This window comes from Rhamphochromis longiceps, linkage group LG7, assembly GCF_057381845.1.
Source record: "Rhamphochromis longiceps isolate RC_006_pf linkage group LG7, R_longiceps_female_GT1.1, whole genome shotgun sequence".
NCBI classification, from domain to species: Eukaryota; Metazoa; Chordata; class Actinopteri; order Cichliformes; family Cichlidae; genus Rhamphochromis; species Rhamphochromis longiceps.
This window is the reverse complement of record NC_140563.1, coordinates 11,116,492-11,404,849: the sequence shown is the minus strand read 5'-3', so window position 1 is coordinate 11,404,849 and position 288,358 is coordinate 11,116,492. Positions and strand designations below refer to the sequence as shown.

Genomic DNA, 288,358 nt, shown 5'->3' with positions numbered 1-288,358 from the left:
TTAGTGTTTGCTCTCCCTGGGGCAACAAAGTCATCCAAGTGAGTTTCAGCCCTGCTTGGCTACATATGCTATGTTTTACATCTACTCTCTTTTTAAGCTTATTTTTTATTAATTTCGCCCCGTTATGCACTTTGACTCTGTGAGTGTGACTTAGAATGAACTGTGGATTTTGCAGAAAATAATAATTGTGTTGGACATACTTGCATCATCCATTAATTAATGAGACCTGACTTACAGTAGAAAAAAAAATCCTTAAATGATCTTTAAACCCCAACACCAAAGAAAGAAAACCTTCACTGTACAGTATAGCTCCGTGCTCACAGACATTATGTAATGGATGAGTGTGTTGCAGTGCTCCAAAATAACATCAACCAGCATCCATTGATCCATTATTAACTATAGTTTTATGATTATTGGCTGAAACCGCTAATTGGCTGAAACCACTAATGGGGCTCTACAGACTTACTCCTCTTTGCATCACACCATATTAAAATTGTCAGGCTCTCACTGTCAGATGAACCTTTTCAACCCTGTTCGACTTTTTATCCACTATGTATTCAGCAATGGGTGGAGTGGTGGCTCATTAGAGGGCTGTGATTGCTGAGTTAGAAAGTTACAAAGGTTACTCTCCGCAAAACGCCTGACTGAGGGCTGGCTCATTTAAAACAGTAACAAATAGTGTTTTGGACGCCAAAGCCCCATCACACCCCGTCCTTGCTGCTAATATCTCATGCAAAGCATCCAAATTAAATGACGAAATACACAGAAATTGCCCTCCTGGACACCACACAGGAAGTATTTTCACAGACTTGTTGGCAGGACACATGATCTGTCTGAGCTTTTCAAAGTAGTCACAAATAGCAAGAAGGTCCTGAGTTCAATTCCATCACCAGTATTTCTGTGTGGAGTTTGCATGTTCTCCCTGTGCTTGCATGGGTTCTCTCCAGGTACTCTGGCTTCCTCCTATAGTCCAAAGACATACAGTTAGTGGGGTGAGGTTAATTGATGATGCCCATAGGTGTGAATGTGAGTGCAAATGGTTGTCTGTCTCAGTGTGTTAGCCCTGCAACAGACTAGCGACCTGTCCTGGGTGTACCCCACCTAGGACAGCTCCCTGCAACCCTGAATTGGATAAGGAGAGGGGAATAGATGGATGGACAAAATCCAGGTTGTAATTTGGGTTTAATTTGTTAAAGTTAGAGGGACTTCATTATCATGGTTTGAATAACAACTAAATGTTTACAATTGTGGTCACGCTTTAAAATTTGCCAACTATTAGTTAGAAACAAAAGTCTTTATAATGCAGATTTTGTCTATTTTGACACCTGACTAGTGCCTTTTTGTCTATTCATAATTCCTATAAACCAGGCATGCAATTCCCTTTATGTAACTGTCCCCCAGTGCAGCTAAGTTGGTTACAGGGCTCTTTAGACCTCAGTAATTCAGCCAAAGATTTCCCACATGTAGAGCATTTTAAAACATCTAGGGATGAAAAAGAGCACCGGGGGAAGGCATGTCTCAGTTGACCTCATTCTTTACGGAGACAGTGGAGGACTCAGGAGATCTTTATTCCCATGGGCATTTGTCCAAATAACAGAAATTGGTTAGAGAGACAAATATCTTTGACTTCCACCATAGCTAAACCACAGAATGCATACAGAAGATACCTTGGAAAATTACCCTACTCTTATTGAAGTTGTGTCCTGGCAATTTTTAGCCTTATTCAATAATTTTGTAAGTTAACCTGGACTGCTAGCTCAGGTAGCTGTAGCTCAGGCAGTAGAGCAGGTCCCCTACTAATCGGAAGACTGGTAGTAAACTGTAGTTCAATTCCTAGCTGATTAAATCTGCATGACAAATATCCTTGGGCGAGACACTAACCCCACATTGTTCTCTGATGTTGTATAAAGAGGTGCTCAGACAGAATACAAAAGCTCTGTCCATTTACATCCTGTAAAACAGGCAATAAAGAAGGGACTTAGTCAATACTCTATGGGTGTACATTGTTAATTGATTGAGTTGAGTGTTGCAAAAATATTTAAGGTTGGTTTGTTCCGTAAACTGATGGGTGATGTCGTTGAGGCTACATCCATATTTCATGGCATTTACAGCATAAAGTTAAAGCAATTAACAATGAGATGATCTTAGATGATCTGTTAATCTAGTTTGGATACAGCTTGGAGAGTCATGTGATAATCCATATAGGCCCCTCCCCCTAAATGTAGCCCTGTAGAAACAGAGTACCATATTTTATGTGTTTTGTTTTCATTAATGTGTGTATTACACATTTGGATATAAATTATAAGTTATTTGGTAAATTTATTTATTCTTTAAGTTCAATTTTAAAAGTTTTCAATTTCTTGGTTTACACGGCCTACCGGGGTCTGATTGGAGGGAAGGAAACTTGACCCGCCCTCTCCTAGCATGAGGACACACGGCATGGAACACCAGAGAACTAAGAAGCAAGTTCACAAAGTGAAAACAAAGCTGTTGTATCTCTGAAAGTGTTTAAAAATAAAAGCAGAAGTGGCCGAGGCGACAGCCAACACGCTTGATAAAGTTGAACTTTTTGGTAAGTGATTATCGAGTTAGAGTTTAGCTAAGCTAATGTAGCTAACTATAGTGTTGGCATGACAGCCGATGTTACAGTTAAATACATTTTTTTTCCGGTGTGTATGACAAGTTATGTGTACTTACAGCCATATAAGAAATTTGTGAAGGAAATTTAGAGGCAAACAAAAATGTGGCTCTCATTGAAATATGGTCACAGATTGTAATGCCATGACTGTATACAATAAGGGTGTTATTGTTATGCAGGCTGGATTTTTGTCTTTGGATACCTTTTGAATCTCCCTGGAGTTGGGCCCCGGATTTCCTCCTTTGCCTAGGAGGTGGTGAACCCGACCTTCCATCTACCTGAGAAGGAATCCACCTATTCCTTCTGTTCTGTTGGAGAAGTTATCCGTTGTGGTAGGACTAACATAGATCACAAACTGTTGTTGACTAATACCATTGGGTGCAGCCACAAAGAAACAACTGCTCTAAGGTTTGACTAAATACTTTACGCTATCACATTATTATTTTTTGCATAAATCCTACTGATACCCACTTTGTAGTAGCAGTTTTTGTTTTTATTTGTTGTTTGGAATCACCATTCATTTCTACTGCGGTTTAAGGTTTACACCATATGCCACTGATGGCAATGTTTTATTTCAGCATGCAGTTAATGCCATGTTTTAAGTTATTTATTGTGCTCCGGTATTGCAAAATATAGTGAGTGTTACAATCACTGTCAAAGCCTCCAGCTATTTCCTGGTAATCACACACATTTTGGCACCTACCTCTCAAATCTAAATACTGGTCCACTATTTTGTAGCTTATCTAGACCAACTAGTGGGTCTGATTATGTTACATAAACATAAATCAAATCAAGCTGGCCATTACAGTCCGTGACAGTACAACTCATCCAACTTGCTGAATAGATCTATCCCAACTGGTGGTGGGACTATTTAAAGATATGTACTGAATGGAAATAATGAGTACAAATGCAATTAACATTCGTTCAGTAACAATACTCACCACATTCTACTGTATGTTGCGGTTATGATGAACTATATTGTAAAAGTTTTGTATAGTAAGTTATAATTTACATCCCTGGGAGTCAGAATTGTTGTGCTCTGGATAAACTTGTGTTTGCTTATTTTTAAGGCAGCAATTTATTAATACAAAATAGACCTACAAATATCTTTCTAATGAAAGCTCTCAGTGTATGTTAACTCTACCTTGACAGAACATGACTCCAAATGTTACATTTTAATCTGCTTGAGTGGAGACTCAAACATCTGTATTTCATCAGAAAAGAAGTAATCAAAGTTGACATCAAGCTGGTCCTTAAAGTTTGTTTGCAAGTGCCAGCAATCTGGCTCAACATTGGTATGAGAGTAATGAAACATTTTTATTAAGAAATTATGATATGTAGTTATCTAGAGCAGTGGAACATAGTATGCAGCTGTTGCTGGCAGACCCCACTTAAAAGTGTTATGCACGGACTATTGCTACCATCTGGCTATTACCCGTGAATATGAGGTTATATAAAATGCAAACATTAAGGTTCAGTCATACCTCAGCAAACTACAAAACCATATTTGACACATTAAAGGCATATTCTGATTTTTGGGACACACATTGGTAGAATGGGGTCAACAAGTTTTCCAGATAATCACAGAGATAAAGCGTATGTGCAGATAAAGTCTTCTTTGCCTCGTGCTTCAAGAGAAACTTGCTGATTGACATTGGCAAAAGACAACAACAGCACCGGGCAATGCGGATGAAAGCGAGAGACACCACCTACTGTCATGTCGTACAGCAGCTCAATAGTCCACCGAGCACTGACAGTCACCACAGCTGTACATTTTACGCTACCTGAAGCCCAATAATTAGCATTGCTTTTTGAGGAAAAAAAAGCCCAAAACAAACAGAACATACACTCCAAGATTTATATAAACAACTATGCACGCACACACACACATTCAACCGCATGTGCACGTCAGGTACGCACGCTCAACACATTCAGTGGAACTCCTGCTTAACTTAATTGTTATTTTCTGTAAATTGGAGCTATTTGTGTAGTTCGTTTTTGTATTAATTTGTGTCAGTGTTACACTTGTCAGCTTGAAGTTGACAAGAGAGCCATATTCTTGTTGTACAGTAGGAATCCAAACATGCTGGTTCTGCCTCATGCTGCTGGTGGATGACACTCAGGGAGAGATCATCTTGCTCAGTAGGCAGTTTCCTCTCAGTTGAACTAGACAGCTGTTTGTTTCTCAAAACTTGGCTATTTGACATATGTTGTATCCATGTTGTCAAAAATCACTCCACACACAAATTAGTTCCCCCAAATTGCATCTACTCTTGTAATAAGCTGTTTTTTTGGACTTTAATGACTATTTTTAACCACTAAAAGGGTATTTCTATTACTTAGATGTGTTTTATTTCAGTTAGAATTCCTTTGTACATTAAATATATTATAATATTTTAAGCTTTTAACCGGTTTAGAGTATTATATGATCTAGGGGTATTGCTGGAGGAAAAGGTTTTGTGGATTTTGTCCTAGAGGCAGACATAGCAGGACAAATCAGCAGGTCTCAGGACAAACCATCCTGTCACAAGAGATGGAGAGCCTGGCCAACTGTGTTGACTGATTGTTAGCATTAGTGGCTTTGAGTGTGATTAATATGCCTTCCTCTCACATAGCACTCTGGAAAAAGAGAGGTGTAGCTTAAAACTAAAAGTGGAGGCCACATTGCACATTTTTAAAGAAGATAATGCATAACCTGAGTGTGGCCAGCTGTATGTAGCTGGATGGATGGCTCTCAGAGTCCAGGTGCTCTTGCATTAATTCCTCCACCTTGAATCAGAGGGAGGATGTGCTGGCCTAATGAGCTTGTTGTGTGGGATGCTGTGCGTGCTGCTGAGATGCTGTTAGAACACACTGTGCTCCAGCTTAGTGAATTTGAGGCGAGCGTAATTGCTGTGTTGTGAAGGGGATCTTCTTCTTCTGCATCTGAAGCAGCCCCTTAGCACCTGCCTGTTTGCCTGGGCCTCCTGTCTGCCGCGGTCATGGCACTCCCTTCGCTTCCGCACACTGGGACTTTGGCACTCACCAGTCAATTTGGCTGTAATTTGAGAAGATTAGGTCCCCGTACAGTTAAGTCAAACATTGCATCACTGCCTCTCTGTTGTGGAGCACAAAAGTTCTTGCTGTGCTCTGCCACTGTTGACAAAAGTACGCGAACACCTGGGCATGTGCACATACAGTTTCCTCAGTGGAAAGGTATGTACTATATAAGCTGGTGTACCACTTGGCTTACGTTGCATATAGATTAATATTTTTTATTTTATTGAAAAGTAGTTTATACAGTACTGATAAAAATTATTATTACAATATAAAAAATTAAACTTCAAACTTTCACAACCACAGGCTCTGACAGAGGAGCTGTAAATTAACCTGAATGGCTCTTACAAAGCCGATTCTTCTACTCGTAGTTTCCATTACCAATAAGGGTATCTAGGGGGAAGTAAAGACATGTTCTGAAAGAGAAGAAAACTTTTACATAAAACTGCAAATCCACATAACAGACAGAAAAAAACAATCTCCTCAATTACACTGTAGCACTGTGTAGCAATGGTGCACAAATAGGGTTTGCCTTAAAGAGTTATTAGAAGAAAAAATTACCTTCAACCTCATTTTCAGCCAGACTCAAGTCAGCAATATTTGGAAAAATGTGGTTTTGGAAACATGGGCTGTGGACAGATTGAACATTTCAATTGAACCCTTGGGCTAGACTCACAAAGTATTCAAAGTATTCAGTTGCTCAGTAAAAAGTAAGGAAATATCAAATCACAATAAAACTTAAGTTGATGTTGATAAAATATAGAATAAAACCAATTTATACGTGTATATGAAGAATAACTTATTGTTTATGCATTTTTGCAGATTTTTCCCACGAATAACTAAACCTTTGAATACTGAGGCTAAAATTGCCAGTGAAGCCATGTTTACAACAAGCTTTATCAGATGCCCACATTCATGTCTGCCTGTTTCTAAGTTGTTGTTTTTTCTTTTGCAGTAAGTATGACACTGCTTAGAATACTAAAGCAAAAATATACGTCAAGTCCAGTCAGTCGCTCATTGAGTTGTAGACATGACATGATAAAATGCCACCTTCAGTTTTCCATTTTTGTACATGTGTGAAGGCCATAAGAAGGCTAAGCTATTAACCACGCTGCTGATTCAACATCTGCACGAGGTTCATCTGTGCAGCAGAGAGCCGTGGCTCAGGCACTCCCTCTGTGCCCCTATGGAAAAAGAGGCCTGCCAGAATGAGGAATGATGGCTAAGGCCCTGATTATTAGGATTAATTGTCTCTTAGTCATGCAGTGGAGCAGGAATGCCAGGGTAAAAGCAAGGTGGAAATAAAGAGGGCCAGCCAGCAGTCGTCATGTTTTCTTTACAAGCACCTTTCACATAACAGTTCCTCTCAGGTACTTCACTCTATCAACACCATTTAGACTGGTGATAAGCATGAAGTCATAATAAAATACGAAATGCTTTTGAATGGAAGTTATTCTACTTATCCTCTGTGCTGAAAAACTTGTTTTAAATAAAGCATTGCCCTGGTAATAATACTGGTGCTGTGTAGCCTATGAAAACACACCTGCCAGGTTAAAGGTTTCTTACACAATCTGCTTCGTATTCATTTTGGCCCTAGAAATCTCAAGTATTGATCTTTGACATACTCACTCTCTGTTAGCTTGTTTATAGATTTTACCAGGAAAAAAAAATAAACACATTTCATTATTTTTTTATTTTCATTTTTTGCCAAAAAAAAGTTACACAGACAGTCTGTGCCAAGCTCAAACTTCTTTCAGCATTTAAATAGTGTAGATAAAGATATTTTTAAGAAAGACTTTGGTAAAACTTTTGCGAGAACGGTCACATTATTTTCACAATACCAGACCTGACAGAGTCATAAAAGACGGATCCCTTTGTTTAGCATTCTTTTCATATTTGGCTCTTTAGCCTTACATTAAACGCCCAAATTTTTACCTGTTTTCATTTAAAACAGACAGAGCTCTGAAGTTGCTTCTCGTCCTCAAAGTGAACCAGAAAAGATTTTCGGGAAAGTTACAAATAGATGCCTTTCCACCAACAAAACATCCAAACAGCTGTCACTTCCCGGCGTATTCATTCATCATTATTAGATAATAAGTGGGGAATAGCCCCTGAAAACCCCTATTACCTTTATGTACTCTACAGAAGTGTGCCACAGATAACAGATGAGGCTGGACTTGATGTAAAATTAAATTACTTGTTTCATATTGGGTGCAATTAATGGGCTTTAGACGCAGCGAGGCTCAGTGCGTTTAGAGATGTGTCCTATCAACTCGTCCTGGGGATTAACCTATCTACTTTGCATTGGCCCCTGACTGCATGCAAGCAATGCTAATCTGTGCACAGCTCCCTTCAATAACTTTCAAAAACTTCTGCATTAATGATGGAATATCTGTCAGCTGGATGTCATTAATTTTGTACATGATTAAGCGTGTATTTAGGACACTTGTCAAGCGGTTGTTTTGAGCTGTGGCAGGTTTGAGCGCACATATTTTTTTTCCTACAGTCTCTTAGAGCCAGAGCTCTGTTTTCATCATTTCAGATAGCAAAACAGAGACTGGTTAGTGTAATTATGAAGTCAAAAATATTAAAATATCTCTGAGTGAATCTGCATTAAATTTTCAGTGGCAATTCTCTTATTCCTTAAGATTTGCTATAATTAAGTATCACAGTTTTAACTATTACCCACTCTCTTCACAGTTTATGTTTCACCTCACAGAAATACGTCGGCTCTGCATTTTCCCACTAAGTCTGTAATTTTTTACATTTTCTTTCTTTCTTTTTTTTGCTTTTGTATAACTACATTTGTTCTGTATGTCTTATAAAGCATTGCAGGGTGACCACTTGCTCTCCTGTGGCCTTGACTGTGGCAGCACAGCACCTGAATAAAAACCATCAGAGAAATGCCTTTGATTGTAGAATACCCTTCCAAATTTTGTATAGCCTTCGGTAAAAACACGGAACAACAATTCAGATGTACAGTACAGCACAATGGAGGCACTCAACATGAACTAATCAGTGTTTAGGGAATATATAAGTCTCTTTGACTTTCATGCAGTTGAGGGAAGAAAAAAAAAGAGTTTCCAAGTTGTTTGTCATCTAAATAAATCTTCCCTGCAGCATTTCTTCAGACTTCCAATAATAGTGACTAGTTCAAATGCCAAATTATGCTTTGCTCTGACATATTGCCCACACCATGTGGTATATGTGATTGTGTATATGTTTCTGTGTGTATGTGTGTCACACGGATTGTGTCTGTAAGAGTCTGTGTGTATGTGTGCCCGCTGTTTGTATGCATTACTGTATGTGTTAGTGGAGGTGGCTGGTGGCGGTGTACCAACTAGTCACGGACCTGGAGGATTAGATTTACCATTTCAAAGATGCCTGTGTTTCTAAAGTTTACACACATACATGTACACACACACACACACACACACTCATACAATCACCCACCCACACACTGCTTCCCCAGCTTGTCAACGTGCAACGTGGGCTGTGGAGGCTTGTGCGAACAGATGGGAGGAACCAGCATAAAATAAAGTTAAACTAGAACAGAATGACTATGCAAGTGGCGTGGCCGCCCTTTGTTTGCTAGGAAGGTGATCCTCAGCAGCTGGGGATGATGGAACGCATGATTAAAATTACCAGAGGGAATGATTAATATCTCCTTAAAGCACACACTTCCAGCATATCAATCATCTCATTACACTGGAAATGTTAATTGTGTGAGGGGAGGGTTGGGGCCCCTGAACCATGAAAAAGTAGCCCACCCCTCGACATGTTTACTTACACAACAGAACGGACCTAACAACTCCATGCGTTCTGTACCGTGTTTTGAGAGTTTCCACTGTTACCACTAAAGCAGGTCCCACTCAGCAGGGGACACTGTACTCAACAGTAACTGGACTCTTCACTTCCTGACAAAAAACTTTGTTTAGGAGCAATCAGGAGGTGTATGCTGGCACAGGAGTTGTTTTAGAACTCATGTGTGATGCTAAACAATACTAAATGTGCTTTTTTCCCCCTTTTTTTAGGGGAGGGAGGTTGAAATTTGCATTAAAGTTGTACACCCCTGCGCACACTCCTAATAACATTCATGGAAATAGTTGAGTGTCATGTGTTAGTGGGATACTTTGTTATATATGTCATGAAGTGTTGGGCTTTTTAACTGAACTGAGATTAATTTCCTAATATCCCAGATTTCCTGTAAGATTTTTATATTTAAACGACACAGGCTTCAGTTTTTGGGGGGCAACATGGAAACGATGAACGAGCAAGAACAGAAAGTTTTTTGTTTTGCTTTATGTTAAGCGATAAAACATCGTGAAAAAAGAAGACTAAAGCCGTGTACATTTTGAAATAAGGAGAGGAAGAGGTCCCAGTGCCTATGGTGGCCTAGATTGCCCTTGCCTTGCCTTCCTTTCCCCTGGTTGCCAGTGTGTCCTACTCTTTGCCCTCTCTGCTCCGCTGCGTTCGCTCCCGTCCCCCCTCCCACCTTTCCCTGCGTGCCTACGCTGCCTGAGCCAGCTGCTCCCACTTCATCTTCAGCAGCGTCACCAGGCGGGGTATTAATCATGTTTTTCGAGGGGGACACTCTGCTATTTATCTCTCTGACACTTCCAGCATTCAGAGGCCCATTGCTGGGCACAGCCCATTGAGTAGTAAGATTACACATTACATCGCTCCATTGCTTCTCCCTGCCCTCTCCATTGACTAGCTGTTCAACGGTGGCATCAAGCTTGCACGATCGGACATAATTTATGCCCTACATGTATAAAAACACTATCCTGTGTCTACATTTTTACCTTCTACACTTCACTTTTACATGTACATGTGGAATGGCAATCTTCCATTGATTTCCACATATAGGAAATACAGGAGTAATATTGTAAAGGAGAGCAGTACAGTAAACTAAAATTAATGTGAAACTTATTCACAGTGAGGTTACAAATCGGAGTAAATGATTGTGATTAAGCCTGTTTTCTGTCAATTGTGCAGCATTTTACTAATATTCAAATAAGAATTCTGTGTAGGATACAACAGGGTACTTACTTTCAGTCACTGATCTGGTTTTCAAAGAGAGAGCCAGAGGAATAGTTTTATCTGTGAAATGCAATTACAAATCCTGACCCTTGGCTTTTTCACTTACACTGCGTATTGAGGCACTTCGGCAAGAACTCCAGTGTAGTTCGTGCCATAGATTCAAATCGCAATCCAATCTCCGTGCTTTTGAGTAGGCAATGAGATGCGGGAATGAATGCACCACTCTTCTGGTATTTTGTTCAGTTTCAGTTTGTTAAATGTACGAATCCTCGGGCTAAAGTAATCTATTACGTCTTCCTGTTGGAACTTTCAAAAACAACTGAATTAAAGTAGGGATGAAAAAAGGTGTCTTAGAGAAACAGGAAGCAGTTATGTTGGCTGATGGCCAGTCTAATGGGCTGATGGGAATGCTGAATGAATGAGTGATTCTCCAGGGATCCCCTCGGCTTTTGGTGGAGTTCTGAATTGAGAGTGTCAGCTAACTCCTCCTCTGTTGAAAATGGAGGGTAAAAGTGCATTGAAATCATGCCAAATAGTAAATCAAATATGTGTTCAAAAAGGAAGTGAACATTTTTAGAACAGTAGAGTTAAGTACACCCTCAACCCCCACTTCTGTCCTCCCTCTCTTCCTCTTTATCTCTCTGTCTTTCACTCACCATTTTCATGCACATATTGAAAGAATTTGTGTTGAAGTCTAGATAATAATAATAACTGTTGTTGCCGAGCGCAGCCCAATGCAAAGAGGAGGCAAAAGAGCTGAGGTTTGTGCTACTACAGCCTTTGATTTATGCATTCCTACACATAAGTTCAGAGGTCAGGCACAAGGTTTGAAATGGCTTGTTTGCCATTTCTTTAACCTGACTCAAATTCTTCCTTGTTTGGGGGGGGGGGGGGGGGGGGGGGGGTAAAATATGATCCTAATCCTTCTGTCAGCTGAATGATATAAACTTAATTATTTCAGAGGCAGTAGAGATGTGGCCCACATTTCATAACACTAATATACTTTTAATTTAGTACATCTGACTCAAAGGCCCCGGCGTCTTCACGATCCAAAAAACTGTCAGACGATATCTATAAGCTGAAGTTATGATAACTTAGAGATAGTGGTGTGAATTTAAGGCTGCAGTCTGGTCACAACACTTTATGAAAGCTATTAATGAGATGGAAATACACTTTATGCAAAACTGAAGTGAAATCAAGTTCAGTTTTGACTTCTGCATGACTGAATAGTTTCACAGTTTTCTGACATGAAACTATTGCATTAAATATTCAATCCTATTTGAGCCTCTGTCTAGGAATCTCCATCATAAAAGAAATGTTGTGTGGTTTTGAGTTGCTGATGCAGAATACCTCTTTTGACTTAACTCATCTGGATTTAAGGTTAGCAACAAATTACCAACCACTGAGTTTAACTGAACAGATTATTGTTCTACATACATACAGATTATTTTTCTTTCACATTCTCTATAAAATCACAAAGATTTAATTTACTGGAATTTACTTGAATCCAGTATATTTGGCATATTTAAATGTAATGAAGGATAAATTGCTTTTTAATTAAAAAAAGAATTATGTTGTTCTACGTGTCCTATAAATTCAGAAGTAATCACAGGAAAATATGTTGGATAATTTAATATATGTTATGCAGTTGGATATACACTCATTGACTACTTTATTATGTACACCTTGCTAGTACCTGGTTGGATCCACTTTTTACCTTGAGAATTGCAATACTGACAGGACAGCATTGACACATTGCTGTTGTGCTAAAATATTCCACTAACAACAATCAAGACCCATCAGCTCAGGCAATGTCCAATTTTATTACCAGTGTGAACTGCGGCCTCAGTTTTGTGTTCTTCTTCAGCTGTACCCGATCTGCTTCAAGGTTTGGCATGTGTACTAAAAGATGCACTTCTGTATAACTTTAAAAATAAATTTTAATGAGTGGTTATTTGGATTACTGTTGCCTCCTATTGGCTTCTGATGTCAATATGACATTTTTAAACAGAGAATTACAGCTGACTGTAACCCCCGGAGACACTTATGTAGGAAAATCCCAGTAGGGCAGCAAAAAAACTGAAAACTGTTTACATGAATGCACTGAGTTGCTTCAATGCGAAAGTGATGAAGTGGCTGGTGAGTTTATATAAAAATATTTTATTACTTCAGTTATTTAAGAGATATTTGGAGTATTTGTTATTTCTTAATTGTCTTTTTATTAAAAAACAAAAACTATGTAGCGCGTAATGTTGGCCAGTATGTTAGTCCTTCTATACTTTATATAAATGAAGGAAACTGAAAAGTCATCCTAACTACAAGAAAAATCATACTCGCTTCCACACCCCAGATGTTTTATCACCAAGTCTTTTGGTGCTCAAAGTCCAAGCTTCTGCTGATAGGAGACAGGAAATGGCAGCAACCAAGCTTAATGGCTAATGTCTACCTACTCTGTCTGTAAGTGGTTCTCCACACAGCTACAAGGAGTGGGTGTTAACGTAGGGAAAAGAGGGGTGCTATTAGTTGAGGTGCGCTGTAGGGGGCAGAAACACTTAATAAAGCGTTGATAAATGACATCTAAAAGCTAAATATATCTAAAGATCAAGGGCAGGGGGAGTCCGATTTGCATTAGTCTTCTTGTTTCTGTGAGAGTGAGCATGTACATTCTCATGTCTTTGTCTGCTTCCGAGTGCCTGTGTGTGGTAAAGGCTCACCTGGTATTTCAGTTGTATCTGTCATGTATTAATATAAGGCGAGGGTTTTGAAATGTTAACCATCAGTCAGTGTGTCACTGGTTCTAAGACTGTTGGCTTCTGTATAGAGGATGACTCTCAGATGAAAGCCCTGGACTCTCCTCAGAAACCTTGGAAATGGAGCACAGTATATAGCTAGCACTGATAACAAGAATTTGGCTTCAAACAGAGGGAACATCAAATAACTCTGTATGTGTGTGTGTACGTGTGTGTGTGTGTGTGTGTGCGTGCGTGTGTTTGTGTGGCGTCTGCCAGACATGTGTTCTTGTCCGTGCAGGTGTGTGAGAAGGCTTGTAACTCTATATGTGCTGTACATTTCTGTGTTTTTATCCACAATTATGGTACACTTGAGTCTGTGTGTACACGTGTGTGCACATGTGAGTATCTGTGTGTGTGTGTGAGTGAGTGTGTGTGTCTGGTAGCAAAACCCTCCCATTTTAGCTCTAATGACACAGTATGTTGTGGCTAAGGCCACAAGATTTGGACATATGTTCACCTTTCTTTTGATGAACAGAAATTGAGACTAGAAGAAAGGGGACAACATTTGGACCAGAGATCCACCAAAGGGAGTAAGATGAAAAGGGAAAGACTAGATGGCTAGTGAAACCCTGTCAAGACCAGCAGAGTGGCCCATTCATCTGCTCTAATTCAGGGCATTAGTGCCTCACAGGATCAACATTGTCAAAGCTACAAACAAGAATTGTTACAGACTTCACTGCTGTAGTTTCTTTTATGTGTCTCACAGCATTCTTTTATGCAGCAAATTTCATAACAGTGTGTGATAGTAGGGTCATTGTGGTGGCATCAAAGCAAAGAACAACACAGGAAAAAAGGATCCAGCAATAGTTTAGTACACACACTTTACACTGATATTCTAATATGTGTTTTGCGACATGCTGAGAAATTGTCATGCGCACATGCTGCGGCCTTAAGAGGAACATGAGTAATAATAAAGGGTTAGCATGATTTATGACCCTATCTGCCACTGATTCCTGGAGGATTGCTGATATTCTATCTCCAAATTTTGTATTGATTCTGATCGGACTGTGTAAAGTTGTGGCATGACCTTTCTTTACAATTCCCTTGCTTGGGTCTCTCTCAGCATCTGTGTCTCCCAGCACTAAAAAGGCTCATTAAGGGTTTCGCAGGTGCCTTTATTGCTATGTCCCATCTTTGGACCTATGATTGATTGTTGGTATACAGTGAAATTGGAAATGTTCTGTGCTGTGATTGTTTTGTTAAACACCCGCACAGCACTTATTATAAAGGTCACATCAACTTGGTTTCCTCATCCAAGAATATATGAGACCAATCTACCACAGAAACAGTTTTATTTAGACATACAGGCAAGCAACAAATTAAAGGAAAACATGAGCCTTTGACCCCCTACAGGGGGGATCTGGTAGCTCTGTTATTTTATGGGGGCATTTTGCTGCCATGGTTTGGATGCACTTTTCCCCTTAAATGTAAGGATCACTGCCAAATAAATAAAACAAAAAAAGATCATATGAAATAAAATGAAAAACATGAAAGTATATAAAAGTAAAATACATAGTTGTTCCAAGAGATCTATGTTAATTTGTCACCACCTACTATCATATGTTTTATTGACTATGTCAAAAATTTCAGCACTCAGCTTTAAAAATGTATCTTTTTGTTTCAGTGAAGGCTGGTATTCAGATGTCTGTCTCTATCATAGCTTAATGTCACATCACTTTGTAATTCAGTACACTAATTCTAATTAATCTAATCTAATCTAATTAATCTGTCATATTTTGTATTTTGCATATCCTTTTCAACAATGCCATTATCTGATTATTTGTCTTTTATAGTCAAATTTGTATCGCTGTGGTTAGACTCAGCAGCAGATCATCAGCAATATAAAATGTGTGTCAAAGCTTATAAGCATTAAGCCGGACTTCAAAACACATGAAGCTCTGTGAGCAATTTATGTTCTCTTTTCTACGGTCAGACTTTCAGACTGTTGTTTTTGATCAGATATCTATCTAAATCACAGCATTTGTTTGGCAGTAGTTAACAAGAACAAGATTTAAAAATGTAAAAATGAAACAGTCGTGTTCAAATGCAGGAAAAAAAGGTAAGCCAGTGGCTTTGGGTTTGAGCACAATGATGGAATATAAGTCTAAACCACTCCTTTACAGGATTTTGAAGTTTATAATTAATGAAATTATTAAAAATAAGTACATCTGCTGTAGTAATCAGCGTAATTGAATTGTTGTATGCTTAATGAGTTGCTTATTAGAGTTTGTGAAATAAAGTCTTTAGAATTTTGTATTTTCATATTTAGTTAGCTTACATTTACCTTAATAACACCGAAATGAGATTTAAAATATGCATTGTTATCTACTGATAGGTCCAAACTATTCCCTCTCATAAAAATGTATTGACCAAATTAAAGTGTGATGCCCCACTTGTCTCTCATTTCCTAGCAGCAAACAATTTAGTTTTATGTCACACATATTTTCAGCCTCTGCTTAACTAACATCGGCTCCTTTTTTTTTTCCTTTTGAAATTTGTTGAAGAAGCATTCATTGTACGTTGCGCAGGCTGTTCATTTGAACTTCACAGTTGAAACAGAACGTATGCAAAAAGAGGAAAATCATCGATCCTTTAATGCCATCCCAAAGGGTCCACTGGGTGGGGCAAAATAAAGAAGCCCTTAAACTCTGCAATTGCCAATAATGAGCTATCATTACTCAAATTACAGCAAGCACTGATTGGATTTAAAGTAATGAAGAAAACAACACGATCAATCATCATCAAGGCCCAGTGTCGTCATGTCAGAGCTTGGGCCTTGCCGCGGTGCAGCGTACTCTACAGAGGCCAGGACGGGGCCATGTCCTTGGGGCAACCATTCATCCTCCAACATCAACATCTCAGAAGCAGCAGCACCAGAAGTATTAACTTTGATTTTCAAATACTGCCGTGACCATCGCTGAATAATAAAATCAGAGCTACATCAACCAGATGATAAGACAGATGTTTTTATCAGGAGTTAATTGCTGGTACAGTATACGATTATATTGGTGTACGCTCGTTATCCATGGAGACTGCTGGCCAGATGCTGACTTTTGTCTGTCTTTTGGCGGTCATTTCCACCAGATATGAAATTTGTGGAGAACTGAATATAATAGTTACTTTTCATAATCGCTCTGATAGCTGGCTTGTCAAGCACCCACACGCTCCATTATCATTTTAATACCCTGCATGGACTTATTCTGCCAAGGTGCTGACAGAATGGTTTCTGAGAGTAAGTCATCTTATGGAAAGGAAAATAGTTTTCCCCTGGTTCACCACAGATAGCTCAATTAAGATAAGAAGGAACAAATCTAAGTCGGAGGAATATGTAAATGGTGAAGAAAAACTGCAGGCAGCACAGGCATTATTTGTCTAATAACCATATTGCTATTATTGTTTGCAACAGTGCGAATAGTCAGCCCATTCAATACATCAAAGCACTGTAGTAAGCCTTCAGTACTGTATGCAGTTTATTGTCATTCTCTGTGTGCACTCTGTCAACTCATCTTCTCCCACTTATTTGCCATTCAACAGTTCAACCAGCCCGCCTGCCCTCAATCTCAAGCAGGAGATGCAGAAGGCACAGAGCAAAGTTTTATTGCTGATCCAATCCCTGTTTAGATTCAGCGTGCATGAAAGCTCCTAAAGTTGCCTACCATCAATAATGAGGTCTCATTTACACAAATTACTCTGAACGCTGATTAGGTATTATCTAACAGCAAGGGCCACCTCGATCAATCATCATCAGCCTGTGTAGCGTCAATGGACATCGAAAGGTTAACCCAGATCTTGGAGGCCCTGCCAGTGTCAGCAGAATCAGAGTGGGAGGCCTCTATGCTGTCGATAGAGCAGCCAGACAATTAGGTAATGATTAAAATAACGGCACCTGGGACTCAATAAGAAAATGAGCCATCCCGGCATAATTTGAGAATGATTTGTTTACCAATCCATATAGCTGTAGAAGAAAGTCACTGAAGTGCAGTGTGTTAGATGTACTAAGTTCTTTCTCTGCCACTACAAACTTTCTTAAGCAGTGGATGGACTGTTGTGACACTGTTAATAAAGGTAAAATCAGCTAAAAAAAAAAAGATGCCCGAATATTGTCTTACATGTATATGCATGTATATGCAGTTATTTGTTGCATTCCACTTTCAGAGCCTATTAGTAAAAGCCTATGGGAGACAATCATAGCCTCAGACTTGCTGGTGCTACTCTTCATCCTGACTAAGCTACCCTGAAAATGCAATGTTTTTGCAAAAAAAAGTTCTATGATGTCAAAAGGGAAAGAATGCTGCATAAGAGGAAGTGCAGAACTTTTTTGCAGAAGACATTTGAGCACATTACAATAGGACGAAGAGCCCAGGTGTCCATGATAATTAGGCTATATGGTGACCTAATTTCATCTAACTGCTTCAGTTTCAGGGTCCTGGTTATGTGCACAATAGTTCACTATCACATACCCCTGTGATGCAAGCCTATAAATGTGTTCACATTCATCCTTTTTAGTGTCACTATTAGTTAAGATGACAAATGAAATACACTAAAGCCTGAGGCAACAAATGTTTTCTATGGATGTACAGTGCATTTATGTATTATTAGAGCTTCAGTGAAAACCGTTAAAACCATTAATACTAGATGTAGCATGCTGTAGCGCATTAGATGGACAGGATTGCCTCATTTACTCTTCAATTCTTTACTCTTCAGTGCAGATGTCAGACAAGAATCCCAAAAGTTTAAATAAAGTTTGATGGGATTTAAAGGGCCCACTCACTGCTGTGAGGCTTACTCTCAAACGATCCATGAAGTGAGTATGTTAGTTGACAGTGACTCTTTTAAAGTTGTGGCTTTCAGAGAAAAATAGCGTATGTTATGATTATGATAATTACAAATTCCGCCTTGACAGAATGCATTTGTGAGATGGTAGTTAACAGTTTTAAGAAAAGCTCTCTTCCTCTCGGGCTGTGAATGCTGGAACAGAAAAATTTAAAACAGTAGTGTCACGATGAATATGCGGTTGACAGTAAGGATGGATCAACTGCTTGTGATCTAGGAATACGCATTAAAAATGTCAGTTAGACTTTCAACACTGCGAAATTTGCATTCCAAGCACCCGAGATTATTCACGCACAAAATGGCCCATATACAGACCACAGGCATAATTTCTGCTCATACGTGGGCTTCAAAGCATTACCGTATACTCACAGGCTGTGTAGACCTCGCCCGTGCACTCCTGCTGAGTAGGAAATGCAGCTACATTCAAAACTTTTGTGGCATTCTTTATCAGCTCTGTGTTGATAGCTGGTGCTCCCCTTAAGACACAAGTGAAAACAGAGTACTGTAGATACTGTAGATGCACCTGAGGGCTAATTGACTTCCGTGGCACTGGCGTTACATCTGTGGCTGATGCTTTTGATTATTGAATAGTGCACTCCTGCCATTTGCTCAAGAAACTCCGTCTTCTCACTACAAATAGAGCTGGGCAACACACGATGGACTGTCTGAATGAGCATTCACTTTTAAAGAGCGACGGCTGTGTATTTATACTACACATGCATGTGTCCCTGGTATTCTTAATAGTGATCACTCCTTGTGACACAAGATGGGAAAGAACAGCTTTGTCAACTGTACCGCAGCTTTCTGATTTGAATAATGAAATTAAATCTCACATCTCTGCCTTTGTTCCATATTATTTGAATAGAATTAGTATAGGACAGAAAGCAGTGGTAATAATTTGAATGATTTAACCTCTAATTTTAGGAGTATTTGTACTGCATTTCAAAGGAACAGATGGCAAATGAGAGTAAATTTTACAGGGAGTTGTACCTTGAATGACAAAATATTATATGGCATAGTTTGTATAGTATAGTATAGTAATATTTCCCAGACATTTTGAAATGGTTTATAAATGTCTGGAAATGAAATGTTGTGGGCATTGCTAGAAATATTGCTGTGTTTAACATTATCTGCACAAGTACTGTAGGATCTGTGATGACACAAAGCCAAAATCTAATACCGGATAACTCATCACATACTTCTTATTCAGCATCACTTGGAAGCTACCTCAAGCCAAATATTTGCTCTTTGAAAAACCTTGTTACCCAAATCAGCTGGTGGCCCTCAGTATACATCCATCCCATAAGGAGTGAGTGCCAGAGCATGCTGTGTGCATCCACTAATACAAATGAACTTTCTCAGATAGGTCCAACACTTACGGCAGTGAACAAACACTGCAGCCTCTTTATGTAATGGGTAGCAGTGGGGCACAGCAAAGAAATGATGAGACATGAAGGGCCATTGCCTCTGAATAGAGGTGAGTGCTGTCGGGCTGTTCGGATTAACACATGTCCCCCACAGCCAAGTCACATGCATTCGCTGCTCTCCACCAAACAAGCAGGGTTACAAGTGTTATTACTCTCACCTTTCAGAGGGGGTTTTGGATAGAGAGATCATTAAATTAACCGCAGGGCACTGCATTTGTGACCAGAAGTACATAAGCCACTCAAGGGTGGTGGCCTACACTCTGTGCTTTTTGAGATGCATGTATAGCTGTCCTCAGAGAGCAGGTATGACACTGAGGTGAGTGTGGGTCGGTAATGTGTTAGCCTTTTGATCATTATGGGCTTAACACAGTAGATCTTCATTATTGAGCCTATTTTTCGCTGAATTCACTTAGCTGAACATTATTTTTCCGTGACCCAGTTCAATATCTGCTGCTTCACACTGACTTGACTGGGGAGCTCTTTCCTCTTAGAGGATGGTGAAAGGTAATGAACGAGTGCCTCAAAGAATTTTTCAGCCATCAGTCTATAGCCTTTCAAAGCGGAGGTGATTGACAACATCCTATCAGTGTAAGTGTGTGGTGTATTATCATAGTTGTCCATCCTGTCTAACAGGAGAGGATGTCCCTGTCTTCAGACGATGCTTTTTATGAAGTGGTTCTGCCCGATCATTGTCAATAAATAAATCTGATAATTGTCAGTGCAGACAGCTGTTTGTGACAGCTTTGTTGTCTTGACTCACTGCATCCTGTCATTCTCACAGAGAGAAAAGTGAGTTTTATATACTCTGACTGCCATCGGGGGAGCAGAGACATTTGCACATGAATCAATTGTCAGCATCACTGTACGCTGACAACTCGGTGACAGCTCAAATATACTGAATGTTGTTGTGCACATTTTTCTAGGTGGCATCCAAAGTTTGTGCAGATATTTTTCTCAGTCATGTGATTCAAGGAATCTGGAATATCAAGGTTATATCTATCATTATGAAAACAGAAGTGCAGAAATCTTCAGAATTATGGACTCGAGCAGAACAGGAAAGTAGATGAAACATCTTCTCTTTTTTTTTCTTTTTTTTTTTAAAATATCTTCTCTTTCAACAGCTACTTGAAAGTGAGCCTCTCCGATTATGATTGTGGCTCTTGTTGCTCAAGATAACTGCTTGACATTTGCTAAATCAGTCAGTGTCAGTCTTGCATACTCAATTTCCCTCCACTTGAAAGCTCTCTCCAACTTTGGCATTTTGCAATGCACTGTCACTCAAACAGAATTTGCTATGTGTATTGATAAACAAAAAGTCTGACAGCACAGCAAACAAAAACCGGCTTTTTTATTACAGAAATAACTCACAGTGGCTTCCATTAGACCTATAAACTGATAAGTGTGGTAAAGTGTAGTAAAAGTAACACTCTATATGCTTTAACATATAGCATTTTAGATCCATCTTGCAATATTGTGCCTCTGGCTGGGGTGAAATAGGCTTTAAAAGGGATCTTACTGTGAGGATGACAGTTGTGGAAATCCTTCCTGATTCAATATTTTTATCTCCTGCCTCGCAATAAGTTAGGCGATAGGAGTTCAACATCTTAGCAACACCACACAGGAAGGTGGTGGGGAATTGTACATTTTATGTGCTGTAGGGACTGAACTACTATAGTCTCTGCAAAAGGACTGATTACTTTAAAATTTAGAGCTCAGCCCATAGTAGGCATCACAACTCATGGGTTAATATGTTTAGGAAAATGAGGATGACCTCATGTCAACAGCAAGGCACTTACCCTAGTAGACCATGGCACATTGATCCAAGCTGGTGAGAGGAACACTCTCCAGCTGCACTTCATCCTGAACATTTCTTAAATGTTTTGCCAGTGTCAGTGCACTCTGAGTGCTCCCAGTGAAAAGATAATCACCGCGATCAGTGTTTTTTAAGGCTTGACCAGCCACAATAATCAGTTCACATCAACGATTGTGCACTCACTTGTGCCTAATGGCTCTTAAGTTCCCCTGCCCTGCAGCTCTTCTGCACCCTCTGAGTCACAGCTCGCAAGCTACAGGGCTGATCAATTGAAACAACTTGAACATTTAAAGGCCCGTCAATAAACAGTCCCATGTGACACAACACTACCTGTGGAAGATGTGGATTTGGCTCATGTGCCATAAACAGAACTAATTATTAGGTGCCATAGCAACCACTTTGTAATCCCATTTTGCAGTGTTTATGATGTAAAAACATCATGTTATTATAGTTTGTAGAGTTGTGAAAGAATTATAAATGAGTGATTAAATCATGTCATCTTTGCAGAAATTATGTAAGTGTTTTTTTTTTAAGCTTTTTTTGTTGTTGTTGTTGTTGTTTTTTTGGTAGAATGTGTAGTTTTACCAGTGATAAATACAATAAATAAAGTAAAAAGTGAAAATGTTTTTTTTTTAATTAACCTCAGGACCCAAGACTTCCCAGCAGAGCACTGTAATGTATCTAATTGATCTGTAGCCACCTATATTATTCACCTTACCTGTCTTCTTTGTACATTCACTGTAAAGCTTCAACCATGTCCAACCATGTAAAAGTTACACATCACACGAACACTTTCCAAAAAGTAATATCATGCTATTTTTCTATACTGATGTAACCTCTTTTATAAAGGACAAAGAATCGAATGTATATGTATTATTATAATGATACCATGGTGATTTAGAGCATATTTCCATGTATATATTCTATGGTTAGAAACCCAAGAAAACAAACACTAAACAAATAGCTGAAAATCTGAAAAGTCTATAAATAACACTGCATTAGAGTTGAGGGGGAAAAAAGAAATGTTGTATTTGCATGAGGCGCGCAAGCTGTAGTCACCTCTCTGTTGTTGCAGATGAGATTGAAGTTGATGCTATAAATGGGCCGGGTAACTCCCTTAAGGGAGCCTCGGTTGACATGTGTTACTAAATCTTATGCAGTTGCCATCTGCTGCTGTGTTAACTGTTGGGAATGTTGACCTCCGCAGACACTGAAGTCATCCAAAACTCATCACATCTGGAAAAGCGGCCAGACCTTAAACTTAAAAATAAGAAATCTTGTTTTTCTTGTCTGTTAATATAAAAAAAGCCAGAAAAACACGCACACACACAGCACCGCTCATTTGAATATTTGTAATGAAAAGCCAAAGTTATTTGGAAGAAATATTTGAAGAACTGTTGACTTAGTTCCTCAGATTGCGTAGCTAGCTATGTTTACTTTGCTGAGTGGCCCAAAGTAGAAGTGTTGGAGTGAACAAGTCCAGACAGTATAACAGACACTATGGAGTTGGATGTGGGTGGATACACTTGCCTGGAGCATAGGGTCATGACATAAACGTACCAGGCTCCCTCTCTTAAGCAGTGAGTGACAGGAAGAGGCAGCGTGTTGTTGCCTTTCACGTGGGAATCACAGCTTGCAGCAATATTGAAACAAAAAACGTCTGCAAGACTTTGTGGGAAAATTCAATTGTGAGTTTTTTGGTCCCTTAATGTTTCTCTTAAAGTAAACTGCTGCCCAAAGTTTATTAGTTCAGATAACATTTTTGTCCAAAGAAAGGAGCAGCTGTGTTTTCAGTCCTGCCCACAAGGTCACTCAATAGACATGGACTAAAAATAATTCCTTCTAAAATTTCTTGATGCAGTAATTGTTGTAGTTTCAAATGCCTCGAATGTTCTCATTCCATATGTACTTATTTATTATCAATAATACCAGTCTTTGTTTTCACCAAGATGAATGTTTAACTGCTGAAGCTGGTTTGCGGAGTTCTGAGTGCTGAGTTCTTGATTTATTCTGACTAGTGGATAGGACAGAAACGGCATTTTAGTAGTGGCATTTGCCCAAAAGGAATGCTTCAAAGTACACTCTTCTTTGCAATGTCTGACAGTGAAGGCATCAGTAGTGTCAGAGTATCTGCTTTGCTGTCTTGAACCGATGTGCAGCGCTAATCAGTTTGTGAGCATTTGGAACTTCTCCTGACTACTGAGCCATACAATCTGCACACCTCAAAGACACCTTTCCTATGGAACAGCAGGGGGCTGCTCGCTTTACAGTTTGTAAGTTCTTCACTGAGTCTTGTGTAGAAGTTTGCAGGCTTATTACTCAAGGGGGGGTCTTCACTGTTTTCCTTGCATGTCCCATGGGTGTCTTTTTCAGCTGTAATGAGGCCTCCTGGACCAGAAAGCTCTCTTTAAAACAGGGAGTAATGAGTCCTTGTTGGCAGAGAGAATGGGGATTTGCTCTACTCGGTGGAAAGGGAAGGTCACTGAGAGGAGTTTTATTTTGGGAAACTGTCTTGTTTCTGAACCAAACAAAGCTTAAAGGGAAACACTACAAAGTCTTAGTCCAGAAATTGACTATCGTGGTCTAAAAGCAATTCAACACCTGCAAAGTTCTAAGGTAGAACTGACAGCTTATGTCCCATATCCTTGCCCCCAATGGCAAGTATTATTATAGCTGGCAATATCATTTAGATATACCATTTTCATACAAAGCGTTGCATATACATACATTATAATGGATGCATTTTTACTGGCTATATTCTTAACGGAATGACTAATTAGGGAAAAATGTTGCATATTGTTAGCACTCCCATCAAACATGACATTAAAAGAAAACAAAAAACTAAGTCACGCCATATACATATCACTATTTAGTGTTATGTGTACTCGTCCATAAGGAATGTTTCTATGCTGGTGTCTCTCCAATCACTAAAAAAATCATTCACTTATTTCATAATTTTATTCTAAAGGGTAAGCCTTTAGGCTCGTACCTCCTAAAAATCAGAAAATCTGGATCTATCTATTAGACTCATTTAATGTTTGGGTAAATTACTATTAAAACATTATAAATACTCCTTGTCTCTCTGTTTAGCTCAGTATACACAAACACAATCACAGTGAAGGCTGCTGCCATGACAGTTGTCCACATGACTTTCATTGACACCTCCACAACGAGGGTGAGCCTCAGAACATCAGTGCTAAAAAGGCTGGTTTGTTGCAAAGTGCTCTGTTGAAACATATGAAGTATGGTAGGAAGAGGTGGGCAAGATACAGGGAAGACTGAAGTTTTGAGACACTTGCCAAGGAAAGTCAATTCAAGAACTTGAGAGAATTTCACAATCAGTGGACTGATGCCGGTGTCAGGGCAGTAGAAGCCACCACACATTGACATCTTCAGGAAATGGGCTACAACTGGCACATTCCTAATGCCAAGTCCCTCCTGAATCTGAGATAAAGTCAGGAGTCTCTTACCTGGGCAAATGAGGAAAGGAACTGGACTGTTGCTCAGTGGTCCAAAGTCCAAGGTGTTTGAAGTCCAGTGTGAAGTTTCTTGAGTCTGTGAAGCCTGTCAGACTGTCATCTGTTGGCATTCATGGTGGTTAGCCTACTAAGTCCAGAGTCAACACAGCTGTCTACCACTAGATTTTAGAATTCACCTACCAGCGGTGCAAGAACTACTACCAAATGATTTACTGACAACATTACTGTGGTTCACTGGCTGGCTAACTCACCTGGCCTGAGGGATATTGTGGAGAGGCAGATGAGAGTTTCCTGACTTCCTGACACCTAACCCAAAAATACAGATGAGCCGAAGGAAACAGTCAAAGCTACATTCTACATAATAACACCTCAGCAGTGCCACAATCCTACCACTTTTCAGATTTTGAACATTTCAGTGTTATAAAGACTTTTTGTGATTAATCCTAGAAAATATTATAATATTCTGAGATACCTCATTTCTGTTTTTCTTGAGCTGTAAGCCATATGCATAAAAATTAAAACAAGAAATATTTGAAACTTACATATGAATTTATTATGAAAATAATTTTTTGGGTTGCACTCAACTGGAATATGGACATTGTTATTAAATAGTTCAAATAAATAAATATTCAGATTTTTCTATCGTTTTGCAGTCTTTCATTGATTTTACAGGCATGACCATGAACAGCAAATAGATCAAATATCAATTATTATATTTCTCAATAATTCACTACCGTTGCAAGAACATCCCATGTTAACGTTAACCTGAAAATGGGTTCTCGGCCTACACCGACCTACGGTAGGGAAAATTGAATGCAGCACCTGCAGACCTGGGGTGGGGTAGAGAGGCCAGCCAGCTTGCAACTGCCTCACGTCATCCTTCTGCACCAGTAATAGCAGTGGAACAGCCTGCCACCATGACACATTCACGCATAATTGGCCCTGACAAGAGGGCAAATCATCAACACAGACCTGATAAGCATTACAGCCAGATGACAGCGTACAGAAGTGTATTAGCAACAGTGTGACATATCATATTACCACCATGAATACAATAAAGGAGATACTAAAGACTATGGCAGCTTCAGTGACCATCTCTTTCTTAATTTTTCTGCTCCGCCAATATGCCTTATTTTGTGTTTCTACATTTTTTGCAGACTGCACACTGGTAGATGTGCACTTTAAACCATTTGTATTGTCACAGCAACCTTGATGTCTTAGTCTAGGACAGATTTAATAAGTAATTAAATATGAAGCTTTTCACAACTTATTATAGATGTGAGTTTGTACCGTTAAGTGTTGAGGGACACAAACAGATGGCGCATGTGGCAAATCTATATGAAAACACGAGTTCTTCGCTACCATCGCCAAGGTACAGCAAGAAAGGCTTGTGCTCAAAAAGAAATAAGTTTTTATGAGTTGTTGTGTCACTCACTCTAAATGTACTTACTTTGATTGGAGCTTTTATGACAGACTTGGGAGGCTGATTTCTGACATGCAGACAGTGGAAAATCCATTTCCCTTAATTGTTTTACCACTCGTATAAAAGGCAGTGCCATGTGTAACAGGAGCCTTCAGATACTGGGACAGGTCTTGAACCTGATAACTTGTACATGTTTTATAGCTGTTACATTATAAATTATTTCCACAGACCTGGGCCTTGAGGGATCATATTCTCTCAGCTTCAGTTACTGGTAACATCTTTTAATGATATTAACAAATTTGCAGCTCTAGTGTTTCAGTTTTATCTAGGAAATCTTAAACGGCTCCATGGTAAATACTTGGTTATGATATTATCAGGCACAGCCCATTGTGTGCTGGGTGGATCATATGGCTATTAAAAGTGGGCCAGCAGTGGTAATAACGAAGCTCATAAAGGCCTGCGTTGCTGCCTAACGGCGTGTCTGCATTTCCTGTTACAACAGTGAGATATTGGCTGGAAAAGTAGAAAAAGCGCATTCATTTTAGTGGTCACCAAAGCAGCTGCACTTAATTTTCCATGGGTTCTCATGAACCTTGTTTTTAAACTTTTATTCCATATTTGATAAAGGAATGCATTTCTGCTCAGCCACCACAGTGCCATAATTGGAGGAAATAAATGTCCACATACAATTTTACGAAATCCCTTTAGCAAATTGAATCTAGTTGCTGCTGGTTTTGTATTTTTTTTGTATATCTTTGTAGAACAATTGCTAATAAATGGTGGTGTTATAAGTTATTTAAGTCACTAGTTTGTCTATATCAAAAAAATACCTTGCATGCCCAAAAAATGTTGACGTGATTGGACAATGGGAAATGAAAGATTGTTTTAGTCACAGAAACTATATTTAAATTTATTTGACATTACAATGTGGAAAAAAATACAAATTTAGATCATTCTTATCTGTTTTACATCTGATATAGAAGAGAATGTGCATGAAATAATAACCTGCCAGATATCATCCTAAGCCATGAAGCCTTACTCTACCTCTGTGGCCACACAAGACATGACAACTTTTAATCTCAGCATGGAACTATGCCAAAGCCCATTTTATCCCTAAGACAGGGAGAGGGATTTGCTTCCACTAATGGAGTTCAAAGATTGCAGCATGTCAGATAAGGAGTCATGGGAAGTGAGTGACAGCCCTGGATATGAAGTGAGGAAAGGTTTGAGCATAGCTATGCGAGTACCAGTGTGTTGTTTAAAAGGGTTTTTGCTCCATCACTCGTCAGCCACTGTCACTCTGCCTTTTTTTTTTCTTCTTTAGCAACAATTCTGACTTCTAACTGACAAACTGAGGAGAATGAGGAAATGTTACACCAAAGCAGCTCTGAATCAGAGTTAGAGGGGCACAGGCAGCATCAGACCAGACAGCTATTTATAGGAGATGACAGTTTGCAAATATCTCAATCTGGGGAAAGGCACTCGGGGTGACAATGAGGAGTGCCATGAAATTGGAGGAGTCAGCAGCCAGCATTTATTTCATCAGGCTTTTTCCAATGAGGTGCAATTGCCTGACAGCATGAGGTTACTGGTGGGTGTGTCATAAGGCCCTGCAAACCCATTCTGTATAGATATGTTTTTATAAGAAACATATAATCCAAAAATACAACAACAAAAAAAAGCATAAAAGCGACAGGAGCGCTAATAGGAAACTTTCACTTCAGGTTAAAATAAGTTGTTGTGGTGATGCTTTGCAGTAATGCTACTGTAAGGAGTTGCAACCAAAAAGTTGTCAATTATAATAATGCTGTACTATTTTTTTTTTTTAAACAGTTCTAGGATAACTTGTGCTTGATTGCTCTTTTAGATGCAGTTTGATGAGGGTTCATATTAATTTGGTCTTGTTATGCCCCAGTATATGCTACATGTTAACTTGGTTCAGGGACAGGAGGTTGTTGGCTTTGTGCTAAATGAATATTGTGCTCACAGTTATATTTGACATATCTGACATGGATGTTTAAGCTAGAGCAGCGGTCCCCAACCCCCGGGCCTCGGACCGGTACCGGTCCGTGAGTCGTTTGGTACCAGGCCATGAGAGTTGAGGCTCAGGTGTGAAATGTATAGTTTTCAGGGTTTTTAACAGTTTTCAGCGTTATTTTTGTTATCGTTTTTATCGTTTACCCGGTTTTCCTTGGTCTTTTCAGGTGTGTTATGAATAAATCTTCTTTTTTTCGGTACCGGTACTAGTTTTATTTTGTTGTATTTATCCGCGACACCTTAAAGGCCAGTCCATGAAAATATTGTCGGGCATAAACCGGTCCGTGGCGCAAAAAAGGTTGGGGACCACTGAGCTAGAGTCTGGCTACATGTTAAATCATATAAATATTGAGGATGATAAGTTTTGCATCTTCTGTGACTCAACAAATGTAAAGTACCTACTGTACATAATATATAAGTAATATGATAACTTTTTCAGTTTAATAGGCATTTACCTGTTGAGCAACTGACCACATTTCTGTTGAATTTGGCTATGAAGCTGCATTATGCTAATCATAAAACATCGCCTTATATGACTGCTTAGCTTCACTCACATGCAAACCTTTGAATTGCACTAATTGCACTTTACTTGGCTACTGTATACTCGACACACAACCGCCCTCAAATCCCTCTCAGCCCCCTCTGAGTGATGCAGGAATTAGTCTAGTTTTTGGATCAAAGTTGTGTCACAGCCAGTGACTTCCATGAGGCACTGGATTAGAGGAGATGCTAAACCAGTTTGCCATCAGATATGTGCAGCTGAGTATTACAGCTGTACAAACAATATTAAACAAACAGGGAAAGTATTTTCTAAAGGAAGCCAGTAATTCACCCAAAAATCAAGGGTAAGGTGGGGATGAAGCCACAAAGACTAAACTGCTTGCAACTAAAGCCCCATCCTGTGACCCAAATGATTTCCAGCATGCTTTTGTAATTTTAAACACAGCCATTTGGTGCTTTGGACTGTACTCGAGTGACTCTCCCAAAAGTAAATATGAACTAAAAGCCACGTTCGAAATGCAATCATGTTAAGTGCAGGCATATGTTGAATCGCCAGCCTATGCTATGTAAATTGTCATTTCAGTCAACTCTGACCTTTAAATGAGGCCTGGAACCAACTGATTTCATCAGCAACAGCTGCATTTTCTTCATGACTTCTAAAACGTTTGCATTCCTGGGAAGCTCAAATTTCTGTCCCCTTGCACAAACCGATGCCTTTCTTTCTACTTTTAGTCTCAACCAGTGTTATGTTAACCTGGATTTTATTGAGCATGGCAGTGTGACGCGATGCACACGCACGTTAAGACATCAGATGTCATGGTGCTGTGCGGCATTTGGGTTTCAGCTGTGATTACAAAAACTATGGGTAACCCCACAAAAGACAACTTGAGGATCTGAATGTAAGCAATAAATATGACCCATCTGCATTTATAGACTTTATTCTCTCAGGTCCGTATTCCCCAGTCCTCTTTTTTAACCCACTTATTTAAATTGGAAACAAAAAGCAAATATAATTACAGTGTAATTAGGTGCATACCATAACAACTTACCTCTACATTTGAGCAAAAAACGGAATAATTAAAAAAGAAAAATACAGGTGTCTAAGTTGGAACAATTGTATCTCCCTTTAATAATTCTGGCCTTAAGTTCTAAAATATGCTTCATTCTATAACAGAAAAGCACAATGACATCATGACAGCTGAAAATGATGAGAGAAGGCATAAATAATGGATGCGTACTAATCAAAACATGGCTTCAAGCTTTATGTGTTTTCTTTCCTGAAATCAAAAGTAAGCGTTTTAATCTATTCGTGCCAGAGATGCGGTTTAAAGCAAGGTCAAACATGTAGTCCTGTACATGTTTTCCAGACAGTGAGAGAAAAGCTAATGTAAAACATACCATTAAGGAGGGGCTGTTTGTGAGGTGATACTTTTTAATTGCTTCAGACAAATTTGTTTTGAGCCAAGCGTCAAATTCAGAACATTAAAGCAGATTTCAGCGAATGAGCACGTAAAAGGCGTGTCCTTGGGGAGCACTGCGATGTACTGGTAATGAGTGGAGGTAATGAAAGACTTCACATAGACAGATGTATCCATTTAAAATAGTAATAACTACAGTTAAGATGGCAAAGTGCAAATTGCACATAACTTTCACTAAAGCACATGTTTATTCAGACTCTGCGGGGACCTGCCATTTTTACTGTGTCCCTGGGAAGGTAAGGGAGCTCCTGATGACGCTCATTGCCCCTCAAACAAGGTCAAAACTGTGATAGAGCCAGTATGACTGAAGTGCTACTGGGTACTGTACCTCTGAGATCAGAAGAGGCTCACGGCACCACGTACAAGAAATCAACTGTTGTATAGCAAATGCTTTACTTGGTGATGAAATGCTTTTATGCATAGTAATTTAATAAAACTTCATTAATTTCCTCCGAAAAAGGATGTACGTTTCAGGTCTTATACTGATAACTTAAATGCTTCATATATTTAATTGCAGTAAAACATCATTTCTATGCAAAAAAGATTTCCATCTTGAAAAGTAAACTCTTGTCCCAAACCATAGATGGAGCATGTGTGACCTAGAAAAGATGTTTACCCATCCATATGGATGGTGTATCTTTTGAGTGACATGGCAAATGACACTTTATAGAGCGATGTCACTCATCAGGCTGCATGTACATGCTGGTTTGGAGGTTATGCTTAAACCCCTCACCTCTAGTCTGTTGTTTCAGGTACAGCCTGTTAGAGGTCAATAGACTGAAATGACAGAGCTGAACACTTATTCTTTCTGCACTGATGGAGAGCAAAGAGCAAGTTAAAGACAATACTGTTGTTCGACAGCAACCCGGTCCTTACCCGAGTAATCATTTGTGCCATTTAATTCCCCTGGCACTGTGTCACAGAGGTGCTTCCATGACAGCTATGTGGTTTTTAAGCCTTTGTTGTGGAGTCACGTGAAGTGATGGATGGTGCACTATTGAGTGAAGATCAACCTCTTCCCGTGCAGGGGAAGGTGTCTGCACTATGTGTGTTTGTGCACTCAGCAGTGCCGCCCCTGCCTTGTCTTCTCCTTGGAGGACCCGGCCATTTATCCTGATTTAGTCTGGAGTGGTAACATCAGTACTTCCCCTTTGTGTTGGACAGAGACTGATACTCAGCCTCCTAAAGCTTTAGCTTCTGCTCCAAATCTGTGGTGCAAAACTCTGAAGAATGGTGTTTGTTTAAAACTCTAAAGAGTGGAGTGGCATGTGTGTGTGTGGTGGGGGTGTGTGCACATGAGCGTCTTTGTGAAAACTGTTCACAGTCAGTATGCACAGAGCTCGCCTGTGCCAAAGCAGTGCTTCCCACGCAGCTAATGGCGGGGATGTGGAAATGACTGGCTGGCCATGGCGGTGGAGGCTGGGGATGTGTTAATTGAAAGTTAGGATCACTTTGTGGCCATTACAAGGAAACCTGAGACATGTTAACTCAACGGAGTTAGGCAGCACCTGCTGTCGCTAGCTAATTGTGTTGGGTTTGGTCATGTCTGTCAAGAGCGGGTTCTCATCACATTCTGCTTCCAGTTACAGCTGTATTACTGCCAGAGTTGACATTACGGAAGCAACCACAAGGGAGATGAAGCCAACCTGCAACCTCACTGCAATGGCTCGGGCTGACGGATCCTCAAAAGCCAATATAATCTCAGCCATGTTATTCTTTGTCATTTGCCAATTAATTGCTTTTTGTTCATGTTTTTTTTTCTGTAGTGTTCATTCAGCCTAAGGTATGTGCATAGTATTGCATTTTTATGAGTCATTTTCTTCTCTAATTCCTTTTGTTAATTGACTGAGAGGGTGTCTGTTAGGATAAGAAAACAAAAATGAGCTGTGTCTTTCCAATTCATCCTCACTTACATATGCATCAGTCACAAACCAGGGTGCTGTGCAGATGACTCGCTGAGGAGGCATACTGTGCTTTTGAGGACCTGCTAGGGGCAGCAATGTATAATCTGATTTAGACTAGAGCAACCTCCTATTTATTTTTAATTGTCCCACTTTAGCATTTAAGAGCTATTGATCCCCGGAAAAGCATTAAGTGACAGAATCACTATTACTGTTAGTGCTCCCTGCTTGGGGAAGGCACATCAAAGGACATTTTAATGTCACTGACTTTCTGAGGGAATTTGAAGCCTGGTTTTGAACAGGCCAGCCTATGAACGGAAAGGACACACAATAGACAAACGCAGAAACAAATGTGAGGGCAATTTGCAGCTAATCAAAGAGTAGCCGGGAATTGATTTCTCTAGGTGAATGTTTGTAGAGCAAGGATTTTATAAAACAACAGGCTTTCGTAGATAGATGGATGGATAGTCTCTTGTTACAATGACTCCACACACAAAAATATACCCCTTTCAAGTGAAGCCTCCCCCCCTTCTTCTGCCACCATCCCCAGATGTTTTGATTAGCAGCAACTCGTATGCTGGTCAGATCTCGGGATTAATGATGGATAATTTGCCTAAGGTTGGCATAGCACACCGCCACGCTGCCAGCCTTTGGATGCCATATGGGCAGAAGCAGCTGTTTTCATTACTCTCCCTTGCCCAGATGTGTCAAACAGGATGCCGACTTCAATCCGCAGTCTTGCTGGCACTTGGTGGGGGGTGCTTTCTACTAGCTTGGCAGCTAATTACTTTAATGTAGCCGAGTACGGAGTCCCTGCATGTTTTTTAAAGGCCTTTTATAAACAGCTGAATGCCAGCTGTCACCTCTGTGCACAATGAGGGAAGATGGATAGGTAGAAGCTGAGTGTATGATGAGGTTGGCTGCGGGCACAGACCCAACCCGGACCAGGGGCAGGGCAGTCCCGCTCATGAACAATGGGAAGGTCATCCCAAATACATGCCGGTGAGCCATGTGGCCACCGCACCACAGTGATACCTCTCACTTTACTAAACTGCATTTTCAGATCTGACCTTGCCTGTGTGTCCGTGGCTCTGCATTTGCCCTCTCTCCACACACACATACACACACACACATACACACACAAAAAAGCTACAGCGTTGAATGAAATGAATGTGAATGTGGTAATCTGAGCCACGACGGTACAGTGCCAAGTCACAGCAAAGACCACACACAGGATAAGCTGGCACAGGAGCAGAGAACGGCAAGTGAAAACAGAAAGGAGGATGCTGCCAGAATGTCAGCTGGGTCTTTACATGAGATTGCACACACCATGGAACATGTGTTCAATGTGTCCCATTTCCTGCTGAGCAGCTCTGTTTTATTGTTCAGTGATAAATCCTGAGATTTGTCACAACTGCCACATTTTTCATTGTTCGGGCTTCGGCACCACTGCTGTCTTCAAACTGTGTGCAGTGTGCTTTAAAGTGATTGACACCAGTCAGATAAAACCTTCTTTTCATTCTGATGCATTGACACATGTCAAACGACCTGAATAGTACAAATAATAGCTCTGTGCAGTCAGTCAGTTACATCGCTGCAGCAGCACAGGGCATCAATAAGTTTTCATTATGTTGAGATGCATGTCTATATTATGACTTAAACAGTGCCCAGCAGCAAGAGCTGAGTGTTGACATCATGAAAGGGTCAACGACGCCTGTCTATGGCTTTGATATTTCCATCAATAAGACTTCATGTTTCCACACCTGTATGTCCTCTCTTCTGTAATGATCAACAAGGGGTTGCCATCAGTCAATAGAGCATTATAGTTTCTTCCCAGGGCAAGAGATGATGAAAGCACTGTCTTCATCCAGCGCCTCCAGTCATCAAGGTGCTGTAACACATCCAATGACCTAATGTTTTAAATGTGTAGGGGTTTTTTTGTTTGGGTTTTTTTCCCCCTGAGAAAGGTTGAATTCAAACATTTGGAATTTGAGGCATCGCTCGTCTTATTGACAGGCCTAAGAACGTGAGTGATGTGGGGATGGTAACAGCAGCCGTGCTTCCTTGCAGCTTGATCCAACAAAGTCACAAGGGTGTTGTTTTGTTGTTGTTGTTTTTGTTAAGTATTGATCTTAATGTTGTGCTTCATGTTCGGCTTCCATTGGGGAAAAGATGAGTAAAGAGTGCATTTAGTAAATCAAAAGATCTCCTTTTGAGCAAGGGTATCAGAATCCTTTTTTCTCGTTTTCCCTTTCTTTGTATTTTGAGTGTCATTTTGTTCAAATTATTGACACCGCCTTAGGGAAGGTAACGCCGAACCTTTAAACTGTTATTATCGTGTATACAAGAGCCGCTTTAAATCCTGAGTGTAGTTCATAATTCAAAGTGGTGTTTGTTCATCGTGGCTCCTTCTACACTTTACCATGTAGTGTGCATCCCCTTCACAGCACTTTTATAGTCATACTCACTTTTGGGCCTCAGCCTCTTCTCCCATAGGAGCCTATTATCCTTCTTAACATATGCAAAAGCTTGCTGGATTGTGCATCATACTCACTTGGGGACTTGACACACTCGTATTATGAGGCTCATAGTTTGTGCGGGCTGCTCAGCATTATTGTAGGGGGTGCTTCTCATTTAGAAAGCTCTCCTCTTTCTGAGGGCTTTCACAAAGAAAGTCATTATAAGTTTTGAGCGAACATGAAGGGTCATACATCAGAGAGAGGACATTATTATATCTTGGTATGAGTTTGAGCATCCTATAAAATTCACAGTTTAATGACAAGATCGGAGACTGGATATATCTATTAATTTTTATTCATAGCTGCTGTTTATCCATTTTATCCAAGGGATGACCTTGCATTCTTTCTTTCTAGGGCTGAAAATTCTTTTTTGGGTATTTTATTCACCTACAGACCATTGCATTCTATTTCGGAGAAGCAAAATGTTGTAAATATTTTTTTTTTAATTAGATTTGAGGACACAGAAAAACTAGCAGTTTTTCTCATCATCACATCTGTTCTAAAAACATACACTCAATAGAGATGGGGGGCACCTCAGCAACGCTTTGATTTCAGCTATGAAATTTTAATTTGAAAAAAGAAAGGAGGGAACATATTGCTTTCATTCAAATCTAACTTTGTTCCCTCAAACTGGAAGATTGGATTTTCTTAATTAAATTATCCCCCTTGTTCACATACTCAAGGGGGCCATTGGCTCAAGGCAGTGAGAAAAATGTGTCTGGGTTTTTGGATGCATGGCTGGCATAATGCTGGTTTGTGAAGAGAATGAAATGTTTTGTTCTGGTTGGACTCCTTTTTTCCATTCCATTTGGACTCCTTTTTTCTAACTGGCCGTCCCTGCTTTCTTCTGTGCTCCTCTGTGTTGTGCCAGCATCAGCCCTGAGCCTCTCACCGAGAGAACGCTTTGATGTGTCCCCACTGTGCCGCCGCCCCCCTGTGCCCTGATTGGTGGATAGCAGGCGGGGCTGGCGGGGCAATGTGGGAGTGGATGGGGGATGAAAGCGAACGGGGCAGCGAGGGGGCACCTGCACACAGAGCCTTGCCTGTGTGTCTGCTACATCTTCAACTGCTTCCCTTGACCGCAGTCTGAACTCCCGTGTCAGCGACCATCACACGGTCACTATGACCTCCCTTTCTCTCCCTCTCTCCGTCGCTCTCTCAATTTATTTCCCCTCTCTCTCGCTCCATATCCTCCTCTTTTCTTTTCCTCCCTTTTGTCCGTCTCTATATAAATGTGTTATGAGCAGAGTAGCAGATGACAGGTGAATCTTTCTGGGTGTGAAGTATTAAGCAGAATGTGAATCAAATGAAATTCCTTCTCTATTCAGACATTTATTTTACCAAAGCAGAAATAAAATCTTACTTAAGAAACCACGAGGTGTGGCTTTAATACTTCAGACTAGTCTTAATAAATGCCAGCTGGAGATTTTAATAAATGTGACAAAAATACATTTAAAAAAAAAGCTTCACTGCTAATCACTCAGTGTTAGGTGAATGAACAATGTCCAGTTACATCTGTCAACTCTAAAGCTGCTCCCTGATTCTCTGTTCTTTTGGAATTTGATTAACCATAAAACGGTGCATTATGACATTTCTATTTATGCCTATTAGAGCTGCCAGAAGGTCAAAGCAAAAGGACCCCCCCCCCTCCCCTTTTTTTTTTTTCTTTTTTCTTTTTACTTTTGTTGAGATGTCTCAGCAATAAGGGTACTGTTTCACCACAGCTGTATGCCAAGGCTGGTCAGTGAGAAACAATGAGCGTCTCTGTGCCATCACATTTCAGGCATTGCTGTATGTAAAAGAAAGGAGGTTATGGTTCATGGCTGAAACATGGTTAACGCTTATTAACGACAAAGCATGTTTACATATTGTTTTGCACGTACAGCATTATTAAAATACGATTTCATCACACAGCATGCGGGTGCTTTTATCAAGGTTGAATCTGCATTGAGAAACCGTGTTAGGTGATATAAAACTGCGCTGGTGTGTGGTTGGTTCCCCTTCAGTTCGTTCGTCTAAATGCTGCTGACATTACAACAATTAGTGCTTAGCTTTTATTAACTGTGGCGTTTTATAACCCAAGCTTTAAACTATACTCTCTTCATAACTGACTTCAGGTATGTGTCCACATGCATGGTGTAAAATGTTTTGTGTCCTGTCTTAAGGATGTAGCTGTTGATTCCTCTTCACTTGCAGGCCCAGTTGTGACCCTCTTCTCTTATGCCGCAGATGTATAGCCACGTCTGCGCTCTCAGGAAACACTATACGATTAAGATCTGTCCTCTTTTTAGAGCTGTTTGCTGTACATGGATCTTAGCTGACCCCGTGTAAATGTAGTTGTTGCAGAGGCCACCTGCTTATAAATGAGGGTCATGGTTCAGGTGCTAGAGGTCATATGAGTTGGCCCTCTCTGTGCATAAGGGCACCTTAGTGGCTGCCATCGCTTCGACCCCCAAATGCTGAACGTGCATTTGATTGTGTTAGGACCAATAACGTATGGAGCTCCAAGGGAACAGAGAGGTCACCTCTGGGCCCATTGAGATGTGAAAGGTGACAGGCACCAGGATCTAAGCCAATAGAACTCAAAGAGCATCTGTCAGATGTCCTGGACAGAAGTGTTTGCTCAGCAGATATACAGCTTTCTTTTAAAGAGACACTCTGTGGATGGAATATACTCTTTAATGCTACATAATACGTTGGAGTGTCTAAAAAAAATTATTTTCCTTTTTGTAAGGCTATTTTTTTTTTTAAATAATAAAACTGAATCTTCTAATCAATCTCATATCGATTTTTAGCTCCTTTTTCACTCACCTAGAAGACTGAGAGAAATTCCATGGGATTGTTAAAGAAGTGTAAAATACTTTCAAGGCTGCCTATGCTTAAGAATTTCAGAGCAAAGCATCACAACGTACAGCACTTAGGCCAAATCCCAAAGGCCGTGACTGGCGCAGCATGTCCCACATTAGCTCAACCACAGCTCGCTGAAATGGACTCGCCTGAGTGGAATGAAACCCTTAAGGCACCATGCACACCACGCCAGCGGCTTTATCAGACAAAGATCAATGGACAGCAGCATTCACTCTGAGCACCCAAGCTGCAAGGACAAATACAGTAACTTGGGGGGCTGTGAGAGTCATTGATAGGCTTAGGCTGTGTGTGTGTATGTCTCACCCCCCTTTAATCAGGTTTCCCAACAGCAAACACTGGGCGTCAAGTGATGCGTTTCAGGCAGTGAGGCCTTTCAGGCAGGACAAAAGGTGGAAGAAGCTGTGGGACTCAGGGCCCAGCCCTCTCATTCGGTGAATGTCTCTCAGTTTTCCAGTGGCGCTCAAAAGGCCTTTGCCCTTCCAGCTGTAAAATTGGCAGACAGGGAGCCTCTAAAATCACCTACTACTGTGAGTTCACACAAAACTACAGCATTTACTTGGAAGGAGCTAACCAGGCTGCAGCACAGGCCAAATCAGACACTGGGGAGAGACTAAAAACAACACATTTTTGCACATTTTATGTAGAGCAGTGGTAAAAGAAAAGCGTACACATTAAGGTATGGGTTATCAGTTGTGCAACAAAATAAATGTTTTCGATTAAATATAACATATTACACCAACATTGTTAGATTACTGAAAGAGTTCTTAGTTTACATCAATCTTATGACCATGTGGGAGAAAACAACTCAATATTTTATATATAAATATCTACATATCAAGCACTATCGACTGTTAATCTAAAAGAAATAGTAGTACATGCTTCTAAATGGCACTGAAAATCACACTTTTTTTTATTTTTAAGCAATTGTGTTTATGCTCTCTTTAATGGCTTATGCTCACTTTAATGCTCAAACATTGATTCTGCATGCTGATCCTCATGTTTGTCCCCCTATAAATTAGAGCGCTAAGTGAAAGAGCTGGAGGTCTGTGTTCATCATTATTGCATCACAAGCCGGTGAACTGAACAAGACGGGAGCCACAAGCCCCTCAGTAGAGAATATCATTTATTTATGAAGTGGCCCGTGACTTAAGAGGCTTGTGGATCTTATGAGGGATTTATAGTGCATAGCATCAAATGTTGATGTGCATTTAAACAAAGTAGCAGAGGTCACCATTACAGAGCTGGTTATAGTGGCTTCAGAAATCCTTCTAGGCTCTGTCTACTAGTAAGTAACACTAACTTTAAGCATAAAATCCAAACTTGAAGATGATTTTAAACTGATTGTTAAGAAGAAATTCCTTTCGATGTGCTAATGCTGAGATATTGTTCATTACCAGTTCTGATGCAAGTACAGTAATTACAGGGTCCAGATAACAACTATTTTCTGTACATAAACTAGAAATTGCCTCAAATATTATTTGGCAGTTTAACCGCTGTTAATGTCGAGTGACTTTTTTTAGCCTGTGTTGGCGACTGTGCTTCTGTCTACAGGAAACACATCACGTATGACTATGCAGACCTATTTCTTTCACATTTCAAAGAATCGTATTAGCTGAGCAACAACACTGCAAATGTTTGTTCACCTTTTTGCCATTTTTTTATAAAATATTAAACACAAACATACCGAAGTAGCTTTTGAACCTGATAAGATGAAGAGAAATAACAGAAGGTGTATGCTAATTATAATCATAGGTAGTCTTTGCCAACCTTTGCAAATTTCTGCAATTGGCTAACGACGAGGTTACGACATGGGCACCAGGACACTTTGAAGGGAGGCAGTAAAGGATATGTGCAGTTGACATAGCTCCCGTCAGTCGCTGTCTGGCCATGTTGTTTACATGATTCATAGGACTTGCTGCTCATCACGTCCTGTGGCACTCTGTCAGGAAAAGAGAGAAAGGATTGTAACTTTGGCCCTATTGTTTAACAACTCACAAAGATGGAGGACACAGAAATTATTCTGAAGAGCAGGAGGCACACGGTGGAAAATGACCTTTAACTGCACTTCCTTAGCTGAATCTCATCCAATTAGAGCACTGTATATTTTCCCTAATAGCAGCTGATGAGGCAGGGCGTATGAGTGAGCACGCCCGACCGGCGTTGCTATGCAGCGAGATGGCTGCTTAGCACCAGAGGAGCGCTAGGGAATAAGTGAGCAGAGAGCTTTAATTTGATAGGGTTAGAATCCTGCAGGCTCCAGGGTCGTGGGTCACCAGGAGCTCGTCTCACACTGAATATGAAGAAATCAGAAGTAAATTGCTTACATCTGCTGCCAGTGGCTGTGAAGGCTGTGATTGGCTCCCAGAGGTGTGCACTATCTAACACAAGCAGTGGATGGGGGCCTTGGCGCAAAGAAGGCTTGTAATTGGAGTAATTCTGCATTAATAGATGTTAAAAATCCTCCAAGCAGCTGGTTTGAAAAGCAATGCCTTCATGAAATGCTGCAGGATCAGGAGAAGCATTTCTTCTTCTTCTGTTCTTTTTTTTTTTAATTTTTTTTTATTTAAATCTTCTTTTTTAAATGTCTGCACTACAGTGCAAACCCCACAGCCATCTATAAGTGCTCTGGTTCCCCAATGAAGGCTGTGGCTGACAGGGGAGCAGATAAATAAGGTAAACAAAAGTGCCATGTGAAAATTACTATCCATCAACATTGTCCACAGACTGGAATGAAAGGAAATAGCATGTAATATTACTGTCAGTGAATAATACCATATCAGGTCAAAGCTTCAAAATGCCATATTGTGTTTTCCACTTTCCATCTATGGATTCTATACCAGCAAGCGGGTTGTTTGTCTTAAGTCTGTCATGTTTGCTGCTCAGATATTTCTCATCTATTTCCATGCTTCAGATATTTTATTATAATTTTCTCTTGTCAGTGTGACACTGTCTAGTTGTTCATGTTACTCATCACAGTCCCTACTTTGGGACTGTGTCCAACAGAAAATGGGACAGGCTGTGAATTATCACAAATGCTCTGGCAAATGACACTTCATTGGAAGGTCTTTGTCACCAATTATGTGTCTATTAAGAAACAGTCAATCAGTCAATGTGCAAATAGCTAACCCTCCAAGGGCTCAGCTATTGACAGGATGCTGTCAATAGTCCATCTGATATGATTTAGCTGTGGAAGAACTGTGTGCTCACCATAGACGCTTGACAATCCTGCTGTATGTTTGGAGGCTAACATCTACTCTTGCTCGTTTATTGACCAACAATTATTTTAATGAGCCTTTTTAATGGAAATGTATTTATTCACAGAAAGGAAGCTGAGCCGCTTGCTGTGTGCGTTTGAACCTTTTGATTACAAGGTCTTTGGTACATCAAGCATAGGTCATTTCTTTTCTTAGCAAAATAAAAGTTTCCATTTCACAGCAAGAGCTACACATTTTTGAGTTGCGTAACGCAAATGAGCCACTCTTCTCTTGTCTTGTGGCCTCCAGCATATTAAGCAGCGGCTACATCTGACTTAACCAAAACGCAAATTGGATGTCTGGCAGACTAATTTGATTTCCCAAAAACCCTGAAACTGAAACCCTGTTAGTTACCTCAAATGATGGACACTAATATTGTGTTTTCAGCATGTAACTGCAGCTCGGCATGGTGTCCCATCCCAATCAAAACAGTTGCTTCCCAAATGTTATTACATTATGTTGCCATTTTCAGATAAATGACTGTAAAACGGCTCTGCATCACCATTGATGTCCGTGCACAAACACATTAGATTTACTGGCTTACTCTGGTTTCATAGAGTCTCACTGTCTCATTTTAGTAACTTATATACTTGAGATAATGTGCTACGAAACCATTACCACGAGTGAAAAAAACCCATCTCTTAACTACATACAGTACTAGCATGGAGGTAAACATTTTTTGATCATCTAAAGCTTGAATGCAAAATCCCAGAATCCCCCTTCCCCACAACAGTCAAGCTAAGTTAATTTTCAGTGTTTCAGTGGCATCATGCTGCTCTGAAAGCTGTCGCCCGACATGCAGAAATAAGAAGAAAACAGGCATTGCTGTTTCATATGGGTGCTGCGAGATGTTGACTGCTGCTTCCAGACTCTCTTCCTGTCAAACACTGCCTGGATTGTCAGTTAGAAAATTATAAAATGAATGACAATTCTGTGGCAATACCCAGTCAGCTGGTTGCAATAGTATTCACATTTAGACACAGCCTGATGGATAATCAAACATGAAGCGAAACACGGCCGCAGAGCACACGCTAATACACTCATGCCTCGCATAGTTATTCCTTGCCATACAATGCATTTGATTTGCCTCAGCTATTGCCATTAGGTAGATAAGTGCATCTTTTCAATTTCCCCCCAGGCACACTGGAGACTCTTTATGTTCAGGATAGATCAGACTGGCAGTGAGAGAGCTAAGGACCTGATAGTCCTCAACTATCCACCATAATTACCATGACAGACTCACTTAAGCATCTCCTCCATCTAGCACTGTTACCGGCACAGATCTCAGAATTCTTGTTGTGCATAATGGTCATAAACCTCCAGGAAAAAAAAGCGAGAGGTTATTGAATCTACAGCTTGGAGCTAATAAGAAAAAGTATCACAGGAACAGGTGGACTGCATATATTCCATCGGGGTGTTGTTTAAAGACTGACAGGGATCAGATTAATTAGTTACAGATTGTATAAGGAGTCAAGCATGTTGTCTTTTTTTTTCACTTGCTGCTAGCACATAAGCAGATTTTAGAAATGTCACCAGCTGAGAAACTAACTTGAAAATAAACCCATTAGCAAAATCACCATTCTTAGGAGAATTTCAAAAAAGTATCTTTGCTCATCTTTATTTTTAAATCCAATTTTCCTCATCAAGAAGAAGATTCAAATGGTGTGATTGCTTTGATTTCCCCCTCTCTCTCTCCCATGCTCCTTTTTTAGGCACATTTGAATAATAATTCCTTGTTTCTGATTCTGATTTGTGAGGAGGGCAGAATAAACAGATAATCATTAAAAGCAGAGTAGTCTTCTGCTCATAAATCAGTTGTGGGTATTCCAGCTGAGGTAGCTCAATAAGATTCCCTTAAACATTGGCCCATGGTAATGGGAATATCTGAGGGTCAATCGGGGTTAGGCAGTCTTCCTCAACAGGAAATGAGCTTTTGGTGGGCTGTGTTCCCAAGGTAATGAGCAATGTGTATGTGTTTAATCTTAGCTAATATTGTTATAATAACTGGATAAATTATTAAAAACAATCAAATGGTAACATTCTAAAGACCACCAGTAGAATTTGATTTTGTTGGGTTAATATACTGCTTTTAACGGTGCGGTGGAGCTTGGTTTTAAGGCATTTTAACTGTCTAAGTTCCTTTTTTAAGTGTGAATTTGATAAACCTTGGACTTGTTGGGATAGACGATGACACTAGCTGTAAACTACATTTTATGTGGTCAAACTGCCCCTAGCAGAAGTCCTCTTTATCTTCATGTATGCATCCTCTTTAACTCTTTGCACATAGTGCAATCATTTCGCTCCCACCAGTGAGCCAACGAATTTTGGTTCCTTTCATCTCCTGTAAAGTCATTATTGCCTCGAATCTGCAGTAGTGATGGGTGCATGAAATTCATCTCCTGATATGCAAATGGATTCATGAATGCTCCATATTGTATAACCACATGCATCTGGCATGATTGGGCAATGTGGGACAAATAGCCCTTAGCCAAGGCATTTTCCTACTCAGCAAAAGCTAATGTTAAGGTTGGACTCATGTTCACAATTACCATGATAAAGGTGAGCAGGCAGGGGAAGAATAAATTGTGGAAAGAGAAACTCCTGTGCCCTATACGAACACAATACATACTTAGTCCTGAAATCACAGAACAAATGCATCAAATAAATACTTTATTCATGTGGAGCTAATTTCACCCCTCCATTTTGATCACGTCATTCCCCCTGGAAAATTGCAATTAAGTTTGGAGAGATAAAACATGCCAACTACTCTGCATTTCAAGGCTTGATTGGCCTATCAGCTAGTCAGTATGCTGCCATGGTTTTCATCACTGTTAATTGATCCTTTCTTTAATTAATCTGGAAAGGAAAGCCCATATCTCTATCCTGTCTGATCGTCCCCTCTGTCTGTCATAACACAATAAAGGCCCTATCCTACTGCTAGTAACTCTGCCTTAGCTTCTCCCTCTGGCTCTCGGCCAAATGGACTATTTATGGTGCACCTATCTAACGACAAGCCTGCTGTATGGAGTTCAATGGCTGGGTTCATTAACAGTGCTTTACCCGGCTACGTCTAATTTGCATGCAGTGACACCTTGCTTTTAATATAGATGTGAAGGTTAGTGGTAGGCCACGCCACTTTCTCAACTACCAATAGCCTAAATGTTGTTCTTCCATCTCCTCGTACCCCCACTGTGGCTAACACAGCCACATTTTCCTTCTCATTCAATTATACTCTAATCTTTTCTTGGCATGCTTTGTTCCTTTGCTTGCGTTTGTCACATATGTTACCATGCATTATGTTAGCATAGCCAACTGTCAGATCAAATTAAAATGTAGACATTGGTTTTTTTGTTGTTGTTTTTTATTTCAGCAAAGTGTTTAATAATCACAACATTATCCTATAATTTGAAATAATACAGGTAAGATCAAATATTACTTAATTTTTTTAAATCTGTGTTTTAAAGTCATGCTACAAACTTGCCTAAGAGGTCTTTGTTTGGGGTGCATGGGTGTGATCTTCATTCAGGAGGATACCTCAAGACTTTTTGGAAAAAATGTACTTTCTTTGTCCAAAGTCTTTGCCCTCTCTTTTGTGTATTTTAACAGTTGGCCTGTGATTCTGACAGCTCTACCTGCTGTAATGGGTGCCTCTAGGAAGTGTGAAACAAGGTCTTAACACTTGGCTTTTCACTATGAATGTGTGGTTCTTTCTGTGCTCACAGTTAAAGTTACAATTGGACCATAAAGCGTTTTTCCCCAACAGACTGTAAAGAAATGGATGGGAGGCAGCTGAGAAATGAACATGTGAGTATCTGTTTCTGTCTAATTAAATCCACAGAACAGCCTCAAGCCTTCCTCTGCCAAGACTGGATTCAAACAACTTGAGGATACTGTAGCTGCCTTCTGTGGTAGCACACTGCCACCTATTGTTCGAGGGACTCCTCTCTGCCTCTGAAACCTTTGTCTGGCTCCTCTCTTGATTGCTGAAAAGACAAGTTAGGTGGTAACAGATAACTGATGATAGTGACATCAGTCATCTGCCAGCATAAAACACTCTTTTAAGATCACATATCTCTTTTGAAGGCTTCTTTATTACTATTTGTACAACACATAGACTACCTCTAATGGCACAAATCATCAGAGCAGGAGAGTAATGCAACCCCAGCTCTTATGTGTTATCATTGTGAAATGTGTTTTCTTAGTGTGGGATTCTGCAGAGGCCCATTTGTTGTTGTTGCTCTCGAGAACAAAGCAAAAGAAGAAGTGGCAGCTGGAGGAGCAATTTTTGTCCATCAAGGGCTATTGAGAGTTCAATTATTTATCTTGTGAAGTGTTCCAAGGATGTGGTCAGCTCATCAGGGTTATAATGCACGGAGTGAGAGGACATGTGCATGGAGCATAGGGAGAAGGATGTTGTTGTAGTCTGAAAAAAGTCAGCTAAAGCTTGTTTCCAGATACCAGCACTCCCACGCTCTCCGCAGCTAATGAGGAAGTCTTTAGAAATGGACATTGTTCGTATCTCCTCTGGTGAGGAGGACAAAACACTTCATGTCAAACACCTGACAAACTTAACCTGACAATAACCAGCGGGGACTGCAAAGAATTAATTCATTTGTTGTTTAATAATATTTCTTTACTGAAGTGCACAAAGTAAAACGCCATGTCAAACTATCTGGTTGCACACTGTTGAGACTCTGGAGGTCCCAGTGACATTCAAAATGAAAGAGAAATATGTTGCCCAAACAGGATTATGAGATCAAAGAGGGACTATGTTTGCGAGTTCTCCTTGCGAAAAGTAGAAGAAGATTTTAGTATTAAAAATAGAAACTATTTATATTTAAAATATCTTTATTAAGTATCACTCAGCTGCCAGTGATGGGAAGTCTTTTAATTTCTAAACTGGATCTATAGAGAGACCTCTATTTTCTTTACAGTTCCCACCAGTGTACCAAGTGTGTTATTCAAATATAAACAGTGGATATGAAATGTATATGACAATTAAACCACATGTAACATTTTTCTAGTCTTATCAACCACTATATGTCATGTTTACCCGCACATTCCTGGAGGAATTTCACTATCAAAGACACACCAGTGACATACATGAGGACAGTTTTAGGGGTTTGGTATGTTCCCCGAGGATACATATGGACTGGAAGAGCTCAAGATCCAATCAGAATCTTCTGGTTAGTGGAAGACCAGCTCTAATTCTTGAACCATATTGTATGCATTACTATACAACAGGAAAATAAGCATATTTCATTGAACTGTCTTGCATAATTTTCTAGTTTTGACAAAACTTTGGCTGGACAATGAAGATAGAGCACAGCAGGAAAAAAATCCTGCTAGCAGCCCCTTACGGGCCATCTGCCTGACGCATTACTATAGGAGACAATAGTGTTTTAAAACCAGCCAACAAATATTTCCATTCACTGGAAAGCAGGGCTTTGGTCCTGCTTAACCCAAGGTAAGCAGAGTGGCAGGGGAAGTGCTGTACTGATTAGAGGAAAATTTATCATCTGCATTTTAAGCCAAGAAGCCTTGGGCCATAATTTTTCTAGCAAGGATACATAACAACTGTTAATGCAGAGCATGGCAGCAGAAAATGCATTACATACATAAACAACATGAAAGTCCCAGATGACATCATGGATTGTTTTTGGGTCCATATTCCTGCATAGCAGGTAGAAAATATGTAGTATGCACTATAGAAATATCTACAATATTTAAATACAGAACACAGCAGATCTTCAGAATATTGGGATCTTTTTTGACCATTTTTGTGAAATATCAGATTAAGTGGTAACTTAAAAAAAATCTGAATGTAACTTGAATACATTTGAATGAAGACAACGCAGAAGTGTGATCCAGTCAATCTCAAGCAGCTGTTAAAACTGTGCCTGAAGAGAGATCCATCACCAGTTTATTCAAAAAAATGAGCCGCTTTCAGAATTCCTGCTAATGTCCATCCATTTCTCCTAGTCAAATGGACTCTGGAGAAGTGACTGATTTTACACCGAACTCAATAATCCACAGCCTGTGCAGTGCAAGCAGTGGAGTTCCACTGTGCGCATGTTAACACCATTAAATCACCTCAAATGTCTGCATGATTCAATTTTTTTCACAGTGTCCGACAACCGAATTGAATTTCTCCAAAGTGGCTGTCCATTTCCTGTCTGTGTGACGAGTGGCTATCGTTGCCAGGGATTTCAGAACCATTCTCCCATTTGCTTAACTTCCAGATCACATTTTGAGCAAAGTGCGCAGCTACCCATTTTCCAAAAATAAAAATGAACTGGAAAAAAAAAAAGTTAAATGAGAATGAGACAAACATACAGTTTATAGAAAGTGATTTTAAATTCGGTGAGGTTTTGTTTCTTTTATTTCTAATCAACTGCATGTGGTTATGTGACAGAGATAGGGTTCTTTCTTTGTTTTTGTGCGTGTGTGTGTGTGTGTGTAAAGCTGTATCCACAAAAAAACCATATTCACTGTCTAAATTTTGGAATTGCAGCCAGATGAGGCCCTGGCCTTGTACAAGCCTGTCACTGGCACTCTATAGCACAGCGGCTCTTAGTGGCCGTGACTCCATGACCTGCTTTCCCGTTCATCATGAATAGCTGCTGGCACCTCTCTCCAGCCTGTCTACTAGATGAGGAGCAAGTTTAAAGAGATACACCATTTTTTCAGTACCATTACATTTTTGCCTTGATTATGTTATTATACTATATGCTGTGTCCACACGGTTCTGCACAGTTTGACAATGCCCTCCGGGTCAGGTATAAGAATAACAAAAAGTAGTCTCCTTCTGTGTTCCTCAAGACTGTTTGTACTACTCTCCATGCAAATGCTCAGCTGCAAGAAGCGCAGAGAAAGTTCAGAAGCATCGTTGAGCATTTACGAAGAACTGACTCAGTTTGGCGTTCTCTGTTAATGGATAAAACCTCTGAAAACAAAAGACATCGTTTATTTCCAATTGGGTTTATGAAGGCTCAAAACTTTCTCGCCAAAGATTTGAATTCTGCTATAACAGTTTTCCCTTAAAAATATGAGACGTCTAATCAACTCTAAGACAAAAAACCATTTCTTTGTGAGTGCAGCTGTAGATGGGCTGAGGAAGACAATGTTCACGTGGGCTGGGGAACACTGATTCCCTCTGACAGACTGGGCCTGTTTGCTACCTGCTTAATCCCCAGCATTTTAAAACGGTGTTTGGAATAAACGGACTAAAGGGAATAGAGTACCTAAGAGCTCAAGAAATTGAGAGCTCCACAGGCTTGATTGGCAGGTCTTGTCAGCGAGTCTCTTCCAGTAAGAGGCACCTGTCTCTGCTCTAGTGGGATCCCTGCCTCCAAAGTGAAGCGCAAAGGCATTGTCTTAATTATTCCCCAACCCCACGCCCCCACACCAGCGCATCTCAACAAGAAGGAGGGAAAAAAACACAATTAACGGTAAGCATTTAGGGGAGAGAGATTATTTACTGGGGCCCATCCAGTGGAGGCAGACGCTCAGTGGTCCTGAGAGACAAACATGTCCATCAGCCTGGGGAAGCCTTGCAATCCAATTAAAGTAGAAGTCTTTCAGGCGGTCAGTGCTAGCTGATGGTGTTCATCATCCACCGGTGACATTGCTTGAATAATTTCTCATTTTAGTCCCTTACTAGCAAAACATTTCTTTTTTGGAATAATAACTGCAAAATATTCAACAACATGAGATGTTTGTATGAAGAACAGAAGACCAACCCGCAGCAGAGAAACACAGAAATCACGCTTGCTTATTCATAAAGTGTTGTTCAAGTAGTGATCTTTGGAGCCCAACACAATGGAGTCAATAGGAAGATCATTAGCCATCTATATGGAAAAATTTATAAGTGTTAGTGGATTGAACAAGGGAATTCTTATGGAGACAACAATAGGAATGCAAGCATGTGACGGCAGGAAGATTCCTGTGTGCACTATGTGGACTTTACTACAGTCGCCCAGGCTGAGGAAAAAAAGGAAAGGAGGAAAAAAAGATTGCTGCAATTCAAAGAGCATGACTTTACTTGGAGAGGCAAACCAAATGAGAGTCTGGGCCTTGGGTCCGTGGGTCAGCTAGCAGGTGGGAATGAGGTGAACCAGAGCGGGGGGAAAAACAGGATGGCAGAGTGGGGACGTCACATCTGGGCTGAATTAGGAAAGTAATACGGCGGGCCCAGGAAAGTGTTTGAGGATCTGGCAGATCTCCTTTCCCTAAGAACAGCAGGTTAGTATGTCAGCAGGGAGTCCAGATGAGAACGATTAGAGGTGGCCTTTGAGGAGCAGGTGCCTCTTCTACCTCTGCTGCTTAGCACTGAATGCACGGTCATTAATCTTACATTGTCATAAGGCATTTAAGCAGATGATACTTTATGAGCTTGTCAAATTCCGCCTTGTATGTGGTTTGTTTTAAATGCATAATTTCTTATGCATGGACCATTATGGAGCAGCACTCGGTTACATTCAACAAGCACTGGAATTAAAGCTAGAATCTTCTGCTGCAGTGTAATGGAAGAAAGAAGAAAACAGGGCATCTTAATCATTGTAAGTGGATTACCTCACCTAACATTACATCATAGCTGATTTGGTGAACAAATTATTTGACAATATCGCAATTTAAAATCAAGTGGCTTGCAGCTTCACTACTGCATGACCAGTTGCCAACTGCTGTATTAAAATGGAGATACAGCCACTGGCAAAATCCTGTAAGAAGCCAAGAGTAACAACAGTGTCTCCTTAATAGTCTCATAATTTCCCCTATGGCTCTATCATGCTCACTGTCTCACTCTGCTCCGCCACCCCGCCTTGCTTTGTATACCAGGGACAGACACATTTGAGAATTGATTCAGCGCTACATTAAGTAATCTAGTAATCATTTACAGCAATAGTTTTGGGGTTTTCTTTGAGAAACAGAAGCATATTAAACAGGCATTGGTGTCACTACGAGGAGAATGGAGCGGTTTCCGTGCAATGTGAGTGCTATCTGACTCGGACGGCCCGCGTTGGGGTTTTTGCTCTCCTTTACGACCTCAAGCTGTACAGTGAAGTGGAAGAGCGTCTTTTTCATGGTACAATTTCCACCCCATTTCTTTGCATTTCATTGTTATCCCTATCTCCAAAACAATTCAGTCATGCGGCTCTATGCAAAAGAGCAAAGCATGCATCTGCTCACAGAACAAGTGGAAAGAGAGTAGCTGTGGACACAGACCGCAGCATGAGAACTACAGTGTAGCTGTGTTTGTCAACATGAAAGGCTCGAGACCAAAAAAAAACCCCAACCTGTTTTACAGTTTTACATCAGCAGAGAAACATTTTGTTATTCGTTTTATGATTGTGGGCATTTTTGGTACATTCAGGCTCGCTTGAGCATTGAGATGGTGATGTAAGTAGTGATGCTGGGGAGCCGGATTAGCAGGTTGTCATACTTTGCCGTTTTTGTTAGTTTTTGTTTAAAAGGGATTTCAAAACGCGGCTTTCTGTAGTGCTCATGAAACCTGAAGTGCTTTAATAGGAGTTCTGTGGTCTGTAGCTGTGAGCGATCTGAAACATGGACAAAGACGGGGAGATGGAAGAGAAATCTAAGCCAGAGGCAGTCTAGTTTGAACAGCTATACAGACTCGCCTCAAGTGCACCGGGCAGATTTTGGGGTGTAAAAGAATGAAAGCGGTAATTCTCACCTGGCGCTGGTTTTTGTTATAGAAACAAAAAGGTTGCTTTTTTTTTCTTTGCAGAAAATTTAAGAAAGTTTTTGTTATTCTACTGGAAGCACTTGTTAGCAAAATCGAACAATAACAATGAACAATTATGAATGAACAGTACTTTCAACTGTAATTGAAATTGTGTAATGCCCTTCAAAATGACAATTCCAGTTGTTGTTGTTCAGGACATTTTTAAAGGAAGAAAAACAAATTTTTGAAAACCACTTTTTCATCCGCTTCAACTAGTGCCTGAGTGAAGTGCTGTCTTCTCCCCTCGCATAGGTTTCAGATGGAGGTGTGGGTGGTTGCAGATCAGTAATGATTTACAAATAATAAGTGGTGGAATGAACAAATCAATAAATCAGTAGATCTCTGGATATTTGTGAGGCAACCTTATTTTTTATATTTATCTGGGTCTTTTATTTGTTTTCAGCTCTCCAAGGCAGGAGCAGGAATCCCAAATTATCCAGGGGGTTAGGGGGCGCAGTGCCCCTGAGCCCCGAGCCCCATAGCAGAGGTAACGTATTCAATGGCCTGGGGCGAGTGGAGGAGAGGAGCGGCCCTGCTGCATACTGATGGCAGGGAGAGAAGCCAGTAATTGGAGCTGCAGAGGAGAGGGGAGAGGGGGGCAAGCACTGGGAGATGATGGCTTTGTTTTCTCTCTTCCTGTCTGTGCTGCTCAAACTCCTCCTCCCAGGCCTCGCTCTCCCTCACACTCACTAAGTAGAGATATGGAGAAATTGAATAGAGATACTTGCTAATTGGTCTCTTGCTGCTTGCTTAAAGGACCATAGACATTCTTTTTCATTTGCCTATTGAAACTAATAAACTACATCTGTCCGTGTGTGTCTCTGTGTGTGCGCCTGCGTATGTGCGTGCGTGTGTGCAGTTATTCAAGGATTACATGAAGCGCTGTGTTGTTCTAACAGGGAGGAAAAGAGGAAAATGTGAGGCATTGCTAATACAGTAGATTTAAAAATGGTTGTTATTGTTATTAAGACTGAAAGGAGAAGCCGTGCTCACCAAAATGAAAAAGAAATCTCAGACTAACCTATTTGTAATACCCTATCAAAGCTTGACGAGTTCATTTACTGCTTTATTTCACTCCACTGCCGTAGAACATATGCACTGCGTTCATGAAAGCCAATTTAAACCCTGTGCTGCCTGATATGATGTAAATTGGTAAATACTATCCTAATCAGAGCACATCACAGTTAATTAAGAAAATTACTTTGACAAACGGTTTGAGACTGGTGTAGGAGCTCAAGCCAATCAGGCTCATTCCTTATGGTGGTGCTCCCTCATGTGGGTAGGGAACGGTGAGAGTGCTGTTACATACATTGTCGAACATCGCTATCAAATCGGCCAGGAGAGAAGCGGATGCTTTTGGCGAAGTAAGTCCCACAGCACCGTCTGTTGACATTGTGAAGTGGTATGATATATGCAGGCAAATTAACTAAAAAAGAAATAATAATTTTTAAAAAATGGAGAAGAAGTTTGTTGTGGCGACATGTCCGAGTCAGCCCTGCTGGCCAGGTGGCCCTTAAACAGGTTGAAGTCCACAGGTCACAAGAAGGACACAAGCAAAGTGAAGCTCTCATTTCCTGTCAAAAGCAGCGCAGACAGATTCTTTCCAAGGCATCAGTCGCAGGCTAATTGGGCCCCGGTGGGTGACACTGCAGCATCATAAATAAAACAAACACAGTTGTGGTGTTTCTGCCACTGGACTCTTTAAACCTTCATCACAGAATAAGCGGTTCTGATGAAACACCCAGCCTAATTACTCTGGTACAGAGCTGTTATCTTTTCTGCCTCGTGTAATTGATCCTCTTTTTTTTTTTTTTTTTTTTTTCCTGAATGCATTTATGTTTTTAATCAGAAATGAGAGCATGCATTGCCTGAGAACTTGAAGACCTTGTAGGAGCCGATAATTAGCTGCTGTGGTTAATGGGCCTAACTGCTTGTGTGCTACATGACTCTATGTGGCAGAGCTCAGAGGAGACAGTGCTCAGGGGTGATGCACGTGTGATTAGTCTCCTCACTTCACCAAAGCCCTTTTCACACCTTCACTTTGCAGTCAGAACCACGAACCTCTGGTGTAGAAAATTACATATCTTTAACTGCACTCACTAATCAAATGTGCTCTCTGTGAACCTCTGACTGATCCATGACCAGTGTTGGGTTTTAATAGTTTTTTTTTTGTTCTCTGAAAAAAGGACTAAAATACTGAAACACACAAGTCTTGTACTTTCAAAGTGTTACGACTCAGCACGGCAGAATGTAATGTGCTCCCTTTAATATGTGTGTTGCGTTCATGTGTTTGTATAGCAGCATGTGTGCTAATTTAGATAAATATACAGCTTGCCCTGGGCCATGAATTAGAAAGCAGGCTAATATTGATATACTTTGAATCTCTTGCTTCTTTTAAATTCACAATGAATCAAAATACATCAGCTGCCCACCTGGCATATTGTGTGTTCTTCATTCTGCTCGGTGTCCTGATGATTTCACTTTGTTATTCAGCCAGTGGCTCCTTCCTTGGGACCATATATTCATATTCATTCTGAACCTATAGAATGTGTCAAATAGAGGTGTCCTAATTGTGTCCTTGATGAAAGGCTATTAATATTGAACATTTTCACATTCACCCGTGTGCCAGTGCTGAGGAAATGTGTTTTTCCCCCTGTTTTTTTTTCTTTCTCCAAGACAAAAAAGCAGATCTGTTCATATCTCTAATGATACCTGATTCCCCAGGGGTTAGCGGCGAGACTAGCGGTGGCTTGAGCAGATTCATCAAACAAAATATGGTGCTCTTTCCTCAGGAGGCTGAGAGTCACATTGCGTTATATCACTGTTAATTAGAATGAAATATGCAGTTCAATTATTCTTTGTATTGTTTCCTGACGCGCGGGCTTGTGCTAACTATAGAGCACTGATGTAACACCAAATGTTAGAAAGCTTAACACTTATTTCCGCTCATTTTTTTTCTTTTAACAAAACTGCAGTGCTGCTTCTTTTTTTTTCTCACACACACACTTCCATTCCATTTTTCAGCATAACAAAGTGACCCCATAACTATTCCAAACAGTGACTGTAAAACCAAAGCGTTTATTGTGTGAAAATTCTTGTAGCTCTTCTAAGCAGTGCTGTCATGATACTGGCAGCAACTGGCCTGATCGGCTGGGTAGCCGGGTGGCTCACTTGACATTGTTTTTTGAAGCAGGCACTGGCTGTCCTGTGACCAGTGTCAGTATAGCACAACCTCTGATCCAGGAACAGCAACTGTCAGGCCCGCACCTGTACGGCACTGAGACCTTGTGTCCCCCTCCACGTCCACAACGCAAGGTTGTGCTTAGACATGCTTTGCATCTCATCGGCACTCATTGGCCCAAGCAATGCTCTCGAGACTGCCCATGATCCCAGCTGTTGTCTTCATTTTAATGCACTCTGAATAATATTAAAGCAGAATCAGTTGAATTTATTAATGCCGCTCGCCCCTTGGAGAGATGCTTTTAAAGGCCAATGATTTAATTTCAGCTCTTAAAGGCCATCTTCAGTTCTTGATGCTATAAAGAATTATGGCTTTTGCCATCTCTTAACACCAGCGTGTACTGTGGGCCACAAAATGAATTATTAGTAAACTGGAGCTAGTGCAAACAGCTGCTATTAGCGACCATTTTTCTCTCTGTTGTTATCTCACTTACATTGCCGCCCGTATTCCCAGAGACGACATCAGTCCTGGTTACTATAATTTATGTCTTTCATCAGGAGAGACTAAAGAAATGTGCCAGCTAGTTAAGGCGCAATCTGGAGGAAAACAGCTCAAGGTGGCTACAGCATCATTTTAAAAACTCCCAATGCAGTCTCATGTAGACGTGTTAATATACACTGGGCTAAACAGTCGCTAACTGTATTAACATCAGTATGTTCTGCGTTGTGTTTGACAACTGAGCTGATGCACAACAGGTCATGTTTCATTTGGTGCATTGGTGTGTTCTGTTTAGAGGCAAATCGTAACCTCTGCCGTAATAATTTAGGCCATTTGGGAATTGCAGAGCAGCCAGTGATCTCCAGTGATGACCTGCTTCTCCGGTGGTACAAAGAGACCAAATAACACATACACAAGCGCCTTAACACATGTAAGTCAACGGATAGCGGTGCTTTTGTTGGTTTTTCCTCCCGTGCGCATTATGTCTGTCAGAGGGGAGGTCAGAGAACCTTAACAGCATTGTAACAGTAACAATTACTAAGGATTTGTTGAGAACACTGGCTTATTTAAATGAGTTTTGTGTTCTGTTTTGTTTTTTTCCTCTATGCATCTCCTTGTAAAGCAACACAGAACTGCGACAAAGGGTGCAGTGTTCGCTCTCCCTCTCTGCACTTGGTAGTTTGACGCCCGCTCCAGGGCTGAACATCAGAAGAGCGGCTGCTGAAAAAACAGGTTGTATGGGTCCTTGCACACAGCCTGCCTGTGGTGCTGCCTGAAGGACTGCCATGGAAACAAGGAGTGTGACAGGCTCTGGGGGGATCCGCCACAGCTGCAGGCACTTCCTTTTTGACAGCCTGATGAAGACATCACTGCCACACCATGCACAACAACAACTACTACTGGAGAAAGAATATGATCAGACAATGTTAACTGCTGTGTGGCTGAAATGTTCATTAGCAGGCTTGTAAAACATCCAGGGATTTTCCCCACCGCATTCAGGGACCATATTGCACAGTGACTTCCTCTGCAAATATCTGCAACTGTCCCAGGAGAAAATATACTGATAAATAATTCCTTAAATATGATTACAACACTTTGAAGAGGGGCTTAGGTGTGTTTGTGTGTGCGTGCCATATGTGCATATAAGTAGAGAGCATGAGTGCGCACCGGTGCATGCAAAGTAGAATCAACAATTGTTGAATCCCTGTCAGACTGTTCGGTATGATCCACTGAATATGAATGATACGGGGTACATCCAAGTCCACAACCTCAGTGCCACAGATTCAAAGATTTGACAGCTTGGAGGCAGGCAACCATAGTCCCTTAGGACCTCTCGTAACTGGAAGAATTTATCTTTATAATAATATATATGTCAAATGACACATCATTTCAACTAAGTGCTATTAACCAAAGCGATGACTTTAGATAAACTGTGTTGTTTTTGGCCCCGTATATGTCACATTCTTATTTTCACTTGTTCTGTCAGATATTTAGATGAAATCCGGTTGTTTGCTGTAATGTCTCTTAAAAGTACCCTGGGAGTGTCGCTTAATTGGTTTCACCTCTTGGGGACGTTTCATCGGGTTTTGCATTGGATCTGCTTGTAACCCCCCCTTACACACCTCCCCGCGATGCCCTCCTCTCAGCCAAAACCAGCTCCCCCCCCCCCCCCCCCCCCCCCCAGCCCCAGTGGAGCCAAGAATGTAGGAGGGTTTCAGCCAGTGTGTGGGATTTAGCTCGTCAGAAGCTCAGGGTCACCTCCACACCCTCTCACTTTGAAATGGACCCCTGGTGGCAGCTCCTGGGAGAGCCCAGTGATGTCTCTATCAGCCTGTCAAAAGAGATAGCCCGGGGCTCCACCAGGTCCCCCTGAGCCAATCAAACTCTTCACAAAGCACAGATGGATGCTCTTTCACCAGCGTGCTACTCCTGAGGAGGAGGAGGGGTGGGTGGGAGGGAGGGAGGGGACCCGGCCGTGATGCTCAGTCCCCCAATTGGTTGGAACAAACTTCCATTGCTGGAGTCCACTCCTCAGTTCAGCTCAACTTCAATTATAACTATATATTGTATTGTATATTGTGAAAGAGAGTATCTGCCATTTATCTAGTGGGCAAAGAAGGAAATACTACTATTTCTAGTTTTAATTTCCTCTTATGTACTCTCATATATTCTACAGGATGCAATTATTTTGAAGAACAGTTCTTTAGTCACTTTGTGAAACATTTATGTGAGCAACATAAATAAGAAGAAATACTGTTTTGCACAATCAAAAATGATCAAAGATGCCAATCGATCATTTTGCGTATTTAAAATTAATATGCGCGGGAACACTGAGAGATGATACGCTATATCCCTTGACTTTGAAAAACTGTTGCGGGAATACAGATGGAAAAACAGAGTACGTGTGTGTGTGTGTATATGTGTGTGTACGTGTGCAACCATTAGATAGGCCAGGTGATTTTAGTGGAAATATAAAGCACTAAGTGCCGGGGATGGAGAGAGTACTCTCTGTGAGATGAGCTCTTTCTCTCTCATCTGGACCCTGTTATTGTGAGAAGGCAACAAAGCAATACATTAGGAAGCACACTGGAGCCACACAGCTTTGATGTGAGCTTGGTAACCAAGGCGCAGCAGTGGCCGGTGTGTGAGCGCCGTTTCAATGGCTGTGTTGTGTAATCAGATGTGTTTACTGTGTATTCAAGTAAAGAAGTGGTGTAATCCATGCTCACAAGAGTGCAGTTATTGAAAAAAAAACAAGAACTCAAACTGATCAAGATTCTTTATTCAGGATTCTTGCAGATTCTCCATTTGATGATGCAGACACGATGCTAGGAGGTAAAACTTGCACGTGAATTTAACAGGAAACACAAAAACTTTACTTAAGCCAAGCAAGTTGGAAATAATACATTTCATGACTATATTTGTTTCTGAGATAAAATTAGGAGTGCTTGTAGGATTACGTTAAATAAAGCAAATCTATACCACAAAAAAGATAAATTCAGTACTCTGTCCTTAATATTTTAAATATAAACAAAAAATATTTCACCACAGTTATTTAAAATATATGTGACCTTTAGTTAAATGAACATATAAAGAAAAAAAGAACATTGCAGTGGTTTGTTAAGTTTTCTATTTTCTTTTCTTTAAGGCAAATTTCTCAGTTTTACCAAAGTCGAAAAAAAGCCCCAGATGCTTTTCATTCCTTTCTAAATTATATCCAAAGATGAAGGCTGAGCCTCGCAATGCTCTTTTTTCTTTACCTCCAAGCTTGTGATTGACAGCGCCATGTGCTGCCCTCCTAGCGGCTGCAGTTCACAGCCCCTGTCAGGGGGGTGGCAAACACACAAGCCAGAGAGCGGCTAGCTGCCCCTCAGCAGCAGGGAGCAGAGTTAGGGTGGTATGATGGGGTGCACGGGGTCAGGGGCTCTGCTGGCACTGGAGCATTGTTGTCAGGTGGATTGCATCATGCCACATTTAGAAAGAGACCAGCCTTTCATCCAGCGTGTCCGCGGAGCTTACTTTTTCTTCCGCGCCTGGTTCTGGCTGGTGGGCGCTCTCAGCACACTGTACTGCACCTGTAAAAACAAACAGGAGTTTGGTCAGAGGCAGGTAATCCGAGCTCAGTGGAGCGCACGGTAATGGCTCCCCTGAGGAGAGCTGGTGCAGGGGAAAGCGAGGCAGGCTCGCCTGTAATGAATCATTTTTTAAACACAGGAGCAGAGGGGATTAATCACAGGGAGGAAGGATTTGAAGAGTCAAGGGTTCTGTACCAGTGAACGCCCCCCTCATTCTGCACCACAATCACAATATTAGAAACAGACATCAACTGCTGAGATGACCTGCCAGCCAGGCCAGTGAGGGAGTTGCGAGCTGCATAATCACTCAGTGTAAGTTATGTCCCCTAAAGAAAACTTTGTAAGTGTTTAGTGTTGTTTAAGCTGAGCGCTACCAACACAAGTTGATGTATAAGTTTCTTTATGACTTTGCAAACCTCTGAGTGACTTTAATTTCTCCGGGCTAAAACTGGACCTAAAATGTGATATTTGAACTTAAGACCTTGTTCTTTCTCCTGGCTACATATGTAGTGTTAAACTCAAGGAACTCAACTCATGTTACACACTTTCTCATCCATAAATTCCCGCATGTGCTTGCGAAATATGAATCGGGTTTATTCGGACGCTAATTTTTGTCTTTTTTAAAATTACCACCAAAATTCCCATCATATGCCAAAGAGGGCCGATCATAGGGTAAGCTGAAAAGACAAGTTGGAATTTGAAAACTTGCTTTGAAGCTTGCTCGCTGAGCTCAAACAATACGGTGAATCTGTTGAATAAAGGTAAGAACTCTATGCTAATTAGCTGCTCTCCATTATTAGAATGGGAGATGGAATGTGGGAACAAAGTGACTGCCTCCTGCATCAGAACATGAAACTGTCCTCAGAACTGACAGATGCTTCTTATTTCAAGACAGACACTGTGTTGTCAGAAGTCCCCGTTTGAGGCGGACTTTGTAGATGTGCACAAGCACTAATTGCCAAGTCACATTTGCAAGAAAGACAGGAGTCAATTTTCCTCCTTTGTGGTCTTCTGTGTCCACACCTATCTGAGGATTGAAGTTCTAAGTCAACAAAAAAAACAATATGTGGTTTATTGTTTTTGGGTCTCCTGTGTATATGATGTTAAGGTTATTTTTCACAGCGCATAATGGAACGTACTTATGATTAATCTTAAGAGTGTTTTGTTTCCTTTTTTTATGACTGAGGCTATTTTCAAGATGTAGTTCCTCTTTTAATCCAGGCTAAAAAAAAAAAAAACAGGGGAAAAAAAAGTATTGTTTCTATGGGATTTGAAAATGAGTCAATTTCAAAGCTCAAATAGTGTATCCCAATGGGGGAAAAAGACATACAAAGGATTCTGAATCAAAATGTATTCACCACCTTGTTTTGCCAACTCAGTCAGCCAAATCTCAAACAACACAGGCTCCCTCCAACATCACAGAGAAGTCAGCAATGGCTTGCTGCAGAAGCACATCAAGGGTGCAGCTGAGAAACAGACTAGGGTGAGAGTGCCTTGCCAGATCCAGACTGTCAGGATTTCTCGCTCTATTCTGTCTGGTGAGTTACCTGCGAGATAAAGGCATTGTGTGGCACTTCATTTCCTGGCTAAGCAAAATCCTCAGTCAGAGAGCGCCGAGCACCCAGCGCCACTTATAACACCCTGACAGCTCCTCTCAGCTCTGTGATGTAAATGCAAATGACATATCAGCCATGGCTAATATGTAATCACATATGGCACCCAGCAAGTCGACTGGGGCTCGCAACTACATTAATTGACTCTACCACCCTGAAGTGACTGGGGCCACATCAGAGTTTCTCTGCTGACACAACAGCCAGACACGTCAGGAGCCCTCTCTGTCGGCATGCAGCCAATCACTGGCTTTTATGTCACAGCGCTTCAATCAGCCGTGCAAAATTGCTAATAACGGACAAGGCCTCTGCAATATGGCTGAGGAGAGATCTGAGCATCTCCTTATTCGGGCAATGCAGCAGCTACACGGAGTTGCACTGTGGAATAATTGGGGCAGGCCCGCTTTAAAGGCGAGTGTCCATTAATAATCAAACAAAGCCAGAGGATATATCTCTGCAACACTTGGGAATTCTGGTACAGCAAATAATGCGGACATCTTCAGGGAATTCTCTCCATATCTGTATGTAAAATTGGACCTTACCTTTTGAACATCTGAAGGCACCCTCTTGAGGAAATCCAGTATTTCATTACTGTCAATACTATATGGGTTGCGCAGCTTCTTGGTAAATTTGTTAATGCCTGTGAAAACAGGAATGCATTATTAAATAAAGCCGTCGTACAGGACACAAGTTTCTATAGTTTTATATAGTTTTGTACTGTAAATAACACCTATAATAAAAAAACAGTTGTGCAACTCTATCAGTGCAGAATTTCCCCACCTTGTTTAAGTAATAGCTGAAAAAGAACATGTGCAAGAAGGGTGTCGCTGTTGCAGTAAACAGTGTGTTAAGTGGATGAGTTGTACATAAGGAACATTATTCAAATATGATCTTACCCTTTATTAACAAAGTTTATTTGTAATTATTAGAAGGACTCCTGACCACATTCGCAGTGTGTGCTGCATCCAGTTTATCAAATCACCAGTAGAGCAGGTGGTGTACAACGATTTTGAATCAGCAGTAGACGCAAATCACTTTTCAGAACCTCAGTGCCAAATGGTCTCCCCTTTGACATCCTAGGATGTTATAGTAGAACTCTCAAAAACAAATGCTAAACATCTTCCCGACTGAACCCTGTAGATTCTTCCACAAAGGGTAATAATGGTCTCTGGATTATACCAGGAGACGCAACTTCCAAACAGCAGTATTACCCTTCGACATATAAATTACTATTTACTATTTGCTCAGTGTGCAAGTTTGAAGAATGTAATGGTGTCACATACGCACACATCAGAACAGGATATCCAGGAAGTAAAGTTTAAAAAAAGCAGGAAGTTTAAAGGAGATAGCGTCAAAATTTTATGGGAAGAAAAGTTTTTTCACAGATCTAGGCACGTCTGACATTTAATGGGTGTAAAATTGTGCATTAACTAATCAATGACAAGTGTTTATCAGTCACTCAAACAGTATTTATTAACCATTCATTAATCGGTTATAACGTTTTTGAACATGCATGCATCAGGTTGTTGTAAAATCACAATAAAGATGATTCAAAGATCAGTTATTAACCCATTGGCATTAGTAATTTTATAAACAAGTGAAAGATTATGTAACAACTTTAGCTTTAGCTTACTAAAGCATCTGAATCTCATTTAAGAATAAAATATTTAATTACTCACAAATGTACTATTCATTAATAGTAGTTACAAAGTGTTAGCAGTTACTTTAATTTGAACTATAGGTACTCGGTTATAACAACTTTTTTCCACTTTTGTTTGCTTCAATATGATCTTTTTGTGCACATCTATATTTACTTTACAAATAGTTCCATACCACAGAGGGAAAAAAAATCTCTTGGGTCTTGTAATGGGACCATTATATTCACAGCTCAGTACTGCTTGTACCTCAGCATGCAGACAAAGAACCTAAGGACTTAAATATGTGCAAGAAACTTGAAAGGCTTGCCTTGCAACCACAGAGATGGGGGTTAACTGGGAAGGCAGAGGAGTGTCTCAGACTGTGTGTTTTTTGTTTGATATGGTGGTTTTTTGGTATTGATTGTGTTGAAGGCAGTGTGGAAGTACAGTGGTTGTGGGCTTACAGCTGGAGGAGGAGAGCCTGTTAAGGGCAGCATATCTCCCTGACCACTGAGATGACGGTCTATTCTCTATGACTACAGCAGATAATGAGAGGCTAGACCAGGAGCCTACAGACTGCCCAAGGACATCATGTATTATATACAGCTTGCTACTCTACCTCTGCTTTGTTTTCACACAAACCCTCGGTCATACCTCTGCTGGGCTCTGCTACATCAGCCCACACTGGGCAGAGCAAACCTCTGCAGCTGTCTGATCTCTGTGCATTTGCAGAGGTGTTGAGATGGCATAGTTCTTAAATTAGTGTACTTCATTAAATCATGGATTAACAGTTAGGAAGACTAAAAGAAGTTGTGTTTTGCAAAGATGATATAGGTATATATTTCTTTCTATAATATTTGTAGAGATATTTTTGGTTTTATATATATGTATAAGTGGATCAAATAACAAAAGGTATTAAGTATCTTTTGTGAATTAAACATGCTTGCGATTTTTCTCCACATGTGGTACTTACCCCATATCAGTACAATGTATCGCAGTGGGATCAAATACAATAGCGCTGCTGCCACAAACAGCACCAAGCAGGCCAAGCACGACAAGAATGGGACAGACCAGTTGAATATGCTGTAAAAAGAATAACATGTCCAGTTAAGTTTTATATATACACTACAACAATAAAATGTTAGTAATTTAAATGTATTATGTATAATAAAATCCAGATATTTGGCAGGTAATTATGAAATAGTCATATTACTTCTTAACTCGCTCCCCGATGTTTGCAATCTCCTCCAAAACGTTCTGGACAGCCAGCACTACTTCCTGCACCATATATATCTTATCAATCAAACCCTTTTTTCCGGGTTCCTAAAGTGAAACAAAAAAAATGCACAGACACTGATGAGGTACACTGTATGTCAATTGTTGGGCAGAGTAGACAAAGACCAGTTTATCTCTGCTGTGCTATTATGTGTGATTTATCTATTGAATGGCCCGTAATGAGCAAACACTGTACATCTTCAGACTATGCTTTTGAAGATGAGACAGACTCGGCCATCCACATAACAGCTTCAGAGCACTGAGAGATTTCAGCTTTTGTCCGTCACACACAATGGAGCTGTTGCACAAGTGCAGCACAATCAAGACTCTCCGGTAGATGAAAAGTACAGAAAATGGCCATCTGCAATCAGACAGACTAGACGACCTAGACAAGAAGTGCAGGGGCCTCACAACTTAGGAGCGATTTTATTCCAGGAACCTGCACAGGACGAGTCTGAACACGTTTTGCTTCCTAGCCTATCCTAACATTCTCAAAAAAACAACAAAAAACACACACACACACTTCAACCTGCTTAGAACACCACGCACGAATATTATCACAACCATCACGACGCAAAGCGCGCTATTTGCTTTTATGCATTGAGATAATAAACAAGGTGGAAAAGCAATAAGTCAGAACGAGAGCGGATTGGGCTGTTTGTCTTGAAATGAAGCAAACGTGATTGCATCAAACTTGGAAATAATGGCAACTGTGAAGCCTTCCAGGGCAGAGAAGTAGACTAGAGATAACACGAGTAACACAAGCTAAAGAGGGCTGAGGAGCCTCACATCAAAAGGAGGAAATAATGACAGGAATGATGACAGAGAGAAGTGTGGGAGAGGGAGAGTGAGAAGGGGGATGAGAGTGTTGGGGGTGGGGGTGGTTGGCTTGCTCTAATGGACCCTAACAGGAGGCTTGAGGATGTCTATATGTTTGTGTTACAAGTCAGCTGAAGCAACAGCCAGTGTCCATTGACAGGGCGCAGACAGAGTGCCTTTATCAGAGCTTCATGAGGCAGCCCCTGGGAACACGCTGTCTGCCAGCACAGAGAGACTCCCCACTGCTGGGCCCACTCTCCTCCACGAAAGGCGCAGGAAGAGAGCAATTCCCACACTAGCGGAGCCTCCCCCACTGGGCTCCGATCTGGACAGACACTGAAGGCCTAGCACTGTCCAAAAAAGGAAAAACTATCACAAATATGCTTTCTGTGAGATTAACATCTCACGGTCTCATTATGAGGAAAGACGACTATCTGTGTGCACGCTTCGTTTTTGCTCTCCCCCCTCACTGCACCGGGAAACAGAGGAAACCATCCTGAGTGTCTTTTACTCCACATCAGGTGTTAGTTGAGCTGACTGGGGACGCTTTCAAGTTTATTTTGAAGGCGCGGAACATCTTCAGAGTTTGCTAAAAGCCATTACGAACCATGTTGGTAAGCTCCTGCAGGACTTAGACAGCCACACATCAAATGATAGCTCATTTGCTATGGAGCCTCGTCAGTTAGGCATTCCTTTCCTTATTTCCATTTAAACTTGTTTAAGCAGCCCAATTACATGACTTGGAATTCAAATATATTACAGTATGAGATACGAAGCATTATTTATCTACAACGGATACGCACGCAAGGTAAATCTAGGCCCCAAAAGAAAAAAGAAAAAGAGAGAAAACCATATTGGCTTTCATTTCTAAAAGAAAAAGCAGACAAATAGATGTGCTCTGAAGTATGCATCAAGAGGCAGAGCTCTCGTGATTATCATTATTCATCTGCTTTAAGATTCCTGAAATCCTCCATCTCCTTAGCGACCAAAACTGAAGTCCTTCCTACATTAATCATGTGATGATATTCTTTGTTCATTTCTCTTTTAAGCATGTACTTGAGCGCGAAGAAAACAAATAAATAAAAGATCTCCCTCTTAAATGGGAAAGGATGGCTGAACTGGGAATGGACTAAACGAGGCCTAAATGTCTACTGATTAGAAAACCTGTGTGAAATCATAGTCTCATTTCAGATAAAATTGTAAAAGCTTCCTTTTAAGGTGCCGTAATGGAGAACCAATTTGATCTCCCACACAAAGGTAAACATGCTCTCACAGACATGTGGAGCTATCAAAAGCTGGGGGGGGGAGAAGCTCATTTAGCATCATTTTAATTAGAATAAACGGTGCCAAATTTGAATTCTCAGACTGAATCTTTTTTTTTTCTTTTTTTTTTCCTGACATGGATACAAAATCTCTCTAAACAAAAAACACCTGCGTTCCTGAAACAAGCTAACAAACAATTTGCTGAGATAGGGCTTTAATGTAATGTTGGGTCCACATGCAGCACGACGTGCACATCACAGATCACGACATGGGCAGTCTGTCTGGCTGGCGTGCTCAAGGAGACCCAGCGGTGAATGTGGACTATCGGGTGAGTGATGGAGTAACCCCGCAGCCCAGTCTAGCACCCCCACAACCACCTCCTCACCCCCCCACCAACTCCCCTGGGCTGGGTTCTGCGAGCAAGTCAACCTCAGACTTGGACGCGGGGGTGTACAGGCTGTTTCCTCTTCCCTGTTCGTTTCTGTTGGAGATCTATGGACTTGTTTTGCCTCTCTGTTTCTTTATGTTATGATTAAATATTGTCTATGTGCTCCATTGATACCTAAGGCCAAAGGGAAGTCACTTTGGCCACACATAATTTGTAAGCCCTCTCCTTCCCTGAGGACAGATTTGTTCACAGGCAGGGAATCTGTTCTGTATTATCCTGCTGCCTTGCCTTTCGTCTCTCTTTAACGTCATGCCTTCACATTCTTGCCGCTCTGACTGAGGTTTACATATTTCCTTCCTCAAGGGGGAAAAAAGAGGGGGAGATAAAAACATATTTGAGTGGTAATCATAACCTTCTCAGAGGGAAAAGAGACTGTGGGGAAAAAGTGAGGCTTTGAAGTCATCAAATTTAACACTGATCACTCTTTAACCCCAAATATTTTTAAAGAAGACTTTGATAGGGTGTGTAAAGCTACACTGCTTGATCTAACTGCATGATATCGCATTCAAGTGACAGCAAGACCATAACAAGACTTTCAAATAAGCCACTTTAAATTAAAGCTGACAGCTTAAAACAAACATGGGTGACTGCTTAATTAGTAAATGAAAGGAGATATTTCATTTCCTCTGAGTGTGAAAGGGTTTAGAAGGCTCATGGAAAAACCTTTCAAAAAGCTTTAAGAGGTGAAGGCTGAGTTTGCAAACACATGGTGTATATATAGAGAATCATAAACCAAAGCAGTTTGTGGGAGGAAAAAAAGAGACATTTCTCGCTTATGTGTTGATAATGATTTTTCTGACCTCGTAATGTAATGATGATTTGGTCAATTCAGTTCCCAGTTCAATGTGGATAAAATGCCGGATTCTCTCAGCGTTGCCGCTGTTTGTTTAAGCCTCGGTTTGCCTGTTAGTAGCTGTGATAGGAAGTGTGGGTTTTCCACTTTGTATGTGCAGACATATCACACGAGTTTCATCTGTGAATTAGCCCGTCCTTTCAGACAGGATTTGCAGGATGTGCCTGTGTTTTTAAACAAAGCTGGCTTTTTTTTTTGTAGCCCCTGGTTATCACAGCAGAATATATTGAGCACATTATGGATATGAATCCTGGGCCTAGACACGCAGCACAGGGGTCATTGCTTGGAGGCTTTGCGTTAGTTCCACACTTCATTGCCATAAAGCAATAATACACATCCCTGTTAACTTTTTTCCCTTCTGTACTAAAAAAACAGCGGGTTGAGTATAATTGAATATTATCTGCTGTGGGAAGTATAATTTTCAGGCTACTTAAAGATTTCCTGTTGTTCTGTTTTTCAAGCGATGTCATTATTATTTATGATTTCTCACAAAGGAAAAGTGAAGATAAGTGATAACCTTTTGGGGTGTGGTATGTGTTTGTTACTGTATCCCGTTCTAAAAGATCATACTCAGTGTAACTTCTCCCTTTAGAAAAGGATGACATAAGAAAATCTACTTATTTTGTCCCCAAAAGCAGACTCGAAATCTACCTAATGATGCGGTTTGGATTTGTAGAGTGCTGCAGAAACTCTGTGCAATGCATTCAGGATTGATACTGAGTGCCCAGAGGAAGAGAACAAAGAGCTTTGTGCTACAACTGTTTCACAGACTTTGAATGCATGAAAATATGGAAAAGAGCTTCAGAGAGCTGTCATTGTGACTATGCTAAAATACTGACTGGGACCCGTGTGGCTTTTTTATTTTGTCTGAATATTTCCAGAGAAGAAATTTGCAAAAGAATCACAGCTATTTGGTTGAATCGGGTTTGTCTCTGCCACAAGCATGCACGCATCGCCATGTTTGATTTAACCTTAGTTATTCAGAAAAAAATATTTAAAGGATTTTTGCTCAAGCCGTTGTGTAAAATCACAGTGAAATGTTAAAACAGCATGCGCTAAAATATGTATTTACATTCATAGTGAAACTGAGAGGAAATAGCATTCTAGCAGAACAAGTTATCCCTTAAAATGCAAGAAGGAGACAACATAAAATACCTTCTCGTCTTCCTCCTCGTCGTCACCTATGGTCATGTTCACCTAAGAGAAAATAAATGGTAGAGGGTGAGTTCCAACGAATGGGACATGTGGGCACTGGAGCATTTTTAACAAACACCTAGTAATGAAATTTTCTTTGAGTACATTCACCCCTATTGGGAGAGGCTTGTTTCCATAGAGACTGCATCACAGGGGTGACCTCACACAAAAGCAGAGGTGAAAAAGGGCCTTCCTCACAAGAGCACTGTCACACCAAAGCAATCTCTTTTCTTCACAACATAAGCACACAGAAAAACAGAAAAGGAAAGAAAAAACACATTTAATTTGGATGTTGTTGCCTAGATCACTTTATATCAAGTCATCCCTGACCCCTCTGTGGTGCGCGCTGTGGCATTGCCTGGGCACAGAGTTGTGTCATTGCCGGCCAGAGGGTCACATGGGGGTGACAGAGGCTCCACACTGGATATGAGGTTGATCCTGGGCTTTAACATTGTCCAGGGATGGCATCTTGAGCCAGCAGCCATAAACACAATGACTGGGACAGAGATTTCGCTTTGGGGAGGGTGCGTGAGGAGGCCAGGCCCCTGGCTGGCCAGTGAGAAGGCTTACAACACAGTGAAATTGGGGGGCAGTCAGAAGTGTGAACAGCATTAACCTTCACAAGCATGTGTAGGGCGAGAATAATTTCCATAAGACTAGATAGAGAAAAGATAACACTGTTGAAAGACCTACAGTCTTCCACCTACAGATGTGGACAAACAATATCAGCAGTCTGTAAGCTGCATCGCATATTCATAGTCACTTCATTTGAGTGGCTTTTTGCTGCTTGAGGTTTTGTATTTGGAGACAACATAGAAACTAATGTTACTAGCTATGAGCTGCATACAGTGGAAAGCTGCCACAACTGACTGTAGTGTTGGGGAAGATATTTTTTGGGGAGTGGCTCAAAAAGTAATGATTTATGTTGCTGTATTTATGCCCCATGTGCACCAAAGGAAATTAATTCCTTCCACCGCTGGGTTAAAGGGACAAATCCCCCCTAAAAAAATTTACATATACACAAATGTACACATTTATCTCAGCTGTAGTCCTCCTTTATTCACAAATATTATTTCAGTGATAGTCTGCCTTCTTCTGAGTAGAATGAAACCAGATGGCACTTATCTCGAGTCTCTCAAAGCACCAAAAAATAAAATAAAGAACTATGCAGCAATGTCTCTTTCCGCACACCAGGACCTGGTCATTCAAAAAATCCAAAAACATTGTTCTTAGCTTAATGTGGAAACTGTTTTCGCTCTTACCAAACTATACAAACCAACCGTATCACTCACATGAGAAAGTCCGTCTACCCCTGGCGAGTTGCTTGTGCTGGTGACAGCACAGCAGGATGTAAACACAGTGTCCCCTCCCATTCCGATGTAATTTTAGCTGCTTGACTCTTTTGGTTGGCAGATGTAGATCGTAGAAAGAAAATAGCTACTGTTTTAAAATCTGCTCACAACAAGGTTTGTGAATCTTCACTCAAAAAAAAAAAGCTGATTTAATTCAATGTAAATTTTGAAATGTAATTTTGCCACATAAGCACAAAGAATCATTTTTGGAATGTTTTTGAGTAACCAGGTCACATTTTGTTCTTCTGCTTTGAGGATCTTGTGCCAAAAAGAAGGCAGCTTACAGGAGATAGCTCCAAAACAGGGCAATTCACACCAAAACAATCTACATGGATGAAGCACAGTGGAGGGCAGAGAGAAAAAATGTGATTGACTTTGAGATGAACTATCAATTTAACTTGTTACAAACTGTTGCACTGTAAAACCATGCATTTGAAGAAAATACTGAAGTTACGAGTCCTCATCGCTTACCAGGTCTTGGTTGTAGCTGGCCCTTCCTGTTGAGAGCTGGAAGTAGTTCCAGCCTATGAGGAGAAGCAGGAAGAGGGGAAGCATGAAGAGTTCCCAGTGCCACACTGTCAAGAGGAAGATCTGAGGAGAGAGAACATGACAGTATAAAGCAAAGCACACAGCACACACCACTGTACCCTCACCCAGCTTTCAAATCTCAGCAAACCTTTTCACAGAACAAAATATATAATGGTTTTAATCACGTCCTAAATTTCTTGATGACAGCTACAGTACTAAGCTCGTAAGATTTACAGCCAGTGGCAACAGATTTTACCCCTGGCAGTTTGAAAGTAAAAGACATTCAACTTTTAATATCATGAAATCCTATTTGCAGTATACACACAAATAGCACTGTGCTGGCAGAGTGCCTTACTGCTGAACAGAAAGTCTGACATGGATAGGCATGATATGCTGCCTTTTAACATCCACATCAAATCCTCTTAGATTCAGAGACAGGAACGCTTTCTGACGAAGCACATATGGCAACTAGAAAAGCATTTGCAACATTTACCCCCTCCGTGGCAATGATACTGAGAAAAGCCAAGACCCCTGGTAGAAATAAGATGGATCACACTGAATGAGTAATCCCTCATAATTCTGTAAAGGAGTGGTGCTAAGCACGTTGCACAACACCCACTGCATTTCACAGCAGAGCACTAATTGGACGGCTGTATTTAAACCCATTTAGTGACAGCCTAATGAGTCTGCCTCCAACTGAAATGATCGGGAATGTTTGAGGAGGATCACACCAGCAGGTTGACATGGATGAAATCAAAAAAACTTTTAAATGTCCCCCACACGCTATATTAGATGTCCTAAAATGTAATAAAATGCGAATACGTGCCAGTGCACCCAACATGGCCCACTTTTATTTACCACAATTCATCTTGCGTGCTGAAATTTTGCGTATACCTTTTCTGTAATTAATGCTTCCTTTGCAAAAGTTACATTAGCTTTCACGTCCATTTCAAACGTAGTGTAACTACTATGTTGAACCCACACGACGGTCACAGTGTGCAGTCTAGGCTCAAAGAGCTGGAGGCTGCTTAGAGTATGAACAATATGTTCGAGTTAAGCTCGAGACAGGATGTGAAGCACTGAGGCCTTCAGGCCCCAATAGCAGTAGCAGGCCTGTAAACAGCAGACTGCTCCTGTCACAGCAACCATGCGGAGTCTGTGCATGTTGCTCTGGGGGGCAGTCTACCTATTGCCACACCAGGCCTAGGTTCAAACAGCCACCAGGGAAACGTGTACCGTGACTAATGCCGACAACACTGTGGCCCAAGAGCCCTGGGCTTCGCTACTGTACTGCTTATTATCCCCTCTATGCAACCTGGGTGGGAGGGGTGAGTGGGCCAAAGTGCCGTGCAGAAAGCAGTAAGATCACCAAGATGCAAAAAATGAACAATATAAGCAATGTGTTATTGTTACAGCTCATTTGAATTACGTACACAAAAACAAACTAGAGCTGGTAAATGATTTTAAAAAAAGGTAAACAATGAATATGCATGATGTGCAGATATAGCTGCGCTACATCTCCTCTCGGTTATGAATAACTTACGTCATGTGTTGTCACCTGAGTTCCCATGAGGCAATCTAAAGAAATGCTCCCCTCACCCCAGAGGAATTCTGCTGGCTGGTGGACAGGTAGCTTGTCATATTCCCAGTATTTTCATTAAAAAAAAAAAGAAAAGAGAAAAAAGGGGGGAAGGGAGGGTGTGCCTGGAAACTGACACAAGCCCAGCAGGAATGTTGAACCTCCTTGCCCTCCCTGCAAAAGCTTCTACATTAACCACTAAAGTCTAATTGCTTGGTCTCTGTCTTCCTGTGCAAGTCAACAGAGGGAGCCAATTCATTTCCGCCCAGGGAGCCAGCAGAGAGAATCTGTCACAGGTATTCATAATCGCCCACTAATGCAAATTTCTTCTCACAGCGTTCTGGCTCAGTGGACAAGATAAAAGCCTACAGAAATACAATGCCTTGTGTCTAAACTGAGTGCTTAAATGAGGGTATAAACCAAAACTGTCAGAAATATCTTCTCAATTCCTCCCTCATGGTATGTCAACCCATGTGTTCAGGATTTACATGCTTTTTTAACACTAATAAAAACGACGGAGAGAAACATCTGGGAGAGGCGCTCAGATTCCTTCACTCAGGTGCGCACACTGAGACTTGGCCGTCAGATATTCCGCAGTAATGAGAGGAGGCAGGGCTATTCCTTCCCCCTGTCTCCGCACATTCTACAGAGTTTCTGTGAAATGGAGACGGAGCTAATTCCCCACTTAAGTGGTTTATGTTTTATTAGCAAGCAGCTGAGTGATTAAAGGACATATTGGACAAAGTGCAGCCTTTCAAAAGTAAGTGTAAATTTGTAGGAAAATAATCTCGTTTTTAATTGCGTTCAGCTCCATTTCCGAGCCCAGCCGCATATTTTAATCGTCTTTTTGTCAGCATGACATTGCTAATATGTTGCACAAATACTTAAACGGTGATTTATTTCACCAAAAAGGACACAAAGCAGCAAATGAAAGCCAGAGTAGTAATAATTAATGATATACCTGGGCATTGCGGTTTACCCACAGCAAAATTGGATAACAAGCGACTTGTAATTGAACAAGTGTTGGTATGTATGTCTGGAAGGAGTGTCTCTAATGCAGGAAACCTCCCTTGACAAACACCATTTAGCTGAAAAATGTCTGTATGATTATGCACATGGTGCCTAGGGAGAAAAAAAAGAATGAATTAATAAAACTATTAGCACACGGTGGAGTAGATGATGGAGATGCACTCTCCTTAGCCACCTGTAAGCGCTTGGAGAAGGGGGCAACCCTGGGCAGAGCAATTCTGCCAGGAGGGTTAAGAACAGCCTGACAGATTTGTTTTATAGTGCCATTAATATGATTCCACTAAATGCATTCTGCGCCTTCTCATGCAGATCCCCTGGCCAGCAGAATCCAGCACCTAATAATAAAGCACTCAGCGATTAAAAGTGTGAATAAAATAACTTAAAGCTGAGTAAGCACGGGTAGCTTCCACCACCCACACTCTCCCTGGAGAGGGAGAAGGGACTGTAGCAAGAACAAAGGGACAAAGACACCTTCTATATAAGTTTCTATCACTGTAAATTGATTAACAGGGGGTGGCCCGATCTACCAACCTAAACCACTGACTGGCAGACACACCGCCAGACTACCAGGCTGCCAAATGCTCTGTTCATGCAGACAGACTATAAATATAGGCCTGATATCAGTATAAGATAAATAAAACTGTTGATAATCCAAATAAGTGTAATGTCACAGCACCAGGGCCTTCACAAAATCCTTATTGTTTCTGTTTAAAAAAATAAAAAATAAATAAAAGCTGCTTTTCCCCCCTCCCCTCAGTGTGGTACATTTCAAAAATACCCTTATTTTTAAACTATGCACCAAGCAAAAACACAAAAGATTTAATCTTGGCTCTATCTTCACTATTTCTCTTCAGTTGCACTCCACTTGGAAAGCTAAACAAAGCGAGAAGAGCGCCAGCCAGCATTATGAGGGTCAGTCATGGGGGCTGTGGACGGATGCCAGATTACGTGAACATACAGTGAAAGAGTTTAAGACGGACTATAGGCTGCAGGGTTTGTGTCTGAATGTGTGTGTGTGTGTGTGTGTGTGTGTGTGTGTGTGTGTGTGTGTGTGTGTGTGTGTGTGTGTGTGTGTGTGTGTGTGTGTGTGTGTGGCAGAGAGACACCAAAAAGGACATAATTGATATATGTGATTAATGGCAAAATATGAACGCTACAAATAGTAAAATCATAAAATTAAGTCATGAAAAAAAATCTTAGGAACTTTTACAAAACCTTGAATAATTTTTATTGTGACTAAAATTTTCCTCTTATGGGTGAAATCAAGGGCAGTAAAATGAATCTGAAAGACCTCAATTACAATACAAAAAACCCCAAACAAACAAAAATAAAAATAATGAATCAAAGGCATAAGTAGCAACTCGGCTCATGCGAGTCCTGTTTTTTTGTTTTCAGCTGAGCTGAAACAGAGTCTGGATGAGAGGGCTTATGTGGGGGACAGGCGCGGCAGGCTTTAAAGTAGCTGTAAATGCAGAGCAATGAGACATGTAATTTGTGTTGAGCTCGGGCCACTGTGGGGACAGGCTTTCAGGGGGTGTCGGAGGCAGAGGAAGCACAGATAAGATTTCTCTTCAGGGCAGGTAGAGTGTGTGGGCAGCCATAGTGCTCTGAGCTAACGCTGAATAAATATTTCACATACCCTCAGCTCAAGTCTTATCGACTGAGGGGAGGGAAAGAGAGAGACAGTGAGCGTAAAAGGGGCTACCTTTGAAACAGGGAGCGATACGGTGGGGAAAAAAATCATGTTCCTCTTAAGCAGAGTGAAATCATTTGTGGGAGTTGCAAAGTGTGACACAATTAGGAACAAAATTTTTAAATAAGTATATACTAACATTATTTTACATACCTAAAGAAACAAAACTGACTGTTTTTTTTTTTATATTATTTAAAATTAATATTCATTTTTCTTCAGGATAGGGTATAAATAGTACAAAGGTACCAATTTTAATTATAAATGTCCAAGTAAATAAAAACAATTACATTTCTTAGGAAAGCTCAAAACCTAAATATAGTGTTATACAGCGCAACTGACATCAAATCTGTGTGCAGTACTTTTTCAAAGTCAGACCCAAATGATTAGCATTGAATGATAAGCCTGTAAGTCTGCCTGCGCGGTACAATGCAATAGTGATAGCTCTTCATCAAAGCACTTATGAAGAGCAGCTGTGCAATGCGAGGCATTAGCATTTGCACACGGGGACATTTCTGGCCGTTGTCTCCCTGCCTGTCTGACACATGCCAGGGCCAGAGTAGCGCCAGTACAGGCTGGAGCGGGGCAGTCAGCGGGGGCCCCGTGGTGCCTGTCAGTAGTGGCTACGCTGACCCCGCACTCCGGCACTGGCCACTAGTGTTTAATCCGTGTCGGGAGCGTTAACACTGAGCGACCTCCCGGGTGACAGATCTGCCATGCAACCCTTCTCCCCTGAGGAGGTGTGTGTGTGTGTGTGTGTGTGTGTGTGTGTGTGTGTGGTGGGGGGGGGGTTGGGTGGCAGTGGCACCGACTCTTTCTCCCTGTCAGCTCAGCTCACGTCGGGGCCAAGACCAGCCCCGAAACAGCCACACACAGGGGTGGACAGGTCGCTACCTCAGCTGCACAGGGAGAGGTGTCCTCTGTGAGTGGGAAGGTGGTGATGATACGGCGCAGACAATGGGGTCAAATGCAGAGCATACTTCAACTAGGCTGAAAACATGCATAATATAAAACAACAAAGCGCAACAGATGCACTGACAAAATCTTGCCTTCTCATAATACCGTAACTACTTAGTAAAACTTTCAAGTGAATTCATGCTGTTTTCTAACTGTAATGATCGGCAGTGGTTTCAGTTAATTCACGAGCGCCGGCAACTTTGAATGTCCTAAAACATAAAACATTCGCAGCCCTAATGACGTGAACGTTAGCACAGAAAGCTTATTAATCCCACTAATAACGTGACATGTTCCAAGGTTACACACTGAATTCAGCCGGCCTCAAGAGCTGTTAGCAGAAAACTGCTATTTGAGGGCAGATAAATAATAATAGCGTGTTAAATCAGGAGGCACTGCTGAGCAGTTTGCAAGTAGTCACAGACTATCATTTAATAATTAATAGATCTCGGGCTAAAACACCATGAACACACACCGCCATCGCTACCATCATTTTTTTTCTCCCTTCTAGACACATTCCCACTGCACAGCCTGTGAGAACTCCCACAGCCACAGAGATGGAGAGTGTAACCCTCATGAGACTGAAAAAAACCACTCCTTTAAGGCCTCCAACTTTTTCAAACAGAGAGAAAACAGATGTAAAGCAGAAACAAGGAGACGATTCACAGGCGCACACGGACCTCTTGCTTTTCTCGCAAAAAGCCCAGGCACGCCGCAATGCAGTAAACCACAAAAGAGCACATCCAAGACTCACAGAGCATCTCATATTCAGGGACGGTGTTAACAAGAACAATTATGACAACTCTGATTGTGGCCTTCATCTTGGCCAGGATGGTGTTCTGGTTAATGGCTCTGACTGCTGTTGCTCTACACAGGTGGTCTCCTGAGACCTCTGGAGCCAGATCTGACCCCGTCCTGCCCTCATCTGGGACGACGATGATTCTATCAGCCCACAAAAAAAAAAAAAAAAAAAAAAAAAAAAAAGAGCGCCCGCTGCAGCTGCCAAGTGTGTTTACAGCTGCACCGCATCAAACATTCATCAAATGCCATCTTTACAGTGTGTGATGTGAGGCAATCAGCATTTCACAGGCCGTCAAATGATGTCTAAAGCAGTTGTTACCTGGCAATGTCGAAAAGAAAATGGTTCAAATACTCACGAAAGGTTTACAGGTTTCTTTCTAGTTAGTCCTGACAGATGAGGTACCTCATATGTTAAAATATTAATTCTACTTAAATACTTAAAACGGTCTAATGACAGCAAAGCTCAAAATAAGCTTTCAAGTGTAAATGATCCCCCTCCTTTTTTTACCTTTCAACCATTTCATCTAAATCAAAATTGTTCTCAACTTTAAACTCCAGATTAATTTGGCTTGTTAATACGCGCTCATTTCTTTCTTTCTTTTTCATCTTTTTCTTCTTCTTTTTTTCCTGGAAGAAACTTGTGTCTTTTGGTTTAATGCACAGAATGGAAGATTTCACTCCAAGTTGTTCCCACGAATGGCTCCTGTTGGGAAAAAGTTAGTGATCTGATCTCTCCAGCGCCTCCGCTGATGTTTCTAGCAGTGCTGTAGCTCCATCTACAGGTGGTATCCTTGCGTGCAGCAAAGAACTCTGGGTGACCCCTCTGCAGTCGCTGCTGATGTATAGCACATTCATCTCGCTCAGTCTTAGTGAAAAGCACATCTAAAGGCAGTTATTTTATGAAGATTTTAGCTGTCAAATTTCCCTCTCTCTCAGAGAAAGGAACATGCTGTTGTCAAACTCTTTAAAAGCCCAGATCCTCAGCTCATTACTGTAGCATAAACAAGAAGAAGGGAGGAAAAAAAATCCAAATTTCATGTTTGTATTTCCACTTACTGATGAAAATGTTTATGAGGATTTGCCAAAACTTTGTTTAAATGCACGACAAAGATTTTTCTCCCCTTTTTCTTGTTTTTCTTTTTCCTTTCTTAAATTGCATTACCTAATTAGAGAGACTATTTTAAAACTGCAACCCACTGGTGGAAAACTGAAGGTAACTTCAAAAAGTATGGACTCTGCTGATGAGTTTGCACAGTCAAAACAAGCGACCGCCCCGCGTTCACAAACTGTAACAACACTGCAAGTCTTTCCATTCCTTACGGAGTCTCCTCTCCCACAAAAACACTCGTTAGTCGCCCAGCCAAATAAGTCAATGTGCAGCTTTCTGATTGCTACCCACGGGGGAAATCAAATTGAGATATATATATATATATATATATATATATATATATATATATATATACACACAACTTGCTTATTCAGTCTTTGGAACCAGTTCACTGATCTCTGCAAAATTTGAGTACCTTGCACACCCTAAACCAACAAACTCTTCATAATCCAGTTATAAAATCTACATAAACAGGGTAGCAGCGTAGACTACGTGCTGTGTAGAGGTCAGAAAATTGGCCTGTGGGACTGAGTGATATAATAGCTAAGTATTCCTGGTAAAGCACTACGTGAGCATCCCGCAGTCCCAGTAAAAACCACAGCTGTGGTAATGCATTACAGGATGTATATAGTGTAAAAGGGTAGGACTGGTCTGCCTGCATGATAAATAATGTATTGTAATGTATATTATAGCTAGACCCACCGCTGCAGTGTTTCCAACTGCTATACCCTGAGAAGCCCTGCGCTGCCTGCCACTGTGGAAAAGAGCAGACACTAGTGGTATAATTATGCACATCTGAGAGGCAAGCAGAGGCCATCTGTCAATGTCTGAATCAGTTACCTTATTACCACTGCCTAAAGATATAAAGATAGGAGTGGGAGCTGCTTTCATTAAAGCACATGGTGGCATGCTGCTTTAGACAGCTCCAAACAGTAACTTAATTGGAAACGATGACTTGGAGGAGGAGAAGTGACTGTACGGTGAGCGCCCTTGGAGTGGGCAGGGGCACGAGACGAGGATGGTGGCATGGCACCAGGCTTGTAATGACAGTCAGTCAGGACCTTGCGGTTGGCCTCGTTGACAGTGAGGCGGTAGCAGAAGGAGTTTTTTTTCCTGTTGCAGTATTTACAGTATTGTGATTTGCATGTTTCATTGTGCCTGTTGAAACTATAATAAATCACTGAAAAGGGGGGGAAAAAAAGAGCTTTTCACTCGCTGTACTCTCAGTCTGCTGATTAGTGGGTGATGAATAACAATGGCAGTTTCGCTCTCTTTGGGCAACTCTCGCCGTCGACCTTCGACACTTAGACTATTTGAAGCGCACCTCTTCACGGGCACAGGCGTACTCTGACTGGTGTGTTACTGTCTGCTTTTTGCACGCTGGTATCAGTGTCTGAAAACGTGCCAGTTGTTTCAAATAAAAGGATAAGAATTGCAAGAATTATCATTTTCACCGACAGCGAACAGATTATACACAGCTGACGACGGGGTGGGGGGGCTACACTGCCGTAACAATGACAGTCACCATGAGAAAAGTGAGCGCGAGCCTCTTTCCTCAATTTTAAAATCTGCTGAACTCTTAAACAGCAGGTGGAGTAGAAGTGGAAATGAAAGATTAGAGTGTACCACCTCGCACTCCCATTGCCTGCGGAGGATCTAATTATAGGTGGAAGAAGATGGCCCCATCCCGCTGACCTGTCACCTGTCAGCCTGCCTATCCTCCTGCTCTCCTGCCCGTATCCATGCCTGCCCGTCTGCCTCCAAGTCTCTCGCTATCTCGCCCGCACTCTCGCTGAACTGTCTTCCTCTTTCTGTGCTCCAACTTTCTTTCCCAGATAGTAGCCTGCCTCCCACTCTCCTTATACAATTGGCTGCATTGTTCTCTGCCTTCCTGTCTGTGTGTCCGCTGTCTGCCTGTCTATGTGCCCTGCTGTTCTAAAGGCTGTGATACACTGAGCCTGGCCATTGCCTGCGGGGATTTGCACCTCAGGATCAGTGAGAAGGGCTTATAGAATACACCAGGTATGAATTGCATGTCATCCTGAGACAGAGCAGACAGAAGAAAGGCGGTGAAAGGAGAGTTCTTCACACACCCTGTCTGTGACCGCTTCCTCACCCTGACACAGCGCTGGCAGGGCTTTCATGGTAAGTGTGCACTCTTAATCATGACATTACATGTGCTGTACTGCAGGGGATTCACTGGGTGCTTTAAGATTATTTAAGCTTAGGACCTAAGATCACATACCCTCATTAAAAACAGCTAAACAGAGACATTTAAACAAGGTTCAAATCTCAGAGGCAGACTGTCACTACTCTACCCAAGGAAGCTGAGACTGTGATCCTCCTTACACCATCCCCTGGGTTAGGAGGCTTTGCTAAGAAGTCAGATGTACAAACGCCCAAACCCCACACCTTCAAATACACTCTAATGTCATCAGAAGTGAAGGAAAGCCAAGTGGGGTTTGATTTAAAGGATAAATCACATCCATCACATTGCACATGGGATAAAAACAGAAGGCAGCCATTGTTTTTCATGGGAAAAAGTCCAGCAGGGAGAGAAAATGGCTAAACCAAAGAATCTCTTCAACATCTAATTCACATAAAATGAAAGAGTTAAAACTGGGCTGCAGTGAAATGGGACAAAACTTGTTCGCCCCTAGGCTTAAAGAGAGTTCATTAACATGAGGCAATGACTTACCAGAAAGGCTATTAGACTCCGTTGCGTGCTCTCCCACTGAAAACAGCTTTTAATGTACTGTAACGTGGACAGAACTGCTGTGCTGATTTTGCGGACCCGATATATACTCTGGGCAAGAACCTAATGGGAAATAATTGGAAGAAAACACCAGTTAGTATCATTTTGATACTGGACAAAATGTTTATGACTTTGCAATGAGCTTGGATCGGCTTTACAATCCCTTATTTGCCACGTTGAAGCCAAACCCAATAAAACTAATTAGGTTGAGTAGAACAATCTGAACTACGACCTATGTGTAGATTTTTAGTGGCCACTTTTTTAGGACATTGTGAGGGGGAGACTTTATTGTAAGCTTTTAGTTTCTTTTGCAAAATCTTGCAAAAACCAATCGAAATCACCTTTTTGTTGAACTTGATGGTTTCCTCTGTTAATTTTGCCTCCTTGGGCTGGAAGGATTTGACACTAGCTCCCACCTGAGGCAAACAAAGAAAACAAACGAATGCTTCCGTTCGTTAAGACTTTTCACAACATATAATACAGGCTATTATCAACATTAACAATTTTTGACCAAGTTGATTTGATCTTTACTTTGTTGTAGATAACCTCCAGCACCAGAGTGATGCTTCCTTTAGACGCACTTCCCAGTTTTTCTTTCTTCAGTAACAGAGTTATCTCCTGGCCATTCTTAACCTTTGGGAAATTCAAAATACATACGTACATATAAAAGTGATTTGCTACTTTTTTTAAACAGATATTTATAAACTCAGCAGACTTACAGTAAGTAAAGGAATGGCCACCGTCCCCAAAAAGTTTGGGGCTTTGTCTCCATTTTCATCAAAGACTGTCAACTCGACCACATCGGTGATGTCCTTAATCGGGCTGCGAATGAGTAATTCAAATGTGATCAATATTAAATTATATATCCCAAAAATTTGCTACAGATTTGCTTTTTCCCTACTTGTATTACTTACAATGTAAAGGATTTTTTCCACTCTGGATTTACATTCTTATAGACTGTGTGAGTTTGAAGTTTAGAGTTCCCCAGCTCTATAACGCACAGGGCGTTACTTTTTCCTGCAAAACAGCAACAATGTGATGTATCCACAATTTCATTGCACATGTTCAATCGCAATAAAGGGCTATTCTATTCTTATCTAAGAAATGAATCTGAAAATTAAAAAAAGATGATCTGGAGTAGCTGAATACCATTAATGTCTGTAGCAGGGAGATCATTTGCCCTGATTACGCCAACCTGAAGGATGCCAATATCTCTCATGCAGTTGTGCGAGTTTTTTAAGCTCTGGAAAGATGAAATTGAAAAATGTTAAACAAAGAAGGCATAATTATTCAGTGTGATACTGCTATACATATATTACATCATATATTCATCTTAAGCAATCCCATCTACATCCCAAACTTGAACTCATTACTGAACCGGTTGGTGTTATGTGCATGACTACTATTGTCCTGTTTTTCTTTTTAAAATTATACAGGTACAAAAGGAAAAACGTACAAATTTCTCCACCACTTCGTCTTTCTCATCAGGTTTTGACAAGGTAGCATTTTCGATGTCAGAGATGGAGACCCCCCAGACGGATCTCAGGGTGATCAGAAACACCACTCTGCCTTTTCCTGGGTTCAGCATATAGGAGTAGAGTTGCTTCTCATTAACCGTAAGTGTCGACACGTCAACCTCAAGCCTGGCGCACAAAAAAGGAGATTCGCTCAATTGAAACAATTTGTAAGGAGTGTGAGTTCCTCGGGTGAGCGAGTGTGTGGGCAAATGTAACTTTACGAACCAGGGAATACTCACATCCCCCATGATTCTTCACTCTTCCTCCCTCTCTTTGAGCACATCTCCACCTGTAGAGGTTCCTGGTTATCTTCAAACTGATTGAAGTCAAACTGCTCTCTCCACTGGGGATTTGGCTGAATGCAAAGGTTCTAAGGGCAGAAAAGATGCGGCTTCAGCACATACAGTAACACAGAAACACACACACATACACGAGCGCGCACAAACACTTTGACGCAATGTCAGGTTTAATGCATTATCAGACTGAGCAGCTCCTGCATGACGGCTGGATTAAGTCTTCACTCAGTCCTACCAGAAAGAGGCAGGAGAGGAGAAAGAGAGGTATGTTGCGCGTATGTGTATCTATTTGTGTGTGCTTGTATGTGTACACCTCAGTAGCCACTGTGGGATTGTAAACACTGACAGCTTCCAATTAGAATCAGCTTTGTTCAACAAACAAACAAGCAGAGAGGAAAGCAGAGAGGTTTACAAAGAAATGACACGACAACATGAGACAAGTGCACCATGGAATCATCAGGGGGGAGGCCAACAAGTACAGGTAGATGAACAGGGCATGCTGGGTATGCAAATGAAGGCAATGAAGCCCGGCACTCGAAGCACAGTTAGAAGTGAGTGGCAGCCTTGCCCAGTCTAATGAGCTGCCTCTGCCATGGCCCAGTGAGCCAAGGTGGAGGTGAGTCAGTGGCAGGCGCCTGCTGGGAGAGAAAAGCGGGGAAGTAAGAGAGTGGGCCTAGGAAGAAAGTTAAAGTCTAAAGAGCAGACATTAAAAAGACAGAGGAGCACGAGTAAAGGGAGTGTAGGAGAATTGCAAAAAGAGAGCGACTTTTAATGAGACCAGTCCAACCTTGCTCTTGTACTTCTGATCACCGAGGCGAAAGCGGACGTAAATGTCACCCTGGCCACACTGCGGCATGTCCTGTCCCTCCACCAAGGTGATACAGAGCACCCCGGTCCACATCTGGTTCCTCAGCTGATTCTTCTGTGTTTCAGCCGAGCGCTGAGCCGGCGTGGCCTGGTTCTGCTGCGGGGCAAAGATGCACACAGATAGTTAGATCTTTTTCTCTTTTCTTTTTTTTTCCTCAACGCAACATGCGCGCAAGCTTTGTGAGATCGCTTCCCTTTTACCTGCTCCCGCTTCAGCCTGGCATCTCATCATGTTCACAGAGTGCACAAAAGTAGGACAAAGGTTTACATTATACAGTGCATCTCTGTTGGTGCACATTAGCACATCTCTACTGACAGGCGAGCCACACCATGGCGGCTCCTGGAACGAGAGGAAGAGAGGGACGTCAGCGAGCAGCCAGATGTCCCTGGCTGTGACAGTCCCACTCATCACTGGCTCCCAGACTGAGTGTGGGGAGGCAGGACACTTGGCATACTGCACCAGAGACAGCAGGCAGCAGTGAGTAATGATGCAAACCACACAGCTCTCTCTCTCTCTCATCAGCAAATTATGCATACATGCAGCATGTATAGCCAGCATCAGAGTTTTACTGCATGTTAGCAAATGTATCCACTTTGAATTCAGCCAGCAAAGTAACGAGTGTTTTTCTGCTCAGGTGAAGATATCAAACTGACCAGGGTACTGTGCTTTCAATAAGCCTTCAAGAGCAGCAAATAATCCACTTCTCCCGCCGTGTGTCACAGAGCAAGTGTGAGAGAGAACAAGAGACCTTGATACGTTTCCATGTTAGAGTTCCCGTGAGGCTGTGCGGTGATAGGCCAGGGCTGTAAAAACAAACAGCACAGAGGTTGTGTAGGGCTGACTGTAATTAAAGCGAAGGAGCGTAATCTGCTCTCGCTTCTTTGATTGCCCGGCTCCTTCGGCTGCCCCGGCGACGGCGCTTCAAACAGCCCCACTGCAACTCCCCTGCCACTCCGGCCCCTCCTCAATAGCTACGGGGTCGCAACCCACATTGCCACCCAATCCGGAGGGGATCAAAGCACATCTCGGGGACCTGAATTAACATGGAATACCACAGGCACAGCCCTATAAATATCAGGCCCTTCAAAAGAAGAGGAACAGAGGGAGTGGAGGAGCGATATAAAACAGGCCTCAGCCAAGTCATCCCAAGTGTTTATCTTGGACACATTTCTATCTCAGCGGCCAATAAAACAATTCCACTTAACTGTAAGTGGCCCCTAAAGAGAATCTATTCCTGGTCTTAAAAGGGCTGTGCGATTGCTTCCATATGGTGGGACAGCATGGGGACAAGCATGATGAGCTCAGACCCAGGTCCATTTGGCTGGTGTCTCAGCACTGTCCATCCACAGCTGTGATATTACATCCTAACATCTGGGTTATTGCCCGCTATGCCTGGGAATTATCAGCCTTGCCGATCTTAGTCATCCCACACTGGCAACATGCCTCCAACAGCCAAGCCCCCCCCGCTCCCCTTCCCTTCCGCTTCTCCCATACGCCCCCTCCTGTTTGAAACACTGTCACACAGCAGACTTTTACTCAGGCACTTGCAATTCCCTGTCTCTGTCGTGGTAACACAGAGGGAGAAAACGATGTTCTGACGGAGGGGGAGTAGAGCTGCAAGAGCCGGGTATTCAGCACTTCCAGGATAGGTGTTAAACGCAATAAGATATTGTACGTTTGTCAAAAAAAAAACCATGAAATGGCGGGGGGGGGGGGTAAAAATGGCATTGTTACATTGTTAAATTAGCACCGTGATTTAGGCAGGAGAACAGCGCGCAGAGTCCCGCCACACATTTCTGTCTCCCTTTGAGTATATTTAACCATCTGTAGTGGATAACCTACAATGTGTATGAAAATGGCATTCATTCCTTTGTCATCTAATTTCAAATTGAGACTGCCTACTGGACCATCAAGAGACTGAACAGTGGCAGATGTAGTGACAGCATAGGTGTGAAAATAAACCCAATCGCTGCAGTGTGAGTCCCAAACAGCAACCCTCCTATTTCACTCTGAATCTAATTACTGCTTCAATATATTGAAAACCACTTGAGAAGAGACGGAACTTTGTTTACCACAAAACCAAATACTGCTCTATAATGCTCATCAAAAGGCTCTTTCATGACAGCATATTCAGCGAATACTATTACTTTGATTTTGATCAGAATGTAATATTGTACCATACTTTCTTTACACAAAATGATTCCACTGACTGAATATAGTATGCATTGCTAAAAAGGTTAACTATAAAGCAGAAAGGAAATAGGCTGTGCTGATAACAAGGTTACACACAAAAGCCTGAGTCCTGAACATATGCCTCGTTCTTTGTTGCACCATTGTGTAGTGAGCTACTGCCCCCTAGTGAGTTAGATTAGCCTAACCATAAGCGCTAATGAGGAAATTAAAAAAATATCATGGCATTAAAAGCAAATGTGAAGATTTAAAAAACCCATACCTTATTTCTTTTGGGTCCAAATCTCTATAAAATTGAGAAGAATTGCAATGAATGAGTGCATAATAGCAGGTAAGAATATAGATTTTCATCACACAAACACTTGTAATGTCTGAAATATTCCTACCGGGCCTTTTTTGATGGTGGCGTCTCTGAACATCAGGCAGACATCAACAATAATGACTCCCATGTCATCTTCTTTGCTTTTTGGATCTTCGAGACGCAACTCCATTTCATTGGTTCTGTGAGGAGACAGGAAGGGTATGAAGATTAAAAATGAGAAGACCCCTTGTGCATAAACTAATCTCTAAAATGTAAAAGTATTACTCACTTTTGCAGTTCAAGATCTCTCAGGGAAATAAAGCTGGAACCCATGAAATCATCAGAGGTCCGATTTTTATTATAGACCTGCAACATTATTAGAGGTATGGCATGTATTAAATTAAACATCTCTTGGCCTTGCATTCAGACTGAAATTGTCCGGTCTGGCACAAGACCAGTGTCCCTTGCAAAATGCAATCATATATAAGCAGCGCCTACCCGAACTTCTATGTTATATTCTCTGTCTCGGAGAGGGTGGGAGAAGGACTCGTTCCAGCGAGGGTTCAGGTCTTTATAAACCACTTTGCTTTTATAGAACTGTTTTCCTTCAATTTTGAACTTCACATAAGGATCACTGGTACCTAAATGAAACACAATAAAGGGCAAATCAGCAAGAGAGTGTCGTGTGACACAAGTGGAGGAGCGATCTTATGTGTTAAATTATCAATCATCAAGCTGGTTCCATGACAGCATATAGAGGAAGTGGAAATACTAAATGGAAACTAAACGATGTTAGCAGCTTGTCGCTCTATTAGTGTACACTGTGCATGAAAACGCACATTCGTATACACTCCCTCCTCCCCCCCCACATGCTCGTCGTGTGAGAGAGTGAAATATGTATGGAGGAGGTGCACCCCACACATGGCAAAAACAGAAGAATGTAGCTGTTTAATTGTCACAGGGTAGAAACACTCGCCAGCATGAGGCTACCAGAAACCAAAATCTAGAAGCAACCAGTGTTAATCCTCCAAGCTTGTTAAGAAAGTCTGTCTGTGAGTGGGGTGGGGGTAAGGGACTTCTTTGTTTCTGCAATTGCATGCAGATTGGCCAAAAAAATGAAAGCCAGCCCCATGCCTTCATTTGTATAGGGGAATAAAGGGGTGCTTGAGAGAGCCTGCAGGGAGGCTTGAATCACATGACAAAGGCCCTGTGGGGATGGGCTGTCAGGCCTGTCAGCTCCCCACTCCAAATGAACATCTCGCAAAGGCAGGCAGGACCCACAGCAGCTCCACCCTGCCAGCCTGTGACAGGGAAACCTCCAGGCAGCTTGACAGGAGGAGAATGTGGCAGCTAGCAAGGAGAAAAGCTCTGGACTGAGAATGGTGACGATGGAAATTAATAGGGGGAAAAAAAGGGGAGAACAAAAACCAAGGAATGGGAGAGGGGAGGGGCTGGTTATGTGGGTCCTTTTAGAATATGTAATGACAATGTATGCCATTGGTGAGCTCTTGGCACTGTGTTGACTGTTGGGCAAACAGTGGAGAGATAGGGGGCGTGTGGGGATTGCATCATCACTGTGCCATCTTGTCAGGGGAAGTGAGGTCTCAACTAGCTTAGAAGTATGGCTGGGAGAGCCTTGTACCACAAAGCAGCACCATTTCAAGTACCACCACCATATATAGCTGTTAGGTGATGGGAGACACAGCAAGGTTTATAATTGGTTAGAAGGAAACTGATGAGATTAACATAGCTTTAAAATATTGACCTTCTACGAGGCCAATTTGAACACATTTGTTCTAACCTTAAAATAAAAGCCAGAATGTTGCTTTCATTTTGGATTCTTGATCAGCCTTCACAGTTTTCTCATATGTTGTAATTCAACCTATGACCACGTGAGGGTGTAGCTTTCCCAGAGTAAATGCCGACCTAGGCCTCAGGGGAAAGAAAATTTTTTTGCCTCTCACAGATCAATGCCAGATATGGGGGGAAACAGTCATTTAAGCACACAAAGATTTGAGACCACCTTTCAAAATATCTAACTGATTTTACACACGGTGACTCGTAACGTAACCAAAGCACGGCTCTGCCACTTTAGGAAGTAAACATCAAACTATCAAACCAAAAGACATCTCCAAAGTAATTACAGTGGTAGACAGCTTTGACTTTAGGAGGTAAGGGATGACTTTTCCACTTTAAAAATCTACAGGCAAACAGTCGTCACAATACCAGTAGTGTCTCATCGTATCGTCAGCCTCTTGTCATACTCGTTTGACTGCATACTTTTCTAATGTTTTGTTTTTTCTTTGTCCGTGCATAACTTCACATGAGATGTCTCACCTGCAAATAGGAGCTTTAACTGAACTGACCTGAACTGAAGGATATCTCACCTTACATTCCTGTCACAGTAACAATAAGACTGACAAGACCAATATGGACTTCACGTGCCTGTAAAACTTTATCAGATTGTCCCTAGGAGCCAACAAATAAAGAAATGCATTGTTTTACTGTATACAGGACATGTGATCTATCTATGATCTAACGTTTTGATAGATACGGATCCAACCAAGACTGTTTTAAAAAATTGCTGTTATAAGAACAGGATTTGATGTTAGTTTATTCAAATTTCTAAGATCTAGATGAGATCTTTTAATTTTACAGGTTGTTAAAGGTCGAGAGCTTATTTTATGGATCACCTGTAGGTTTTTGGCGTACCTGAGCGCTTGTCTCTGATGACCAGGTTTTTTCCTCGTTTCAGGTTGATTTTCAAGAGATACCTCTGGAATGGGGCAGGTACTCGATCCTCACACCCCCCTGTAACATCCTGCGGAGAATCACTGATATTTGTATGCATTTACCACACCAGATGATTAGCTTAATAAAATGAAGACAACTCAGTGGATACTCACTGAAGCATTTTCGTCAAAGAAGTCAGCTGATTCACTGGCAAGCTGTGTAAAAAAAATAGATTTTTAAAAATGTTGTGACACTTTATAAAATATAAAACTGCGCAATCATTTGAGTCGAGGACAGCCAAGCCATCTAGGTTTGTGTAGCATTCCAAGGGAATCATAATAGCGTTACTATTATTTATTTAGTCAGTTGTTTGCATTATTACAAAAAAGGTGTCTATTAATGTCTTGCTAATGACAACCTATTGCATTTGGGTGAAAAAGTCAGTAGATGCTTTGTAGACGTAGCATCTGAAGAGAAAGTGAATTCTGCTTGACCTCTTTTGTGCTTTTTCTTTTTTGGCTTGTTTGCACATTGTGTGACTAACTGGTAGCACAGGTTTTTATCTTTCTTTTTTGAGGTTTGTTTTCATTTTTTTTATTTTAATCTAAGAGACATCTAAACAAAAGCGGATGCTTCTCTCCACACAGGGACTTTAGCTTGAACACCAACCAGCTTTTGATGCTTCATCAGTTGAGTGATTTGCCTAAAAGCTCAAGAGATCAAATGTAATAAAACCAAAGGTCTGGGCTCAGGTTTAGAAAAGGTTTCATTCATGACTGCATACTAGAGGATACAGTAACTACAACATTTGGCTTCATTTGCAAAAGCGAGTGGAAAAACAAAGCCACACTATTTGAAAGCTAAATGAAAGCATGGAAAGGTTCAAGTAAATGTGTCCAGTGATCCTGGCAGTTTTTGTGCTGTTACTTCATGTTACATTTACCGCAACTATTTTCTTAAGCAACTTCTCGTGACAGTTGAGGTTCACTTTGATGAGATAACCTGTATATATATATATATATATATATATATATTGGAAGGATAGATACGGAAGGACAGGCCCCTGCACGGTATGTACCACCGGCAGATAGAGGAGGTGGCTGATATCCAGAAATCCTACCAGTGGCTGGACAAAGCTGGACTGAAAGACAGCACAGAGGCACTAATCATGGCAGCACAAGAACAAGCTCTGAGCACAAGATCCATAGAGGCTGGGGTCTATCACACCAGGCAAGACCCCAGGTGCAGGCTGTGTAAAGATGCCCCAGAGACAATCCAGCACATAACAGCAGGGTGCAAGATGCTAGCAGGCAAGGCATACATGGAACGCCATAACCAAGTGGCCGGCATAGTGTACAGGAACATCTGTGCCGAGTATAACCTGGAAGTCCCGAGGTCAAAATGGGAGATGCCCCCAAGGGTGGTGGAGAATGACCGAGCTAAGATCCTGTGGGACTTCCAGATACAGACGGACAAAATGGTGGTGGCTAACCAACCGGACATAGTGGTGGTAGACAAACAGAAGAAGACGGCCGTAGTGATCGATGTAGCGGTTCCGAATGACAGCAATATCAGGAAGAAGGAACACGAGAAGCTGGAGAAATACCAAGGGCTCAGAGAAGAGCTCGAGAGGATGTGGAGGGTGAAGGTAACGGTGGTCCCCGTGGTAATCGGAGCACTAGGTGCGGTGACTCCCAAGCTAGGCAAGTGGCTCCAGCAGATCCCGGGAACAACATCGGAGATCTCTGTCCAGAAGAGCGCAGTCCTGGGAACAGCTAAGATACTGCGCAGGACCCTCAAGCTCCCAGGCCTCTGGTAGAGGACCCGAGCTTGAAGGATAAACCGCCCGCATGGGCGTGCTGGGTGTTTTTTTTTTTTTTATATATATATCAATCAGTTGGAATTGATGTCAGTTGTCACAGTAAACGGAAATCACTAGGATCCACTGACTATACATGTGCCGAAATATATAATAATAAAAATAATACTGACCTCTTCCTCATCCTCCTCATCTGCCGGGGTTTCATCGAGGAGATTCTCATCTATGAACTCGTTTATCGGCAGGGGAGGAGAGGGTTCTCTGTCTTGTTCTTCCACATCTCTCACCCAAGGCATGTTGGCTTTCTCTTCACTGGGAGTGCCACATGCTGAGTTCAGAGAGTTGCCATCTCCACTTTCCAAAGGTCTGCCCATAGAGTCCAACATCAGCTTATCTATACGAGCATTTTGTCTTTTTGTTGGTGGAGTCCCTTTTTCAGATGATGTCTTTTTCGGCTCAACTGATGAGTTCTGTTTTTCTCTATAAGGGTTTATTTGCTCTCCCATTGATTGTGCTCTAAACAGCGCTGCAGCAGCAAGACTTTCTCTAGACCCCTTTTCTGAGACTTCTTCACTTCTCTCTGGAAGGTCTGGTCTTGGTATGGGATCTTGTCCACTGTTAGACATTTTCTTTCCTGTAGGAGCTGGTTCAAAAGGGAATTTTGATAAGGCCCCTTTGCCTTTTTTGTCTATTTTAGCATATAACTCATTTACAACTGGGTTCGTTTTGTTCTCTAAACCAAAATCATCCATTTCTTCATAAATGCCCAGGGTCCCCGGGGGTGTGCTTAATCTATTCAGAGCTGGATTTGAGTGATCAGGCTGAAGAAATCTGGTTCTGATTTCTGGGATTGGATCACTTAGTTTGTCTGCAAACTCTGAACTTGCAATAGAATCAGTATCACTCAGACCAGGAGAGATGCCAAAAGCAGCAGAAGACAGCGAAGCATCCTCGGTAGATGCTTCACCTGGCACCATTGTTAGGTCGGGTACAGAGATACTTCGTCGATTGGCCAGATTCCTACCCTGCTTGGCCAGTGGCTTCTTGGCGGGCTTCTTTAAGATGGGAAACTTGGGTTTCAGACGGAATCTCTCCGCTAAATTCTTTTTCTTGTTCTCCATCTTGAGGGCTACCCTTTAGATTAAAATAATCAACAACAGTGAGTTAATTTGCTGTGCATTTTTAGAGGTCTAATGCACATAATTTACATAGAAGCTTCATGGAGATCAGCTGATGTGAACATACTGGAGACAGTCAGTGAAAAAGATCGACTTGGGCAATGAGTTAAAAGGAAAAGGCTGAAACTTTAACCCCTGCAATGTTTCTGTTATGCTGTAAGAATATTTTGCTGACATGAAAAGTTGCAGTGTAACAATGCCCCCCATACCTAAGGCATGGGGGGTAGCTAACGCTTTAATCAGCATGAACATTTTGGAAATTATATGCCATGGGCTTCACAGGAACCAGATCCCAACTCTGCTGAACAGCTCTAGGACATTTTAGTGTCCAACATCCAACTCTACCACTATAATTAGAACAGCGAATTATATTTTGGGGGAAGGATTTTCATCTCACCAGTAGGTTTAAAAAAAAAAAAAAAAAAAAACTGGTAGAATTAGTGCCAAGACACACTGAAGGTAATGTGGCAGACTGTGCAGCCCAGCCCCTTACTCATCTTCCTAATGTGATTTATATTTCCTGTGTGACGTTTAAGCTTGAGTCAAATTTTATAAAGAAGAAATTGAATTTATATGGAGGTTTGTGACATATCAAGGAGGTAGGTAGTAGGTTGGCAGCATTATGGCTAAGATTTTATCAACATACACAAACCACATTGGGACGAATGTTTAGTGTGATTTAATGTGCCACTTTTCTGCCTTTCACCTTGATTCAACACAAAAAAAACATATTACAACAAAAACAATCTTACCAATAATGCTGACATAAAAAAATTAACAAATCTGTATTTTAAAAAAATAGCTGGATATACAGCAACCTGAATGACACTCAGTCTAATTTAGAAAAGGAAGACACTGGAACATACCTGTTCAGTTGAGCTTTGTTGTCAAACCTACAAACTGATTTAGTTCCCACCCAGAGCAGATGAAATCATTCCAACAGACAAGTTAGCTATCCCAACTATGGTCAACGAGCCGAAGTATTTAAGGCAACAGATCACGTAGGATCCCAGACAAGTGATTGGTGGAGGAGCAGCAGCAGGTGAAACTAGCCGTACCAGTCAAACAAGGCGAGTTTCAATGACTATGTGAATGCCTTTCAACTGTTCAGTCCTACCCAAGTTGTCTGTGATAGATGGAGCAACACAAAGTACAGTTTGACTCCACTTATGTGGGCTAAGAAAAAAAAATCTGACAAGAATTATGGAGTAAATTAAGACAACGTAGCGAGAGAGTAAACCAACACGGCAGCGTTGAAACTATGAAACAGTTGCTCACAGCACAGCAGCCTGTTATGCCAGCTTGCTCTGTGTTGATTTGTATATTTGACAGTTTATTTGCATTTGTGAGGCAATTTGTCTGTTTTACGACTTGCATTCTCTCATATGGGTTCCATTATAGCCCCAAGTATTTGAAAATATACTTAATACCTTAATCTAGCCTAATTATACAATACAACTGTCTTTCCTATGTGTCCAAAACAGTCCCAAAAATGCTGCTGATGGATTCTGCAACATGACAGGCATATGAAATGTCAGGGAGGATCTGGCACTCGGTAGCTGCCTCACCATACTCAACTCCATTACTTTCGTACACCCCCATATTTGTTTACAGTAGAACGTGGTTTAGCCTAAGCTAGTTAAAAAGGAGCATTTGTGTTTGCAAAGTATAAACTATAGCTTTCTGTCTACAGATAGAAGCTAATGCAACAGACACACTGGTTTTCCCCCTCTCTCTCTCTCTCTCTCTCTCTCTCTCTCTCTCTATCTTTGTCTGAGCCTAACAGTTGAGACTATATGACAACAGATGTGTTTGAGTCTGGACTGTCTTGTTCAATATTTGCTGATGTCTTTAGGAGATCAGGCCCACATGAAAGACCCTCTACTTGGCTTCCACTTGAAAGGCAGGGTTGGGCATCAGAACAGGGCAAACCCCTATGGCAGGTGGCCTGTCGCCCTCTTTCTCGCTCAACTCAAACAACCCAAAACCCTGCTTGGTTACTCTACCCATGCACAGTGGACATCTTCCAGCCTAAATCACAGCTGGTCTCAGGAAGGAGAGCCAAGAACATGCACTTGGGGACAAATCTACTGAGTTATGCACATGCAAGCCTACAAACTGAATACAGTCATTAAAGAGTGAGCCTGTGGACTGAGTGGCCTAAAACATCCGTGATGTATGTTTGATAAATGTAGTTTTAACTTTTTCTTCGTATTTAAGAGTATCAATATTATATTGATATAAAGTAAAGTAAAATTACAGTAGATGTATTGGCAATAATTGACCTAGCTGCTAGTGGTAGGCTAACAATCTGATTCTTAGCTGGATTACAATTGGCCCAGAGTTACTTCGATTACGAGATATGCTCAAAATGTGCACAACACCATTAACCTCCTGAGACCTGAATTCTTCCATGGCATGCATTTTTCATTTCTCTGTGATATTTGGGCTGATTGGGACCTGATGAATGTAAAAACAAAGATTTACCAGATTTTTTTTTTAACCTGATTTTTGTTTCTAAGACAAATGAGAACCACATATGAGGATATTTGTTTAAAATTTCTCAAAAAGAGCCCGCACGGCAATCTTGCTCAGCTAGATACCAGGGAGGCCACAACTTATAGAGCCGTTTTTCACTAAAGCAGCAGAGCAGCCAGACACAATGATGATCACTGGCTGGCTTGAAAAATGAGGAACTCCATCATCTAAAAATAATTATATAACTGTGGCTATTTTCAAAAGCTGTTGTCCCAAAGACAGTGAATATGTGGCAGAAAGTACAGATGTTTTAAACATGAGATTGCAGAGTCGAGTTAATGAATGAAATGAGGCCTGTTTGGCTGCAAATAAAGTGGTTGCACCTTTGCATTATTACAACTGACAGTTGATGGAGGAAAAAGGGCAAGAAGATTTGGCCATATTCCTGCGCAAGATTTCCTGAACACGGTGTGCCAAATTTCAAGAATGCGCCCAAAAAATGTAAATCTTACCTGATCCTGGGCATTCCCCTTTTAAGTTCAGCTTCTTGGGCATTTGCAGACAATGTTATGCTCACCTATCGGATTGCTCCCTGAACACCGAGCGCTTGCACTGTGTGCACATTGCTCTTCCGCTTTAACAGTAACGTCTTTTTCTGACTGACTAAATTTTGCGTGAAGGATCACCTGGATGGATCGTGGATGATCCCTGGGTCTCCAGCTATGATCTAGCAGTTTTCAGTTGATTTCAATTTATCCATCCATTTTCTCAAACGCTTATCTAATTCCAGGGAGCGGTGGGCAGGCCGCCAGTCTATCACACGAATATCCACGCTTACATCACAACACCAGTTCCCAAAAAGTCGCCAGAAGAAGCTTTTAAGCGCTGTTAAGTCAGAATAAAACAGAACTTTGCTCAGACCTTATTATGTCCTAGCTGAAGGTGCAAAATAATATTTATTTCAGGTTCACCTGTGTTGTTCATTAGTAAAATCCTCATCATAAAACTGAAATTGTCAGTTAATTTTTATTTTTATTGCTAAGTTACTGGTCTTCTTATAATGAGGATATACATGCATGCTCTTCATTTTTAAATTAAAAAACGCATTACAAAAAACACGAAAACAATGTTGAGATTCACAAACTCATTCGTTTTTACTTCACATTGGAATAAACTACATTTTTGTTTGTTTATTTATTTATTTTTTAATGAATGTCTTTGACTAATTAAATATGATAGCACCTTAACCAAGTTTCAAACATGGAGAAAAATGGAGTCCAGGAATAAAGTGCCAAAAACTGTAGTTCCTCTAGGTGCCACTTGTGGCTCTTTCCACAAGGGATTTAACCTGGTACAAAAAAGGAAAAGAGATGGAGTCTAGTTTATCCCTTCATAACAACTCTGAATGAGTACATTTTGCATAAATGAGTTAAGGGTGTGGCCATATTGAATGGCAGGTGGCCTTCTAGTCTCATTAGGCCTCACCTCCGCTATGAAGTGAGTGTTTTAATGCATGTTGTTCTAATCTTGCGCAGCATTTTTAAAGGACTAGCTGAGTAATGTTTTGAGTTGCCGTGTGGTGCAGACAATCCTTTGCTTCAGATTTGATGATTGTGTCTCTGTTGAACCCACACAGTTTATTAATGAAACTTGTTAACCAGTCTAGATAGCTTAGCTGATAAATGACCCCTCCAACACTAACACTAAGGATTAGTCCAAAAGGTGTTGATGCTGTCCAATGTTTATGGTGTCTGTGACCACTGTTTGACCATGTATTCAACAATTAATTTAACAAGTATGCATTTTTCAGACTCATTCCCCTGATAACTGACAACCTGATTCAGTTTTCCATTCTACCTTAATGATTTTATGGAAATGAATATTTAAATGTGTGACATATAACAGTATAATGCCTCAGATTTTCTACAGTGGTTAGATTGTAGAGTCTATGACCCACACCCCAAATGCACACACATCCCACCTTCCCCACTCAAACTTTAACTACACCCATGTTTACATGCGCTTAAGGAAGTGCAGGATTTTGTTGTTTCCCTCTCAGGTAATCTCAGCATCTGATTAGAGATTACACTGTAATAACAGTTCTGTACATAAATGGATGATGAGACCCTGCCTACACAAGATGTGAAAAAGCAGAGTTTTCTAGAGAAAGTCGACTTTAATTCAGAGAGAAAATTTTGGCCAGCACATTTAAAATAAACCAGCGGACAAAAGTCGGTTCTATACTTCGAGCAGTAATTGCTCAGCCTAACATCTATGATTCTGAACTATACTCTGATGGATATTTGATGCACTGAACTGTTCCCACTGCTTCAAGATTCAAGATCCTTTTATTTGTCACGTACATAGTTATACAAATATAACACGCAGTGAAATGTGACCCAACCTTTCCCAACCATCAGACTCCAGCTGCCTGTTTAAGAAATCAAGGAATCACACGGAGAATGTGTGCAAAAACCTCAAGATTCAAAGTGTAAAATAAAATCATAATCTGTCTTTCGCTGATACAGGTTGTAACAATTACCTGCATGTTTTTTTTTTCTTACCTTAATAATGGTACCTTAGTCAATACCTGGGCAATAAAATGCTAATGTTAGAACTGTGCAGCTGGACAGTGTTAACAAACTAATATGTAACACTGAGTGGACAGTTTGATAGTTTGCCATGGGGAAATGACCTTTCAGGATTTTTTACTTGTTTGACAATGCCTCTCTGTAAGTAATCCTTTACACACACACACACACACACACACACACACACACACACACACACACACACACACACACACACACACACACACACACAAACTGCATTCAAAGTGATGAAAGTAAAAGTAAAGAAATAGTTCTTACCAGGGTTTGAGCTTAAGATTTAAACATTGTCAGTGGCCAAATGGGTTAAAACTGTAACTATTTAATCTGTTGTAGGAGAGGTAATTATTTTCAAGCCTGTGCTGACCTGTGGCTCAGGAGGTAGAGCAGGTCATCCGCTAATCGAGGGGATTAGAAGATGACCTTCCAATTTGAGATTGGAGATACTGAGGCCTGTGTTGCTCCTGATGTGTTCATCCAAACTAATGTGTGCGAATGTTAGCTAGAAATCACTTAGATGTTAAAAAAAAAAGTGTAGAAAATGAATGAGTGAATGGGGCATGTTGTTTAAGGTGCTCAAGTAGTAAAGTGCAATAGAAGAATCGGTTTGTTTACAATTTGGTAAGTAACTAGCAAGTGCAGGTGGCAGATGAAAATATAGTAAAAATATACAGAGTTGTCCTCTAAATGGACCCACCCACTAATAAACACTTTGACTTGCCATGACTAGAAAGGAATAGGTGTATTAAAGATGTCTGCATTCCATTTATGGGAGGCCCTGCTATTACGTATGTTGCTGCAGGGTCACGGTTTACTAGGACATTGATTGGAACTGAGTCATGAGTCATTAATGTCATCAGCTCCACCTGTGATTTTCCTGCTGTCAGGAATGAAAGTCTATTGCAAAAACACTGTGTAGTCCTGTGAAAAACAAAACTCTTACTGCTTCCATGGGATTTAAGAGGGTAGGTTTCAGCTGCTAAGTGAGAACCAACAACCTTTACAAAAGCAGAGGGTTTGGTTTTCTGTCTGAAGCATCCAGGTATGTTAACACAGTAACATGGTCTTCTCCGGAATGGTCTTCCCAGCAAATCCTCTCCAAAGTAAGACCATACAATGTTCAGAGAAATTAAAAAAACCAAAACAAAACTGAGAACTATGCCTCAGACTCTACAGGCCTCAGTCCATGGCAGAAATTAGAAAAAGACTGAACAAATACGCGTTGGTTTGGAAGCATAGCTTAGCATAGCATCCAAACATAACACAAAACTTTGTACACGATTTCCTTTGAACAGATAAGACCAAAGTAGAGCAGTTTTGCCATGATGCACAGAGCCATGGAATCCAAACACAGCATATCAGCATAAACCTTGCATCATGGTGGTGGAGGTGTGATGATTATCTTTTAGCTATGGGACCTGGGCACCTTGTAGTCATTGAGTTGACCATGAACTCCTCTGATAAAGTTTAACTACAACTGAAACTATAGAGCGACGATTACATACACACCAGCAAATCTATAACAGAATAACTAAAAAGAAGAAGAAGAAGAATCAAGGTGTTGCAATAGTCCAGTCAAAGTCTAAACCTCAATTTGATTGAAATGTTTAAGAGACGTGTGCATAAATGAATGACTGCAAACCTTAATCAACTGAAACTGAAATGTTGTAATGAAAAGTGGGAAAAATTCCTCCACAACAATGTGAGAGACTGATAAAGTCACAAAGGAAGCAATTACTTCGACTTTTTGTTGCAAAAGCTGTTGAATCATGGGGTGTGTTTAGTATTCTACTGAAATTCTGTAGAACTTTCCTTTTTTCAAAAAGCCTCAAAAGGTAAGGAACAACACTAAAAATATCGAACTTTCCAAATAATGTCTCAATATATAAAAATATGACAACTTTAACTTTGACTTTTGGTGTGATCAGTGATTCAGTCCCCAAATGGTTTTTTGTTGTTTTTTTTCCCCTTCTCATTGTCATGTTAAAGCCTATACTTGTGTTGTTTTGTTTTTTTACATTTTATTTTTCCCTTACTTTTTGGTGTGTCCATTTAACCTCATATTCATATATTGATGGCTCATAACGTCTGTCATCTCCCATCTTCCACATACACATTTGTATAGTAGACATAAAATTAATATAGAGCCCACTAATAAGAAGCTTTAGTCAAAGTAGATCAAGAGAGATGGAATAAACTAGTTTTCCTTTGCAGTACATTCCCCTGCTTTAGTAACGGCCCAGCAAACTATTGACTAATTCATTGTACTGCAGTGCCTCCTGCAGGCAATAGCATGCAAATACACTGTTCTCTACTGGTGCCTGTAACAGCTGAATGCAAAAAATATGGTTTCTACTATATATAATTTGTAGCTGTTCTAACAATAATATTGTTGTATTAACTTGACAAACTTAGAGATTCTTCATTGCAATACATGGAAGATTTTCATTGTAGTAAATACAAATTTCCAAATCATATACAATATATAAAATAAAATCTATGTAGAAGTTAATGCATAGGCAGAAAATTACTTAATATTACATGTGATCACACATGATTGGATTCAATGGACAGTTATTTGGGTTTTTTTCCAGTGCAGTAGTCCTACTTTTTCATTGGAAATTAATATGATTTTAAAATACACAAACTGGAAATTTAACATTTCTTATATAAATTCTGGGTTTTTTCAAGTTTTTAGACGCAATGTGCTGCCTGTTCAGCTTGCATCTAATTGACAATGGCAGTGGGCCCAGTGAACCAAATAAATATAGTACACCGATATAAGAGACGAGGGGAAAAAAAGTCTTTGCATAATTCAAAGATAAATAGACAGTGAGATCAGACTGAGCATACACTGAGGTGTTTAATAAAGTTGACAGTTTCTACTGTTTGGGACTTCACAGGAGAACAAATTCTATGAAAGAGTTGTTTACTTCATTTTATACAGAATAAGAGAGATAACCTAAATTACACATTAAAAGCCAATATTTTGTACTTTTGTGAAGAATACAAATTTTGTACAACATCTAGCATAGTATCTTAATTGTTTAATAAAAAGTTCACTTGAATATTTATGCTGAAAATAAAGGAACACATTCAAGGGAAATAAAATGTAGATTAACTTCAAATCTATTTTGATTCTGAAACAAATAATGTCATTATTGGCAACAAAGTCCAGCTTGTGCCGCCAAACGGTCTGAGCATTCAAACCGAAAACAGCTTCTTTAGTTAAGTGAACTATCAACTACAAACACTTACCAAACACGTAGTTCTGTTTATAAAAGCAGTGAAGCAAAGCAGTGTACTCTTGCACAGCAAAGTGAAGAAAGTCCTCGACAGAGGTTCATTGATTACCCTTTCCTTTCACATTCATCAGTTGTGCACAACTTGGACAGAGACCAAAAGAGCAAAGTGTATCGCAGTGCATTCGCCGTGCGTTTTCTTGCGTGTGTCCTATCTGAGACGAGGCAGGTCTGGTCATGTTTGCTTGAAATCTGCATTGTCTTTGTTTTACTGAGGGAAAGTAAAAGCGGTGTCATTTCTCTTTGGGATAAGGCATTTTCCTAACTGTGCATATAGATAGAGCAACTACAAAATTCCCTGATATGTTATCGAGTGCTAAAATATGTGCTCAACTTCGAGGTGATGCTGCCCAGACAGGCAGATGGTTTTCGTTGTAGTCTTTTATTATTGCTATTCTCACCAGCTGTGTTAAAACTACATTACACTATGGATTACTATACACCATGTGAGTATGTGGAAATTGACATAGGGTATCCAAATAAATAATTTAATGAAATGTATTAGACCTAACTTGTACTCCAGCAACTTCCTTCTGTGGCACTTTAGGAGGCTAACAGTCTTTAACACTCGTCTTCCTAATGCACCGCAGACTAAACGTGACCTGTAATGACATCATATTCTGTATGTTTAATGTGAATCGGGGTTAACTGCATAGATCATTACAGACGTGAGCAACCATGGAGCTGTTGATGGGGGCAGCATAGGTCAGAAACCTAAGAAACGCACACAAGAAAAGCCATGGCGAAGACACAGCAACACTCGTCTTGTACAGCAAACTTCTCATACAAATGTGTGCCTTTCAGCAGTGAGATTGAAGTCAGTCAGTGTGTTTTATTATGATTTGGCTGCTGAATGATTCCTTTCCAGTGAGGATGAAGAAGAAAACAAGTCACAGCCCCTCCCCCTGAACACCATCTCCTGTCTTTACATGACCTCAACAGCTTCAGATTTTCACTGTTCCTCAGGCTGCACTACTCAAACGGGAAATGGAGATAAGATGAAGTTTGCGTAGCCAATTCATGACACACATGGGTGTTTTTGCACACAATTGTGACGGACAGTTCAAGCAGACTTACATATTTACAACTACACGTGGGAACAGGCATGACTGGTTTTGTACGAAGGTCAGCAGCCACTTCTGCCATGTCCATGTGTCTTCCTTTAATTGCATGAACCAATAGCACGATAGCGGAAATGGCTTGAGAGATGACGTGTCTTTCAGTCGAGCTACACGCATTAACAATAGATTATTCCTCAGTGAGGGGCTTGGACCTTGGACTTGAATGGTGGCAGTGTATTCAGCAGCTGCTAACACAGGCCAGCACAATAGGTGAGAAGAAACCCTATTTCCCCTAGCCTTGTGATTATCCTTAAGAAATATGAAAATAGTGGAACTTCAACCTCACAGCATTGTTATTACAATGTCATCAGGACAAACAATCACCACTAAACCACTAAAAAGAGAGACAAAACAAATTAGCCATCTGGAACTAAACACATGGGAGTTTTATGTTGGCGGTTCATTTTCAAAGAGACTAACATAATAGTAAATATTGACCAGTGAATGATCTACTTTTTTTTCCTTTTTCTTTAAGGGTGTACTCTTGTAAACTTGGCTGTAAACCACAAAAATATACTTTCCTTGAAAACGGTGATCATACAGTACATTCAGCATGTACTCACACCCTGGTAATATATATTAAAGTCGCTATTTACACAACAAAAGACGACGTTTGGCTCAAATGATCAATTACACAAACAGAACAGCAAATGTTCATGGCTTTCGATATCGATTCAAGATCTGGTTTACATGACTTTAAACTATATTAAAAGCACAATAACAAATAAGAACTGTGATGAAAGAAACGGTGCGTTTGAGTGAGTTGTTAGGAGAAATCAATGCAACTGTACAAAACAACACAAAAGAACAGCTTTGGCTTATATTACTGATGAACTGTTACACAAACGTGAACATGCTGACTTTCTCACCAGCTCAACTGGGCATTATCTTAATTGCACATTTACATACCCTAATCTTTTAAATTATAAAATGAATAGTTATTGTCATTATTGCAATAGATTCTGCTCCTATCTCATTTTTACCCCCGACATTTATGTTTCACGTATTCGCTAAAGTAGTCTCAACTGTTGCAACGATTTACTGTAGGATCAAAATATCTGTGTAACTTCGATAAAAAGGACCAGTGTGCTGGATGTTTGAGTATCCAACGGCAGGCGTATATTACAGCATTCACAAACATGTTTGAATTAGTGTGTAGTCAATTGCAATTGAATTTGTTTTTTACGTTTTGAAGGGGGGGATGTGTGGCTTATAATTAGAGCAGTATTTTCTTCCACGGAGTCGATCATGTAGGACAAACGTGGACAAACCTTTCACGTTTCTACATTGGCGGCCTCGGAAGGGGAAAAGTGAGGGATCAATTTGCAACACACACCATCGCAGCTAAATTCTACCAAATCCCACACACTGGTCCTTTAAACTGATGCGCGCCTGATCCACTCAGTCAATAAATTAGGAGAGGCCACTTAATATAAAGGTCTTGTGTGATTACAGCATGATTTTAAAGACAGTTCTTGCAGTGAAATATCATATGCACGGGTCCTCAGCCTGAAAGCAACACAATTTTCTCTGACTGTTTGCAACTTGCAAGCACAACAGCAAAAACAGCAACTACATGTAAGTGTCTGACTAGACCAGTGACTAAAGTAATCTACCGCCTATTGTTTAACGATTTTCTTTGAACATCTTTCTTCTGCAGCGTCTCCTGAATTGCACCAAGTACCTGATACCACCTGTTTGTGCATATAATTCAGTCCACCTAGCTGAGTTTTTAATCTTATTTTATCAGTCTGAGAATTAACTTTAGATATGTCCTGACACGTCTTATTACATTACATCTCAGTCATACAAACTGAAGTGGAGTTGAATAATAGCATGACAATGATAGCTGTAAGGACCCTTGCTCTCTCTCTCTCTCTCTCTCTTTCTCTCTCTTTCCCTCACTCTCTCTTTTTCCCTCTTTCTCTCTCTTTTATCTCCATGTCTAACCCCTCCCTCTCTCTCTGACCGGCTGGTGACTGGAGGCTTGATCAGAGCTCTTTATGTCACCCATGTGTCCATGCGCAAGCGCTTGACCGATGGGCTCTCCCTGTCCTCCGAGCCAGCAGGGGGTCTGCCCAGCCCCAGCGGGGAGTGGAAGTCTGGCCGGTGGTCCTCGCGATCACTGCCATCATATGAGCTACAAGACGAGCTGAGGCTGTCGGCAGGTGAACGTCCCAGAACTTCCTGTCGGCTGGACCCTTGCTGCGGCTGCTGTGAGGGGAACCCAGACGGGGTGACGCGCTCCCGTGGCGGTGAGATAGGCTCAGACTTGATGTTTATGCTCTGGCTGGTGCTGATAGATAGGTTGGAACCCTGAGGTAGGTGACCTCCGCCACTGCAGCAAAGATAAGCGAGACATTTTGTTCTTGGTCAAAAACAACGAGCGAACAAATATGAACTGAAATAATGTGAAAAGCCAGGACTGTAGATGTGTGATTCAGTATGATATCACAGAGCACAGTGGGTGTTGCTTTTATGTGAGGGCGTCTGGAGAGTGTGCTTTTGTTTGTAAGTGTGTTACTCACACCAAAGAATTAAGAGCTGCTTGGCCCAGTTGATGCTGTTGCCATGCCGACATGGAGCCCAGCGAGAGCCCAGGAGAGCTGAAGCCCTGTAGGGAAGAGATCTCTGCACTGCTCAGGGAGTACTCTGTTTAAAAAAAAAAAAAAAAAAGCAACCACGCACACTGAGAACTCACTCGCATTTCAGTTACAACACTGTGTGCCACTGAGAAAAGAGCAGGAACCAACAGCGTGTTGTGCAAATAATCTCGGCCAAAAAGGTTGTTGTCAGTCTGGGAGGGGGGTGAGCGAGTCCAGACTCACCAGCAGGATTGTAGGAGGTGGTCATGCCTGAGTAGACCAGGCCCTGTGGGGGTAAGCTGGGGGTGGTGACAGACACGACTGGAGTAGCCAGCGGCTGGGTGGACTGGGAACTGCTTATCCTCTGAGTGTTCTGCAAAAAACACAAACAACAAAGAAAATACTTTAGCTCAAAACATGGCACTATAAAAATATCACACTTGGATGCTAAACAGTGCCAATAGTATCATTTAAAACACTTCATTTAGCGTCGTGTTACTCGACTTAGAGGCTGCGTGCCAAATCAGCCATATAATGCCAGGGGCAGGCTGCACTGAATACGACTTATTGATGAGTTTTCACCTGTGCCTAATGTTTTCAAAATGTAACTAAAGCATTTTCAGTTTAATGAAGCTGTAGTTACTGAATAAAGTAAAATCCTTTCTTTGTTTGTCTTTTGATCCTTTTATTATTTTACCTGATAAATACTGCAGATGATTCAGTCATTTCGCTAAAGTAGCTCTTGGGCAAAGTTAAAAGTCCCTAATGTAAAGGCTACAAATGATCCAGTTTTTTTAATGACTATTTTTTTTCAAAGTGTTCCATATTCTGTACTAAAGGTCGTGTCAAGAATGTGCATGTAATAATAAAAGCTGCCACAAGGTGGCAGTGTAACTTCATTGCTGTAAATGTTCCGCTCTTTCTGATTTTTTTATTGACTGTGTGCATTAAAAAGTTTATGAAAGTAGATTAAAAAATGAGGACACCTAACAATAAACTGATATATTTAGTCTGATTACCTACAGATTCGTTTATATTTAATATATACAGAAAAACGTTGAGAGAGCTTTGCAATAAATTTAGGTAGAATTCTGCTATTCAAAGTAGAAAGCTGACCGACGTCAGTACAGAATTGCTGATGTGCAATTAAAAGCACGACAAATACATTTTGTTAGTGTTATTAAAGAGTTAAGAACACTCGTTTTGGGCAAGCTCCACTCCACAAGAGTCCACCGCAAAAACAATCAGAGTGAGCCATTAAAGTGAGTCTGGAGATCAGTTTCACACCCGAATATTATGTATATGTATATATATATGCGTATATGACACATATCAGCACCCAGAGTGACACACAGCAGAGCCCCAGTGGTTTTTAGTGCAGTGACTGGCATGCAGTCCGCAAAAAAAATGCAGCTTGTTGTGGTCATGCAGTAAACTCTTCAGTGAGTTGCAGATCCACTAATGAAACGCAGCAAAAGTTTAGAACAATACTATAAAATTCCCCCGTGTTTAATGTAACAAACATATGTGCAGCTGCCAGCAGTCGTGTTTGAAGCGCCATTGCATCATGATCTACAGTCGATGGCTTCCTCGCATTGTTCCAACACTCTCCAGCCAGATGACTTCACCGAGTATCTCGTAAGGTGATATCATTTAAGATGATGTAATCCTCTCTGGCTTAAAAAATATAAATGATTTATAATTTACTCATCACTCTTTGAGTTGTAAAACATGAAACTATGCGTAAAATAATTTTAAAAAGTAATCACTGATCTGCTTTCTCCCCCTCTTCCTTTCTCTCGCTCTCCTTCTCTGTCACACACACACTTTCACACATAAACTCTGGTGGTATATGACTAACATTGACGTGTTGGGAATAGAGGAGCCAATTTAACAGGCCGAGGCAATTTTCACAGGCCAAACCCAAAGCATGCAGTGTTAATGTTTTTGTCGTTGTTGTTTTTGTTTTTCCATGTCTTGTTTCTTATCACTGGGAGATCTGAGAGCCAGTCTCCAGTGTGCGCGGTGCCTTCAGTCTAGCATCAGTGATCACCGGAAGCACGTTCACATTGCAGCCATTTGCCCAGGCATTTCTCAAAACTCACCAAATCCATTTCCTCCTCCTCAGACTGCCCTCAACAGAAGAAAAGAAGAGAGTTACAGAAAAGCAGCAGAGCGGCTGTAAATCGCTCAGGGTGGGGGGAGGTGACAAGTGCAGGAATTTACAGTAAAAGGGACAATAATAAATATAAAAACTTCTGGTGACCAATCACTGGTAAATCCCGCTCTCTTTGAACAAAGCAGCTAAATTTGCTTTTTTAAATGTAATGCAAATACATGCTGTCACCAAACCGTAGCACGTGTGGGTATGAAGCGCTGGTGCTCCGGTTTGTTGGGCTATAAAATTCCAGTCTTGTAAATAAAGAAGATGGAGCAGTCGGACGTCAGTGAAGCTTACACAAATGAGAGCTGACATTTGTGAGTGGCACTGAGATCAAATCATAATCACCAGAAATTACGAACGAAGCTTCTCCGCTGGTACCAATAATGGCTGCTTAGTACTGTGCACTTAAAAATCCCCCCTGTGCTGGGAGGAAGAACAAGAAGCCCATTTTCCATCTTTTCTGTGCTGTGGGACATACTGTGTCCACGCCGGGGCTCTTAATACCCACACTCAATCAATAGCGGTAGGAAGACATGACAAGGGCGACAAGATATTATCTGGCTCACACCCTGGGCCCCTGATTAAGTCTTCATCTACACTCTGTCACACTGAGATGTGATTAATTTAATACCATTATGGCCTAATGACAGGCTGTCTGCAGACCTGCCACAGCCCACGCCCTCAACAGCCTCTACCAGTCGAAAATACTTCGTAGGCTCAGACAGAACAGGACCTCCCACCCTGCACCTCTTGCAACACAACCTGTCCTACTCCTACGTATTCCACAAGCAGACACAGTATCACACAGTTGTTTAAACACTGCTCCAGGCCAGCTGAGGCTCAGCAAAGGAGGAGCAGCCACAGTAACCAGAGGTTTATTTACAAAACACATCGGTTTTCTGGAAAGGCTCCTGTTACTGACACCACAAACAACACACAGAGGTGAATCAGGGTATTTGCTTGCAACTGTCTTTAAATCCCGCCCCAACCCCCCTTTTACAGTTTTCTGAATGTCGATTCGTGACTCGGAGGGTCTGCTTAAACCTCATGTGTTTGCTACGATCAGGGCACCCTGAAGCTTTCTTCTTATTATTGTTTTTATAGGCCTCAGAATGAATGTGAATAATGGAGGGAGGGTGCAGATCCATGGTTCGGTCCACACTGAAATAGAGGTGAACACATCTCAGACACTTACGCTACCACACTGAGCCCCACTTCTCAGATAAATAAAAGTCCTGAGTTCAAGTGTTCAAGTGAGGCGGAAACCTCAGCTGAACACCACGCTACGTTTTGTGATAACATCGAAAACATGTTTGGGCAAAATCCAGGCAAAGTGTTCTGCTACGAAGGGCTTGATAAAGACACCAAACAAAGCTCTGCTCTGCCCTGCAGCAGAGATATTTAAAGGTGCTTCAGCTAGTGATACTCGTGTGCAGTGGTGTGCTCTCTACTCACCAGCGGGGGCATCATCCCTTTGCTTGATGGAGGGATAACAACCCTCAGGTCTGGCTTGCGGCTTCCCATTCCCATGTTCCCTCCAGGGGGTGGCGGAGACTTGGTGGGCATGACTTTACCCAGGCCATTGCCACTGGCTGTGCTGAGGAGGCCTGGAGAGCCCCTGGGGTTAACAAAACCATTTCCTGCAGATGCGCACAGCAACAGAAACACATCATCAAACCATGCACTGTGACTGACAACACTCCCAGTCATCAACCAAACCTCTCGCGCTGTGTTGTTTTCCAGCTTGCTACAGCATGCAGCGTTAAGTGTTTCCAACCCTCTGGGAAGTTTTAATAGACTGGGATAATTATCCTGCACATTTACAAAAATAAAATGTCCATTTCAAAATTGATGAGCCCTTTATTTTTACTGTGAATGATTACATCAAAGCCAATTCTTTGCATCTTGGGACGAGGAGCAGTTCACTGGCAAATGTACTGTGACTGCTTAAAAGAAATAGCTGAGGCCATTACAATTGAATAAGAACAATAAAATGTTGTTCTTTGTTGTTTTTCACTGTGCACACAAACAGCAGCATGTGCTAGACTATCCCCACACCATTCACACCTAGGCATTCATGATCATTAGTCATTTCCTTTTCTTGAGAACAATTCAACTAATTTTAGGAAGTTATTTTCTTGAGTTCCAACAACATTTTAGGAACTCCCTCTCCCTTTTCTCATTGGACAACCACCCTTGAAAAACATCGCTATATCCACTGGGTGTGGACCGATCGAAAATAAAAGAAGTAATCGTATTGAACCAATATTAAATATAAATCTTATAAAAAGGTGTTAAAGCTACAATAAATGCCACAATACAGAGAACGGCTTATAGTTATTATTATTATTAGGACTTTTTTTTTTTTTAAAGAAATATGTTTTTGGTAGTTTCTCAATTAAAATAAATCTTTCTGAAACAAACTGAAAATTTCTAAATCACCATAAAGTGTCTGCATCCATTAAGCATTTTCTTTTTAAAACACGTTTCACATAAAGATGTGTTCTTCCCATTTCTATCATGCTACAGTACCTTATTTTGAACCACAAGACACTGTATGACTCATCTGCACAAGATCTGCAGTGAGATTCTGCAGATTTCACACAAAAGAGCTCTGATAAAAAAAAACGGACTGCTGAATTCTTATGAAAACAATAACCAAACAAAAGTAAGATTTCAGGTGCACTTGAAGCTTAGCCTCACTTTATTTGACTTAAGTCTGGAAAGAAAAACTATACTTTAAGAAAAACACACTCGGAAATCCTGAAAACAAAGGGAAGAAGGAATTAATGATATCTAGCACTGCATCAACAGATCAGTAACACTTCAACAAGTTGCTGATTTCTCTATTGTGTTCAGTTTATCCCAGTGAAACACAAAGTGTGTGCGCAACAAGTAGACTCTTACATAGGAACATAATGGAACAATAGCCCGTCTGACTACAGATAAGGCCAGCAACAATTCAAGGTCAAATAAACAGTTATGAAGTGCACAATAGTATCTCACCGCTGAATCAACAGTATATGCAAGCAGCTACTGCCATCAGCCTTCACTTTGATCATATAAGACTACGCTGCTGCAAGACAACAATGTTTACAGAATTAGCAGATTAAATGTCCAAAGCCCCAAAAATAGCGAGCCTGATTAAAAGCATGGAAGAAGTCATTCAGTGGGAATGAGGAGCAATGAGTGCAAATAGAATTTCATGTAAAGAAATGGATTTCAATTTGGCAAATAAAGACCTCGCTGATAGCAATCAGTGAGCTCGAATATTTTACTTTGACAGAAGTCTGCCTTGTAACGCTGAGGAAAAACAACACGATGGAGATGACTAAAGGCCTTTTTCACATCAGAGATTTGTCTTGCAGCATTGGAGGCCAACCTTCGCAGCCAAAACTGTCTGACGTAACATTGTTTTCTAATAATGCTTTGCAGTAAAATATCAAAATGTAATCCTTGCTTTGGTTTAGTTTGTTTTTATTCCCTAATCATATCAAAAATCCGACTCAAAACATATATCAAGTAATAATGTAATGCATCATCTGGTGACACACATATATATAGCCAAAAGAAGACATAAATGATTTTTCTTGGTTTAACATCAAATTTAACTTGCATATGTTTTTCTCAATTGCGTGCATAATGTATTGTTTTATTATGTAGCTCATTGATCTTCAGCTCAAATAGGCTGTTTAAATAAAGGATTCATTCATTCATAACTGATGTTTTAAAATGTGTCCACATTACAATAATGTTTGTGGGTTAAATTTCCATGTATGCTTTATGTTTTCATGCACTTGCATATATATTTATACATTTATCTATATATATTTCATTATGTCTTTCTCTTGATAATCTGCTTAATTTTATTAATCTGGTTTAACTGTTTTTTTGTCTGAAAACACTTCAGGCTTAAGGTTGCAGCTTTGCTAAAACTGCAAGAAGGTTCCTTCAGAGATGTTTGTTTCATACCTGCAAGCTACGTAAGATACAACTTGCATATTCTTAGCACTTGTAGTCATACTAGCACTAAGGTTCTGTTGGTGGCAATGATGGTTTATTTATCAGTGAAAAATCTCCACAGCTGTTTGACACAAGAATATCACATCATTCATAGTGGCCACAGCACAAGCACACAAGTTAAAAAAATAAACAAATAGCAAAGGAAAAGATAGAAAGGATCACGAGATTAGAGTACAGAGTCTTTTCACATGAAAAGAAATGATTGCACATATGCAGGTAACGCGAGCGTTCGGCTTGACTGGCTTGTGTTATAGTTGGTTTATTATGTTGTTTAAGTATGTCCTTTTTGTGCCATGGAAACAAACTTTCATTATTAAAAACAGCCTACTTTAAAGTAGAGATGGCACGATACCACTTTTTTATGTCCGATACCGATATCATAAATTTGGATATCTGCCGATACCGATATGAATCCGATATAGTGTGTTTTTTAATCAATAAAACTGTTTTTTAATATCTTGCTGCATTTTGTATAAGTTCATACTCAAGTTTAAATAAACAACAACACTAAAGCTATTCTGTTATACCTGTATGTAAAAAATACACTGCCCACAAAATATTTCATAGTTCAGCAACACTGATCAATCTAATAAACTTAAACCTACTCCATCCTTCCTATTCTGGCATTTTAAAGAGTACTTAGCAGAAATATTAAGCAACCTAACTAATAGGGTTGCAAACTCCCAGCAAAAAAAAAAAAAGGGAACCACCCCCCACCTCATGATGCTTAATCGACGTAATCAACTTTAATTTGATGCAGTGTGAAAAAAAATGCACAGAATTAAATTATTTTTCAAGAATAATTAAATAGATTCAACATCTTTCTTCAACAGAATTGCAGACTGCACAGATGGTACCTTCCCAAAGGAAAAAGTACTATAGCTTACTAGGGTATATTAGACTTAACAGTTACTATATACAGTAATGGACTTCTACATATTTTACATCAGATTAAAAATTTGGGTGTAAGATTCAGATAATTATTTATTAAAAGCTAGACATTTTAAATGAGAATAAGAAAGAAAAGTATGTCTTTGTACCCCCCTTTTCCCTGTTAATGTCCTATCGGCCCCCCCTGGCTAAACTTTGCTAGATCCGCCCCTGCACAGTTACCAGCCATCAGCTACGTAGAAAAGGATCCTGGTGTAGAAAGTAATAATAAATAAATTCTAACAACAGCTTATCAAGGTTAAACGTGTTGCTGTTGTTCAGCCGCTGGTTTCCTCTTTCTGGTGCAAAGTGGGCCAAAAACAAAGAAGAGAGACGGACTCGCGGCAGAAAAGCCGATCAGCTGATCATTGAGCAGTTTCATGATTGAAGTAGCAACAGGAGAGGGAGGGAGAGAGAAGAGGCACTCGCTCCATATATCGGTTGTTAACCTTAACGTGGGAATGCTTTACAAACATTCAGAGACAAACTTACAGACTTGCTTTACTTCTCTCTGGGATCACTTCCTCGGAGATGAAATGCTGGTTTGGTAGGGAGGCTACAAATACACACAGCCGCTCTATCACGTGAGCACACTGCTCCGACGTGCTACGGTTATGAGCTGAGTTACGCCGTGTCGCAAGTTTTGTGAGGTGCTTTTTTGATATTTAATGGATCGGATTACATTTTTTATTTCTCTCCGATATCCGATCCAGTAATTTACGTCAGTATCAGACCGATACCGATAGGCTACGTAATATCGGATCGGTCCATCTCTACTTTAAAGTCGTTAAAAATGTAGACATCCACTGATAAGTCGTCTTGCTTACTCATAGGCTGATGTAGTGTATATGTGTATTGCATTCCTCATCCTCGACTTGATAAACAAGCTGAAAACAAACGAGTTGCCCTCTTTAATCACATATTGAAAATTCCCTCACCATAAGGACCCTGGCAGAGCATTTGTAAAAATGTTACAATCGAGGAGGCAAAAAATGAAGAACACTTTCTCTATTTTCCAAATGTGAATATTCTCAGAAACGTAAAAGAAAAACTCACAGCGTTCCTGTTGTAATATTTCTAATTCTACATGACTTAAATTGTAATATTGTCACACTGTATCTATTAACATTTCAGTTATGTCCTTTCGCCACCTCATTTAAAATACATTTGTGTCACACTATTGGCGATTTCATTACCGGTCGGAGACACAAAGACCCACAGTCTTGTGTTTACTGGCTCATTTAGACACGGAATAACCCACCTGACTTGCTTATGTGTGCAATGTGAGTTTGATTATGACTTCATACGTCTGACGATGAGTGAAGGAAATAATTATTTGAAAATAAGTGAGGATGAAAACACGTCTGAACAAATACACGGCAAAGTTCAATGGGATCCAAGGTAACAGACACAAGTTAAGACCAAGCCTTCAGCATAGGGCATGTCACCGGGCTTTTCTGCTCTCATTCTATATTCAGACTTCTCTTAACAGATCGGTTGTGCTGGTAAATCCTCTCTGACTGAAACCTGTGCACGCTGAAAGCTGTTTGGTTTCTGTTCATTGTTCTGAATTATTAAAATGGTCTGGTAAGGGGTATTACATAAACCCCTGTGTTTACAAGTGAAACATTCGGTTTTCATTTTAAGTTTGGGGAAAGAAAACACTGTGACTTATTGTGTCCAACATCCCACACGCGCCAGGCTCAAGCAAAAAAAAAAAAAAGGGAGGGGGGAGTCTTGATGAATGAGAAGAAATGATAGAAGTGAATCAAGGGGCTCCAAATGCAGTTTTCCAATAATAGCTAGATGCCATGTAGCCTGCGGTCCTTTTGTTGTATCTCAGCAAACTAATTTGAGACAGGATGTCCCAAGTGTAACTGCTAAGAATGAAGTCAGATGGAATAACTGTTCACGCCCCATAAAAATTTTAGACTGAAGAAAAACTGAAACACGCATTTGACGTTGGAAAGTATCCCTCATTATTCAGCAACTGCGGACATCCAAGCAGCCTAAGATTAATAAAGTAAAACTACAACAAAGAAAAACAACTTTCTGAAAACAAACTCCGGCACCACTGAGCCTGTTACTTAATGACATCTGGTGGGCATGCAAACAAACTTTGAAAATGTGTTTCAAGACCTTGCAATCATTCAGTATTAATGAAGGCATGTATACAGCTCGCAACCATACTGCATACCAGAGAGCACTCTCCTGAATCCTTCGTTTTCACCACAACTTTCTCACCAGTCAAGGACCAGAGCTTGTAATTAGGTGTTATTGTATGAGCTGTTGTAAGAAGCGATGCACTGTCACTCAGTGAAGTACACACACTACTCAATCACATAAAATGAGGCTTAAAGAGAAGCAGTTTGGTTTGTGGAGGTGTATTAGCTTTCAAGCCATTATCTGAATGAGAAACTAGACAAGAACAACAGATGGCTTATTTTAGAGAGAACAACTGACATTTATCTGCCAGAAAATGTTGCCAGTGATGTTCGCTGTGGTATCGTGCATGCATATACAGTACGTGCGCCTGTAAAATGGAGAAATTTTACACAAAAAGCTAATAAATAAAGCGGCTATCACACTCCAATAGTTGAATGGGATAAAAATAATTTGCCTTTTGCTTAACTTAGAAAAAAAAGTTTGAAAGTACTTAAAACTATTAAATGGGGAGAAGATATCACACAACACATCTTCCATCTGGCTGCTTTGAAATGCCTCTACTGTGGTCACTGCGGCTACTTGGGAAAATCATAAGCATTTCAGGAATGGTCATCTGACATCAGGGCTAGAGAAGTTAGTCCTCCTCGTAGCCTATGCTCTGCTACACACTTGTTGCAAACAACAGCTGCAACATGCCCATACAGTGCCAAATGCTGACGCCCCTTGGCAGAGGCTCCTGACTTTACCCTGACCTGGTGCCACACCCAAACTTAAAACCAACCGAGCACTTTCTTTTTGGTTGTCTTTAAACTCTGTGACTAAGCCCGAGCCTAAAATCTCTTAAAGCTTATATCCTAGTGTTCTTCAAATTGTTATTACCTTTGATGTCATGCAGTTTGCCAGTTTGCTAAACAAAATAAGGAAAGAGTTAAAACTCCATCTGCCTCCACGTGTCACACGACACTTTTCACTCATGACAGGCTGTCCGGTCATTGTGTACTGAGGACTTAGTGGAATGACATGGCCTGAATACCTACAGGGTTATGCTGGTCTAGGCATCTTACAGACCCTCTCCAGCCTTATAAGGGCTGCCAGGGCAGTCAGGGGGGAACAGATGCACCTGTCAATAGACGGGAAGGAAACAGGAGAAGAGGGAACTGTGTAGAGGCGACAAGTTTAAAGGAAACACTGGGTTTATTTACCTGCCCGTGTCAGTAAGACAGCTAATTGCCCCACTCTTTTACCGCTTTGAAGTACAAACACCACACAGGGTTTAATGCTGTGGAACCATTTCCCATCTCTCAAACGTGCGTTTACCAAGCATATTGTGCATGCTCTCTGTTAAGAGGACATGTGTGCCCTTTGCATGCAATGGAAAGACAGTCAAACCAATCAGTCAGTGGTACTGACGACTGTCTTTAGCCAATCACAAATAGATATGCTACTATCCAGCTCATTTGCTAAGCAGGAAGCCTGTTGGGCAGAGCTACAGAGAGCTAATGAATCTCTCCAGGAGGACTTACCCGCTGGGCTGGAGCCCGCACCACTTGGCACTGAAAGGTCTGTGGTATCCAGCATGCCACCTAATAAGATGCACAGAGTGATATGATTAACCATCTGCATCTTTCTGCAAGCTAGCAGAGCATGTGATGGAGATGGCAGACCAGACATGAAAATGTCATGTAGCTCTATCTTCACAGTGCACGAAAGAGTAGAACGTGCTCTGCCAGGGTCCTTATGGTGAGGGAATTTTCAATATGTGATTAAAGAGAGCAACTTGTTTGTTTTCAGCTTGTTTATCAAGTCGAGGATGAGGAAAGCAGCATTCCACTGTGAGGAGGCACGTTCAGAAAACGGTTACTTGTGTAATTCTGAATTTGTGCACCTCTGAGTGATGTTTCACACACATTTAAGCAATGCACTTAGGTCAAAAGAATATAATGCTAGCATGCCACCAGAATCATCTAAAAATAAGATAAATGCTTTACAGTTATTAATCACAAGGGATGAGTTATTCTAGAAAATTATCATTTAGTATACCCCCAGTAAACAAGAACATGTTACTACTGATATGTGGTCAAATGTCAGTGAGGCATTTCACACCTTGCTGCATGTGCTCCCATCAAAGGCATTGTAGTGAAATCTTGCAAAAGCCAACCGAACTGACTGAGTCCAACCAGTCATACCAGTACTAGTGTCACTGACATCATTTTTCCACTATGCAGATACAGTAAAAGGTGTAACAATGAGCATCTCAGAGGATGTGAAAAAAATATATCCACCAAAGATCAGATAAGAGGTGTTGAATGACGACTTGACATTAGCTCACTTACCCTGGAGACCATTTTGGACAAAAAGTTGAAAACCATTTGAGATAGAGACCACTCAGAGGTTAAATGTGGACAACCTAGATAACGCAAACCTATTTATGCATATGAAACTAAAGAGGTAAAAGCTAGATCAGTCAAGTTTTCTCTAATCTATTTGAAGTATGCAACATTATTGGCTTTGTCAAGTGCCTGAACTCTGTCATTCAGACATAGGTCACATTTATTGTTTTTTTTCCCTGTACCCTTGAGATGGGACTGCATCTCAATATCTAGCCCCAGAGCTTCCAGCATTTCCGTCCACACTGCCATGTGTGTGCCCCATTCCCACCTCTCATATTCCCTTGCCTCTCTGTGCACCCTGTCCTCATATCCCCCCTGCTCCTGTGTGCAGCCTCTCTTTTTACTTACGTCTCTTAGCCAAAAGTCTGCGCTTGTCCTCAAACGTCTGGTAATGTCTGAACTTTCTTTTTCTTTCTTGGGTTGTTCTGTTGCAGATCGGTCTTAATTGTGAGCATACCAATCCCATAACGTTAACTGGCATGTATTTATTTGAAACAGTAAAAGTGATACATAAATGTTGTTGATACAATTTCCATCAAAGGGGCCAGGATGCTTTTTTACAAATAAAGCCGACAAGTCTGGAAAATTGATTGGATCCAAGATTAATTTGTATGTCGATTCTTCACAACATATATCCCGCTTATAAAATTAAGTGAACTTGCATGCTGCTACCCATTGTCTCCACTCTTTATGCTAAGCTAGGTTAACAAACTTCTGGCCTCCAACTCCATGTTCAACAGGGATATAAGAGTGATACTGATCTCCTCAGCAAATTCTGAAAAGTCAAAAACAGCAATTTCCAAATTTGCTGAGCTACTCTTTTCAAACTATTGCAAATAAAACTTTGATAATATTTCTGATGTTGGTGAGACCGACTCTTGTATCAATTTGGTGGGAAACTGCCTTAACCACCATTAACAAAAATCGAAGTGAGATTGTTATCCACTGACCTGCACTGCCTGCACTGGTGGGCCTCTGGGATCCTCCACCAGAGCCAACATTCCTGTGCAGAGAGGCCTGTGGAGGGGACAGCATCCCACTCTCACTCAGAGAAGCTGTGGCGGCTGCCAGGCCCTGGCTGCCCAGAGTCCCTCCTGCCTGGTACATGGCATTAGGATTGGATACAGGCACTGCCACATGCATGGAGAAGTTCTGCTGAGGCAATGCTGTGGGCTAGAAGAGGGAGACAAACACACAAATATTTACACAGATTACACTAAAAATCCAAGCTCCGATGAGTCTGATGAGTCACTGGTTGTCATGGCATCATTAACAGCAAGCTCCACTTGAAGGTTAGCTTTAATAAACAGATTCACAAAACAGGCAGGCAGGGCAGATTGAAGTACTGCAAAGGAGACCTCCTACATTGTCGGCTTTGTATGCTTTATAGTATACATAACATAATATTTATTCATGGTACTTTAATAAACATTCATAACCATCATTCTCATTAACATCATACATAGAGAATACACACAAATCTTCAAGTAATACCACAACATACACAAATAATAACTTACAAAACCCAAAATATAAAAACATGCTGTCAGGTGATCACTGTGCATTGCAGCAGTCAGCACTAGACACATAGATTTTCCTTTTGAAACACCATTGTGTAATGTGTTTCTCTGCAAAACACACAGCGGTGGTGGGGACTTGCAACCCAGACATCTACAAGAATCACAACTCATTTGCATTTACCCACAAAGTGCTGACTGTGCAAAGCTTTAAGTGAGAATGACAGGTGGCAGTGAGAACATTTCATTATAGCATTATCCAGTGAGCCAGTTGGGTGTTATCATTAGTTTGTTAATGGCAAAGTGATGCTCTTCATGTCAGGAACATAGAGAAAACAACTGCTTCTTAGTAAGCACTATGTTCTTGCACAAGTCTAATATTGTCACGTGTGATAAGATCACAAGAGATCTGTGATATCTTGAAAGACAGAGCCAGTGTGGTACTTGGAGAAGGGAACGGGACGGTGTAAATATTAGTGCAGTGTAACGATGAAGAGATATAATTTGAAAAGAAGAATGAAAATGTTGGATTATTAAGGTCCTACGGAGACAAAAAATATATATATTTTTTTACCAATCGAATAGAAATCTGGATTGAGATGGCAAAAAAAACACCCTTAAATTAAAGGATCTGCAACTGTTTATAATAAACACTCACATTACTCTTAGGGTATTTACTGTAAATTCATTATGTTGAGATAGTGATTGCAGTTTGATTTGTGATAACATGACCATGATACTAGGGTGTAATCTTTCTAGCAGAAGCATGCAACATTTCATCTGTTAATGAAATGTGATCTTATCAGGGTGTGCCAAAATATCAGCGGCAAAACAACTCAACGTAAGGAACAAATGCACACCCAGTAAAGGGGGCATTAATCTTTAGTGTAGGTCTGAAAGAAGTTAACGGAAATCTTCGGAGGGACAACAAAAAGAGGAAAGAGTTAAATGGAGAAAAAAAAGAGCCAAAAATCCGTTGTGCCACAAAGCCAAGCAAGAACATTGCATTTACAGTACTTACGATTTTATGATTTCTCATCATATTATCAAACTCCTCATTAATTTTTTTATACTTTTCTTCTGTGTGAGGAGTGAGGACATATGAGGCATCGGGGTCCGGGCTATCACAACCTCTGTGTTCTTTCTTGTTTAGCGCCTGTAGTGAACATCAACATAAAGACAGGAATCAACACAAAACAGCAGGGGACAAAGGAAGTACTTACACCGCAGCGCTTGTACATTAAATCACTGTCTTCGCTTAGTTTGCCGAAATGGTCATCCATGAGGGGGCTGTGCCCAAAACAGTCATCAGGATCAGGACTAGCACAGTCATTATGGCCTTTGTTTCTCAATTTCTGAAATGAAATTGCACAGTTGAAAAGAAACAATGTACAAGAAGTAGTCCTGTGTTTATGTTGCTTGTTACCTGTTATATACAACACTGTGCAAAAGTTTTATGAACATCAGAACTGTACATTTTTATACTAATGCTTAACATTAGGAGGAAACTGATCTGTCACAAAATAATTCTGTAGCATTACAGACACAGTCAGCCATAAATACATGTCTTCAGTGCTGAGAAAAACAACAGGTCTGTAACAGATGGTATGGCCCCCATACAACATCACTGAGTCAGTCTAGGATCAAACGAAGAGACAGAAGATGCCATAGACTGTATTTATAAAAAAGCCAATGTGATGTCACCCATTGGTTTGTGGACTCATTTTGAAGCCACAGACGAAGCACTTTGGCCGCTGCCATCTTATAGAGGTGGATATGGCTGATAAAGTGTCACATGTCATAAAGTAACCACTCCCTAAAGCATAACCTGCTTTACTGCCAATTTTACTCGGCTAGAATTTATGAAATAAAACAGCACGTTATGGTAAATAAGGCCTGAAACTAGCAATCGAGATCATAATCGCATAGGGGGAAAAAACGCTTACTGAGGTAATAAATAAAGTAGGCAGTAGGACAACTTAATAATAGACTTCCGTACAATAGGATTTTATTTTTGCAACCAGATGAGCACCACCCCCTTGCTCGCCATTAGAAAGAATGTAGGTTTAAGGCACATTGATGCCCAGTTTTTAAATATACAGTATAAAGCAGACACTGAGGTAACCCAATTTCAGACAAACAGTGGTAAGTTCCTCAAGATGCTTGAGATAATCTCACAGCTGAATAACTGGAGAAACTCTGTGTAAGGCTATGTCATAGATGTGCTAACATTTTAAGGTCGAATAATAGATAACTTTTTAAAATCTTTGCACTTTTTGTCAAGGTAATCATTCGCAAATGTACCTGCAACCTTTGACCAGTACTGTACTTTAAACCAAATTACATGTGAAAATATTCTACTCTGTTTTTTCTTTTCAGAAAATCAGAAAAACAATTTACAAACACAGTGGGCTAGAGTGTGGAAGACAAGGATAAACTGGAAAAGTCACTTTCACCAATTCACCCTTCACCTGGAAACTCCCTTTTTCTTTTCTTGTATCCATTCCTGTCCCCACAGCCTATGCATGTGCATGGCTATATCTTTCACATTTATTAGAATGCCCTGCACAAAACGACTCTACAGCTGAGCACACCTAGTCTGCAAATTAGTATGGTTGGCACTTGCATACTCTGATCAAAGTTAATGAATGTGCGATTATCAAAAATTGGTTACATATGCTTATTTGTGCAGGTCATTGAGAAATTATAGCAACATAAGGTGGTCCAGTGTGATGTTATAAAGAGCCTATTCTAACTTTAGCGAGGTAAGAAACATGCCATGAAACTAAGCTCTTTTGCTCACTTTCATACAGGCTATTCTCTGCTCCTCATTACAGCTCTGAAAAGCAGTGTTAACAAGACTTGCTGACAGCATGTGACAGTTTGTGATATCTAGGCAGTGTACATCAAAACATGATTTATGCGAGGCTCCCAAGACTTCTCTATCAGGCTGCTGCAGGTCCACAGCAGCACCCTGCCCCATCTTGAAGACCTCGTGTCTACAGGAAGGTCACTGACTCCTGTGGATGTAGGGGTTACAGTGCACACCAGAGGAAAGGAACCTACACACACTAATGAGACCTTACTCTCTTGTTTCTGGTCTTCATCATGCAGCAAAGTGGAAAATGTGTGTCTGTGTGTGTGAGAGAGAGAAAAACAGAAACTATGTGAGTAGGAGTGTGCGGTGCATATGTGCAATGTCTGTACGTTGTGTGTGTGTGTGTGTGTGTGTGTGTGTGTGTAAATGTGGTGAGGGGAATGGGGGAGGGGGGGTTTCTACAGCTGCTACATCCTCTGACAGCGATGTGACAGTACGTTTAGGTCTGTGCAGACAATGTGGCTAACCTAGCAGTTCTCACCACAACCTCAGTGTAAGTCACATTTCCTAAAACCTGTGTTGTATGAGACTCCTGCATAATACAATTTCTCATTAAAACTAGACCACTTTAAACACCCGACTGCTCCTCCAGTTTTCGTGTACATTTTCTTTTTGAGGGATGTATATTTTAAAACCCAGTAACAATGTTGGTATGCAACATGCAATGAGAGAAATTAAGCTGTGCATAGCTGAGATCGAAATGAGGAAGTTCAGAAAGAAAGAAACAACAACAAAAAAACACCCACATCTCTTTAAACGTTAAGTGTACATAGTGCCCAAAGGAGCGCAAGAGAGAGAAGTCCTCTGGATAATGAATGACCAGCACTGTACCACAGATGCATTACTGTTTGGTGTGGTACAGAGTGGAGGCATTCTTCTCATTCTAAGAAAACGCCTTGCTGGTTCATTTCCTGTTTACTGAACGCAACCCCCTTTAGTTAGTGTCCTGAAAGGCCTGTGTTTACTGGGGTTAAGCTATGCACTTTCTCCACCAGTGAGCCAAAGATCTGATCTCAACCTGCTAATTTAAGTTCCAACCTGCTCATTATGGGAATATCTTGGTCGGATTGGTCGGGCACGGCTGTGCGAGATGGGCAGGGTTGCTCCACTTTCACAACAAGCCTGGCCAACCTTCAGTACACCACACCCACTAGTCCAAGCCTTTTAGGGAGGGGTAGCAGAAGCAGAGTGGGCGAGCAAGAACCAAATAGCAGTCAAGGGCAGGCGGGACTCAGATGTGTTTTATGATACATGACACGAGTCACTACAATACATATTATCTTCAAAGAGATGTACTAGAAGGTGTCGTGTTGTGCAACAGTTCATCTCTGTACTGTTCTAATGAATGCAATATTGAAGTGCAAGTAAAGCATGGCTGTAATTCTTTTTTTAAATTACTTGGCATGTTTTCGGGTGCCCCCCCACAGACACTGCCTACAGCTCTCAGTAAACGGATCACTAAATGAGCACATGGCCAAACAGGTGCTCCTCTTCCAAACACCTGTCAAGACCTGGCTCCCCATGCCAGCCAATCAGAGGCACACTCACGGAGACATAGCCATAGCAGGGACCACATGTATCCCTGAAGGCCCCCCAACCACAGACCAACTTAGTTCTTACATGCCAGTGTAAGACGCTACAGGGTTCTGACACGGAAAAGGAAGAAAATACATGATTAGGAAGCAAAAAACCCACTTTCTCTTTTCCGCATTATGAACAGCTTGTTAAAAGCAGCTTTAAAATGTCTCTCAAATGTTGAATCAAGCTTTGGGGTTCGTACTTTTTGGAAAGTATAGTTGGCTGGACGTGAATGCAGCTGAGGCTGGGATTTTCAGTAGCATGTCTGATGAAAGATACGGCCTGTTTGTTGCGGGAGAAGGTTACAAAGGCTATAGACAAGGGAACTTGTGTAATCTATTCACGAGGCCCTGAGAGGCTCACAAAGATGAGTGGGAACAAGGCCAGCTGCTATTTTCTCACAGTGGTCCAAACCTGTATTGATAGAAATTTGGCTCTTGAAATAAAAATGAGGCTGAGTGGCTGATGACAAAACCTACTGGGTCCTATTGTCTGAGAGTGCATCTATAGTAAGTGTGTCCATCAGTTTGCTTTTGTGATACTTCTCTTAAAAAATATTTTCCATTGCAGGAGGCCTTGAAGCTTCCCTGTCCTGAAGAAAACATTTATCCGTCATTTCCATCTGAGCCCTGACTAATAACCTAGTTGTTACCATGGGAAGCATTCAGCGCAGTAATTGCCTCCTCAGGTTTGCACTGTATGTTCAGCACAGAAAGCAGCAGAGCAGTTAGATCTCACCTTGCGTTCCATTTTGATATGATATCAATATAAATTCTCTTTTTGATTCAATTCTGCGCAATGACACGGACTGCTACTAAAATAAGTGAACTTTGAACAGTTTCTGTGTGTCATTAGGCATGACAGATCATCAGTTTACATCACTATGTTCAATTCTGCCTCCTAGGTTTACTTTTAAGCAGGATTTTCACATTCAACGGGTTAAAAATAAAACCCAAACTATTGCATAAGCCACCTACATCACCTGTTTCTTGAGAAGTACTTTTAGTGAGATGGGTCCAAGCAATTTACTCTGCTGCTGTGAGTCTTGGAAAACCATTTCTTTCTGATGTTCTCCCTCTCTTGTGTCAAGAGAGCTTTCTGCACTTAACTTATTCATGTACTGTACTCTACTGTACATGAATAGAAGGGAGGGTGAAAGGAGAAAGATAGCGGTTAGGTATAAAAGCTAAACTTCAAAACTGTGGGGGGGGGGGATGGCTGAAAGGAGGGCATGAAGAGGCTGTTTCTGCAGTCTCTTCTATTGTGCCTGCATCACGGCAAAAGGCTATACTTACAGTAGCTTTCACTATTGGAAGAGCTCCGCCTGACCTATGACTGGTTTACCACAGCTCCAATTCAAGGCCCTCTGTGGAAAGACAGTCTGTAGTTATAAACTGGAGTACATCATGAATGTTTAATTCACGTAGTGTTTGTTCAAGCCTCCCCGTTAAAAGCCATATTTTAACGGGTTGCCGTGCCTGAGGCCTCCCCTCACCTCATTCCAGCCGGGTATCTTGGCCCGCTTGCCCTGCAGTGCTGTGAATTAGCCCTTGTGTCCGCCGCTACACTAAGCAAGGTAGCGTGCTAATCCTCATGACATCACTATTGTGTCCAGGCCGTTCCATCTAATGTGCTTATCAAAGGGCTTCTTTGAGCGTTAACGTACTAGGAAATCAGCATGGGGAGGTGGCTTATAGGAAGGCTTTTATCTACTAAGGGATATTTCTGCTCTTATATAACATCTTAACAATCTTTCAGTGCCGCCATGTTCCCTTTCCTCTCTGGTGGTGCTGTAGTCTTCACTCAAGGGGAATAAACACTTCCTCAGGTCGGTCTTTAGCCGCTGTTTGAAACTGTCCAGCACTGGGTTACTAGGAATCCATTTTTCTCCATTTCCTACCACATACTGTGAGACTAGAGCAAGGAGATTTTAGATAAGGAGTCCTCTGTAATTCCCAGACATATCTTGTTTAATCTCATGACCATTAAACATTACAGAGTGGAGTGATATCAGGATATGAGACTGGATTCATGTCCTTCCTTTAGCACAGTCCATTGTCTAGTTACTCAGTGGACAGGAAGAGCGAACAGGAGGGGGCAACTTGACTGCCTACATTACACTTTGACATTGTTCTCTTGCAGCTGTTAGAAAAACAACATAAATAGTGCGATTCAATCCCACCTGAAAGTAGTGACAATGGAAGACAACAATGATGTAAGGCCTCAAAGTCAGTGGACCATAAGTCGAAAGTGGCAATGCTTGTTAAATAAAATCGTGACAGACAGATAGACATCAGGCAAACCTCTTATATTTTACTGCAAATGATTACCTGCATTTGGTTGACTAGATTCCCAATTTAATATAGTCCATTGATTTTACTGAATGAGGAGTAATTGCTGTGCAGTGAGCAGTCCCTTCAGAGCTTTCTGCTCTGAGACTGTGGTGAATGACTGATGTGACAAAGCTATTAGCTGCCAGAGTCAGAGAGAACAGTCTCAATCAGTGGACTGCATATTTTCAGTATAGACAAGAGGGAATTAAACTACAAATTGAGGATAAAGGCAAACCAATGTCATCATTATCTACAGATTAAAAAGAATGAGAACAAGCACCCTGTGCCCACGTGAAAGTAGTGGCACACATAAAAACTGAACAAACTCTAACAAACACAAGATCCTTCAAACCATTTCAATCTCAGGCTCTTCATCTCCCTCTTTCTCTGGTCATTGAGTGGATCATTAGCTGTCAGAGCCATTGAAACCATACCCCCAACCCTGAACTCCCATTCCTGCTCGCCTCTAAAATATTCATAAGGACAATTAGGAGTTCCGATAAGGCGAGTACGAAGGGCTGGGGGGCGTGCGGCAGAGAGGGCAGGATGTGCCAGCAGGACGTCTGTTCTGCAACACTCTATACCCAGACCACAGACCTGTCCTCATCAATCTGAGACACAGCAGCCTCCCTCTTTGCTCCCAGTCAGGCCGGGCAGTCGGGGGGAAGGTGGCACTGTGCCAGCTAACCCCCCCCATCCCAGCAGGCTTTGCTCTGTCCTTGCCCCTGGGCAGGAGGGGTTGGCTGCACAGCATGCACAATAGGAGGAGGGGGGCACAAGGGCAAAGTGATTGTTGCACGAACTAACTCACAGAAGCTGTTTTGAACGAAAGCAAGGTCACTGAAGAACATCGAGGGTGGAGTCGATGGCTTGAGGTTCTACTAATCTTTATCATAACTAGTATCGCTGTTGATCTGTAACTAGATCAAACCAAATTAGGCCAGCTTAGTGTATGACCTATTTCATGTGGTTCGTGCCATAGTTGATGACAGGTATGTGGTTTGAGCTCAGTTTTGAGGCACTATGGTACACAGAATTTGTGTTATTTGCTATGAAATATATAGTAAAGTAAAATCATGACACCACAAATGTTATAAAAAGCAATTAAAGCTAAAAAAAAAAAAAAAAAGGGAAAAAAAGGAAAACAATTTCCTGCTAAATAACAGGTACAGAAGGAAACATTTTTTAGAGTAAATACATGAGAATAAAATGTTGAAAGAAATCATGTCCATTATGTTGAACAGAAGAAATAAAATGTCTGATGACAAAGAAATCTAAGTTAATTTCTGGTGAATAAATTCCAAGGGCAGCTATGCCTCTGCAGTGACTTTAAAAGAACAATTCACAGTAAGCGAAGACAGGTTGGGGTGCTTTGAAGCTAGGTGCAAGAAAAAAGCCAAACAAAGTCAAAATGCATAATAATGTAATCTATTTCTCAACAATCGATCTAACAAGTTTAAAAAATACCATCTAAGCACTGGTGCCAAAAAACATGTCCATCAATAGTTATCTAGGCTTTCTGAAGGTCTTTAAAAGTTCTTTGGGTATCTGCTGCGTACTGACTAATTTTCAGTCCAGTCCTTATACCTCAGCATTTTCACAAGAATACACTTCTCTTTGTTAAACCACTTAAAACTGACCAATGAGGCAGTCAAGCATAAAAAAGACATTTAATTAAAGGGTTGAACCACTTTGTGCCTACACATAACAAAAAACTAAACAATTTTATATTACATATATTTTGTATTTTTAGGCACTTTGTTACTAGCAGCCTAATGCAAAAATATTATTTTATTAAATCTATTAAAAAATGCCAATGAGAACACAGTTATTCCCAAATATCTGAGGAAACTGGAGATGTGGAGGACGTCAGAAGACATAACAGGCCTAAAGAACTATCCACAATAGATGAAATGTATCTGAAAGTATACCACACTTTACTGTCCTGAAGAAACAGGTGATTTACAGGCTCTGTTTTTGCCTTATATACGGCTCATGTATGTTTGAACATGTTTCAATAAACTTTACACCTATTTTTCATTTTCCTAGCAAAATAAAAAAGACATTTGTGGTGACGCTACTTTTTCACAAAAATCAGATAAAAACAACTTTTAACACTGAAATTTTTTAATGAGTATAAAAATATAACTCTCTCCTTAGTTAACTGAAGTGTGTTCAGTTGAACAGTCAAAGGAGCTTGCAAAGAAAAGCGTCTGGACTTCTTTAAGTTGCTTGAAGACGTTTCACCTCTCATCCGAGAAGCTTCTTCAGTTCTAAGGTCAAATGGTGGAGAGTCCCAGATATAAACCTAGTGGGAGTGACCCCCCACAGAGGGACAAAAGGACCCCCTGATGATCCTCTAATCGCCTGAGCCAAGGCGTGGGTCCCAATCAGCCAGAGTTTCGGGTGTGTTCATTGTGAAACCTGGCCCCACCTTATCATGCGAATTCCTGAGGTCAGATGGCCCAGGATGTGCGTGGTCGTTAAGGCGTCTAGGGGAGGGAACTCAAAACTGGATTATAGATGGCAGACAGTTGGTGTCGTAAACCACCGCCTCTGTTCAAAGATGGTCGCTCACAGTGGACATAGATGGCTTCTTTCACTCCTCTTTCAAACCATCTGTCCTCTCTGTCCAAAATGTGAACATTGGCATCCTCGAAAGAGTGACCTTTGTCCTTTAGATGCAGATGGACTGCTGAGTCTTGTCCTGTGGAGGTGGCTCTTCTGTGTTGTGCCATGCGCTTGTGAAGTGGCTGTTTGGTCTCTCCAATGTAGAGGTCTGAGCATTCCTCGCTGCACTGTACAGCATACACCACATTGCTAAGTTTGTGTTTTGGCGTTTTGTCTTTCGGGTGAACCAGTTTCTGTCTGAGCGTGTTGCTGGGTCTGAAATACACTGGGATGTCATGCTTGGAGAAAACTCTCCTCAGTTGAACACACTTGAAACCCTTGAGTCCTAGTAAGCTCACTGGAAAGTACTGTTTAGAATAAGACACAGTGTCTTGTGGTCCTTGTTGTTGTTGTATCTCTTTTCATTAGATGCTCACTAAAAGACCCTCCGTTTGAAATGACACATATGCAACGTAGTTGAGAGGGTGGAAAAAGAGCTCTGACGTCAATGAGGCACGACATGAGCCAAAAGCAAAAATCTCTTAGCAGTAACCTGGTAACAGGAATCGCATACACACACAGCCGAGTCATAATAAAACAATGAGATGTAGTACATGATGGATTTAAAATGCACAGAAAAACAGTGCTTGATTATGGAGTAAAGCCAGTCAGCAATTCAAAAGACAACTACAGAAAAGGGATACTGCTAGTTACCCAATAATCAAACTACATTTCAAGATGCCATTGGGTAACAACTACTTAAAGTATCAGTTCCACAGCAGAGCACACGTGTTAGAGAGTCACCTATAGCTTAACCATATATCTGCATGAGCATTGCAACATCTGTTTTATTACACTACAAAAGAAGACCGATGACCTTTTTTCGCTAAAAGCCCAGAGGAAAAGGAGTCCTTGTCCTATAAAAAGTGGCACTTCTGAAACACAGCGTGTTGCTTGCAACAGAACCATTAATACTGCTCGCTGTGGCACGAGAAGACCTTTCAGAAAACTCTCATCAGACTCCTTTGTGAGAGATATGAAGACATCAAGTGGCATAAGCTAAGTACTTATTTAGATAGAGTTTACTTTTACACTTTGCCCCACATTGGGTATCTCTACTCTAAATATACTGTAGACTCTCTGAGGCTATAAAATTTATACCCTCTGTTGGAACTATAAATGTATCAGAAGTATTCTAGTAGTCCAAAATAAATCGTCCGCTTTTACTATAAAATGTGTGAGTTTATTTTTATCTCATCCCACTGCACTAATCTGAAAATAACTTCTTATCTTGTATGTATATAACAGTTAGTATGTTGGCTCTGACACTCAACAAAAGTTAACTGTAGAGCCGACCTGGCCGGAAACACAGGTCCAAAGGTTAAATGTCTGCCCTCAGATACAAAACCCCCGCCAAAAAACAGTCTGTGCACACAGACAGGAAGAAGTGCATCATCTTAACAACACTGTTTGTTTATATGTACGCCAAATGAAGAGGCGATAATGGGATTTCAGAAATACTAATTAATGGCTGCCTTTGTTGCTACATTATCAACCTCTCCAGAGACAACAGACTGACTGACAGGTTTCATATTTATGTGGCAACAAGGAGAAGACACTAAAATAAAAACTAAAAAAATAAATACATTTTCATTATTACAATGCAGTATCACCGAAAACTTCTATTAACTCAAAACAAAAACTTCCAAAACACAATAACATCATATTTAGGTTGGTCTGCAGTATTGTATGTGACCTACAGTTATTAAGTATAAAAAATAATTTTAATATCACTTCAATAAGTCATAGAAGCCCCAAACTACATGTATTTTTTTTCTGTAATATTAAAAATGGGCTGGCTGAAAATTTCACATATATTGAAAAGCCCTGGAAAATCAACATCAACCCAATAAATCTATGTCAACAGCAATGACATTTGATTTAGCTTAAAAGGGATATCTCATCACTGCTGCTGTGAGGTCTGTGGCGAAACACCAAAAAGGATGATGATGGTGCAGATAAAGGGTAAAGTAGAAAGATACTGGTGAAGGGCTGAGGCAGATATTGAGCTTTGCAGAGAACTGAGAATGAAGTCATTAAACCGGTCTATTTATTTATTCCTTTAAATAGCGCTCATTGCAGAGAACACAGCAACTTGTGCTTGTTTTGCCTCTTTTCAGACAACAGGGAAATTCTGTCAAAATCAAAACATTTTCACCAGCATATCATATATATATATTTGAAATATCATATATTATATATCATCATAATATATCATATATTAATGTATACACATTACTGTAAACACACCAGAAAAGTATGGATACTACCAACTTACAGAGAGAGCAAAAGAGAAAACTAATAAATGAATGCTATGTCTTTATGTTTTTCATGACAGCAGAATATAGAAACACTTAACAGCAAACTAAAAAAAAAAATAAACATACAAAAAAAAAAAACTTTCTGCAGAAATGAAACCAAGACAATGAAAAATCTTTAAACATGCATAAAAACTTTGACTGGTGTCAGGTACAAGTAATAATCCAAACAACAATTAAAACTAGTATTACTGAGTGGCTATCTGTTCACTTAATATAGCCACCCGACACTTAGCACAAACATTGTGTTGTTGAAAATAAAATTCTATACTAATTCAGTTCTCCCCAATTCTAAATTTCAGTTAAGTAAATATATCTGTGTAGCTGAACTTGAACGACTTAATGTTACAATTGCAAAACTGACCATATATCATTCAAAATACCACCACCCGTTTTTCTAACCTGGAGAAATTCTCTCATTTTCCAAACAGAAAAGTATGCTATGTGTGTTAACTTGTTGTGAAAAAGACTCTTTTTCATCGGTATGAATAACTTTCATAATGTGTACGTGTGTGGGCAGCACATACCTATTACTATATTACTTAAGTGACCAATGAATGAACAGTGCAATAACTGCAGTATCCACCAAACACATTTTGTAGCCTATGAGATAATACCTGAGAGATAAAGAAACAAGCAAGTATCGTAGGGCTAAAGAAAAAGCATGAATAGAAATAAATAATCATTTTATTGCCCTTAAAATATGTTTGGATATAAAACTTTTGGATGTCTAAAAAGAAATTTATATTAATGTGTTTTTTTATTTAAACACTGTGACATAAAACATAAAAATCTCACTACCACATTTCTGTCACACTATGAAATTCCTGAAGAAACTAGAATTTTTATCTCTCTATTGTCTCCACTAATCAGCCAAGTTGCAGCAGAAGTTGCAAAGAAATTCATGCTGTTGCAGTAAAGCTGACTTTTAATCTTTTCAATTTGTGTTCAAAAGATTTCAATTACACGTGTCAGAAATTGTGTGCTCAGACCGCTCTGAATGCTTGGTTTTTCAAAGGGATTTTTTTAACTCTTAGCTCTAATTGACATCAAAGAAAGGTGATGGCCTTAATATAGTCTGCTTGCACAAGACGGCCAATCACTTGGAAGTTGGCTTAATTGAGCTTGTTTCAGACCAAGGGGCTGCACCAAGGCCCACTAGAGGGTAAATCGTGAATAAGGAATGATGTAAATCTAGAATAAAAGTGCAGAAACAGAAATGAGCATAATAGGAGCACTTTAAATTATGACCATGTTTAGTGAGGTTAAAACTGTCCTTGACCTTGAACTTCTATTTCGAATCAGTTCATGTCTGAGTCCAAGTGGATTTTTGTGCTATATGTGATAAAATACTTCCAGGTGATCGATTCTAATTATTTGCAAGACTGGGATCGACATGAGGTCAGAGACCTTGACCTTTGACCACTAAAATTAAAAATTTTAAACCCTAACTCCAGGTGAGCTAATCCCACCACGACTGCCGCCAGTGCAGATGCACGAAATATAAATTTCAATCTACTAGGGCTGCTCAATTAATCGAATTTTAATCACGATTACGATCTGGGCTTTCAACGATCATTAAAAATGACTGAGCCGATTATTAGCCCCTCCCTCATTTATCCGCGACACCTTAAAGGCCGGTCCGTGAAAATATTGTCGGGCATAAACCGGTCCGTGGCGCAAAAAAGGGTGGAGACCGCTGATTAAGAGGACCCGAGGGAAGCTCGGAAAGCTAAGCAGAAGTTATTTGGAGAGGAGAGTGACTGCCGTTGGTTGAAAAGAGTTAAAAAAAAAAAAAACTTCAGTGGTGTTGCACACTATTTTATATTATTTTTTTAAAGTCATTGTTAACCCTTTAAAGCCGGTCAGAGCAGCACGCTCCGTTTTGCGTAACTATTTTTAAATCCCTGTAGAACCTGAACCGTGTAAGCTAGCGCAATAATTTGTTTTGCATATGAAACCGGAGGAGTTGTACTTACATCTGATGCCATCAGCTTGTCCTCGGTCACGGTTTCGTTCCACATATAGCTTTGCAAAAACTGCATAAAAAGCGCTTGCAGCAACAAAAACATAATATTCCAGAAACACGCTTTGCCGTTCCTATCAGCTGTTCGTAACACTTCCCACAGTGAAATGATGCACATGCTGTTTTCTTTGCAAATTTGCATCATAGGATTGTTTTTTGTTTTTCCTGCAGTATATAAAAATTGCTGTATCTCCAAAATAAAACTATGAAGACACTCAAAATAAATTTCCTGTGGTGGGAAACTATTTTTTGCAACTTTATTGTATTTAAAGTTTTGAGGGATAAACCTCTTAAACTTCTCCAAGTAGAAATATATGTAAACAAAACAAAAGCGATTTTCAATTTTTTTTGTAGTTCATTGCACTTTTTTGCAATTTATGTAATTACTATGCACTTAATGCATACATATTATTAAAATATGGGCTATAACAGTTGTATTGATGTATAGCAACTTGAAATGCTCCCACAAATGGCACTACAGCATGTAAAAAAAATAAATAAAAATAATATAAGCTCTGGTGGACTTGGTTCTATAGTAGGTCTTAAAGGGTTAAATAAATATCGTCAAATAATCGTGATCTCAATTTCAGTGAAAATAATCGTGATTATCATTTTTGCCATAATCGAGCAGCCCTACAATCTACTGTTAGCTAACATTTCAAGGTCTCTCTATAAACGTGAAGCTTCTGTCAGAGTTGTTTTCAGTTTTATTTATTTGTCATATGCAAGTTAGCACAGGGTCAACATTGCAATGAAATGTGTTTGAGTTGTGTGCAGTATGTATTCACCTGTTAACTCTAAATCAAGTATACCACACTTTACTGTTATTTTCTGAGATGTGAGGCTTTACTTTTATAAATTAAGATTCATTTTGAAATCAATACGTCGAGATATAAAAACATGCAATTTCAACAGTGCATGTTGCTCAGCAGCAATCTACACGACACATAATTGGCAAGACATCATCTTGAGTAAATCATGTAGCACTAATAGCAATTTAAAGCACAATTATAAATACACGCTCAGGACAAGCTGCCTCTGGTACTTGGAGTAGTTTCACCAATTCACTCTGATATTCAAGTATTTGTTCTTGCTGTTAAAACCAACACAAATAATCTGCACAGCACAATATCCTAGACAGACTTCAGAGTTGACTGAGTGCTGATCTATTAAATATTTGCAAGACTAAAGCTCTTTTCTCTCATAAATATTTGATCAGTAATTCTGGTGATGAAGGGTGAGAACAAATTCAAATGCAATTTGTGTTGGGCTTTTTTTCCCCCATGTAAAACAAATAAAGTATTAAACAAAGCCGGAGCCACAGCCTGACTTTGTTAACACATTTGCTAAAGTAATATATTTTTTCAATTTTAATCTGAGCACCTGATCTGATCTCTCTGATCTCTGATCAGCTCTTTGGAAATTATTCATTCTGTCAAAAAGAAGTCGTTCAAAGATAAAAATCACAGCTTTTTCAAGTGTAGTTTGAGGCGTTCATTTTTAAGAAATGTCTGTAAAAAGAAGCCTTCTTTGAGTAAAAGGACTCTCCGCTATTTCTCCACTCTCATAAAGTAATAAATAAGAAATCGCATTCACTGAATGGAGGCTTAAGACAGTTTTCTGCTTGTTTTTTTTCTCATGTTCTTCCATCTCTCTTCCTTAATCCCCCCCATCCATACACCCCCGGCCCATTCCCCAGCCTCCATTTCCAATGAGCCACCAGCAGGAGGATAATTGATCAATCATGCTAATTGAAGAGTCTGGACAGCTAGACCACCATAGCAGATGTGCCAATTTGCATTCATTAGGATAGAAATGAGCCTTAATCACTGCTCAGCCTTTGATTGACGAACATAAATATCTCCTGTCTGAAACTCCCGGTGCCCATTCAGCCCAAAGCTTTTCAAGGGATTCATTCTATAACTGGTAATAATATTTATTTTGCTTTGAGCTGTAAATCACAGAAAAAAAACCCACTTGCGAGGCACAGCTCATCACTTAATGCAATGATCGTCTCCATCATTTAAAGTGTAACACGCAGAATGAGGAGAAATTAAACCTTGAATTGTGATAAATGCATGCGTAGCTTTTGTCGTCGCGAAATCTACAGCACACAATGTGTGACATTCAGTAATGGTCAACATTTACATACCTTATTAATACAGCTCAGTTTATGACAAAAGTTCATAGTGATCATGAAATAAAGCCTAATGGAAATTACCTGATAATTCTGTGCTCATTTCCTCTCACTGTACTGGTCTTGTGAGACGGGGGGACTGCTCGTTCATAAATACAGAAGGAATTGTCCCTTTCTCCCCGAGTCACAATAACAATGACCATCTCTCTTTATTATGAGTATGATAAGCAGAATTTCCCTATGAATGATCTCACGCTGTTTATTCTCAGAAACCATCAGGGTAAAAGACATGAAAAGGAGCGCTAAAAAGTCACTTCTTTGCATATAGCACTCTCCGGGTATTTAAAAGGTATCGGTATTTCACTCCGAGCGCATTCCTGAAATTTGATTATAGTCTATTCACAACCTTGATTTCATCAGATTAGAATTAAGTGTCAATTAATGTTTATTCCATGTGTCTGCAAACCTGATTAATGCTAACCTATACCATATACCTTAATTGCATCGAATTGCTTAAATAGGGGACAGATTGATGCCAAATTATGCCTGTGAAGTTAATATCTTATTTCAAGGTTTCTCCTGGAGAGACACAGGGATCTTTCTGTGTGCAGAAACACAGCGTGAGGTTATAGCAGAGCACAAATCTCATTAGCTCCACAAGCGGAGACGAGAGTAAGACTAAATATTATTAGATTAATCTAATGACTAACAGCAGCATTTTCATTTGTGGAATAAACAGAATTCAATAAGTAACACAATAGAAACAACACCATGGAAACTTCATTCAGGAATACCCGACTTAGTCCACTGTTACATTGAATAACCCTAATGCATGAGAATACGCTGAGACAACATGAGCTATAAATGCTAAATAAGTCGTCTTTATTTACAGTAAGAGACACTGCTGGTAGTCACTCAGGCCATGTGATTCTGGCAAAATTATTTATTTAACAAATTAAAACAGTAGCTTGTATAAAAACACCCACAGTAAAAGCGGTGAAAGGTTTGTTTGATGCACACAGGTGAATTCATAAAAAGACAGATTTTACACCACTGCTCACCCTCGCCTGGAGTGACGGTAAGGTTAGCACATGCAGACAAGAACTACCAACACACACACACACACACACAACCAGGGTAGAAAAATCTGAGCCTACTGCTCTGCTTTGGACTGCGAGCCAAGTTTGAGACAAAGTCCATAGCCCTCCACTGGGTTATCAAACTGTGGCCAAGGCATGCATCCATCTGTGGAAAACATGGAGACTGTTCTCTCACACTGCACAGCCCAGCCTTTATCTACAGATGGTACTACTGAGCAAGAATGTGACCTTTGATTTGGTTTCTCACATGGAAAGGTCTTACCAATGAAAAGTGGGTGAGCATTTTTCTTTCCTCCAAAACAGGACAAATGAGCACATGGCTGTTTTTATAGCAAAGACTTGTTTAACACAATTTAAAAATTTAGATAAGTGTCCCGTGTAAGTGCCCTCATGTGAGGCCTATTTCAGTAGATAAATGAGGAAGGGGTGGATTCTTCCCATTATTATAAATGCATCAGCTCCTCTGTGTAGTGTACAAGGATTTGTACAGCTGTGGTGAAGCACAAAATCTGGGAAAGTGCTCACCAGCAAAGACGGTCAAAAAAAACAGCCGAAATTAGGCTTTCTCTTAAAATATGATCAGATCTGAGCGGGAACTTGTTGGACTGGAAAATAAAGCCAGCACAGAAATGCAAACAAAGCTGCAGTTCCTGAAGTGGCCACTTTTACAGTGGAAATAAACACAGTTTTGGCCTCAAAAGCTCATTTTCCCCTTCATTATGACTGAAACCTCTACATCACTCTATCACAGTTGAGATAGATCCCACCCCCTCACTACCCAGAAATGAACAAGCAGTTAAGAAAATGGATGGATGACAAACTGTTAAATGTATGTATTATGAGCTGTTGACAGGTGAGAGCCACCCAGGCAGCTAGTTAGCGAAACACGCCTCTCCACTGCATAACAAATAACATGGCTCAGTTGTGGCTAATTGTGTTAAATGCAGGGGCGGATCTACTGTGTTGGCATGTGGCTTAAATTGTAACACATGCATATGTGTAAAGAAATGGCTTTGATTTTGCCACCCCATCTGATTTCCATGCCACTCTAAGAAAGTTTCTCTAGATCCGCCCCTGGTTGAAAGCTAAGTGAAGTTCTAGTAAGTTCTAGTACGTTTGCTAGAATTAGCAAATAACTTAGCAATCCATCAAATATGGTCATTTCTGGCTAATGATGATGATTAAAACAATGACAGTCATAATGCTAAAACTGGCACATCAAAACGGGAGTTCATGGGTGACGTCACAGTGGCTAGAACTATCTTCTACATGTATATATACAGTCTATGATTGGGTCATAGCCTCCACACACTATCAGGCTCCTCAGACACAGCTCTCTGAAGAATGAATAGTGAGACAGTGTGTTGATGCTGTTAAGTGGACTGGGTTGGTTACTTCAGCTCTGTTTCACATCTGAACCCTGACCACACAGCTTGCAGGCAGAGGGGCATTTGTTATAAACTGCAAAGACGCTGGCCGAGTGAGCCGGGACAACGGTGGCTTGTTCTCGCCTTTTATACAAAGGGGCAGCTTGATGGGGTCAGCCAGCAGTACCAGGTGGGAAAATCAGCAGGAGAACCAAAAAATGTACATTCCAATTACACCAAGCTGTTCACATAAACATACATGTGCAGACCACAGATAGAGAGCGTGGTGTGGATTGACCCGGCTGATACGTGGTGAAAAAAAATCCCATGACTCTCAGTGCAAGGTGTTTGCGGGAAGTCTTCGTTGTAATAAGACAGCCTCCAGAGTCACAGCAAAAGCAAAACTGTGGTCACTGTTATGTAAGGAAAGTATTTATGTATTTTTTATGCAGGTGAGCCCTTGCTCTGCTCTGAGGGCCCCTGATGGAGGAGTGACTGCATGAGTGTACGGATGCCAGAACACTCTTGTGCAGCTCTGCCAAGCAGGTAATTCACAAGCAGCAGCAGTATAAATAAAAGATAATGGGCCACAGCTGACTCCTTTATGCTGCATGTAATTTCACTAATTCCTCCAAGTGAAAGTCTTTTTTAAACTGGCATTCTTGATTTTTTTTTCTATCCATTCTGGCCCATTTTAAACTCTTAATGTCTCTTAATAGTGCAGGAGTAATAAAAATGCTATATGTTTTAGTGGGCAGGTGGCAGTAAAAACAGAGAATTGGGATGTAGCAGTTTGCATGGTCTATTAAAAAGTGTCTTGCTGCAGAAAATTATCATCTAAGTCTATTTCAAATAATAGCAATAAAGATTAATGGGCAACTTCATACTGAGAGTGTGGATTCCATCAATAGGCATTAACATACATTGTGTGTGCTTTCATCTAGTCAGAATGAAGATACCGGCCTCTTAAAGCAGATCTTGAATAAGCTGAGAAACCACACATGTGCCAATGCAAGATGTTTGGAACAGGATGTATCCCTAATTATTCTCATTTACTTTGGCTTTTACGCTTTTGGCTGACAGTTTTGTATGCTGGCATAACAAGTGGCTTACTCTTCCGCTAGTTGCTGGGCATGCAGGAGCTGCCAGGAAACCCAAGTGCTTGTTGAGTTTTATAAAGCTGTATGGAATGTACTAAACACTGTATTTCTCTGAAAAAAATACTGCAGCATTGGGCAAGCTAACTGTGTGTACTGAGGAGTAGCCAGAGAGCTGTGCCTTGCAGGTACAGTATCTATGGGAAACAAGGTCAGCAATGGTGGTCGGCAGCTACTGTGTGCATGAGTGTGCAGAGACAGGTTTTCCACGTCAGTTGATGGGCCTACGAGAAGCTGAACTTATCAGAGAGTGCAGACCTCCTGTGCCCTATCTGAATGGTGACTAGAAGGAAACTGCTATTTGTTCCTGACAGCACTTACAAACCAAGCCAATGGTTATCAAAGAATACATACGTCTTTTAAAGTGGAAGCCAAGCAATAAAATAATTTAGCCTGCATAAACCCGAGGATATGTTTTGTATAAAAAAGCATAAGGAAGATAAACTACATGCTCAGTGTGAGGTTAAAATGGCACGGTGTGAAAGAAGTTTTTTATTGCAAATTAAGAAAGCGGTGCTTGCTCACCTCTACAATGTCAGAGTTGGTTCTGCTCTCGTGGGGCTCGTTGTACTCTGTGTATTTCAGCAACACTTTGTCCATGTCTGTGCTGGCGTACTGGAACAGTTTGTTAGAGCTGTTGAAAATGATGAGGGCGATCTCACAGTCACATAGTACGCTCAGCTCATAGGCCTTTTTCATCAAGCCAAACTTCCTCTTTGTGAAGGTAACCTGAGGAAACACAGAAAGCAGCCAACGGAGAACATTTTTATTTGTACACACAGTTTGGTTTAATTTGCACTTTAGCATTCTCATTACAACGAAAAGCTGTAGTCAGTAGTTGCTGTGTGATTATTAGTGGTAAAAGGGGCATTTACATATTTTTTTGAAATACATTTAAAATCTTCACGTAAATGCAGAGAAGTACTATCAACAATAATAATAACAGCCACTGTCAGTGTTGTCTGTAAAACTGCTAGATACTTCTGCATTAAGCCCTGTAAGCAGCGTATAATCGATCCAGGTGGATCTTATAAAGGAATGTTTGTATGTAAACTGTCCATGTGCTAAATAGCTGATATTGCAACATAAATACAACACTTGAGTGAACTGCAGCAGAGATGTATAGTAGAAAAAAAACATTAGAAACAAGCATGGTAACACAAGATAAGAAAGGCAACAACACTGCTGTAAACAAGGTGACAGATAACAAATTCATTTCTGCTTTAGTAACAACTGAAATAACATAGTGCATATCTGAAATGTCTAGTTATCAGGCCAGAGGTCAGGGTTAGAGCCACGAGTCAGCAAGCTGAGTCAGAGCTTTGGCAACAACAGGGGTCCATACATTACTGTAGCCCCTGTCTCCATATACGGAAAGCTATCTCTGTAGTGCAGCATAAGCCTTGTAACACGAGCTCTCAGATGGGACTTTGGGTCATACATCACTCCAATGGTAACGCAACCCTCTGCAAAGTGACTTTCTGTCCTGTAGCTCTGCAGCTCTGTCTCTGTGGTCACTCACACCAATTCACATGTGTCATTATGTTACACTACCTCTTTACAGTAAGCTACACTCATTTCTCAAACTAAAAACATTATTAGTGAGGAAACTGGACACAAATACAGCCGTTGTCTCGCTTGTGTGCAGAAATCTGTTTTGGAAATGCGTTGCTTTTTTAAAATCTGACTTTTCACAGCATATGTCTTGTCAAATTGTGGCTTGAGAATGTGCTAGTAAAAGCTGCGCTCAGAGCTTTCCGTCTTACAAAGCAGTGCACGGGGTCTATATCCTCCATCAGTTTTACTGACCTACTAAGAGAGGAGTTGAGGAGATGAGCTTGCTTTGTTCAACTTTAATTGGTCACAGCTCGCGGCTATACCCTCATTTTAACTGGTATAATGCAGTATAATCTTATGTGTTGCATAGTGTATGTGTAACCGCTAAGGCAGCGGGGTCACTACAGCTGTGATAAATGAATTTTAAATCTTCCACGCTACAGGTAATTACACTGGATCATTATTCCTGTTATAGACACACCGGAGCCTGTCCTGCTGTCATTTTCTTTTCACTGCACAAATGTTATTCAAGCTCATATGACAAAACAAAATTCTAACATGAAATTTCTTAAAATCACAAGGTTTAAGTACAGGAGAAGCTGAACCAAATAACATGTTTCCTTACAAATCACAGTTACAGAGTGTTTGAGTGAGTTTGTCAAGGTGGACACACAGTGGGGGATCAAGCCGGGACCAGCCTCTTTCTATCTAGTTGGAGTTGTAACCACCTGATACTAGTCTCCTCTGATTAAACACCAGCGATGCCCACTCGCTCATTTACCCGCTTGCGTATTTGTTTGCCTAACCAACTGGAAAGCAGCGACTGTCACGCGGGAAAACGATTAACAAATTGTATGCTTTTTAGCAGATGAATGTGGCTGTTAAGCCATGGAGATGTCACCTTTCAGCAGGAAGCCCAGGATGAGATGCTGAGCGAAGACTTTGTTCCACCTGGATGCATGGCTGTGCTGAGTGCAGAGCTGCTGACCCAGGCATCGCTTCATTTCAACCTCAGCAGCAGTACTGAGACCTGGTCCTTGCCCCAGCCACAGACAGAGTAACTCTACAAGGGCTAGCTACTGCTCACACTTCCATTAAAATGTGACAAGTATATTATTCTTCTGTACATACACACTTAGGTTATTTTGTAACTGATTGCCCTATTTTTATCCTTTTGTTAGAACATGTAAGACATCCATCTAAATTTGATGGGTCACAACGCAAAGGACAAAAAAAAACAGAAAAAAGGTTTGGGGCATATGGACCAGCATTCACAAATGCACAAACCTCAATCCACCCCCATCATTTCTGGGGTGACTGGTGCGACAGTGGAAAACCACAGACATCCTTGAGGTCAAGTGGGAGGTTCAATGGCAAAGCTTTCCTATGCTTAACCGAGTCAAATACACCCACAAACACACTCGATGCGGTTTTAGCATTTTTTCGAATCGCTCCTGCAGTAAGATGTGGTGCAAATTTAGTCTAACTCCCTGACTAATTCATGTAATTCACAGCGACAGGATTAGCCTCAGTATTGTAAAATTCTACACGACACTGTACCAGTGCATCTTACAGTTTTTCACAAAAATCGTATGCCATGGCGAAAAAAGACAGGCCACATTTAAACTTCCAACACATTTAAGTGATCCCAGCTTTCTAGGCTTGCTAAGGTCATTTTAACAGCTCACACAATACCCAGCAGATCAGTGAGTCTCTGCCACACTGAAAACTCTCTGATGTTTTAAGAAGCTCTCTCAAAGTCTAGATAAAGTAGTAATTCCACTCTCAATTCACACTTTCTGCATTTCTACCTTCTTCCCAAGAGCCCCACCACCACAACCTATGTTTATAGAGCTTTAATTGAGGTAGGTAATTTACTTTTTATTTTTTATATTTTTATAGCAGACCAAACTAAATGCTGCTGCAGTTCTATCTTTCCCTAAGCGATAGCAAGTTCAGGTAATGGGGAAACCTTCTTTGGAATGGACAAAATCATACTCGAGGGGTAAATTTAAAAAACTGCATATGAACGGCAACAAGTAAATTTGGTCTCATCAGCAATACAGTGGCCTGTTTGTTAAAAATAATTATAGACCTGCTTAGCTGGTAAAATGCAATGGAAAGTTTAACTGCACAACGTATAGACCTTTAGTGTAAACATACAAGCATGGGTCTGTTACGTTTTACTGCTGTATTTGGTTTATGTTTTATTGTCTTCAACATTCACAAGACAGGCTCTGCCACGGAAACTTGTGTAGCATATAACAGCATATGCTACAACAAACTCCAATACACACATTCACACAGAACTGACTTGTCAATCAAATGGTCTATCAATGTCTGTCCGCAGGCAGAGGTGCCAAGATGACAAACAAGACATCTGGGACTGAGAGTGCAGCTGTGACTGGAGCATGGCAGGAGATGCCTGAGTCACTAACACCTTCAGAGGGGTGAGGAGCTAGCGGCCTTATTAGAACCTCATGTCACCTCTGACAGCCCCCATGGCAGACATGAGAGCGGGCTACAGAGACAGTGAAGTCTGGCACCAGCTGGCAGAGTGACCCAGGCCCTGTGGCTGCTGCCCTGGCTCCGCAGTGGCAGAGTGTGTGGGCTTAGGAGATGAGCCAGGGCCACTGTGACTGTCTGCCTGGATCAGCTCTCTCTGAGAGAGAGAACAGCCCGAGGAACCCCATGTGGACATTCGAAGGCACAATGGGCTAATCCAGTGGGTGGGATTGACCTTGAAACCTACAGTAGCTGTGACGGATCCTGTTTAGCGGAGACGATGACATGCAAGGTAACAAAATGTAAGTAGGTTTCCTGGAAATATCTCTAATCAATAACAAGAATGATGCATTTAACGGATAATTAATTTGTTCTGTTTATTGAAAACTGTAACTGAGAAAGTGTGTTGTGTTCAATATACTCTAAGTAAACCTGCTGCCCTGTCTAAAACCAAGACGAGATCAGCTAATTAATGGACACAAGCACTATTTCCACTTTCCTTTTGGACTTTCACACACCAAACAATAAAGAGATGATGCAACAAATAACAGATTCATCTCAAAGTACAACCTGTCTGTAACGCTTTGTGCTACTTCATGCTTCTGCCTCACAGTTTTAATAAATCCACGTATCATCTTAAACAAAGAAAACAGTGCAGATGCACTGGCTCTTAAGTTTAACACTTTTCTTCTGTTCTTTCCATTGTCTATCAACAAACTCTTTAAGTGTCAAAAATATATATCAATTAAAAAAATATATAACAATGACTGCTCAGAACTTCAGGACTGAGTGAAAGCTGAAAAAGAGGCGCTATGTGCTGTGTTGCTCCCTGGAGAGTAAGTGAGAGAGAGTCTCTGCTTGCCTACAGGCATTTGACGTGCTGGAGCAAAATCCAAAATGAGCCACAGCAAGGGCAGGCAACCCTCCACCCAGCAGCAAAATCATCAAACTTTTAATGACTTGGACAATTACCCCCAGTGAGCCTGCTTAATGGCATCCAGAGGACGTCACTAGACACTGCTCACTAGGCCTCACCAACATGTACACTAACTTACGAGACTGATGCATACCTTGGCTTCTTCACTACTGTTCTCCCTATAGTTTCACAAAAATCACAGCTGCTTTGGGAAGAAGGTAAAACTCACTGAATTTGCTCAGTGCTCTTGGCCCTACTATTGTTATTTTGTAAAGAACATAAGTTCCAAACCTCTGAAGTCTGAAAGAATGACGACTTTCTATTGTTGAAGGCTAAATTTTCTTACTGGTCCGTCCAGTCTTCTAGAAACTCAAAGTAAAAGAGGAAAATATAAGAACCTTTCAATCTGCACATGATGCCTGTACCTGTCTGTGTCTCAAAAGGTAATAATTGCTGTGAATACATCAAATCAGAAGAATCGTGCAGGTTGTTATCTTGCATTCATTTGCAATCAGTAAAGTCGGTCTAGCTGATGACTCTACTGCTGCCATCATTTAGCCAAGCCATGGAACAGAAACTGGCTCTTTGCAGTTGTACAGTAAGCATTATACGACCTCAGTTTGCTCCATGTCTCGTTCTCCAGTGCATCTCTGCCAGGTCAAACAGCAGAAAGCGGCACAAAAATACTCTACCCTACACATGATGTATTAAACAGTTACACATCAATTTGTCATACATGCACAACACACTTCATTAGAATATAAACCTACCTGCGAAGTTCACAGCTTGCACTACGCTGTAACTACTTACCGTCTCAGCCTGTGTCACACACAGTGTTATAAATCCTGAAGGGTTAACAACCCTCCTAAAACACTTGCAGAGACAATGCAAGGGAGCCCCTGTTGTCCTTACACAACATCCTCTATAGAAATACTGTCTAATTAGTCCACTTAAGGACCTCTTTCATTTCACTGTTACACTATGGAAAACTAACAGCAAAGATTTAAACTGTCTCCTGACAATGGGGAACATATGCTAATGGCTATTCCCCCTTGGTTAGGAGCACGCCCAAGGGAGATGGCACTGTGCGCTTCATGGCCCACGGAAAAAAAACGAGAGAGAAAAAAAAAAGCCACACGCATACATCACCTTATACCAAAGCTTTATTTTAGCACAGCCTATTGTCACAGCAGATTCTCTGCTGAGCCAGCTAAAACCAAACTAAATGCTAAATGTAAGCTGAAATGCCTGCATGCTGCTGATAAACTTTCTCACAAATTATCCAGTCAGACATTTAAAATCTGATGCAAACACTAGACTTTGGAAGGCGTGTTAATAATAAGCTCTTCAGCTTTACTTTCCCATAAAACAACACTGCAAAATGTGTCCCCTCACCGCCTCATATATGCAGTGCAAAGAATGGATCTTCTGAAGAGTTAACCTGCTCGCTTAGCAATCAGAAACCAACCTATTTTCATATAACTTTATGTTCTTTTTTTCCTTCATGTCACAGGTCACTGAATAGAGCTTGGATACCACCAACGAGCTTAGACCGATTCCCCTAATACCCCCCTATTTGGAACCCACCCAGAACCAGGTGTAGTGCTGATAATTGGCCCACACTGTGGAATTTTGTTTTACACTTGACTACTACTGCTACCCGCACAGATAGAAACATAGTCAGAGTACCAACTGCATATTACCACATAATTAATCATGTTTAGCCGATGTTAACCAGATGCGTTCTATCTAGATACAGGAAACCTATGTATCTGCATTAATTGGTATAATTTGTCAGAAACAGTGCACATGCTTCCTTAACTTAGCTCTTAAATCATAGGGAGCATAGCTAAATAAGACATACCATTTCTGCTATAGATATCTGCACCTGTTATTCATGTTTCAAACAGACCCAGGCTGTTTTTTACTGTTTTGCTGTTTAGGAGTTTATATTTAACATGAGCAGACAGAGTGAATTCCAGCTCTTTCCCGCTTTGTGGCTAGTCGGGACCAGCGAGGCCAAGGCAAAGAAGGGTGCTGTGTGTCCTTCTGACCCACCCTACAAATGAGAGGGTGCTGTGGTGCAGTGGCTGCTCCTAATTACTACCAAACAGCTGCAAACACACAGGGCTACAGCAAAGGGCCCCAGCCATACTGCCGGGCCAGGGGACAAGCCCTACAGTGTGGGAAGGCCACAGGCAGCCCGCTGCACTTCTTGCAACACTCAGTTCACTCCCACGCCATGAGGCCCCCGCTGCGGCCCAGAGCTGCTGCTGCCTCATCAACTTCTCTGGTTGAAATTGCAGGGTGGCAAGGGAATCATGTCTGTAAATGCGACCGCACTGACAAAGAAATGTCATGGTCCCTGTTCAGCTGGCTGGGACTTTGGGGAGTGAGGTATGTCTGTTCAGATCTTTGCACACCATGACAGCTGCTGAACTTTTCCAAGAAGGAAAACAGAGAAAAACTGTAACCGTCAGATAGATACAGAGAAGCATGTAAAGATACAGAAGCATCTTTTAAAACAGTCTTAGATTAGACACAGACAAACATAGATATATAGATGAACTGTTATCTCTGTCCCACTCACCTGCCTGTTCCTTTCGTCCATGATCCTCGTGATCTGTATCTTCTTTCGCCCCATGGCTGTCTCCTTTCCTGGTTCTCTGACACCTCAACAATATCAGAATAACAACACTCGTTCTTCCTCCTCTCTCCTAGCACATTGTGGAAAAGTCTCTCTTCTTATATTGGCTCTCACACTTCTCAAGACACTCTTTGTTCTTCAGCAGACCACACCAGGATCTGAAAGAGGACCAAAAGAGAAAGAGAAAAACTGAAAGTTAATATGACACCCAACAACATCTCCCAAAGTACCAGAGGGTTCTGCATTTTGTACTCAAGCACATACAGAAACTATGAGACCTGAATAGCGTGCTGTTATCTCTTTGACTGCTTCAATTGTTCCACAGCTGAAATCACTGAAAGGCAAGTCTCCTTGACATTTATTGTGTTTTTTTCCTATTAGAAGCTCATATTTTGAAAGAACAGTTTGACATTTTGTTAGATTTTATATTTTTCTGACAAAGTTAAAATTAATACCAAAGCAGGTGGTGTTTTAAATTAGAAAAGCGAATGGAAACTTTTGTCCAAAGGTGACAAACTACACCCCCCCAGAACCTCTGAAGTACACCAATTAGCAAGTAATCTGTGCTAAGTCTATAAAAAGTTAAGAGTCAAGGGGAAAAAAAACAATTCAATATCTTATTAAGGGTTATTTGCTTGGTTATTTCTTGGCTGAGAGCACTACCTTCCTGGAGTCTCTGGTCGTTGCCTGGCAACTGGTTTCAACTGGTGTGACTAAGTGAGCTCTGAACTTGTAGGCAAATTTAGTTCCCTTCACAGAGATTCAGGTTAACCATTTCTCTATTTCCAGGCTTTGTAATAAGTTAAGCTAAGGTAAGATAACCAGAAACTAGTTGTTCATTTGACTTTGAGGAGAGGTATAAATTCTTCCACAAAGAAAGTGAAGAAGTGCATTTCTATAAATGCCAAACTTTTAGTATACTCACCTACTTTAAGTTAGCATTTGTCTTATGCTTACATTTAACACTATTTCACACATTTAACACAGAATGCAAGGTTTTTATTAAACAAAAACTTTTAGTCTTCCACCACCTGTACACATAGCCAGTTTTCAAAAGAAGATCATGCTGTCCCGAGAAGGCAAATTATGGACACTGTGTCCTCTTAGGAGAGGGACCATCTGGATTGTTACTCACACACAGTTAAAAGCAGGCATACACGATGCTAAAGGGAGCAGGTTGGGTTTGGCGGCTTTAACAGAGTAGTTGAACTCTATGCATGACACTCCCTTTCTCTAATTCTGGGTTTACAGAATGAAATGTACAGTAGTTCAATCTTTTTTTTTATCCCATAACGTTTATATTGGCTACATAAAAGTTATCAAGGGACACCAGTGACAGACTGGGATTAAATGATGCGCAATACATAGCATAACTAACGTTTTTGGTAACTGGCTTTGATAGCAGAGTTTTTCCTGAAACAAATTGATTTATTTGAAAAAACCTGTACCTTCCTCAGCCAGTAATATTTTTTTTACGGTCTGAGCTTGGTTACACTGATGCCAGCTTTGCTGTTAAGATGATGAAGAGGGAGAGCATAGTTTGGTCTTACAATAGGGTGGTTGAAATCTCCAGGGTTATAGGATAAGCCAGAGGGATAAAAAGAATTTGGAATATATTCCCATATGAGCTTGTAACCTGGCCAGTGGTTCAGACCACAGTGTTCCCCAAGGAACATCTAACTCTGTCCTGTCTCTACTTCTCTGGAAGAAGAGATATAGCCCCCTCCCTGGAGGCACATCCATCACTTACACCCAGCAAATAGAAAATGTCCAAACAACTATATTTCCCCCATGAGTACAAATGTAGAAAGGTTAACAACTCGGGCCTTTAGATGCAGTCAGCAGTTGCGAGGTGAGGAAGCCAGGGGCCGATTTGGCAGTGAAAACGAAAATGACCAGTTGCAGTGGCACACAGTCATTATGGGTTACAGATGGACTGGCATTATGGTGTCTGGCTGTCTGAATCGGGGCTCCACTGTAGGCAAACTTGACTGAGATCACCTTGCTAACTTCCCACGCGTGGCTGTCTGAGCCAGGAAAGAAACTGTCTGAACCCCCACAAAGAATTTCCCCAAACCACATCACAACAGGCCAGGGAGAATGACAGTGCTCTTGTTCATTCAGCATTTTACACACAAACTAATGTTTGAATTAAAGGGAGCCCTGGGCAAAGGGTGTCTATTCCACTAAAGAAATACACTGGCCACCCTGAAGTTTAATATATTAGTATGGGAGACAACTGTAGCAATACAGTAGCTACACTGCCAAATTCAGTGACTTTACTTCTTTTAAAGTAAAATAAATGCGATTTTCAAGTTCAACACCAAACAAACAAGTTCAAAACTTGAAAGAAAAACTCACCACCCTGGTGCATTTTATCTGCAAAGATTATGAGAACATCATTTTGCTCCTCCTCTGTGTTTGTTAAGTTTTATCTGTGCAAGTGAATATGGTGTCAGTTTTGAGATGTTTTATCTAATCACTTGCCAAGGCTAGTCTGAACTGACCACTGGCCTGTTATTTCAGTGTGTGCATATGTGAATAGGTTCAGTGTAATGCGAGTATAAGCAGTGCGTACACATTCTTTCCTCCCGTTTTGCAGAGGAGCTGTCACCGGAGGACAGTTCAAGTCTAGAGGCATAATAGGCTGTGTCGTGACATTTTATCTTCCACAGATATGAAATGACAAGCTGAGAGAGCCTTCAGACTGCAGGTGTGCCACGCTCCAAACTTAGTGTCCATATTCATCACAAGTTAGCTAGCCACTTTAGATTTTGACTAACAAAACATTATTTTCAAGACTTGAACAACAGCAATCACTGATGTGTTACTGTGGTTATCACAATATACTTTGGCGTAGAATAAATAACGCAATTTCAACGTCCTGAAGTGAGTGGGATAATTCAGCTGGTCTTACCAACCGGATAAACATGTCAGAAGATGTTCAGATTACAAAGTAGAACAATGTCTGCACTGTAGCAAAGTGCGTGTTTCTGCGTGACACTCTTAACTTCTCGTGAGTGTTGGAATGGGACAGAGTATCTGTTTATGGCCTAAATCATGCGCTCTTTGTACAAGTGAGTGTGCATGTGCGTAGGAAACAGAGACATAGACAATAAACATAAAAGGAGAAAAGCACTGAACCAGAACCAGGATACCATATGAGGCTATGAGCCCACCTTAGAAAAAATGTACAGTATAGTCACGCAGCTGTCTCCTGTAAACTCACTGTCAACAGTAAAACCTCTTTCTTTCCAGCAGAGTGATTTAGTGGAAGTCTACTGGCAGCGATTTGAGTGTTTTAATTTGTGTAAAATTACCTTAAAATGATAACTGGGTTTTTGTTTTCTTACCTTCACTGCAAGTGGCCACTAAATAATACACATTGGTCCTTTACCAGCTGCAAAAGGTTCCACTCAGTAAATTATAAAACATTCTGTGGATAGTAGCAAAGTAGACGAAGAAGATGAAGTCACCTTGTTTGCACAAAGATGCATGGAAATGGATGAACGGTGTTGATAGTGACCAAGGTAAATGGATTAGCATCAAAGTTCCATATTAAATACACTTTTTTATTCCGCTTTGTTGATTTACAGCTAGAAGATCGCATGTTTAATACTACCACTTATTCTTCTCTGCCTTCTGCATGTGCTGCACAATAATCTGATTGGAAGATAGTGCAAGGTTTCCAGTTCTGTAAAACTAGAAATGACTCATGCGGCTCACTAATGTTAGCTTTAGTGTTAGTTTTTCCAGCATTACATTTTTTGCTCTTCTTGACTGTCTGTCATTAAGAGGTTGATGCATTGTAATGTTGAAGTTTCATAAAGACACTGCAGGAAACATTTCTACAAACCCACATATCTGAATGGCTGCCTCCACGTACAGAAACCATATCTACTGTGAATCCAACATTACCTCGAGCTTTTTCATGAAAAGCCACACATATACTAAATGATTTTGCATTTAGGAGAAGCTTTAGTTGGTGCACACAAAACAGCACATTGTATAACAACACTACATTACAAAGACCTTGATGTGACACACCTGGTCCACTTTGATATAAACCAATCCAGCACTTCTGAAAGATGCTTACCAAACATTTGTAACACATAAATCAATGTGCAGAGAACATGTCACTGTAGCAACGGCCACAGTTTGACATAAAGTCAATATGGCATCCCCTACTATACCTGCTGTTAAACAAACATGCAGTTTTAGAATATGCCATGCCTATACAAGTGACTAAGCATTGCAGTTGTTTATTAACAGAGCCGCAGCGATCCTCTGTGATGAGGTGCGACACTGGTCAACTGACAAGAATGCTAGTCCTCCTCCTCCTCCCTTAAGACGGACCACTGAGACACTGGGAGGCTTGGTGACAGGTCTAGCCCTTTCACAATCAATAAAACATGCTCAATTCCCAGTGTAATTACTGGATCCAGCCTCCTCCCTCCCTCCTTGTAAGCCTGCGCTCATTCCACACAAAGTTGAACCATTACTCTCTCATCTGCTGCCCTATATAAAAGGTAACATAAAATTACATTTCTGTTGTGAGATGTACCTAATGAACAAAAAACGAGGCCAGCGCTATGCAGTTAGTCTGTAACGAAGCTTATAAACTACAAACTTTTTTTTCACTCAACATCTCAAACGTCATAATATAATAAGAATTTGTCAAAGAAGATTTTGAAGATTCATCCTATGTGGCTTGTGTTAAAGACGTACCCACCATATGTAGCTATACGCAGCAAGCGCGCTTCAACTTCTTTGAAGGTGATGGACAGCAGCCAAAGTCTTAAGCATAGCCGTGACAGTTGCACTTCCTGTGCAAGGCAGAGTTAGCCTCAGTATCCTACCACAGGCCGTGGGCAGACAAAACTTAACTTCCTGCCCCTCGACTTCCTGTTATTCAGGACCTTTCAAAGTGCCCCTCTGCGGGGGAGACAGAGGGAGCGGGGCAAGTTAGTGGGGAGGAAGAAAGGGAGGGACCACCTTGGGGATACCCTCCCTTCTGATCCTTCCCCTTATTATCATCCTGAATGTAAGTCGAAGACTAAACAACAGAGGATCATCTCTCGTGGCTTTGCCCTGTCTGTTTACTGTGTTTACTGTAAGGATCATTACATAGGCCGGACGACGTGCACAGGATGCTTTTGGCCACTCACTTTACAATTAGCAGGCAGAGGCCTTTTCTAGTTATTCAAACACTCCAATGGTTACATAAGAATGAATCACGGTGCTCACAACTCAAGTTAATATATAAACAACATGATTAAGACAGAAGTACATTCCCGAGCATGCAACAGCCTCACGCGGTAATCTGATGTGCATTGACACACAGATTCTGTGAAATAATCCATGACGACGTTCTTAAGTGTATCAAACTCAAAGTGTCAACATTGTGGCTCGGTTATGATTAGCTTCTGGCAGACTGAAGACATAAAGCGAAGCGGCCTAAATCCACAGTTTTACCAATTTGTTTCAATGGCGCCTTGACACCAGCGCAGTAGGAAATGAACATCCACCTCTTTGTTCTCGCTTTAATCAGGAGGTGCTGTACCTGTAAATGGGGCTGTTGGCCTGAGGGGAGTGGAGGCAAGCCAGCCCTCTCACACTCTCTCCCTCTTCCCTTTTGTGAGAGTGCGCTTATCTCCCTCTCCAGCAGTGAAAGGCAGTATTGTGGCCCCAGCAGCATCACTAGTGTTAATGTCTCCTGATGCTAATCTGACACACGGCTGATCCTTTAACAACCACTTTCTCTATCCCCCCCCCCCTTTTTTTGCCCTCCCCCTTCTTTCTTTTTTTTATTCTTTCATGCCATTTCTCATGATTTATTTTTCATCGTCTCTTTTTAATTCTCCCTTTCTTTAAACTCATGTTATACATTCCCTCACCTCAGTTTCCAAGGCAACTAATGAGACATAATTAACATGAGCTATCGCAAGGGCATGTGAGCAAAAAAGTGAAAAAGGAGGCTTTGAGAAATGTAGAGAGGTGGGGCAGTCTGCAAAACATGGACTTTCTGCAGCACTTCCCCTTCCTCTGTAAAGCATAGCTTGGGGGTGACATTTCTCACACAAGAGAGATTTGAATATCATTTCAAGGAAAGGCTAAAATGCTTATGATATGAACACCTTGAACGTGTTAAAAACAAAATTCATACAGTTTGCACTAAAGAAGATCCTGCAGGCCAAAACACTGAGACTGAAATCAGGAATGGCAAGTCTTTCATAGGTTGCTTACAGATTTAAGCACTGTTAGAATGTTTCTTGCCTTATTGCATTAGGTAATACGTTTCCCTACATATTAAATCAGTCTGAAGCTAATTCGATGAAGAAAGTATAAAAATGCATTGTTCAAAAGCAAACAGTGACCTGCATGTAGGGACAGTCACAAAGCCAGCAGTGAGTGCCTGCACTGAAATGGCAGCCAAGCAGACAGCGAGTGGTTAATCTGCCCTGATGACTGGAAGCTCAGTCCAACTCTCCAATGACCCAGCTGTAATCCCACAATGGATCAATGCAAGTTCAAACAATCCTCCATGCTGCTAGCACCTTGCTTGGGCTGGGGGGTGGTGGTGTAAGACAGGGACCAGGAGACAGAAAGCTACTTATCACCTGCAAAATGACATCAAAAGGAAAGAGAGCCCCACAGGATGAACTTGTTCTCACTGAGAATACGCTTCACTGTGGGCTACAGCATACTGTATAGACGACTGAGTGGAAATGATGTCGCTCTTCAGATAAACACCAGACACGTATTCAATCTGCAAAATATGAATGACGATGAGTGGATATAACAACTTGTAACTGAAGGACATCATATGCTGACAACCTTAGCAGACAGACATCCTCCATCTCACTCTCGCAGTACTGTCAGGGGATGAGAGGACTATGCAAGGTGACTTTGACTAACTGCCTTGGGGTTTCGTGAGAAAACGCCATTGACATTACATTAATTTCATGTCTCTTTTTTAACTGACTTAGTGCCACGGAGGCCTGGAGAATAGAAAAAAACCCCGAAACAGACATTTTGCTTTAGCTTCAAGGCATAGGCAGTAGGGATCTAGAGGCCAGGAAGACAACAGTGACAAATAGGTGACATGATGTGATACCAACTTTTTCCTCATTATACGAGTAATTTAACAGAAGGATGAGACATTCAGTCAGCAGATCAGGATAAATGTTAGTCAGAAACTTTCCACTGCAGCTCACGTGTGTTTAGGTTTGACGGCAGTTTTTGCCAATGAAAGACAGACAGAAAGAAAACAACAGAGAGAGAGAGTGAGAAGGGAAGTGTGAGAGAGAAGACAGTATGACTGTGTTAACTATGTGGAAAGATGTAAGGGAAACAAGACTAAAAGAAGCACCCCGCACCCATCCCAACCCACCTCTGTGGTAGTGTGGTAGTGTGCGGCAGCTGCGTTGTAACATAATTACTGCTGGGACACTTCTATTCCCAATGATCCATTTGCGTCAGTCAGGTTTTCAAGCCCAGCCAATGAATGGATTCTCAGTTTCTCAAGGATAAAGAGATGACCCTCACCTAACAGTTATATCCATTTCATGTAGAAAAGCTACTCTCCTCCTCAAGGTAAATCCCTTGATACATATTTGAGTCAAACTTTCATGAACATAGAAAATCATGATAACTTCTTCGATGCACAGACAGGATGATGAATTATATCTCATTAAAAATGGATGTGCTTGATGACATAGATATACAGTTAAGTTGCTATATTGTCCTGTTAGCATAAGGATTTGCCTCTAAAATATTACCATCACTATTAAGTTACAGAGCTCAACATTTTAGTTCCCGGCTTTCCAGATGGTTATTTAATAAAACTTACCGACGTCCTGAAGCTCTCAGCAACTTGAAAAATGTGTTTAAACACTGAGATTAAAGGCTGCGTTAGCCCACGACCCAATGTTAGGTTTATGCCACAGCTACCTTATATTAATTGGCAATTACCAAAATCATTTTTTAATGTTTTAACGGTTAACCTGTATACGCAAGCTCTTTAATCAAAATTATATTTTTATGCTAAAATATATTTATTGTTGCTATTGTTACAATTTTACAAAAAAGCTGGAAAAAAATAGTAAAGTATATCATTATCTTTTGGTTAATTTGCAAATTACAATTATTTGCTTGTATTTCTAAACAGAAATATTAGTTTAATAGTTTTAGTGGTTGCATGTTATGCTTGATTTATTTTTTGACTTCTCAGAAAAGTCCAGTGTGATGGTTTAAATTAGAGCTGGGCGATAGAACGATAACGATATGTATCGCGATATAACTTTTACTTGATAGAGAAATTAAGCTATCGCGATAGACCTCGCCGCTCTTGTCCTCAAAAAAAAAAAAAAAAGGTCAGCCAATCCAAATTAAGTAGCGCATAGCCGAACCAATCACAGCCGCAGCATCACGTCGCGTGACTTGTTACGTACAGCACAAGTGCCAAGCCGCACGTGTGTTTGTTTGGGAAGCAGCCAGCGGGTAATGGAGCCAACGCGTAATGGAGGAAATGAGTGTGCCGACTAGAAAAATCAACCGAGCGTGACCGAAGAGAAAACAGATGATGGTTCCAATGCCGGAGAGATTGTCGAACGGAAGAGCCATAGAAGTTCCGTAGTGTGAAGGTATTTCGGCTATTTCAAGTCTGACAAAAAATAGAGTAGCGTGCACTGTAAATTGTGCCGAAAGCAAGTCTGGAAATACAATAAACTGGTGCATGCGTCACACTGTGCGCCACGTTATTGTTTCGGTGAAATGAATTTCTACAATACTGTTACTGTTAATTCTACTCTCTGCAGTGTTTAAATGCTTACATATACACACAGTTACTGTCCCTCCACACATACGACTCGGTTCTGCTTCTATGCCCCAGCTTTGTTTACTTTTTCCCACCGAAGCTTCTAGACTTCTGATTGGCCAGCATTTCGGCACGGTTAGGAATCTAGCGCCACCTGCTGCTTTGGCATGTTCATAGCAGCGTTTTCCTTCATTTCTGCCTTTATGTGTGGACGGGATTATTTTTAAAACGAAAACGGAAAATCTCAGTTTTCAAAAATACCCGTGTACGTGTGGACGTAGCCTCAGTCTCTGACTGGAAGCGCTAATTCGTCATTCGGCTTTTGTCAGACTAAAGTAACTGTTAAAACTGTTTGAAAAGCTAAGCTATACAACAAGGAGAGATTGAGAATTTTCTTTTAGTTCTCAGTTTATTTGATACTGACAAAAGTTAGTCAGTTTTGTCTGTTCTTCTGTAAAACAAACTAAGATTTATTTTTAGAATTAATATTTTGTTTCTAAGTGGAATTGACAATTTAGTCTGTTTCATTTGTTCTATTTTGAAACTTAAACGCTTTAGCGGCTGCCTTTTGTGTAGTTTGCAATATTTGCCTTTATTTATCTGAAAAAGTCTTATGTTCCTTAAGTACATCTACCCTGTTGAACTTATTATGGGAAATAAATATTTAAATAAAAACAAGCTGCTGATTATTTCACATTTTACTTGTGAGCAACGGCACATTTAAATCTTACAAATATAGTTATTTGGCTTATATCGTGATAGATATCGTTATCGCCTGAAATGGAAAAAACATATCGTGATATGAAAAAATCTCATATCGCCCAGCTCTAGTTTAAATGTTGGTTTAAAAATGTGAATTCAGTTAATCTAATGCAGTATTTTTGAATTTTAAACAAATTTTTGACACAGTTCCATGATATTTGTGTGTTCTAGATTTAATGACAGGTGGTCGAATAAACTTGTCTTGTTCTGCTTTTTGTTTTTTAATCTCCAACTTGAGAAATCATTAAGAAAAATTACTGTGCAAAGGCACTTTTTTCAATCAAGCAACCTGGAAATACCAGGACTCACTGTCTATGCTTACATTTTAAGTTTCCATGCTAACCTGCTACTTTGGTGCAGGACTGACGGACTGACTTGCGCATTTAAAATTTATAAGTTTTGTTTGGAGGGAATATTTTACTTTCTTTTCTTGTTTGTTTCAGTATTAATATAGCTACTTTTTGGATTATTCATTTATTTATTTATTTGAGACGCCACAAATCACACAAAAGACTTAACTTTATGTCAAAACATTTTTTATGCTCTCTGGAAGAGACATTTTGATTTTTAACTTACTATTTGGTTAATTTTGTATTTGTTGTTTGGTCGAGTGTGTAGGACAGATAAACACTGGAACAGTCTGTAAATACAGATATAGTTAAAAAACGAAGCCAGTTTCTCTTTGTTTCTCCCTCCCCACCATTGTCATTTTTTTAAATTTAAATAATTTTTTTTCTGAACATAGGCTACTGCCTTTCTTTCTTTCTTCCTTTCTATTATAAGTCTGAGTAAAGAAATCGCTGCATTTGGGTGCACCTGAAGAGGCTGCATTTGCTCGCAGCTGCAAGATGGTGCCATTAAAGCAGCGCTATTATTTTTTCTGTTGACTATTTCTTCTACATTCAACCAACATTATTAGCAAACTTACTCATGGGTAAATAAATAAATCGCTCTTCTAAAAACGATTGGTGAAAGGCTCAGCCTGTCGTCAGTCAATAAATTTGTCCAATCGCCCAACCTTATCACAGTCCTTACAACTGTTTCTTTATAACCTTAAACCCTGAAAATGTGATATATATTTCTTACTGATAAAAATTGCATTATGTGGGAAATGTCCAAACCAACTGGCAGCTGTAGCTTTCTGGTAAGCAACATCTCATTGGTCCTTTTCTATGTGGTATACTTGCCTACCACTCTGTTATGAAATTCTAGTGTTTTATTTGTCTGTTACTGAGAACTAATTAGCAGGTATTTATCTGTGATCATAAAGGCTATGGATGTAGCTTGCAAAACAAGTTTGCTAGCATTGGCTGATAACTTAGCTCTTCCCCCTTCTTTCATCTACATATAATCACTTCAGATGGCAACAGGCAGAAAAATTGGAGTCCAGAAACGAATGGGTTACACCCACTTTTTTACATGCAGTCTGTTCTCCAACCACCAAGACTGCTCTGTTGAAGTGGCACATTATGCGCCAAGTAGTGCTTCTGAAGAAAACCGTACTACTGTACTACTGTTTAAAAGTATGTTAAACAGTAGTACAGATATTGACTCTGAGTCACAGTATGAGTTTTTATAACATATTTTCTTATTTGTATTTGCAGAGGCCAAGTGTTCAACTAGATTTTGGAATTTCTTTAGGCAACAGCATTTCCCATAGTATCACACCATGATTCAGCTTAAGAAACTTTTCAACTCCTGATGTGCATAAATTATTTATAATCAGCCAGTCGTGCTATGTTAAAGTCATGAAAAATTATGTCATCCTAAACACATTTGACATATTAACCTCTAACTGCTCAGCTCATATTAACTCTGTTAATACAGATTGTGTATCTGAGGAAAATCCCTCCATCACCATACTCCCTGTGACTTTGTATGAGCTTCAAAAGATATCGTCTTAACATGACACATTAGCAATGAGGACATTATATAAACAAACACTTCCTGTGTTACCCCTTTGCTCTAACTGATGAAGTATTTTCAGTATTTCCCTATTTTCAGTATTTCATTATTTTTGTTGCTTATTGCTCTGTTCACTGTGTTACACACAAACACACATGGAATAATAAAAATTAATGCATGCATGCTCCTAGAGGTTTATAAATTTGCATAGAATTACAGTGTGGCTCTGTGGTCTGATTTGGTATGATGGCATGTGTCCATTTGCACGGTTGTCTATCATAAGATGGACTTCTCACCAGGGAACAATAATAATGCCAAACCCATAGGGAGCAATAGTTCCCCCCCCCCCCCCCCCCCCCCCCCCCCCCCAAACCTACCAGTAAGCCTGTGAGCTGTGTTAAGTGTCATGGCAGCCTTTTGATGTTGCACAGACCGCAACTCAGAAATGGTAAACAGCAAAGATGAACCAAGATCTTCCTCCAGGGGGAATCCACAGTGTAAGGATATTAGGGACGTTATGCATAATGCGTCTCAGCAGCAGCGCATTTACCCAATCCCAACATGTCTTTTTTAAACACTGGGAACCGAGATTAGACACAGAACTTCTAGATATCCAATTCTCCACCAGCATTTGGAAATCCACATGAAGATTTTACTAAATAAAAAGCATGTTTTGGAACACATACATGGGGTCCATATTGTTTAGGGGTATGGTGACTGGGTGTCTTCGGAGAATGTCTGCTTTTAATGGGGAAAAAAATTAAAAAGCTCAGAATAAATATTTGATTTTCTCTTCCCATTTTTATCTTCCACTCAATGCCTCTTTCCCACAGTGTTCCATTACATAAAAGGTTTATGCAATCTGAGCAGTGAGGATGGCCATGAGTCATAACAACAGTGAAAATGCTAGCTAAAGTAGCACTGATTTTTTTTTTCTTAGAATTTTATGTTATAGAATTGGTCTTTTAATGATCGCATGCAGACCTGTGATTCATGCATTTCATTTCATTTATATTACATTTAAAATAATGAAACTGCTCACTCATCTCTCCGTACCACATGGCTGAGAGATGATGGAAGTGTGAGAGAAAAAAGTAGGTTTTGCTAAATCATTTTGTCATAGTGCTTCATGTTGTTAAGGCTCCTTCAGGTCACAGTGGGTGACAGTTTTCATTTTTAATAATCACTCACGTTATCACTTTGCTTTTGTGAATGACAGTAAACATCAGTTTTAATGAGGCTTTTCCTGAAAATGTGCAAGGCAGATCTGCCCATTCTAGTCTGATATGTATTGACATGAATGATTATCATTCACTGAGCAAATAATGAAATGGGTATTTCACGAGCTATAGCCTACAGTTTCTCCCAGATCAGATGATATGTGTTAGCTGTCACATGAACACTGTGTGCAAACATGCACAGAGAGAGACAGAGAAGGGGAAGACAGAAAGACCCCAAAGGCCTTCGCACAACTTGTCTCTCCAGGAAACAGAAAGATTCCTGGAGAGGCTCTGGCCCTGTGTCCCAGCTTCAAATAGCTAATTGCCTCAGGCCCTCTATCCCAGGGCCAGCGGCTCATGATGAATCCCGACCTCCCTAATCGCAATACCCGCTGTGAACACCTCTGTAAGCTGGACCAGTGACAGAGGTTCAGAGGAGGATTGAAACAAAGTAAAGAACAACCCAGTCTGACATGAATCCAGGATGGCAACAGCCAGTGGAAACACTACACTATTTTCACCTAGATCGGCAGCCCACAGCACACAGATGGAAAGTGGACTGGGAGAAAGGAAGAGGACAGACGGGCAGACGCACAAACAGCGGGCAGACTCAACACCTCACTTGCAATCACAGTCACACTATGAAGAGCTGGGATTTGGAGACTGGAGATGCAAAGACAATCATTTCTGAATGCCCTGGATTTAAAGGGACAAGTTTTGACTGAATTAAAATGCAAAAAAAGAAAGAAAAGAAGAAAACATGGCCTGACTATGTACAAGAAAGAAAAAGTAATATTTAATTTTCTGGATGATTTCAGAAGTAAAATGATATGTAACTATTGAACTCGGCCAGACTTGCACTTTAACTTAAGTGGGCAACATAAAAAAGACAATCTCATCATCCTGAATCTACAGAAAAACATACTCAGTGCACAATGGTTTGGAAACTCAAATGCATAACTCACTGCAATGTTCATGGTGCTATAGCTGTGCTCAAACAGTAGAGAGGAAGACAACTTTAAACTGTAAGTCAGAGCCCTGCGGTGAACCGGAGCAGCTTCCACAGAGCAGAGGGGGCTGGGGTCACTTCCTTTCCCTGTTCATATGGCTGATGTGTGCTGGAGAATAATAGGAGGAATCACATCCCCCCAGCTGTTCTAGTTCACAAAGCTTCTCAGACAGACAGAAAAACAAGGATATTACAGACAAGGCCTTCTTCCTGCAGATGAATTGGCCACAGGGCCGGTCCAGCTGCAGGAGATCCAACTGTTCCTTCCCAGAAGCTACTGAACTTTTAGTCAATGGGCTTTGTGTATGAGCTGTGACACCTAAGTCTCACAGCTGTAATGAATACACCAGCCATTGATAAACACTTTTTAATGCATTCGACTTTTATTTTTGGTAACCTAATGGACGGCTAGATTAAGTGGCTGTAACTGATGAATCAAAGAGCCTATATTAGCCCTCTCTAACAGCACAGTAAACACCTCCATCACTTAGACAACAGCAGACTTTGAAGAGAGTTTTACTTTGCACACAGTTCAATTGTTTGTCTGTTGATGAGGCTTCTACTTCATCGCCTCTATACAAAGACAGAGAAGTTAAATCTCCAGCGAGAGAGGCTTTTTAAGATCTACAGTAGAGCATGAGTAATTCAATACAGTGGGGTATATTAGCAATCATGGGAGATCTTTTGATCTAGTAAATTATATTATAATATATTCCTTTGATTTATGTGTTTTTCAAAAAGTCATTAAGATGCGGCTAAAATGCAACTCAGCAAAGACATGTCTTTCTTAACTTCAGCTTAGTTTTGTACGTGATATTGTTTAGCTACATCATTGACTAATATTAGGTCTCCATGCAGGACAACAAGATGAAAACAAGGTGAAAAATACTGACTGAAAGCACGGGACGCGCATGTTTTCGCTCTACGTCTTTTGAGTTTGGCTCACTCACTTCAGAAATGAAGCACAGTGTGATTCTGTGGTTTTTCGTGCAGTCCAGAAAGTCAAAGAGGCGAGGAGGCATCTTAAAGGTGTTAAATGATTTGACTTGTTAAAGTCATCACCTTTGCTCTAGCACATGCTTCCACAGTCTACCCTCCCAAACCACACCAACTGTGGAAGGCCAGTTTATGCTTAACACAGTAGCCACAACCCAAGAAACCAAGAAATTCTGAGTTTAAAAAAAAGCAATAGCATAATTTAAAAAAAAAACATTAAGACTTGATTCTTCACCATTATAGTCTGCTTGCATTATGGATACAAATAAACTGACAGGGTACAGTGGCAAAAGCAGGCTGACAGCATTACAGTGTGGCTCTGTGTGAGGATCTTCCTGCTGAGTCTCCTGTGTGGTCCAGGTTGCAGAGGTGAAGAGACCTCCAGCCAGGCCTTGTTTGAAAGAGCAGGAGAGACAGGAAAAGACGGTGCGGCCTTAAGCTGCTCTGCCCTGCTCAGCAGCACATGTGCTGAGTGAGCCAAAAGGGTGGCTTACCACCAGAGGTCTCAGTCAAGGGCAGGACAGTTGAAAGGTCACTGCTAGCTGTCTTGCTATACAAACAGTACCTCAGTGAGTAATGCCTTCACCCTCTGAGCTGTTATAGAGCCTTAAAAAATACTTGAGATGATGAGCATAGTTTATAACTGTCAATTAAATGTAAGCATTCAATCAAAGAGCTATGATTTTTTTAAAATAATTTTTCTAAATTATTTTATATTGTTTATCAGCGCCTTAGCACAAGTTTTGCCAGTGGGCTTTGTGATGTCTTAATTAAATTTCGGTTTATTTTGTGTATTTTAATCAGTCAGATACTTCACGCAAGTTGCTGTTGTCAGTCACCCAGTGCTAGTTCATGCCCATATCAGTGGTTCACGGTCACAACACATGAATGTTCTGTCTTTAAAGTAAGGCACCGGCACTAACCAAAGACCCATAGTGACTCCCACAGTCCAGAATTTATCAGACATCTGATCTGATTAGCATTAACAAAATTAAAAGAAAACATGTAACTAAACATGAGTAATTATATGTATATATTTATAATAACAATTAATAGTCCATTGGGAGCAGTCTACAGTTAGCTGTAGCCTAAAACATTATCTCCCAGGCTCAAGATTCTGCATCCAACCTCCAGGTCTCACAGAGGAACGCTGGAATCTCCATGCTGATGATACAGCTCCAGTAAGGAGTTCCAACAAACAATGAATCACGCTAAGATGTTTTAGTTAGGAAGACTGATTATTGTTATGCATCTGACTCTTTTAAACATAGATATTAATTCAAGTTCTTGCAAAGAAAAAAAAGCATACCACAAATTTAAAAGAACGATAGCCGTGCAAAGAAGAAAAACAGAGAAAAGACAACTGTGCGTTAAAAAAAGTGTCGCCTCAAGCTAATTGCCGTCAGTGAACAGACTCAGTATCTTGTAGCAAGTTTAACGGACCAAACCAACTCACACAGCTGGAGCGGTGTTGGGGGTGCTAGAGAACACAGTATAATGAGTTTAAAGTTAATAACTAGCCTGGTATAGACACAACTTCAAGGATTCACAAAATAAAACTAGGGATTCAAAACACAGACAGGTAAATAACCATGCAAGAAATTTCAAATAAATATAGCAATCAAACTACACTGTATAATACTATAATAGCCATAAGGGCCTTAATTTTCTTAAGAAATCTGCAGCATAAAAGAACAGCTTGGCTTACCAAACAACCAGAGAAACACTATCCTCTTTAACGGGCCAAGAATGTTCAGCTTCTATCTCTTATTTTTTATTCAATGCATCCTTGGCTTTCAGCTCTCTGCTGTTTTGTCCTCCTTGAAAAAAAAATGTCCTGGGAGGAGGAGAGTGAAGGAGAAAAGACTTTCACTCAGTGATTCAGAGGCATCGTGTAAACGCCAGCATTCTCCTTCTGACAACCGGCGTTAATTGCAGATCCGACTCGCCCACACACTCCACATTTCTCCTGGAAGGAGAAGCTGAGACACTGAGATTGAAGTGGGATGAGGAGTGCAGTAAAAGATGCTGCAGCTGCCCATTCCTCGCACCGTCACCACCTCTCATTTCTCCCTTTCCACTGAGAACTTGTGCTGAGACGCAAACAAGCGCTTACGCACATTTACACAGGCATGCAGGGGCACACAAACATCCCATATAACAAGGCTAAAACAGTTACTAAACACTGGTAGTCATTGTGCAATACCAGCCATAACGATTAAATAAATACAGGACAAAACTCTCATATTATCAAAGCTTTCTGTGTGCTTGTCTAATGGACGCTATAGAACATTTGAGGTCTCTGAGGTTAGTGCAACAGTTCACAGCGCACGTGAGAAAGACATTTACGGCAGCCCTATCTGTGCCTTCATACTCATTCCTTTGACTAATACATGACATAAATTGTTAAAATGATATTCATTTCAGCACGATGAAAAAATCCCTCATCCACACATTAGACACAGGAGGTCACGTGATGTAGATCATGAGCAACAAGGCCCATTACTGGCGAGGCCTGGGGCAGCACAGAAGCTAATGACTGCAGATTGGAGGGTGCTTTAATGCTTTGCTTTAGAAATCACTGGCAACCAGCTGGTACGGTAACGTGCATGCTTTCAGAGTAGCGGTAGCACAAAAAGGACAGTGAGAAAATGCAAGTACCCTTTAATGCTGCTGTAACAACTCGTGCCCCTAGAAAAACAATGAAATTTGTCATTAGTTCAACCTGATAAGGGGGTAATATACTGTAAGCAGTAAAATAGTTACAACTGTGGTAAAGACAAAGTCACGTTTTATATATGCATGCAACATACAGAGGGGGGTTTTTTTCAACACGGCAAAACATAAGTTTGATTTTGCTGGGTTTTATCCACACAAAAGGCAGTTTATACGTTCAAATGTGAAGCACAACCAAATATTTTCCACACAGTAGATCCACTCATGAATGAGCTTATAAAATCAGGACAATTTCAAGTCTTATTTTCAGTTTCAACTGAATAAAAACTACTCCTTCTGTGCAATATTAATGAGCTATGCAGGGTGTAGCATACACTAGAAACATTTGAGAAGGTCAGGTTACCGTTGGCCATTTCCCACTCTGGCCAGGGGTTAAGGTCACCAGAGTGCCAGAGATTCAAAGAAACACCAGGCAGCAAAGGTTCTCTCGCACAATCTCCGCTGGCCAAAGATCCTTATGCAGCTTAACTTAAAGGTGCGATGCCCCTGTCACTATGCCTGTCACTTAAATGCATAAAATGTGTCACCTTCAAGTGAACTTATTAACCAGGGAGAAATCTTTAAGGTCAAAGATCATCTAAAATATCTCACATCAATTCACTTGATTGGGCACGCTTTGGCTGAGCATATTTCAGTTTTAACCAGTCGCATATCCCTTCATCTATTTCAACTAACTATGAAAATATATAGTACATATATGTATACATATACAATATAGGCAACTACCTCAGCTTTGACTTTTATCATGCCAATTGCTCTAATGAAAGAAAAAGTTTGTTTATTCACGTTATAATGCTGTACATCTACAAATTAAAAAATACCTGCATACATAAAATGTATTTTATTTTACTTTTTTTTTTTTTTTATTAAAGGAGGTTAGGTGTTTAAGGAAAACATACAATCTGCAGTAAACTCACGCCAGACAACTTTTTTATTACCACTGTCACCGTGTGAGCTCGCCTGATGTTGTCAGTGTGATGGCTCAACAGTGTTATTATATACACACTGATTACTATTTTCCCCCAGGAGACTCGCCCGTTTTACAAAGTATGGCTAATCATTTCACACTCTGGACAACAAGTCAGAATCTGTGTGAGTTTTAAGACTCACAATTGACAAACCGACCATGTAGTCGAGCTTCTAGTACAACTTATTACCGGCTTAGAGATGAGTCCTATAAAAGTTTTTAACAATTGACAGATATCAACAGCGCGCGCGTCTAGCTACACCCTCCCAAAATACGACACTTGGGTATTTTACGACACGGAAAGCGACTAATTACCAAGTGTGACTTATATTAAATGACGCCACTTTTTACGCTCTCTTCTCGCAAAAGCTACATGTTATTAGGATACGATAGATAGATGTCTCCTAATGTCTCCCAAATCCACACTCTACGTCTCCCTCTTGCGCTTTTCTACACTCACTCTCACTGTAGCTACAGTATCGCTGCCACACTCCGCAACATTGTTTCTATTTCCGTTACTCACCTTTACTCCCAAGTCAGTCGCTGTATATAGACACTCTATATCGGTGACTCCAGTGGATAAACGTAATTTCAGTTCACATTTACACGCTGACTGCTATTTTAGGGGGAGCTGACAAACTCAGAAAAGCCAGTCTCCCTCTTGTCAGTGAGACTCCTCCCCTCATCTGACGAACTGCCTCTGCCCCCCACTCCCTCCTTTCTCTCTCCCTCTCTCTCTCTCTCCACTATCTCTCTCACACACAGCGTCAAAACATGTAGAGAACAAGCTGTCTAAACAGTGTTTTGTTTTTAAACTTCAACATTCATGTGAGGTGAACATTAATCCATTTTGTGCTCATTTTCAGACATGGAACTACCCCCTCAAAAAATTGTACAAAATCAAAGAAAACAATTATAGAAGCATGTCCTCAATTCCTCTTCCTTTAAGGCGCATTTTTATTTAAAAAGCTACTTTTCCGAACTCACTGGCCTCGGCCTCATTACAAACTACATTTGACGTCATATCTCTAAGACAACAGCGATGGAATTCGGTTTGAAGGGCAGTTCCGTCGGCCGATGAAAACTCGCAGCGCCCCGTGAGCAGCTAATCGGAGCGGGAAGGCGGGACCTTCGTGACTCCCATACGGGCATGTCACGTGTATTTGCGGGGGTCATCGTCACAGGAGGTGTGGCTAGCAGGGGCTGTAGTGGCGAGTGGCCCGCCCCGCTGTTTATACTGGCGTTTGGAGGCAGGTGTCATTTTCTCTTGCAATTATGCGTTTATTATAGATTTGATAGACTTGATTCTGGAGCAAATTTACAAATGAGTGGCTATTACGATTAAATGTGGCAGTTTAAAGCTGTTTGAAGCTAACAGGGCTTTCTGGTTTGAAATGGAGCCTGAATAGAAGGACCCTTTTCTTCTATTTTAAATACGAACTTGGACTGTATTTACCAAGAAACTATTCTAGCTACAATTTACTTTATAGATTTATCGCATAAGATTTATTTCTTGATGTCTTACTACCCAACAGCAGGTTAACATAAACTCTGTCTTAACAAGGTACGCCAGGTTACGCCTCACACAAGTTAATTATTCATTTTAAAATAATTACATTTGTTAGCATAATAACCCTTTTCCCCTCCAAGATTAAAAACATAAATGAAAGAATGTCCTTGATATCCTTTTGTGGTTTTGCTGCTTTATTAAAGGATCCACTTCCTGAATCCTCAGTCTTTCTAAGAGTGAAACCCAGAAGTCTCACAAAAGTTTTACACATTAAACTACATTATCTATTTGTGAAGGAATAGAATCACTCTTTCATATACAATAGCTTTTTGGGTAGCACATTTTTATTAATATACAGCTGATAAAATCAATTTTAGATCACAAGGAGTAACCAAACTTTCAGTGTCTGAATGTTTTCACTTCCTCTAAATACTTTAGAAATGGTAGTCAGAGCAGCAATTTTGTATCTCTGCAAACACACTGTATGGTTTGATGGTGCTATGATGAAACATTTTATACTTATTCAGGAATGACGGAGAGGGTTTTGTACAAAGTTGATTAGTGTTTGTTTCGTCTGTGGTGCATTGTGTTATCTAAGTCACCAGTTAGTTTGAGCTGTAAAAAGAAAGGCTGTGTTTAGTGTTCCTGGGACCTCCTGACTCCTCATAAGTCTAAAGCAAGAAGTCAACATACCTTTAAAAAAAACTATTAAAACACAAAATGTCACAGCCTTGGAATAATTAGGCCAAGAAACAGCAAACTAACAGATTAAATGGCAAATCAGTTAGTTTCATTCTATCATGGACTTGTGACCTGTCCACACTGTATCCTGGAATATGCTCCAACATCCCCCACCCCCCACCACCTTATTAAACTGAATTGGATCAGCACTAAAGAAACCCTGTCTTTCTCAAGACTTTTCTCAAGACTTCTCCCTCCGTGCCAAAAAACCAAAAAAAAAAAAAAGCCAAAGTGATGAAATTAAATTTTAGAATAAGTCCTTAAACAAAAAGGGAGTAATAATGTTTCCATTCTATCTACAGCTGTTGATTTACACTGCCCTACCATTTGATTCTGAAAATCATGCTAGCATTTTAAATCATAACATCATATTGCCAGGTAACGTACATTTCTGGTTGTTCTTTCGTGGGAGGCCATTTAATTATTATTTTTTGTGTGTTTCCCAAATTTACTATGTATTTATAAGCACCACATGACAGGGTTAGCAAGTTTTGTTTTGTTCTGTTTTGATTGTTAAATATTGAAGTACTTTTAGTCTAATGAGCAATTCATGCAGTTGTTACACTTTGATGAAGTCATTGAAGCCTTTCCTGTAATTTCTGGATGGCTGAAAATTGTAGTCAATAGCAAAAAATGAATATTTTGCACCCAGCAGTGCTTATATTATAACAATGCTGGTGCGAGATCTATCTTTGAAAAGATTTTTCTTTTCTTTATCCAGACAGAGAAGAACATATACTTTGTGTACTTTAATAAGTATTATTATGTTGTCTGTGTGGTAAAAGTTCAACCCTCTTTGATATATTGTAGCATATAAAAGTGGTATAATATATTACATAATATATGATGTATGTTTTCAAAGTGACTGAATCTGTTAGCGACTCATGTGTGGTATTCTGTTATTAGAAGATTAGTACTACTACATTGTTAGTACAACAATATTACATCTCATAACCAAAACAAAAATCAGCATTGTTTCAGCTTTGTCGTGATCCTTTATGAGTTCCAGCTGGTTCTTATTAGGGGTGCAACGATACACAAAATTCATGGTTCGGTTTGATACTTTGGTGTCACGGTTCGATATTTTTTCGATACAAACAAAATGTTCATGCCTTTTTAAATTATCATTTATTAAAATTATAAATATATATTTTAACTCAAAAGTACAGTTTTTAAATTTAATGTTGCTGAAACAACAAAATAAAAAAAATTAATCGATCTGATCGAGAAATCACTCATCTTGGGAAAAGAGAGTTTATTACAGAGAAATGACTCTTTCCAAAATAAAAGCTATACTATACGCTTCTTCTGGGGTATATTCTCAGCAGCATATTAAACATATCAGGTCCCCATAAGGAGACTCATGTGCTAACTGCTGTCTAAATGACTCGGGTAAAGTTTGTAGCATGTGTGCTTGTTGTTTTTGTCTACTTCCACTTTGCACTAGGATGATGTCGGTGTAAATGTGCTGTCATATTCGTTGTGTTCCCACTAGCGCTGTCAGCGTTAATCTCGTTAAAATGACATTAACGCCATAATGCGGCAAATCTCCGTTAACAAGTTGCCACGGATCACCCCGTGCTTGGGGCTGGACAGCGTCAACAGGTTAACAAGCTAACTGCGCTAACGCACTAGTTCCCACAGCTTGAGCATTGCGTGACACATCCGATATACTGTTTTACTTTTGTCCATGATGCACCAGGGTCATGCTTCACATGAAAACCAAGATAGTTCCAAACGCCAGATCTGAATGAGGGTGGGGGAGGTTCAGTTTCGGGTAGCGTTGAGGCAGTTGCCATGTTGCGACGAGCTTAGCTTCTGTCTTGCTAGCTTGTGCTGCGCTCAGTGGATCTGCACTCGACAGTGCAGCCTAGGCGGAGTAGGCGCAGATCCACTGAGCGCTCAACACAGACAGCATCGTCAGAAGAAAAGTTGATAAAACAAATAAAAAATGTTGTATTGTTCGATACATATGCGTACCGAACCAAAAGCACTGTATCGAACGGTTCAATATTGATACAAGTATCATTGCACCCCTAGTTCTTATATATCTAAGTTCTAAGATATCACCTTAGCAGCACTTTTGCGTTAACGTGTGTTACCATCATCTCAAACTGAGGCTAGCAAAAAAGAACAAACAACAACAAAATCTTCTGCTATTAAGAATACAGAAGAACATCATTGTAGTGATCTGCATTACCTGTGTCAGTTTAATCCAATAAAAAGCAGTAGACTAATATATGAAAAGCTATGTGCAACCCATATTATCCTGGATGGGAGATAAAACTTAAAATGACATTAGCATCACATTTCGCTTCACATCCTGAGTGAGGACTTCAAGCCCTTTGTGACACCTGTGTCTTACCTGTTGTTCTACATGCGCCTTCACAGAACCTGCTGTTCCAATCTCCACCTTTCCTTCTGCAAGCATTGACTTTCCTTTTTTCTTCTTTCCGTTCTGCCCACAAGTCTTCTTTCTGCTGCTTTGTGTCACTCTACCCACTGATTTACCTCAAAGCCAGACCAGCTGGCTTTGGATGCTTCCCTCAGAGCCCTACGAGGCCCGTCTTCACACCCTGTTCTTTCTCTTGTCCCTTGGTCTCTCTGCCGGCACAGAGCAAGGGGCAGTGGTTTGAAGGGTAGGACCCCAGATGGACATAGACATGTCGGGCATGCATTATGTGATGGGGCTTGGCTCACGGCTCTCTAGACCAGCCACAGCTGTCAGTCATAGCTTCACAGATGAAGGTGTTGAGGACTTTTTTTTAACCCCCCTACTCTGTGAAAAGGATCATAAGAATAAAAAACTATTTTTTTCTAACACAAACAGTTTTTTAAAGAGTGAATGCTAATGTAGTTCATGAGAGAGTTTGTTTTTTTTGAGTGAAACAAGTCACAAGTCACAATATTTTTCTCATATATCAAACGTTTGTTTGCCTTTATCAATTAAGCAGCTTTTTTTTTTTACACATATGACACAGCAAGTGATGCATTTCAACCAGCTGAACGGACATGCCAAATAATGGTTTGTTCCAGCAGGGTTTTGATGCCGACAGCTGGCATTTCCAACTTACATTGCGCCAGACCACAAATAGACCCAGACACTCTCCAATTAAAAAATGCATGCAGCTAGCTTTATTAAGCCGTACAAGTCAAGTCTGATCTATCTTATGATCGCGAGGAAAGAAATAGATGCTTGTGTTGTAAATGAGAAAAACACAAACAGAACTCAAAGTCACACAATTTCCTAAGACAGCAGTCAGACTACAAGGATCTAAAATAACATTTCATTATCTGAGGCTCATTAAAACAACAGTTCTAAAACCCCTCAACACTCCTCACCAATCACCGGTTCTCTCCTCGCTGCGCATTACACCTTAGTCATGGGACATGCACTGCTAAAAACTGTCATGCTGAATATCACTGATATAACTGAATAACTACACTTATAATGACTCTGATATATAAGTCAACCATTAGAAAAACAGTAGTATACCTTCTTAAATAACCACCAAATAAGTTTATTTATTAAATGTGAAAGTAACAGAGTTGCATAAGATGAAAATACTTTCAGTCTCGGAAGAGATTTAACAGCATCATAGAAAAGTGTCGATTGATTGAAATTATATTTTTTTCAAAGTGCTACAGCTTTTCCTCCAGGCTGATTTTAATCATATTAATGGTACAGAAAGTCTTCCAACAAAGTCATATCTGAGTCGACCGCAGCAATGTGTTAGATAATCAAGATCGAGATCTAAAAATACTCCGTGTCTCACAGTTTGAAAGTCTTCTCTCATTACCCACTGTAATTAAAAGTAACCAAGGCATTCAAGCTCCAAATAGCAGACAACTGTTAATGTGAAGAGGTGACACTTGAAACTAAATTCCTTAGGATACAAGTTTGCTGAGGAGAGCGGAGTAGCTAACACGATATACGTGCACTCCAGTGAATGTGGGTCTGGAGAAAGGTGCCCGCTTAGGCTTAATGGTCAGCTAGCAATCAAATGTTTTCTGCGCAAAGCAAGACGCTGCGGTTTCGGTTTATTTGCTCTATAGAAATAATGACAGGTATAACTTTGCAAGAGTTCTGTGATGTTTCTCGCTTGTTATGTCTCACTTCTGTACAACTTTGACACTCTGCAGTAGTTTTGTTGAGCAGTTCCTGAGGCAGAGAACGACAGCATACAAAGGTCCTTATGATGAGCTGATGATCCCTCTTGAGATTATCAGTCTCTTGGGTTTCTTAATGTATTCGTCTCTGTTTATCGCACTACTGAATGCTTATCAGCTGCAAGAGGGAGTAGCTCAAACATCCATTCTGTCTTGTTTGCTTGATAGACCCCCTTTTTCCAGCAGATGTGCAGAGATTTGGATAATAATGCAAGTTCTTTAATTATCTGCAATATTCACACAAGTCTATAGTTCCATTTCTGAAATTTAGTCTCAATTGTACTGAGCTCATTAAAAATTGAACAAGGTCAGGAATTAATCTGCTCTTGCCATTATTCATTTTGTCTCCAATATCAATTTAATTAATCACCTGGAATGACTCAAATGATTAACAGTGCCACGTACTACTGAGTGATTTCACAAACATATTGTGGGGTTTTTTCTTAACATCCACCTAAGGATCTCACTTATTAGTAGAAGAAAACATTCGAAGTACTTTCAGGGTTTGTTTTTTTAATAAATCTTTAATTTTCTATGAGTGCAAATGATGATTTTGTACTCGGGCAGTTCACTGTTGGCTAATTTCACAGATTTTCTGACTCGATGATTGCATCATAAGCAAAAACGTGTGCGAGCGTGTCTGTGTACGTGTGAGTTTCTGACATTGCCAAAGCCAGTGAGCAGGTGCCATCACTTCTCATTCCCACCATTTCCAGTGAAAAGACATGTTGAGAACGAGACGGATCAGGGGAGTCTGCGGAAGGGAATGTGTGGGAGAAACCACTTTAATTCCTGCCTTTCAGCCAGTTCTCCTTGGCATTTTAGTTACGATTGCACATCAAGCTAATGCTACTGTAATTGAATTTGTCAGACTGTATAGCAGGAAAGCCAAAAGATATCTAAATCTACTCTCAGTGTACAGTACCTGTAGGCAGGATTTAAAGAAGACAGTGTCCTCCATTCTGATCCAAATGCTGTTTAACAGCAGACTCTAATTTAGCATATAATTTGAAATGCCATTACTAACTTGTGTTTACTGGTTTGTTTACATATGTTGCTGCTAAACTGCTTTCTTTAAGCACAATTACATTTTCCTTCACAATGCTCTATTACTGCAGAGTTCCTAAAAAGCTACCCTAACATGCATTTGAAGGTAGTAGGTGCCCAGTTCTCACTAAGCATTATGACTCACACCAGGCATACAGCAGCTATCCAACTCTAATCCACAAGAGATAATTTGGTATTCATGTTTTACAAATGTGCTTGAGAAAAATCCCTAAATCTTTTTGGCATGTGCAGTCGAGAAAGTCGTGCAAGCATGTCATCCACCATGAAAAGGCAGCTCGATGGTTGAGCAAAGCGAGGCTTTGTCTCCCGAATTCAGCCCGAAAGACATTGCCATCATCATCTTCCTTTGTTGCGGACTTTGTCTTTCCAGTATTTTACTGGTTTCTCAAAGGTAAATAGAGGCTTGACTCACTGGGACATGTGCAGTTTTCCTACAACAGGTAATAAATTTGCGTGTCAGGCCTGCGCGTCACAGATTAAACATGCTTTGTTTAGGATGATTTATGAGTGCAATGTCGCACTGGGTGCACTTGGCTGCAAGAAGCTGAGGGTTTGATGGTACGAGGGGGTAGCAGGTGGGGCGGTGGGTTGTCAGATTTGTCTTACAGGAAGACTGATCTGTAGCTGCTCCGAGGGTGCCCACTGCAACACACACCTCTGTCATTAATCACACACAGCCTCAGAGAACAGAGTGCTTTGTCTTCTCCTCCTCACACACCAGTGCTGCAAGCTGTCACCGTCCCGAGAAAAGCTTACTTCAGAACAACTATCAAGAAGTAAAAGAAACTACCTGTGCCCCCTGAAACTGCAGATTGTATACTCACAGAAAATGGTACAAAGTTGCAGCACTAAAACACGACTTTCTTTGCTGTTTATGCAGTATGGCAGCCTTACTGCAAGACCATAAACTGTGCTACTCTTGCATTCGTCCTCGTGCAGAGAAGGTTACCTAGACATACAGGATTAAGATCATTCACTGTCCTCACGCAGAAACGGCTGATTCAGCAGGTAGCACAAACCATGTTGACTTATAATCCAAATACAGCTGACTGCTGATGCCCCACTTTCCACCGATCACGCACACTGACTCCTTCCATTCTGAGGCTGAATTTGAGGTAATTAATCACAGTGGTAGCAGAGTAGCAGGCTATTACGCCCAGAATCTTCTCACAGTACGATCAGTTGATTTTGACTTGAAGCTTAACATCAAGAGAAAAACACTCCCGACAGTAACAATGTATTGCGCAATAGTGCTTCAGTTTAAAACATCACGCAGGAAGGGCCATTCTGCGTCGGTGAGGCGAGAGTTAGTCCTCAAAGCTATATTTGCATTAGTTGTGAGTGCCATGTGATATTTTGTGCAGTTTCCTGTTTGATCTCTTGCAGCAAAAGTCTATCGAACCCTGACACAAAAAATCTCTCATCTGGATTTTACTGCAGCATCATGTTCATAATAGGAATAATAGCAGAGGAGGAAGGGCGTTTATATAAAGGGAGAGGCGAAAGTAAGCCGATATGATAAAACTTGTTGAGTAACATATAGGCCTTAACTTGCCATTGCCCAGTTTGTTCAGTTAAGGTGAGCAAAAGGAAAAAGCGCAAACAACAAATAGTTTTAGTTTAAAAAGGCAGAAGAAAAGACCACGCATGGCTCTGAAGCTCAGGTCTAAATCCAATATTTAGAAAAGAGATCAAAGCATCTGACTTGTTTCAGATGGTTTTACGTCTGCACTTTGATTAGTTTTTCTGCTAGTTTTTTTTGGTTGTTAGAAAGTCCTGTGTGTGTGTGTTTTTTTAATCTTTACCCTGAGTCTCTCTTTTGTGATTTCTGCTTGCACCTTGACGAGTGCATTTGCTAGTATCTTGCAGGATCTTTATGCATTGTGTGTTTTTGGAACCTTGGAGTGTTTTTGCTACCTGACTGCTTTAGTTACAGTGCAGACCGCCTTCGTGTGCATGCCCTCTGCTGAGTTCATTCAAATTTGGGACTTTAATCTGTGCCCTCACTAGTCTGTGTTTAAATCTGCGTTTGGTTCTAGATCGTTGGATTGGTTATGCAGTACGTTCGGTCACGTGAAGAAGAAAGATTTTGTATGACTCTATGCAGTCCTGTTAAAAACAAACTACACATAAGCACGCAGGACATTTGATAGCTTGTGGAAAAGACCTTTAGGAGCAATAACTTGTAGTAATCATTTTCTGTATGACTTTATCAGTGTCTCACGTCGCTGCAAAGGAATTTTGGCTAAAGTTTCTGTTCAGTTTTGCTACAGTTAATCGACATCCATTAATGCACTGGTCTCTTAAGGTCCTGCCACAGTGTTTCAGTCGGGCTGGGGTCTTTGACTAGGTCATTGTAGCACAGTGATTCTTTTCTTCTTCAACCTTTTGGCTTGTAGAGTTGCTGCGGTGGTTGAGATCATTGTCCATGACCTAGTTTCAGCCATTAGCTGTCAGACAGATGGCCTCACATTTGACTTTAGAAGACTTTGGTATACAGAGTTCATGATTGACTCGGTAACTTCAAGGTACTCAGGTCCTGTGGCTACAAAAAAAACCCTTAAAAGCCCAAATCGTCACCCCTCGACCACCACGCTTTTCAATTGGTATGAGGTACTGATATGCTGTGTTGTGGTGCACTTTGATCTTGTGTGTCCAAAGGACGTTGTTTCAGAAGTCTTGTGGTTTGCTCAGATGCAACTTTGAAAACCTAAACTGTGCTGCCATGTTCTTTTTAGAGAGAGGAGCCTTTCTCCTGGCAACCCTTTCACACAAGCCATACTTGTCCAATCTTTTTCAAATTGTACTTTCATGATCTTTAATATTTAACATGATAAGGGAGGCCTGTAGAGTCTAAGAGCTCTTGGGGTTTTCCTGCAGTTACTCTGAGCGTTGTATGGTCTGACCTTTGGGTAAATTGCTGTGACGTCCACTCCAGAGAAGATTGTGACACTGTGTTAACGCACATTTGTGGGCTCCAGACCAGCAAACTGCCAGAATGTCTGCTTTTATCGAGGTACTCACACTGGCTGATAATTAATTAATCAAGTGCAGTTGATTAGCAGCACCTGGCCGCTACTTACCCCCTAATTCCTATGCACAGTTTTTTTTTTTTTTGTTGTTGTTGCTTTTTTTGTTTGTTTTTTAACAGTACTGCAAAAAACTGGACTCTTGCAAAAAACTTCCTTTTTTCATGACTGTACTCTGTCTAAGGTATCTTAGACAGAGTACAGGCTGCACTTAAATACAGGCTGCACTTAAATACAGGCTAAAATTTGTAATCTACCCTGAGCATCTCATAAACGGTTAATTTCTGAATGTGACCCTTGGTGGTCAGGAAGGGGAATAACGATCTGTCAAAATAGAGCTCAGGTCCACAAAGCCTGCTTTCAGTGTGGAGAGCCAGATATGTGAAGTATATAATTGCATGCACTGTTTAACATTTATTACATTCAGTACACCATTGCGGTTTGTTTATCGTAACATACCAGGCAAACAGAGTAAATGTGCCTAGGCAAATATTTGCAGCACTATATCAAATTCAGCTACCAAATTAAGGATATCAGAGAGGCCAAATAGGGTCGCGTGTGAAATAACAGAGTTGTTAGGCCATTCACTGTTCCATACACACATGCCCTATCACACGAGTGGTTGAAGTGTTTGCACACAGAGCTTTGCCGCCTGCGGGCTTATATATCACACTGTGTCTTATTAAGAGCTTTTACAAAATCTGGCTTTCACTAGCCCCCCTTAGTCACCACTGTGAGGGTAGCGGACTTCAGGACCTTGGTTTGTACACAACCCTGACTAAATGCTTTTTCCTCCCTGAAAAGATTGGGGGCAGTGCATGTGGATGATAGATAAAAGCAGAGAGTGGAGATATCATAGATGTTCTGAATATATTCACGGGGAAACTGGTTTAAACTGATATCCTTTAAGGAGATCACATATATTCAGCTTTCCTGGATGTCATGGCTTGAGGTGATTAGATTTAGTGTCTATTTAGATGTGCCTCACGACAACCTTTACAGCATTCCAAAACATACAAAAAGTGACCAATACTGAAAAAAACATTCGACTCTTTGAAAATGTCATTTATAACCAGATTGTCTAGTAACTTGTTGTGATAACCATGGCGACAGTGCAGTATTAGCCTCGTGTTGCAAGTTCAGCTGTCACAAAGACAAGCCAGACAATTTTGCACAAAAGTTATGAGCAGTGACCACTGACCCATAAATTGTCTCCAGCTGCAACGCTGAGCCACAGAAATGACTTCACTGTAATCGTTGAAAGTTGTTACAAATTCTGGGTGTAGCCTATGTCCTATTCCTATAGTCACCAAAATAGAGGACTCCATTTTATTATAGAATGCTGGGAATTCCCCACCATTTCCTCTTGCTCTTGACCTCCCACCCTCCATTGTATGTGCAAGGAGAAGGTCTGAGGCCGGAGAAGAGAGCGCAGCTCTGCCAGGCTGACAGATCGGCTTGCCGTGCCCTCTGCTGCTCCGTCTGCACTGCGGCTCCATTGTTCTGCCCTTTCAGGTCGAGCCCCCGGGCAACTCCTCAACATTGTGTCGGACAGACCTGCAACCTGATACCACAGCAGCAGGCGCCTGCCTACATCCCCATGGAACACTGATGCTTCATCATGCACTGTATATGAGCATGTGGGTGTGTTTGAGTATGTACATTAAGTTTCAGGAGAGAAAAAAATTATTTCTATATAAAACTATGGTGGAGTAACTGTTCACTGCTTTAGTCTTATCTGTCGAAGATGTGAGCGATCAGCGTGCAAGCAAATCACTTATACGTTCATCACATGGAAAAAATGTTTACATATTCAAGGAACCATAAGAACAGGGGCAAACCTTAGACTACACTGCAGTGGTATGTATGTCTACACAGGCTTGATGCTCTTATTTAGCAGCAAACTATACAGCCGCAGTCACATCTTTACAGCAACAAGAGGAAGACTGACATCTTATCTCACCTCCACAGAGAAATGGAAAAACTGAGTCTGAAGAAGCCTATAGCAGACACAACACAACAGCCTATACACATCAAAGCAAACCCCAACCAAGCTGAGCATGCCGTTGTGTGTCACTGAGGAATAGTCCTCTTTTTATGTAACACACAGATGATTAAAGAGTTCAACACAGCAAGCAGACTAATGACTCCACTGGGTTGCAGGGGAACTCAGGAGAGAAGAAGGCAGGGCCTCTGGAGAATATGTGCTGAAACAGGGATAGGTTCTAAAATATACAAATTTATTCATCAGAAAGCAGTCTTTTTTATGCCATCGTTGTGTGCGTATGCGAGTGTGTGCAGGTGGCAGAGAGTGAATGTGAGCAAGGAAGGCGGAGGGGGAGAGAGGGAGAGAGATGAGAGAGAAAAGGATATAGCAAGTCTGATAGTATCAGCCTTCTGTGAGCTGTACAACATCAAGCAACCAGCAACAAACACTGCAACAAAAAAACTGCAACTCTGCCATAATGTCAGTTCCACTTTCTGAATCTCTCTTTTTTTCTCTCTAATACTATAATGTGTATTTTTAAAAATCATTAATAAGTCATCTGGCACCATTTAACAGAGTTTTTCATTTCCTTTTGTCCTCCGTTTGTGAGACATAGCAAAGGAGGCAGAAATATATGAATACACATACATACACATACATAATCCATTTTATTCCAATTGTTAAACTGTCCATCATTATTACAGGAAGGATTCATGACCACAACCTAAATTTGATTTTTTTTTAAAGTACTTACTATACTATACAAGAAATTTCCTCGCACAGCACATAATAGATACTTTTCCTACTCTTGAAATGATTTATCATCAGTCATATTCATGTACTGTTTGTGCACGGTTATTGCTGTACTGGTGTTAATTCCAAACACACCCACAAACTAGTCCTTAAAGAAACATTTTGTATTTGTACAGCAAATTCCACACAATTTTTCCCTGCCCAAAACAAAGTTGATTTTCCACCATTTTTTCTAATGCCTGTCATGGGATACTAAAGCCTGTCTCAACACATACTGGAGTAAATGAACAGAGCATAGCATACCAGGCAGATTCAAGTTATATCATTAACTTTGTACTGTTTTCATCTCTTTCATTTGTCACGTTGTTGTATCAGTGGATAGCTCAGTGCAGTCAGTACATGTTTGTGTGTGTTTTTTTTTCCCTTTTAAATCCAGTAGCCATGTGAACGGAGACGTCTAAAAATTACAACAAAGCAGCGTGTCTTAAATTTTGGGGAGATTCCATTCCCTCTCTTGTTCACTTAACTCTGAGTTTTTTGTAACCCATTGTGCTCTGAGAGGAAACATATTTCATCCTTAGATTGAGGTGCTATTTTTACACAAACAGGTAGCAGAGTGGCAAAATGAGTCAGTGGTAGAAAATTACATCATATTGTAAATATATAAACTAGCCAGCTGCTTTCGTAGGCACATCTTGTTAAAAGGTTTGACTCCAGAACTGCCTTAATTCTTCATGGCATAGATTCACAAGGTGCTTATTTTTATTTTTTTGTTATTGACACATATTTCTGCTGTAAATCCATGCCCATCTACTTGTGCATTTAGAGATATTCTGCTGCATATGTTGGTTGTAGCAAGTTGTTATTTGAGTGACTGTTGCCTTTCTATAAACTTAGAAAGGCAAGAGTTCTCAGATCTCTGGTCTTAACAGAGATGTCGGCCATGGCTGATTTCATATTTACATCAACATGCAGTTAAACACCTGTACCGAATGAAATGGCTGGTGAATGTATACTTTTTACACAGCTTCTATATGACTGAATGCAAACATTTTAAAATATGTTAATGACAATATGTTTCAAATGGAAACAGGTTGTTTGTGTAGGTATTTCCATCCATCCATCCATCCATCCATTTTCTGCTGCTTATCCAATTCATGAACTCTGGGGGGCCAAAACATATTCTAGCTGCCAAGAGGCAAAAGTGGTAGATTTTGAGACCTTTAAACATGACCACAAAACATGTATCACTTTATTTTCTATCATTATTATCTTACATTGTGCACACACTGTATTGAGCAAACACACATTTCTCTAATTAGCATACCGCACTTTGGAAAATTAAAACAGTTTCCTCTTTTTACTTAGTGGTGTTTAGATCTGATTTGATTCTGCATAATCTGAATCTTTTTCTAAGGAATCCAGGAATTGTTTAATTTCAGCATTATATCCTTAGAAGCTTTGCTACTCCTTCTATTTGGTTTAAGGCTTCCTTTAGAAAAATAAAAACCCACAATGGTACAAACACACATGCTTTCCTTATCCCTGGGCATGGCATTGAAATAGTAAATGTAAATCCACTAAATTGGTTACTTCTCACGAGTACAATCGAGAAGGGATGACAACATAAACAATGGTGCAGAAAGTTGTTCAAACCAGCTGCACAGTGCTATTGTTAGGATTAGAGGGGTAATCTCATGGCTGGAAAATCTCATACTACAGACACCTGATCAGCCAGGGTGCTTGTTCCTCTTTCATTTTGCAGTTATTGCAAACAGCATTCCTCAACATTAGTCATATTATCACAATATACATTTTTACCTCCCTTCATGAAATGTCTATTATTTTGTGCCATGCCTTACATATTTGTACAACCTGTACTACAAGACTGGCAAGAGTTTGTAGTTTTTACCTTGGCAAAGTAAATCTTATTTGATCAAATATTTCTTATGATAAAATGAACATTCACTATGATATAGATAAAGTGAAAAGTAGTGCCTAAAATATGCCTGTAGCATATGAGTATTACACATGAAACAAAGCAGAGGAGGGCTGAGACTAGGCCAAGAGATGAAGGAATGAAAATAGAAAGGAAGAGAAAACAAAGAGAAATGAGAGCTTGTGTTTGTCTGTATGGGCAGAAGGCCTGCAGAGCTTGGCAGGAGTCCTGCTTCTGACAGCAGCTGCGGCCTCAGTTTTATATCTTAAGGTGGTGCCTTGACTCCACACCAGTCTTTCAATCTCCAGCTCTCATGTTTTCAATCAGAGGGGACCATAAATTATTGTCAGCAGTAATCACAGCTGTCCATGATGGGCCTGCTGAGGGGTCCCAGCCTGTCCTGGTGCATTAAGTCACACTGAAAAGTGGCACCTCCGATATTGGCAGTGGGTTGGACCTGCAAGCGGCCTAAGACACATCACAAAAGTTAAGAAGAGGTGTTAAGAAGAACCTGAAGCAAATGGAAAAGAAATGCTTTGTTGAGACTATCTCGCTTTGACTTAAAAGATTTGATTACTTGCACATGACAACCAGTCAAAACACATGAAGACCAGTTTCTAAAGAGCTGTAGTTATGCTGCTAAGCTTCAGCTTTTTGTGGCAAATGAGTATTTGATATCTCTTCAATTTATATTTTTTGTTCTAACCTCAGGGGAATTTCAGGGATGAGGTCTTGAAGTTATTAATGAATATTTAAATTTGAGTGAGCCCTTTATTCCGTAACAGTGGAACGCAGTGCAAATGAGACTGTACATCTGTGATCAAACATGATCATTAGCTGTTGCAGTCTTTTAAAAAAAAAGAAGACACGACGTTATCTGTTTGTAGCCCTGGAAGAAATGACAGAAATGCCTGTTAGATTTCCACTAAATGCTGGCACAGCTCTCCTCCCTGAAGTCGTAAAGCAGAAAAAGTGGGCTTCCCCTCTTTCTTATGTCCGCAAAATTCATCTGGCTCCCCTGGCAAGTTGCCCGGGTAGTTGTGGCATGGTCTATGTTTTTTCACGACAGCACTGTTATTTTGCTGTGAAAACTCAGCATGGGGTGGCACACCCACCTCTGGCAAGACACTGCTGTCAGAGCTGATCAGCAGAGAGCAGCCTTCCCTTTCAATTAGCCTTGTCTGTCTAAGAACAGGGCCAGGAGCACCAGCATACTGCCACACAGGCACCCAGTGAAGGAACAGCAAGGAGAGCAGGTGGGAGAAGAGGGGAGAGCTGGAAAAGTAAGCCCCAAAACTCCAGACGGGGACTGAAATACCCTCCACTGCTGTGCACTAAGTCCCTCTGTACCAGAAAGGGCCCTGCCATGGCACGTCACAGTAAACACAGGCAGGCTCCATGGAAACATGGCCATTTGGCACAAACGCATGGGATGAGATATGGCACCAATGAGGCAGATAATTCCCTGAATAACTATATCTTCCCCCTCATGTGCTATCACAGTGAATAAGAGTGTAGTGCATGTGCGTGTGAAAGGCAAGGAAAAAGAGAGCATGCAGGAAACAGCCGTCTCACATATTACCCATAGTCTTACTTGGGATAAGAACAGTTTATAAGCCAGTGATCAAGATACAAATTAGAGGCTGTTCAGGAGCCTATAAACAGCATTGAAGGATCTTCAGGAAGAGCACTGGGAGTGAAGAGAAAGGATAGCAGCCATGCCCCTAGGTTGTTTATTACAAATGCCACATCCAGGTGGGATTTGCAGAGTTGCACCCTAGCCAGCATCTTTCTCTCAGTGGAAAGAGCCTGAGGTGGAGGATGGTAAACATGGGCAGCTGTAGCACAAGCACAAATCCACCCATATGCTTGATGGAGAGTTTAGAAAAAACTGCTAAGAGGAATGAATGTATCAATAACTTTATTAATTCCGTGGTTATACTTAGCATTCAGCATACTGCTCGCAGATTTTATCAGCAACACTACCTGTTTAAAGTCCATTAAACTTTTAAATAGCTTAAGGTTAAACAAAACACCTTGTTCATTTTTTTATTATTATTATAAACTTTGGTTTATAATAATAAATCCAAGCAATACAAAGTGACAGAGAAGGAAAGGACATTGTGATATGCCCTTCCAGATTTCCGTGCTCCTTTCTCCCTAGATGCCCTACTGTAATGAGTATCATGTGTTTAACTCTGCTGTAGAAAGTCATTGTACCTATAAAACCAACAGCTCTGTCTTGAAACCTTGAAAAGTCATCACTGGCTAAACCTCAAAGGTAAGTACAGGTAAATGTGATAAACAGACAAAATCAGCACAGTTAATTCAAAACCTGTCGCTTCTGTCATGCAACCTCCCATCTAATTAAAGCAAACATTGCAGTTGTTGAGAATATAATGTCCCTACAAGGACAAAAAATACTTGTTCTGGGAATTTAAGTAAGATCACATGGTCATCATTGGCAGATTGAATTTGCCCAGTCGTCCTGCACTAGCAGATACTTGAATTTCCCCTTTTTTCTAAGCATTTTCTACATTGATGGGAATAAGATGAAGGTAATCATCTGTACGTAACTGGCAAAACCCCAGTCTGCTGATTGAGATACCCATGTGATGTGACTGAAAGGTCCAGAGCACCGTTAGTCATCTACTGTTTACCTGGTAAATGTTTTACACTCCAAAAGACACCTCAGTTGAATGACAGACAGCTGTTGCACTACCGGGAGCTCTAAAATGTTTGCATCCCATTAAGTCCAGTATAAAGTCATCAGTTTGGGACATATTGCTCAGTTTGTTTGTACAGCTTTGTCTTTCGTGTCATAACAACTGGAAGGAATATGACAGGCCATTGCTGGGTTTTGTACAGATGAGGACACCAAACAGCGTATCTAGTAATAAATTTGTTGTCAGTGGTATAACACAGACACGGCATTATGTTTGTTATGTGGCAGGGGTGATTCTGTGTGCTCTTTTTCCCCCATTATATGGTTAACTCAGTATCTCAGCACACTTTCAAGTTATTCCAAACTCCAAAATCCTGTCGGTCTTTCATTTCTCTAGTCCCATATGTATCCTGTTCAATCCATATGTAAGTGAGGATATGATTCTGCTTCTTTGTTCTTTTGCCATTCACAACTATCAAGACGGCATTTGTGGATAATTTATTTCATCCTTTTCTGACCAAAGTTATCATGTGTATTTTCTTTTTGTATTGCCAAATCACACCGCACGCTCAAATACAACTTGAACTTCAAATATTAGTGTGCGTGGTCATAAAACAGCAATAAAAGAACACATGAAAATTTTGAGAATTTAGCAAAAGTACAGAGGGAAGGACAGCACCCTCTCTTGCCTTTCCAGCTGATGTGTGGGATGAGGGTCCCTTTGGTGAGCGTTGTTGTCAGCCGAGACAAACTGCAGCTCCTGGGAGTGCCCCAGATCTGACAGAAACCTCGCCCTCCATCAGTCACGTCATCTGAGTCAGTGAAGGAGTCTGTGCCCTGCTCGCGGTCACACTAACCAGGAGACACAAGCTGTTCCTCTCCAGGTGCTCATTAATGCACTTGTCCTTGATACCTCCACCGTACAACAACACAAAGACAAACACATGCCTGCCGTGTTCTAATTACACTTGCGCGCACACACTCATGAGGATGTGCATCATACATTTTACTAAGAGACTTGTAATTGTCAAACAATGGCAGACGCCCCTTTACTCCCCCTCCTGTTTTTCATCTTTTCTTGTTTGCGCTGGGTGCAGTTGGGGAGAACTGTTGTTCCAATGCAGGAAAAGATGGAGTGAATGTAATGCTATGTAAAGATGGTTCAAGTCTTTGAAGTGGGGGACGTTGGGGACAGCTGACAGCAGAGCCAACATTGGAGTGGAGAGCTAGGCTGGAAGAATTCATCAAGCTTTTCCAGCAATTAGCATATGGGTCTAATTATCATATGAAACCGATCCTCCATAACTAGCTTCTGCCTCCAATATGACTTTCTATCTTTCTAAATTATCGCCCATCCCACTGAAAAATGGTGAGCATGAATGACCCCTGTATTGTCTTATAGCTCTCCTCTCCAAGGCCTGCTTGAATAACTACCATACCTCCAATGTTCGTTTTTCCATTATGCAGTTAAGCCAGACAGTTAATTATCCAGGAGCAGGGGAGGCCAGGTCTCTTTGCTGGCTGCGATAACGATATGCTTTGCTGGGCAGAGAATGAAGAGGGCCAGCCCATAGGGAACCGTGCTGATGTCAGGCAATCTTTCAAAAAAGGCCCAGGCAATTAGATGCACCAGTGCTACCAGGGATGACTAGTGTTATTGAGGATACTGGCTAGCCTCTCTAATGGGGGTATTTAGGGCAATTATGATAAAGATGTCAAGGCGACCTCCCTGCGATTGCTGCTTTTACAAGGGGTGCCTCTAAGTGCAAGATCACAGAGCAGAAATAAGGAGTGACTAAAGATGTGGCCAGTCCCGTGTGGAAGTCTGGCCACCAGCAGAACTGCACTTAAGACTCGTCTCATGTGGAAAACACTGTCAAGAGGTGCTAAATGGGATAATCTGCCCTCGGAGTTGAGTTTTATGGGAATTTTGGAGTCTATTATGACAGTCTCAAGAAAGTAAACACTCAGTGCTCAATTAAAGAGTAAAGCCCGGCTGATTTGTTTCCATTTCGCATCATACCCGTTCAGCACATCTGGCCCAGGGAGACACAGAGCACTGTTATTATTTAATGGACGAGGGAAGCTGACCATCTGTAAGGTAGAAGAGCCCCACAAAGGGGCCTTTCATGTGGCTACTGTTGAACACTGCTTGCAACTGAACTGAATTGTTTCCATACACATGTTCACCTTAGCCATCACCTTTCCACCACTGCCGTTCTCCAACTCACATCAAAGTTACAGTTCAAGGACATAACTGAGAGCTACTGGTCACCACACACACTTATACCTAGCCCGCCCATTTACAGAGTTAGCATATGCCATCCACATGGCTGGCATGACACTAAACACACACTGACTAATGTCTGAAGTAGGTTCAAAGAGGTAACAGCAGAGGAAAAGTGCAACGTGGATGCAGCATGTATCCTCGTTCCTCCTTTAAAACAGTCAAACAGCTGGTCGTGTTCTTACAAAGCGCTCAGTACATTTCCATGATTGTTTTTATACCGTGTCTGTGGATAATGCACCATGATATCCCTCTCTCTGTAATAACCTCTCAGGGCAGACATTAGACAATCAGGAAACAGCAATCCCACTGTCTAGATGAAGTAAAGCTCTTCAGTGAAGCACATTCCAGAAGTAAGTGTTTCTTTTGGTTGTAGTTGATGGAACAGAGCCATACGCTACTTCAGAGGGACCATGGAGATTAAATATAAGGTTTAATGCAATAAAATCCTCAAAGCACACTGAGCCTCTCATTTTAATGTTTTAATAAAGAAGTGCTGCTCAAGAAAATTAAAAAGGCAAGAGACATTAAGCTTAAAAATCAAAAGTTTTGGTCTTGAACCGTAGTGCCACAGCTTTCTATATCACTTTTGAGCTGTCTGTGTGTTTGGATGGTCTATTCAGACGTGGGGCATATGTTATATTTTCCAACTGGCAATATCATGGGAATAACATTTGTTGTTAAAGGATCATAGTGCACAACCTTTAACATTTGGTGGTGATGGAAATGGGATGGGCTTGCTAGCTTAGAAATTTGTTGGGCAAAGAAGTATTGAGTTCCATATGATGGTTTGCTTACCAGATTCCATGTACACGTCAATGCACAACTCTGAAACACTGAGTCATTAGAAATCATGGACAATGTTGTAATCTCAACATTAGCATTTCAGCCACCACCATAGTGGTGCTTTGGAGCCAATATTTGTACAAGAGGGCAGAATGCTTAGCTGGTGGTTAGCAAGTTGCTATGTTGCTAGTTAGTGCTAAGTAAAAAACAAACAAGCATAACAAAGTTATTCACCAAAAACTGAAGCAAGGCTGTAACTTACTGCAGGATATTTTCTTTAGCAGATAACTACCTCAAAAATGCTCTAAAAACACTACATTACCACATTGCCACACCGCCTTGTTTTATACTGTTTATCATATCATGTACAGTACAAAAAAATGGACACCACTACTTGTTTTCTTAATTCCAAGTCTTGAGCTAACAAATTGCCAATCTTTAGCCAATGAGCATACCCTGGATAATTGTCCTTTTTGAAACACAGAAAGATCAAATGAACAAAATGGTTCTTTTATTCAGTATGACCTCAAATGAGTGCCCATTTCTTCAAACTTCTAGTGCAACCACAGCTATCATGCCTTGCTGGTCATTGTAAAGAAAGCAGATTTTAGACACTTCATGTTGGCTTGAGGCCCAGAAAAGTCCTTTACACCGTCTGTGGGATTGGCTAACCCTTGGCACCATCCTCAAGTGGCCATTAGAGAAGGTGCAGTTTGCAGACAAGAGATGTCAAAGTTATTTTACACCGAAGGCCACATACAGCTCACTTCGATCTTAACTGGGGCGGGTTAGTAAAACTGAAAAACTAGCATGAAAAGCTGCAAAAAATTACAGTTAAAAGTCCAAAACTGTATGCCCTCCTTCATATTTTCCAAAACTGTTCAGCAGGCCAGATTGGAGTCTTTGTCAGGCCAATTCTGGCCCCCGAGCCTTATGTTTGACACGCCTGTTATAGATTATGTTGTGAGGTTTGATGTAAGTGATATTGACACAGATGCATTCAGATTTGTCATTTTTAAACACCATTTCTAGTGTTATAAACTAGAATGTCATTCATATAATTTATTTGCCACATATGAGTTAAGTCCAAATGCTCCAGAAAAAAATACTAAATTTTCTCATCTGCATTTTTTTTAAACTGATAAATAAAATACTGCCATATGAGCATTTTAGTCATTCTACAAAATGCTACAAAGTATTCCAACTTTATAAGCAAATGGGAATACAAGCAATCAATCAGGTCAGGTTTGCCCTTCTGGAGAAACAAGGCGCCATTCTACCCCACCATCAGTCATGCACCACCTCTGCTTGTCCTCTTGCCTATTTTCACACCATCTCTTTCACTCCACACCTAACACAGTGACTTATTATGTTATCCAACTTGATTCCCCTTGATGTTGCTCTCTTCTGCTCTCTTTCTGCCCATGAGTTACAATCCCATCTTCAAATGTTTGGCAGATTCAAGAAAGCAGGGGGGGACAGAAGGAAAAAATATCCTTTTAATATCTACAGTCAAGTGTCTTCAGTTGGTGTGTGTAAAGCTTCTATGTTTTGCACAAGGTCAGTTAAAAAGTATAGGATGTAAAAAGGCTTTCCATGACAAATTGCTCCTTGTAAAAATAAAATTTATAACACCAGGATCATGTGGATGTGTGTTGTCTTCTTGGGGGGTTAAGTCTTCACTCCAGTTTAACAAAAAAAATGAAAAAAAAAGTCAAAGCATTTCCCAAAAGGGTGCAACATATGCCTGTACTATATAAGGTCACCTTTAAGACTGCTGTGCTACACAGCTAAGAGGTACAGTTAAAACACCTGGTAAGCAACAACCCACAACTTTAGATTACAAGTGCAAATCGTCATGAAAATCACTGAAAAAAAAGGCAGGTTAAGCAAAGTCATCAACTACAGCCATTTGTTAATCAATCGCAGCAGAAAGATGTATTTCTCTTAAGGCAGATAGATAATCAAAGGCTCTGCATCAGGTCTGAACAAAGGACCAGCATGACCTGCTGTGTGTACATAAATCCCAGCTGTAATGATGGATGGCTACTTGGCAGAGTGTTGTTCTACGGTGCAGTTGAAGAAGAATCCCACTGTGACTTCCATCCACCATCACACACACAAACATATTTAAACACCACATGTACCTTTATTTACAGATGCTGAGATGGTGATGTGTGACCACTGATTTAAGGTGTGTAATGAAAGTGTATAAAATTGGTGTTTATGCATATGTATGTTTTCGTGTAACACACAAACATAACCGTTCACTTGGTCTGGTTACATCAGAGGGGTAGAAAAAACAGTTCTACCTCTCCTGTTTTTGACTCGTTCTTTCATCAACAGGAAGATAACAAAAGAAGAAAGAAGGGAAAAAAGCAGACAAAGAGAGTGAGAACAAGACCCACCATCCTTTCAGGAAGGACCCTGCAGGGTTTGGGGCCCTGAAAAATAAGGCTAATTTGAAGGTCATTTAAAGAGCGCCAGGCGTTGCAGCTCAGGAGGGGGGCCTCAGAACAAGTGCAAGGGGAGCGGCTAGGTTTGCACCGCTGTGAGGTAGTCGCTCCGACAATCCCTGGTGCTCTTCATCAATCTCTCCCATCCACCAAGAGCCTCCTCTGACCCACATACCAGCCAGGGGGAGGGGGGTTGCCTTTCTTCCATTATTGATATCACTGCATCACACAACCTGAACTTATATGAACCAAGTCAGCAGAGGAGGCACAAAAGGTCAGAGAACCACAGGCAGACATTTAGCCTCTCATTCACATTCACAGTCAAAGGTAGGTGACTGAACCCCCTTTTTTGATATGCCTACTGTAAACTAAACACTCGGTTTGGAAGTGTATTCTTGAAGATGGGGGTGTTAACTGAGTGGTCTTAAGCAAGAAGAGAAGGTATGCCAAAAGAGCACTAACTACAGTACAGTACTGTGCAGAAGTCTTGGGTCACTCCACATATCTTTATATTTTGCTTCCAAGGAAGCAGACATTCTTCTTGAGCAATAGTTCTCCAGGCTTTCTGGAAATATTTCAAATGTCTTCTTTGGAAATTGTTTACTTTTTCATTCATTTTCAGTCCAGTCTTTGTACCTTTTTTTCTTTTTTCTTGTGTAAACTCAAGACCACTTTGCAAAGAAGCTATTTTAGATTCTAACTTTCGGCTCTTTGGTGCCAGCAGACTGTTGCATGAACATATAATTCGTTCCAAATTTTTTTATCTAAATCTACAAAAAAATGCCAAAAAACACAGAATCCGACAGGCTGAAAATAGTATTTCTACACTAACAAGGTGCTTCGCAAAGTGCTATTAGCTGAAAACATGCCGTGTCGTGACAAGGTGTGCTTAAAGTATTTGAAGAAACTGAACAAGTTTCTTGTTCGGGAAAAAAAAAAGAAGGAGAGACAAGTCTAAATAAAACTGTCTATAGCTGATCATGACATATCTGAAAGTCACGTCCTCAAGAAATACAGGGGACCTGGGGACTGCATCTGGGCCTTTAGCTGAGTCATCTACTGTTCACAACAGTTGTGTAGTGGATCTATATATATATTCACTCCTTACACACATTCCAGAGAGCCCAAACGTGCCACTGGACTAAAAGTTGTTTAGCTAAATGTATTTGAAAACAAAAACATACATGCTATTTATCCGTGTTTGTGTACAGCACTTTGTATCTGCTGTGGCTGTTTTTAAAGCACTTTATGATAGTATTGTATGGTACGGTATGTAACGTACACAGATATACACGTACTGTACACATCGCCATTAGTTTTGATATCAGCTACTACACAGACACGCACACAAAGTTTTAAAGATGGTGATAATGCTGGTACCCTCAGCAGTCTAAGACTGCTATATGTGCAATTCTTTTTCTGACAAAGTTGTACTTTTGTATTTTCTTACTCAGTTGTATATAGCATTTGTATTCTATTTCATTCCATTGTACATAGTATTTTATTTTATTTTATTGCATTGCATTCCAGTGTTTTCTAATTTCTGCTACATAACTTTGCACTTTTGCTGTAACAAAACAAATTTCCCACCTGTGGGACTAATAAAGGTCATCTTATCATCTTATCTTATCTTTTCCAGCTTTATTAATGCATCAAGAGGAGTTAGATGGTTACCTATTAAATTATTAAGGTTTTACCAAAAGTCAACTGCAAACATTACTAGCTGTAACTGTTTGGATATTAAAAGTAAGATCTTTTGATAGAGTACAAACACAATTAAATTACTATAAATTTCAGATTTCTTTCCTGGTTGGTATCAAGGTGAAAATGTGTACAAGGCTCGAGCACTATTCACCAAGGAGCTGCACCTTCCTCTCATCTCTCTGAGGGACATCCTTGGCAGTTGTTTGTGTGTATGTGTGTGCCTCTTTTGGTGTTAGCTTGGAGGGATATAGAAAAAGTCCTTTACATCATTTTGGAAATGTCTTGAGAGCAGTTGCTGATCTGTGTTTTAGCACCTAAAGCTCGATTGCCGGTTGTGGAACGAGCCAAAACCCTCCAATACACATATCTTGCTGTCACAGTGCTGCTAAAACTGTGTTTACGAAGGAATATACATGCTGTCAGCACACAAAATGGCTAGTCTATTGGTTTAGACCGCTATTGTCTAAATAAAGAATAGCAATATCAACTCCAAAGCGCCATAATCTTTGATTTTGACACTGAACAGAAAGAGAAGAATAAGCTTTAGGGGAGAAACAATAGTAGATTTGTTTTCTGCGTATGTTTCAAATTAGGCCATGGTTTAGGTAAGGATAAACACTAGTTTAAGCCATTCCAAGTGTTTACCACAGCAGAGAATTGTATGCATATGAATAAAAAACACTATTGTTTAACAAAGCACTGGAATGGAAGGATGCTGCTGGATGCAGAGAGAGCTTATCGCAGTGTAACTATCACGTCTTTGCTATAGATGGCTTAAGTCGGTTCAAAGGAAAGGGTTCCTGGCTTAAGTGTCCGCCTTTGTTTCTACTTCTTAACAATGGCATTACTTTCACAAATACTGTGCCACTGGATATGTTCCTCCAAAAACCTCGCTTTATCTAAAGTGTAGCAGCTGTCAAGGCATTTGCATATTTGCTGTGAGTCAGAATATGATACATTTGTTGAAGGGGGAAACCAGTTGTGTGGTTTAACAGTTAAAATTATGATTTGTCGAATCGTGTCCCTAAATTCAGACTGATTTAAATTCAAATGTAATAAACAATAGAGTCGTCAAAGATGAAACAGGAATATCAGAGCTCCTATAGAATTATTAATGATTTAAGGCATTCCTGAAAGCTATGTCACATTAAATGTTGTCTGCTTTATTTGGCCCCACGCTACAAACCATCTCTGACAACAGGGACTCGAGTTTATCGCTGAGGGGTGGGTGTCTGTGGGTAAACTAACACAGGAAGTGGGGACAGCTGTCTAAAAGACAGGTTCTACTTTGTGGCTTCGACAAATAACTGTGACATATTTGACAAGCATGAGCACAATATGATTGATGAGTCTTGCTGATTGAATACGACTGCAATAAGAGCTGAGTTTATAGGCTTCATTTATCTGTGAATTGGACCCATAAATTGATTTCTTGTTATGCAGGACTGGCACATTCCTGTGTGGAAAGTTAAAGCTGGGTATGCGAATAATAAAACGTACATTGTAAATTATTACAAAAATATATACATTTTGCATTAAACTGCTTGTAAAAAAGACAAAAGGATCTTTTGAAAAAAATGCATGATGTTGTTTTATTGAGTAGAATGACTCGTGTCAAACTAAAACCGCAAGACCTTAAAATTACTAACAATTCATGACAACGCCATTAACTTTGCATTCATTTCCCCTTTTGATTCAGCTCATTGTGGAGTATATTATATTTCTGCATGTTCATAACGCCATCCCTTCACAAGCCGGGGACGGTGTGGTTTGTTACTTTGCCTGTTTGTGACCGCAAAGTTGTGTGGCAAAGGTTTACCATACAAGCGCAGAGAATTCACCCATGCTTCCTGTGCAACTGCATGCAAGACGCAGGTTTTCTGACTAATTATGTGACTTTTTAAGATCCCAAGTTTGGTTTCTGTAAAAACAGTGGAACATCTATGTTAGCAGCACATTGAGGAGCAGTTGCCCTGCTGCCTGCATGTTTTATTTTTTCTGCTGAAGAAAAACCCAACAGACAAGGAAGTTTTCAGTTTTCATCTAAAGCTTTGGCTTTGCTAGTGATGTTGACAAGGTTGCCATGAGCCCCTTGAACTGTGAACAGAAGGGCAAGTGCTATAGTGCCTGAAGGCAGGTTTCTATGGTGACTTGACAGATGAAAATTGAGTAATTGCAAGCTAAACCCAGGTAGGGGTTTGTCCGAAGTAAATTCAATACTAAATAAAAGCATTGCTTTTGTATTGATTATTATTTAAAGAGCTAACATGTATGATTTCAAAGCAGCACTTGAGAAAGAAAACATTCATCATCAAATAGTTATAATCTTTAAATCCTTGCAGGAAGCTTGGCTTGCCTTCTCCTTTGTCTGTCAGAGAAACGACCTAAAATAAAGTTATTCACCGCTAATGTTTTTGGAACGATTCCATGGAAAATTAAGAACATGGAAAGTCAGAGGTGTATAGGGTAAACATACATTAAAAACTGTTTTTCTTCCGCAGTTTATATGGGCTGTAGCTGGCAAAGATCTGGCCTGGAAGCTCTGAAGGGTTATCTTATATCTTCTGTTCCTACTAAGCAGTGCAGACATAGGAGTCTGTGTGCAATGCAACATCTCAAAACTACATGAAGAAAACACTAAATGTTCAATGAGGTGTGATAGTTTTTAAATCTCACGGTTTATATTTGAATTAAGATTAAGGGAAGATCAGTTTTGCTGAGTACAAAATACTGCTTAAGCTTTAAAATGCTCTGTAGATAGAAATGCTCTTTTGTTAACGCGTTATCTCGCTACATGACACTCTTTGGAGCTAATATTAGCGTAAGAACATTTTGTTAGAAAACTTGACCAAGAGTTGCGGATGCGAAAGTCCACTTAAAACCCAATACTACAGTAAAACAAAGCTAAAGAAGAAGAGACTACTCTTTTGGAAATCCTTCCCGTTTGTACTGTGTGTATACCATACGTTTGTGCACGGTGCAGTAAGAATAAAATAGAAGAATGTGCGTTTGAATGGCGTTTGGCAGTGGTGAGCAATTTTAAGTACTCACTCTCCACCTCTCATTACCCCCACACACTCTCTTGAATATCTACACATACACACAAACACACACACAGATGTCAGAGAAGCCTGAGTGACTCTAGCCCTGTCACTGGGTGCCTACTGTGAAAACACTCCCCCCTCTCTCCCTCTCCCTCTCCCTCCCCCAGCCCAAAGCCCCCTCCCTCTTTTCTGGACGCCAGCCTGACATACCAGACCTTGTTCGTTAGCGCATATTTTTACCCACCGTTACTAAATTAGGAAGCCAGAGGGAGCAAATGGTGTGTAGCTGCCAAGGCAGAAGAAGAAGGGTCTGATCAGGCCTGGGTTTGTTGAGGGCCCATGCCAACCCTACCAGCTTCATTAAGAGCCACTTGGGTTTCAGAAATAGAAGCCCAACAGGGACTGGGGCCAAACAGAGCCCTGAATGGCCAGCCAAAAACTCACGGGACAAACAAACAAATAAACGAGTTGTCTCATGGCCTGCCAGAATCAACCGGCAGCAGCCATCCCAAGGAGCCATTAGAAGTTATCTTAGGCAGTCTTGGACACAAAATGTGCCCTGCCCCGAGTTTAAAAGTGGTGACAGTATACACACACTCCCAGCAGCACGATACAGAATAAATTAACCTAGAAAGCTGTCTCTGGAGACCAATTTCTCAAAGCAGCCACAGAGACGTTATTTCTTGTTTATTTGGCATGAATATTGGGTACTGATGTAAGAAAGTATATTTTCACAAGGAAATGTACATTTCCTCCTCCTGCTATGGGTATATAGCTTTTATATTAAAGCACAAAATGATGGGAAACACAGGTTATCGGCACTTTTACAGCAACATTTTAATTTGAAGGCCTTTTAGTTCTTCGAATACACCTGTACTAACAATTTAAAGCCATACAACTGTACTATCATACCCTTTATAAAAAGGAAGAATGTTGCACAGCATCGAAACAGACTGCATACCCAGTGACAAATAATAAATTAACTTAATCAAGGGGAAAGCATGTTGCTGTGTAGAACACTGAATCACACTTATTTGCACGAGATTTGGACAAACGACAGAGCTTGTGTGCAAACAGCATACTTTAATCTCTGGATGTGTAACTTCAGCAAAGTACAAACAATTAGAGAACACAAGAAAAAAACTCCTTTAAGCAGTAAAATTAGAAGCCATGGAAGAATGTCTTTCAGGTTCATTGTTTACCATCTCATCAAAGTGGCACCTCTCAACCTGCGCACCACTGCGACTTCAGCCCATTTAACACCCACCCATTAAAACTAATGAGCTTACAGATGACATTGAACAACTTAAAGGTCAATGTTGCCTCCCACCCATAGGTACATTAACCAATAAGCATACAGAGATTTTTGTTTTTTTTTAATTCTGTGGTCTACGCAGGTTGTTGTCATCATAAAATACTTGTGAAGGCGTTGTGAAGTCATAAGTTTTTGCCATTTGTGTGACTGCTGAAATGTGCAGATGACTAAATGGCGATTTTTATAAATCATAAGTATCTTCCTAAGAGCTTTAAGAAAACTTAATCCAGAGGATGAAGCCTGGATGACACAGAAAAAAAAAAAAAAAACAAAGGCCCTGAGGTATACATATTTGCACTTTAGTTTGAAGTGCGCATGCCCTCAGGGATGGCCAAAACCTCAGCCATCACTTCTTAAAACAGCAAAACAATATTATAATACTCCCTTGAGCTCAACAGTAAAACCCACGGTTTGTCTGAGTCCACAGCTCTTGTGTTGCTACACTGACATCTTGTGGCCTTATTAAGACGATAAAAAAACAAACCCTGATTTTAATGAGACAGTTCCTTTGTCATTGACTGTCTTGACCCCTCTCTTACCTCGGGTCATAGGGAATTAGAGACAGGGTGCACAATGGACAATTCACCAGTGCATCAAAGGGGCTATCACAAGAATACAGACAATGACACACCTATGCACCTTTGCACCTATAAACTTAACAAGCATGTCTTTGGTATGTTATCGGGAGATTAAAGCACCTGGGGATAACCCAAGCAGGCACAGGGAGAACATGTCGACTTCTCACAGAAAGCAGATTTTGCAAATTTTGTATGTCAAAAACCTTGTCTGTTTTCTTCAAGCCAGGGGCTAAACGGCCACTGGGAGGTTTTATGGTGGCTTGAAGTTTGTTTTTGCCTGCTAGGAACAGTCAGGTTTTTCATTGATTTTCAGGCCCTTAAAATCCATCTTTCAATGCGCACTTTTAAAAAAAAAACTCCGTAGCTAGGACTGTCAGGTGTAAGGAAGCTGATGTATTCCATCCTGTAAATTGCTGCCTCAGTCTCAGCTGTCCCCTGTTCACAGCCAAAAATATATTTCAGGTTTTTGAAAATGGTCTGTACTAATGTGTTGGGCTTTGAATACTAGAGCAAATTAAAATGTGGGACACCATCTCAGTATGTAGAACAGCGGGACAAGGACTAAAAATGACATGCGACATTACACAAAGCTGCACAGCAGTTCACTTAAGCGGTTTGTTCGTTCATTAAAGCAGCATTGGAGAAGACCAGAGATAGGGGGTAGATACAAACCCTGCCTAGAGGTGGACAGATGATCCAAATATTAATATTATCATTACCAACCCTGGTATTGGTATTGAATCGATACTAGTGGAATAGGATTAATACTTCACCAGGATAATCTGGCATACTAAGGGTTTGCCCAGTGGGCCGATGCGGGTCAACTGAAGGAGCGCTGTGCACCAACCCTACAAGCACTCACAACAGTCCATTTGTTCATTTTCATTGCAGACAATGTATTGCCCAATCAAATCTCTTAACACAATCAGACCCTCCCCCACCTTTGATGTGCACTCATGAGGCTTGTAAAACAGAGTTTAGTGTGGAAGGAGTGGCAAAAAACTAAAAATAAATGCAGAAAAATGTGTCAGATTAACCGACATGTTAGCTGTCTCTATTGCTGCTGCACCGTCAACACCAGCAACAAGTAACAAGCCGTAGAGACGTGCAGCAGGAGGAACTACAGTCACAACAAGAGAGTGAGGAAGAGACAGAGGAAGGGAAATTAATGTGGTATGAAAACAGATGAAGGAACATAATTAGGAAGTAAAGTGAATGGCTACATTGACCATTAGCTAAAGTGTGGCTTTTAATTATCACATAGTGCACTGCAGCTAAGAACTAACCCAACAACATAAAACATGTTGCTGTTTATTTTTTGTTGTTTGTTTGTTTGAGTGATCATGATGGGCTGCGTGGACCAAAAATGCCAGGGCCGATTTCTTTTGTCCCAGTCCAGCCCTGATGAAGCCTATTTTCAAACAACAGCAGAAGACCCAAAGTGCTTTAGAGACACACACATTTACATTCCAGGTCTCAAAAAAAATTGTTTCAAAATACATGAGAAGCTGAAAAGTGAGTTTAGTTGTCGAAAGTAAAATCAGAGTGATTTAATGGTCATTATAATGTGTTTGGAATAATTTGCTAATAATAATTCATCTCATAAATCATGACACACTGCTCTCTCCCCTACATAGGCTGCCTTTGTAGGTTATAAGTACTGGTATCGATATTGGTATCAGCAATACTGACCCTGTATTTACTTGGTATCGGATCCAAAATGTGTAGAATTGCATTAAGTCAACCGCCTTAATGATAAATGAATCACAAGAAAAAGAAAACGTGGATGTGGCTATTCTTTGATTTAGTGACTTTCTACCCAGGCTAGTTCAAAAAGCACACTGAAAGAGCGTTAACAAGAAGACTGAAACATGCAGGCGCAGTTTAACCATTAACGATTATATCCGGTTTGATGTATTTCATTAAACTAAGTCGTTTTGATGATGTTTGTGGTCACATAAAAAATCGTACTACACTTAAAAACGACGTGTTCGTCCACGAACAGTGTAGTTCTTGAATGCTGCCCGCTCCATGATATGCCAGTTTGCGCCTTCAGGAAGCGCTTCAGCGGTGAATATTTTTCAGCAGCGGACCCTAACGGCATCGCTGAACAGAGCCTGGCTTTGGTTTAGCTTGTAAGAAGATGTTTTTTTTAGCTATTAATTGCTAGACCGCTAAATGTTTCCGGTGAATAACGTGGACGAGGATCCATTGTTGGTCATATTAACTTGCTACTATCGCACGCGCCGTGTGTAACCAAGGAAACCATTCTGCTGATGGCAAATAAACAAATGAATTAATAAAATTAAGCAATTTAGTGATGACAACCAAGTGAGTCATCAAGTGAGTATCCTTTATGTTTACCTTTATTTGTTTAATTCGTTTAATTAGCTCCGCTAGGTAAATGTTGATCATTTTATTTACAGTTAAAAAAAATTAAGCGTTTCTGTAAGGTGTTGGTAGTTTAAGTGGTAGGTTAAATAAACGCAAGGATTTACATATGTTTCCTTCCAGGAAAAAAAAAGTGTTAACATGACGTATTCGATTAAACCTATGGATGTTCCCATGAAAACATGGCGGCTCAGATGTAGGGAAACCTTCACAAATAAACAGTGCTAAGAAGAAATTTATATAATGATTCCTCCTGAAGAAAAGCTCCAACACTTTTAGAGGCACGCTCGAGCCCATGAGGATCATTGAGAGGTGAGTATACGGTATAGGCTGTAGTGACACAAACTACCCCTTTTTTTCTTTAGAAGTCATATTGCAGCGTTTATGTACAGATTTAAACATTACAAACAAAAACAAAAAGCTCCAGCCGAGTCCCTGTCCAGCACATAGACCAATCCCAGTCGATCAGGTTAGTGCCATCTTTGAAGCAAAAGTGGGGGGGAAAGAGATCTGATTGTGGTGCAGCTCAACTGCTAAGTGATCATTTTGGGGAAAATTTCAGTTGTTTAATGTTTGGTTTAAACACCCTTGAGCTTAAGATTTGAAAATCCTTAAAGCTGCACCAAAAACAGCTCGAGTTTTCCTCCCACATGTTGACATTTTAAACTCCTAACATCAGACAGCGCTGGATATGTGCTGCAGTGTACACCAAAAAAAAAAAAAAGCAGTGATAAACAGGCAGTTATAACATAAAACACGAAATCTGTTACAAGTATAATGTCCAGAATATAGTCACAGCCCAGTTAGATGGAGCTAGCCTGGGGCAGAGTATAATCCAGGGCGTAGTCAGGGCCCATGATCCAGAGTCCAGAAGAAACAAAGGCAAAGCAAAAAGGAAGTGTCTGTCACTTCCTGTCAGATTTCACGAAACAGAAATAAATGCAACGATACAGTCAAAGTCAGTGAACATTATAGAGCAGGAAATAGACCCACCCTGCAGAAAAGCAAAAAAAACCCCTAAAAACTGTCTTTCTTGTGTGCCATTTGGTGACTCCGGTAAAGATGGAAGTATTCACAAACTGATAATAGTGCAAGAAATGTTACGAGTTCTTTCCAGGATATAGACACAGACCACACCAAGGCAGTCATTTAGCTTTTGTCGAACCATTGTGGATCTCACGCTAATTAAAGCTGTGCAGATTTTTCATTGTCCAGCTATTACTGATTGCTTTTTGTCATCAATGATGTTTTTAAACCAGGTTTTATCCAAAATAACCTGACTAAAACAAAGGGAAACATGATCACCAAATCTGGTGTTTTAATATTTTAGCGTTTCAGTTTTTATTTCTCTGAGATGTTATTTTGAATAAAAGCCATCCCTGATGAATTTGACTGTTCTGGTGTCAGGCGCTGAAACACACGGGAGACCATTTTGCATCCCAAAGCCTATAAAAAGCAATAAATAAAGGCTGGGATGCAAAATAGCTGCACAGAGTACCTGTGACATTTCACACTCTGAACTCCTGGACGTAGCCACAGCCCAACACAGACAGATAAAGCAACTCTTAATTAATCTGAGGACACAATCAGTTAACGTGTGACACCAGCTGACAGATTAACAGGAAGTTTTGTTTTGTTTTTTGTGTTGTTTTTTTGGCTTTGAGTTTTTCATTCTCGAGCATTTTGACAGAACAAAATATTAAACAAGAGACCTAATCTCCCCAAACAAGGCAACCTGTTTCAAGAGCATTCCCTTTTTTTTTTTTAAACAAAAACAAAACAAAACAAAAAAACCCCCAAGAGAACCACCCTGCCTTCCCTCCCCACCCAAGGCTCATGTAAAGAGAAACAGAACAAATCAAAACAAAAAAAAAAAGTATAATACACATCAGGAAAATACGTTTTTATATAGTCAATAAATGGTTGTTTTTTTGTGATGAGAGAACTCTATATCTAAGTTTTTCCAGTGGTAAAAAAAGCACCTCCTTTAACCATTGTATGTATGAAGGAGCCTTATTAGACTTCCAGTAGAATAGAATAAGTCTACGGGCAAGCAATGTAGCAAATGCAATGGCATTTTCCTGAGGAAGTATGTATACGATTCAAACAAGATCTCCACTCATCATCAGATAAAACCACCTCAATGTCTTTTTCCCAATTATTTTTAGTTTTTTCCAAGTAATAGGCCTTAAGCTCTGTATCAGTTTGTATATGACGGAGATTCGCCTTTTGCCAAAAGAATCCATTTCCAAAATAGTATCCACTTGATTTTTAGGAGGTAGGTAAGGAAAAGAAGGAAACAATGTTTTTGCAAAACTTTGTATTTGCAAATATCTAAACATATGTGAGGTTGGTATATTGTAATCTCTCATCTAAGCGTCAAAGGTGTTAAAAGTTTCTCCTGAAAATAAATTGTAAAAAAAAACTTCAAACCAATATTATGCCAAATTTGGAATGCTTTATCTGAAATGGATGGCAAAAAAAGGGTTAAAAGCAACAGGGAAAAAATTACTAACCTGTTGCAAACAGAAATGCCTTCTGAATTGAAGCCATATTTTAATAGATGTTCTTACAACTGGATTTGTTATTTTCTGTTTTTGAATTAGAGCTAGGGATGAGGTTAAGAGGGGAAGTGGATTAGACATCAGTTCCATTTTTACCCAAGCTTCACCCTCGCTATTTTCATAAACATATTTCCAATGCAATAATTTGGTGAAAAAGATAAAGATAGATTTTGGCAACCCTAGCCCACCAGCCTCTTTTGGTACTTCCAAATATGTTTTTTCCATTCTGAGATTTGAATTTTTCCAAATAAATGTTGCTATTAATCTATCTAAATCTTTGAAACTTGATTTGGTTATGAAAACAGGAACCATTTGGAAAACATAGAGAAACTTTGGTAAGACCGCCATTTTAACTATATTTATTCTGCCTGCTAATGAGATTGGAAGTATTGCCCATTTTTTAAAATCTTATGATGTTTGTTCTAACAAAGTGTCAAAATTATGAATCCGCAACTCTTTCATTGTGCGGGTTATATTTATTCCCAAATATTTAAACGTTTCTTTTTCTAATTTAAAGGGGAAGGCAGAGAAATCTTGCTCTATGTTATTAATAGGAAACAGTAGGCTTTTCCAATAGTTCACAAACTACACTTTACAGTAGCCTATGTGCAGCACACCCAGATGCTCGATAAAGTGCTCACTGTTGTCAAGGCGCAGGCTCAAATGGAAGGATACAATATGGAGACCACACATTATTTGCGTGAAACTTAATTTTATCTAGAAACAAAAAGGGGAAAAAAATCGAACCCTAAATAATTGCATTGCACTCATCAATAATGTCTTGTGCGGAGATGTGCTGTATTTAGTAAATCAAAAACCAAAGCAAGCAAATCTAAAAGGTCTGGAGGAAAGAGAGAGAGAAAGAGAGTGGTTTATGTACAGTATATCTGCAGAAGATTAAAAAACCAAGTTTCCAACATTAGCTTTTGTGCTTTGTTAGTCAGACAGAACACAAAGTTTGGATTATATATAATAATATAAATCCTAAATAAATCCATTAAGTTGGGCAAGGTGAATGACAGTGCTAGTATATGGGGAGCGACACCTGAAACTAGCAGAGGCCCATGCTAGATTTGCTAAAGCATATTTCAAGTTAAAAGGTAATTTTACATAGATGCTGTGAGTACATTGCGAATCTCAGTCTCAATATGTAATTCTGGTCTGGTCGACCTTTACACAGACGTAGTTATGACAGTGATTAGCCATTTTTTTACATGTTGCTGTTTGGGTTTCTTTTTGTAAATGGTGTAAGGAGAATGTTCAGATCCGCTTTGTATCAGTTTTAAACTCTGCCCTATGATCTCTCTCTCTCTGTGTGTGTGTGTGTGTGTGTGTGTGTGTGTGTGTGTGTGTGTGTGTGTGTGTGTGTGTGTGTGTGTGTGTGTGTGTTTTCCTCTAGGCTGGGGACTGCAGGCCCAGACGCACTCGGCTCTTGCAAGAGAGGTGCTAAATTTTCTCTGTCCACCTCTCCAATCACAGGTGAAAAGGTTACGATTTTCACATGTCTTCTAAATGTAAACCTCACACAAGGTGGTGCGTTCCCTCTCACGGTCAAACATCGTTACCACAGTTGCTGATATAGTATTATATATAGCAATCAGTTCAACTCTGCTTCTCTCAATGACTATCGCCCTGTAGCCCTCACCTCAGTAGTGATGAAGTGCTTTGAACGCCTGGTCAGAGACTTCATCATTTCTTCACTACCAGACACACTGGACCCACTACAGTTCGCTTACCGTCCAAATCGTTCCACAGACGATGCCATCTCTCATCTCCTCCACACATCACTCACTCACTTGGACACTAGAAGGGGGAATTATGTTAAAATGCTCTTCATAGACTACAGCTCTGCATTTAATACCATAATTCCCTCCACACTCACCACCAAGCTGGAGCATCTGGGACTCAGCTCATCTATGTGTCAGTGGATCTCCAACTTCCTAACTGGCAGACCACAGGCAGTAAGGATGGGCGGACATGTCTCAGCCTCCACCACTCTCAGCACTGGAGCCCCCCAGGGGTGTGTTCTGAGCCCCCTGCTGTACTCTTTGTACACATATGACTGTGTGGCCACTACCAGCTCCACCACCATCATCAAGTTTGCTGACGACACCGTCGTGGTGGGCCTGATCTCTGATAACAACGAGACGGCCTACGTGAAGGAGATTAGGAATCTGGAGAACTGGTGCCAGAGGAACAACCTCCTTCTAAACGTCAGTAAGACAAAGGAGCTGATAGTGGACTTCAGCACTAAGCAGGAGAGGAACTACCAGACCCCCGTCATCAACGAGTGCCCAGTGGAGAGAGTGGACAGCTTCAAATACCTCGGAGTTCACATCACGCAGGACCTGTCATGGTCCTGTCACATCAACACCGTGGTGAAAAAGGCCTGACAGCGTCTCTACCACCTCAGACGCTTGAGAGACTTCCAACTGCCCTCCAAGTGCTTTTACTCGTGCACCATAGAGAGCATCCTGGCGGGAAACATCTTAACCTGGTTCGGGAACAGCACCATGCAGGACAGACGAGCTCTACAGAGGGTTGTGCGGTCAGCTGAGCGCACCATCCGCTCTGAGCTCCCTGACCTGCACTCAATCTACAGCAGGCGGTGCCGGACCAAGGCCAGGAAGATCGTGAAGGACCTCAGCCATCCCAACAATGGACTGTTCTCTCTGTTGAGGTCAGGAAAGCGATTCCACTCACTGAAGACCAACACAGAGAGACTGAGGAGGAGCTTCTTCCCGCAGGCGATACGGTCTCTCAATCACACCACCACACAGTACTGACCCACACATATGGTTCTTACACACACACTGGACTTTCTGGACATTGTTTTTGCACAACACTGGTCACTATATTCTTCATTTCCAGTTAATACTTGTACAGCTGCTGTTATTGTGTATATATTTATTTATATTTAGATTTCTTCATACATTCTTATATAGTTCTATATTGTGTATTGTGTATTTTGTTGTACAGTTATTTTATTTTCAACTTTAATTTATATATTTTATCTTATTCTTCCCAGTTAAATTTACCCTTCATTCTAATTTGTGTTGTACAGTTATTTCATTTTTAACCTTAATTTATATTTTATTCCTTCCTAGTTAAATTTACCCTTTTTAATTTTTCATATTTATTTCCCATCTTATTCATAGCCTTTTCCTTTTTTGTTCTCTTTAGGTCACGAGCAGTTGTCCAAGCATTTCACTACATATCGTACTGTGTATGACTGTGTACGTGACAAATAAAATTTGAATTTGAATTTGAATTTGAACTCAGATAAGCTGAAAAAGTCCTTGACTTGTGAACTTTGCCTGGGGCAAAATTATCTTTTCTGAAGGCAGAACATATCCTGAAGCAGCTTCGTAAGTGCAGTGTTATCACCCAGGAAGAAAAGATAAAGACTGAGCTGGAAATATCTTCTGGGTATACAGGTATTTTAGTCAACAGATAAACAGCTGTAAACATAAAATAGAATTCCAAATTTGCAGCCATTAGTGTGTTATATTAGCTGCTACTCAGTTTTCTGATGATCTGATAATTTCCTCTATTTCCTTAAACTGTCATGCTCATTAAAAATAACTGAAACACTTATGCTTAAGTATGGTACATTATGTTTTAAGATTGGCCACAAGATGGCGATAGATTTCTGCAGATTTGCACAAAACTACCTTTTAGGATGTTTTTGGAAAGGGGAATTTTTGCTGACCACTTGTAAACAACAGCCTTTCAAACCAGAATTTCCCCTATGACTGTCCAGTCTGCTCGGCAGTAAGCAGGGGTGTTTTGTAATGGTGTTTATAGACATGGAATGTAGGACTGCTGCATGGCAACCCAGTTAATCATTAATGAAGCAGAGGCACAGATGGGAAAGAAGCACATATTTTTAAGCATTTCTCTAGGCTGTGGACTGCAGGCCCCAGCCTAGAGAAACTAGCTTCATTATTTTTTCTCTTTTTGTTTAGTTTGGCTTCCTCCTTGGCTCATAGAGATAGTGTAAAGCTTGAAGTTACTCTATTAAATGTCACTTCCTTTGTTTGTTTCCTCTAAACAGGCTAGCATTTTTATATAACTGATATGTTTACATCACTTTAGAAAATACATTACCACCATATGGTCGTATTGACAACAGAAGTCCCAAGGGCACTACTGCATGCTCAGGATAAGATTAAAGAATTAAAGGATCACGGTGACAACACCTTCCACAGATATCAAGTCCTGTATGCACTGTTACAGGAACTTCGTGGCCTGGCAACATAAGAAATAGCAGGCACTTGCATAGTTTAAATCATGGGGTGAAATTAGAAGCACAACTGGGAGAGAAAATATAGTGTTGCCTGGGTTTAGGCCAACATACGAATGCCTTTGTATTTATTTTGATCCTGTTGCTTGCTTTTCAATGCATGCATCTTAAGCCACTTATAACTAAGAGCACTGAGGCAAGGTGATGTAGACTCAGAGGAATTTGTAAATGATCCAATTTTGTTCTGTTTCAGAGAGCCAGAGTTTGTTGACATGATGTGTGTAATTGAAAAAATGTGCAGACTCTGGCTGGTGTGTAAGCTTACTAAATCTCTTTTGTTAGGTGATGAGTAAGATTTTGGCATGCCTCTAAAGCTCTATCGGTCACCACTGTTGTGATGGAGGGGAATGTTCCCACCAAAGCCTGGAACAATAAGCTCAGCTCTAGCTATGGATCCTGGTCCAAATATTTAGGTCCATTTTTGATTAACACACAAGGTGTGCACTAACAATATAATCAGTAGATGGGATATTTTTGTGCCAAACCTTTATTGCTGAAGTTTCAAATTTGCTGTGTTGTTCTTATATTGGCAGGGCATAGCCAAATAAGATGACATGTTTTTTTTTCTTGTTCTTTATCTTTAGTTTCGTAAATCTAGAGATTTTGAAAGACTTTATTACATTAAACATTTGGAAATAGTATTTCCAAACTTATCTCTAGTTAGATAATGAATTCATATTTTATGAGTCATAGATATTCCCTCCAACCTTAATTGACAACTCGTGTTTATGGTCCGTATTCACTGACATTTAGTCTCTGTTTACCAGCTTTGTGCAAAAAGTTTCCAAAGTCTGAACTGTAACACTTTGCAGCTGTAGTTATTAAATTGTCTTAGGCTATTGATTGCATAGTTTTTGCAGTGTAAGTATTATAGGTCAGATGTCAGTAGTATTCTCTTGCTTGGAATGAAGTTTTTTTTTTCTTTTCAAAAAGAACCCCTTTCTCTCAGTTTACTTTTGTTCAATTAGCTTGCTGAAATAAACCAACCTTTACTGGTTTATCTGATTTGTTGTAGGCCATGGTTGCCAGTCAATACCGAAGACAAAACGGGAATTTGTTTCTCTGTGATGCTGAGTCTAAATGCTATTAGTTTGAAGCACCATACCAGTATGCTGGATCAGATAGCTGTTTTTTAGTCTCTCTGTTTTTACTTTGGTTTGCCCTTACTATATCATTTTCCAAATGAAAGCCCAACAACCTTGCGTCAGTCATGTACTGGAAACGTTTACAATAGTGAACTGTGTGGCTTGCTTGGCAACACATCTACAGATCCCTAATTATATTAATTTTCCTGCCCTGTGGGCTTTTGGTATATTTCAGTGGGATGTGACATATTATCCTTCTGCCAGGATGTGCGTAAGGAGGTAGGGTGAATTAAAAGGATAGAGAGGCATTGTATCTGTCTGTCTGTCCATGCAGGCAAAGCGGTGGGGCTTGAGCCATGCTGGAATGTAGTGATGGGTTCAGCCGTAACTGCTGCCCTAAAAGGGTCTAATGTGCCTGGATATATGGGTGGGGCACTTCTTCTATCCATCAAAGTCTGTTACCATAATCTTAGATTCATGGGAAAATTCAAAGAAATGAGCACTCACGCTGTTTTTGTAACCTGTGCTGCTGGTACATAGCCAGTAAGCCATAAATACCTAAATCCAAGCAGTGCAACGATGGGAACATAACACTGTTAGGCTTAGACTTTTGGTTCCCATATACTCTGCTCCTAGTAAAACAAGAAAAAATACAATTTTGATATTATGATAAACTGTGTGGCTTTAAATCAAATGAAATTCTTTTAAAGGCTGATATTGTGTTCATATCTAGAGAGTGTATAGAAGTGAGTATTTGCCCTCCTATAAAGGCCAGGCCCTTGACTGGAGAGCTGAATTAAATTTAGAGTCCCTTAGTTGTTTAAAGCTGTTGGCACAGTAGCCTGATGGATCCAGTGTCCTCGAAGTGGGTAATGCTGCCATCATATCATGCTGTCTCCTTCCTCTCCAACTCCCTAGTTCTGTATCAGTCAGAGAAACTCAGTATGACAGGAAATGACACACAGTTGTGGTCAGAAGTTTACATACACTCGTCATGAATGACATGGTTTTTTGGGTCTTTTAATTATTTTTGAACAGTTCTTTTTACAGGGTGGAATGACACGACTTTAAAAACAAGAAATGGGTACACAAGTTTGAATTTATTCATCCGCACATTGTCAAAAGTATACATTCAGGATTAAATCTATACATACACCCCCCACTATGGGGCGATCGTAGCTCAAGAGTTGGCAGTTTGTCTTGTAATCAGAAGGTTGCCGGTTCGAGCCCCAGCTCGGACAGTCTTGGTTATTGTGTCCTTGGGCAAGACACTTCACCTGTTGCCTACTGGTGGTGGTCAGAGGGCCCGGTGATGCCAGTGTCCAGCAGCCGCGCCCCAGGGCGGCTGTGGCTACAATTTCACCTTGATTGGACACTTTTGGTACCCAACAGGTTGACGTCAGGTTTTTGGGAAATATGAAACCCTATGAGCAAGCACTTTGGCAACAGTGGGAAGGAAACACTCCCTTTTAACAGGAAGAAACCTCTGGCAGAATGAGGCTTAGGGAGGGGGCAGCCATCTGCCGCTACTGGTTGGGGCGAGAGAAGGAAGAGCCTGTATTTGAGCCTGTATGTATGCTTTTGACTCTGTGTGAATTAGAAAAAATCAAAAATTATTTCAGACTTGTGCATCCAATTCTTGTTTTTTGTAAGTAATTGAAAGATGTATGCTGTGCAATTATTCCATCCTGAAAACTCAAAGAAATAATTGAAAATCCAAAATTACGATGAAATCCATGCCAGTGGTGAGTGTATATAACTTCTGACCACATGTCAATAAAAAACAAACAAACAAACATGCAAAATAAAAAAGCACACAATAACAAATGGGTTACAAATTGGTATATACCATTGCAATGGTATATACGCACATTAAACCTGTGAGAACCTTCACAGACATATTAAACCTCCAAGCTACCCTGTTCTGTCAGTTCTGAAAGTGTAGTTTCCACTGAGGCTATAAGAATCTCCACTTATTTAGACATCCTTAAAATGAGAGTTTAATTAGCATTGCTACCAACAGTGTTGCATTTAACTTGTGAATAGATGCAACAAAAAGAGTCGGAAAGGCACATTTCCCTATTATTGTCTGCACTGCACCAAGCCTCAACTGGAACCATCAGCCAAAGCTCTTTTTTCTCTCTACAAGGCCTCAACCAGGCTAGACAACCTGTAGGTACAGTGGGGCAAAAAAGTATTTAGTCAGCCACCGATTGTGCAAGTTCCCCCACTTAAAATGATGACAGAGGTCAGTAATTTGCACCAGAGGTACACTTCAACTGTGAGAGACAGAATGTGAAAAAAAAATCCATGAATTCACATGGTAGGATTTGTAAAGAATTTATTCATAAATCAGGGTGGAAAATAAGTATTTGGTCACCTCAAACAAGGAAAATCTCCGGCTCTCACAGACCTGTAACGTCTTCTGTAAGAAGCTTTTCTGTCCCCCACTCGTTACCTGTATGAATGGCACCTGTTTGAACTCATCATCTGTATAAAAGACACCTGTCCACAGCCTCAAACAGTCAGACTCCAAACTCCGCCATGGCCAAGACCAAAGAGCTTTCGAAGGACACCAGGAAAAGTATTGTAGACCTGCACCAGACTGGGAAGAGTGAATCTACAATAGGCAAGCAGCTTGGTGTGAAAAAATCAACTGTGGGAGCAATCATCAGAAAATGGAAGACATACAAGACCACTGATAATCTCCCTCGATCTGGGGCTCCACGCAAGATCTCATCCCGTGGGGTCAAAATGATCATGAGAACGGTGAGCAAAGATCCCAGAACCACACGGGGGGACCTGGTGAATGACCTGCAGAGAGCTGGGACCAAAGTAACAAAGGTCACCATCAGTAACACACTACAACGGCAGGGAATCAAATCCCGCAGTGCCAGACGTGTTCCGCTGCTGAAGCCAGTGCATGTCCAGGCCCGTCTGAAGTTTGCCAGAGAGCACATGGATGATACAGCAGAGGATTGGGAGAATGTCATGTGGTCAGATGAAACCAAAGTAGAACTTTTTGGTATAAACTCAACTTGTCGTGTTTGGAGGAAGAAGAATACTGAGTTGCATCCCAAGAACACCATACCTACTGTGAAGCATGGGGGTGGAAACATCATGCTATGGGGCTGTTTTTCTGCCAAGGGGACAGGACGACTGATCCGTGTTAAGGACAGAATGAATGGGGCCATGTATCGTGAGATTTTGAGCCAAAACCTCCTTCCATCAGTGAGAACTTTGAAGATGAAACGAGGCTGGGTCTTCCAACATGACAATGGTCCAAAACACACCGCCCGGGCAACGAAGGAGTGGCTCCGTAAGAAGCATTTGAAAGTCCTGGAGTGGCCTAGCCAGTCTCCAGACCTCAACCCCATAGAAAATCTGTGGTGGGAGTTGAAAGTCCGTGTTGCTCGGCGACAGCCCCAAAACATCACTGCTCTCGAGAAGATCTGCATGGAGGAATGGGCCAAAATACCAGCTACTGTGTGTGCAAACCTGGTAAAGACCTATAGTAAACGTTTGACCTCTGTTATTGCCAACAAAGGTTATGTTACAAAGTATTGAGTTGTATTTTTGTTATTGACCAAATACTTATTTTCCACCCTGATTTACGAATAAATTCTTTACAAATCCTACCATGTGGATTCATGGATTTTTTTTTCACATTCTGTCTCTCACAGTTGAAGTGTACCTCTGGTGCAAATTACTGACCTCTGTCATCATTTTAGGTGGGGGAACTTGCACAATCGGTGGCTGACTAAATACTTTTTTGCCCCACTGTACTTTAGTCTTATTAAACAGGCTCATAGTATTAAAGTAAAATGTTTGTGGTTATATACTAGACACTAATTTTCTGGCAGTTTAATAATTGCACTATTACTAATAGTCTTTTCTTTGATGATCTTCTAGATGGAAATCAAAGTACAATGCCAGACACAGAATATACAGACACAAAGATGCAATGGCTTCAGTGTACTCCTATCACCTGCACAGTTCTATACCAGGAAGATCATTGTTCCATAATGGAAAGACATACCACAGATTTCTTGTGGATATAATTCAACATCCTAATTATATCCTAACATAGTTGGTTTATGGTATGGGCAATCAAAATGATCAAGGACTGCATGCATATGAAACTTAGACTCAGGAGAACATTGAGTAACTTCCTGTCAATCTGAGTATTTGCATGTCTTTCTCTGTAGAATCTATAAGAGACAGAACAAACCAAAGAAAGCTTTAAGCCAGTGTCAGAAGTCCCTGCAACTGCTGATGGACTGTAGTAATCCAGAGAGGACCTGCTCTGTCTATAGGGATATGGCCACTATTAAACAGGACCAAGGCCACAGAGCATCTTTCCAAGACAAGCAGATTCAAGTTAACACAACTTGCACATTATATACAATTCTTCTGCACAACATATACAAACACAACGGCTTCCTGAGATACTGATGTCATTTGCCAGTCTTCCTTCAGCTCTTACTTGGTAGTATGCGATTTCTCATTTTTTCATGTGCATGTTTCCGTTAGGCTCATGCCATAGCTGTGAGTCATGGCCTAGAGGAGCTGGAGGGGGCTCAGATCTCCCACAGCCTGGCCCTCATCCTTTCTGTTGCAGCAGAACCCCATCACAATGGTAAGTCTATTCACAGATACAGGCTGGGCCAGAGAAGTTAATTGGGACTTAAATATTCCACTGTCTATATGTCAAATGGTGTAATACAGAATCCAGCTTTATGGTAGCCTTTTTGAAGACCTCAGTATCACTAATGTCAACAATGGGCAATCTATTCTCTACTGTAGTCATATAAAGCATAACGTCTGGAAACTGTAAAGAGAATACAAGGATTTCTTAGTTACAACCCCAAACAACTGATCTCACTATTAAGGTGCTCATATTGAAGGTATTAGCTAGTGCTGCCAAGTTTTCAGAATCAGTTATTGTCAAATGTGTGTGTGTTATGTGTGCCTGTGTGTTTTCCCCTTTGCTGTTTTAGATTCTGCAAGTCACTAATTTGATCAAACTTTAAAAGCATAGAAGAACTCTGTAGGTCCACAGGATCCTGCTTTTATTGTTGCCCAGGATGACTTCTGTCACTTTCTCCTAAAGAATAGACAAAAACAGGTTACGTCCACTCACAAACTACGATCTCTATAAGACAGCCAGATTTCCATAAGATTATTTTGAGGCACAGAACGTCATACAAAAGTTTAAAAGGATGAATCCCCTTAAAGTTTCATTATTTACTTGCTTTATCTGGAGATAAAGTAGGAAATAAGAAGTTATTTACCTGTTGTACCACTGTAGAAATGTGCAGAGATCCAGAGAACCTCTCTTGATTTTAAAAGATTTGTATGACTTGGGTGCTGAGGTAGCCGATACCCTTCAGCTGATTGGATGAGTGGAGATGACCAAGGGCAGAATAAGCCAGGCTTACAGGACACTAACAATAATCATGTGTTACAGAGCACATATTTGTCTTGGTTAACACCTGTGTAGGTGTAATGCTGACAGAGGACTACTTACTGTCATTGAACATGACATCATAGAATTTTAATAAAAGGTCAGTAGTTGTCGTCACCTCTGACAGTAAGAAGGCGAGAGGTCATTTCAGAATATCTAGTCATTTTGAGTTGAGCTATTTCCACCATCCCTCTAGAGCTCAACGTTATCAGAGTTGCATGCTAATCTTGGAAGGCCTCTCTCTGGTGTAAAATATCCTGAAGAGTGACTTTGTGCTTCTTTGGTTTGGATGGAGTCTGACAGATGGGCAACACTTTTGGGAAGGAAATTACAGTTTGCTGTTTTCAATTAATAGGAGGCTGACCCCAATTACTGCGGTATGTCTTTATGTCCTTTGAAACAAAAGTGGCATTTCTGTGTCAATCACCACACAAGCACTGAATAAACAGCAGCTCTTTAGTTCATTTAATTCAATTTGTCTTTTCATAGCTCTTACAGGTTTTCTTTATTCCTTATGTAATGAGGTTTTTTTTAACATGCTGTATATTATTTGCCACATGAGCTCAGTTCTACCAGCAACAGAACACTGGTACTAAAATATACCAGGAAAGGGGGGATTGCTCCACACTAGTAATGACATGCCTCTAAGTGAAGGAGCCTGGTTGCTATGTTGCTGTGTTATTGCTGTTAAAGTGCAGAGTCGGGGTCCAAGTATGACATGGAACACCAGGGCTCACTCTTCTCTGTTCGCCGTTCAAGTGGTAAACTTTCTGACAGAGAGCAGATATGCCCGGAGTGTTTATTTTTCACTGCTTTCCTCATGACATCACTCAAAATGAGTAACTTTTTCTTTTCCGAAGTTAAGCCGGCTTGTGTAGCAGATACAATGCATGAGAAGTTTTAAAAACAAAGAGAACAATAGCCCACATACAGCTACGCTTTTGACATTTCCCCCCTTCCTCTGAAGTGCAGCTGAAAAAAAGGCCTTCCATTACATCAACCTTAGCAACAGTGAAAACATTCAGGAGGCCAAATGGATCTGTTCCATATTAGCAGTGTTTCACTTTCCCCGGTGAGGACGGTAACTTTTCACTCTTCTTTTCCCTGCTTTAATAAAGCGTGGGGGACTTACATAACAGTTTCTTATGAAGTTGCTTATTTCTCTCTCGCTCTCTCTCTCTCTCTCTCACTCTCTCTCTCACAACAACTGCCTCATACCGAGTCTTTATTTTACAGCAGATTGCTGATGGGTCTTCATAATAAATCAAATCCTGCTTGTTGATCTGACACTCTGGGCAGTTGGCACAGGTGTTATCTAAACCTTGGGCAGCTACAGTGGTTATTTTGGTATGTTTAGTGCGTTCACATGTTGCTAGGAAGTGGCGCTTCCCCTCCGAGCTTGAGTTTCAACACTTATCTTCCATTGACCACTCTCTCGGCTATCTTTTTTCCCCGTATGTAGTGCCTGAAATCCAGAGATCCTTGTATGGGCGTCAGCACAAGAAGACCAAAGCAGTAAAAAAAAAGCTGTGGACATGCTGGCTAGGTAAATTTGTGAAATAATCACAGTGTTCTTATGTTAAGAAATCTGACAGGCCTCACCAGTCAACACTTACCATTTATTTCTTTTTGATAATATGATTACATTAGGGTAAACCTAACAGACACTTATAAGAATGCAGCTCATGTTTCATGTTTTAGTAAAGCAACTGTGTCCTCTATGTTTCTCAGGGCACCAGAGGTGGCTGAGAAGAAAGGTAAAAGGAAAACGACCTCTAATCTTTCCACTTGTACCATCCAGTGGTAATAATTAAAACTTCATAACTGAACACACTTGTTTTGTTTGTTTTCAGTGTGGTTTAAAGTTTAAGCCAACGGTTGATATTCCGTCATGATGGTTTTTGTAACTAAATGGTTTTTGTCATCTGGCAGTACTTGATTTTTTGTCAATTTGCACTTTAGGTGAAGAAAGTAAAGTCTAAATAAATACTCAAACAAAACATACACATAATATTTTTTAATGATGTTATAATATTGGGGCAATTTTCATCTAAGGACTGGAATTAGTACCAATATAAGCAATGGTCTCAAAAGAATTCAGAATAAATCAATGATTTCAGTCTCTCCATTTGACCTTTATTAAACACTGTATTAGTCACTCATTCACTAATGAGATAATAACCGCATAAAGATTAATAACAAACACTTTAGGTGCACTGATATAGGAGTGTTTGAGTTTAAAGAGTAAATCACAACAAATCATGAAATGAAGGGTTCTTTTTGTAGATTGCTAATTTATTTTATTTGTAAAAGCATGGCATTCATGCCAGATGTTGTATTTTTGGATTGCTTTACCATCATACCAGAAAGTTGACTTGCAAAGACTTTTCAGTAGTTAGAAGTAAATTATACAGCCGCTGTTAGAGAAAATAAGCAAAAAAAATAACCAGACGGTACACATGCTATTTCATTTCTGTCTCTGTAACGCATACACAACACAACAAACTCTAGTCAACACTCAATGCTAAGCTGATGATCCAAAAATAGGTGCGGTTATAAACACACTCGTAGGTCAGAGCAAAGTTGAATCCTTCAAGCCAACAGCTGTGGACAAGCCATAAGTGCTATACATGACAAAGATCAAACCTATGTGTGATTACTTTTTCATCACTGCAACATCCTTTTAATGCAAAACACCTCTGCTGCTACTTTAATCGTTTTATCTGGATATTGTTTTCAACTTGACAGCCATGTTTGGAATTCTAAATGGTCCCATTTAGAATTCCAAATGCAGTGTTACCCCCAATTATATGCTCAAAACAAAATCTTAACTGTTTGCAATTTACAAATGTTTGGCACATGTTAAAATAGACTTTTTGTTTTATTTTTTAAAAACATGCTTCTCCCTTGGGGGTGCTGGAGCCTATCCCTGCTGTCATAGGGCGAGTGGCAGGATACACATTGGACAGTTACACATTTACACCTATGGGCAATTTAGAATCATCAGTTAACCTAACCAACTCCACATAGACAGTCCCCAGCCAGATGGTGGAGTTGAAATCTGGACCTTCTTGCTGTGAGGCAACAGTGCTAACCACTGCGCCGTCCCTAGAAACCCCAAGAAATCACTTTTAAGCTTCACAAGAGCTTTGTTAAGACAAATTCTAAAGCAAATAGATCTTCTTTTTTTTTTTAACTCTCATGATATTATCCTCAGTCACAAGGTCAACAGTCTTGAACACATGTTAGCAATGACTTGTTAATATAAACCACTGTGTTCCAGCATGTGCTGTGTACTAACATCATTCCATTTTCTAGAGGTGCTCAAAACATAAAAAATTAAAGCCCTATTCTGCAAACAGTGCACAGCACCTTGTAACCCAGAGAGCAATAAATGCTGACCAAGGAGACTTAACATCATGGCAAGTACAGCCACGACATGATGGTTGGGTGGATTATATGCTGTAAACTGTAGAATGAGCTGTTTAAGATGTTAAGTGTAGGTTAGTACAAAATGAAGCACTATAAAGAGAATAATCAAGGATATTCAAACTGCACCTTATGAAAAGCCAAACATACTAGTACAGCACACAGCATTGCCTACCATTAAATATGGCTACAATATGTAGATGTTTCAGTCCTTACACAATCTAGCCCACAGGGATCTCTGCAGTCAATGGCAAAAAGAAAAATTCATATATGAAAATCAGATACTTTTAACTAAATAGCTAGTACTCTGTTTTAGGTAATCTAGTCTTATGGATTATAAGTACGCTTGTTTACTTGAAAAATAGCATGAATACAGTTCCTGCAATCACCATTAGTATATGCTTTGTATGTTTAAGTAAACATACCGTAATGCACTGGCAATTATTCAATTTGAAAAAAGTAATCAGATTTAGTTCTTAGTCATTAGAAGGGCTTTCAAGGTAAACTGTTGCGATTCTTTTCTCCTGTGAAATCTTCACTGGCATCTCCAGGACTGGAGGCTGCAGCTCTTGCTCTGAGGCAGCCTCGTCATGGCCACCGTGTACATCCATCTGGAAGGAAAATGACTTGTCTGATGGCCCCAGTTTAAAATGTTTCTCACTGATTTCAGATGCAGATTCTCCTTTGTCGCTGAAGTCGCCATACTCCACGCTATGAGCAACATTATCTTCTCTGGAAACTCTAATGCTGTATCCTCCTCCCGCCCCACTCTGGAAGGCTTTCTCGATCCCTATGTTAGAAGACTTGAGCGCTGCCATGATCTGATCTTCAGATAGGTCATCTCCTTCCAGCAGCCCAGATTCTTCCAGGGTTTGAGAAACATTTAGCTCTGCAACTATAGTCATGGTTCCATTGTCAGTGGACTGTTCCACTCTTTTGACACCGACGGCTACATTCTCTGGACTTTCACTACTCACTCTGGTGATGAAAGCTAACTCCTCTTTCAGTGGTCCCGACACTGAACTTTGTAGCTTCTCAAGAGCTCCTTTCAGCTGCTCTTTGGGCTCCAAAGAGTCTTCTCTCAGGTACTCAAGCACTGACTCTTGCACTACAGGTGAGACCCGAACCTCTTCTTCTATTATGCACTCTGGAAAACTCTCTTTGGCAAACAACCGGTCACCTGACATAAACTCATATTCATCACTTTCTTTTACAGTCACTTTTTTCTGGGGAAGGCCATCATCTTGATAATACCTCTCATCCGACAGGTCATCTACAATTCCATAATGGCCATATGAGGTTATCCCGCCACCCTCCTCAGATTCAGAAAGATTTTCATCTGGTGTGGAGACAAAATACTCATGAGACTCTTGATCATGGGAGAAATGTGGATATTCACTCTCTCTAGAGACCTCTTGGACTTGTACAGATCCAAACTTTGACTCATCTGTGTTGGATTTCATGACATTATCATCCCCCCTGCTACCTTGAATGCCATGAGGGATATTTTCTGGCTCCTCAACTTCAAAATATGCAGAAGGCTCATGAAAAGTCAACCCGGACTTCTGCTCAGCCTCAAGTTCTTCATCACTGTAAGACTCCACTGGTTCCTCGATGATTTCCACATTGACTGACTTATTTTGTAAGTCCCCTCCTCCTTGCAAGCCACTCAGCAGGTTCTTGACCATGCTTCCTGTTGCTGTGTCCTTGATGTCCTCTAGTGACACTTTCTTCACACCTTGTTTCAACAGTTCTTCCAGGGCATTGTCCTGAGAAACATCCAGCTCTTCCTCCACTTTGGACTCCAGCACGATTTGTGTTTTAGTCGTGCCATCCTCCTGCTCAGTTTTCTCCACGTGATATCTGACTTTTGAATCTCCTGCTGAACAGACCTTGGCTTCCAAACCTGCTGGTTTTATCACTTTCTCAATTATTTCTTCTACAGACACAGAGTCTAATATCTTTTTCTCAGCTGGGCCTATTGTAAACTCTGTTCTTCCTTTGTCTTTGACCTTGCCGTCGACAACGGGGCCTTTTTCTTTTTCATCTGACACATACTTCTTGCTTTCGGTCTCGGTTTCCGTAACTAGGCTCTTCATTGATGGTGACACCACTCTTACTGATTTGGTATCAGGAGTAGAAGACTTGTCAGGACTCATCTGGCCCTCTGTGTGTGGGAGCCAGATGAGTTTCACAGTTTGCTCTTCTGCTGTTCTTTTTGGTACACTCCGACTGACTTGGTTTTCACTATGGCCTGCTTGCTTATCTTTGGTTGTAGTACTGGTGGTGGTAATGGTAGTAGCAGAGGCAGAAGCAGCTGCCCGAGCTTTGTTAAATGAGATCATATCCCTTCTGGATGCCGGACTCTGATGGCGAGCTCTTCCTGTAACTGAAATAGGGATGACCCTAGACGGACTTATGGACCCAGAGGAAGGGATGGGGGCTCTTCTCAAGCTTGAAGTCGATGGCATGTACCTTACATCCATGTGCTGTTTGGTGGTTAAGGTGGAAGCTCTTGGAGTATAGCGTCGGGCAGGCATTTTGATATCTGAGTCAAAAGTAATTAGTAAAGAAGTAATTAGTAATAATTATTTGATGAATTGACATTTTGTTTTCAGTTTTGCTTAATAAATGTGTAAATGATTTATCCAAGTAGAAACCAGTCTTGCAGTGTTTTCCCATCATTATCACATCAATAAAAATAACTGAGAAACATACCTATTATTCTTTCTCTTTGATGTTGATTCACTCGCTTATGAGCATCTTGCAGACTGATTCGCTCACCCTCCAGAAGAGCCCTAAACAGAGACAAGGCAAATTACATATGAAGACAGGGGCAAAAAGGTCCTAACTCAAGTTAATTTCTCAAATATTTTCAAAACATCAAAGACAAGTACCTCATGGGATCGTGTACATCCTTCAGCTCTGCCATTTCAACCCTCTCAAACTAAACACAACTGGCTTACGAGAAGGCATGAATGCTGTACCTGACCATATAGGGTAGTAGTCTTAAAAATTCAAATAAGCCACCGTCATTTAATATCGATGCATTACTAGTATTTGAAACAGCTCACCTTTCCTTGGCCATGCTTCAACAGACATACAATAGCAAATGAAACGAGCAACTTCTCTGGAGAGTGCCTTCCGAAAGACTGGCCTAAAAATAACGCCCACAAAGCATGGCTGTCTATGCTTCCCTGTGAATCCCAGAGCAAAAACGGACACGTGACACATACAAAAACAAATGCCGCTGCCACGTCTCTAATAAGGTATTCTGTCTATTCCAAAAGTTCAAAACAAACCAGTTGTGCCTGTGGAGAGCCTGCCATATAGAGGCAAGCTAAAGCTAAAATGCTAATATCTATCACCATCTTTGATATAAGTCTGTTTAAATGTAGGTCAATATGAGGCAAGAGGTTATAATATGTCAAGGGTACATTGATATAACATTCCAGTACAGTGTTTACCCACTGTTTTATAAAGAGCTTTGAGATCTTAGCATCTCCCTGTGTCATGAACATGAAGCCAACACACTGAGTGCTATAACAAGACAAGTTATTGCTTATAAAATCAGTCCTCCTTCACACAATATGCTCTAACAGCTTTACTTAAGAATCATCTATAGTATGTGTAGTATTTATGTAACCTTGTCAGACACTAATTTTCAGTTAAGCAGCTCGGGGTTTTTTAAACTGTACAGCAGTCTCCACTGTTGGTGCATGGAGCCACTGCAGGTGGGGTGTGAGTGAACAATGAAAAATATGAATCCAAGCTATATTAGCTTAATGTGACTTTTGTTTGAGATCTTAGATTTGAGCAATTAGTGCCAAAACCAGGGATGAGCAAGCAAAGTATGTCTCCTTATGTAAATTATGAAGTTAATTGAGTTAAGATTAACTTGAAGAGGTATTTGGGCTGGTTTAATCAGTAATCTGATTTCAAAACCATAGAAATATCTCAGAATAAAGAAAGCTTCTGCATTTTAGCCATTGTTTCTACAATGTTTTCTACAATTGTTTCTTAAGAAAAGAAAAAAAATAATGATTCCAAACAAATAACCATTACTGTCTCTGTTTTCACATGCGCTCATTCCCCAAAGGAGTTCTTCATGAACAACACAAAAATCGTTCAAAATTGTTGTAGCTTACACTTTTTAAAGTAGACTGACTGTTAGCAACACCTTTGCAAAAAGCATCTGACAGCTTTTCCTTGTATTAAACGTGTCTCTAAAACATTTAAGACGCCACATGTACTTCTTCTATGGAAGACATTTCCCCTCACAGTAAGGGAAGCAGTGAAACACATACTCCTATGTGGTTCTAGCACCCAGGTATGGTTCATATCACATAATAAAGGCTTACTGAAGAGTTGCATAACGCTGACTGCTGATTGTCTCTCATAGTGTTTTTATTCGTGCCATCTGTGCTTTTCATTTTAACACAAGTAAAAATGGCTTCTGGGAAAAGACTTAAACTTGACGTGACATAAAATATCCATTTCATTTATTTAGACAAAAAATGAACAAACTAAATGGTTTCATCACCTGTAAGTAGCAACCTCCATTCCTAGATCCATCTTCACCTGGAGAAGCTGCTGATGCTCTCTCATTTTTTGTGCTATAACATCAGCCATCACATTCCTCTCATGCTCCAGCTGTTCAATAGTCATCTGATGGTAGGGGGGGGAAAAGCAAAAACAGGAAACCATAATTCATCTCAAGGCAGCTTTTAGTGCTCTTAACAGATTTGAAGTTTTTAGGCGTGTCCTCTCAAGTAGTGCTTTGTGTATTGTGCATAAACCCTCTCCAGTAATGTTAACATTTGCCTTCCTTACATACAGATAAACAGAGGAATGTATTTGGTGTGACTTTACTGAAGACAGCCCTGCAGTGGGTGGAAAGAGAAGTGGTATGTAACTGACTGGCCTGCTTTAGACTGCATCTTCAGGCTAATAAGGATTTGTCAGTCTGACAGCTAATTGGTTTAAGTGGCTGGTGTAATCTAGCAGTTGGACGGTACTAGGGCGGAAGTATAGCGTTTGTCCAGCTAATGGAGCTATGCTGTCCTGGTATACTGACGTCAAATGTTGTGCACAATCCATATTTTTTAGTTATGGGTACATAAACTTGACAGGCCTTGCTCACTGTTGAATAATGACCCCTCCTTATTTATTGTGTAGCGTTTTGGTACAGACGCCAGAATGGTGCAGCGTGTGTATATATATATAAATTTCACATTATTGGAATGTGAATGTAAATGTGAATGTAAATTTCACATTATTAGAAAGATCGAAAACATTTGTAGCAGCCACTGTGAGCTGCAGCTGCATGAGTACCTTTAAGGACAGTGGGTGTGGCAGGGCAGCAAGGGACAAGCCGCTCCCCCGTCTCCAAAATTAGAGCTTATTTTGCGGGGTTTACTGAAAGTGGTTTTTCGTTTGTTTGTTTGTTGATAAAAACGAATCAAACAATGCCAAATTAAACATTTCTTCTACTGTAGCACAATTAATTCGTCCTTACCTGATACTGACTGTAGTCCACACGGAATTTTTCCTGCATGTGCATCAGTTGCTCCTCAAGTCGCATTTGAATCTGCCCTTGTTTTTCCGCTTCCGTGCGTAATTTGTCCAACTCGGACGCATACAGCATCTTTTCCCTCTGCATGTCGTTCAGCATTGCCTGGTCCGCTTTAATTGACTGCTCCATGTCTTCTACCGTCTTCTGGTACATTTCGAAGGTCTGAATCCATCCTTCGGACATACCGTGGGCATACTCCTGCACCTCTTCCACGGAGACCACCGGAGGCCCACGATAAGTTTGCCTGATGATGGGTGCCACTCGGGACTCCACCTGACTGCAAAGGCGGCTCACTTCTTCCCTGTGTGCATCCTCTAAGCGTTTATACTCGTTCTCTAGTTGCAGCAGCCGCTGCTGGAGTTCGCTGTTGGTTTTGTGAGCGTGATGAAGCTCCTGCTCGCAGTTCTTTAGTTCGCCGCTGACGTCCCGGCACACATCGGTCTGCTCGCTGCACAGACTCTGGATCATCTGCAACTCCCGCCATAGCTTCTCCCTCTCCATCTCAGCCTGGGACTTTTCAAACGACAGCTGCCCCACCATTCTCCGCAGGTCCTGCATCTCAGCCCTGTACTTAGTTTCCCATCCGGTAGTCCTCACCTGTCTCAGTTTATTTATTTCAGCAATGAGATGCGCGTTTTCTTGCTCCAGCTGCTTGGTTCTGGATAGATACTGGGTAAGTCTGCTGTTGAGCTCCTGCAGCTGGTGCTTCTCGCTCTCAAAAGTTCTCTTGAAAGGGAGCATTGTGGTAACTAATTATCTCTGTTAAGTTAGATGGAGAAAAATGTCCGGTGATTTTATTTATTATTTAGGAGACGGATTCTCCCGGCATCAATTTGCGTCTTCGTCCGTGGGCGCGACTGTGATGTAATTTGTGATCGGTGGCCTTTGACAAGTGCAGGAGGAGGAGGGCGGGTCCTTTGCTGCATCATAGCAGCGTCCCGAGCGTGTCCCTCCGTCCCTCTCCGTTGTTATGTTGCGTTTAAGTGCTCTCTGAAATACTATAATGCTAAACTCACCGCAACTATAAATAAAAGAAAGGACAAGCTAAAAAGAAACGTACACGAGTTAAAAAAAATGATAATAATTGAGGTTTAAACACAGTATATTGGTTTTGGCTACATTTACCTTTTGGCTTTTTCTCCCACATGTAAAAGCCAGTCTACATTTAACTGCAGCTATAATATAGCTCCATATTAGAATGTATAAATATATATTATTTAGAATGTGTGTTACACTTAAAATATATTCCCACTGATGTCGTAAGCGTCTAGTTTGCAGATTTGGTAAATTTGCTTTTTCATTTTGCTTTTTTAATTTTAATTGAATCTTTTTTACCCTAATACTTTTTAATTCAGAAGATTTACTCTTTCAATGAAGTGCTTGCCTTTGTTGTTTACTTGCCATAATAGACCGATAGATTCTTCACCCTGCATGGGAAGTTATTGTGTTACAGCACCAGGGTAAATATTTAAAAATAGAACATCCTACAATAAATAAACACAAGTTAAAGTAAATGTGCCAGAGGCAGAACATAGTGATGGCTTGATTCTGTGAGAGTGCAAGAACTTTAAATATATCCAACAGCGATTTAAGGTTAAGTTGAAGGAACGTAAAAGGTAAACTGAGATTGTGCAAGAAAGTAGTTAATATGGATAAATACAACGTACACACAGTGGCGCAGTGGGTAGCTCTGTTTCCTCACAGCAAGAAGGTCTTGTTCATGTTCTCTCCAGATTCCTCCCATAGTCCAAAGACATGCACTTAGTGGGGTTGGTGACTTTTGGTGATTCTAAATTGCCTGCAAGTGTTATTGAGAGTACAAATGCTAGTCTGTCTCGCTGTTTTAAGTTCAATATGATTTGTGGATGGCATAACTTTCCTGAGACACCTGAATGCATCACCCTCACAGGGGCATCACATTTATCAGAGATGAGCGCCCCCAAGCGGACAGTAAACGAATAGCGAAAGCTAAAGAAAATCTATCTACGTTTTAGTATCCTTGCATGAAATCCCTGAACTGCCGTTACAGGCGCTGCAATCTCGGTTCGGCTATGAATAAAAGCGAAACTGTGGTCGTTACAGGTAAACTGTAAATGTTCATGTCCTCCATAATCGCACCGGACCGACTTTTATTTTGAATTGGCAAATTCGATTTACTTTTAAGGTTTTGGACCTTTTCGACAGTTCTTGACCAACACCAGCTGGGAAGCCGCCAAGGTAATAACGATCAACGCCACCGGCTGACTGAGTCTGAAAATAACTCATTTGAAAAATGATTGCAGGGGTTGAAACTGATCGGACTGGGGGAGAATGTTGACGTCCATGTGAGGGAGTTACCAGTGAGTTACTTGAAAACCCAGAAAGTTATTGGTGAGCTCTGGCACACTCTTAACCCAAAGGTAAAAATAAAGCGAAATGTGACTTGTAGACTGATCACCTTATTAGTTTAAAACTTAATTCTGTCAATAGATTTCCAAAATGTTTATTGTGCTTCTTCCAAATATGAAAAATAAATAATAAAGAAATCCCACCACAAGGTGAATAACTCACTCTTGTGTTTGTGTGCATTTACTTCAGTTTGCTGTACATCTGGGTTTGGCCAGAGGCTCCAGTGTGGTGATTTTGGAGCAAACGGGGAAGAACACTGGCTACAGAGACCGAGATGTCTGCGGCTACTGTCCAGAGACTCGCTGCTGCGTCGAAGGGGGGGCACAGAAGCTGGAGTCAGTCATTAACATGAGGGCAGTCTCAAAGCACTTCAGACAAGCAGGGATGAATGTAGTTTATTCAAGAGATGCTGGCAGGTAGGCAAGTGTTCCAGCACGATCAAGAGTCACTCTTGAATATGAGATAATGGCTGATTTCTTCTTTTTAGGTACCTGTGCGATTTTGCATATTACTGCTCACTGTATCATGGTCAGGGGAGAGCAGCCCTCATCCATATACCCACATCTGGTACCTTGGCCTCAGCTGACAGACTGGTGCCTCTGCTGCAAGCCCTCATTCAGAAGATCCTGGAACAGCTGGAGGAGCATTCAAAAACAGGAGTTCCCCCTTTTGTGTCAATGAGGTAGATCGTGATCCATAGCAGATACCCACTGATTGGTGTGAATGAAAAATTAAATATAGCAGGCATTCGTAGTTCTCATTCATTTATTTATTCAAAATTTCAGCAAAAAAAAAAAAGAGAAAGAAAATACAAGAAATTCTCAGATACATATTCAGAGAAGGTGTTTTAAAAAATACACCATCTCAGCTATAGGTGTGAAAAACTTTGAGGCCTCAGATATAGAGCTTGAAAGAAGACAGTCTAGTGATTTTTCGTTTTGATTATTTCTTTCCCCAATCTAATGAACACACAGATTTTGTGAAAGCATCATAATAAAATAATAGTAGTAGTAGACCAAGGCCCCTCAGAAGGTACAGGAATGCAAATCATTAAAAACAGAGGCGCAGGATGATGATGAACCTCAAACTTATTATTGCAGTTTAAATGCACTGATGCATTCTCCATAAACCTGACATTTGCATGAAGAACATTCTGAAGAATTGAAATGTTGACAGACGACTAAACTGTAGTGTATATTTATGCTGTTTAAGCCTAAGGTAACGCAAAAAAAAAAAGTATCGCGTGAAGCTTTTTCTAACCATGATTACTCTTCACCGTGACTACCCGTAAATCTACGCAACATCCCTGTCCTATACATGTCCACGAGTTCATTGTAAATGTTGTAAGCTTTGACAGGTTCGTGATCTAATGGTAACTAGTTATTCAACAGCTATTCACCTCAGAACAGATCAGTGTCTACTCTCAGAACTGGAAAGTTGACATATACCATAATACAGCAAAAAAACAAAAACAGAAATGCATAGATATGTTAAGTAACTACCTAAGCTGTTTGCTTGTCAGTGGTGATTTTTAAACCGTTGTGATATTAAACAGCAATCAGACAGTTTTATCTATTTTTTTTATTTACCAAGAACTTTAATTGAGCACCCAAATTTCACATTAGAAGTTACCTGGTTGCCTATCTGTGATCCCATTTTCTTTTCTTATTGCTTTTGGGTATTCATATAAATGCAAATTATCTAATGTTCCCAGCCCATCAGCCCTTGCACTGAGTTAACGCTCGCCAAGTAGCCACTGCGAGTTAAAAAGTAGCACTGAGGTTTCTTTTGTTTTTGTTTTTTAATGAGACGCTTTGAGATGTAAAAGCTACTTTGCCACCTTTTCACGCTTGTTCTCTCTCTTTTTTTTCCCTCCTATTTTGTGGTGACAAAATAAGATCTACTGAGGTGACTGAACCAGCAGCATTACTGTAAGTATCAGTTACAACGGGCCAGACAAAAAAAACGGGGGTTGCAGACTTGACTTTTGATAGAGCAAAACAACTCTGAACGGACAGTGAGGGAGTGGCACCGATAACGAGAGTGGAAATGAACGCTGGGGTCAGAATGTCTTGGCATTCAGACTGGGAAGGAAGGGGAAGGGGGATGATGACATTCACATAACCACGAAGAGTTTATAAGGGTAGAAAATGACACTGTTTTACTGCTCTTGTGATTCCAACGTGGAAATCATTGATTTAGGGGTTCCTACAGAAGTTAGAAATACGTAGGAGGCTGCTTTCCCCATATTATGGAAAGTTCACAACTATCTAGTTTTTGTTGTTGTTGTTCTGAAAAAGTGAATGCCATCTGTTTGCTTGGAATAAAGTGAGAGGTGGAGTTGCACCGTATGCTCGCAGCATCACAGGCTGCAGGTCAAATTGTTTTATTGGAGGCGATGAAAAAGTTTCCCTTTTTAAATATTTCCCGTTTTATATCTATCTATATATATATGTATGTATATACATTTTTTATTTTAGACTTTTATATAAAAGCATTTTAGAAGAGGAAAAATTAAAAGTTTTTGTCTTTTGAGGATTTGAGGTTGTGACATTTATGTCTGGAGATGGAATGTGTGGTGTTGAGCCCTGGCCTCCTGTCTTATCACGTACTGCACCTGCCTCGGTTAAAATACAGTGTAGATCGATGTCCTCACATAAATACTCATTTACATTTAACACTGAGAGCAAAACTACACCGTACTAACGGCTGCTGTTCAATTTGAGCAAACGCGCGGGCCTTTTTTTTTCTAAAAGCTTTAACCCGCTGGGCCAGAAATGGCCGGGGTAACTTAACAACACTTCCATTCCATCTCCTGTGTTAGTCCGCTTCGTGAGGTTTATCTAGATCCCTGTGGGGGTTTAAAAAAAAAACGAGAAAGAGTGAGATGTATTTGTTTTCCATACGCATACATATATTTAAAAAGAGTGAGGTAGATATACTTAAAGGGGGGAAAAAAAGAAAAGGTTTTAAGTCCCCCAGTCATGACACCAAAGAAAATGCATACAAAAAAATCCAACTTTATACTGAATCATGGGGCATTTATACAGTGATTTAAACTGATATCACAAAAGGAAAAAAAAAAAGAAGAAGAAATAAATAACATTTCTACAGAAAAAAATAAAATAAAAGAAGGGGAAGGGGAATCACCAGGTAACATGAGCAGAAATCCTTCAAAACACTTTCAGTATTCAGCCATTCGTGACATTGAAATGCGTTCCCTTCCCTGGATTTTAACCCATCCTTTATTTGGTTTTAAGAAGCAGTCGTCGTGAAGATTAAACAATAAGTCTGAAGAAAGGAAATCAGCAGAGGGAACACTGAGCTAGAGGAGGGAGTAGAAGTGAAACGGTTAAAAGATGGTTGGCATATATTAAGGCAAACGAGACAACTTAATTTAGCCCTATCTAATCGGAAAAAAACGAGGCAGGACGTGGATGGGTTAAAATACCAGATCTGGTAAATATCTCGTATACTGGAACTTATCCTGACTTCAGAAGGGGGGTCATGATGATCAGGAGCAGGAAAGGAGGAGGAAATGGTGAAGCAAGTACAGGATGATGTTGTGAGAATGTGTGGAGAAAGCAAAGCCTTAACTTTGACCTGAGATCGAGTCGCACCTAGTGGCCAATGCCAGGCGCAGTGCTAGACAATAAAGTACAAAAAAAGGGATGCAGAAAGTACACGCTCTGCTCACAGACTGAGCCAAGGTGTCCGTTCTAAATAATAATAACATTAATAATAATAATAATAATAATAATAATAATATAGACATCCAGAAATAGAGAAAGAAACATTTCATAAAAAGAAAAGGCAATTAACAAAATGTAGTGTTGCAGAAAACCTTTCGGGGGTCACGTTTTGTGATTTAAATTGGATATTTTCTGAACAGTTTAAGGGTATTAGAAATGGACTGTTATGGAGACCATAAAATACCAAACCTGAAGGATTTCTTTATATATATATTGGATGATATATATATATATATATATATATATATATATATATATATATATATATATATATATATATATATATAATCCAAAAGAGGAAAAGAATAAAATAGCAGCTTTGTTCTGTACAGACATAGAGGCAAACATTTTTTAACCGTAAAAAGGTTTTAAAAAAGTGACAAAAACCAATGAGTGTATAAAAACGATCCTGCAGTCAAAAATACAACTGTAAGACCTTTATATGTGTTTGAAATGTAGATAAACTATTGACTGTTCTAAAAAGAGACCACCTGTGACTTGAAAGCTGTCTCTAGGCTACTAAAATCACCTCATTTTCTGTCTCTTGCGTTGTATTCGGTACAGCAGTGCCGGCGAACCATGTTCACCTCCCACTGTGAAATGCACAATTGAAAATCTCAGAAAAAAAAGGTTAGAAGAAGTCAAAGTGGAGCCAGAGTTGTATTCGTAAAGTATAAAGTTCAGTGATTTGCTCATTTGAAGTGCGACCTTCTGATGCTTTGATGTTTTCAGTCTTTTTTTTTTTCTTTTTTCTTTTTTTAAATAAATTAAACAAAGACAGAGGCTGTGACTCAGAGTTGGCTGTGCTTCAATCACATGCCTTCTTCCCTCAGATGTTTGAAAGATGAAAGTAATGAAGGGCATGTAGGTGGGCAAGCAAACTTTTGATTAGCCAATCAGCACCACGGCTTTTCTCTTTTTCTGAAAATCTGTTTGTAATGCTCTCACATATTTAGTGCTTTATTAGTCTTGCTGACCACTCAGTCACATTTTAAATAGCCATGGACGCAGGCTGTAGCAGACATCCGTGGCCAATTTAGAAACACCAATTGACCTAACATGCACGTCTTTGGACTGTGGGAAGAAGCCAGAGTACCTGGAGAGAACCCACAGAGGCACAGGGAAAACATGTCAACTCCACACAGTGTCTGCAGCCAGCGTTTGAACACAGAACCTTCTACTTTGTGAGGCGACAGCTCTTACCACTATACCACTGTGCCGCCATGTGATTGGTGTGCACACAGAAAAAGAGAAAAATTATTACATGGGCTGAGAACAAGTCAGCCAGTCCTCAGTTTTGAGATGGAACCAGTAAAATCTGCGTTAAACATAGAAAATAAGTGATAACCAATGGTGAAGGCAGCAAACTCCTACACACAGCTGCTCCAGGAGCAGTGACAGATAAACATGAAGACTGAAAACAGCCAGGCAATCTTGGCATTATCTTTCACACAGACAACTCTGAACCACAATCGTCAGTAAGAAGGGACACCTTTTAGGAAACTGAAGAGAAAGCATGATTTGGCAATAGTCTGGCAGAAAATAGATCTTCCTCTACCATTCTGACCTACACAGGACAAAATCCCATAGAAACATCAACAGTAAAATAAAATGGAAAAAAAAAAGATCTTAGAGGATCAGAAAAGTTGGAACCTTTCTAATCCTCACGCAACATGAGGCAGTCTGCTCATGTGAATACAGTCATTTTGATGGAAAGTAATTTTAGAAATGGAGCTATGCTGTATTATGTATTATGTGTATAAATACACACTTGAATATCCATCACATCACCTCTGAAATCGTGAGGAAAAAGTGCTCTTCTGTTGGTTTTGCTGGCAGATATGCTTTAAAAAAAAAAGAAGATTTTCTTAAAGTTCATGTGTAAATCTGTAAGTCAGGATACATGCCTGTATCGTTTTCCTTCTTTAAGGACTCTTACATAACAAAGACTCAGATACAGGCTGCGCAGGATGGAGTTTCCCAGTGTTGAGCTTGAGCCACCAATTGCTCTGTGCTATCTTGTTTTCCATTTCTTCCGAGTTTATGTTTGACCTTAAGAGTGGAGAGACCATCTACTGGCAAACAGTAGAAGAAAGCAATTTCTTACCTCATCCATCCCTCCTTAAGAGACAGATGAGAGGTCTGTGATACCCTGTGTAAAAGGGGAAGGAGGAGAGGGCTGGTCTGATATCAGCAGGCTGATGACTGGGGCAGTGGTAGCGCCCGTTCGTTCTTTCTGACCCCGTTCATGTGTGCATAGGGTTGTATCTCATCAAAACTGGGCCGCAGCACCACGACAGGCCCGTTGGCCGAAGCATGTCCTGAGTGCTTGTCCAAGGCTAGTCCTGGAGACGCCAAGGCTGAAGCAAGTGGGCCGGGAGGAGAGTTAGAAACAGGTCCCAGTAATGGCGTACTCGGGCCTTGCATGGGGGATAACTGATGCGTAGAAGGAGGAGACATGCCTCCTGCACACCCAGACGAGGAAATGACAGCAGTCGACGGCTGCCTCACGGATGAAGGGTCCAGTGGAATGTTCTCCATGTTTTCTACCTCCATGTCCAGCTCCTCTGTGTCCGGCGGCTTGTTCTCCTCGCTGTAGAAGAAGCTCACTTCCCTGAAGGGAGGATCCAGTTCGTCTTTGATGCTGCTGATGATCTCCAAGAAGGACGGACGCATCTTAGGGTTATACTGCCAGCACATTCGCATCAGTTCAAACCTGAAAGATAAATGACAAAATCATCATTTTTGTCATTTCTGTGTAAACATTTCTCACACACCAGCTTGAACTGACAAACAGAAACTTCTTAAACTGCAACATATCAGCAAACTTTACAACCGGTAAGGACAGGAGGGATGAAAACAGTATGTGGCCCTGTAAGTCTTGTTTCTGTCCAGCAGGTGGCAGGAGAAACTGAAGGCCCCTTTAGGGCTTTTTGGCACTACATCTCAGTTCATAACACTGATCATGAAGAAAGAACAGAGACTGTAATATCAGCGTTGGTAAAGTGTGCTACACTAGATTTTATGCTTCAGTTTTTTCTTTAAAAAAAAAGAGGGGAAAAAAGGATGTAGTTATTGTAAATACCCGTCCTTACCACTTGTAGCTGCTCATTAATTCGAAGCAGGTTTGTTGGCAGGTAATCTTGGTGAGCATGCCTTCTCTTTAAGTACTGTCCCGTAAAATTATATAATTAAAACCCTGTAAGACTGTGGCCAAAAGACTAAATATATGTGCGCGCGTTCCAAAGTTGCTGCAAGCTACAAGGCTTTCAGTGGGAATAATATAGTAAGTAAATCCACAAACTATTTTTATGCCAGTTCAATTGTTTTGAAATTTTGACGTTTTTGTTTTTTTTCTTCTATTTTGGGGGTTCCGTTTGTTTTTTCTTTTTAACAACAAATACAGTAAGATCAGAAATGTAGCATGCACTCAGCAGAACAGTAAATCATACTTAAGGTTACTGTGCCAGGCCAGCAACCGAGCTTTGGGAATGTCAAAACAACATCATAAACGGGAGAATTATTACAGTTTTGTGTGGTGCTGGACCGCACACCACAGCTCCAATTATACACAAACAAGCTCAGAATACTCTCTAAGGCCCGCTGACATAAACACCTTGGCCATCGCTGCTCCGTTCTTGCTGTTCCCTCTGTCTTGTTTTTCCTAGTGGTCTCTTTGCCATCTAGAATAACCTCTGCAGCTGGGTGCCAGCTCCTCTCCGCGCCAGAGGAATTATGGGTAAAGCTTTCTTAAGCACGTGCCTCGCTTCATGCTCTGAAGCAGCAGGGGGCGGCTCAGACTTGTTTTGCACATGTGCAGGAAGTGTCTCAAAGTTGACGTTCAGATGTCCGAGCTCGGGCAAGCAAGGACCTCCCGTGAAAAAGGCGCACGGCGCTTGGAAGTAAGGCCGATGCACCAGAGTAACCCGTCTGCTGCAAACTTCCGACACCGTCTCGCACGAGGCTTCTTGATGCAAATTTAGAAAACAAACACTGTAAATCCTGACTTCTTGTCAGCATCCTGCCAATCGTGACCCACAGGCCACATGCTTTGGCTAAACTGACTAACATTGGACCTGTGAGCAACACAAAACAGATTACATGAGCTTTACTTGCACTGCATTAAAACTCCACTTGTTCTTTAGCTGTGTTTTTCCCCCCCCCCCCGAATCACTTCACATTCAAATTTGAGTGCACCAAATGTGCTGTATAAATACAGCTGAGCAGCAGCTATTAAGTTACTGAGATGGCGGCTCGGATGGTTTGCCTAGGGTCTGCTTTTTTGTTTCTGTTTTTCTTTATTTGCTCTGGCTGATTCGATATCTTTGCTTGGCTGTATGTCTGTATCTGTATTATCCTGCGAATTTGCCATCTGCACGGTATTAAAATATAGTGAGAGCTCATGTGTGTTAACGTACTTGGCCAATAAACCGATTCTGACTTCACTGTCCGATATACTGTATACGGACGGTTACAAGCAAATATGAGATAGTCGGTGTCAGAATTATAAGAAAATCTTCACTGGCCTGGATAAAGCCAAATATTCACAGAAGAGATGGGCCAACAAAGCTTGATAAAAATCAGAAACAGATGCAATTTCAGGCCAAGTGTGAGTGCAAAAAAGTCTCCAAACATCTATGCTAAATGCTTAATAAACCTGAACAGGAATCCCTGCCAGATCTGAAAAACTTCACACGTGCAACCTCCCCGGCGTGGCAAAACCTTGACGGATAATAGCGTGTAAGTGATATTCCACAGAAAAATAATGATGTTTAATTTAGTCACATTTATTTTCCAATTCTGAAGGAGGAAAAGAACTTTTATCTCTGGGAAACTCTAGACAGAAACATGAGAATAACAATCAGTGACCAAAGCTACCTGAGAAACAAAGGAAACAGTACAAGTAGGAGACATTTAAGGCTCTCGAAATATGACTCATCCCTGTTTGTGTTAACCTGCCCACTTCCACTTCTTCTGTATCTTTCTATTCAGTCTTTGTATGAACTCTCTGGCTTCACTGCACTTGGGCAATCTTCTGGAAATCTCCATTAAGTCACTACAGCAGAGGCGACCATCGACAGTGGCCTGACTTCCATGTGTGCTGCTAAGCCCCGACTCCACCACCTCTGTAACACAATCCACACACTCCTGTAATCAGGACAAAACAGCCACACTGCCATAGAAACGCGAGGTTTGTGTCTGCACAACACTTGATCCTCTTTTTCTTTTTTTTTGCTACTCACACTCTTTCTAAGGTGAGGTCAGCCGTGGAGAGTGGGAGGGGAGAGAGCAGAATGCCTTCTTATTGAGGTCAGAGACGGAGAATCGAAATGCATGTATGCAGCGCTGCATGCCGACGAGCAGGCTGTGCTCGGGCTTTTCTTTCCCCTCTAACTTCCAAAGTGTTTGATTGATTGACTGACTGATTAATTTAAAGTTAAATAATGATAACTTTCTCATCCACCACGCTGACAGACAGGCACTACCTCCCTCCGTAGTAGGAATGAGGGGCATCTTTCACACACTGATTGTGGCATCCCTTCTATGGGCCGGCGCTGAAGGCTGAGCAGGGTTCTCACTGCCAGCTGACCACTGAAGCTATGTCGTCAACGGACCACATTTATCCTGTGACGTTAATGTCGGCCCTCGTCCTGGCTCTACCTTAACTTATACACACGATATCCTTCACACTCAGAGCCACAACTTAAAATAAAACAGGGCAAAATATTAATAGGACAGAAGACATGGGTGGCTGCGGCTGTAGAGGATAAAATATCCTTCATAAATCCAAGCTGATGTTACTTAGTTTTATTGTTCTTAAGGGCAGGGTCACAGATTTGAAAAAAGAAAGACTTACAGCATGTCAGGGCAGTTGTCAGGTTTGTCCAAGAGTCCTCCTTCCATGACAAAGCGCAGCACTTGTTCATTGGACATCCCCTGGTAAGGCTGTTCAGCTAAGGTGGCGATTTCCCACAGCACGACACCAAATGACCTGCAGCGAGAAAAATTAGGCAACATATTCAAGTAATATATTGTGGTATTTTATGTGATGCTCTTTCGGCTTCCACAGTAAACGTTTATTTTAACCATCGATCAAGCACACATATTCTTCTATTGCTTAGGAATAAACTTTACTTTGAAGAGCCTATCCTACATCATCGCTCTAAATTTGAAAGAAATGACATCCATTATGTTAGTGACTAAATTGTTATCAGGGTGACCTGAAAATGCCTCACCAGTAATACTTGGTAACCATCTAATAAAAGCAAATAAAACTCCCTCCACTCAAAATTGAGCTGCACTGTTTGCATACAAACAATAAGTACAAATCATATTTTTCATATATTCCTTTTTTAATAAGAGCCACATATGGTGCTTGTTTGAGAGCTGTTGTGCTTGAGATGTGCATAAATGTCCAACCTAAACAGAGAGGAATATTCTAGTAATGGTTTTAGAGGGAGTAAATGTCAAACAGCCTGACTGACTGATACAGAAAAGGTAATAAATGCCTTTTAATATACAGAAGAGGGAAAAAAACTGATGTCAGCATGATAACACGCTCACAGTGACAGGCTGATGCTAGGCAGGTATCTGATTTGGCGTGCTCTGTGCCTTAGTTTATTGTGTTAAGTTGGTGAGATTTACTGGAATGTAGTCATTAAAAAATGTATTAGAAGATTGAAAATTCTGATCTCGTGATGAAGGAAGATGAAAAGGCAGAGAAAGTGGCTGTAAAGCAGTAAGTGGGATTCATCTCCTGGGTGCAGTGAATGTCTGAACCAAATTTAATCTAAGGCTAACCGATAGTTTCTGACTTTTTGTTCTGTCCGTGTTGGACTGAAATACTCTCACTGCCATCCATGGATCGCAGTACTAACAGCGCACAAGCTGAGCTGACACTGCTGACTTTATTTCAGGCTTCATTTTTTTTCTTTTCTTTTTGGAGTGTGTCATGTATCCTTAGCTCATATCTGTCCACAAGTTCCCCAAAAATATGAATGCTATTTTAAATATTGCAACTTTAAGTTCCCCAAATAATCTGCACTAGAATCCAAAATGAGCGCAGGATGTCGGAGAGCTGGTACTGAGCATTTACCCTGCTTCTTATTTTAACTTCATGACGTGTGGCACAGTATGTTGTAACACAGCTTACATGATTACAATACTGCAGGAAAAACCTCAGCATGAAGTATTTCTTCAGTTTAACTTCAAGACTGCCTCGCGATGACCACAATATTTGTTTACTGTACTACTTTGGCTAGCCAAATTTTCAAATGGTATGCTTAACTTAAAAACAAAATAAATAAAATAGGCCTATTACAATACTGCACACCAGGATCTCAAACAGTCACCTACTCATGATGACATCAGGGTTATCTTACACTAAACTTCTTTACAACATCAAAGGGGAGGATATAGTACACAAATTGTGGAGGTGTGTTTGTGCTGGCACGGCAACCTCTCATTTAAAGACATCTGGAGCAGTTTAAGCCCACTCTTAGGGACTAACCCGTGACATTTGGGGAAACAAACATGCAGGGGGTTCTAGTAAACAGTAGTAAAACACAGGAAAAAAGTAGCAGTGCTGTAGGCTGGGAATCTACGAAACAGTGGAATAATAGAGTTGTCAGTAAATGGAAAAAAAAGAAGAAGAGGAATACTCCTGGCCTGTACTTTTTTGCCAGGAATTTCCAAAGAGGCAGCCAGAAAACCAAAGGTTTGGATGCTTTTGGAAACAGTAGTCATGATTTAAAAAAAAAAAAAAAACTAAAGTAGAAAATTATCATAAGAATATATTATCTAGTTTTTTGCCACAGCATGAACTGTTTTAGAGTATACACAAGGACAAAGGCAAAAAAAATATTGAGGTGGTTATGGAAAACTTAGCATCTTTCTGGATTTAAGGAGGTTCATACATGTCTAATGTAGGGCTGCCACAATTAGTCGACTAGTCACGATTACATCGACTATCAAAATCGTCGACGACTGATTTAATAGTCGACGCGTCGTTTGAAGCTTTGTAAGATCCCAAAAGACGCAGGAATAAGTAGGATTTAAGAGTGTAATAACGGACTGAAACAGAAGATGGCAGCACTGCATGTACAAGGATGCCAGCTGCCGTTAAACCCCGAAGAAGAAGAAGAAGAAGCTGTGTCCCAGAATTCATAGCGCAGCCCAGCTCAGTTTCCAACAATGGCAGCAGCTAGTTAGTTTTAATATTACTCTTATTATTCTTTCTGGGTCACAAAATAAGCGTGTAGCATATTTTCAGGTGAGAATGTAGCTGTGTAAACCTCAAATATCTGCTCAGTTTATCAAGACACAACATGTTTTCAAAAGCGCTCCGACGTTTTCGGAGACGTCTGTTACCCACTAGCTCGATAGCTAGCCGGGGTTACAGGCTCACTAGAGCCGGTGAGAACACCGGAAATCGTTTTCAAACCCACTCAGGTGAAACATATATAAGTGACTTAGATAACTTAAAAATGTTATTGTTTGGCTTTTTTTTTAGTATTTTATTTGTTCCTGAGTAAATCGGTTTGGCTGAGCTTAAAGTTATAGTTTTTACACAGCTGAATAAACATCAAGCAGACAACTGATTATCAGAAATGTGAGATGCTCGAGAAAATACTCCGGTGTCCTGTTATATTTTAGATAGCAAGGAGTTTATTAAACTTCACCGAAACAATCTGCAAATTTCATTAAAATTTAATAAACTATCATCTTGTCTTTATTTTTAGTTAGCACATACCTTAAACACTTAAAACTGTAAGCTAATGATAGTTATATAAGAGCAGATGCTGCTGGTGCAATAAGCTGTACATCCAATGGATGCATGATCTGATTAGTCGACTAATTGCAAAAATAATCGGTGACTATTTGACTATCAAAATAATCGTTTGTGGCAGCCCTAGTCTAATGCAGGCTTGTGTATATGTAAGAGTGATTTGCTGCCATACCAGACATCAGACATTGTAGTAAACACGCCATCTTTCAGTGACTCTGGAGACATCCAGCGGACAGGCAGCAGGCCCTTTCCTCCTTTTCGGTAGTAGTCCGTCTCATAAATATCTCTGGTCATGCCAAAATCTGGAGAAAAAAAAATGAAAGCAGAAGTTGAGGAAGCCACTAAGTATCACTCATTATGTGTGGGAGAGGAAGCTCCAGAGAGCTCATCTATCCCTCTCACCTCTTCCCTCCCCTCTGTCCATCTACATTAACGTGCTTGGGTCCGACACTGAAATCCAAACAGTTTTTTGTCAAGGCCGGCAGAGCGGGGGAGGCTGAAGGCAATATATTAACTTGACTTACCTCCAATCTTCACAGTGAAGTCCTCTGCTACCATGCAGTTCCTCGCTGCCAGATCTCTGTGGACAAATTTGTTGGCGTTTAGGTACGCCATACCGTCTGCGATTTCTCCAGCCATCTGGATCATCTTTTTGAGTGGGGGTAAGACCTGGCTGGTGGCGTTCTGCGGTAGAGCAAGAGGCGGTGAGAAGAGAAACTCCATGAAAAGCACTATTCAGTCAGTCGACATATCACGCCTTTCTGCTTTAATCAGCTGAGCGAAACAAAGCGTAGCGTGGATGATGTATAAGGGTGGCAGAAGAAATTGTAAAAATTAAGAAAGAGAGCAGAGGTGTGTGTGTGTGCACACGTGGACAGGTTGCTTACTTCTTTGCGCAGGGAGCGCAGGTGGCTCTTGAGATCTCCGCGAGTCATCAGCTCCATAATCACTAAGGTTGGCTGTCCCTGAGAGACCACGCCAAGCAGCCGCACCTACATTAATCACAGCAGTGCAGAGGGGTCAGCTCTGATAAAACAAAACTGTGTCCAAAATACATGCTACATATAACTTCAAAATAGGTTTTGTTCACATAGGAAAATATGAAATATGCTCAAAACTTTAAGCTCTGAAAAAAGTTTTTTTTTTTTTATAAAAAAAAAAAAACAGCACAGAGTTCATTCAAATAGGCAAGTCAAGTTCAGCTGTGATCCAGCAGATTGATGATACCCTTCTACACTTCTACAAATCTCTTATGGCACCTTTAACCTGCCTGCCTGCCTTTGGTGGATCATATTGCTGTTCACCCTAACTCGTGCCAAGAATACCCCAGAACAGAGCCATGCCACCAAATCCAAATTACTGCACATGTGAGTATTCACCTATTACAGTGGTCCTGACTCAAATCACTTTGTATTTTCCACTGATCAACACCATTCTCCCACAAAGCAAACCACAAAGGAAAAGTCTCTCTAGACTTTCTCACTGTTGGGTTTTGTGTGATTTCTTGTTAGAATAAAATGTTTGGCTTCCACTAAATCTAGATAACATTAAAGACCACCACATAGTGCATTCAGTAGCAATAAATTACTAGGCAGTAAGGTAGGTTGTCTGACTCAGAAGCACACTAGGTTACAGTTCAGCTCCATCCTGCATTTGCAATTTAAATGTGTTTTTTTTTTTTTGTTGTTGTTGCTTGGAGCATTGTTAAAGATCTTTATCCTTAAAAAAAACAAAACAGTGACTAATAAAAAGGCTTTAACAACACATCCACGTTATGCAGTTTCTGATGTTGTGATCACACTGAAGTGAGAATATACAGTATATCCTGGAGTCTGAACTGCAAGTCATGCTGCAGCTGTCGGAATAAAGACAACCACAGCGTACTTGAGTCTACGTCTGCGAGGATCAATTTCATCTCGTGACTGGATTCATTATGACAATACACTGGTTTATTATTAATAACCACATGAGCCAGATGGTAAGGATTTGATGACGCGTCCAACTTACCACATGGTGACAGTTGAACTCCTTCATGACAGAGGCCTCGTTCAAAAACTCAATTCGCTCCCTCATGCTGGCCGTCTCATTGACCGTCTTGATGGCCACTCTCGTTTCAGGTTCGTCCTTCACTACTCCCTTTGCGATGCCTTCGTACACCATGCCGAAGGATCCCTGGCCCAGTTCCCTGTGCATAGTGATCTTCTCCCTTGCTACCTCCCACTCATCTGGGACATACACTGGTGTGGCACAAGAGACAGCGGGTCACCATCAGAGTTTAAACACCCCACCCAAAAAACCCAATGAAAAATAGACCAAATATCCAACAGTCTTACTCTCAGTAGCACTGAGGTACTCTGGATTGACTGATGCATACAGGACGCCGTTCCCCAGTCTGTCACTGTTCCTGTTAACACAAACTCAGTTAGCCTGCAGGCAAGTCTGATTGCAGATGCTGTGTACAATTTTCAAGAGGAAGTCTACTCTTTACCACAGGGGAACGTTAATGAAAACAACACCTATTAGCGCTGATTAACATTACACTGATCATTAAGCTTCGTGAGCATAGCCAGGCAGAACAGCTTAATCAAAGAACTTTTGTCAGGCAGTTTTAAAAGCGCGTCTGCAAAAAGATACTTGCCTCTTTTTGTTCACATAGAAGAGGATGGTGATGAGGCCGGCGACAAAAATTGTCACAATGATGGGAATTATGATGACCACATACAACGTAACACCGTCATCACCTGTCAGAGAAGATAAAAACCGATGGTGTCAAGTCCTATTTATTTTTCATTCCTCTGCATTCCATGTAATTAGGGAGAAGTTCATTACGTTTAGGTGGAGACACATAGAAGAAAACACTTTCTGTCCAGGAGCCGTTTCCTGCCGGGGAAGTGGCACGCACTCGGGCGGAGTAGTTCCCCGAGCCAAGGTTGGTTAGTCGAGCTCCTTTGTACCGGCGGTAATCCTGTCGCGACACACACTTGTGCTTCTCAGGCTGGAAGAGAACAAGCACACGCTGGTTACTGCTTGGAAGAAAACATACCATCGGGTTAATGTTCTCATCTAATCAAAAATATGATTTCTTGTTTCTTATTTCAGGTGAATAAGGTTTGATGGCCTCCAATCAGCTTTCTATTGTGTAGAGTTTGTCATTTGTTTTTGGTTTTACTCAGTGTTTAAGCCCTGCGTGCATGAGCATGATTGGAGTCTGGTGCACGTTTTAAACATGTGAATCCTTCACTGAGCAAACACTGAGAGCCTTTTCAGTTGTTTACAATATTTGGATAGTCATGGATTCCAGGCTTTTCAATGTTGAAAAAGGAAATGACCTATGATAATAAGCTATAATTACCCCAGTCCAGCTCACCTCATTACCCAGGCGGAACTTGATCTCATACATCAAGATGAGTCCATTGGGCATAACGGGCTCTGGCCAGTGCAGCACCACACACCCCTCGATTTTGTCACACCTCTCAAAAATCACCTTGCCCGGGATGTCATCCGCTTTGACTGGGGGAACAGGCACAACCACGTTAATATAAACAAGGATATTTAATTTCAGAAAAGGTGCCAGCACATTTCATTTTCCATTTTCCACACCACTATGTTACCAAAAACAGCAGGGATGCTGTGTAAATGAAAACAAAATCAACACAATCACTTGGAGTCATTTTAAATCCTCAATCTATTTGAAAACTGAGAGATTTTATATTTTTATATTATATTTATATTTTAACCCTCGCCACCTTTATTTCCGAAAGGCTCAGCTTTGTTTTATACCCACTCATGGTACCGACCTCCTTCCAATTAACCCAACTAAGTGTGAGATGTTTGACCAAGTGTTTTTCAGCATTATACACCTTTTCCACTGTTTTTTGCCCGATATCCAAAAAACACTGGAAAAAGTAATATTTGTGACTTTTTCAGGTAAATAAAAGAAATGCACTCTCTTTATATTTGTCAGCATTACTGAAAACAGGTAGTTGAATGCAGGCTTTTTACTATGTTTCTAACCTGCAGGTTTGGTCCTGGAGAAGACGAAAGCTCCAGCGCTGCACTTCCCCACCACCTCGTTGCACGCATGGATATCAATGCGGTAGACGGTGAAGGGCCGCAGATTGGGGATCTCTAAATACTCTGTTGTGCTCTTGTCTTCAGTGAAGGGGAACTCTACGTTAGGAGGAATGCCATCTGTACTGTTATCCCCTGCGCCGAGAGTGGTATTCCCTCTGCCGCCCTCATAAAACAGTGTGTTGTTTGCTGTACCAGAAAGGTCTCTGCGCCGACGCTCTTGAGGTCTGAAATACAAAGACACAATTGAATATAAAACCTGTAGCACAGATCATTAAAATTCAATGAGCAGTGCTGGGGAAACAAAAGACAAAAAGGTGCATTGTATGTCCTGGAACCCTTATTGTAGCATGTCAGTGATGGTTTATACCTCCTGAAAAAATGTTTGCGCAAAGCTAAACATCTTTCATGGAAAGCACGGAGTGATTGCTACTCCCAGTTGTGCTGTGCTTATTAGGTCATTAGATCACTGAGAGGCTGACTGACAGAGAAATGCAAAAAATAGACAGTAACGCTAATGTCCAACATGCCCCTGATAAAAAACAAACAAACAAAAAAACCCAAAAGGTTAAACTCTGAAAAGTAATGTTTAGCCTTCAGTTCACTCAAAGTTCATATGATACTGGGTGGAGCTGCCAAGACCTGGACATCATCATAATTGAAAGCAAAGAGGCGATGACAGCTGTGACCTTAGCAGTAGGAGATACCACAGGACATCTTGTCCACCTGTGAAAGATGCAGGGTGGTCAATAAGACAGACAAAGAAAAAAAGCACTTGCTGTGACTGAGAAGATAAAAGCGTTACTGATGCCCTTTATAAAGCTCGTACACAGACATGTTTGGGGGTTGTCTAAAACCGAATGTGACAATGAACAAGTGACTGGGTTTAGACAGCTTAGCTCAGAGAAAAATAGCAACTTCAACTAAATGACTCAAACTGTACACTGAGAATTAGAACTGCAGCTACTTTTTTTAATAATTTGTTGTTTTTGTAATAATTAATAGATTCATTATTTGGTCTACAACACCATTAAACAGTGTTTTTAACAATCTGACTAATAATTCAAATCCATAAAATCTACTTTTTGTAATTTTTTCATGAGATGAACAGAAACCACAAATCCACAGAAAAAAGAATTTGTTCCTATAGTCATGTGCAAAAATCTTGAGCCACCGCTTCTCTCTTTATAACGTTGGCATTTACATCAACACTGGCAAGTGGTGCAATACAGAAACAACTGTGTTTGTTGTTATAGATGTATAAATATATATATTCTTTATTTTATTTTTTATTCTTCTTTTGCACTGAGAGAATTGCACCTCAATTTCATTGCTGTAATGACAATAAAGATTCAGTTCTGATTTCTTTATATTTTGCTTCCAAGAAGCCAGACTTGCTTTTTATTTTTAGAAGTTACATTGAGTCGAAGTTCTTCATTCTTTCTAAAGGTCCTTCAAATTTTTTCTTTGGTATTTCTCTGATTTTCTGAGCATTTTCAGAGAAACTTTTTGTTTTGTTTAGTTGTTAAGCAACTTAACACGAATCTCTGAATCATTAAATTGTTATAAAAGAACCCAGCTCGAGGGATGCAGCGGTGTTGTTCCTACACATAGCAGATAACTTAGCAAAGACGTATTTCTTTAGTTGCCAAAGACAACAGGTCCAGGTGAGCAGCAATAGACAGAGGAGGTCAGGAGAGATGTGTCTGCAGCATTTCGGCCAGTGGTGTCGTGGATTTTGTCGAAATTGGTGGAATGATCAAGTTATGCAACACCATTTTGAACGTGTAAGAAAGGCAAAGAGTGATAATGATCCCAAACACACTGCCAATGCAAGTAAAACCATACGGGATAGCAAAACACACAGTGCAACACGATCAGTCATGGACCGGCCTCCCCAAAAACCGGATCTCAAGATTGTTGCAGCTTGACAAAGAACAGAACAAAAAACAACAAAAATTCTAAGAGATTGGAGAAGCCCGGAGAACTATTCATGAAGACGACTTTAAAAATTTATAAAGAAAGCTTGCATGTTTGCACATTTCAATAAACTTCTACACCTGTTTCCCCATTTTCCTAGCAAAATATAAAATTGAAGACTTTTACGCAGTACAGTAGACTACCATGTTAAACTAAGAAGCTAACTAAGCAAAAGCTACAGAATGCATGTTTTATTTTACTTACTTTTGTTTTACTTTAAAACAAAAGTAAGTCTGTGAATTGGGGAATGGGAGTCGATTGCACTGCCTATGTGCGCTTCACTGAGTCCTCGGAGCAGGGAGCAATGGCCCTAACAAAATCACACGTAATTGTGGTCAGCTTAGTGCAGTGGCAGTAGCTATGCTGGAGGCTGGATGGGACTTCTTCTTTTACGCAGTACAGCAGACTACCATGTTAAACGAAGAAACTAACTAAGCGAAAGCTACAGAATGCGTGTTTTATTTTCAAGTCGACCTGCAGGAAGAGGAGTGCACAGACAAAGACAGAAATGTGGGAAAGGCAGTTTCACTGACATGTCAGCATTCCTCTCTGACAGCTAAAAGTGCTGCAGTCCAGCAAACCAAAGCCCAGCCTTTTAGTTATTACTGACTACATCACACATACATGAAAACTGACAACATGGTAGAGACTACAGACAAAAGACTCGTGACACTGATTCACTCTGACAGTAGCCGTTCATCAAAGCGAAGAAGAAGAAGAAGAAATGAGCAGGCGACAGACATTTTATGGCTTCGACTTTCTGTATGGGCGATAATGACAGTGAAATAAGAATCTGCTACCTGTCACATGCTTTGTAGCTGTAGTTACTACAGTGCCCTGACCTCACCTGCTAAAAAAGCTCTACCTTTATGCATCGGAATCCAGAGAGGAAAGCCGTGACTACACATTCACTCTATGGTTAGTGGGGCACATTGTAAGCAGTTGACACCTCATACAATACAACAGGATCATGGATAATAGTGAAACATCTGATAGAAGAAGAGGCAACATCAGGGAGTCCTTTTCACCTCATCTGTACGTATTCATCGTGAGGCAGCCCCCTTCCTTTTCCCCATAAATCAGTCTGCTTTCCTTATTTTCTACTTGTCTTCTACGGCTGATGGGGCTCTTCCCTCATTCATTTAGATTCCAGATGGATTCACTGTACATTTCCTGGCAGCTGCCTCGTTACAGGAAAGAAAAAAGAGGAAAAAAAAGCCTCGGACAAAGAGAGCATGCAAGGGAGGAGTAGCGTGAAGTGCCGAGTTGAGAAGGACAGAATGGAAAACATTTCCTTTTCTTTCTCTTTCTGTTTTCATGCACCCTCTTTTCCCTCACCCTGGGTCTAAACCCTGAACTTTTGAGAAAGAAAGAAAGAAAAAAACTCCCTCATTTTCCCTAGAGTGGTTTGTAATAATGTTGGCTGTGTTACAGTGGAGAGGCTGTGCATACACTGGCCGAGCTCCTCGCTGAGGGCCAGGGACCTGCCACCCGCCAGTTTCCTAGACACTTCTACTGAAACAAATCAGCACAGCCAGAGAGAAGAGGAGGTGTAGATAGATAACAGTTCAGCCAATTTTTAGCAGTTTTCCTCCAAAACATATTGATCAAATTCCATGAACAGCACTACGAAGTAAAAGGTCAGTGCTGTTCAATTAAATAAACTTCATCATTTTAACAAATGAATATCCATCAGCCTATCCTGTCCTATCCTATCCGAGAACTGTGGGAGAGGAACACTGAAACATCCATAGCCACGAGCAAGTGAAATGATAACACAACACAGATGTCAGTCCTGTTGCGGGAAACAAAAGCATAAGCAGCTATTGTGTAGCCAAACGAGACTCTTTAATCTCGTCTCTCTCCTGGGTTTGTTTGTTTTGTCCAAATTGCTGCCTGGTAGACCCCATCAACCCCTGTGCCACCGTTGCCGCGGCAATAAAAAAGCCACATGAGTGCTGAGGAGGCTTTGGAACCTACTCAGCATGTCTCCTTCATCTGCTCCACCCAACAAAAGGGCCAGCTCAGCGTCCGTCAGGTCCGTCCACACCCGTCATGCTCAGATCTTGTTCGCTCCACAGAGGAGCCATTAAACCCGTTCCACCACCTCAGTCTTCGCATTGACCCAACAAGGCAATTACATTCAGTGCTCTGATAGCTGTCTGCACTTGAAAGGGAGGTCACAGCCTATAAACGGTTTAAGGAGGCCACTGATGTGACATACCTTGCCAGAAAGATGGAATTGTGGAGGAAATTCTCAAAAACTTTCAAGAAGACACGGTCGTCCTTCTCACGGTCCTTCTCTTCTGGTGTCTTCTGGCAAGCACAGCACAGGACCTTTTCTGGCCCTGCTAGGTCTGACTTCGTGGGCTTTGTGTTCTCTTCCATGTCTGTGAGCTCCGACGCCGGGATTCGGATTGGGATCTTCAAGTCTGTTGAAGAAAATATGAAATGAAAAGCCAGGAAAAAAGAGTGTTTAGCAAGGGTGGGATTTAACCTTACCAATTACAATGGCCAGCTTTTTGTTTTGGCAAGCTAAAGCTCTTCCAGGTGATTGTCCTCTTTTAACTGTGCATTAAGATTAGTTTAAAAAACAAATAATGTTTGTACGATGCAAGAAAGACTGAGTGGCCTTCGCTAAGTAACTGGAAAGGTTTGAAAGGTCAGAGAATAAAGACATATTGGCTGCTTATTAGAATAAGGAGGAGTGCAGACCTTTGGAGCAGTAGTCATGTTGGTAGAGCTCCCTATCCTCAGCTTGACGCTGCCAGCGGACCAGGTAGTAAGTGAGATTGCCGTTGGGCAAAAGTGGAGGTGACCACTTCACCACCAGCTTTGTTGAGGAATTACCATATGCACGGGCATCTTTAGGCACAGACGGCACTGTACCAGGGGAAAGACTAGATTATTTTATGTTGTTCATGTGTTTATATAGTTGCGCAACAATAATAATGTAAAACTGAAGCCAGAACCAAAAGTGATGGTCACACTTACACGATGGGTGTGTGCGAATATAGATGATGTCACTCTTTGCTCCAGTGGCATCTTTGTCGCTCTCTTGCAGGGTGATGGCCTTCACAAAAATAGCATACTGAGTCCAAGGCTTGAGGTGCTGAAGTCTGACATTTGGGTCATTGTTATTATCTTTAGGAAGATCCACATCCACCATGTGCCAGCTATTTGAGCCACAGCCATCCTGGCCATCAAACTCAGTGATGTTCTGGAAAGGACTGAAAAAAATACATTAAAAAAAGAATTTCATTAAAAAAAAAAAGACAGTTGACATGAAAGTAAGACACTAAATTACTTTATGCTCAGAGGCTGATAATAAGCCTTTGTGTACTCACGATTCCTTGTAGTAAATGATGAAGCTGATAAGGGTTCCATTTTTGGGGGGCTGGTAGCGCTCCCATGTCAGATTGATCACATGGCTGGATGTGATGTTGGATTTGAATTTCAAGATATGGCTTTCACCTGGCCACCGGTGAGACATATGTATAAAGTAAAAACGTGCACACAAGCTGAATGACTGAATGAATGTGGACCAAAAATTCACACGAATTTACTCACAATTGGCTCTTTCGCCATTGTTGCGGAAATCCCCTTCCTCTGGCTTCACAGCTATGCCAGTTTTATCCCACATCTTGTAGATCTCAGACATGCAGAGTTTGGGGTTCTGACGGAAGAATAGACGTCCACTGCTAATAGTCAGGTTGTGCTCAGTCCAGTTCCACAAGTACTTCAGATTCTGATTGTTGATGGCGGAGAATGAATACATGCTGGGAGAAAAAGATCAAAAGACTGTAAGAAGCACCTCGTATAGTCTCTATCAAAAAAACCAAACATAAAGTGTTTCACAGGATATAACGTTCCCCTAAATGTTGTTCAAGGAGCTTTTTTTTGCCACCTGGTGGTCCCACTAAGGACCAGCAGATGTGGATATTACGGCCTCGGCTTTGTGTGTCTCCCTGAAAACAAGCCTCCATTACTACAGACGAGGACATAAAACAGAAACTGTCACGCCAACACTTTTAGCTCTACCAGTCCAAGTACCACAGATGAACACCTCCAGAGGGAAAGGAATTCCTGCCACCCTCAACAGCATTCCTTGGTGAAACTTAACCCTGGAAGAAATGATAACAAGAAGGGCGACAGGCCCCATGACCCCTTTGGCCATCACTAAAAAAAACTTTCACTCGTATCTTGGACTAGTGTTAATATCACAGTGAAGACACTAATGGACTGTACATTTAACTTTGTTTAAATCTTACTGAAAATGTATTATCATCATTATTATCTTCATTAATATTATTATTAATTCATCTCTTCATTGACCTATTGTGCTAAATTACAGTAACGTATTAATTTTCGCACTCTACTGGAACAGATGATAATAATAATAATAATAATAATAAACTGAGTCATTTTATCTCGTTTCCCTTTAAGGTCACTTTCCATTTAAGCCAACGTTAGTCTGATTAGCTGCTTCTGGTGGGCGGGGTTTTATTACCATATTAATCACAGCTGTTCCCTCAGGCGTCATACGGAGCCAAGAGTGCAAAAAAAAAACCCCAAAAACTGAGATTTTGTCTTTCAGGCATATTTGTATGGAAGTCTACCCCATTATTTGAAACTTATCATAGCAGCTCTCTTTAGACCAGCGAAGTCAAACTTATTTTAAAGGCCCGCATACCGCCTGATCCTAAGTGGGCCGGATGAGTGAAACTTGCATTCCTGTCAGTACAAAGAAGTTCATCTACACATCTAATCTCTGAGATATCTTAACGTAAGATATAGAGATGCAATTTCAACAGCACATCTTAGGTTTTATACATGATAAATAACAGATCCCAGAAAACGTTCTACTAGCTTGCTTCCTGTATTTCCTGTAAGCATTGTTTTTCTTGATTGATTAAACATTTCCATTTTTAAAACTGTGATTTCTATAGACAGTGGAAAAAAAGGAACATTTTCTGTCATTTAATTCTTTAACTAACACCTGACTATTCTGATAAGGTATAAATGGCTGTGGGGGAGGTCTTTATCGGCAGAAAAAGCCATAAAACGTATGAAAATCCAATAGTAAGTCAAAAAATTTATACTCTCCTTTGTATCCGGGCTGCTTCTGGTGTTATGTTTAGCGCTCCTGCTTCAGACTGAGTTGTTTTAACTTGATTTGTATTTTTTAACTTCCTTGTCTGTAAAATATGTGTTGCCTTAGTAGCCACAGTCACTTATCTAGCCTTTGTGCATGACATTTTATAAGGATATTGCGATATCTGTGAAAAGTGTTGCAAAAAGCATTCTTATCAACAAGAGGTTAGTTTGACATCTATGGATGTAAAGCAGTATGCTTGCTGCTTGGCTCCGATCCACTCTTGTCCTCTAATTCCCTCTCGCTTCGCACGTGCATGCTACCACAGCCTAAAAGTGCAGACGAGCCTTACTTGTCGATGAGTTCCTGCCCCTTGATGTAACGTAGGCTCTTGAGGAAGGACAGCGAGCCAAGAGCGTCGGAGTGTCGAATCTTAACATAGCCCGTCACTGTCTGGATCAATCCCATGAATCTCTCAAGCTCGGGGGCTATATTATCTGAGGACAAGAGATTTAACAAAGAAAAACAAAACACATTTGGTCACACAAAAATACAAAAAAGCTATAAAGAAAATCTATTGCTACTGTGATAACCAATTTGGTCTTCATCCAAATCTGCCAATGAACACATAACGGATTAATCTTTATCATATACAGGGATTACCTTTGAGCCACTCTATCAACTGAACAAATAAACAGGATTATAACATAATGTGATAACTGGGTTAGAGTGCAAAAAAGCACATGTGATGTTGCTCCACCCGGCCCTTCTGCTTTTACTATACCTCCAAACATAATAAATGTAGGGAAGTCAAGTGCAACAAGCTGTAGTATAGTGAGTGTAGACAGTAAAAGTTTACTATTAAGTACCATGTAGCAGATTCTGGCCAAGTTAAATAATTCACTGGCTCACACTCATCATTTTAAGTGTACAAAGCTATAGTTTGCTTAGCTGCAGCATAGCAGTGTAGTGAAGTCCACACCAAAATGTAAAGTACATGTGCTTCTAAGAGGAATGTTCATTGTACAGAGCTGCACTCACTTCCACGGCGGATATTGATGTCCAGATTGCCATCGATGACGGTGCAGTCCTGCAGGAACTCGGCAGCATTCACAGAATCGATGACAGTGGATCTGCAGACCTTATCACACGGGCCATTACAAGCACTGCATAGCATACTGTATAAAGAAGAAGCAAATATAGGGGTGAATGAGCAAGAAGAGCCATGTGAAAAAACTAAACAAAAAAACAAAGTGTCAGAAATACAGAGAAAAACTTTTTCTACCACGCCCTGAAAAAAATTTGCTCACTCCCCAGCTCCCAAGCATTCCAGAGAATTCATGCAAATAATTTCAGTGCATGATACAAGGTCACCTCTCACACGGAGAGTTTAATCTTTTATGGGCCCTTGACTGAACTCGGTTTCGTGAGAGAGTGACTCATTGTGTTGACCTCAGAGACAGAGCAGCAGTCGTATGGCCAAAAAAATATCCGGCAGCAGAAAGGCTGCATGGAAACTTTACAGACATACAAATCCGAAAGAGACAAAACGGGACAAAAAGGGTGTTTTTATTCCTCTCTCTCTCTTTCGAGATATATATATATATATATATATATATATATATATATATATATATATATATATATATATATATATATATATATATATATATATATATATATATCTCCTTGGTTGGGAGATGTTAAGTACAGGAAGTTTTAGGACACTCAAGCCAAGTCTCTTCTTAATACCTTTTTTTTGCTAGCCTGTAAAATCTACCAGTGGCAAGTGTTGAGCACATTTTACACTTTCTAAGTAGTCTGGGAAAAACCTTGAAACATTAATAGCCCGCATACTCTAAAACCTCTAGCACTTCCAGTTTTGCAGAAAGGAAGTTTTTGAAGAGCCGAGGTCAGGTGAAGTTCAGCTGAAGGATACTTCATGCAAATAGATTCATTATGCCTAAGTGCACAGTGCTTTAGTGTATGTGGGCACTGCAGAATAAACATGCATCTACTTCAGAAACAATACCAAGACCTGTGGCTCTCCTTTTGATAGCAGTCAGGTTAATTTGTTAATTTGTTCCCTTACAAATTCAAATACAGAGTATTAAGAATGATGGGCAAGCCTGGAAAACACTTAATATAATGTGAATGTATTTACGTTAACGTATATGTTACCATGGTATTTCCAAATGATCAGGGCCTAAAGTAAGAATAAAGGATTCATCTTTACCGATTAGTCTCGTTACGTGTGAAGCCAGAGGGACAGTCGAGCATACACTCTCCATCGTGGATGACAAAGTGAAAATCGCTGGCCAGATGCACTTGAGCGCACAGTTCCATGGTAATGCAGCGCCAGCCCTCAAACTTGTAGGTGCCCGGGGGACAGTTTGGGACACACCGACCCTCGTGGTAGTAGTGGAGACAGGCGGAGCAGGACATGTCATTGTTGGGTTCGGTGCAGCTACCGAGGCACTGGTTGTGGCAACACTCCCCCTTGTCCGTACAGGCAAGCCTACATTGTTTCGGGCAAACTGACAGAGACAGAGAAAGACACGGTAAGTAAGTGTCAGACATATAGAATGGCTTGAGAACACCCTAAACAAAGAAAGTATGCAAGGATAATGTTCCATATACACAGGTCTGCAGAAAGCATCATTCCATCCATATACATGGAAAGCCGGATGTAGGAAGAGAAATAGCAAGACACCCAATTGAAAAGCAAAAAAAAGTTAGACATCGCATTAAAAGGAGGAGATAAGGAGGAGATATTTGACTTCTTGGGCCTGCTGTGCTTGGTTTTAGGCAAGAACAATGCATTCTTTTACTTTCAAATATTCTGTCATGGTGGAAGAGAATCACACCCTTTCTATTACAGCGTCTAACAAAGAATCACTTCCCACAGAAAATGATTGTGCAGGGTGTTTCGAATTAAGCTCGAGCCCCATGAATAATAGTCACTGTTTTTTGGGCATCACTCAGAAACCAAGCAGCAAACAATATGTTATCAATAAAGCGCGGCATTTTCCCATTGCTTGGAAGGACAGACAGTTAGTCAGATTTATCTGACTGAGCTTGAAACGGGACGGTTAATATGCGAGTCGTCATCACTAGAGAATAAGTGTTTCCAAGTCCAAACTTTGATGCAGGAAAGACTACAGTTATGAGAAAGTACTCATTCAGCTAAGAACACACTACAAAACCCCGATCTTTGCTTGTATGTAGTCTTCCTAAGTACTTGTGTTAATCCCATCTGTCTTACTCTAAATGAACAGTGACATATGAAAAACAGCAAAAGCAAAAGGAAACGTCTGTTTTTAATGTTCAAAAGCATTTATTTTTTTTGCTGTAGCCTATTCACAGAAAGTCTCCTCAGGAAAAACAGATGTAAAGAGAAGAAAGCAGACGTTTCCCACCGCTAGCTAATCATGAGACACAGGGGTGCCCTAGTTTTAGATAAGCCTACTTCCATAGACAAAACACCTGGACTGTGTGTGTCTGTGTCTGTGGGAATCTGTGTGATTGTGAAAGGCCTGGTGACACTGTACTTTATACAAATAGCAGCTGAGGAGTCACTTGGGGGGGGGGGGGGAAAGCTGCCCTCTGTAACAGATAATAAATCTATTGTTTTTTGTTAATTGTTATTTATCGCCGTTTCTTAAATCTGCCTAATTTACATAGAAACTATTTGGAAAGAGCAATGCTTTTTGCGGCCTCCACAGACGTTTGTTATTTAGATTTTGAGAACGTAAGGGTTTACCATTTATTGTTGTGCTTTTGACTACAAGATAAATTTCTTTGCATAAAATGAAGTGAAAAAATGAGGCAGAGGAACTGTGATTTCTCCATGCAGTCAGAGCTTAAAGAAAACACGAGTACACACACGCCATCAATATGTTTTATGTGTTATTTTTATATTATTATTAAAATTCGCACAGCCATGACAATACACAAATTACTTCATTCATATTGTTTCAGCCTTCCTCGTAACACACGCCATTGTCTGAATGAAGAGTGCACATGTGTGTCCAACGTGTTAGCATGCATGTAGATATGTGAATATTTGTGTACGCTGCAGAAAAGGACTCTCTGCTCCGCTTGTTTATTTGATTTTAAATTAAAGGCAGGTTTGGGTGCATTGCGTTTCATTTGTGTTCAATTTGTTAATCAGTAAAGAAAATTAAACCCTTGTGTTGGGCTAATCTCTGGAAGGGTACTTCCCCTTGCTTCACAAAACATCTGTGCAGGTTGAAACGGTTCACGGTACAGATCAGCACTGCTGCGGAATAAATGCATACTCAGTCTGAGACTTTCATTTCTGCAAGGTTTCTCAAATACATCTTTCTTATATTATCAAAACAAAAATTATCAGCAATATTCTTTGAAGGAGGTAATGCACACAGTTGTATGAAATCTCCATCACTAAATTATAGCTTCTTTAATAAACCTTTAGGTCTTTACCTTTGTTAAACTGATTGGAAAGAGGTGTTCTGATCATCATTGCAATGTGCAAGTAAAAGTATGTATGCCTACACAGATATTCCATTTTAAATAAATAAATAAAAATAATCAATTTAGAATTCCCATTTTTTCATTTACAAAATCTCCCTTCACTTTAATATTTTTAAGTTAGTTACAAAAATTTAAGAAATGTGTTTTTTCTTTTTAAAAAAACAAGAACCTATTCTCAATAAGTGTTCTTATTATGGGCCACATATTGGTTGTTTCAGTAGTTAATGACAAAAAAAATTCAAGCATTTGAAGTACTGGAATCACTAAAATTTGAATGAGTTATATGACCAGAAAGCTACTGAACAGCGTATTTAAATCATTAGTTTAATTACATGCCACATTATAATTCGTAATCATAATTATAGTTCTATACTGCACCACCACAACAAGTATTTGCATGATGACATGAGTATAATACTCAGCGTGGGAAAGGCCATAATGCTATGTATATCCTCCTCTACGCACATTTTCTGTGACGACAGGAGTCGAGCGGCTCCTTCACAAACTGTATATTTTCACCAATAGTGTATCTAACTGTTTTGGATTGGGTCCAGTACAAATACCAAAGATCTTTTTTTTAAACTACAGCATCAAATGCCAACACACTCACATACTCGCATGTAGCAGCTATGATTTGATTAGAAACATGATGCTGACTCTAGTATGCCAGAGCAGGCCAACTGGTGCTGCACATTTAGTAAGAAAAAAAACACAGCGTGGCTTCATTTTCTTGGAATCCTACCAAAAGGGGGCAGCCAAAGCAAACTCTAATGAGCCTTATTGGAGCTTCTTTCTGCATCATTTTAAACAACTCCTCAATGAAGAAAAAATCCCAAACATGCATACCTTCCTACAGAGGAAAGCAGACAGAGACGAGGAGGGGGAGTAACTGTCTTAAATCCATATAAGTCGACCCGGTTTCACTGCGTGACCAAACAACCCGTGGTATCAAGGATACAATCCCCTATTTATAGATGGTCGTAATGCAGCCCTATTTCCACGCTGCTGCTCTCTACACATAGCTATGCTGGGTAATGTAGGTTTCCACTACTTCAAAGGAAAGGGACTACCTAACAAGGGTCTCCTCTTAAGATAAGTTGTCATCATCCTTGTAGTCCCCCGGGTAAATGTTTAATATGAACTAAAATGCATCAGGAGCATCAGCAGGTCTGGATTTGACCCTTTTTGAGAACACACTGCATTAAGTAACCTTTTCAAAACTTGCAAATCCCACCCCCACCTCCCTGCAGAAAAGTCAGATTGCTGATTGTTGGGTTAGGGGACCTTATAATGTTGTTCCTCTCTCACAGTACTTACACAACCCTCCTCTCTCCCTCCGCAAACACTGTCTGGTCAAACATCGGAGCCAACCAACAGCCTACCCCCGCTGTTCACCAGACCGCTGCGACACGAGGAGTGGCCAGGTTCGTTTCATTAGTAGTAAATGGCACAACAATCCGCACAGAGGAATCTACTTCTGAGGAGCTGGCGAGGCCCTGGCTATAGTCACCATTAAATACAGCAGCAGGGGGAGGAAGCATTGCTAATAGGGAGACAGGCTGACAAGTTTAGTTTTTGTTCTAAAGGTATTATCCAGCTGCCGGGCTATGAGAAGAATCTGCAGAATGTTCCAGGCTACGGAGAATTCAACAAGGAGAATGTTAATCCCTATTAACAACTTCCACAACTAGCTGCAAACACGATTACAGAGCAGTCAGAGGAGAGAAAATCTTACAGACATGGAAAATGCAAATACAATATGAGAAAAATGTAGGCATACAACAGATTTTATAGGAAGTGCATTTGTTTCCCACCACCCATAGCCCCCTACTGAACCCACAGCACTCACCTCAACACTGTATGAACCAAAAAGCAGCTTTAATCTTATAACAAGATGGTTCAATTTCAACACTGTTTGTTTTCAGGAGGGTGTGTGTGTGTGTCTGTCTGATGGGTGAGAAGGTTCAATGTTATTGGTTCAAACTGGTGCATTACTTGAGAGGAAGAGGATTGCAGTGCAGCAATTCTCCTCATCTGAATGCGAGTCATGTCTTGTTTGCCGGAGAGCACACTGTGCAAGTAGACTACTACACTGTTTACACTGGAAGGCTGGTGACATGTTTACAGCCAGCTGGCCACTGCCACCTCTGAAGATGAAGTACGCGTGAAAATATAAGTAATGCGGTAAAATGTTACACTAACCCTAAACCAACCAGGTGCAGTCATGCCGAAACGTTCAAATTATCCAACAAACAATGTTTCATTCTTTAAGTCATTCTGCACATCAAAGTTCAGTGCGTCTTCCCGGAGTCATTTAGAATAAGTAGGAAGACCGACAGACAGCTAGGAAATCATTCATTATTCACAGTGGGGCTCAGGGGAGAAGGAGGGGGTGCCGAATATAGGTGGGTAGGGTTTACACTGTTAGCTGTCTGCTGGACCAATAGCAGCTGGGAGGGGAGGTTCTTTTCCAGATGACTGACATGTTATTGAGTCTGGAGCAGAGATGGTAAACAAGTCCTCTCTTGAGCAGGCACTGGGAGGGGGAGTCGTAACCATAGTGATTAAGCATGACCTTTCCACAGATTTAGAGAAACCATAAGTTAAGGAAAAACCTGAACAGACCCTTTAGTGGAACATTCGTAAATAACAAACCTGGCTGGGCTACGCGGAAGGTGGGACAACCTTTCAGGATGTAATAGGTAACATTTAAACTGGCAGTGATTTTAAAAACGCGTCAGTTTGAAACAAAACCATACAAATACATTATAATTAACACAAAATGTGCGCTTTGAAAATATTGCACATTCATAAAAAGAACACAACCACCACATACTTTGCTGTGACTGCCTATGAAGGCTGTTAGGATAGAAGCCGTGCACATCAGGCGTCAATCACACCGCCGGTGCTGCTTTACGTTATAAATGGGGTCGTAGCTTCATCAGGACGTAATTAAATGTATCTCTATATCACCTCCATTTATGAAAGCATTCACTCGACTGCACGCTACAGTGATCCACTGCACTGGGGGGATGCACAGCCTGTCTGTGCACAGTCAAGGCATTTGAGCTCAGGTTACCAGCTCTGAAAGCAGACTGCAAGGTAGCTCAACTGTACAGTAGCAAACAGCAGGGCCTATCAGGGCCTGTTTAAGTCCAGATCCCAGGCTGACCCTCCCATCTCCCTGAGCTCAATCAGGCCACATCCTCATCCGGCAACCCGATCCTCCCCGGGAGCCCCCAGTGGATCACTCCAGACACTTGTTTAAAGCACATCAGCCCGAGCGGCTGGAGAGAGGATGCTTCCTCTGCTCACAGCCAAAGGCAAACCGCATCAGAGATTCCAGTGCGGTCTCACTCCTACAGCGATAGAGTCTTAAGTGCTGGGACGATCTAATCTAAAGAGGTTTTGTTTTTTCTTTTTTAAATACTTTTTCAGGCAGATTGTGTCTGGCTGCGCACGTTTGGCAAGATCGACCGTTTCGCTGATCAGAGGGGGTTTTGTTTGGAAGAGGAACGCTGCACGGCATCATGATGCGATTTTCTCGTGCAGACAGCTGGCTCAGATGAGCTTGCCTAAATCTCTGTTCGGGCCTGCGCACAAAGGTGTGTGTGAGCCCATTTCTCCCTGTCCCACTGATTCTGGGTCTTTTCCACTCCCATGCCCTCTAAAGAACAGCAATGTGTTTTTCACACAACTATGTGCTGGTCTGTGTGTTCAGGCATGCGTGGTATTTCCCCTCACTCGAGCTCAGTCACAACAACAACACACAGGCACGCACACATGCGCCCGTACACACACACACACCTTCTTTAGGCCCTCGGGCCTTGGCCCAATCTGCAGCTGTTGTTGTTGTTGTTGTTGTTGCTTTGTTGTTGATTGATTGCACCCACTAAAAAGACACAGGTATGCAGCACCATATGTAAGAACTTTGTTTTTATCACTGTAGAGACAGAGGACGGCCTGAAAGCTATTAAAGTGCTAAAACAATGGAAAAAGTGAGTAAGAATATCCTTCAAAAGTGACATTTTACCACACAGATTAATATATTCTATGCATTCGGATGTTACCAGGCAAAATCCTCATTCTAACTAATCATTGAACAGTAAAAAGCCCAAACATTTAGTTAATCGAGGTCTTTATATTAAAGTTAGAGATGCACCCATGTTAAATAATTCGGTGTTTGAACACCATAACCTTCTTCTATCTTGTAATTCTAGCTTGAAGCAGTTAATGCATGGTTGACAGGACAGGTCAGTTAGAGTGACAGAAAATTAATTGGCAACTGTTTCGATAACAAATAGTAGTTTTAGTAATTTCCCCAGTTTCATTAGAAAAGAATATTAGATGGAAGTCAAATAGTGGGGCCTTTCTCTGTATCAAAGCTGACCTTCTGAATCCCTGTGGGCCTGACTTCTAGTCGACTAATAGCCCCACAGTCCCAGCTCATCACCCCTGGAGTGTTTTTTGTAGCCATGAAGATGAGCCTCTCCAGCAGCTCTCCAAATTATCCTCAAGACTCACATCTAGTGGTTGTCATGACTCAGAGGGGGAGTTCAAATTAAAAGCACATTCAGCTGCACTGACAAATCTAAAGAAGGCATTATTGCAAAAACTGACTGTGTGACTCGTACCTAATGGTTGGCAAGTAAGTGCTTCGCCTGACATGTCTAAAGTTGATCTGGTCATGAAGACTTCACAGAGATTTACAGAAATGTTTCAGCTGCAGGCACTGAACTTAACAAGCTAAATAAGGTCCTTAGATAGACATTAAGGATGGAAAGAGAAACTTTGCAGAGAAGTTGGGCATTTTTTCAGAGGTTCTGAGGTGTTTCCTCTTACTAAAGGTGCCTTCTAAAAATACCTGCCTTCCCAGATCTCTTTCATTAAATACAGTGCGTTTCCTGGCACTCCTCTGTTGACTAACTGTTTTGCAAGCCGAGTGACTGGTCAGGGTTAGTAAGAGCCCGCATTGCACTCTAATCCCTCCTGTTAAGTGATTGTCTTCATAGCTGTTAGTTACATGTATACACTGTAAGATGAATCGTTACAGATTTATTTCGCAACACTGGAAAAAAAAACAACATAGCTGGTCATAAAATGAACAACTTGGTGCTTCCTTTGGCTCAAGCGCTGGATGTTTGCAGGCACAGTTTAAAACCTGGCTATGTACCCACATGCCACCAGACAGAACTTCCAGCCATATGGACCAATCTTGATTCTCAACATATTCCAACCCACTCCAATCTAAACTTTAATAAACACCTTTAAAACACTCCTGAATTTTAGTGCTGCTTGTACAAGTTGCAATCAAGTTGAGCAGAATTCTTGAGTGTTCATGCACAGAAAAACAAAGGACAAGCACCAGAGTTAGGATGAATCACTCTCTTTATCTAGAGAGCCTGCACTGAGACTTAAGGCTAGGTCTTTCAAGTGTAATGGCCTGATAAGATACCACAGTCCCAGATGATGTCACAGTAAAACAGTATTGTACTGATCCAGTAGAATACACACAAACCTCGTGCTTGTTTTGAACATTTCCTTTTGGCACAAGGAGTTAAAGGTTTGCAGTTTTCCTCATAAACAGTTGAACAACACAGAAGAATAGAGGCACTTACTACTGACATGCACGCTGATAAGGCCAAACAGGACCGGTGACGGGAAATGTTTGGCAGCATTCAGCAATTAGCTCATTCTCACTCGATCCTTTCACATCAAAAGGGTGTGACTGGATATCATAAATAAGGGCTACTTTACCTTAAACATCCCATTAAATCCATGTGTCTTAAAATGACAATAAGCCCAAAAGGGTGGCTTACCATGTCAACGTAAAGCCACGAACGACACTAAAGGACCACTACAGTGTCGTCAACAATGGACTTGTTAAGGTTTATCCTTATTAGTAATTGAGTAACAGCAACACCCAACATCATGCCAGTTGCACAAAGCCTTGCAGCGGGAATGAACTACTATTTACAAGTCTCTGAACAAACTGTGGGTTACGTCACTTTCAGCAAGTTTCTCTCACAGGCTCAACGCAGACGTAGCTCCTCATTTGTAACCTAAGTTTCGGTGTTAATCGGATTTTACCATGACGCAAGTCCCCCATTCACTTCTGGCCTCGAACACAAACAGTAGTCATGATAAAGAGCGTGTGGAAACAATACAAAATGACAAACTGCAGCTCTCCACCTAATCTGTACCATATTTGGTTTTGGGGCAGTGTTTCAATGGCAGTTCAGCTAGAGCATTAAGTGAGACCTCGCTTCAGGACCTTCATATGCCATACATAGAGCGTGGACTCAAAGGTCAGAAGCTAGAGACCGGTGACCAGACATGGGGCAGAGGATGGATAAAGCTGTGCCTGACTTCACACTGCCTATGTGGATGGAGCAGGACAGCTGACAGGCCTTAAACAGTCCCCAGCCCACACTTCCTATTGGCTGCCTGTGACATCATGCTTCTATCCCCATTTTTTCACCTCCTCTTTTCAGGGTGGGTGGAGAGTTCAGTTCTTCCTCCTCCTCCTTCTCCCCGTCTCTCCTTCTCTTCCCCCCCATCCCACACACACAAATACACTCAACTTTCTTTGCCCCTTTTAGGGACCTCAGCAGCTTCAGGAGGGAAGAGAGAAGAGGAAGGAGGGAGCAAGAAAACGAAAGAAAGATGAAAGAACGATTAAAGCATGTAGTGTGGAAGCTTTGCTAATTTTATCTACATTTCTAGACAGAGGTGTGTGTGTGTGAGAGAGAGAGTTTCCTCCAACTTGTGTGGCAGGTACATGGCTTGTATGACTCTCAAACGAAGCACCACTGCCACATCACACTTGTTTATCGTTAAAGTGCTCCCCGATGGGTCAGCGTGTGGTCTGTAAGCATGAAGCAGAATCTGCATATAAGCCATAAAGTTTTCTTTTTCCTCTCTTTCCTAGGCTCTCGGACTTGAGCAAGTCCTTCCTAATTAACACATGCCAAATGAGGAGTTTTGTCTGGCGTATCGTGCTTCATCGTGTTATTGTAAAACTCTGGGTTTGACATTTTCACTAGAGGACAGCTACAGCTGGGCTTTTTCTTTTTCCAGTAATGAAACCAAAAGATTATTAAAGCAAAAGAAAACTAAAAAAAGAGAGAGAGCCACAAAGGGAGACAATAAGAGGAGGCATATTGGGAAATAATTGCTTAATATAAAAATATGCGCTGTAAAAAGAAGAAGAATCAGACTGTTTTTTTAGTGTTTTAAACTAGACATGCAGCAGAGGGATGCGGCTTTTTAGGGAGATTTAAAACACAAAAATGATCAAGACATGCATTCTATGCGTGATGAGGGACAGTGACTAAGGGCTGAGATTCCCCTGCTCTGCGACAATCAAACCTAGTGTTTAGTGCCGGATCACATCCCTCGGCGATAGATTAGCTCTAAGTCGGATTAAGGAGGAGTCAGTGCATATAGGAGAGGTGAAGTGTCATCAAAGCGCTGCAAGAGGACTCAAAGACGCTGCAGTGGTTAGCAAGCATGAGGCAGGAGGGTTTATTTGGGACTTACGGGAAGATGGAGAAAGATCTGGGGGTGGGTTTTTTATGTTGGGCACAAAGCACAAAAACTACATTTGAACACACTTTCAGCTCGTATAGCTTGTCCTGCTATGACACCAAAAGCTGCAGCTTAATCAAAAAGAAAACCTCCACAGGTGTGAACACACTATAAACCCGGAGCATTCAGAAGTCGACACAGAGGGCAGAGAGAACAGATGCCAGTGCAGAGGCTGGGAAATGGACACAGGGAACAAGACTGCTTCCAGCTACAGGAAGCGTGCTAAGCCCCCACCATGTTAAACATAAGACTTCCAGAAATGATTGAAACAAAATGCCCATGCTTTCTCCCCACCAAACAAACAATAGTCTCCTTTGTGAAAGCCCGTGGCTACCAACAGTCAGGGGAGATATAAAGACACAGTTTAGAAAGAGCGGGCATGTTTCCCCCCTTCTTTTTTGAGGCTGCAGACAACTCTCTCCTTCAGTTTGGACAGACGGGGACATAAATGTGGGGCGCACTAGTGTGGCCCACTTAGGTGCCCCCTGCTTAGAAAAAAATGCTTTTGTTTTCCTGTTGTTACAGGCCTCAAACAACTCAAGGAACAAGGCTGCAACAGTAGCGGAGCACCAGCAGGGGGTCAACGCCATGGTAGAGAGGCACGCTAACACAGCAGACATGTTACACACATTCATTGAGATTGTAAACACAGGGCTGAGGAACCAGTTTTTTCCCCCCTTGTTGTGACCTAAAAATCTGTTGTATTCCATTAATGGTTCAGTGAGCGTCTTCTAAAGCAACACAGCATATCTACCACAATCTCTCACACCATCTGAACTCTGATATTTCAGACTTATTATCATTCCTTCAGCTCCATTTTAATCAGCCCCAGGGTTTCCCCGAGCAGATCACTTTACACAAGTTTTCTGTCATCCTTAAAAGATCCCTCTGCTCCTCTGACACACATGTGGTAACCTGCGTAAAGAGGACACTGCACCAACTGCAAGCACAGGATGAGCCGATTCTATATTTACCCGAGAACTGCTGTATCTCTGCTGTCCCCAGATGCAGTAATTCATTAGTTATTTCATAAATGTCTTGTTAACTCTTATTGGTCTGAATGCTGCTAAACTGAACATCATAAACTGTAATAAATGGGGGTCCCGAGGCTATATTTTTTCTCTTCAACAGAAGCACTGGATCAGCTCTGGAATTACTTGAGAGAGAAAAAAATCATATGCCTCATAACACATGACTGTAGTATTTAACTCCACCGAGGAACATGCAGATGATAACACAACGAGCCCTTTATCCTACTTGAATTGTGTGTTAAATATTAATCATCAATAATGCAACATATTCTTATTCTACGTAACATCAACTGGTGTTAAAATGCTGCCCACGCCCCGATTAAGACCATAACAAGACACCATGGGAGAGTAGAAATCGCACCTGCTAGATCAGTGATTTCCGCCGGAATGCACTTATTCAAACATGAATGTGCGCACACACACACACACACACACACACACACACACACACGCATACTTTTGAACAGCTGGTGCTGGGCTGGCTGGCTACATACAGCCAGGGGACAGATAGCTGGCTGAGAGAGGGAATGGGAGCACGTTGCTCAATCAATGAGCCATCAATCACACACTTACACACGCACACGAACACAAATGCATACACACAGCAAGAAGGAGCAAAGACATGAAACAGGAGACCATATCCTTTAACTACCACTCAAAAGAAAGCCATCAAAGCGCTGGCTCTGGCTCCAGGCCTTTTTCCATGGCCAAATTTCCAGTCACTGCTTTGTCTTGTGGTGGTTTCATTAGAGCTACTACTATACTCCTCTGTGTGTGTGTGTGTGTGTGTGTGTGTGTGTGTGTGTGTGTGTGTGTTGCACCACAGCAGTTATCTGCTATCTAACTAGCTCACTGCTGCGGGGTTTCTTTTCTGCACTCTGCTGAGCTCCCAGACAGCAAGAGGTTGTGAAAAGGCTGGCAAGGAGGCGGCAGCACTCATATAGTAAGTAGCACCTTTCTGTTGTCTGTTTGGTTCCTGTAAGGAAAAAAGGCGAGTGAGGAAGTAAACAAAGCACGTCAGAGAAGGGACTCAGCAAGTGATTACTGTTATTTATAGCTACTCTTTTCCTGCTTTGGCAACACCTGTACAAGCGGTACGTGATAACTTATACCACTTAAAGGGGGGAAAAGAATACATGGCACAAATTGCAGTTAGTTACTCTGAATAGTTGGATTATTTTAGTCGAAACATTGATTTTTATTTGAAAATGAACAACCTAAACACACCAACACACACACATTCTCGTTTTGATATCTTAGTGAGGACATCTAATTGACATAATGCTTTCCCTAGCTGCTTACCCTAACCCTAACCATCAAAAACGAATGCCTAACCCTAACCCTCAGCCTAACATAATTGCAACCCTGACACTAAAACCAAGCTTTGAATCTCAAAAATGCCTTCAAACTTGTGAGGACAGGCACTTTTGTCCTCACAAGTGACTGTTGGTCCTGACAAGTATAGTAATTTTTGATTTTTGGTCCCCACACAGATGTCTAAACAGGTACACACACACATGCCTATAATTTTACCAACAGGAATAATAATAAAGTTTTCAATGATAAATGCGGATATCCATCCCTGTTCTTAAATCAATACTTACATCAATTCCTGAACACCCATGAAATCAGGTGGGCCTGTGTCCATTAATTGTTAATTGTTTATGTAAATGTACACAGCGGGAATACATCCACAAACAAAAAAGTAATGCGCTTGTAAATCAGAGTCTTCAAATGATTTTAATAACAGTCCAAACATGACTCATTTGGGATAATTCCAAAATATTAGTTCTTATATTTGAAAAGCTAGAACGGGTTAGCGGTGTTATTTTATCGGTGACTCAAATGGTTAACGGATTATCTCAGTTAAAGAGAAGCAGGAAAAGGCGAGCGGCATCGCCATCAGCAGCAGGATCAGCAGCGTTAATGTACACAGGGAGGAGTAAACAACACCGGAGGACGTCCTCGTGTCCCTGAGCCGCAGTGACAGCATGTCCTCCTGTCTGCACTGTCATTCTGTGTCAGCTCTCATTACCTCCAGCACTGCACGAGCAGCATTGAGTGACTGACTGGCTAATGGCACTTGCTACCTACTGCTTTATGGATGACAGCAAGGGGCTGGGAATCGCCATGACAACGCAGAGATTGCACTACGCCTGACCTCGATCACGTGGAATAATCTGTTCGTTTAAACATTATTACTCATTTATGCAACACAAGAAACCGATTTCAGTTGATTTCTTATGTGTTAAATATCTATAATTTACACAGAAGACACAGCAACCACTCAACTGCTGCCTACATCGGACTAAGTTAGGTCCAGTTCACATAGTGGAGGTTCGGCTTCGCCTTGCCATCTAAACCTAAGTTGTGTTTATTCGCCTGCAGCCATATTTCTGTGACAGCAGATATAGGGGAATCACAAACGAGAGAATAAGCTCCGTCACTTGAAACAAGACTCCCCTTGGATCGTCATTTTTCCTCTAATGGATAACAGAACAATAGATGCCTCTAACTCACCACTAAAGGATCACTGTGCCGTCATTGTACAAGGGGTACAAGGGTCAATTTCCACAGCAAAGAAGAAGAGAAGATGCACTCTCTGTGATCCCCAAACTCTGCTTTGTTTTCTTGGGTAACATTTTTTTTGTTGAAGATTTTAAAGACTTTCTGCAAATGATATCTTGAAGACAGTAAAATGAATTAACTAAAGAAAAGAGATTTACTAAAAAATGATTCAGTATGCTTGTATACCGTCTCTTCCACCTGTCTAAAACTATTTCAGCTGGAAAAAGGGGAAAAAAGGTGCTTATATCTACTGGAAGATTTTAATTAAATAACAATGCAAATAGTAAAGTTGTGTGGTGAGCCCCTGGGAATCCACTTAAAAACAAAACCCAACAAGAAAAAAAAACACTGGGGCAGTTTCACTGTGAGACAACAGGAGAGCACAGAAATGATGTTTACATGCTTCCACAGCACATGGTTAAACAAGTGCAAAATCAAGATGTCTCTCCTAACTGTAACTGGCGAAGTTTACAAAATGTTGAGGTGTGCCTGTTACTCCTCGATCTGATAACTGATCTGCAGTGGCTGCTAAGCGAGCAGCTTCAGACGGAAGCACAACCCAAATTGGGCCTTTGTTCCAGACTGCACAGTGTCTCAGCAGAGGCATGAACAAAACACAACACAGACGCACACGAAGCCTGAACAGTCACTAACGCGCACACACACAAACACACATAACTAACTCTACCACAAGCGCCTCTGAGCCGCGTCTCACCCACCCACACACATATACTAAACACAACCTAACCCGCCTCCCCTCTCACTCTCTCTTGCTCCTTTTATTCCTCTCGGTCTCCCGCTCCCTCCCCCCTAACCCTCATTCATAAAATGGCTGCTTCACAACTCCAATTCCTGGCATGGAATTTATGGATAAGGGGTCAGGAGCAGCAACAGGCCAGGGGGGACTTGTTAGTTCTATTTTTCCCCTCCCATCTTTTTCTCCTCCTCCTTTTTTGGATAAAAAAAAACCAACCTACACCAATGTGATTTGTCCACCTAATTCTCCTCCACACATATGCCAGCCTTCCTCATCTCTACCCCAACCCTCCCCTTTCCTCTTACCCACTCCCCTCCAAAACAAACCTGATACCCTTGTAGCCTAGCAGGGAAACTAAAGCTATGCGTCTGGCAGAGGAAGGCAGGCACGAAGTGGAGAAGGGGCAGGAGCAAGTGCTGGTGGCTTCTCCTAAGAGGCCAGCAAGAGGGGAACGGGGACAATCTCAGGTTCCATCCCTGGAACACAACCTCCATGTTTTTGCAGTTTTACTACATCACACGGACACACATGCAAACTCCCAGGGCATGGGTTAAAAACAACAGGACATTGATTGCTATAGCATTTGCTCCGAAAACACCAATCTATGTTAAAGGAGCAACAAAATGGGGCAGCTTGAATGGCCGAGAAACTCATCCCAACCTGCCAACACATACCTGTGTTGGTATGAGACAAAAGTGTGTGTGTCAAGGTAAATTTGGGCCTATTGCATCAGTTTTCCTCACGACACCACTCTGCGATATCTGCTTCTGAAATCACACAAATTAAAACTCACTCAATAACAGCACACAAACCCTGAGGTGCATGTCAGGTTACACCGTAGGTAACAGCATAAAGTTTCAGATGGGGTTGCGGTTACAACGTAGCTACGGCGTAGATTTCCCGCTGAAGCATTAAACCCCAATAACAATCCCTCTCCTCCTCCCAGCGTCTCCCCTGTGCTGCCCCTGGAGCCCCCAGCAGAAGACGGTACGAGCAAGGAAAGGTCGAGGCCACGAGATGAACGGTCCCACCTCTTGCTGGAATGAGCCTTAATTTGTATCGGAGACACAATGAGGAAGGTCATTCTTAGGATGCAATTTGAAAAAAACAAAAAACAAAACAAAGAATCAGCCATATGCTTAAGTCGTTGCTGCACGTCTGCCGTTTCTGCATCTCACATCAAAATGAGGACACCGGACGTAAGACCTGCTGCAAAATGACACTGTGCCGTGGTTACATAATCTTTGCACTAGTAATGTAGCTGTTACTGTGCCCTGTATCTCATAAAAGCAGCAAATTTAGTTGTTCTGCTTTAACCAGAATACAGTGTTCCCCCTCCTAAGCCCACACGTTTCAGCCCACCCATCCTCTTCTTGCCTATCAGTCCTGGCCTTATTCCATTCAAACTTTTCACAGATGGGAACAGAATTGTGTTGATGTGCATTCCATATTCAGTGTAAATGCATCAGTCACACCACAGACCAGGGCGTCAGAGGGTCAGAGGTGGAAATGACAGACCTGGGCTCTTTATACATGCAAGGATACGTGAATATAAGATCCCATATCTGAGCTGGCAGTGCAAAACAGGGCAGCAGTAATCAAATGAACTAACATCCAGGCTGTGTTGCATGGTGTGGTTACGGTTGCCTGGCTATTTATATGTGTCCCTCCTTCAGAGAAGGAAGTCGCTCCTATTGGATCCAGATGTGAGCGGAAGGACAGACAACAGCTCGACTGAAAGGTAACAGCCTGGATCCAGTTGCTTAAACTACTGTGCTATCATTTAGGACACAGCAGCATTACTCCTAATGGCAAGGACAAAAACATTACTACACATGTACTACCACATAGACTACATTTGTCTTTGAAGTGTATCATAAATGAGAAGGTGGACGGATGTGAATTTTAAAAATGTGTCTAAATAAGTCAACATTCACACATTTAAGCGTTTCTGAGAGGTGAACGTCACCGCTCACCTGAGGCTTCAAGGGTTCAATTACGCTCTCGGCCAGCCAACTACCATAACTTAACACTGCTCTCCTCCTCCCTCTGTTTAGCCACAGTACTTGAATGTCAGCAAGTGCCTGTGAAGCAGGACTAAATGTGTTGTGACCGCTGGTGGTGATTTGCTGGTAGGCAGCACCCCAGTGGGCCATGAGCCAATTGATCTACTAGTAGATCCCATGACACATGATCAATTCTTAGGCCGGTCTCCTAAGAGCTAGGGTCTACAGGCATTTTCACATGCCCTCTGGACTGGGTCAGGAGAATCAGGACAATACTTGTACATGTAGGAGGCAATCTGCTGCACATGCATTCTCACTATTACACAGAACATCTATAGAGTACAAATACTATGCTTGGTTTGGGTGAAGGTGCTGCCCGGGTTCAGGGTGCACACATAATGCCCACTGAACAAGTTCTCTATTCTCCAGACAGTTACTTTCGCTATTCTACATGGGTCCACACAGACTCTGTAGTAGGATGCTGTCAGTTTAGAGACTCTTTAATTGTATTCTTAGAACATCTCCACCAGAGATTTTAAAACACAGGTGTCGAACTCCAGGCCTCGAGGGCCGTTGTCCTGCAGGTTTTAGATGTGTCCTTGATCCAACACAGCTGATTCAAATGGCTAAATGACCTCCTCAACATGTCTTGAAGTTCTCCAGATGCCTGCTAATGAACAAATCATTTGACTCAGGTGTGTTGACCCAGGGTGAGATCTAAAACCTGCAGGACACCGGCCCTCGAGTTCGACACCCCTGGTTTAAAGGAAAGTTGAGCTGAGAGAAGAGAGGATATGATGTCCTGGATATGTTTTGTACAGAATGAGCTGAAATGATAGAATAACTTGTCCATCTGTTCAGTGTACAGTTTCATTCTTTTCTTGTTCTTCTGTCTTCTTACAGCCACCGGACATGATGTGGCAGACAATAGAGGCCGTGGACAGCTGTTAATCTAGTAACATCTGGCTCCGTCAACCCACATTTTTCTCTCCCATAGTGAATGGATACGGACTATTCTCAGAAATGACATGGTGATCCCTTGATCCGCTCTTGCATCAGATATGTCTGGCATGAGATAGCTGAAGCTAGCACAGACGTGTGCACACACACACACACATACAAGCATCATTTGCGGTTATGGGGCATGAGACATGAGGTCTCAACAGGAGCCATTGTAGACTGCACTACCAGGCAGCCACACTGGGGCCCAATCACCCCTCTGATATGGCTCGAGTCTGAACACCTACGTCAGCCCACAAGCAGCCCGCGTGACGTCAAGCACATGTGTGCTTTGACCAGAAGCCTGCACGAGTTGGTTTCACACAGAGAACGAAAAGGAGGACGGAAAGGGAAGAGAGCACAATCTTGATGTCTCAACTATTTGTAGCCCCTAAAACAGAAAGTGAGATCAGCTTTGATTAGAACACGCAAAATAAAACAGCAGTATTAGTATTTCGCAGCAAGCATCACTGTCAGTCTAATGGTATAATTATACGTCTGCTCTCATATAACTCTGAGGCATTCTTGGTGCCCACAGTAGGCCAATGTTCAAATAAAATAGCACTCTCTGGTTGACCAGCAGCTGCTGGCTTATATATAAAGAGAAGTGATACAGATGCCAAAGGAGACAGCAATAAAAGTAAATCATTTCACCAGTCAAGGGTACATCATGTCAGATCGAATGGGCGGGTTTCTTGGAATAAAAAAAAAAAATCAGACCTTTGTAAGTCAATATTGCCCTTTGTTCTTTGTGCTTCTTGTGTAATACAATGTTGTATTCTGTTTTCTGCGTCAGCGCAGGGTAACGGAATACAACAGTCGTGTTTGGTGTTGTATTACATTAGCTAATAAATGACATCCTGATGCTGAGTTAACTTTGTTGTCTGTTTGGCTGGATAAAATGTGCCAGAAGGAATGTCTCAAAGGCAAGAAAACACACAGAAAAAAAAGTAGGTTTGGCCATGAAATTAAATCTTGATCTTTCTCTATCACTGACACAGCCACAAAAACACCCCTGCACCCTCCTGGTACCCATTCTGCTGGCTTCAACCGCCAAGGCCACCCGCCACGAGGGAAGCAGCAGAACGGTCCGGTTTCCACAAGCCTACGTGCTGCACAACACAACCACATAACTGCGTACATTGGGGTGGGGGGGTTGGGGGTGGGTGGAGGGGGGTGTCTACCCTCACAGTGCACCCCATCACCCTCAATCACGACACAAAGACGTAAAAACACTTTGGCACGGGGTACAGCATGCACGCATGCGTCGATAATGCTTTCTTAATGATTTTTGCCACTGTCTAGTCAAAAGAGGACATATCGTCACTGGTCCACAATATTCACCCATCAATACATTACAAAACAGTTTTGAACTTGAAGCCGTTGACCAATGAGGAGTAAAGACTAATGTGCTTAAGTCAGAGACCAGACTGCCCACTGCTCTCGTAAGCCTGTTTGACCAGCTGTCTATCTTCCTAAAGACAGACTGGAGAGCACTTTGCGTACACACACCCACCCACTTGAGGGAGGGAGCACCAAAGGCACTCCAACTTCCAGACATCCGTCCCATCTGCTCGACCAACCGCCAAAATCAAATCACAACAACAGGAGAGGACCTGCGCTTGGCTTCCCTCTTTTAACCTCAAGGAATTAACCCTTTGAGGTTATGCGTGACAACCTTGAGCATAGCCCTAATTCTAACTGTGGGCATTCGAAATATCCTATTTCTCTTTTTATTAAGTAGTTCTTCAAATTAGTGGCAATCAGGGAACAAAGGAAATAACCTTTCTAACTGAGAGAAAGGTCAGGAGTTAGGATTACCATCTAAGACGTCTTAGAACTCAGAAGGTTAAAACATGCACATTTCTCTTCATAACACATCTAATGTACAAGTTTCCAAGTGCTAAAAAGGCTCTGAGTCAACTATTAAATCTAATGTGTATGCTCACTCAGTGGTCACTTCATTAGATGCACCTGCTCAAGTGTTCAGTAACGTAAACTTCTAATCAGCCAGTCACGTAGCAGCAAACAACTGGATTTGGGCATGTAAATATGATCAAGTTCAAACCAAGCATCAGAATGGAATAGAAAGGTGATTTAAGTGACTTTGAGCATGGCATGGTTTTAATGGCATGAGTATTGCAGAATCTGCTGATGTGCTGAACTATTCTCACACAACAGTCTCTAAGGTTTACAGAGAATGGTCCAAGAAAGAGAAAATATCCAGCGAAAAAGGCAACGTTGATATCAGAGATCAGAAAGAAAGGCCAAACCCCTTCAGGTGGTGGGCAACAGTAACTACTAATCATTTTTTACAAGCATGGTGCAGAAGAGCACCTTGAAGCAGATGGGCTACAGCAGCAGAAGTGCACAATGGGTGCCACTCCTGTCAGCTAAGTCAGGCTCACAAAAATTAGACAACCTAAGACTGAAAAAAAAACTTTGCCGGGTCTCATGAGGCTCAGTTTTTGTCAATATTAACCAAAATCTCAGAGGACATTTAGAGCACCTTGATTAGTCTATACCCTGGAGGCGAAAGGGGATCCAACCTGGCAACAGCAAAGTGTAACTAGTGAAGTGGCCAGTGAACATATAGTTCAACTTTAATAGAGAATTTGCAATATTAATCTTTATTATTTATATACACTTTTGTCTATCTCGATTGTAAAACATTGTGTTATCCCTGGTATTCAGCCCACACATACTCTCAACACTGTACATGCCTTCTCTAAATCTGAAGCCGTGATTCCATTTCATTGAACTTGCAGTGTACATTACTACTCGAGCGCACGTTAGGTGTGAAGGCAGGAGCTATAAGTGAAGAGAGGTTGTGAGTGCACCTTGCAAAGAGTGTGTTTCAGCCTCAGGACTGCATTTTCCACAACACTCCTGCAATTCAGAGCTGCCGAAGAACATGCTCAACTCATTAGAGCAGAGTTCGTTAAACCTTTCTCATCAATGTACCTGCACTCTGCTCTCCATCCTCCCATGTTTACTCTGTTATTAACCAGACAGCGCTGTGAGATAAATGACTACATTAATCGTCTTTGATAGCTCAGGGATTTTCCTTGTTCGCGGGCGGGAACAGTATACGGTACACGGTGATGGTCAGGGCCATTTTGTAAAACTGCGTACGTGTCTCTCCCTGTGTGCAAATGTGTGCAGGGACTGAAAGCAGCGGAGTTTGGATCACTGCTTGATGGATAATTTGTCCCTGCGTGTTCAGTGTCTCTGCTGTAAATGAAACACATGGGACATGGCAGCAGGCTCTTAACCCCACTTTGTCCGATGGCTGTGTTTGCTCTTTGCGCTCTCCCTCTCTCGTCAGAGGTGAGCCTCTAGTTCTCAGATTGCCGCAGCTGTCAGGGAAGACCCGAAGGACTCTGGCTGTTTCCTCAGTTCACAGAGGAGTTAATGCTCTCTGGCTTTTTCACTTGCAGAACCATATTTTTCCTTTCCTCTGTATCCTCTTCCTTCCTTGGGGGTATGCTGTGAAGTTGTAAACCTGAGCCACAGGTGTCCAGCAGTGATACGCGTTTTGCCCCCACCCCAAACGCATCTGGGAGATCTTATAGTTCTTTCACCCAAAGCATCAGTTTAGCATACAGTTTATGAGAGCAATGCAGGCAGGGCTTGTTGTGCAGTAATGTTGTATTATTATGGCACCTTTCTCCTGAGGGTACCTCTAATCCAGTTACAGATTTAAACAAGGGAAATGGTTCCAAGGCATCCATCCCACTTATCCTTGGATCACAGGGAGAACAGAAAAGCTTGTTGCCAATCCTGCAGGGACTTCAAAGGGTTCAACCGTCCAAACATTTGTAGAAATTTGTGGAATTCAGCATACTTGATTGCACCTGAACTACAATAATACCTAAATTCCAGCTCGTTAATTAAATCCTGTGATGAAACCAACAAAACACTGAAACCTGGTTTGTGGGAGGCATGTGGAGGCAGAGGACCACCTCTGTTAATTCTTATGTTTTTAACAAAACAGCAGGAAAAGTGCAAAACACAGATTTTTACTGTAATCAATTATTAACAATAGCATTAACAGTTATTAACAGTTGTAACAAGAACACTGACAACTGTTTTAAATACATTCCACATCATGCATGAATCCGTTTCCTAGATCTAAAAGGATAGCTGGCTGCAGATTAGCTTCTGATATTTTTTAATAACATTAAGGCAACAGCTTTTAAATTTAATACTTTCAGTTCATATTCTGTAGTGAAAATATGATGCAAAATGTCCAATTTTGCCCTATGTCTTAATAGAAAATGGCAAAAGTAACAATGTTAATCATTTGAAGTTGGGTTAAATTCTGTCTATATTAACAGGCAAAAATCAAATATATAAAAAAAACACAAAGAAAATCCCATAAACTCCTTGGCGGAGGTATGAGAAGAACAACATGATCTTCTTCCTGATTTTCAGGAAGAACACAATCCATTATTGCCGGATAATTGCCACACATAGAAACCATCAATAGTTCATACAGCTCTAAGCTGAGCCAACACACATACAGTGGGGCAAAAAAGTATTTAGTCAGCCACCGATTGTGCAAGTTCCCCCACCTAAAATGATGACAGAGGTCAGTAATTTGCACCAGAGGTACACTTCAACTGTGAGAGACAGAATGTGAAAAAAAAAATCCATGAATCCACATGGTAGGATTTGTAAAGAATTTATTCGTAAATCAGGGTGGAAAATAAGTATTTGGTCAATAACAAAAATACAACTCAATACTTTGTAACATAACCTTTGTTGGCAATAACAGAGGTCAAACGTTTACTATAGGTCTTTACCAGGTTTGCACACACAGTAGCTGGTATTTTGGCCCATTCCTCCATGCAGATCTTCTCGAGAGCAGTGATGTTTTGGGGCTGTCGCCGAGCAACACGGACTTTCAACTCCCGCCACAGATTTTCTATGGGGTTGAGGTCTGGAGATTGGCTAGGCCACTCCAGGACTTTCAAATGCTTCTTACGGAGCCACTCCTTTGTTGCCCGGGCGGTGTGTTTTGGATCATTGTCATGTTGGAAGACCCAGCCTCGTTTCATCTTCAAAGTTCTCACTGATGGAAGGAGGTTTTGGCTCAAAATCTCACGATACATGGCCCCATTCATTCTGTCCTTAACACGGATCAGTCGTCCTGTCCCCTTGGCAGAAAAACAGCCCCATAGCATGATGTTTCCACCCCCATGCTTCACAGTAGGTATGGTGTTCTTGGGATGCAACTCAGTATTCTTCTTCCTCCAAACACGACGAGTTGAGTTTATACCAAAAAGTTCTACTTTGGTTTCATCTGACCACATGACATTCTCCCAATCCTCTGCTGTATCATCCATGTGCTCTCTGGCAAACTTCAGACGGGCCTGGACATGCACTGGCTTCAGCAGCGGAACACGTCTGGCACTGCGGGATTTGATTCCCTGCCGTTGTAGTGTGTTACTGATGGTGACCTTTGTTACTTTGGTCCCAGCTCTCTGCAGGTCATTCACCAGGCCCCCCCATGTGGTTCTGGGATCTTTGCTCACCGTTCTCATGATCATTTTGACCCCACGGGATGTGATCTTGCGTGGAGCCCCAGATCGAGGGAGATTATCAGTGGTCTTGTATGTCTTCCATTTTCTGATGATTGCTCCCACAGTTGATTTTTTTCACACCAAGCTGCTTGCCTATTGTAGATTCACTCTTCCCAGTCTGGTGCAGGTCTACAATACTTTTCCTGGTGTCCTTCGAAAGCTCTTTGGTCTTGGCCATGGCGGAGTTTGGAGTCTGACTGTTTGAGGCTGTGGACAGGTGTCTTTTATACAGATGATGAGTTCAAACAGGTGCCATTCATACAGGTAACGAGTGGGGGACAGAAAAGCGTCTTACAGAAGACGTTACAGGTCTGTGAGAGCCAGAGATTTTCCATGTTTGAGGTGACCAAATACTTATTTTCCACCCTAATTTACGAATAAATTCTTTACAAATCCTACCATGTGAATTCATGGATTTTTTTTTCACATTCTGTCTCTCACAGTTGAAGTGTACCTCTGGTGCAAATTACTGACCTCTGTCATCATTTTAAGTGGGGGAACTTGCACAATCGGTGGCTGACTAAATACTTTTTTGCCCCACTGTAAATGCTTGATGTGCACAATTGTAACGACTCCAAACATATGATCACAGAGTCAAGAGAGAGAAAAGGACCTTTTCCTTTAGGGGAGAAGTGGCACCAACAAACGAGTGCGCCCGCACCGACTGCGCAGAGCCCACGTACCCTTCAAACATGGCATTTTCCAGTGCAGCTCATGAAAAAAAAATAATAGATGTGTCGTCACCCCATAATCGCCATTAAGAGGAATAAGAAGTGGGATTTTCTAAAAATAAACTCATTTGTTGGGGTCTTAGAGGCTAAACACTGCATTCTAGAGAAGCTGAGCTGAGTGCAAGTGACGTGCCAGCGGATCACTTACCGTCATGCATTCTTAATTTAAGCTGTATCCCTCTTGAGGGGGCCTTAGGTTTACCTTACAAATGCATGAGGAATATGGGTTAAAGTGTGAACACGTCTCCAAATAAGGATTACTGGATTATAGGAAAAAGCTTTTTTTTTTTCACTTTAGACAATTGTTAGTTTGGTGTATGAAGCCTCAGAAAACACTAATGTCTACAAACAAAACTTAACCTGACAACCCCGAAGACGTCATCCATATTTTCCATGTGACTGACAGCAGAAGAAAGGATACATATTATCCCATTTTCATACATGTAGTGCACCCCTGAACCCCCCCAACATCACCCAACAGCAGTGCATGTGAGAAATACCCCACACAGTCAGTTTTTATATTAAGCTGTCATTAACCTTGTCAACTTCTCAGTACAAATTCTATATAATGTTGGAATGTACTGATGCACAAACAGCACAGGTGCATTCATTATTAGTGAGCTTGTGTCATGTGTGGTGCCTCCTGCATGCATACATGAAGGCAGCTCCTTCGCTTAAACCACACAGAGTATTTCCCTGAGTGCAAACGCATCTGAAACAGACCATTTTCTTCTGCGTGCTACATGTGAGAAAGGACAGCTGTGGAAAATATCCCGACCCAATCTTCTGAAATTGTCCAAAGTTCCTGTGTGAAAACAGCCACAGAAACCTAAGTAAATGATTCGCCACGGGCATGAACAAGACGAGAAGTAGTGAGAAATTAGGTTTCTGGAGGACAGGGGTTATGTCCTCTTTCAGTTTGTGACATTACGTGAAGACAGTACTGTTATCCTTTTGTAACAGTGGAAATCAACTGTACCGACAGCTAAGTCGCTAGTCTTATATAATCCCTGCCCAATCCAAGGCACTTTTTCTTTTTTTACTGTGAGGTAAATGGGCCAACAGTACCCAGAGTGCAGAGAGGTGGTCTTCCAGGTTAGGAGCTGTCGGGGTGAGAATCAGCAGAAGGGTGAGGAATTAACAAGTGTAGCAGGAGAACAGTTGGTGATGGAGGGTCAACAGCTTTCAGCTATTGGTCAGAGTTTATCAGACAAAGCAAGCAATGAGGAAACAAAAGGTATTGTTTCAGATCTCCCTGTGAGAATCAGACCCCCCCCCCCCCAACATGTAGTGTCCTACAAAACACTGTCTGTGTTTAGAGCATTTCTTCACCAAGCCATATATCTGGGATTTAGTTTCATCAGCCACATATCACCCAGGGAATAATGCCAACACTGTGGCAATTAGACGATAAGTTGCAGTAAGCCTGAGTCAATACCAGTTGGCTCATTTAACAGAATCTGCCCATTGTCTGCTCTCTGTGACATCTCCCATTCCTCGCCACCATTGTATCTTCTCTCCTTATCTCTCTCATAGACAGAGGAATCTTCAGTATGCGACAAGAATGCCAACAGGGAAGCCAGCCACAAGACTGAACTTACGTAACCCTGGAACCAGGGGTAAAATGTTACAGAACAGACAAAATACAAATATGGCAAAAGCTCAAGGGAAATCTAGAATGTCATGAGGGAGAAATCCATGTTGATTTTTACATTCAGTTCAAAAAGTGTCAAAAGATGCCTCGGAGGTCACAGACCGCAGGGCATCAGAAAGCACTAGTGAACAATGAAGGATACATTTTCTAAGTGGAAATAAATTAGCCAAGCGAAATCAAAGAACAGCGTTTTCTTTTCAGTAGCTTCCTCATGTTTCTGTTTAGTCCATTTAAGACATTTTCTTCTGGGAGTTTAATGGAGCAACACACATTAGAAAACAAAGTTAGAAGATTTATGGTCATATGAATTGTAGCGACAGGCAAAAATCCAGAAAGGGACGAGAGAAGAGAAGGTAACGGAGAGAGCAATGAACACCTCGGTGTACAATAACAAGGGGGCCGTGCACCCATGATCTACAAGACATCAATTCAGAAACGATATCGGGAGCGACAACCGGATTAAACTCAGATTAAACAAAACACATTGGAGCCAATAAATGAGAACAGAAATCTAATTATTCTCACAATGTCATTTCAATTCCACCGACAATTAGCGGCAAGTCTGTAATAGCCTACACTGCCTAATAGTGCTTGTGATTTAACTTAAACAGAGTCCAAACTAAACTAACAGAACATTAATGGCTATTTGTAAAGAGGCCATTGGTGCACAAAAGGCTAATTCATTCCTGCTGAAGAGAGCAGTTTAGTTAGAACAATGACACTGGGCAATGAGGGTATGAGGCCACACTTGAACTGGCTTATGATCTTCACAGTTAATCAAAGCCAAGGGGGCATGGGGAGGTAGAGAGAGAGAGAGAGGAGAAAGTGAATAGCAGAGAAGTCCAATAGTTAATCCTAGCCACAGTCTTTACTCTCTGAAGATGCCCATGACAGACCTAAGATGGGGAAGGATGCCAAGCGACTAACTGGAAAACTCACTGCTTCAACAGTCACGGTCTGGAAACGTTTTAATAAGCTGGAAACAGTTTCCAAAATGGTTTACGGTTCCGATGCCGACCAGAGACAAAGGCCTGCATTGTGAAGCCAGAGCGTGTATTTTTTCTGATCAAATTTACTGCCAAGAAGCTGGGAACAGGCGACATACTCAAGAGCAGTCGCTGTTGTTTCTTTAGGCCTAACCTCCCCCTACCCCACACCCGCCTACTCCACCTCCTAAAACACTCACACACACACACACAAACACAGCCTTTTCCAACATCAAAGGCAGACATGCGAGAGCTCCTCCATTGAGCTATGTCAGAAAAAATGCGACGCTGCAGACCATCCCCACAGTGGCCCGTGGCCAATATCTTGAATCAATCTTCAGCATGATAGCCCTAATTTGGGCCATTCAAAGGGTAAGTATTTACATGAGAAAGTCAAAGTTGGTAAAAACCACGAGAGATTCCTGGTATGGGTGTGTCTGTCAGTGACAGAAAAAAAAAACGAAAGCAGGGTAGGAGAAATAATGTCGCAGACAAACACACTTCCAAGCACAATGCTTCTGTATGTCGCCCTGACACCACAGCCGTTTTCCACAGTTCATCCAAACATAACACACACACACACACACACACACACACACACACTATACATATACAAACAAATAAATTCTCCAGGCAGCATTTTACCGCACTGAGGTTGCTTATTACATTTTATAGTTACATTTTCATTTCTTCACTGCCAAATATTTCAGCAGCCTAAGCTGATGGTGATTACTTAATGAGAAGCCTAACCGTTTGGCTTGGTCAGAGATTGGAGTTCTGGGGGTATTTCTGGGACCCGAGGAATCATAAACACGTGACTTGGTCTTGTACAGATGTCAGTCTGGATGTGTTCTGACTGCTGGATGGACATGCATGAGCATCCATCTCACTTGCTTCTTCTCAATTCTTTTCCACTCTTGACTTTTTTTTCCTCCTCCCCTCCTCTTCCTCAAGTAGCCGGCCTCTCTGTCAGGACACGACCCGCCCAGCTCATACTCCGTAAATCAAGAGCGACATCTCTGTTGTTGCACTTAAAAAGAGGCGACGGCACAGGCTCTCTTTGCTGTGCCCCGAGAGGCCGCTTCCTCCCACCGCACCGGAGCCAAGAGCTTAAACACAAGCTTGTGTGCAGCATTTTCTGACACCCGCAGGCACTAAGCGACGCGCCAAATGCAGATGTGTCTGTCTCCATGGCGGCACCGAAGAGCTCACTGGGCAGAGCACGTACTTACATGCTAGGAAATAACAACCCCCTCTGATATTTACATACACTCCAATGCAAAACAACACTGGGCTAGTGTCTGCTGCCATGTGGCGTGAATGGAAATACACACTTACTCAATTGTAATATACAATGTTAAAATTTGTTGGGAGCAGACACAGATTGTCATGAATCGCTGTGCGGCAGGCAGGAGTTGGACCCAAAGTGCAGGACTCACAGACTCAGGGAGGTGAACTCAAAACTCAGCTTTATTTGCTGGCAGGGGAAAAAAAAAAAAAAAAAAAAAAAAACACATACAAACTAATCTAAACTGGGAACTTGGAAAACTCACAGAGAGACACACACAGGGAGATCCACACAGCAAGAGGGACGACGCGACACTGACTCAGAGAAACACAGGGTTTAAATACACTGGGAAGTAACGAGGGGAATGAGACACAGAAGGAGGGCACAGCTGGGAGAAATCAGGACTGACGAGACAAGCAAAGCAGGACGCATTCACATGAGACACGGACCATCAAAGTAAAACAGGAAGTATCACACAGAGACGCGAACTTGACACAGTGGAGACAGCAACTAAGAAATACAGAGACATAAACCATAAGGCAGAGGTCTAAGAACCAAAATACACAGGGAAATACTCAGCTGGGAACACAAGAGACTAGACTAGAGAGAGTAACAAAAAACCAACCATGAGAACATAATGCACAATGCAGAGTGACAGAAAACAAGAAACTCAAACATGCAAAGACACACAATTACACAGAACAGAGGGGACACAGAGAGACATGAAGGGCAAGGGATCAAAACTAGAAGCCATAGAATAAATCACACACAAGTACAATAATACAAAAATCACAAAGAACTAAAAACGCTGGGTCAGGAGACCCAGGACCGTGACAGTACCCCCCCCCCCCCCTCAAGGGCTGGCTCCAGACAGCCCAAACACAGAAAAACAAAACCAAACAGAAAACAACCCAGGGCGGGCGGCGGGGGCCCAGGACGGAGGGCTCGGAACAGAAAACAAAAGAAGAGCACAGCAAACACCGGAGCCCAAGAAAACAACCCAAACACAGAGCAGTTCAGGGGGCCGACCATGCGGAAGGCAACGGCGGAGACGCGGAACCAGTTCAGGAGGCCGGCCGCGCGCAAGGCAACGGCGGCGACGCGGAAACAGTTCAGGAGGCCGGCCGCGCGCAAGGCAACGGCGGCGACGCGGAAACAGTTCAGGAGGCCGGCCGCGCGGAAGGCAGCGGCGGCGGCGAAGGAGACAACGGAGCAGTTCAGGGGGGCCGACCGCGCGGAAGGCAGCGGCGGCGGCGAAGGAGACAACGGAGCAGTTCAGGGGGGCCGACCGCGCGGAAGGCAGCGGCGGCGGCGAAGGAGACAACGGAGCAGTTCAGGGGGGCCGACCGCGCGGAAGGCAGCGGCGGCGGCGAAGGAGACAACGGAGCAGTTCAGGGGGGCCGACCGCGCGGAAGGCAGCGGCGGCCCTCCAGTCTCAGGCGTGCTGGCCATGGCCTGGTGGGCACAGGACCAGACGAGGCCGGACCAGACGAGGACGAAGACTCGGAGGCCGGACCAGACGAGGACGAAGACTCGGAGGCCGGACCAGACGAGGACGAAGACTCGGAGGCCGGACCAGACGAGGACGAAGACTCGGAGGCCGGACCAGACGAGGACGAAGACTCGGAGGCCGGACCAGACGAGGACGAAGACTCGGAGGCCGGACCAGACGAGGACGAAGACTCGGAGGCCGGACCAGACGAGGACGAAGACTCGGAGGCCGGACCAGACGAGGTTGCAGAGGCTGAGGCTGGACCAGGGGGAGCACAGGCTGAAGCCGAAGCTGGGCCAGGCGGAGCAGAAGCAGAAGCCAAAGCTGGACCAGAAGCAGAGGCTGAGACCGGACCAGGCGTAGCAGAAGCAGAGGCAGAGGCTGGCCCAGGCGTAGCAGAAGCAGAGGCAGATGCAGCCGGACCAGGCGACGACGAGGCGGTCGCAGGTGGCGGCTGGACAGGCCCCTCGGGCCCTCCAGCTGATGCGGCGTGAGGCTGAACGGGCCCCTCGGACCCTCCAGCGGAGACAGGAGGCTGAACGGGCCCCTCGGACCCTCCAGCGGAGACAGGAGGCTGAACGGGCCCCTCGGACCCTCCAGCGGAGACAGGAGGCTGAACGGGCCCCTCGGACCCTCCAGCGGAGACGAGGAGGTGCTGGCCGGGCTCACTGGAACCCCCAGCGGACGAGGTAGATGGCGGCGTGGGAGCCGCGGAGTCCTGGATGAGCTCATCCGAGCTTCCAGCAGGAGCTGATGTAGAGCCAGAGAGGTTTGGGACCCCTGGCTGAATGTTAAGCCGAACAGAAGACCGTATTGCTATCGGGGACTGGGCCAATGGTTCAGGTGCGAGCTGAGCTACTGGAGATGCGGATGAGAGTGGGAGCTGAGCTACTGATGGTGGTGAAGTAGATAACTGCACGGGAGACTGAACTGAGGGCGTCTGCACTGGCACAGGGGACTGAACTGATGTCTGTTGTAACGGAGGTGGTGAGAGTGGAGTAGGCAGTGGAGTTGATGACTTCACAGGAGAATGAACCAGAGGTGAGTGCACAGGAGACTGAGCTAGAGGTGGTAGTGATAGTTGAGGGGAAAGTGGAGCTGGTGATTGAGCGGATGACTGTGCTAAGGGATGCTGCACTGGGGACACTGGAGACTGCGCTGGGGACACTGGAGACTGCACTAGAGACTGCAGTGACGGTTGTAGTGGAGGTGTAACGGGTGGAGTGGCTGAAGTGGCTGCGGGTCGGGCAGCTAGTGGCTCAGCTACAGAGTGTATTAACGGCAGGGCTATGGGTTGAATGTCTGACTGAGTAGCAGCCTGAATGGCTGGGTGTAGTGATGGTGGTGGTGGAGGCGGCGACTGGGCTTTAGGCCGGGCAGCTAACTGAGCTGAGGGCTGGGGAACACACAGTTCATTTTTAACCGAACCCTCAGGACCCTTCATTTCAGTTTGTAGCTCACAACCATCTGAGTCTAAAACAGTCTTTGGATCCTTGGAGTTATTGAGCACAGAGACACCAATCTTCCTAGTTTCATGGATAGGCTCGAAAGGAACAGGAGTGACAGTTTGAATGGCTCAATGGGCCAGAATTGTCCTTAAAATAAGCAGTTCTTTCATTTCCGGTGCCGCTTACACAACAAGCCGGCCCGGAATTAACAGTTTTTATTTCTGCAGGAGCCAAAAGAGTAGCTCCACCACTCACCCTAGCCGACTGTACAGGAAGAAATCCAGGCCCTCGCTGGGGCTGTGAATGCTGGCAGGGTGTCTGCCGCTTCCCTGTTGAAGAGGGAGAAGGGCTGGCTGAAGGTGATGTGGGAAAACTCGGCTGCAGTTGCTCCTGCTGCGGTGTGGAAATGTTGGGTGCACTGGGGGGAACAATGATAATCCCCAGCATTTTATAAAATGCCTGTGCTGGCGTGAGCTGGTTGCTCGCAGGCTCATAGTATTCCTCGCGGTGCCGCCTCGGGTGCTTTCCTCGGGTCCGGGTCGCAGGCGTCAACAGTGGAGAGGAAACAGAAAAGTGAGTAGATGGGTTAGTGGCAAACGAAGACGACCGGCTACACGGAGGACCCCCAAGAACCAACCGGGTCCCATCAAAAGCCAAGCGGCGCCTCCTCATTGAGTCCGCTGGATCCTTTTTGTGGTCGCGTCGTTCTGTCATGAATCGCTGTGCGGCAGGCAGGAGTTGGACCCAAAGTGCAGGACTCACAGACTCAGGGAGGTGAACTCAAAACTCAGCTTTATTTGCTGGCAGGGAAAAAACATACAAACTAATCTAAACTGGGAACTTGGAAAACTCACAGAGAGACACACAGGGAGATCCACACAGCATGAGGGACGACGCGACACTGACTCAGAGAAACACAGGGTTTAAATACACTGGGAAGTAACGAGGGGAATGAGACACAGAAGGAGGGCACAGCTGGGAGAAATCAGGACTGACGAGACAAGCAAAGCAGGACGCATTCACATGAGACACGGACCATCAAAGTAAAACAGGAAGTATCACACAGAGACGCGAACTTGACACAGTGGAGACAGCAACTAAGAAATACAGAGACATAAACCATAAGGCAGAGGTCTAAGAACCAAAATACACAGGGAAATACTCAGCTGGGAACACAAGAGACTAGACTAGAGAGAGTAACAAAAAACCAACCATGAGAACATAATGCACAATGCAGAGTGACAGAAAACAAGAAACTCAAACATGCAAAGACACACAATTACACAGAACAGAGGGGACACAGAGAGACATGAAGGGCAAGGGATCAAAACTAGAAGCCATAGAATAAATCACACACAAGTACAATAATACAAAAATCACAAAGAACTAAAAACGCTGGGTCAGGAGACCCAGGACCGTGACACAGATTGAGTTTTAGGGATTAACTGTGATTTTTCTTTTTTGTGCATCTACGCACAATTAAGGAAAAATAACAAACATAAAGATAGCTAAAAAAAAAATGAGCCACACATTTGAATAAAAAAAAAATGTTGAATCCCAATTCCAAGAGCTTAAATTAATCCTGCAGTGGAGGCAGTCACTAGAAAAGGTCACATTCTCAGGGGGTATCGCTGCCGGTCTTAAATATTATATTTACTTAGGCAAACACCCCTGTACCTCAGCCACTTTGGGCTTTCACTTAATTAAAACTCAGTGGACAGAAAGGTGTAAAAACAAACCATTCCTTGATTTGAGATTCTACATGACAGCTTCTCAGCAGGCTGAGGTGTGCAGGACCTCTGCAGAGATACAGAATACTAATAATACCACAGAGTAGGCCAGGGTCCAGCATATCTGACTCTACATCTACGTGCCAGTAAAGCCACTGGTGCCAACACAGTGGCTCACAATGTGAGCCATTCACAGAGTCTGTGCACCCACTGTCCTTACACACAAAGAGGAGTCCTGCTTCATCACACGTATCAGACGGCCACATAATTTCAAAGACAATCCATAATGCTCTCATTGACCTCATCGTTCTCATCAGCGCACACCTAAGCAAAAAAAATGTAAAAAAGTAAATTCCTCTCCCACCTCACTCTCATGTTCCAAGCAGGAATAGTGCACTTTTATTCCTCTTGGTCATTACATTTTTTTTGCTTTTATCCGGGATGTGGAAAATAGTAGGAGACCCAAACTGACCGATCCGTGAAAAGTAAAAAGCGGAGGCGGCACAGTGCGTGATGTAAGATGCCGGGTCTGTCTGATTCCACGGCACTGGCATGCTATGTAAAGATACACTGGAAGAACAGCAAACACCAGTTTAAATAAGAAGAAAAATGATGAAGGAGAACAGGTACTTGTAGTACAGGTAGTTGTTATTCAAAACATTCAAAACATAACCAGTTAGCACACACATAACCATCATAACCAAAAACTCCACAAAGAGAAGCATCAAATGGGCATTTAAAGGTCAGCTTGAGTAAACCGTGCAGAATGCTATAAATTAAAAATGAAACAGCAACATTGAGGACAAAAACAGACATTTAGCAGGTTTTTGTTCTACTTCAATTTGAAACGGGTCAGCGTCGACTGAGTGACTGAAAGGCTAAAAAAAAAAAAAAACCCTAATTAGTAAAATGTCGTAAAATAATTTATCTGAAAAGGAAAAATAGAAGACGAAGTAACATTCATTAGCTTTGAGTTCATTTTGTCTTGTGCAAAATCCCAAAGTTGTCTAGAGATGGAAAAGTTCTTTATTGCGTCATTTAGTGCCTGCGGGTGTCACAAGTATATTTATTATGTTTTTAAAAATGAATTATGTGAGCCATGAGTTCAGCACCTTGTGATGCACCTCGGGCAAGCCGAGACACTCACCAACCACAGAGCAAAATCTTACTGTGGGTGTTGTTCTCTCTTACAGCCTGAAAGCGCCGTCACTGGGTGGCCTTTCCCTAGCAGTCACCACGCTGGATCTTCACAGTGCTTCATGAAACTCCTGTTTAACGGCATCACTTTGGATTCAAACGCTGCTTTTCCAGGAAAGACCTACGCTTAACCTGCTCTGACCCTGTGTCACTTTTTCTGTGGAAATGTTTTGCACTTTATATAACTTTTGTACGACTCATCTACTCTTGTCTGAAAATACCTGCGATCGATTAAAGTGTTTTGTCACAGGCTGGATTTTATAAAGCCTGAAAACAGAGAGAAGAGGAGATACAGGGCTCTAGTTCCTTCTCAAAATGTTTCAATTACAATATCCTGAAAAGCTGTTCCGTTTTTTCTTTCTTCCCATGATGCTAAAAACATGTTGCCTAACCCAGCTCTAATGGCGATGATGTAAACACAATGAACCACTAATCTGAAAAAAAGAAGCCATGAACCAGAAGAAAGGGGAAAGAAACCTTTACATGCGTCGATTTGAGCCTGAGGAAACTGTTCCTTAGTGCAGATGAATGACTCACATATGCACAGCAAAAACATGCACGTCACACCGCTAATTAAACAAAAGCTATTTTTGTCTGAGCACGCTATAAGCACGTACATATATACAGTGCATACAGTAGGTACAGTACATGCCGAGAGGCAGTGTCACACATCCTTTCTCATCCATCTTTGGTCCCCGGTTTATTTTCCAGATGACACACATCTGGAGGTGGTGGTTTTGACATTTACTTTAAACACGAAGCCGAGTATTTTGAGTTAATCTTAGTCCTTTAAAAAGCTGCTGTTGACTGAAGGACATGCTGTTATGAAGAAAAACGCTCTTTGTGGGGGGGAAAAAAAATGTTAATGGACAGATTTCAAAACAAGCTCGAATTCAGCGGTTATGATATCCCTAAACAGGAAGTCCGTTTGCAGTATTGAAAAAGAGACAAAGGGGAAGAAAACACACTCTGAAATCTTTACTGTAAATAAAACATACAGTGGAAACAACGGCCATTGAAGGCCCTGCCTTCTTAGAACAATCAGGAACAAAACAGCAGGAACAAAAAGATTTCCTAGTTTTGTTGATCCTAACCAAAGAAAAATAAATAAAAGTTCCACTGATGTAACGCTCGCATATATGAAAAGGAATGTGGCCTTTTGCTTTATGCGAGGCTATTTTTACGTACAGAAAGAGCAACAATCTAACGTGTTTGAATTGGACTATGGCTCTTTTTTTCCTGTCTTTCCTCCCCAGCACCACACTAAGGCTTCATTCCTACCCACTAAAATATATACTGGTCAAAAAAAAAGTGAAGGGAACACATAAATTACACATCAGCTCCTGACAAATGGAATATTGAAGGTGAAAATCTTTACTGACAAACAGTGCATTGTGTCTTTTGCTGCAAATAAAGTGACAATATAAACAGTAAATGGAATCCAAAATCTTGATTATAAATCACACCAAGAGTAAAAGTTAAAAATTGCCCAAGTGTTCTCTTAATTTTGGGAGTTTTTGTTTTCCAAGGAAACCAAAGTTTGAGGGGTTTGTCTGAAGACGAGCATCAGTGTCATTACCTCACACACAGGCAGACCAAGGGAGACACAAACAAAAGGGCTGGAAGTTATATTATGCAGGGAGGTAGGTGGAATGCAACAACAAGCTTCTTACAAGCAAGTACATGCCTGGACTGGAAAAGTGCTAACAACAGTACATATAGGACAGAGCAACTTCTCAGAAGGGTTGAGAAACAGACTACAACTCAGTGAATACACCTGCAGGGTCTTTTTTTCCCAGCTGGGGTGAAACAATGGACGTTGACTTACTCATCCAAAGAAAGCCAAGCACTTTTTTAAAACCAGATCATACATAAAAGCAGAGGTGCAACAGAACAAAAGCTTAAGCTGGGATGACAGAGGAGCGCCTACGCTGAGTAAACGAGTGTGAGTAATAAAATATGAATGACAATGGGTGATGTTTACATGGAGACTGTATGTTTATCAGCCACAGGGAGGAGCCTGATCCACACTCAAGTGCAAACAAGGCCTGCAAAGCCTTTCTGTAATTGACGCAGTAATGGGGGTGGGTGGTGGTGGCAGGGTTGAACTGAAGTCCCGACTGGGACTTCAAAGGCGCGCTGGACGCTTATCAACCACTGTGCGCTCGTCAAACAGAAGAGGATGAAATAGATGAAAGGAGAGCTAATGCACCTCCTCTTTTACCCCCAACAGGCTGCACTTTCTGCTCGATCAGCAGACCTCATGAGCCAGGCTGTTATAAGGAGGATGCACAAGCGCGCTCGGACCAAAACACGCATACACAGCGGGTCGGTTGGCGCACTTGCTGCTGAATTAGCAAAGCCATCACTCACCATTTTCTTAACTTTTAAGCCAATAAACATAAGAAATCGGTAAGTGCTATGGATGAAATCATGACAGCTACTGAGCTCAAGTGTGCTGTCGGATGACAGCTCTGTGAAAAGACAGTATGTGGGCATAAAACATTAAAGCGTACCTTGTGCCTAACTTCAGCCCTTCTCTGTGGTTCACCTTATACCCCACTCTATCCCTACAGATTCTCAATAATTTTTAATGTCCTGCAAATCTAAAGCCAATTTAGTGAGGATGAATGAGGAGAGTGGCATCTCCCAGGTGACGCGGCCTTTCCCTTCCTTTAAGCAGCGAGCAGAGATAGAGCTGCAGTGCAGAGCTCTAGAGACCTCTATATTTATCTGACACAGTAACAAGCCGCTGTCTGACTGCTTCATAGTGCAATACAGCTGCAGAGCTTTCTTTCATCCAACAACCCCCCCCCCCGCCACAGACACACACACTCACCATCCTCCGCACTCTACATCCCCTTCTCGGACATTGCTCTGCTGTGGTCAGTAACTGGGAGGAAATCAGCGATGATCTAGTGACATGTCATCTCTTTGAAAGCTTTTATGAATGAAACTGCTTTTGCATCCACGCCTGCCGGAGGAGGAAATACAGCGAATCCTGATCGGAACTTCACACGCTGCTGGATTTCAGAAGAAACCATAATTCAAAGTTGAGAGCCATAATTCATCTTGGGGGCCACCCTGATGCTAACAAAGCACCAGCTGGTGATTACTGCTTTGGAGTGGCCCATTGAGGCGAATGGCCAAGGAGCTGCTGGTCTGCCAAGAGAACTATGCCAAGAGGGCTGGAGAAGGCAGAGGAGCCCCAGCCACCTGTGCCCATTAGGCTGCGCGTTGACAACTGCACTGGACTCTGGGGATCTCACCCAAACAAGACGAAGAGAGGAAGGGGAGGCAAAAGACAGGGTCAAGGTCATTCTAAGCCACTGACAGAAAGCAGGCTAATGACATTAGACAAGTTAAGACTCCTTCATCGATTGCTGACACCGAACATTAGATGGGGAAGATTTTTTAAAGCGCCAACCTTATCCAAAGTTTGGTTCAAACTTCTGTAATCTAAATCCTCATGCTGGTAAATAGGGAACTTGAAATAAGGCCTGAAAGGGAAGTGTGTGGTTGTCAGAGGCATTTCATCTACCTGTGTAATTCATGAGGTTTCCTTTGTAATTTTATTATGTCCTTTCATCTCCTCATTGTACACATGCTCCGAAAAAGAACAGACGGCAAATCACCACTGGCACGCCGAGGCCTGCTCGATATCTCCTTTAGAGATAGCGTACGCACAAAAGAGACACGTACGAACACAACCATAGGATCCGTGATTCATCGTTAGTTAAGCAGCTGCAGGATACAAAACGGCTCTTAGTAATTATACATGTTTTATATTTTTATAGTTTATAGAAGTAATGGAAGAAAACAAACAGAGGCCAACAGTTTTTAAAGAAGCACACACATTTTGGCCATGTGTGGTGAGGAAGGTAGACAAGAGTAGCTCAGATCCTCCTTTGGTCTCCTCGCCACACATTTAAAGGGAAGAGAATAGAGGACCAGTGTTTCTGTGACCTGAGTGAACCTACCTAACTATTCTGGCAAGAAAAAAAAAAGGATACTCTTCTCTCTCTCTCTCTGTGGCATGCCAGCATACATCCTCACCTCTGCAGGAGAGATTTGTCAGCAGGAGATTTTGTTTTTTCCCCCACTGTGGAATTAACCCATGCTCTGAGCTTACTTGCAGGCATGGCGCATTATCTCCCAGGAGCCACAGCCAAGTCAGCCTAGCATGAGTAAATGGCTGCTGTGGCCGGAGTTATAAAGAGGGATAGAGCTGAGGCAGGCAGGCAGACAGAGGCACAGTTAAGGCACCGAAGGCAGGCACAGGCAGCAGACACAGGCACTCATCTCTCGCACCTCTCACAGAGGCGTCGCTAAGAGGTGGCGATAGCCCTCATCCCGCCCTGCCATTTAGAGCAGGACTGAGGGGAACCTACCACAGAGCTGGGGGTGGGGTGGGGGTGTTATAGTATTGAATGAATACTATGAATACTATGAATGAGTAGTGAGAGCAAAGGATGAGTCACAGCTCCTGAGCTGCGCAGCCACAAGCCAGCAGGCAGCCTAACACTAGAGGAACTGGGTGGCTCAAATAGGCATCAAACAGGCTGGAAACACATTACACACTGGGCTGACACTTACACAGGCTCTCTCTCTCTCTCTCTCTCTCTCTCTCTCTCTCTCTCTCACTCACAAACACACACACACATGCACAAACACAGCAGATACAGTCACAGTGGGCACAAGTTGAGGAAAATTTGTCAAAAGCGATGGCACGTGAGAGAAGAGAGCATATGTCTGTATGTTTGGATGTGAGTACAAGTATGTCAGTCAGTCTCTTTGGAGCCTGGCAGCGAGACACACAGGTCCTATTTTGGTCAATCAAGCAATCCTAGGAAGCGGATCTAATCTGTCAGTGCTTTGAGAGGAGACCTTTGTAGGCCACAGAGGACAGGAGTCGGATAAACTCACAGAGTCAAGCATTAATAGACAATAAGCCTTGCTGTTCATACATGGACAATAGCACACTGTACAGCCGTGTCATCATGACTCGGTGAAACTTTGCAAACTTGCAACCGATTCTAAATAACAGAGAGGGACACTGCTGTTGACATTAAAAGTTAGTAAGAGCAGTCAACACGTGTCTGTGGCTTTTCACCACTCTTGGCCCAAACAGCGAAGTGAAATAATATCCGTTTCAATTTTGTCTTTGCATGAAACTCAAAACACATTAAAGTCTGAGGAAAAATGAATTCCTTTCTGACCAATCGCAACAGGAGCCCCTCGAAAGTCCAAAGGCAACCAATAAAACCAATTGAGCAGAAGAACTATTTGTAACCAAGTTGAGTTTTACTTCAACAAGGCTCAGGTTCTGGGTACTTGGTGAAGGAGGTCTCTGTTTGGGCTAATGCACCAATATCATCTGCAAACGGGCCCTGAGCATGACATTTATGAATATGACGTAGATGGTGGGAAATGTGGCAAAGGCCATGAGAGGCGAAAGAGGAGAAGGGAGGGTGGGTGATAGGATTTAGATGGGATGACAGCGCAGAAAGACACGTCAACTGCTTGTAATTAATATCCTATCAGAAAAAACCTAATGATGTATTGTCAAAAAAAGAAATTCAGATATGATTTATATACTGTAGCTGCACTGTGTATCATGTAATGTCAACAATTAAAAACACTGTAAACGTGCCACAGCAAATAAACTGCCTCAAGGAAAGCAAATAACAATTTCACTAAACTATTCTTTTATCTAATGCTAACATAACCACTGACTGCCAAATGTGCTTCAATAAGTCAAATAAAATGTGAAGACAATATAGTAAATAAAATCTAAAAAATCTATGCCTGATAAATTCAGAGAAGACAATATATTTCCCCATGTATTACACACACACACGTGCAAAGAAACCAATTAGTAACTTGTTTTTGCTTCTCTTGTCCTTGGTTTGAAGAGACATCTGAGAACCCAGAAAACAAAGGGCTGCTGTAAAGGGAGCTTTATTTGCTATTCAATGCATTTATTTTTGTGACACCATGGAGTTATAACACTGTGAATCAATAGTATCCTGATCTCATGGGAAATAATAGGGGCCATGCACAGTGTGCCAGCAGGGTTGCAGTATGTTGACTACATTCTCTTTTAGTTCTTGGTAGAAACCACACACAGGCAGGAGCTGTGGTGATACAGTGATATAGTGAACATGGCAGGAGACACCAAGACAGATGGGACTTTTCCATGGTCAGTCTGGTGGCTTTAGGATGGTGGGAGTGAGTGACTCTCCTCACTTTGTCACCAGCGCTGGCACTCCGCCCAAGCTTTGTACAAACTGGAGCAAAGCGCAGGCAAGTAGTTTGTGCCCAGTGGAAACAGCGGATGTACGGGAACTTGTCATGGTGCTGAGCATGCCCCCAGGAAAGCACTGGATTCTCAAGACTGGTATTTGAGCTGTTTCCTGTGCCTGTAACCGCAGGACTTTGATAAGCTCCAGAAGCCATTAAATATTCAAAAGCTTCGTTGTATCTACTGTTGGATGTTGGTTAAACAAAAGAAGGGGGAAGGCACAATCATATGAACTTGGCTCACTATATTACACAACAATGGCTGCATACACCAAACAGACCACACACACACACACACACACACACAAATCAGTTTAAAACTTTATTATTCGAAATAGCACATAAAGTTTCTCCACGGCTTTCCATGTGTAGTCCGCACACAGCCTCTGCTGTGTATTTCCCCCCTCTTTATCCCCTCACAACTGCAATGACTAAGCCAGCAGGAATGTCTACCTTATATACTTAAAGTGGCAGACACAATTCTACTAACTCCATGTTACGAGAGGTGTAGAGATCAATAAATCTAGTTTATTCTTTGCAAACCCACCGTAGAACCACTTTGCACAAATGTATTTAATGAGTGGTTATTTCCAGGAAATTTGAATGAAATTAATCAGCAGAGAGCCAGGAAAACAACCAAAAGTAAACTGGCTAGTCAGTGTGTAACCATACTCTTACAAAACACCAGGTATGGGCGAATTTGGAGAGGTGGTGATTAAATCCCTGCAAACACTAAGGTGTTAAATAATCATTGTTTGAACATCCAAGGCATAACATTAGCTCAAAAATGAAGTCGGGCCAACTTCCGAGTCCTTTTCTTAGCCATCTGCTGGATTTTTCCATGGAGCAATAGGATAAAGAAGGTGCAAGCACTGATAAAACGTGCAACCTTGACATTATCGTCATTTCCTCTTAATTTACCAAGCGAAACATCTATTACTGAAAGACTCAAACACTGCATACCACAGAGTTATAATTATTGGTGGAGAGATGATCATTATGCACTGTGAGAGACCAGAGGCCCATTAGAATTGAGATTTCAAATACTCAAGGACCTAACACCGTCTGAAACCCAAGCTTTGTGACATTTTATATTTTCCTTAGTGGAAAAAAAATACTGTTTACTCATTTTCACAAACTACAGGACTAGCTGTTTAAAAAAAGCACTTTCGACTTATTTTTAAATGGCACCGTTTTGACACGTTTAGATAAGACCGACTGGATGCCACAGTCAGAATGATTCATTTTGCTCTTTCTATTATATGTGGGGAAGATTTGTGAAAACTTAACAGCATTGGGGCTATTACTCATCAGGAAGAATACTAGATCGTATCTGCCTGTGAGACCTTGCTCTACAGTAAAATAGTGGTTTTAGGAGGGGGTTTGTTTTGTTTTTGTTTTTATTAAAAAACCCACTTCAGTTCTGAAGTGGATTCAGGTCAGAGCACTCAGGCCAGAGATATCAAGTAGGTCTTTGGCAGAGAGAGAGCAAACATATTACTAAATGCAAAGTAATGCAAAGTCTCCAAGACTGGTGCAAAGCTCTCCCAACAGCCAGGGCTCCAGAGCAAAGTCTGTGGTCTCCTCATGCTAAAGTTTTGACTTACCCTAATGTCCCACTACTCTTAAAAACAATAAATAAATCATTATGACGTGCATTTGTTAATATAAAAATAAAGCATGGCAGACGTGCTGCTTTAAATTAGACAGGGTAAGTTAAGGTTGAGAAACCAGACCGGAGTGCCTGCAAGGCTGAGCATACCATAAATGAATATTCTATTGCATAAAGACGTGAGCTATGTGAGAACCAGCGGGTAAGAGAGTGTGTGCCTCCCAGTGGAGCTATGAAGACTAGCCGGCCCTAAGACCAGCCGTGACTACAGCGGCATGCTTAGTGTTCATCTGCCTAATTGCAACTGCCTATTGACTATGCGGATTTGGATAAGGTCCAGGGTCTCGCCAAACAAGCTTGGTGGTTCTGACCAGTGTGTGTGTGTGTGTGCATGTGTGTGAGTAAGTGCCTTTCGACAAGTAAACAATGAAGAGATATCTGACAGCCGGAGCTGTTAACAGCCCCTGATAAGCCCTGCAGAAAAGAGTTAGGTGAAAATAGAAAACGAAACACCAGCAGAACAACTGACAAGGACAATCAGAGATGAGACTGAGGCTAAGTGAAGTGGAGAACGACAGTTAGGAAGACGAGAACAGACAACATATACAAAGAGGAGGGAGTAACAATGAGGAAGGCAGAGAGGATATACGAGGAAGCATGGGGGTTATAGATGAGTGGGAGGAACGGGGCCTTTTTCAACACTCTGTACACTGCCCTTCAGCGAGACATTGGCATTGAGCTTGTATACTTGACATTTGTCTGACATTTCCCCTCCATGCCCCTCCTCCTGTAAACAGCTTCTCTATGCATCTCTCCCTGCCACTAAAAGGCACCCAGAATTTCTGCTCCAATCTGCACTTCTCTGCACAGTCACTCCTACTCACGTCCATCCTGTCGTAAATCCAGATGTAACGCAACATATTAAAGCTCACTTCTGAAAAACCCTGGTCTAATTCACCCAAACCTGGTGTGGGAAACAGTATCTGGTGAGCGGACAAACATTTGGAAAGGCCCAGAGGGCAAAGCAGTGAGCTAGGCAGACATCACTCCCTCTTCATGTTGTGTAATTAAAGAGGAGACCGGGCTGTATTGACTAGAATACCACTGCATGCCCTTGAAGGAACATCTGTACTGGAGAAAAACAAGGCAATTATACAAAGGGGCGGAGGAAGGAGGAGAGAGGAATCTTAAGCGGGGAGGAGAGACACATCAAACCTTTATAAAAACAAAGACAGGCACAAAGCCTGGAATATTACAAGACATCACAGATCTGCTCTAGCTTCATTGTATCTTATTTTTGCCTCAGTAACTCCTCCTTTTTTACCACTGTGTAGCTAAACCCAGACCCTTTATCTGCAGCCTTGAGACCTCAAGGCCTTCTAGATGAATGCTTTTACCCTGACCTCGCCTGGGCCTCTGAGAGAAGTGAACTGGTTCAAACAATGCTCCGGCTCTGCTTCTCAAGTCCGCTTTGTGAGAACAACAGAGGGTTTCACCACAAAACCCCACATAGCAGCTAGTGTGGGAAGAACAGACGTGACTAAAAAGTCATCACAGGCGATTTGCACCTTTTACTATGTATGGTATTTGTAAAATATGCCCATTTAAGATTTCAATGTTTTTGAACAAAGACAACCATACAAAACCTTGTTCATTTTCATTGTGTATTGATCAAAGGGCTGATAACATACAGGGAGCACCAGCAGGTCACAAAACGCACACAGTGAACACCATTGCTTTCCTATAGAGATCGACTTGGTCAATAGGAAAACGCAGCAAGCTTGATTTCCACTGTTTATTCTGAGGTTCCCTGAAGGGATGAAGGACAGGGGTGTTTGTGACTTCAAACTAATCCTAGCACCTGCACAGATGCCTTCAAAAATGGGCAGGGGGAATATTAAAAAAAACTGTTTTCACACAAAAATGTCATCATGTGCTAGTTTTAGTTACAGATGGTTAAAAAAACTCAAACCTCTGACGCATAGATCGATGAGACCTTTTGTAAATGTGTACCTGACTCCAACTTTGAATAAATTTTCATGACCTGTAACTGAACTTCAAACCAGAGACAATGTTGGACCAAATCAGTCTTCAAGCTAAGCCTTCATGTTGCTCCCATCTAGACACCCTTATAGTTTTATGTGCATTTTGTGACATCATCTGCCCGCAGGCAGGCAGAAACACCTGACAAAGTAGTTGCTGGAATATATAAGTGTCCTCCAGTACCAAACAGCAAACAGCAATAATTACTTAAATTCATGGAAAGAGTGGGTGAAATGTGTTAGACAACAACAACATAAAATTCCTCCAAAAAGCCTCTTTGCTCATCTTTTTGGCCTATAAAGACTCGAAGTGGTTGACAGAGTTGTTTTGAAGAGGCATGAGATGGAAGATCTACTTGTCCCAGTTTCTGATCTGAAAGCACAAACTGTCTCACACTCTAAAATCTGTGAAAAAGACAGTGAAGATAAGTAATGTGACCACAAGGTGCTACACCCGCCTGCTGTATGGATGCACAAAGTATCAGATATTCATAAATGAACTGACTCAACTCTACAGAATGGAAGGAATTTAAATGCAATGAATATAAAAAAATATGACCCTCCCCTGAACTGTTAAAAAATGCATGACCCTACCGCAAGGCCAAAGTTAAACAAGAATTACCCTCCCCCCCCTTATTTTTCAATATACCCCTTTTCATAAATCGCAAAATGTCCCTCAGGCAAATATTTAGCTGACATGGTCCAGACAGGTAGACTACCTCATTTCTTGGCAGGGCAACTTTAACCTCAACTGAGTATGCCTCTCTAATACCTGGTGCTCTATATTGCAGCCATCCTTCATTCCACAAATAGCCTGATCTAAAGACAAGGTCTCTGTAACGAACAGAGAGGAAATGTTTGCACTGGCCCATGGACAATCTGACTGCCTGACGGAAATGAAGGAAAAACACTGCATAGATTCATGGGATTTGTTCACTGGTGAAGAAATTTACAATTTCTTCATGTTTGTGATGCTGGAAACCTCCGAGCTAGATCAAAGCCACGTCCGCATTTACTCTACTGCAGCACAAAGCATCGCTCAAACATCGCCATGATGAAAACTACCAAGAAGTTCAGGGTTACCTTTCTGGCAATGGTTGGAGGTCCAGCAGCGGTAGTTACGATTGTCATTGAACGTCGTCTGCTGACAAAGAGGGTTATCCTCCATGATCC

At 41.2% G+C, this 288,358-nt stretch overlaps 6 protein-coding genes and 1 long non-coding RNA gene across 14 annotated transcripts in view; 3 read left to right on the top strand and 4 right to left on the bottom strand.

Moving 5' to 3' along the window:
* Nucleotides 1-57,227: 57,227 nt before the first annotated feature.
* Nucleotides 57,228-90,839, bottom strand: mctp2a (multiple C2 domains, transmembrane 2a). The gene is made up of 23 exons (XM_085412153.1): nucleotides 90,705-90,839; nucleotides 88,834-89,794; nucleotides 87,015-87,056; nucleotides 86,821-86,929; nucleotides 84,607-84,749; nucleotides 84,398-84,474; nucleotides 84,194-84,308; nucleotides 84,070-84,093; nucleotides 81,537-81,713; nucleotides 80,693-80,823; nucleotides 80,393-80,579; nucleotides 80,086-80,179; nucleotides 79,851-79,953; nucleotides 79,656-79,758; nucleotides 79,468-79,569; nucleotides 79,278-79,352; nucleotides 78,880-78,999; nucleotides 68,964-69,083; nucleotides 67,102-67,143; nucleotides 62,502-62,611; nucleotides 62,262-62,371; nucleotides 60,194-60,291; nucleotides 57,228-58,041 (listed from the first exon to the last, which is right to left on the bottom strand). The coding sequence occupies exons 2-23, from the start codon at nucleotides 89,779-89,781 to the stop codon at nucleotides 57,982-57,984; spliced, it is 3,090 nt and encodes a 1,029-aa protein (XP_085268279.1). The 5' UTR covers nucleotides 89,782-89,794; nucleotides 90,705-90,839; the 3' UTR covers nucleotides 57,228-57,981.
* A 6,914-nt stretch (nucleotides 90,840-97,753) lies between these two features.
* Nucleotides 97,754-165,584, bottom strand: mef2aa (myocyte enhancer factor 2aa). Of its 8 annotated transcripts, XM_085412152.1 has the most exons (12): nucleotides 161,249-161,429; nucleotides 142,256-142,470; nucleotides 135,213-135,416; nucleotides 116,347-116,478; nucleotides 116,145-116,279; nucleotides 114,557-114,779; nucleotides 112,740-112,799; nucleotides 105,553-105,737; nucleotides 104,039-104,062; nucleotides 102,177-102,306; nucleotides 101,877-102,000; nucleotides 97,754-101,686 (listed from the first exon to the last, which is right to left on the bottom strand). In XM_085412152.1, the coding sequence occupies exons 2-12, from the start codon at nucleotides 142,307-142,309 to the stop codon at nucleotides 101,350-101,352; spliced, it is 1,608 nt and encodes a 535-aa protein (XP_085268278.1). In that variant the 5' UTR covers nucleotides 142,310-142,470; nucleotides 161,249-161,429; the 3' UTR covers nucleotides 97,754-101,349. The 8 variants fall into 8 exon arrangements, with proteins under 8 accessions (XP_085268278.1, XP_085268272.1, XP_085268275.1 ...); XM_085412146.1 differs by lacking the exons at nucleotides 112,740-112,799; nucleotides 116,347-116,478; nucleotides 161,249-161,429 and adding an exon at nucleotides 165,342-165,584 and having other exon boundaries at nucleotides 97,755-101,686; XM_085412149.1 differs by lacking the exons at nucleotides 112,740-112,799; nucleotides 116,145-116,279 and having other exon boundaries at nucleotides 97,755-101,686; nucleotides 161,249-161,428.
* A 26,214-nt stretch (nucleotides 165,585-191,798) lies between these two features.
* Nucleotides 191,799-208,465, top strand: ttc23 (tetratricopeptide repeat domain 23). The gene is given in 15 exon segments (XM_085412005.1): nucleotides 191,799-191,844; nucleotides 193,378-193,455; nucleotides 196,732-196,812; nucleotides 197,112-197,186; nucleotides 197,189-197,267; nucleotides 199,025-199,141; nucleotides 205,303-205,483; nucleotides 205,637-205,742; nucleotides 206,104-206,231; nucleotides 206,415-206,461; nucleotides 206,463-206,566; nucleotides 208,033-208,088; nucleotides 208,091-208,116; nucleotides 208,302-208,349; nucleotides 208,351-208,465. Coding segments are annotated over 15 exon segments (1,287 nt in total).
* Nucleotides 205,542-216,795, bottom strand: synm (synemin, intermediate filament protein). Its single transcript, XM_085412142.1, has 4 exons — nucleotides 215,518-216,795; nucleotides 214,543-214,667; nucleotides 212,718-212,797; nucleotides 205,542-212,547 (listed from the first exon to the last, which is right to left on the bottom strand). Exons 1-4 carry the CDS (start codon nucleotides 216,313-216,315, stop codon nucleotides 210,476-210,478), a joined length of 3,075 nt encoding a protein of 1,024 aa, XP_085268268.1. The 5' UTR covers nucleotides 216,316-216,795; the 3' UTR covers nucleotides 205,542-210,475.
* A 517-nt stretch (nucleotides 216,796-217,312) lies between these two features.
* pgpep1l (pyroglutamyl-peptidase I like) lies at nucleotides 217,313-218,765 on the top strand. Its single transcript, XM_085412143.1, has 5 exons — nucleotides 217,313-217,656; nucleotides 217,739-217,791; nucleotides 217,857-217,973; nucleotides 218,152-218,378; nucleotides 218,450-218,765. The coding sequence occupies exons 1-5, from the start codon at nucleotides 217,578-217,580 to the stop codon at nucleotides 218,646-218,648; spliced, it is 675 nt and encodes a 224-aa protein (XP_085268269.1). The 5' UTR covers nucleotides 217,313-217,577; the 3' UTR covers nucleotides 218,649-218,765.
* Nucleotides 218,766-222,957: 4,192 nt separating this feature from the next.
* igf1ra (insulin-like growth factor 1a receptor) overlaps nucleotides 222,958-288,358 on the bottom strand; it is a 75,077-nt gene continuing 9,676 nt past the window's right edge. The window contains exons 2-21 of the mRNA XM_085412141.1: nucleotides 288,269-288,358; nucleotides 243,885-244,185; nucleotides 242,690-242,826; nucleotides 242,001-242,145; nucleotides 240,124-240,332; nucleotides 239,901-240,027; nucleotides 239,548-239,783; nucleotides 239,269-239,436; nucleotides 238,778-238,985; nucleotides 234,517-234,800; nucleotides 233,870-234,012; nucleotides 233,332-233,497; nucleotides 233,141-233,243; nucleotides 232,836-232,906; nucleotides 232,510-232,739; nucleotides 231,390-231,494; nucleotides 231,027-231,186; nucleotides 230,675-230,804; nucleotides 227,572-227,706; nucleotides 222,958-224,430 (exon numbers count right to left, since the gene is read on the bottom strand). The exon at nucleotides 288,269-288,358 is cut by the window's right edge and continues 477 nt beyond it. Coding sequence (XP_085268267.1) covers nucleotides 223,905-224,430; nucleotides 227,572-227,706; nucleotides 230,675-230,804; nucleotides 231,027-231,186; nucleotides 231,390-231,494; nucleotides 232,510-232,739; nucleotides 232,836-232,906; nucleotides 233,141-233,243; nucleotides 233,332-233,497; nucleotides 233,870-234,012; nucleotides 234,517-234,800; nucleotides 238,778-238,985; nucleotides 239,269-239,436; nucleotides 239,548-239,783; nucleotides 239,901-240,027; nucleotides 240,124-240,332; nucleotides 242,001-242,145; nucleotides 242,690-242,826; nucleotides 243,885-244,185; nucleotides 288,269-288,358 — 3,674 coding nt within the window. The 3' untranslated portion in view covers nucleotides 222,958-223,904. The remainder of the gene's footprint in view (nucleotides 224,431-227,571; nucleotides 227,707-230,674; nucleotides 230,805-231,026; nucleotides 231,187-231,389; nucleotides 231,495-232,509; nucleotides 232,740-232,835; nucleotides 232,907-233,140; nucleotides 233,244-233,331; nucleotides 233,498-233,869; nucleotides 234,013-234,516; nucleotides 234,801-238,777; nucleotides 238,986-239,268; nucleotides 239,437-239,547; nucleotides 239,784-239,900; nucleotides 240,028-240,123; nucleotides 240,333-242,000; nucleotides 242,146-242,689; nucleotides 242,827-243,884; nucleotides 244,186-288,268) is intronic.
* Nucleotides 255,633-261,148, top strand: LOC146664829 (uncharacterized). Its single transcript, XR_014912526.1, has 3 exons — nucleotides 255,633-255,727; nucleotides 259,786-259,850; nucleotides 261,019-261,148. It is a non-coding gene; the product is annotated as an uncharacterized LOC146664829 (long non-coding RNA).

What these genes read in the sequence shown, in the direction of transcription:
- mctp2a (XM_085412153.1), bottom strand. Translation starts at nt 89,781, where the DNA reads ATGGAGAACAAGAAAAAGAATTTAGCGGAGAGATTCCGTCTGAAACCC. An exon ending in TGGCCATTCCTTTACTTACT is followed by an intron (nt 79,570 to 79,655) that starts GTAAGTCTGCTG and finishes AATTTCCCAAAG; the next exon opens with GTTAAGAATGGCCAGGAGAT. An exon ending in ATCGGGGAGCGAGTTAAGAA is followed by an intron (nt 62,372 to 62,501) that starts GTAATATGACTA and finishes TTCTTTTTACAG; the next exon opens with CATATTCAACTGGTCTGTCC.
- mef2aa (XM_085412152.1), bottom strand. Translation starts at nt 142,309, where the DNA reads ATGGGGCGAAAGAAGATACAGATCACGAGGATCATGGACGAAAGGAAC. An exon ending in TGATGAGAAATCATAAAATC is followed by an intron (nt 114,780 to 116,144) that starts GTAAGTACTGTA and finishes TCCCTCTTCTAG; the next exon opens with CCCACAGCATTGCCTCAGCA. An exon ending in CACCTCCTACAATCCTGCTG is followed by an intron (nt 102,001 to 102,176) that starts GTGAGTCTGGAC and finishes TTTTTTAAACAG; the next exon opens with AGTACTCCCTGAGCAGTGCA.
- synm (XM_085412142.1), bottom strand. Translation starts at nt 216,315, where the DNA reads ATGCTCCCTTTCAAGAGAACTTTTGAGAGCGAGAAGCACCAGCTGCAG. An exon ending in TGGACTACAGTCAGTATCAG is followed by an intron (nt 214,668 to 215,517) that starts GTAAGGACGAAT and finishes CCCTACCATCAG; the next exon opens with ATGACTATTGAACAGCTGGA. An exon ending in ATGGAGGTTGCTACTTACAG is followed by an intron (nt 212,798 to 214,542) that starts GTGATGAAACCA and finishes GTCTCTGTTTAG; the next exon opens with GGCTCTTCTGGAGGGTGAGC.
- pgpep1l (XM_085412143.1), top strand. Translation starts at nt 217,578, where the DNA reads ATGAAATCCCTGAACTGCCGTTACAGGCGCTGCAATCTCGGTTCGGCT. An exon ending in CCAGCTGGGAAGCCGCCAAG is followed by an intron (nt 217,792 to 217,856) that starts GTAATAACGATC and finishes AAATGATTGCAG; the next exon opens with GGGTTGAAACTGATCGGACT. An exon ending in TATTCAAGAGATGCTGGCAG is followed by an intron (nt 218,379 to 218,449) that starts GTAGGCAAGTGT and finishes TCTTCTTTTTAG; the next exon opens with GTACCTGTGCGATTTTGCAT.